Raw genomic sequence first — 288358 nt, forward strand, 5'->3', positions numbered from 1 at the left:
CGCTGACAAACAACAGTGGTTGATGCTTTCAAATATATTGCCATGGTGTCCTGTAAAACATATTGAATGCTATAAAATGCTGTAGAAAATGGTGCTGTGAACATGCGAGCCCAATAATTTTTCAGCATGCACTGCCTGTCCAGAAAATATCACAAATGATTGTGCTCTATTTTGTGCAGCTGCCAAAGCCCCTTTATTTTCTAGCGTAAGGGAAGTTAAAGGCCATGCGGTTTCGCTGAATTTTGTTTCAGTTGCTAAATATTTGTAGCCACCTGAAGTCAACTACACCACTACTGAAAAGGAAGCTCTTGCTGTCCTTAAAGCAATTCAGTACTTCCGTACGTACCTAGAAGGTGTGACGTTTACTTTGTTCACGGCTCACCAGGCACTCACTCATCTCTTGAATATGACCCAACCTAAGGGACGTATCGCCAGATGGGTGAAGTACTTGCAGCAGTTTGATTTCGCCATCTCCCACAGACCTGGACCCCTTTTGACTGATGCAGATGCATTGTCTAGACTGATGATACAGGCCAACAATGAACGATCGGAAGAAATCAATGAAGTAAAATTGTGGGAAGGCACTGAACAATTAATTTTTGGGGCAGGTCGCTATCAAGTCCCGCCAACGCTGGTTCCCAGGGTGCTTTATTTGTACCACGATAGCCCAGAATCTGGAGGACACGACGGATTTTGGCGCACCTACAACAAACTAGGCAAGAGATTTACGCGGACTCACATGAGAGAAGACGTCTATCAATACGTTCGTTTATGCGACATTTGTCAAGTCAACAAAGTGAAATATAAGCAGCCTACGGACGCCATGATAATACCTTGCCACTCGAACGTGTCTTTTGAAGTTATACACCTGGATTTTGCCGAGCTAAATAAGAAACTAGAAGGAGTCCGAAAAACGCAAGCTTTTCTTCTGGCCATAGATGAGTGCACCAGGATGGTCGCGGCACGGGCAGGAAAAGAAGATGCGAATAGTGTCATCGCCCTCCAACGGGATATGTTTAGGACAACCAGGAAGATCGTATGTGACAACTGTCCAGCGTTGAAGAGTGGAAAACTAGCAAGATGGGCTCGAGACCACTTTATATCAATCAAATTCTGTGCGCCATACCATCCCGCGGCGAATGGGCTTGCAGAGCGTGCTATACGAGATGTGAAATAATACATCAGGATGTACGATAGCTTCCCTGGCGGATGCAAATACTCTTTAGAAGCAGCTGTAAGGCATCACAATCGCTCCTACATCAGTGGCTTCGGATGCAGCCCGCAGTTTGCTTCTTCAGGAGAGACCCCTATTCTTCAAGCGGACCGTGAACTGGGGCTGTTAGAAAATCTCAATATCGTCGAGGAGAGGAAACAAAAATCACAGGAGGAGAGGTACCGTAAACGAATGAAAAAAAAAAATTTGACAAGAGACATTGCTCAGATATCCCAGACATTCATGTCACCGACCACATTCTAGTTAGCAAAAGAGTAAGAGAATCCAGTGCCAAATTTTATGGTCCTTACTCTGTGACAAAGACAGCCACTCTGAAAGGAATATTGAAGACTGTGTGGTACATTGGTGAACGGGGCTCAGTTGAATGTGCTTCGATTGGAAACGTTTTCAAGTATTGCCCCAGGAGCTGTTAGGAAAAAAACCTGGAAGGGTGAAGCGGTATGAGCCTTCGAATAGAAGGTGAAGAAGTGCGGGAACCGGGGGGACAGAGGAAGAGAAGAGAGAAGTGAGGAATAAATGTAGACGAGATGGACGCCAGTTCCACCGCAATGCTTTACGTCTACTGTGTCCTTTAACTAGGAATGCTACAAGTTGCAATGTGTTTTGTGTGAAAAAAGTAAACCGCCTAGGGATAATTTTATTTGGAAACTGAAGAATCGTACTATAGTACGGAAGATTTTCCCAGAGGTAGTATGATGTCTAGTTGAAAACGAATGCACGACGGCTGCTGCTGCCGCTGCGAATCCTACGAAACATCAACTGTCACCCTAATGTCAAATCTGAGCGCTGGGTGGGGATTGACTTTTGCGACATTAGTAAACGTCGTGACAATGTCGAATTTTGTTGAAATTCTCCATATTTTTTTTTCTTTGCGTAGTTGCTATTCTTAGAACAATGGCGCATCCCCTACGTGGTGCTTCTCAAGTTATTTCACTAGTGTATCTCAGTTACTAGAGTTCCACAATATTTAATTTTGCACTTTTTCTGCGAAAACCTGTCGCGGTAAACTGCGTGGCATAAATCGCTAAAATACTTTGGCTTACTGATTTTATGACGCGTCCAACATTGAGCTGTCTATAATACTAATTGTAACTTATACAGAGATGGATTCAGATATAGTGTACAAGCACAATGCAAGAGCTCCTATTTGTGAAAAAAAAACTCATGAAAGGAACGGTTAGGCAACAAAAAACATGTTCTACACGTAACCTAATCTACCACATTAGAGCTGCACTAAACATTTAAATGTCCACGTCATAGAGGAGGATGGACAGTTGTCTTCTCTTCTGGCATTGACGAGAGTATTGCAACCTAATGGTCACTGACACTAGATTGGAAGAGGAGAGTCGGGGTTATGGGGATGAAAACTTTGTAGAACTGGGGTGCGGTGAAATACATGAAGGGGGTCGGAGAGTCGAAAGAAAAAAAAGACGGTATTGTTGGTAGACAACTTTGAAGCATGGTCTTATGACTAAGGAACCGGTTAAGTGAAACGGACTACTGGTCGGCCGAGTTTGAACATGGCCGCATTGTTGCACAATCATCTGCCAGGCTGTTGACACATTCGAAGCGCACGCGTGCCTTTAGCAAAATAGCACGCGATGCTGTAGGGCTGCGAGTCACCAAAAAGTCGATTTCTCAGGAGACTCTATTGGAGTCCGGGCTTCAGCGGGAGTTGGAAGGAAAAGTATTTGTGAAGTATAGTGGACAGGAAGAAAATCAGCATCGCGTTAACCCACTTATAAAATATTGCGTACATATATTACATATATTGTTACGGAGGAACAAAATGAGACACCAGTCAAAAGACGGCGATTTGATAAGTAGAGGTAGAAATGGTCTCGACATCAATCTTTTTTTATGCATCGTTGTCTCGCTTGTAAAATATGTAAATGCATGCTTATATCTGACTTTTGCAACATAACAAATAGGTGGAGGTGCGGGGTACCCACGAGGAGGAGTAGCAAACTTTAATGAAGAGAAAAGAGAAGAGGTCGGCCGAGAGAGCGTGTCTCTAGCCTGTACTCCTCAACCACGAGAAACAACAATTCAGCTCTGCATTGGTGGTCACCTTGGACTGGACACCATGGCGGACAAAAGAGGACGAGGCATATGGCCGAGAACACCGATGCCTACAACCGCAACGTTTGTGGTGGCTCAGCCGCTGGATCCAGCAACCTTCTACGGCACCGAACACCTCGAGCTGGAAGAGTGGATCGCCACGTATGGGCGTCTGTGTACCCGCAACAAATGGCATCCGATGACTGTGTTAGATAACTTGGTCTTCTACCTGCAAGAAACGGCGAAGGTGTGGTATGACAACCACGAGGAAGAGCTTAAGGACTGGAACACGTGCAAACAGAAGCTGAGGGACGGATTCGACAGTCCCGCCCGGCTGCAGAGCACCGCTAAGAACTAGCGACCCATGCCCTGACGTCCACAAAATCACACGTCTCTGATATCGAGGACGTGCTGGCTCTGTGCGGTAAGGCCGACAGCAATAAAACAGAGTCAGACAAGGTTGGGCATGTGCTGAAGGGGATCGCTAACAACGCTTTCAGCCTGTTCATGTGCGAAAATGGCGAAAGAGTACCACACAGTCTCATAATCTCAGCACAGTAAAATAGTCAACACTTCAAGCAGGCCCAGAGCCGCCACATTCCAACACAATTCGCACGTCTGCCGAACGCAGCAGCGACATCCTGTTGTGACGACCAGCTAGGAGTGCAGCGACTATCCTCCTCAGATGACCTGACGCGGCTTGTGCGGTCCGAACTTGAAGCCAAGGCTAGTGGAAAAATTTTCCCGCCCAAGTGAGCCGACCAACTTGCCTATTTGTCTCTTGATCTATTTGTGCGGGCAACAGTCCGCCAAGAACTCGCTGATATTGGACTTCATTCTGTATGTGCCATTGTCACTTCACAGCTGTCCCATGCTGCAAATCGATTGACTTGTCCGCAGTATCATGCACGCTAGCGAAATCCAGGCGAGTGACCACCGGTGGACTATCGGCCAGTCTGTTTTGCCGGCCGGCGCATCTGTCACATTGCTCGCAATTGAAACAACCCGACTGTCTCGTCCTGTAAGAGACCATTCACCAGTCATTATCACCCCGAACAGAGCGAGCGTCGCTACAAGCCTCCATTGGCACCACAACAGACAAACCGTGACGCTCCTGCTCCTTGGAACAGTTCGTCGTCGTCATTCCGACATTGACAATTTTGGTGATGCAATTCCCGTTGCCGAGGGCTCTGTGGTATTAAATGATGTATTTTGCCGTAATTTCGTTACAAACTCGTCTACAACACTTCCCAACATGCAGTGTTTTGATTCTCTAACAAAAGATCCAGTAATTATTCAACCCCTTGGCATAGAAAAAAATATCGAATCATAGAAAGTGTCTTCAAGCCCAGGAATTGACCTTATCAATGCTAAATTAATAAAAAGTAACAAAATATAATTCAGTATTATGCTAACCAAACAATTCCAACAATCAATCGATGAATCCACACTTCCATCCGACTGGAAATTCCGAAAGGCGGTTCCAGTTCATAAATGTTGAAGTAAATGTTCACCCCTAAACTACCGCCAGATTTCACTAACTAGTATTCCGTGTAAAATCCTCGAACATGTCCTTTACACAAACATTGGTAATTTCGTTGATGCCAACTCGCTCTTTTCGAAGGCCCAACATGGTTTCCGCCTGTCTCTTTCCTGCGAAACACAGTTGGCTTCTTTTCCACACAGGCTACATACACTTCTTGATCGTCACTCTATAGATGACTGTCTTCCTAGATTTCGCAAAAGCTTTTCGAAAAGTTCGCCACAGTTTACTTCTCTTTAAATTAAGCAATTTGAACATTGATAGGAATTTTCTCTCCTGGATCGAATACTTTCTAACCGGACTCTCACAATTCGTGTCTGCTAACATAATTCCCCGTTGAGACCAGTTCATTCTGGCGCGCCCCAAGGTTGAGTGCTCGGCCCTCTCCTGTTTCTCATTTATATTAATGACTTGCCGCAATGCGTGACCTCTGACATTCACTTATTCGCCGACAATTGCGTAGTCTTCCGAGAAATCATTGACCGAATTGATGTTACGATCCTTCAAAACGATACCAACTGTATATCTAACTGGTGTAAAGTCTGGCTGATGGAACTCAACACAACGAAATGTAATGTATTACGTTTCTCCCGTAGAACTTCTTACCCCACTTCCTACTTGCTCGGGGATTCCGCTCTCGAATCCGTAACATGCTATTCATACTTAGGTGTCCACATAACTTCCTATCTTTCTTGGTCTCTTCATATTAGCAAAATAATTAGCAATGCAAACCGCCTGTTAGGTTACCTCCGGCGCAATGTTTCATCTGCGCCTCTTTCTTTGAAACTCCTCCTTTACAAATCTTTAGTTCGAAGTAAGCTCGAATATGCCTCTTCCATGTGGGACCCCAGCACTGCTATATTAACCTCTGACCTCGAGCTTGTACAAAATGACTCTGTCCGCTTCATTTTAGGAAACTACAGTCTTACTGCCAGCATCACTTTAATGAAAGAGTCCCTACAGCTTGCGTCACTCGCCTGTCGCCGCAAGTTTTCTCGCCTATGTCTCATCCACAAAATATGTCTCACCCACCCTGTACCACATCATCCACAAAAATGTGTCTCACCCACCCTGTACAACGACCTTATCCTTTCGCCATCATAAATTTTCCCTCGTTTCGATAATGCGCGAAAGGTGGGAATAATGTCGTCCTTAGCGCAAATATGTTATCAATCATTTGTACCCCGCACCTCTCAGGACTGGAACCACCATCTGGGATCACTCACGTCCACTGCTCACTATTCACAGTTTCATAATATTTTAAACACAAGTGTATTGCAATGTAACAAACCAATCTATGTAATTATATTTTTTATCGGTCAATTGCTTGCATTTTTGTAGCTTCCCGCTGTTCTCCCATCTTTTTAGCTAACATTGTATTAACAGAAGAAAAACATGTGTCGTGTCTTTTTTCCCGTATGTTCCAATCCCCTCTGTAATACCTCTGGCCCTGAGGGTAATACTAATAAATATATATATATATATAAATAAATAAATAAATAAATAAATAAATAAATAAATAAATAAATAAATAAATAAATCACCAGTGCCATTCCCCGTCAGCCCGTCGACCATCGCACATATCGTCGCAGGCACGCCAACCAGCATCCTTGATGCAGCCCCGACGCCCGCCTCCGGAAAACCAAGCGATGAGTTCCCGGAGGTGACGCTGGATTTACGACTCGACTGAAAACCCTCTGGTCACTTGGCCGAGCAACCGGAAGTTAATGGACATTTTAGTTGATGGCCTGAGTGTCCCAGCACTCACTGACACTGGTGCGTACGTATCCGTAATGAGTGTCCCATTGCGCCGACACCTGAACAATGTTCCCACACCCGCTGCGTCACCCACCCTCAGGGTCATCGACGGAGGAACGCCTACCGCGCTTGCTATGTGCACCGTTCACATTCGCATCGCAGGCGCCTAACGACTGTTTTGTTTGCCGTTTTTAAACAATGTATTTATGAAGTTGCACTTGGCTTTACTTTTTAATCTCTCATTAAGCCCTCGTTCATTGCTCGTCTAGTGTCATTCAGCTTGAACTGCCCCATGGCTGTTATAGTCAACGAGTCAAACAACCATGGTAATACTCTTCCAATCGCATCCGTCAGTAGCCTCAAGCCACTACGTATGTCAATCTACTGTCCTTCCCATCTGTTCCCGACGGCATCTATTTACTTTGTCTCGTCACTGACATACTGCGTGAAAGAAATTTGGCCGATCCTCATACGGTGTTCACTGTTAAAGGCAGCCTTCGCTCCCTCTATTTCAATCTAATTGCTGACTCAAATTCTTCCCAGATGCATGTTCTTTTGTGAAATCTAGCCTGCGAATGATTTCGAGATATCGGCTCTTGGTGCCGACATTCCATGGCCCTCTACAGGAGCCTCCAATTCAACGAGTCTCACGGACTGTCACAAACGAACTTAGCACGATGACTTCGCCTGATCCTCTTCCGGCGCAAGCTAAGGACCTCCGCCGTCGTTTCAACTCCTCAGTCCTAGCAATTTCTGATCTGCACGATATCCGCATTGAACAACGGCGTGATGACTGCTTACGTTTTCTAATCGATCATCAGAATTCTGTACATTCGGAGCCCGCACTACGCATGCTCGTACTCCGCGACGACGTTCCCTATCGTCGCAGCTCACGCCCTGAAGGACCAGAATTTTTACTCGTTGTACAACGACATCACCGGGCGTCAGTTCTTGAGCAGATGTATTGTCTGTTGCAGGCCACCTCGGCGTCTCGCGTGCTTACGACCGCGCACTGCGCCGCTTCTACTGACGAGGCCTGTACCGCTCTGTTCGCTGCTCCGTCGCAGCCTGTGTGCTCTTTCAGTGCCGCAAAAAATGCTGTGCTGCCCGCCTTCAGCGCATCAGTAAGCGCTTAGAACTTTTGTCTCGATCTTTTGCACTCTTTTCCGACGTCGAAATCTGGAAAGAAATTGATCGTTGTCGCTACTGATCACGAGAGCTTTGCGCACCAGCTGTGCAAATGAGGTGAAATATTTCCTTTCACATGACGTCATCCTCCATCGCGGCGCACCCACGCAGCTCCTTACTGATCGCCGCCATACCTTCTTGTCCTGAATAGTTCAAGACCTACATCGCTGCTGTTTCATTTCATTTCATTTATTTACTCTGAAAGCCGTACAGGTATTACAGAGAGAAGTGGCTATAATTAAAATAAAAAGAACAATGGCTGATGTGGCAGCACATGATGACCGATATCTGGCTTGAAGACATCACGATCAGTGATAGGGACGACGGAGGCGGGAAGGCGATTCCAGTCTTGATTCCGGTGACTTTTTCCTCGTTCCTAATTTCTTGCCATTCAACGCAAACGGAATATTGTAGGTAAGTACTCTCAAAAGCTCTAAACAATCGTCGTCCAAGCCTTCCCCTGCAAGAATATCCCACAAAATGTTTCGGTTTGCGTTATCATACGTTCCTGTAATGTTGACAAAGGCCACATATAACGTTCTCCCCTCTGCACAGGATATTTCAACGCACTGCACAAGGACAACAAAATTATCGTTCATAAGCCTACGTTTTCTGAAGCCATTCTGCAGTTCACCAAGAATGCCATCATTCTCTGCACATGCTTGCAGATTTAATTGCCGGCATGGCTAACCTGCATATTACCGGTGCACTGGTCAACGGTCTATATGAGAGAATTCTTTCTCCCCTTACCCCTAAAATATAAATTCATTCTACTTTGTCAACAACTGTCTGGTATTTGTCTATCTTTGAAACATTACTCTACTGCTTTCAAGATAGAGTCCTTACATACTGAAACTAGTTCAATAATCAGTTTCGGGGGAACATCGTTAGACATGTGGCTGTGCGCTTCAGAGTTTTCTCTTCGCGTTTCTCCCAGTTGAAATTTTTTAGCAGCAGCCCCTTTTCCACTCCTTCTCTTTATTGTTCTTTTTTTTCCTCAAGTACGGCCTCGTGATTGCCTGAGAAATATTTGGGTATTATCTTGCGGAGGTAATTTAATGCCACCTCCCCTTCCAATTTGTTTCCATCTTCATGAAGGATATGTTGTTGTATTGTGCCACACCTCCTGCGTAATATGTTTATGTGGTTCCAAAATATTCAAAGTGCGGCCTTCTTTTTGACACGTATTTCTGACAGCCAATGTTCACCTTCACCTTTTATCTTTGCTTGAACCAGTATTTGAAACATAGTCTTTTTCTCCTGGTATATGTTCGATTTTCTAGCTACTTGACCCGGCGGCAACTGTGCTTTTTTGCCTGCTTGCACTCTCGGGATACCTTCTGTCGTTCATCGATGGCTTCATGGATCTCCCTTTTCCACCAGCTTTCGGTTTCCCTTTTCTCTTCCAACGAGAACTTTGATACTCTTTTCGCATTTCTGTCGTTGTTACAGTTCGAAGGTCTCTATATTCCCGCTATTTGCTTGGCCATTTGCATTATCTTCCTTGACTCTTGTGACAATATGCGTTATTTGCTTAGCATCCAGATTTGCACTAGTCATTTTGCGCTCCTTGATTTTTTCCCAACCAAATAATGCAGTTTGAAAGTCAGGAGTATATGGTCACTCCCTATGTTGGCATAGCCTTCCTCGTCAATGACCATTTCTGTGAACGTATCTCGATTTCCGTCTGTCATCAGACAGTGAACAAAAGTCGATTGCCGGTTTCCTACTTGCCACATGGTCTGTCCGTCACAAATGGGCTCTGTATTCGCGATAACGAGGGTATGTTGCTCGCAAATATCTAGTAATGACTTCCCGTTGTTGCCGGTATAGCCATCTAGATTCTGTAAGTTTGCATTCGTGTTACCTAAATGAATAATTTCGGCACCATTCCCGAAACCCTTAATATCTGCATTTAGACATTCCACTAACCATTGATTCTTGTCTTTGCAATTATTTTCGGTCCACAGATACGTCACGCAGAGCCAACTATTCTGTCCACTCATTGTACATAAAAACCAAATATGCTCTTCAATTTTTTTAATTTACTCTTTTCGATTTGGCTCTCTGATGAATGCTCATCTTGACTCCCCCTCCCTCTTTTTACAGTTTAATTCCGTTGAAGCATTTCTAAACATGATTTTCAATCACTCACGGCCATTCTGAGCGTTTAGGTTGCATGTCTGTAACCTCGTGCGCCCTATTTGTTCTCCATTTACCTGCTCCTCAGTCTCTACCCCCCTTTCATCTGCCGCCTTGAACGTTTATGTAGACAATTGTATGGCGATCTCTTTCTTCTTTTCCTCCTTTTTCTGTTAATGACGGCGATGCTATGCCGAAGTTGCTTCGGCGGACCTTCTTCATTACTGCCTACACTGAAATTGTAATCATCCATGGCCTCTCCCGACATGCAACTGCGTAACCATCAAGGCACAAGCCTACTCCTCATCCAAGCCTGTGATTGCGTTGGATCAAATATTGTTGGAAACCACCACACCTTCTCACTTACTCGTTTACTTCTACAACCTCGAAACGTTTATTTGGGCTCATTGTCCATATAGCCGCATTAGCAGACAGTACGGTACTTTGTACGTTGCTGTCACGTACAGTGACCTCAAGCACCGTGCACACCACGATCTGCTATTGAGGGGATAGTTCGCGTAGTCCTCTACACCCTACGCCAAGCGCCGCGCAAGTCCTATTCCTTTTCTGATTAGGACGTCGTTAGCCCACCTGCTATTAGAACAACGTTTCGTCCATTGGCATTTACCGTGAGCTTTGCTTTTGCTCGTTCTATGATAGTGCCAAATGACCGACCTGGAAATGTCCGTACCGCCACTCTTTCATCGCGTTTCACCCGCTCCACAATACCTTCTGAGCGCTTAGCCAGGTTTGAGTCGCTGGCGATAATCACTGTTTCGCTCTCCCCTACTGCCGAGGTGTCTCCCTGCTTCCCTTTGTTGTTCGTTTCAGTGTAATTCGGACTTCACAGGGGGCATTTACGCTTGTGCTCCCGCTTTTCCTTTGTGGCCACCTCAAGGGGGTGTGGCTCTTTCTAGCTACCCCCTCCCCACGTTGCACATATTCCACGTACTTTACTGACACTCCCTGCCCTGTTACGTCCGGAGCCTGCGTTACACTGCCACGGCAATTCTTGTTCACGAGGGCGGCCCTGTTCTGGTTTTCCTCGACTTCTTGACGTCTTTTTGTCCACTATATTATCTGCGTCACATCCCAAATTTAACTCAATTATTTACTCTCTGAGCTGTTGACAAACTCCCTCTCGCTACTCCATACCGCCCCTTAAACTTCATAAAGTAGCGAGAATCTCCTCCTCCGCCTTCACCCCTCCTTGTTTCTCCTCTCTTTCACGCTCTCTCCTTGACCGTGGTGCCGCCTTTACCGCTTGAGCGTTGCATACGAAACAACACAGAATAGCAACGGCGCCAACATATGCTCCTCGCCACTCCGTGTACGCTGCTGAAGCGAAAATGGCGCTGAAAGACGACTGCAAACAAACGAAGCCGGCGCAAGCGTCCAAGTGATGCTATCAGGTCAATAGCAACGCCGCGCCGAAGAGCAGAAAAACTGCTCTGCGTCGTTGTCTGGGTCGCCCTTTGCTATAGAATTGTTCCATGGACCTCCATTGAAGATTATCTGGGAAGGTGCTAGGGTCTTTACAGCACCATGGTCTCGTGACGGTCACCAATGTCTGATTTTCTTCTACCAGAGAAATTCGTCGTGTACTTAAGGTGCACGGCGAAATTGGGATTCTCATACTTTGAATAATTGCGTAACAAACGCACTGGGTATTCTTTTAAGTGAGAAAACTTACGCTTTCACACATTAAAGACGACTTTTCTACTACAATTTGGCTGTTAGCCTAGCTTTTCGGTCTAACGACTTAATACGACGCGCAACACAAATACGGCAGAGCGCCTACATACGAAAAAAAAATGTACCGCTGACTATCATCTCACAAATAGTGCCGCGGCAATCGATATCAGTCTGGTGCGAGGCAGAAGATTGACTACAAGCATTCAGTAACGTGTCGGAATGATAATCATAGAAATACACTAGCTCCTAAGAAGCAGCTAAATAGGGCAACGCATATTTTAGCGGTTGCATCATCAAAATGTGGGCTTGGCGATGTCAAATCGAGTTCTTATTTGATGATGCAATGTTTCTTTGAAAAAACGTGGCTGTGTAATGACGTGTCGAAATATTATTTTATGCACAGCTTGATAAATGTGCAAAGTAGGTACGCTTTTTTTTTGCTTTATCGAGCTAGCAGGCGCTCGTTTTGCACCATTCTTGTGAGGAGCATATCTACAGTCCAAAACGAGAAAGCGCAAAAGCTGCTGGCTATGGAATATATTGCCTCTGTTTTCTAAGAATAGATGCTCGGGCCGAGAGACAGCATACATATAAAGAAACCAATAACAGGGGTGATTATGCGTTCGCACAATAAAAATGTATGGAATTTGAACACTCCTGTGCAACCTTATCGACGTAAAAAATTCTAAGAAAGAAAACGTGAACGTGTTTATGTACATGGGAGAGCAAAAAAGGTCCATAGTTGGACGGTGGGCTAAACACCTAAGTATACATGCTGAAGAGTGCCTGTATGACCTGTGAATTAGGAACTTTTGTGCTGATAATGTTGTCCTTGCTATTTTCAGGCTAAACTAAGAGTATGTGTTTTTGTGTTCGAGAGTTCGATGCATTGAAGTGTTTGGTTAAAATATTATTTCTTGCCGATAAAACATGCACTGTAAAAATTTATTTCCTTCTTTTATGGCAAATGTGGTGGTATAGTGTGATGAAACCATTTTCAGTAATAAAAGGACGGTCATTTCCGTAGAACGGACAGACGTAAAAGAGAGACCGTAGTACAAGTTGCGATTTGTTTTGTATCTAGAAAACGGAAGACTCTGTATGCTGAATCTCTACCATAACGGTTAAAGTACAGGTGCTTCTGGCATTCAGAAAACGAAACACACTGTCTGCCGAATCTGCACTATAACCGTTAAAATACAGATGCTTCCCGTGTTTAGAAAAGGAATTACCCTGTATGGTGAATCCGTATTATATCCGTTCAAGTACAGGTGCTTCCTGTATTTTATCTTACAGAGCATATTCTTTGTTTGGAAAATGTACTATCGGGGACAACATTTTCCAGCACGCACGACTGTTGACCAAATTTTATTGAAAATATATGTGCTGGGATCAGCCTAGCTAACATCTGCGTTCGGAATATGCATACATAACCCACAGTTTCAGCGGCCTTGAACACAGACGCAATTAGATAGACGCTCCAACTTTCAGGGTACTTTTGCCCACGGTAGTGCATATCTTTTAATGCAAATCTCACTAAGCCAGCTGATAGCTGAAGCAGCAGGTCAACATTAAGAAAAATGTCGTACCAACACACTCACTGGTGAATATTTAAACCCTTTGCACTTTGTGATATGAATGCATTAGATACAGCATGAACAAAAAGGTGCGAAATTTCAGTTTTTTTCTCGAGCTCTTTAGATCGCAGAAGCAACTTTTTTTTCTACAATCACTCGCCTTGCACTCATTCATGGTCAAAGTTGTTCTGGAACCCAAACACCTTGCAAGGATAAATTTGCTGCTGTTAAGAGAAAGAAATATACGTGAATTTTCTTCCTAACGAAAGCGGCAAGAAAGGATAATCACTGAATACAATAAAATAGTAACTTCGGTGCTAAAGCTGTTGCCAGGTTACCACTACACAGATTTAATACATTTAGCATAAGTTAAAACTATCTGATGAATTTATCTCGTATGACCCAATTAGAATGCAATTTTCCGCAAATAAGTGAAGCGATATGAGCCATCACTTACAAAGAGCTTTGAAGGACCTGAATCGCCACCAGGGCCGCGATGAGGCGAAGATTGTGCTCTGTGTAAACTAGTGCACCTGCAATGCCTGGAGAGCGCATTTAGTATAACTTGTGAAGGTTTCTAATATAAATTGCACACAGTAAAAACTTCCATACAGTTCTATGGCAGGAAAGACGCTTCGAAAAGTTTCTAGGACTCGCGTTATTATTCAAGAACTGCAAGTGGCCCAAAGTGCTGCTTGTGTGCTGCTTTCGGTGTGTAACCTTATGAACGAATGATTGCCTTTCTATTCGTGGTGTTCACCTGGTGAATGTACTTGACAGCATAATGGTCTTCGTATTGATTCAGGCATATTGCGTGTTTGTTGTGGACGATGCACGTGGGTGCCCCGACCAAGACAACGAACGCTCCCTGGCTATCGAGCTGTCAGCTGAACTGGCCAGCGATGCATTATCCTTTGTAAATATAATTTGTAAATAGTCTCCAGTTGTTATTCCTTCGTTCGCATAACATTTTGGTGGAGGGTGCCGTTCCCCGTCCTTGCAGCAGAGCTCCACAACAGGCACACCATCCTGCTTTCCGCCATGGCTCCTGGTGACGACAGAACGTCTGTTTCTACTTCTGCAACCCCGCCAACAATTTATCTTAATGTTACCAAGACCCGCAACTTTGGCATAATCTCCGACCAAGATAATGTCGACGTTGAGGACTGGCTCATCCTGTATGTGCGTGTTAGCCATACAACTTCTCGGACCCTACCATTATGCAAGCGAATGTCCTATTTTACTTGGGCGGAACTCCTCGTTTCTGGTTCCTGACACATGAGGACGAGATGTCTAGCTGGGATGCTTTCAAGGAGAAGGTGAGCGATCTCTTTGGCAATCCCACCGGTCGGCAGCTGGCTGCTAGAAAAGAGCTTGCTACTCGAGTTCAGTTTTCTACTGAATCGTATGCTCGTACGTACAAGACGTGCTCCCTCTTTGCCGAAAAGTCGCTGATCAGATTGCTGGGGTTGACAAAGTCGGCCACGTACTCTTTATCACTTTGGCGACGACATAGTTCACATCGCTCAAGCGGTTGAGTATAACGAATGGTCCGGTGTAAGTGGCGAGAAACTTGCGGTACAATCCCTTTTTGCGAACAGGTGTCCACAACCAAACATAATCACCGGGAGTAAAACTGACGGGGAGATGCCACGCATCATAGCGAATCTTGCTGTTGCCTTGTGAGGACAACGTCCTAAGATGCGCCAGTCGACGTGCTTCCTCAGCACGACACAGAGTTTGGGCGATGGAAGGATCCTGTATGCACGATAAAGGTAGAATAGTGTCCAGAAAGCTCTGGGGTGCGCAGGCGTACAGCAAAAAGAACGGCGCATATCCAGTAACTTCGTGCTTGGCACTATTGTACGCGTACGTTACAAAATGTAAGACGGCGTCCCAATTCTTGTGGTCAGCAGCGACATACATTGATAACATGTTGGTAAGGGTTCGATTCGTCCGCTCCGTGAGGCCATTGGCTTGCGGGTGGTAAGGAGTGGCATGACGATATGCAGAACCACAAAGCCGCAAAAGTTCTTCAACGACGTCGGCGGTGAATTGCCGTCCACGGTCACTGATGATAACACGGGGAGCGCCGTGACGGAGTATGACGTGATGCAACAAAAATGAAGAGACATCTGCTGCAGTGGCAGATGGAAGTGCCACCGTTTCCGTGTAGCGAGTAAGATAATCTACGCATACTATAATCCAGCGGTAGCCAGCTGACGTCTTTGGGAGCGGACCAAGCAAGTCGATGCCCACTTTTTCAAAAGGTAACGTCGGTGGCTTAACTGGTTGTAAATAGCCTGCTGGGGCCGTCGTCGTTTGCTTGTGGCGCTGGCAAACAGTACAGCTGGCGACATACTGTTTCGTTGTTTTCCAGAGCTTGGGCCAGAAAAATCTCTCTCTGTCTAAGTCAGTGTAGTGTGCGTGTAAAGCCAAGGTGCCCGGACGTGATATCGTCATGCATACAACGAAGGACAGCCGAGCGCAGGTTTTCGGGCACAACTAGTAGCAATGGGGGACCATCAGCCGAGTAATTTTTTTTGTACAGCAAACCATTACGAAAAGTAAACGGTGTTGTTCCTGCTGGCTCACGTGCAGCTGCCCGTAGGGATTTCAAGGTAAGGTCGCAACGTTGCTCGCTCTCGAAGGTACGCAGGTCTGTAAAGTCGGAAGAGATGGAAACTAGGTAGTCGTCGAAGTCATCATCCTCAGCTTTAGTGTGCGGCGATGGGAGACGGGATAGGCAATCAGCATCCGTGTGACAGCGTCCGCTCTTGTAGTTAACGGAAAAGCTGTACTCTTGAAGGCGCAAAGTCCAGCGGGCCAACCGGCCAGACGGGTCACGCAGCCCAACCAGCCAACAGAGTGAATGATGGTCAGTCACTATCGTGAATGCGCGGCCATGTATATAGGGACGGAACTTCTGAATGGCGAAGACGACTGCTAGGCACTCGAGTTCAGTAACGGTGTAGTTTGTCTCCGCTTTTGTAAGTGTTCGACTAGCGTAGGCAATGACATGCTCACGGCCATCGCAGAGTTGAACAAGCACAGCACCAACACCCGCACCGCTGGCGTCAGTGTGCAGCTCAGTTGACGCCTCCGGATCAAAATGCCGCAGTACCGGTCCAGAAGTCAACAAAAATTTCAGCTGTTGAAACGCCGACTCGCAGTCAGCAGTCCACAAGTATGGGGTGTCTTTGTGAAGGAGAGACGTGAGGGGAGAGGCAAGCTGTGCGAAATTCTTGATAAAGCGTCGGAAATATGAACAAAGGCCCAAAAAGCTTCGCAGATCTTTCACCGTTAGTGGCTGTTGGAAGTCGCGAACCGCTGCTATCTTTTCAGGGTCTGGTCGAATACCGTCTTTGTCGACCAGAAAGCCTAGTACGAGGGCTTGACGCTCACCGAAATGACATTTCTTCGAGTTTAAAATAAGGCCAGCTTGCTGGATACAGTCAAGAACGATCGACAGGCGCTGATTGTGCTCGTGAAATGTCCGGCCGTAGATAATGACGTCGTCTAAATAGCACATGCAAATTTCCCATTTGAGTCCGCGGAGTTGAAGACTTCTGGAGTCTGGGTTCGATGGATTAAAGGCTGTGTCCGTAGTCTGAGGCTTCAGTAACTGTGGAATCACCAACCACAGTTTAGAGCACAAGATTTCATTTGTGCGTCCCTTCACTTGATCTAGTTAACTTTGCTTTCCTGCGGGAGTCGCTCTTTGGTCTGCTCCATCGTTTCTAAGACTTCTTCCTTATTTCTTAAGCCATGCTGCACTACTCGCTCATGTCTAAAACCAGCGACGCGTCAGTAGAGAAAGAAAAGTTTGCCACGCACTCATAGCGAAATCGAAGGTCGCATAGGATCATGTAGTGGGATTCTAGTCGCCGCGAAGAGATTTTTAGAAAAACGGGTTGGGAACACTGCTGCAACCGTTAGACAGCTCCTGTGGCGACGGCTTATAGGGACACTAAAGGTTACCAGAAACTCAAGTTAAAGTGGTAGAGCAATGTTCTAGAACGTCTAAGGCGTCAATATAATCGCGAACAGAGCTTTAGTAACCGAGAAATTGAGGTTAATGCATGACACGATTTGAGATCCCCCAGCGACATTCCGGTACTAGCCCGATGACGAAAGCACTCCTCATAATTTGTGTTACTAATACTCAACTACTCGTATTAAAAATGTCATTTCATTCGATTATAGGACGGAAAAAAATGCTACTTTTCTACGTCTATTCGATTCTAGGAAAAAATAACATGTTGACATTACCCTTCAGTAATATGCGTGGTCAAAAGATTTCGTTTTCGCTCGACTCTGCGCGCTCGACTCTGCGCCGCTCACGCTTTGGAGTTTCAGTAGTTTCGTTATCGCGTCTTGCTGTGAGGGTTCTGCTGGCTCGCGAAGCTTTCATTTGGAAGAAGCAGCGAGAATGCCAAGTCCATGTGATGTCGTGGGAAGCCCACGTTGCTTTCCCGCTCCGGAGAGCCGGTGTCGAGGCCGCCGTCGTAGTACGCAACGACGCCGGGAGCGCGAGCCCTCAGCAGCAGGTCGCGCTCGCCAGTGCTCAAATCGCTAAGTTGAGCCCATCATCGCGAGCCAATCTGTCGTTGTCAGGGTCCATTGCGACGACCGTCGAAGTTTGCGTCATAGAATGAAGTACCAGCTTATGGTCGCGCTAGCCACCATACTCCTGCTTTCGCTCTGCTGTCGGCTCTGTCTTGGCTCTGTTTCTGGCCGCGCGTTTGCGTTTTGCGCAGAAAAGCCGTAGGGCCGTCTGCGGACGCCGTTATACTCACCGATGGCGCAACGTCACTATGAGACCATGATGTCAGTACTCCTCGATCGGAGGGCGGGCGATTTGAACTGCGCTAAAGGAACGCGGACGCTTCAGAACGCATTTTCTCTTAAAATAAGTCTCTCCTTGGCACGAAACAAGCGTTTCGAGGTTTCTGGGATGGTATTTCAAGAGTCCACGTTGACTTAATAGTAACCTTTAGTGTCCCTTTAAACTGCATAAGATGAAGAGGAATATTCTGAGCTGCAAGTGCTGTCAGTGCATAGGTTTAGGTCAGCATAGGTCAGTGCATGGGTGAACAGTCACATTCTAAGCATTTCCTGCAAGAGCGCAAGAAAAAGCCCTTAGGCGTCGACAATAACTTCAAAGGACGTGCGGACAAAAAATGGTAGTGATACAGGCATACGCTCGCATGCTTTGCGTCACTTGCACAGAATGCAGGAGCGAATTAAAAGCAAACATGCGTGCAAGTTCCACCTATGTTCTTAAAATCACCAGATCAGGCTTTTGTAAGGATTCAGGACTCTAGCATGCATCATTTTGACGTTTGGTGTAGAACTTCGGGCTCTCAGAGGTGTCGCTCTAACCCTATGGCCTGATATTTGTGACCCTACACAGGTTGTCCTAGCTAACCTTAGCGAAGCTGTTCAACTAAACATCAGTAAACACTTGTGAGGATCCGAGATCTGTGAATTTTCAGGCACACGTACGCACGCTACACATGCGTAACGAAAAGGTAACCAAGTCGTACACCTTTGTAAAACGTTAAGGCGGGAGCTTCATTGCACACTTGGCACACTTTGTGTCACGATTAAGGCACGTTTATAAAAAATTGTGAGCTCTCCATCGGCGCGCACCACACAACTCACCGCAAGCGCCACACCTGCTGTTAGTGGGCCAGTGCAGTCAGAGCCTTCGCAGAGGGAAGGGCGGTATGGGAACGCTGGTATGATGAGTGGCATCAGAGCCCGCCGTGGAAAAAGACGACCACGTACGCGCGAGTATTGGCTCGAACACGAGGGTCAGTATGGGAACGCTGACATGACGAGCGTTGTCGGAGCCAGCTGTGCAAGAAGGCGATCAGGAACGCACGAGCAGTGGCACGAGCGCCTATCTGTGACCACGTGACGTATGCGATCTTGCACTCAATAGGCACACCCTTAATAAGCCAGATAAATGGAGCAGCCGTGGCTTCAGATAAGCGTGCGTGAGCCATCCTTTGGCCCATTTGTTTTTGATCGAGATGGCGTATCTAAGCAATAAACAGAGTTTTGAAAAGGCTGCGGTTTTATCACGCTAGTGTTGATATCACTCGTGGTTAGGTGACGCTAACATGTGCGCTGGCGCTGTACAACGCTGTGATATGAAATTTTCCTATTTTCATACGTTTTCCTATTTTCCTATTTGTTTTTGCTTGCTTTTAGGCTTGCTTATAATCGCTGGGATATGGCTTTTATATAATACATGTGTGTGTGGGCTTCTGAATAAACATTGCTTTTAATTATCACCTGCTGCTTTTCTTTGTTTTCTTAGTTCGCGTTTCTTCCGAAGATGTCTGGGCGTTAAGATGCAACTATAGAGAGCCAACTTGCCGCACTTGCAAGTTATTAGAAAATGTCTGCCGAATATGTCTTCCATTACTACTAGACGTGGACGTAAAATGGCATGTTGTTCATTCAATTCCCTCGCTCCTTTTTGAAACCGTGTTTTGCACGAAACACATGTGCAACATGTGCCACGACGTAACACTTGCATTGAATGGATGTCGTCGTTCTGTAATGATTTTTCCTTGTGTGAGAGACTTGTGTTCTCCTATTTCATGCAGCCGTTCTTGCGACGTAGGAATGAGTCGCCGTGCGACCCCGTAGGTGGTAGACAGCTGGTTATTGCTGAATAATGAGGCCCTACTAGCTAACTGAACGCCCACACATTTCTATGCAGAATGCGGATGGCATCTATCACGATCACGTCTTTTCTTATGATTGCTTCTCTATAGTGTCAATAGTTTTGAGCGACACGTCAACCTTCAAAGTGCATTGACCGCCTGATATGCAGCAGGTTCTAATCAGCCGTTCTGCGTTTCTTTAAATTGTTTATGAGTGAAAAGAATAATGGCCAGCCCACTCACACATTTTTATCTTCACTAGCCCATAGAGAAGACCTTACCAACAGGTACCGATCCTCAGTATCGTTCGACAGGAATAGTTATCAGATTTCCATCGCACATTGGGCACAAATAATCCTCCTTTCAAGGTAGTGGTTGCACATTAGTAAAACAGAAATACTGAGAAAAATCACGGTGACGATGATGACTTATCATCCCGTGTTCTGTCCGATATTGCGCTCTTAAATGGGTGTTCTGTTGCGCAAAGGTCTGTAGAACAGGTAAACTAAAATCAGCCAAGCGGTATCAAAAGACCAGAAGTTTTACGCTGTGCTAGCTACTGATCTTGCAACGTTCGAGCCGTCTGAGCAGACGAACGCTAAGGCCAGCTGTGCCACCTTATTTTTTTTTCTTATTCATTACCATTAGCGCCTATAGGGCAGCAATACGCCTCCATTTTTTTTTCTTGAAAGCTGCCTTATCAACCATTTTTGAGGAAGCTTGTGGTTGTGTGGCGCAACAACACTAAATGCGCCATTCGCTACAATGATAATCACATTGCGCAGCAATGAAATGTCTAATACTGTACTAACTGTTTGTACAGTATTGCGAAATGGCCTGAAGAGGTGTACGTCAAACCACGTTTCTGATTAAAGAATGGGGCCATTTCTTGAGGTAAGTTTGGAAGTAAAAAATTAGACGAAGCTGGAGTCAAACTTGTTGACAGAATTCGTTCTGTTTTCCATTTATTGACCCTAAAGAAAGCAAGGAAGAAATTCATATAACCATTGTGTACTTTGAAATATTAGCTGAGAAGCCAACTCTCAAGTGTGCCAGTGCATGTGCGCTGAGGCAATCAAAATTTAAATAAAATAAACAACCAGTGGAGTCAGATCTGACGTCCTGATGGCCAGAAAACTGAAATATAAAAGATAGTAGGTTAGTTTCGCCTAGTTGTGAGAAAGAAGGGTTGCATGGACAAGACGCTATGTGAATGCTACGGCTGTGAGCGGGACGTGAGCTATATTAATTGGATCAGAGTCGAAAGATTGAGGGCCACTATTTCGTGAGGGCTTGCTTCTCATTATGTCATTAGAGTATTCATAGGTGCCTTTCCTTCAGGACTCTAAGCTATTCGTTCGATTTACGTGGTCTGTTTCTACAGCTTGCACACTTAGACATTCCCCGCAGATGCTGCGAGGCAAAATAGACGACCAATTTCAGTACTAAGCATGAAATGTCAAAGAATTGTCAGTCAAGAGTACGCGGCTACGTTGCTATAAAGAAAGCACGTGAAATGGTGAGTTCTGGAGAAAAGGGGATGTTACGCGGATAAGGCGCGAATGTTTTTGACGACACATTAGACTGTAGAATCATTTCCGCAGCAATGAAGCATTTAGGGTAACTTAAAACTTTAGGGTAACTTTAGGGTCACTTCTTAAAATACCTTAGGGATGTTTATTGGACTGCCAAGACGTTGGCAGTACTGTATTACTGTCATTGATAAGTGAGAGTTATTGCATAAGCCCTCAACAGGCTAATTGGCGAACAAAGCAGGTTCAGTAAGTTATTTCATACAGAAGTATTTACGTGAACCAGTCTGTTCTGTATGTTAGTACACCGCTGGATCCCCCTCCCTCGGGTAGCGCTCTTTATGTATTGTGCTAGTGGGCCTAGCTGAAGTCTGTGAACCACGCAGTAGTTGTCGGCTGATCGGTGAAGGAAGAAGACCTGAGTCAATGCCGTGTGAATTCGCCTGCGTGGCGTAGTCTGTTTGTGTGGCTATGTAGGTTATTTATTATTATTATTCGACTAAACCACCCTTTTCTGCTTCAACCTGTGCTTGAGTCGCTGACAGGAAGTTAATGTATGATTGATTAAAAGCACGACGCCTTATTATTTTCACGCAGCACGTCCGAACACAAAAATTACAGCGCAATCGCAGCAAATGAGTATGCTGTTTGAAAGCATACCAACACGACTTATTGAACGAAAACATAACGGATGAACAGACAAGGATGGCACTGGATTTTGCGTATCCTTTGGTTATGTCGTCATTGAATAAGTCGCGCTGGTTCACCTTCAATCAATCGGAACGAACAAGCTGAGTCTTTCACAACAACATGCAGAATTACTAGAAATTTAGTTCGTTTGCACGCGCTACTTAGGAATAACTTGCTTTTGGGCCAAGTTGTTTCCTGTGGGTCATAATGGCGGCTAAAAAATGCACACGGTAGCATCGTAGACGAACGAAAAGAACGACGACTACCGTAAGAGGTAACTCGAACTGAGTTATTTCGATTGCAGCCCCATTCATATAGCCGTATGCACAGAAGACATCGTGCAGACATAACGAGACAATCAGCATTTACAGAATATCTTATCAGATGTATCAAGCTGCAGTGACGTATCACTTAGACATGCCGTGGCTAAGGTTTTTCTAAATTTAAAATTGGGCCCTTTGGAACAAATGGTGAATCATCCAAAGCAGTCGTGAGGTTCAGCGTAAGGCTGAAGTTCTTAAGACGCATCCCTAACTACGTGATGGCGACATGCTGGCGCGACATAGCAGATGTGGCCATTTATAATATGCAGGTGTCCTTATTGCTATCGTGATAATCGGCTCTTAATCGCCTGCCGTTTGGTTCTTGATCCTGTAGTGAATATTTGTCTCGCAGAACTATGATTTATTCTTGCAAGTGAAGCATAGGCGCTACTTTTCTTTTATATCACTTTCTCTGGGTCGTTCATGAAGGAAGTGGCCACATTGACCTAAGCAGGGCATGCCGAGCAACAGAGACAGAGATATCAATCCCACATCTCGTGCGCTATAACGCAAAGCTATTGCTAACTTTTCTATTCCAATTCTGGAATCAGCCCTCCGCGATTGGTCAAAAACTTCTTTGGACCACCCCCACTTCACCTGTCTGTCAGGCGGCGTCATGAAAACCGCGACAGCTCCTCATCTGATATGACGAGTTCACACTTATTATGCATTATTCGACCGAACAAAAGAAAAATAGTTATTTCTTATTAGACGCCGTCTCGCCATTACCCCTCAGCTCTTCGTCAAAAGTTTTCGGGCTCGACCCACTTCACCTACCTGTCACGCGACGTTTCAAAACCACGAAAACTCACCGCGTTGAAGTGACGTGTACGCATTGAAGATGCATTAATATGCTGAACAAAATTTTATTTTTTTCAGAATAACTGCAGGCTTCCCCATTTCGAAAGCAATTCGAGATGGCTACCGCCGATCGCCCAGGTATGGCGACCAGCAGCTGCCGGAGACCATGGGTTTATTTGCGTACAACTTTTTGCGTATCCGTGTAACGTTTTTGAGCACTTTCGACATGCTTACGACCTCGCCCTTCTAACTGTTCTTTGCTGAGGATCCGTATCAGTGTCATTGTTAACATTCAGTTGCATGCCGCCGCGGTTTTCGACTAGCCACACCGATCTCAACCTCAACCTCAGTAAGGGAAAGCGGACTAATCGCAGACGCGGCACAACCCTCTTTATCCGGTTATCAATTTTCAGTGCACTCACTCGGCCCCATCGAACCGCGTCCCACTTGAGCGTGCTCCTCGCCTGTTGTCAGTCAATTAGATAAGACAAGCCGCTCTGCATAGGCAATGTTGTTCGTTCCTCAAGCACAGAAAAATGACCTCCTATGAACTAGGAGAGCTTTTGATCGCTCTGTTCAGATAACCGTGCGGACCACCGCTCGATGCTTGCGTCAGCGGCTACGCAAATTTGACCTCAGGAGATTGGGACAAAAACATCTCGCAACAGTTTTATTTCATCGCATCCCATTCTAAGTAATCGACAGGTCTAGAGCCAGCTTACTGAGTTCGGAAAGACTAATTACATGGCGTCGAGCGCGCGACAGCAAGGAAGCTATACTGACTTTTTTTTCAGATTGTAGTTAATAAGGAGCGCTCGGCATGACGGTGATGAAAACGCTGCGGACGAAGCGCAGGCGTCTGTTATGAGTGCTGTTGGAGCCGCGTGGGGTGAAGCACTGCGTGTGCATTGTTTCCAGCGTCGTCATGTCGCACGCGAGATAAGTTTTCAGTCACTCCAATAATAAATAAAACTCTCTCCAGGGAACAAGCACCTTTCTGAACGTGCTATAAAGTATTTCGTTCGGAAGTAGTACCATATTCTAAAGCCTTCGATGGTGCGTAAAGTTTTGATGCACATAAACCAGCACGATTCAAGAGGAAAATGTTGAACACTCCTGTGAACTCAATGAAGCAATTTAATCTTTAAAAATATTTTAAAATAATTTTCATTGCCTTGTCTCTGGAAAAATGCAGGGTATTGCTGTTACGCAATGGTTTTAAAAAGCACGTCATTAAATTACCCTTATGCATATAAAAAGGCCGACTGATATATGAAGACCTGTGTCGTAGCCAATCGCTCCCTACTGCCGAGGGCAGCTGCTGTCTTCGCACGGCGGGAAGAGGAAAAACAAGGAGCGGAGTATTTGTAAGTTAAAGCTCGGACGCATTGTCGCCTGCAGTCATAGGTATCTCGCGGCCCTTGCGAAAGCGCGCGACGACATATTACCACTTTGGCATTTTCTATTGTAGACAGCGGCATCTTGTGATATACTGTTTACTTTATCGGCCAGCTGTTCAGCGTGTCGTACAGTTCACACGATAAATTGTATTTTACTCTTGTGAGGCCATAGTGTCTCCCAAACGTGAGGCTACAAAACTAGACTGCGGAGACGTAGAGTTTGTTTTTTCATTACAACCCTCTATACACTTCTGACCAGAACTACTTATTCATTATTGCGACAGCAATTATATGGCCACTCCTCCCAATTTTCCACATTCGCCGCACCGTATTGTTTCGTATAGAGCCCAATGGCGATAAGCATGAGCGGCTCACGCACCATATGCTTTAGGTGCGAGGGCCAACATGCTAGGGTCAGCCAAAAAAAGCTGGCAGCTTGAGGTGCGCCTGCGCGTCCCATGTTGGAGGGGACCCGTGATAGAATCCGCGCCAGGGAAGTGGAGAATGCGTCTCCTATTCAGCCCAGCCGTGGCTGCTATTCCCGTGGTTGACCGCATATGGGGCCCACGTGCCGTGTTCAGGAGGTCGCGGGTGCGTGTACTATGTGCGAGTAAAACTGGATGATGGCTTCGCCCGCAGTATATTCCAGTGCGTCTTGTCACAGAAGTCGCGTTTTCTTAGTTCCTGAGACGCGGTGAAGAAGACCCCTGCCGCCGGAGCTCCTCATTCCTTCAACGTCGGTGGACGAGCACTAGCTGTCACTAATTGACGCTTGAAGAAAGGGAAAATTATACATCCACCAGTTCGTAGTAATTGCTACAAAGGAAACCCATACGGATTCCTCGAAAAGCCTCATAGTTGAAGAAAAATTCGTTCTGGACCAGGACAAATTTTTCTTCAACTACGAGGCTTTTCTTTCGAGGAACCCGTATGGGTTTCCTTTGTAGCAATTGCTACGAGCGGGTGGATGTCTGATTTTCCCTTTATTCATTACTTCTCTCCACCTTGCGGGTTTCCGCAGAACTACTACGTCAAATTGATACCTGTTTATGTTTATTTGTGATTGGGTGTTATCAAGCTTTCTCTTACTAAGAGAATGTTTGGTACAATTTATACAGCTGACAAAACTACAAACCTCACTTCTCTTCTTTAATAAATTCATACCACTATTATTGCTTTGCCTTCCACACCAAATTGCGACATTTTAGTGAGATGATTTAGAGAAGCGCCCTCATATACAGCAATACTTGTCAAAGCAAAGGTCGTGCACTTACCGGATGCCCAGTTTTCATGGTATTTGATGCCACTTGTGCCTTTACTCTGAAAACATGTGAAGAATGTGAATAGGGAGGTTTGTACGAGAACAGTGAGACAATTAGCGCTCAGCACATACTAACCCAACGTTGCCTGAGCTATAAGTGTCGGCAGAGATAAAGCAATATATCGGGCTGGCACGTTTCGCGCAATTAAACACGTGATGACAAAATAGCTGTACGGCGAGTTTCGTTAAAACAAAATATGCAGATCACATGCACTGTGAAAATCAATCTTCGAAGCAATTTGCAAGTAGCTGCCTATCGAGGATTATTCACCGTTCCTGAAAGCTTTAGCAGATGAACCAACATGTTTGTGCAAGGCGAGCGATGGTGTAAGAAACGTGATAAAGTGTGACGAAAGCCGCTGACATATGAAAACAACTGGAGCATGACGAATTGTACGGCGGTGGAGAAAAGGTTCGCCGATATTCGCACTTATAAGCAACTTGCTGTTATGTTACATGACGTACATCTGAACACATTTGTTGCAATGTGCCATGACGCAAGGCAGATGCTGTAGACCAATCACACGTCTCTGTAAACATGCTGAGTGGTAGATGTTATCTTGGTATTTTTCTTATTTACATTATCAGGATAACATTTTTCTTTACAAAAAGCACAAGAGTAACAATAACACTCGCCATCCCGGTTTTGCGTGAGTGGATGTCCAGCGACACTGTTGGAAAACCACCACTACACACTCTGGAGCGGGCACGCATTGCTTTATTGGTGGTTCGGACGCTAGCATTGACCTCATCCTTTACATTAACGTATGCTGTTTTGTGCGCTGTATGAATAAGTTCAATAATGGGGTGCCCTTGTTCGCTTTACTCTGCTGAGCGCTTCAAGCTAATGCCTCACGGGGCTATGGGCCAATGCAATTTTAACGCGACAGCGTTAAGAGTCCCGCGTCGCAGAAAAGCCAACGTTGGTGTCGATATTGGAGTCAGCGCCATATTTTTCCGTATGAAAAAAATCATCCCAAACCACGCATCCCGATTCACAGAGGCCTTCCACATGGCGAAAAGGTGTTACCGATCTAAATTGAATTTCCCCAAGAAGAATGAGTTAGTGAGTGAGATAACTTTATTTTGGAATTCGGCAATTGGGATGACCGGGCCTGGGGCTGTGTAGATGGCCACTAGGAGCTCTTGCTCCCGTGCGGCCTCCGTGGCTCGCTGGAAGGCCAAAAGTTGGTTTTAGAGTTCTGAGCTGAGCAGCGCGGCCAACCGCCATGCCCGTAGATATTCAGGGGAGGCTACTTTTTATCTTGATATATTTTACATCCCAACAATATGCGTTGAAGGTGGCTCTAGCACACTTGCATAGTTTGCATATATTGCTCTCATAGATGTCTGGGTAGAATGTCTTTAGTTTCACGGGATTCGTATCAGTTTCTGTTTGTAATCGCCTCCAAGTTTAGTTCGATACAGTGTTAATATTCGCGTCCGATTTTGATAGAATTTCGAAATATCGGTAAATTTCGTTAATCTGTCTTTTTATCTCCAGATCTCCTCCTCCGCTTTCTCCTGATCGATGAAAGTCACTCCTTGCTCTGCTCAGCGAGTAAGACCTTGAGCTTCGCGGTGTGCTATCTCGTTGGGGTTTATTGCATGAGTGACTGGAGTCATACACACTGAGAACCAGAGCAATTGCTTGCCGTTCTTCTCTGCGTTAAAAAAATTTGCTTCGTTGACGCTGATGATGTGCTAGGACTCAGGAGTTGTCATTCCCTTAGAATAATTTCCGATGGCCACCTGAGAATTGCTAATGATGTCGCGGGCATTCGTGGAGAGCAATGCTAGTGCAAGAATTACCTCATCTGCTGTCTCGGAATGTTTGGTATTACTGGCCGAGCTCGTGAGGGGTTCTTGCGTGTGATGTACGACTACTGCCGCGAAGCTATTTCCGTGCGGGTATTCAGCCGTGCCTCCTAGGGTTGCTCTGTCGTCTGAGCTATACCGTCTGATCATTTTCTCTCCTCTGCTCATGCGTCTGCCCTCGTTGAAACCAGGATGCCTGTTTTTGGGCGTATTGGGTAGTAGGTGTTTAACACGAATTTATTTCGTATCGTTCTCTTTTCCCTGTATATATTGCGGCACTTCATTCCTAGGTTGCGTACTATATGCCGCCCTGCTTTGGTTTTGGTTGGTCGCTCTGCCTGAGATGTTTGTCGTGCTTCTGTGACTTCGTCCAGTGTGTTGTAGAGTTCTAATTTTAGCAAGAAATCCGTGATCGTACTGATGAGAATACCTAGTGCTAGTTTGACCAAAATTAGCAACCTGATAAAAAGGCATGTGAATGTAAAATGCGTCACAAAATTCGTAATGGATGACTTACGCACAGCGTGTAGACACGATAGCGCCGGATTGTAATTTGAATATACGAGAAAACATAATTCCGTTCGCAGAAACTAAAAAACAAACCCCTTTTCCAGCTGCCGTTTCAGGTATGTCTTAGTATTAGCGGCGCGCTCCGCTCGGTTTATTGCTACACCATATAAATGGTACTGGCCAGCCTTCGTACATAGTGTTTGCAACCAGCGTTTCAAGGAAAAGATTACGGTTACATAGGCTGCTGGGGGCTGGGAGCGGGAGAAGCTGTCAGGGATATCTGAATGCTATCGCGTGGCACGCTTTAAAGTGAATCTTAAGCATTCTCCAAATATTTCTTTGCTTGCTTACGGGGGTATGAGCCATTGCTCATGATAATAGATGCTTGTTTTGAGCTCATTCCTTATTGAACCGTACGCTGTTCTGTACGTTGTATGCGTGATTTTGCTCAGATAGAAAGGCGAAAGTGGCACGTCATCGCGGAGACATTTCAAACAGCTGGTTGGAACGAATTCGGAGCTTCCGTACTTTTTTTTATACGCTCTTAATTAAGATTACACACTTTGGGTAACATCTTAGCACAGAACAATAATCGCCATCTGTCTTGCCCGCATGCCCTCTCTTAAGGCTGCGAGTCCGGTACTTCCAAGGCTGGAACGGCATACGCGTTATCAGCAAGACAGATCATTTTCAGCAGGAAAGTAGCGAACGCAGCGTTTTAAAGGAAGTAGACACAAGCGAGACATATGACGATTATTGGTATGTGGCAAGATACGACTCAAAGGCTGTACATTAATTTAAAGTTGTATGTGCACTGTATTAAACAGGGCGTATAACGTAAATTGTGCCAAGGTTAGCAATACACAAGTGCCATGTAGCTGGACAAACCTTATGTATATGTGTTTCCCATTGCTTTGTACAAGGCAGGCCAATTTTTTTCCCGAATTATATAACAATGACTCAGTCTTAAATGAATTACTTAAGCATTATGTTGAAACCAAAATATTCAATGAGAGAGAAACAATATTGAAAAATATTCGATCGATCTTCGACTGCGTAATACATGTTATAGAAAACAGTATTTTGTGCTTGAAAGAAAGCACCTGAAGCGCACACAAAATAACTACCGTGTGACTAACTGCTTGCGCGCTGCGACAGCTCTGCGTTGAAAGCTACATCTTAAGGAAGAGGGCTGATTAAAGCCAGGATCGCTCCAATGCCAGAAGTGATTGGCTACACTTCTCAATAACGGTAAGAGCGATGTGGTGAACTTTGCGAACGCTCTTCATGGCCCGGGTATGCTCCGAGCATCTGACCACCATTTCTCTGCTACATGCAACTGCTTATCGTTATCGCAAATCTCAGCGCGGCTATTATGCAGCGCAAATGCGCAACGGCGACAGGATCGAATCACGTGGTGAACATCGTTCGCAAAACAGTGCGCGTGGCTAGAAAATCGTCCTTCGTTCACGGGCTGCACGTTTGGTATAGCGCGGCTGTCGCGGCTCGCGTGTGACGAATCACGTGGTGCGTGTTCGCATTTTGCGTACTTACTTTTCTGCCAGGAAACATATGCAATCGTAAGAAACAGCTTGCGAACGCTTCCCAATGTATTTGTAGTATAGCGCTATTCATATTTCCCCTAGAAATTTCTTACACTCAAGAGGAACAGCGTAGTTACTGCTCCCCGTCATTCTTCACGCAAGCGGAAGGTTTATGTTCTTTAGTTCAACCTACGGGAAGCCCCTATTGTGCCATATCCTGAAATTCGACCACGTACGTGACGCATGATGCAAGCTTAAACAAAATTGTTAAATATTGTGCACGTCGCCCATGCCGTTCTTACGGCTTTGATTGTAAAATACGCTCATCATAGCTGCAGCCGTCCGCATCCAAAAGAGCGTTTGCCGCCGTAATAAGTATGCTGCAGTAATGCATAAAAAAATATTTGCACGAGTGGTTTGGTGGGTTCCGAGAAGTAAACATCGCGATTAGTTGAGATGTACTGCGGGCAGCTTACATATCTACGTTCCGTGCTATATGACTGTTACGCACTGAAATTATATTATAATGGAGGATAGAATAATGACCACAAATACCAACGCAAGTGCTTAGGCATTCGCTCTTCAATCCAATTTTTGCGTTCAAATAGAGACGGCAAAATTTAAACAGACGCATACACGTGTCATCTTCCTATGGGGATATGAAGATAATTATTAGACTTACAACAATGACATATGCACAGGTCTTTTTGTGGTTCGCATGAGATCTGACCGCTGCTGCCACAAAAGGATCCCCATGGAGCTTCACAGGTTTCATTCCTTCCGGCTGAAACAAACATGATCAATCATAAAGCGAATGCTTCAGTTGCATTTATATATCTTTAAAGAAGACGCCGCCCCTACTAACATTTGGGTACTTGCGCCGAAAAGTTTGTTACCTAATATCATGGTTGAGTGCTTGAAAACACAAACACTTGAATGTATAATGTTAACTATTAGTACCAATGCTAAGTATGATATAATGTCGTTGTGACATCACGTTCATTCAAGGCTGGTACAGAAAGAAGTAGAGTAAACCAAAATACTTTCGTTCACATGATAAAAAAATTTGGCTCTAATCCACGCCACGAAAGTGGTGGACCAGTGAAGCTGTGGTATAACCTGATACGACACCCCAATGTGACGCAGCTTGACCTGGGTTCTGCCGAGACTGAGCATGATGCTATTATGCATAGTGACGCTGCTGTTCCCGTCGCCGCTCATCGTGTTCGCGGTGCTGTTTGGGAGTCCTAACTATGTGTGGCCTTTCCAAAACACTACAAGACAAATGACATAAGTTGCTTTGCATGCTCTTCTTGCACACATGAACTTGTACTGACGTCACTCCCTGCTTTGTATTACAGTAGCCGCTTCCAGGCAACTGCAGCTTATGCAACCGTAATCTTTACCAGAGGCGCGATCGGAGATCTTAGTTCGATACGCGTGCTGTTCGGTTGCTGCAAGATCGTAAATTGGGCAGCATAGGCGGAGAATTCGCATTCTTCAGGAATGGGGGGCGGGGGGAAGGGTGACAGGAGCCTGAGCAGCTTTCCGAACTATATATATATTGTAGTGGGTAATATGCATGTGGCACTGTAGTTGTAGTGGGTAATATGCATGTGGCACTGTGCGGACTGCCACCGCTGCGGCGCGAGACACGAGCGCGGGTTGTTGATATGAAGCGCTAGGACTCGTGATCTAGAGCTACCTGCGATCCCTCGAACGAGCTACAATAAACCCCATTTCATTTGGTGGAGGTGCGGGGTAACCTCGAAAACTGGAACTCCGAAGCCGGACGCTACCGACTGCTGCGACCATGCCTGACGAAACCACCCAGGAAGATGCACCACAGCCTCCGACGGTCATCGTTTCCACTGCATTGCGCCAGCGTGATCCTGCCATCTTTAGCGGCACCGATGATCATGACGTGGAGGATTGCTTGTCATCTTACGAAAGGGTGAGCCAGCATAACAAGTGGGACGACGTCACGAAGTTGCAAAATGTGCTGTTTTACTTAACCGGCGTCGCGAACCTCTGGTTCCGAAACCACGAACACGATTTCACAACGTGGAGCAGATTCAAGACAAGTTTCACAGAAGTGTTCGGGCGCCCCGCTGTGCGCAAGCTTCGCGCAGAACAACGCTTACGGGGGCGCGCGCAACATCACGGTGAAACGTTCACAAGTTACATCGAAGATGTCATTGACCTGTGTAAGCGCGTGAATCCGTCAATGGCGGAACAGGACAAGATAAAACACATTATGAAAGGCATTGATGAGGACGCATTTCAAATGTTGCTAGCGAAGGATCCGCGTACCGTGGCCGAAGTTATCAACTTGCGCCAAAGTTTTGACGAGCTACGGAAACAACGCATCTTAGCTCGGCGCCCACCGCCTACGGAAGATTCGTTAGCAGCATTGGTTATTGGCGACTACCACACAACTTTGCTGACGCAAATAAAAGAATTTGTGCGCGAGGAGGTCGCGCGACAGCTCTCGATTTTGCCGACCACGGAGAAGCCTTCTCAATATTTGGCTCCAGCGATCCGACAGGTAATTCAAGAGCAAGTGACCGAAGCTCTTCCACCTCCGTGTCAGCCGGCTCTCGTGGCCGCGCCTCTGACGTATGCTGAAGCCGCTGCACGGGCGCCTCGTCTGCCGGGATTCTCGCCTCCGCCTTCAGCGCCTCTCCAGCCGGTGTTCTCTCATCCGCCCTCGCCTCGCCAGCAGGTCGCTCCCTTTTTCAGCGCACAGCAGCAAGGCACAAATCCTTGGCGCACTCCTGACAACCGCCCAATATGCTATGCCTGCGGTACACCGGGACATGTAGCGCGCTTCTGCCGCCGGCGCTTGCCGGCCTTCGTGGGCACCGCGTGACCACCCAGCTCCGGCTTCCGACCATACCGTATGCCTCAGCGACCACCACCGGAAGTCTACGCTGCTGATGACATACCAGCACCGCAGTCACAGCTCTACAATACTCGTCGCTCACCTTCCCCTCGTCGGCGCTCACTCTCACCCATGCGTCGTAGGCCCAGTGCCAGTACTACTGAGGCGGAAAACTGATTTCCGCAGTTCCTGAGGCACGAACTGCGTCATCGTCGGAACATCAAAGTCCTCGTTTTTCCCCCGCTAACCTTATTGAAGTGTCTGTTGATGGCATCAAATGTCTTGCGCTCGTCGATACAGGTGCTGCTGTATCTGTGATTAGTGAGAAACTTTGCCGTGCATTACGGAAAGTGACCATGATGCCTTCGGTATTATTGCTTAGAACAGCCAGTGCACAACAAGTTCAGCCAGTCGCTATGTGCACTGCCAGGGTGTTGATTCGAGACATTTTGTATTCGATTGATTTCTTTGTGCTAACTTGTTGCTCCCACGATGCGATTCTCGGTTGGGATTTTCTGTCGCGCCATCACGCCGTCATCGACTGTGCACGTGCTGAGGTTCAGTTCTCCGTTCTCTGCAATTTGCCATCTCACGACTTTCAAGTTCATGATGTTACCAGGATCTGTGTAGCTTCAGATACTGACCTTCCCCCTCACAGCGCGGTATTTGTCCCTCTTGCGCATCGCTTGCCGAAGCGACGGTCATGTTTTAACCCGCTGCCTTCTTCATTCGCCGCCTACCTATATTGTTGCCTTTCGCCCTCCTCACAATTCACCATGGGGCTGCATCAATACTGATTTCTAACCCAAATTCGTACACTTTGGCTTTGCACTGTGGCGTGACTATTGGTACCATCCAGACTGTGGACGCTGACGTTATTGTGCATTTCCCTGTTCCCGACGACGTGGATACTGCCAACGTAACAGCACTGGCACCCCATGTGCCATCTAACCGAGTACCACCGGATGTTTTTTGTCGCTCTATAGCCGATGACCTCGAGCCGACACAACGTGAGCGGCTTATTACTCTTTTAAATAATTTTCACGCCTCTTTTGACTGCAACCAAGCATCATTAGGCCGCGCCAGTACCGTCTCTCACCACATTGATACGGGACACCACGCACCATTACGCCAGCGTCCGTACCGCGTGTCATCCACCGAGCGTCGTGTCATCGCCGAGCAAGTTGAAGACATGCTTGAACGTGGTGTTATCAAGCCATCCTGCAGCCCTTGGTCATCTCCTGTAGTACTCATTAAGAAAAAAGATAGCTCGATTCGTTTCTGTGTGGACTATCGTCGCCTCAACAAGATTACACGAAAAGATGTCTATCCTCTACCGCGCATAGATGACGCCCTGGATTGTCTTCATGGTGCCGAATTCTTTTCTTCTTTGGACTTGCGATCGGGCTATTGGCAAGTGCCAGTGGCTGAATCCGACCGCTCGAAGACAGCTTTTATTACGCCTGATGGCCTGTATGAGTTTACAGTAATGCCATTCGGCCTCTGCAATGCACCCGCGACATTCGAAAGGATGATGGACAATCTTCTACGAGGCCTCAAATGGAAGACGTGTTTGTGTTATTTAGACGACGTGGTAGTCTTCTCCCCTGATTTCACCACTCACCTGTCTCGTCTACGCGAAGTCCTTACTTGCCTTACCACCGCCGGCCTTCAACTTAACTTGAAAAAGTGCCGCTTCGTAGCCCGCCAGCTGACCATACTTGGCCATGTCGTGTCCAAAGACGGCGTCCTTCCCGACCCTGACAAACTTCGTGCTGTCGCAGAATTTCCGCGGCCGACTACAGTGAAAGAGCTCCGCAGTTTCGTCGGTCTTTGCTCTTATTTTCGCCGCTTTGTGCGCAATTTTGCCTGCATCATCGCTCCCCTGACGAAGCTCCTGGCTGGCTCTGGTGACCTTCGCGACTGGACTCCGGCATGTGACCAAGCCTTCACCACTTTGCGCCGTCGGCTTACCTCACCACCTGTTCTACGCCACTACGACTCGAGTGCACCGACTGAAGTTCATACCGACGCCAGCGGCGTTGGTCTTGGGGCCGTCCTTGCACAACGGAAGCCTGGCTTTCCAGAATATGTGGTTGCATATGCGAGTCGTGCTCTCACGAAGGCAGAATCCAATTATTCTGTCACGGAAAAAGAATGTTTAGCTATAGTTCGGACCTTAAACAAATTTCGCCCTTACTTGTATGGCCGTCCGTTCGACGTTGTGACAGACCACCACGCGCTCTGCTGGCTTGCGTCCCTGAAAGACCCGTCGGGGCGTCTTGGACGTTGGGCTCTTCGGGTCCAAGAATTTGACATTCGCGTCATTTATCGATCCGGGCGCCAACATTCTGATGCAGATGCGCTCTCCCGTGCGCCCATGCGCTCCGACGAAAGGCCACCTTCACCCATAGAGTGCCCGGTTGCTACGCTTGCCGTTAGTGACATGCCGTCTGAACAGAGAAAAGATCCGTGGATTGTGTCTCTTATTGACATTCTTAGCAGTTCTTCAACGTCTACATGCCCTCGAGCCATTCGTCGCCAAGCCACCCACTTCGTGCTACGGGACGCCCTCTTGTACCGCCGAAACTATCAGCCCGACGGTCGCAAATGGCTGCTAGTCATCCCTCGCCATTTGCGTTCCGACGTATGCACGTATTTTCATGCAGACCCACAACAAGCTCATGCTGGCGTCCTGAAAACCTACGAGCGGCTCCGCCAGCGGTACTACTGGCGCGGCATGTATTCTTATGTCCGCAAATACATTCGGTCATGTGCAGCCTGTCAGCGACGCAAGACATCTTCTCATACGACAGGCCCTCTGCAACCTTTACCTTGTCCTGCACGTCCTTTTGATCGGGTTGGCATCGACCTTTATGGGCCTCTTCCATGCAGTGCTACCGGCAATCGTTGGATAATTGTCGCAGTAGACCACCTGACAAGATATGCTGAAACTGCTGCACTTGCTTCGGCTGCTGCTCGCGACGTCGCCGCATTCATCTTACGGCATTTCGTCTTACGGCACGGCGCACCGCGAGAACTGCTCAGTGACCGAGGCCGTGTCTTCTTGTCCGAAGTTATTAATGAGCTCCTCGCCGCGTGCCGCACTATTCACCGCACCACTACGCCGTATCACCCACAAACTAACGGTCTAACGGAACGATTCAACCGCACCCTTGGGGACATGCTCACCATGTATGTTGCGTCGGATCATTCCAATTGGGACGATGTCCTCCCTTTTGTGACGTACGCATACAATACCGCCGTTCAGGCTACCACAGGCTTCTCACCCATTTTTCCTTCTTTATGGCCGTGAACCATCCACTACCCTCGACACCGTACTACCATATCACCCGGATGCCTCTGAATTCACCCCTCTTTCCGAAGTTGCTCGCCATGCTGAAGAGTGCCGCCAACTTGCTCGCTCGTTCACGTCGGATACCCAAGGAATCCACAAAGATCGCCACGACAACGATCAGCCTACACAGTCCTTCGCCGTGGACTCTCACGTCTGGCTTCGGCTGCCCTTCCAAGCTCCAGGCCTTAGCCCAAAGCTTGCTCCGAAATATCAAGGTCCGTACCGGATCGTCGCGTGTACTTCGCCTGTGAATTATGTGGTCGAACCGGTGACGCCATCTTCGGACAAACGCCGCCGTGGCCGCGAGACTGTTCACGTCAGCCGCCTGAAGCCGTACCACGACCCCCTTATCGTATCATCACCTTAGATCGCCAGGATGGCTCCTCTTCGCCCCGGGGGAAGTTGTAGTGGGTAATGTGCATGTGGCAATGTAGTTGTAGTGGGTAATATGCATGTGGCACTGTGCGGACTGCCACCGCTGCGGCGCGAGACACGAGCGCGGGTTGTTGATGCGAAGCGCTAGGACTCGTGATCTAGAGCTACCTGCGATCCCTCGAACGAGCTACAATAAACCCCATTTCAATATATATATATATATATATGGGTCATTCCATCTCAAGTGTACTCGGTGTTTTTTCGACCGTCTCCTATTCTGCTGGATAAAATCCTACTGTTTCCCTCAGTATGGGAAGTAATTATGTAAGCAATTTTATCTCCAAAAATTTTTTCTGATGCTGTGAGGACGCTTAGAAGGTTGCGCACACAAGTTAAACTATGCCAGGCAGAAAACTTTCTATGAAGGTATTGATTTGACCTGTTACTGTGAATATTTTTTATATAGTCGCCAGACGGTACTCTTTCATGACTATTGTCCTTTATTACTTTTTTGTTTTAATTTACATAATTTGTAGTCATAAGGAAAAGCCGACGAATGCATCTTGTTTAACATTTTTTCTTAAAGAAACTAACATTTCTATGAGGAACATATTCACAATATGGGCTTCGTATTTGTGTGTACTCGATGATCAAAATACTCTGATAAACCAGAAAATTTTGCCATGACCATGATGGTCATGGTATAACTTCTCTGTATATAGTTGTACGCTAACTTTGTGCGTCTTTTTCGTTCCAAGCTTAACTCAAATGCCTATTTTCTTGTCCTACGTGCACTAGAAGGCATGAAATCATGTAATTTTACACGATGACAATGGCCAGAAACTTAGTCCCCACGAACGCCAAACCAATTTGAAGTCGCCAAAAAAGACGTCCTCTTCAAAAAGAAAGAGAAGAAACACGTAAAATGAGCCAGGCGGAAACGCCGTCCGACGTGCTATGCAGTCAAAGCGATCCGCGCAACCTTGTGATTGCGCAGTTAAAAAATTTTTGTCTCGCTTAAAACAAAATTTCATACTATAAATCTTTCTACATGGATAGGAAGCAAAGCGTAGTATACAATGCGGACTAAGCCATATTTTTACTTGGAATGCTACATTGTGAAAATGAAGCCAGAAATTGAGTCAGGATGTAATTTTTTTTTCATTTTTGCCATGACATTAAGCAAAAGTTTAGGTTTTATTTCATATCAGAGTATTTTTAGCATCGAGTATACACAGATACCAAGCACATATTGGTAATATATTCATCATGGAAATGCTAGTTTCCTTAATAAAAAAATATTAAACAAAGGGCAATTGTCGATTTTTCCTTACGGCTAGAAACTACGTAAACTAAAACAAAAAAGTAATAAACGACAATAGTCATGAAAGAGTATCGTCTGGCGAATATATAGAAAAATATACCCAGTAATAGGTCAAAGCAATAACATTGTAGAAATTTTTCTGCCTGCCATAGTTTCACTTGTGTGCGCAACCTTCGAAGCGTCCTCACGGCATTAGAAAATTTTCTTGAAGAAAAGACCGCTTAGATGATTACTTCACACACTGAGGTAAAACAGTATGAATTTATTCAGCAGAATCGGAGATGGTCGAAAAAACACCGAGTACACATGAGATGCAATGACCCATATATATATATATATATATATATATATATATATATATATATATATATATATATATATATATTCCACTTGGAGCAACTTCGTATGACCTCGTAGAATTGATCGCTGAAGTGACGGCGTTGTATGAGTGTATAGAAGACGTCAATATGAAACATATTCAATACGTATTCATTCCCTAAGCATAGGCTATGCATAATTTTAGACTGGCTAGCTGCATCTCTTTTAAATATATAATACATTTCGTATATAATATACTTATGCAACATTTGTGAAAATGTTTGTGAAACCATTTGTGAAACCACTCTGCAAACGGTGAACTCCCCGCAGGTTTACTTTCGTCATTTGTCGCCTGCTTGAAGACAATATACTAAAGAGTGAACTATCTCTCGCCTTTGAATGAATGGCATTCTTGTTGTATAAGACAATAATTTTTTTCTTCTCAAGCTTAAACACGTGCAGAAATAGTAACACGCATGACTACCGCAATTTATAAATATCGGTTTGTTTGCCTCGTCCCTAGGCGGTGTCACGCACAGCGAGGAAGAAAAGAAAAAGAACAAGCGACGGGTACAGTGGCGCGCATTTCAAGAAGCAACAAGATTCCTCTGCCTCGTTGGCGCCCGATGATGGGGCACAGATCGGCGCACAACCAACGCACCGTTTCTTTCGAAAAAGCAAAAGCGACACCGGAATACGCCTTCTGTCTTCTCTTCAAACGCGTTTGGCGCCTCCAACCGCTCTCCTTCCTCATCGAGCTCCATTTTCTCGAATTAGATTATGGATTGGATCGGCACGTGCCATCCTGCGGCCGTAGCCACCGCTTGGATTGAATACAATGCACCAGACGCGCCATGCGAAGCCAGTCTCGTAACGAGCGTAATATCGCTCCAACTTCACAACTGTAGCATTCGGCTCCTAGCAGATGATGTGCCCGGTTGCATGATCGCTGATAGGAGCATGTCGTAATTTTGACGTGACCAAAACGTGGCTACGCTCCGCGGCTGAGGACGCCGGCGCGGCATACGCCAATCACGCGCTGCGGCAACCGAACGAATGCACCGAACGACGATCGCCGATCGCGGCCCAGGAAACGCTTGCGGCGAACGTTATGCGCTAATGCCGAGGATTCAGCTTTCTTGTTTTGTTTTCGTTTCTCCCGCACGGCAGGGTTGCCGCTGCCGTGGATGCGTGGACGCGTCCACTATCTGTTAGTGCTGCGAGGAACACAGAGATGTACGCGACGCCAGTCTTCCACTGGGATTGGCTGAAGTGCCTGTTGACGCACATTAAGAAATCCCATGATCCTTGTCACATATAGCTGAGCTGTACAAACAAAATTGTAGCAGCACACACTACAAGACAAGAATATTGTCATGCCAATTTTTCTAAAACTCGTCTTCGTTTAAGTAAACAGAAGTCAACAGAAAGCGCTTACACGAAAGTTAGGAGTTTACCTTCTTTGTTCTGAATATAATTCATACCTTTGCACATAGAAGTAATAACATAGAATTAACATGCAGTTGAGGGCTTTCAACATGAGCAGGAAGAAGCAGGAATATTATTGTCTGTCCAATAAGACCCAAAGACAAATATATGTGAACAAAATCTCAACGGCAGGGTATAGTATAGTGTTTGTCGTCATAAAAGTCACACACGCCCGTCGCAAGGCGATAAGGTACGCGACTCTGGCACACCCTTTGTTAAGGTACTGGAAGGGCGAATGTAACTGAAACCTTCAAACATAGGCACCAGCTTGTGCCTCGTGTATAATTGCTCCAAACCAAGACAATCAATACAGCCTATTAGCACCCATGTTCCCTGTTCTATGTCGGCGTGTCTCATCCGACCTGCGGTCATTAAAGTAGCCGAGCAACCTCAGAACATTAGACATGGCAGTCACTCAAAGGTATAGGTTTCCGTCTAGTTTGGAGGAAAACGCAAATCACGAGTGACAGATAATCAATAGTGAGAGCATTGCTTGCAGGAGAATTCGCTGCATATTCCGCCATGTTTGACAACGTTATTGCGTCTAGCATGTAAGCACTGCGTACTTTGAACTCGCATAATAACATACGTTACCATAGCATACGCTGTAAAATAGTTCCGTGATTATACGAAGGATGTACGTAGTTATACGGTAGCATTGCATGTGAAAGCACAGAAAGTTCATCATATTTCAAAATACGGCAAAAGCTACCGTTAATATACGGAAAGCGCTCTCCGATTTAAAGTTTACGGACATTTCATGATAATAATACAGCGGCTATGCACTGTTTTGCACGAAACATAGAATTCCGTATTTTTGTTATGCGAACATCCGTATTATTGCGAGAAAATTTAAGCTGTCTGAATGAGTGCTCGTATCACAAAGTATCAGCTAACTATACTTCATTGAACACGAAAACTGTACGCATTATGACAATACGTAAAAAAAAATTTGGACGCTAGCCTTATACCTAAAGCTCCAATAACAGATCGTATAAATATGTGTACGCATCTTCTATTCCGGTCGCAGTTTGCCGCGCATACGGATCTTGTAGCGCTGATCATATGGGCAAATATATGCGTGTTTTTGCAATGTTCTCAAATAAGCGCTTTGTAGTTAATAATAAAGTATATATGCTTAAGGGAACTTAGAGCCGTGGGGCATACTTGCCTATGTTAACAAACTTGCATCACATAGGGGCTGGTGCACTGGGAATGACATTGGTGCTCTACGCCAAAAATTGTGCGCTCAATAAATCAGTACCGAAACGCATGAAGTGATATAATGACCATAACCGCGTTTACATTTAGCGACAAATGGTCTCGAAGGGAACTGGCGGCCTATAGATTCAAGTGCAACGGTCGGATGAAATTTTCGAATACCGTAAGCAATTAATCCAAGAGTGAAAAGGTTTGCTGAACTGCAATGTAGTTGGTTTAACTCATTCCCATAATATTTCCAATATATCTCGTCTCTGTCAATAACTGCCCATTAATTGAGACACTTCGATTACGTATAATCTTCACTGTTCATGCGTTAATTCCTGCGGTAGGATGTCAACTTAAACTTCTGGCGCTTCATCTTGAAACAAGACCGATAAGCGCGCACGTCCTTGTCCGGCAGAGAAAAGATCGCGAACATGCACCCACATGTGTGCGAACTACGGGAAGGTGACTGAAGATGAAGGACCTGGTACCGGGCTAGTACTGTGTGCATTGTCAAAAACAAAAAGAAAGACGGAAAGAAAGAATGCCCAGTGCCGAGTTGTAACGATTCAAGCTTTATTTCTTTTTGACCCAGAATGCAACACTATTAGTTCCGTGTGCTTTATCCATGGGTAAATATTATGACACAACCCGTTCATTACATGCACGAACCAACCGAAATTAGCGCTATACTAGAGCTTGTTCAGGATCGCAGTGCACTGGTTTGCACTGTATTGCAACACAGGGGTTTGCTATCCCCAGTAGCGAACGGTTTGGTTGACCTCCCTGCCTTTCTGCTTCTTGCATTCTCTCTCCCTTTGTATAAAACGCACTAACTTGTGGGAGAGAAAGCATTCTCCTCTTTTATAATTAAATTATCTGTCAAGCAATTATTTGGTCTTCTAGTAACTAGAGCACAAATGAGAAAACGAAGCCGAGTATGTTCTGTTCTCCGCGCTCACAGAGTGCGGCACCTGTGGGCCCAGCGCGCGCTGCGCTTCCAATCTAAGAAGTGGTAGACGAAGCTGCCCATGTGTAGTCAGCCGGCATTTATAGTGTCGTGTTGAAAAAATTGTTAATTTACTATAAATATCTCATTTGTACTCAAGAGTTGAGCAAGGCCTCAAGAAAGAGAGATTGACGCATGGGGAGCAAAGAACAGAAGCGATGGATGGTTACGCTGCTTGGGTCTCGGCACTTTCGAATTGGCAAAGCTCCCATTTTGTCGCTGTATTGTGTACGCTTGTGCGCTCACCATGTGCCGTCATCGCGCTGGCATATTTGCGCTGAATGTCTTTCACTTCGTGTACAAAACTCTGCTACCTGCGGCATCGAAGAAGTTGTCCTGTGTTTGGGTGCCCGTATGCGCTTGGACACGCAATAGCCTGCTCTCAACGGGTGTTCAACAGTCTACGCGCGCTCGTAACTTGCTCTTGAGGTAAGCTCATTTTACGTTATTTGGGTTGCATAACGTAGGTGTTAAAATGATGTGTGGTAAGTCGGCCTCGCTAACACAAATATTGTTTCAAAAGGCCACTATGCAGCGTCTAGGGGCAAAAATGACGCATGAATGGGGAAATGGATCCCCCTATTTTTTCAGATCCATTTCAGTGGTAGTGTGTTCGGCTCGATCGCAATTTCCGTGTGACACTTCTAATTTCGTGCTCACTTGCATTAAAAGCGTAAAACAAAACTTCAGTAAGTTGCGCACTTGTATTGGCGCTTGTATCGGCTTGAGAGCATACTGTATCCGATACAAGAACTGTTAGAATACGGAAATAAATGTTCGAGATGGTAGCAGTGGCTCACTACATGTGATCGTTACTTTCTCGCTCGGATACACGTTTTAATTGCAGTGACCAAAAAAAGTGCTTCGCTCTGGCTGCTCTGCTGCGTGTTTGCTTTTGCTTGGTGAAACTGCTTGCGGTGCAGCAAGGCGTGTTGCTTCGAATGATGTCTGGGCAGTCAAGCCATTCGTGTCAGTAAGCTAGGAATAAAGGTATCAGTGCGAAAAATTTGGACCTACCAGAGAAGCAAATGATTATCATCATAGACTATTTTACGAATAATTCAGTTGTATTACTAAAGCGGAGAGTGGATGGGAATGACAATCAAATTGTGTTGATACTCAGCAGGAATAAGGTATCTTATCATTAGTGATTAATCATTTTCTTTTACTGAAAGGTATGTTGCTGTTGTTCTGCTGGAGCTGAGAAGAGGTCTGTTGCCTGCTATGGGTCCATCTCTCTCAAGTTATCGCAGTGTTGTAGCTCTGAAAGTGAGTGGACTTTTTTATCTTTGCCATTTGCTACGTTAATCGTAACCATCTACTTAACTGTGTAGGTGATCACTGTTAGTGACATTGGAGTGCTGGTGGACAAGTACTCCTTCATTATTTCAAACATATGACAGAGTGCAGCTGTGGCAGTATGCGAAGGTGTTAATATATAAGCCAAATTAGCTCCTCTGAGTTAATATGTTGATATATTGATGTCATTGGAGTGTGGTCTAGCTGGCAAAAATGCTAAACAAGGAGATGTAATTTAATTTGCACTTGGTAAGACGTGCAAGCAAGTCAGGCTGTTACGCATAAAATGGGACATGTGTAGATGTCTTCTACAATGCTGCAGTCCTGAATAGCTTCAGGGTTAAGTGATACCACTATAATTTCCTTGTAAAGCATGTAGCACGGTTTAGCATTGTGGGAGGTTGGCATCAACAGACGTCTGCTTACTGTAAAGTTCAAATGAGGCGTTATACTCTTAGGGTGACTAAATGTAATTTATGCCTTAGGTCTAATCTTGTAAGGGAGACATAGTTTAACCACTCGGTTAAACAATAGTGATTTAATGTCTATGTATACAAGTATTACCCCTTCATTTCTGCCATTTGGACAATCGCAGAAATGCATGGGTAATACTTGTACACATAGACATTTCATCACTGTTGTATAACCAAGGTTGCCCCTGCATGCTAAAATTTACTAGGCTATTATTAAGTAATGTCAACTTTTGTTATAACATTAAGGCAACACCTTTTATATTATTAGAAATTACCACCATTGTGCAAAAGCAGTGTTATATTTGTACTAAATGTATTTGACTTTGTCTATAAGACCCCGCACACTGGAGCATCATCAAAATTTATCATTTTAAACATGTCATGCTGCTTACCAATTTGTATGCATATAACGCAAGATTTTTTTTCATAATTTCTGGCCCTGGAGTGCACTTCATGTTACATTATTGTTTGCAACAAGACTGTAATGCAGTTATCTCCCTTTATATTTTATGGCACTTCAAACTGCAGCGAGCTAAACCACTGGGCCGCTGTACTGCAGTCGCTACCGTGTGTGGAGCTGTCTTGAAACACAAACAAGGAAACGCAGCTCAGGTTGGTTTGACTACTTTAGCAGGGAAGAAGTTTGGGCGTGTTGGTGGGATACATTCAGACTAGGATACATAGCGCAAAAATTTTGACACAGGGACAAGCAGAACACAGGACGAGCGCTAACTTTCAACAATTGATTTATTGCAGTTGATGGGTACATATATACTCACTGGGACGCCACTATTGCAGTGGCGTCCCAGTGAGTGTATATGTACCCACCAGCTGCAATAAATCAATTGTTTAAAGTTAGCGCTCGTCCTGTGTTCTGCTTGTCCGTGTGTCAAAATTTTTGCGCTATGTATCCTAGTCTGAATGTTTGACTACGTGGCGGGCACTTCTGAAGTACTCTCTGTGCAATAACCTTGGTGGCATGGAAGTTCCGTCCACTTATATGCGTTGCTTTCTTTCATTGTGGCATTACAGCACATTATAATCGTAATGTATATGTTCTTTGCCTCAGAGACCCATATTCCTATCCCTTTCTTATGTTTGCTGTCACATTATTTATGTTCAAATGACCAGTGTTCCAAGTTCCATTTTATCGCTAAGTAAACTACTAATACTTAAACAGTTCTCTATAGCAGAAAACCAAAGCCGAACTGCCGAACAGCACCAAGCAGCAGCCTTAGTGCAGTCTCAAGTAGACAGATTTTATTGGTCCGGCAGAATGCACAGCGTACCTGTTTTTACTAGCTGAGCAATTAAGCTCTGTGAAAATTCAATATTTATGTATCTTCAACCACATGGTATAGGCCATTTCTCCTGCCGTCAGGAAATGTGGAAGATTATCACGGCATTTCTTTTTCTCTTTTTCATTATTGCAGTGAGATTACTGCATGTGTAACTAAGAAACGGATCACATAGGCAATCAAATAAGAACAATGTGTAAACTTGGGACATTGCTTGTGGAGTTTGACGACTCAAATTAAGTAGAAATACACTGTACACGATTCACAATTAACTTTTACTTGACACAGGGCTAGAGTATACAGTAAGCTTACTGTATGCTCATACGGTGTTACGTAAATTTAAATTGTAGTGTAGCTTTCCCGTGTATGCTTCTATTATTGCATTCTATCAGAGGGATGCTAACGTTTGACATGTCTAGCAACTAGTCTGTCTATATACAGTAGCAAAAATGTGCGAACTGTACTTTTTAATCATTTAAAAGAATGCGTAGAAAAATAAAGCCATAGAATCAACGCACAGTGATATGACTGTCTGCACGTGTTGCAGGTTAAAAAAATAAGGGATAAGCTGTTGCCAAGCTTCGTACCAGAAAGTAAAGCCAGTATAAAGGGGTACACACCACTGATCTCTGCTACATGCGATGGACAGCACATCATGCGCCCTCGACCGAAGCCAACCTTGTCCGGGAATTTGGTGCTTCACAATATTGCAGCAGCACTTCGTCTGCAGGAAGACGACGACGACTAACGTGCCAGTAATCGGTGAAGACCGGCTCCCGCTTCTGAAAATGATTTCGGTCATTTAATTTGAGCCCAGTACGACTATTTTAGTGCCAACAGACTCTTTAAGTTGTGGCGATCCCATAGACACCCGACTCTTGAAGGTGGGTGGCCTTGTTGCGATTTTATCGGCCTTTTCCGTCCAGACCACGCCGCTGCGACGCTAACCCTAGCCGCGCTTGTGTCAGCGCGGCGAAGTGCTGCTGCGGTGCCAGCGCTTCTCGTCAGTGTCTGTAGTGATAGAATGTGAAGTGGAAGGGGAGCTTCTGACTCCCGAGGAATTTTCCAAGGATCTCGGCTGGCAAAAATTTGCTGCCAGGCACTCCGGAGCCAAATCGGTGCCCGTCGAGCGTGTTGGTGCCATTTCTACCGGCGCTAAGCCAAATGACAACGCGACCGCAAAGGGTCACCGAGGCCGCAGCACCGCTAAAGCTAAAATTATTCGGGGTGGAAGGATACCTCGGTTGCCCAAAGAAGACGCGAAGATCATCGTCAGGCCGGAGGGAGGTCTGAACATCAGGAAGGTGGGGCCGACAGTTGTGGCCGAGGCCATATGGAACGCAGTCGGTTTCGACCCGGCGAAGCGGGAGTCGGACACGATGTGCCCGAATTTCCAACAAAATATCATGGTCATCAGCACCCCCAGCAGAGAGAATGCGACCCTCTACTTCAGGGTTGAGTGCATCGCTGTTGGCGGCCAGCAGCACGATGTGAATGCGTACGAGGCAGCGCCCAACTCTACGTGCAAAGGCGTCATCCGCGGCATCGTACCGAGTGAAGGCCCGGAGGAGCTCGATCGCACGATTGTCAACTCGAAGAACCCGCTGGCCTTGGGAGCCAAACGAATCAAGAGCACGGGCTCCGTAGTTGTGGTCTTCGACGGCTACAAGGTGCCAAACTACGTATCGTACGGTGGCACACTTGTCAGGTGTGCATTATATAGGAAGCAAGTGGAGGTGTGCTACGCCTGTGGCCGCCTCGGGCATCGAGCGGACGTCTGCCCCTCGCCGGACGAAACTATGTGCAGGGGATGCGGCGTCGCCAACCCGGACGAACAACACAAGTGCGACCCCAAATGCAGGCTGTGCGGAGACCGACACTTCACCGCTGCCAAGGAATGCAAGCAGAGGTACCAGACGCCGTACCTCGTCAGACGCAGGCGCGGGGACCGATCGCGAGCAAACAGAAGCAAGTCTCCGGCCCTCGCCATGGGCGAACGACCCCTCCCGGCCGCCGCAGGTCGCTCCGCGGCTCACGGGAGCTCTAGATTCAGGAGCCCCTCTCCGCCTTCCGGACGCCGTTCCAGGTCCAGGGGAAGATCCCGGTCCAGGGGCAGATCTATGTCCAGGGGCAGATCCGGAAGCCACTCCAGGAGCCGCTCTGTCTCAAGGGCCCGGTATGGGTCCAGTGCCGGCCAGCAGAGGAAGAGAAAGTCGACGCTATCGTGGGCAGATATGGTTGCTGGCGGCGCCCATGCGAGATCCTACCGGGGCCCACGCGACCCGCTTCCAGAGCAATCCAGGGACGCCGAGGTAGCGCGCCTTATGAAGGAAAGCGCGGACGTAAAAGAAACGATCAGAAGATGGCTAGTGAAATGATAGAGATTAAGAAATTGGTAATCAGTCAGGGTGCTACATGCAACGCGTCGGCGCCGACCGCCACAGAAGCACCAGTTCCGGCTGCGACTCGGCCGGCGCCGCCAAGCGTAGGGCAGTTTCCAGTAAGGACGATTCAGATTCGCAAACTTATGAGATCAAAATCATGCTGGCCACGCTCACTAAGAGTGTGCAGCAGTTACAACAAGGCTTAGCACAGGTGCAAGTCGCCCTTGGAGACCTGAGGAGAGGCCTAGGCGCGCTGGCCGATCGCATGGACGCCCTCGAGCGTCTGGTGATTTCGAATAATACGTCCGTAACTCCGATGCAGGTCGTTGTTCCGAACGCGTCGGGGACTCAGATCAGGGCTACGAGCACATCGGCGCGTCAGAGTGGGGGGAACTTCTTGCGTGCACCTGTGCTTACAGCGGGTACCCCGGATAATTCATCTAATCATGGATAGTTCCAAAGAGGAGTTCAAAATTTGGCAGTATAACTGCAGGGGGTACTCCAATAAGAGGGCTCCTTTGCAGCAATATTTAAGATCGCTACCTAACAAACCACAAGTAATAGCTTTACAGGAAACCCTCGTCTCTGCCGCATCCCTCTCTGGTTATCGTGTCGTCTCCGTGCAGGCCGAAGGTCGGGGAGTGTGCACGGTAATTGACAGGAGGCTTACACACTTGTCTCACGACCTGAAGCTGGCGAGTTGCAAAGTCGAATACGTCATGGCGGAGGTTCTGCTCAACACGAGACAACGCAACCAGTGAAGAAACAGCGTGTTATTCTCAACATCTACAGCAATCCTAGGCACTCGCAACCGCAATTCAAAACGATACTCAAGAAGTCCGTCGACCTGGCCGGCACCCATCCCTTGGTCGTCGTCGGAGATTTCAACGCACCGTACGGCGTGTGGGGGTACGTCTACGACACGAGCAAGGGCCGGGGTCTGTGGCAGAACGCCAACGAAATGGACCTCACGTTCATCACGGACAAGGCGTTCCCCACTCGAATCGGCCACTCAGTGAGCCGGGACACCACCCCCGATCTGGCGTTTGTGAAGAACGTCGAGGGAGCCGAGTGGAGCAACACCGTAATAAATTTTGGTAGTGACCATTATGTGCTCGAGACCCGCTTCGAAGTCACCCGAAGAAAATCCAGAGAATTCACTGTCACAGAGTGCGACGTTTTTCGCAACCTCCGCGGCTACGACAGCGCACCCGTCCCCAAAGACCTGGAAGATTGGTGCGAGCGAATCAAGAGTGACGCCGAGTCATCCACTAAGAAGATCGTCAGCGACCTGGAGGTAGAAAAGATTGACAGTAGGCTGGCCCATCTGATCGAGGCCAAGCAGGCGCTGCTTCTAAGATAAAAGGGACAAAGGTTTAACCGAAGATTAAGGAAAAAGGTCTCCGAGCTTAACAAGGCCATCGAAGATCACTGTCGGACCCTCGGCAAGCAGCAATGGGACGAGGTCTGTGACTCGATCGACGGGCAGATGCGTAACGGCAAGTCCTGGGGCATGCTAAACATCTCCTCGGCGAAGACAGCGCCAGATCCAGTCAGAGACACACGCTCGCCAGAGCCCTTCACGAAGCTACCACATCCTGTTCCGGGACGAGCTGGTTGCCAAGCTCATGGAGAAATACCTTCCCATAAAGCATGCAGACGAGGAAGACCGGTTTCCCGACTACCTCGGCCCAAGCCGTCGGCAAATGGACGAAGACTTTATCGTGGGGGAAATTAGGCAAGCCATTTTCGCGCTCAAGGAGAAGTGTGCGCCAGGTGCCGACAGAATCACCAACAAGATGCTGCGGAACCTTGACGGCGGTTCGATCGCATACCTCACCGAGAAGATGAACGAGACGTGGAAAAACGGCAGCGTCCCAGAGCAATGGAAGACCGCCAACGTCGTCCTGATCCCCAAACCTGGCAAGGCTCCAAACGTGGACAACCTCCGACCGATCTCTCTCACCTCCTGCGTTGGGAAAGTGGCGGAGCATGTCGTCCTGAACAGGCTAAACAGATATCTCGAAGAGAACAACATCTATAATCACAACATGATTGGCTTTCGTGCCGGCCTCTCGTCGCAGGACGCCATGAAGATGATCAAACATCAAATCATCGATAGCAGTACCAGAGACACCAGGGCCCTGCTCGGACTCGACCTCGAGAAAGCGTTTGACAACGTTCTCCACGAATACATTCTGGCCTCCGTGGCAGACCTCGAGCTGGGCCCCAGACTATATAACTACGTCCGTTCGTTCCTGACGGGGAGGAAAGCGAAGCTGCGGATCGGCGACTTTGTCTCCGACGAGGTGCTCCTGGGCTCACGGGGCACGCCGCAAGGCTCGGTCATTTCTCCTGCTCTCTTCAACATCTGCATGATCGGCCTCTCGAGGAATCTGGCCCAAGTTGAAGGTATCAAACACACCATCTACGCAGACGACATCACCATCTGGTGCACCGACGGTAGCGAAGGGCAAGTGGAAAGCGCCATGGGAGAGGCGGTAGACGTCACGGAGCAGTGCCTGCTACACATCGGACTCAGATGCTCTCCGACCAAATCTGAGCTTCTCCTTTGTAGAAAAGAAAAAGTCCGCAGACCCAAGGGCTGGAAACCGGTCTCGGAAAGTGACATTCATCTGTTCACTCGGAGCGGTGACCCGATACCCAGGGTCGGCACCATCAGAGTCCTGGGTATGTTTATATAATCACGCGGCGGCAACGGCACTGCGTTACGCAAGATAATTGCGAAAACCGACAATGCTTTTCGCCTTGTCCGAAGGGTCACGAACAGACATCGTGGCCTCAAGGAGGGCAACCTGCTTCGGCTCATCAACGCCTTTGTGCTGTGTCACTTCACCTACACGGTGGCCATGCACAACTGGCTCAGAGCCCAGCGGGAAAAGCTTAATGCCCTCATTAGAAAATTCTTCAAGAGAGCCCTCGGGCTGCCCGTCAGAGCGCATACAGAGGACCTCCTTCGGCTCGGCATACACAACACCATGGAGGAGATAGCCGAGGCTCAGGAACGGGCCCAGCTAACTCGGCTGTCCACCACGCCAGCCGGCAGGCGTATCCTCGAGGAGATCGGACTCGCACCAACCAAGAACTTGGCTGAAGACACTCAAATCCACACAGAAATAGGGGAGAAGATCGTGGCCGCCCCTTTGCCCCACAACATTCATCCCGTTCACAACGCAGGTCGTCGCAAGGCAAGAGCATTGAATATACTAAAGCAAGTAAACAGGAACAAAATCGCAGCAAGCTTCGTGGACGCAGCTGCATACCGAGACGGCAAGGCTTTTGCGGCTTCCGTCGTTGACAAGCTGGGCAAAGTTATGAATTGTGCTTCCGTCCTGACGACGAACCCAGAGGTGGCTGAGCAAGTGTCCATTGCACTGGCCATGCAAGACAGTCGGAGAGACAGGGTGTATAGCGATTCGAAAGCCGCCATCAGGGCATTCCAGAAAGGCCGGGTAGCCCGGCAGGTAGTCCAAATTCTGAAAGGCGCCAAACACGGCAACACCTCAATGCACTCGATCCTTTGGTTCCCTGCACACGTCGGGGCGATTGAGGGGGTTCCTCTGAACCTCAACGGGTCTTCCCACGAGGCTGCGCGTTGCTTTACCGACCGCGCTGCCCTCGGATCGGGCGACTCTCTCCCCGGACACAGAGACGCTCCTCTCACAACGAAATCACTAAATTCTTCTACTTAGAGAGAAGGGTTTACCCCCGCCTCACTCCAAGTTAAGTAGGCCGCAAGCGGTCACACTAAGACTCGTACCCAAATCCGGCGTCCCTTAATAGCATATATCCCGAGATTTATCCGAATTGTTCTTGCGTGGCCTGTGGTGAGGCAGCTACGTTGCCTCATATGCTCTGGGAGTGCCGGTCGCTGGGCCCGAAGTTCACCAAGGAAGAGTGGGGCGCGCTCCTGCGAAGTCCCGTCTTTGAGGATCAAATCCTGGCCGTCCAGCGCGCCCGCGATCGGGCCGGCAGACTAGCTCTGTCAGTCCCGTCGTGGGGTTAGCCGGGTGCGCGTTTTATCGCGCTTTGCTGGACCAAATAAAAGTTTATTCACTCACTCACTCACTCACTTCGTCTGCAAGGGTGTGTGGCATTTTTTCCCCTAAAATACCACACTGATGTGTAATAAACCACCCAAGCAGGCCAGAGCAGTGTTTCGAGGTGTCCAGACTTTTTCAATTGCTGTGCCCTCAGTGTTGCTAACATAAGCGGCGCGCAATGAAAGCATTCGTGAATGAAAAAACACTTGATGTAAGAAAACTCTATCGTATACGAGTTCAGATTGTCATAACAGCGCTTACCAGACATGCAGACACAACATTTTCTAAGATCTGAAAAACCACAAAGAAAATTTTCACGGCAGCAATATTATCTGATCGGACGCACTACTTAGCCCACCATACGCCCTTCTTCCAGGACAAGCCACTGCACGACACCGCATTTCTACTGGCTTCACCTGCATCTGGTGCGGCGTGCTGCATCCAGCAAAACATATTAGAAATCAGTGGTGCACAGTGTTTTCTCTCCCCTTTCTCGACGCCAACTGAACACATGGTAAATTGTTTCTAGACGAAAAACAGAGGGAAAGGGCTCTTAGCACATTGCATTTTAAAGGGGCTGGTACTGTGTAAAGCAAGTAGTGTGGCATAGTAGATTTGCACTAGGCAACCTAGAAGCCAAAAAGACTGCTGGTTACTCGCAAATGGCCAACGTATTGTTAGCATGTTCAAGTTCTTGCTTTATTCTCATCGCTTATTTAGCTAGTGGAGGCAGCTTTCGTAAGTGGAGAAGAATCCTTGCAAGCAGTAATCTCTACGAAACCAGCTTGAATGTACCACGTGTCTGCATCACATAATTTCATGGCTGCATGAGTGAACCCACTGGTTAACATCTAAGGGTGTTCATGATGTTTGCCATGTATTATCCACTTTGTCTACAGGTCAGCCCTTTCTTGAGACTGAGGCTGATGTTGCGTTGAGAGAAATTATGGCCGAGAGCCAGCTTTTGAGAATACAGAATCACGTCAACAGGTTAAACGCCAGAAGAAGTCGTTAAAGATCTCAGATCGAGTATTTTGAAAGCCCAGTTCATTTAGGGGCGTTAATATTCTGCTGAAAGTTGTTGATTGTTTCGTTCATATGGTGCCCAAGCATTGCCGTAACAACTTCACGTGGAGTGCATAGCAAGGGTGTATTTGACGTAAGCTGGTGGCTTTTTTCTGCGTTTTCAAAAACTGGTTTCTTGTTCAGTTGACATTTACAAATATTGCATTTTATTAGATGTTGTGTCCTGTTTTCTTTTCCTACAGCTTCCTAGTTAAACATCTGGATAGTGACCACAACTTGACCTTTTTCTTGATTTTCTAGATTACACGGCCTCGCTGCAAAACAATTTTACTTCAAAGCTGAAATAATCACTTGAAGCAGCCATAGCCACCAATAACACGCAGGAGATGATTATGAAAATTGTAATATTCTTTTCTGATCTACAGGGTGCCCTAACTATCATGCACCAAGATTTAGAAGTATCTATATGCGATGTAACTAGAGAGAACGAAGGTAGTGTTGTTTGCGTCGCTTCGAGATACTCAGAATATCTTTTGCATTCTGCCGAACTACATAATAATTCCTTACTGATTAATAAACGTGTCCAGAAATAAATGAAAACTGTCAATGAAAAATTTGCAAAGCAAAATAAAAGGATCCCGGTACAATTTTCTATTACTCATTGTGTGTTACATAAAAGTGTTTTTACAAGAAAAAGCCTGCGAATGCGCGTAAAGTGCCTTGAGTGGCCAGTCACGCGGCTATTTTGTGTTGCAAAGCCACGAATACAACTTGAATAGGTTCTTTTAAGCAAAATACTTAGCTCAGAAAAGTATTCCTCTTTATGCAACCTGTGGAGGCAAGGTTCCTTAGGCATTGCCATGGCCCTCAAGGAAGGTGTCAAGGCCACAGCAATTGACTGCAGACGCCAAGACCACAGGCAGTTCCTCCAGGGACCGTGATATGGTCCCCTAGGGCAAAAGTCTAATTTGGCACCACCACATTCTCCCGCAGCTTTTCTGTCTACTTAGCTAACCAGGCGGGTTGAAGCTGGAAAAGCCAAAAAGAATGAACAGCTTCAAACATAGAACTTGCTCAAGCTCACTGCATTTTAAGTGTGACATTTTTTCCTTATCATTTTTATCAAAAAATGGGAAATAAGTATATGGTATGGTCTTCATATGGGACACCTCTTTCCTGCAGAGAAGTGGCAGCAAGAAAAGCAGCTTATGAAGTCTTGAATATTGGCCAGGATGATATGGCATATATATGATAATGATTATGAACGTTGCTAGTGAAGGTAGTGGTAGTTGAGTGAATAATGAAATAGTTTATATGTACATTAAGGCATATTTCCTTCCACTGCCATAGTTTTAAATCATTCCAAATAATTTTTTTTGTTTCATAGTCTATGCGCATCGAGTGAAAGTGCTTCTTGATGATTGCTTCTTGCTGACCTCATTCTTGCACTACATAATACAACTGTTTAAATTCCCTGTTTCTCCCGTACAATCAAATTTACATTCATCATAGGAATCATGTAGATGATTTCCAGAAACTTTCTGATGAGATTAGAGGACGGCATGCACCCCAGGCTTAGATATGCGTTCAGGAGCCTCGTATCTAGCAAATGTTAGAAATACTCCTGCTACGCAAGTTCTTGGTTTCATATGCAAGGTTATTTGCTAATACAAATTTGCCAAAATTGGCAAAACACACAATCTAAAACATGTCAAGCGATATCGCTGACAAGGCACACACATTCGAACTGAAATAAATACAAATAAATACAGCACCAAATGCAAGAATCATTGCCATGATGCCATTCTTTCAGTGGAATAAGATGTGTCCTGCCTTGTTTATCTGGAATCCTTCATAATTCAGACTTACTAAATACCTCTTGAGGGTTGTGACATGAAGCATACATGTTTTATTTATTCCTCATTTTTTTATTTGAGACCCAATAGGGCTTAAACAGCAGTGAAAGAACTGAGACCACAGTACTTAATACTGACACGTGTACTTGTTTGTCTTTATCACCGCCTAACAAATGATATCTCACAGCGCAGGACGCGCCTGCATGTATCGGAAGTTTCTGGAATGTCATCGATGGTTCCATCCGCTGTTTGTGACCGAACCTTGTGTAAACTGATTGCATGTGTGCGCGAAGCGAATAACGTAGAACTCTGTGGAAGGCACGCAGGTCCCAATGATTACTCTGGAGAATTCGACGACTGCTGTGTAAAAGCCGACGCACTTGACCCGCTGATGAGATTTTCAGCGATCGCCGACTGTGTTCGCCGTTGTCGCCGTTCTTTGAGTATAGGCTGTTTTTGAGGGCACAAGTTCGCCCAATAAAGCGCGACTTTCGTCTTTCCCAGTTTGGCTGCTTTGTTCACCGTCACTACCACGTGTCAATACTTTATATTACTCCAGAAATCAGTTTCGCTGCCGCTCGCAGCATCTATCACTAACAATTTTCGACAGCAAATGTGAGACAGAAGGGACATAACACTTAGGCTGTCACTATTCGCGTTGATTGTTTGGGAATGAAGCCCAAAGTGTACATGTTATGGCCCTATGTGTCATTACCTTTAAACAACAAAAAGGTAATGGGTTTGCATTTCACAACTTCACAACAAGCCTTCATAACTCATACCGAAGGCATGCTCTATTGCCTTAGACTATACAGGTGCACTACTTTACACAGAACATACTATTTTTCTCGTCACGGCCCAGGTGGTGATACAGGTTCTTCAAATGTGTTTCATTGTATGGGATGGTACATCGCGCTTCACTTATTTGCACAATATTGCATTCCAATTGATTCATAGGAGATAAAATCATTAGAGAGCAATAATTTGCCCTAAGTGTGTGACAGCTGTGTACTGGTAAACTGGAAGCAGCTTGCAGCGCGTGTGGAAAAAAATTGTAATTGCCATATTATATGCAAGTGCTAGTGTACAGGCATCGGTAATAGCAATGGTTAGGGTAACATACTTTTTTGTACTCTCGAGTATGCATTCTGCACCGAAAAATAATTGTTTCTTTCTTCCTTCTCGACCAGATTTGAATGTGAAATGCGGTGTAATTTGTAGGGTATACTCTTGCATAAACTTCATATGCATTTCTCCTTCTCTGTGCCACAGATCATTTTTGCTACGACTGTAAATGCAGGGTGCCTGTTTACAGCACGCGTAGAGGACAGTCTGTGAATCTATAAGGAACAGAAATCATAATAAATAATCAAATATATTTTTAGTAATCTTCAACAAATTTAGCACTCTTTGCCTTCCACTCCCTTGTTTTTCAAGCTCTAATGTTGGCCCAAGGTTTGTCTGCAGGATGCCATTTTGTGTGAAAGAGTGCACTTTTGTGCATAACGCCTCATCGGCAACGTTCTGATGCACAGAATCTCATGAGCTTTCGTATGCATTAGACACTCTCACAAACTGGCTGCTCCTATGTTAGTTAGAATGTAGCATTAATGTAAAGCACATCTGATGTTCTAACAAAAAGAATTGTGCCCTCTTATCCCATAATTCCCCTCACTTGATGCCTAGTGTTATAATAGCATGGTTGGCACCATGAGAGTTAGTGTGGTGCATATTTGCGTGCATGGTGGGGTGGGGAATGTAGAATAACTTCAGCGACTTTTGCAGATGTCTTGAATCAGTGTTGTGGAATGCTGTTTGTTTCTTTCACTCACTGTTGCCAAGCTTCAGTTTGGCTGTGGCAACAAGTAAAATGCAGTTCGCTAGTGCTCCTGCCAACATATATAATGTGTAGGCATCTATGTTGAAAAAAGACCAGCTAATGGTTTGTCAGGAGCGAAGGTCCGTTTAGACCAATAAATTTTGAGCGTACGCCCCCTGGAAATTGCTGGTGAATTAAAGCCCTGCCAGGAGAGCTGCCAATAATATTTTCTTTCATTATAATAAGGCCGAAGCTTTGAACAGCATTTGAACTTGGACTTGTTTGAAAATGAACCATTTCTTTGTTCAAATGAGACAAAGGTTCTACAGGAAGACAGAAACTTGAAGCCGTCAACAGCAGCATGAATATAAAGAGTGCTCAACGTTTAGAAATCTTGCACCTGGTTATCATCCTGCCCATCCAATTTTTTCCACAGGCTGTTCTTTACTGTTTGATGGTCATGGCCAGTTTAACGTAAATGTCCTTGTATATTAGTATTTGGTCAATATATCTTTTTCTTCGTCGGCTTCCTACAAATATGTGCTCATAATGTGCCTTGATTTCCCATTTACACAGAGATTAACCCGATGCATCTTGATACAAAATTTATTTTCCTTATTGCTTCGTTGCCTTTTTCCAAATGTGCAAACTGTTAATCCTAATACCTATTTTCACTACTGGGAAGATTAAGCCTTCTGGAATAATGACTGCTAACTTTTGTACATCGTTTTCTGTTTTGGTCACCCCTACACTTTTCAAGAACTGACAGCAGCGCTCATACCCGCTCCATCACAATCACCACTTCTAAACACACGCTTCCTGCCTTTTTTTTAACACTTTGGCTTCTCTTGACTTATTATATGCACCAGGTTCTCCTCCCCCAATGAGACTTGGGGTCAGTGAGTTATGCACAAAAAAACACTGCGAAGTAAAACATTAGCTACCCTGATGACAAGCACCTATGTCGACATGTCGGCTACAGCAACATCCCTTGTTCGAACAATGTTGGTCTACGTACATGTTTTTCTGACACGGAAGTTACTGCTTTGTTGTATTCTGTGATTATCCTTTTTTGCCGTTTTCTTTCGTACGGAAATTCACGAATACTATTTGTTTCTCCTAAGAGCAGCAAATTTATCTTTGTAATGCGTATGGGGTCAAGAACAACTTCCACCAGGAAAAAGTGCAAGGTGAGTGATGGAAGACAATAAAGTTGCTTCTGTGGTCTAAGAACTTGAGGACTGAAATATTGCACCTTTTTTAAATAGGCTATGCAATGCCCTCGTATCACATAGTGCAAAGTGTTTTGTATCTGCAGCCATGTCAGTGTGTTGGCGATACAATTTTCTCAGTGATGACCTGCTGCTTCGGCATTGAACTACCTTCATGACATTTCCATGAAAGGATATTTACTATCGTGGACAAAAGTACCCTGGAAGTGCGAGCGTCAACCAAATTGCATCTCTGTGTTCACGACCGCTCGAAACAGTGGGCACATTCCGAACGCAGATGTTAGGGCGGCTGATCCCAGCAAATAGTGCACCAATAAAATTCGGTCGGCTATCCCGTGTCCTGGTAAATTTTGTTCCTATGATACATTTTACAAACAAAGGACATGCTCTGCAAGACGAAATACGAGAAGCACCTGTACTTTAACGGATATAGTACCGATTCAGTATACGGAGTCTTTCGTTTGCTGAATACGGGAATCACCTGTCTTTTAACGGTTACTCTACAGATTCAGCATACAGTGTGCTCTGTTTTCTGAATACGAGAAGCCCCTGTACGTTTACGGTTATGGTACAGATTCAGCGTACACAGACTCCCGTTCTCTAGATACAAAAGCGCTCGTATATTGTATTACGGTCTCTCTGTTACAGCTGTCCGTTCTACAGAAATGACCCTTCTTTATTTACGGAAAAACGTGCGGTCACACATTACCAGCAGAGTGGCTGTAAAGTAAGGCGAATTTTTTTTTACAGTGTACGTAAAGCATGGCAACCAAATATTGTGCAGACCATGCGGTGTGAAACCGAAGCCATTTAGTTACTTGATATGCTTACGTATACTTGCAAATGCTATTGTAAAGCTGTCTCATTGTGCCATGGTGCAATGTTCCCGTTCGAAATTTTCATTAAACATATAATCGTTCATATAATGACATTGTTCCTTCTTGAATACTCATCCGTGGTCAAAGCAAAGAGAAGTTCACTTGCTGATGCATCAGTGTGCTGCTTTTTATTAACTTATTTATTTATTTAGGTGGAATTTATCAGGATTACATTCGGAGACGTTGAAATGAGGAAAATAATTCCAAAATCGAATGGCACGAGTAAGCTCCGACCACTTGAATGCATGAGTGTTTCCATAGATACTCGTGAAACTGAGGTGATTACACGATCTCCAAAATGTCAAAGGTGCGACTTGAAGCCCTTTCTTCATATTAATTTTACAATGATATCAACGGGCAGCTTGTCCAGCTTCGTATTTCTATTGAACACTGCTGGAAGGTGCAATGATGTAAAATATATTCCACGAAATGCGTTTAGATAACAAAGCAGCAAGTGCTGATTATTGTGGCGGCCTGATTGTTGCGGAAACGCAACCGAAAACGTCACTTGGGCATGGCCTTTTTCCCTCCGCTTAAAGAGCAGTAAAAAAATAAGAACCTTCAGGGTAACATTTTGCACAACCTATTGGTGCTCTTCAGCACAATACAGTGCACAATACACTTGAGCCTACGCGCCACGATCGTCTAGTTGCTGTGGCGTTGTGCTGTTGAGGTTTGAGGCCGCCTGCTGGGTCTGCGCCGCGGTGGCTGCACTTTGATGGAGGCAAAATGCGAACGGCACTCATGTGATTAATGTTTTATGCAGGCAAAAGAATGCCAGCTGCAGCCGAAATTATTCTGAGTTCCCCATTTGGCGTACTTATAACAATGCAACTCATGGTTTCGGCACATAACGCTGCATTTTTTGGCAGGGACAAGCAGCCTGCCAAATATGTGTTACGAAAAATCATGGCCCGCGCCGCTATTAGGCCGCATGAAGCTAGTGAAAACCAATGCCTAAAGTTATATGGCAGCCACTCGAAGGAAAACTTACATGTCATATTTGCAATGGAAATTGCAAATATCCATCACAATGAACTCTACCACAACGACTTCATCAGTTTGTATTCAGCAGCGCCACTGTTCTGAACCGCAAACCGGTGGTTCATGTGTCACGTCAAATAGAAACAATTTGCTTTATCTTGAGGGAGCGGATTATTTCGCCAGTAATGTAAAAGTGTGTGGGGGGGGGCGCTTTGGGAATGTATGTGAAGGCCCAACCGTACTGTCGGCAAAACCCACGTTGCGTGGAGTAGGCGGCAGAAAGCGCGCCACAAAATCTGGTAGACATCAACACTTTTGTGCCGTGGCACTCGCCGCCGGAAAGGCGATTCAACAAGCATACAGTTTCTTAGAACAATTACTAGAGGGGACACTGGCGCTGCCATCGTTCACCCATGATGAAAATAATGCGAAGCACATTGACTTTTCTGATCTTTGCGCTCATGGATTCAAACGTTCTTGCGGCTTCTTTATTGCGCTTTATATGCCTTCATTGTCGTAAATTTCAGAGCAATTTATATTTTTAAAAATGCAGAAGGCGCAGCGAACATTCACATTTACTACTAATTGCAACGAGGTTGCTTGTCGAGGTGGCCACATCGAAACACGCCAAATGTCTCAAGGTACTGGCTAGTTTCCAATAAATTCATGAGGGCGTCCTATGCCGCCTGTCAATCCATGCGTCCGTAGCGTAATGGTTTCACTATTGGGCATCCGTGCTACATGTTCTGTCTTCAAAACGTGCCCTTGGTGACTTTTATTAACGTTTAATTAAGCTAAAGAATGAAATCTCTGTGTTTCAAGGTCGCGTCGTGAGGTACCGAAAATATCACGTGACCTGGTGCTGAATAATTTCGCTGACTTGTGCATTACATTGGCCTATGTTAATGTTTGCGTTAATGTTATTTTTTCTTAATTGAGAAGCCCGAATTTAGAATTGGCGTTAACCAGTATGGACCCCGCATAATATCAAAATGCACATTCAACGAAATACCTGTGGTTGCTTCGTTGTGGAATAAGGTCGTGTAGCTTAGTATAGAACTAAAATATATCCTTGTTGATTGTAACTTCTCACATACATTTCCTGTACATTCCACGTTTTCTTTATCTTGGCCTAGCCCTTGTCCGAGCACATAAATACTATAACAAAATACCGCACCGCATTCATCAAACACTGGGTTATGCCTCTTTGAAGTTTTCTTTCAGTTTTAACTTTAACAATCACACTAATCTCGAGGTATAATGGCGTGCGAAACAAATGTTTTGCTTATAAATATTGCATACAGAACTTTACGGTGATAATTACATTTTATTAGAAAATTGAACGGCATGCTATGTATATTCAAGGCGGAACACAGTACAGGGAGGACGCAGGTGGTATTACTTGTGGCAGTCACAGAAATGTTTCTAATTTACGAAAAGAATGGCACTTTACGAAAAAACTGAAGTGCTTACCACACCGTACTTGCACGGGGGGGCCCGGGATGCAGGACGGTCTCGATCCTCCCCCACAGCCGACAGATTTACACATGAGCGCATCTGGCAACAAAATAAAGAACAAAAAACCCCGCCTAAGAATTCGATACAGATGGTTTACCAGAAAACTCCAACCCCAGTCTTTATTACTGGATAAATCCCGGCGGTTCATTAAACGACGGCTTGGAAAGCTGCCGAATCCTCAGTACGCATTTGATACTTGCACTCAGGTGCACTAGCTGGTTCTTGTGACCGGGCTGCAGAACTGGCACGGCGTAGGCGAGCTCGTTCCCGGTTCTGCTCACTGCGTTGCTAGTCGAAAACTGCCTGCTCCTCAGGAGTACGTATGACGCGCGGCCTACCCATGTGGGAGCCGAAGAGAAACTACTGCAAACGCGGTCGGCTGATACAGGGAGCAACGGCGTCACTACTGGCTCCGCCAATCGCGCGCCTCCCTTTCTCTTTATCTTTCGCGCATGCACATGGTGTTACGCCACAGGAGTTTTCGGCGTACAGTCGGCTAGCCATATATAGCTTCGTTGTAATAAAATTTGTAGTTAGGAGACTGTGCTAATACTGACTTCCGCCAAGTAAATACAGTAAGATATTTTCTTCTAGACCATGAGTGCAGTACTTGTAAATCAAGTGGCTGGCCTTTGATATTTATTCGGAGCCTTTGTGTAGATATATAGCTCTTTCTAATGAATGACGGCGTCACCTGCTGGTTGTTTGATGTGTTCTTGGAATATTGTGACAGGCGAATAATAGAAAATGGCTAATGTTGTTACTTTGGTGTACAATTTTCAGGCATTCCCACTATTCCCCCATACTAACAACCACACTGCTTAAGGGCGCTGAATTCACTTCATACCGAAGTATTTCACCCATGATTCGCGCATATGCACCGGCTGTCCTTGTTTCACAGTAAGTTCCACCTTTTCTATAGTATTGCAATCTTTCGACAGCAATCTTTTCTTAGACGACCCCGACAGCATCCCAAATGAGTTCCTATACAGATATGCACCGTGGGTTGCTAAATATCTTACCATAGTCTTTCAATCTTCGCTTTCTCAGGGAACATTTCCTATAGCCTGGAGAAAAGATAAAATAATTCCAGTTCCCAAACGTGGGAGCATATCTGAGGTAGGAAACTACAGGCCTACTTCTCTTACGAGTACCTGCTCCAAACTGCTTGCGCTTATATTTCGTAAACATCTGTCAAAAAATCTCGAACCTTACAATTTATTATCACCAGTACAACATAGTTTTCGAAAGAGGTTGTCTACAATAACGCAGCTTGTTCAAGCCGTTCACGTTCTCTCAGAAACAATAATTTACTGAGGACAGGTTGACCTAATTTTTTTAGATTTCGCCAAAGCGTTTGATAAGGTATCGCATCCTAAAATTCTTGTAAAAATAAATTAAGTGTCTTGAAATCCAAATACTACTAAGTGGTTTACGTCCCATCTTCAGTCTCGTCAGCTGTCTGACGAAATAAATCAATTTAAGTCAATGTCCAAACCGGTTTTGTCTGGTGTACCTCAAGGCAGGGCCTCGGGTCCTTTTTACTTCTTATATTTAATAAAATTTGCCTTTGATATAACTGTGCCACTAAGGCTGTTTGCAGACGACTGGGTTATTTATAATAGGATTAAATCTTGAAGTTAATAGTTAGATCTTAACAACAATTCAAAAAGAATTTTAAGATGGTCTAATGAATGGTAAATGTCACTGAACCCAGTAAAATCAGTTTTTGTGACCATAACAAGAAAGAACGTTACCGTGCGGTACAAATACAGCATCGGTACAGACGAACTAAAATTAGTAACAGAATATGAATATCAAGGATTAACACTTACTCAAGACTTGTGGTGGAATACGCATATCAATGAGGTCTGGAGCAGAGCAAGTAAAGTCTTTTGGGGCTTCCGGCGAATACTGTACAGGGAAACTTTTGAAGTGAAAAGCCTGGCGTATAAGATATTATTAAGGCCAATTATTGAATACGCTAAGATTATATGGGACCCACACGAGGTAACCAACCATCATAAATTGGACACCGTTCAACGACTCGCATCTAGATTCATATTTAATAAATATCAGCCCGTGCACTCTACTACTGAACTAGGCAGGCGTGCAAACCTCTCCGCTTTATAACTAAGAACTAAGATTGACTGACTGAAATTTCATGCCTAATTAATCTTAACCATTTTAAAATTAATTTAGCTGATTTCTGTGTAATTTCAGCAGATGAACGCTCCGGACACAAGCACAGTTTATACATGCAGTCGCCAGCCACACGAAATGATATGTTCAAGTGCAGTTGTTTCCGAGGGCAATCAAACAATGGAATGAATTACCCGATCTGCTTGTCATATGTTCCTCTGTCAGTGCATTTACTACTGATTTGGAGAGTCTTATCTGTTTCTGGTGCGCACACGACTAGTGTTTTGTCTTTGATCACCGCGCGGCACTTTCTACAGATACTGCTATTGTATTGCTTTTTTTCGTTTATGATTCTGCAAGTACCGATATTTTGTATCTTTTCTTTGTTGTATTCTATTCGCTCCTGTAATTGTCCTTTCTTGGACTGACAGTATAAATAAACAAACAAACAACAAACAAACAAAACGCAGAAGGTGCCCATTTTAAGGAGAGTAGGAGCTGTCGCTTGCAATACACGAGCTGTGGCTAGTGGTGTTTCGCAAGCTGTCGCTTGCGAAACACCATATCATCTCCTATGACGAAGTGCCCCCCATAGGGCAACGGTGTTTCCCCGACCGACTGACATGCGATTCAAACGCAGGTGAAGGAAATGTTTCAAGATGGCGTAACAGAGCCTTCATGCACTCCCTGGATATCGCCAGTAATTTCAGTAAGTATCGTCAGTAATTGTTAAAAAGAAAGATGGCAACCTTCGGTTTTGTGTTCACTACCGGAAGCTAAACAACGTCACAAATACGTGTACCCGTGGCCTCGTGTCGACGATTCTCTGGACAGGCTGAGGCACGCCAAGTATTTCTCCTCTATCAATCGGAAAAGTGGCTACTGGCAAATTGAAGTAGATGAGCGGGACCGCGAGAAAACTGCGTTTGTTACTCCGGACGGCCTTTGCGAATTTAGAGTCCTCCCTTTCGGATTCTGTTCCGCCCCAGCCACATTCCAGCGAATGATGGATACAGTATTCACTGACCTCAAATGGAAAAGCTGCCTCGTCTTTCTCAATGATGTCATTGTCTTTTCGGAAACTTTTGACGAGCACCTTCGACGCCTTCGGAATGTACTCGAAACCAGTCGATCGGCTGACCTTACACTCAAGTCCGAGAAACGCCATTTCGGTCACGAGAAACTGAAGATCCTTGGTCCCGTCGTGAGTGCGGCAGGTGTTCGGCCTGATCCCTAGAAAACTGCTACCGTAGCTGCTTTTCCCACAACCGACAAGAAAAGTGGCCGACGATTTTTGGGCTTGTGCGCATATCATCGATGCTTCGTTAAAAATTTTTCGAAGATTGTAGAGCCGCTACTTCGCCTTATGCGTGATGACTCACCATTTCTCTGGACTGATGAAGAACAGACCGCCTTTGAGGAGCTACAACATCGATTGTCTTCTCCTCCTGTGCTCAGGCATTTTGATGACGATGCTGACATAGAAGTACGCACTAACGCCAGCAATATCGGTCTCGGAGCTATCCTCGTGCAACGGCAAGACGGGACTGAACGAGTTATTGCTTACGCGAGCTGCACCCTGCCACAGGCCGAGTGCAATTATTCCACCACAGAGGAGTGTCTCGCGGTTATTTGGACTAATACAAAGTTTATGCCGTACCTCTACGGGTGGTCAATTAAAGTTGTGACCGATCAACACAATATATATATATGTGCTAGTTGACCAACCTCCGAGACCTTTCTGGACGATTAGCGCGTTGGAGTCTGCGACTCCAGGAATTTAACATCACCATCGTATACAAGTCAGGCAGAAAATATGAAGATGTTGACAGGCTATGAAGAGCACCTGTTGAATCTCAGAATCCTGACGAGGAAGGGCACAGCGCCTTCCTGGGAGCGCTCACCAGGCAGGATCTGCTCGCTAAACAGCGATCGGAGGCTGAATTAAGGCCCATCATCGATCACTTAAAAGGGGGCATCTTGCCCATTGCTCGCCCACTTTCGCGGCGGTTGTCGCCATTTTGCCTACGAGAGGGCATCTCATACAAAAGAAACATAGATGCCGGCGACAAACCACATCTTCTAGTAGTGCCTCAAGCTCTTCCTGACGACATTCTATTAGCCTGCCACGACGAGCAGACATCTGATCCCTCGGGCTACTCAAGGACTCTGGACAGGGTACGGCAACTGTACTACTGGCCTAGACTGACTGCTTGCGTCAAACGCTACGTGAAAGGATGCCGTGAATGCCAGAGCCGCAAGTCACAACCCTTCTAGCCTGCAGGCCTTCTACAACCCATCGACCCTCCGCATACGCCGTTTGATCAAGTTGGAATGGACGCTCTTGGACCATTTCCCTTGTCTTCCTTCGGGAATAAGGGGATCATTGTCGCAACTGATTACTTGATGCCTTACGCTGAGACGAAGGCACTACCACGCGGGACAGCACCTGAAGTTGCCCAGTTCTGCGAGGGCAATGCGAGGGTAAATGCCTCAGGGCATACAGGGTATGGGATGGGGGTGAATAAGGATGAATAAATGAATGAAAAAAAATTTGCTGACCTAATGAAGTCCAAGAGTGATCGATAATGCGGTCCCTGCGTCCAAGCAGCGTAATCGCTCATTATGCGGCGAGAGTCCCGCTGCTGCGAGGTGCCGGAGCCTCGTCGGTTTCAGTGCAGGGCAAACCTACAGCCCAGTTTTTTATGCGTCACATTGTGCTTCGGCATGGCGCACCATCATTCATCATCACTGACCGATAGGTGGCATTTACGGTGAAGCTCCTGGACGAGATCTTCAAGTTGAGTTACACGAGTCGTCGAAAGGCCACTGCACACCACCCCCAGACTTACGGCTTCACAGAAAGACTAAACAAAACACTGGCAGACATGCTCTCTGTGTACATGGGTGTGCAGCATAAAACGTGGGACGAAATCCTGCCGTACGTGACTTTTGCGTATAACACGGCCACGCAGGGAACTACATGATTGACGCCGTTTCGCCTCGTTTAAGGTCGAGATGTTCAAACTATGCTAGACGCCATGATTCCGTTTGAAGACATCGATCAGCTCGAGCAGTTAGCTCCTGTCGTCGAGGCTATAATTCAGCGCGCCGAGGAAGCTCGTCAATTGGCCCGTGTGCACATAAGACAGCAGCAGTGTACAGATGCAATAAGGTACCATCTCCTCCATCGACAAGTTACCTATGAGCCTGGTGACCAAGTTTTGGTTTGGACCCCCATTACATGGAGAGGCCTCAGCGAGAAACTCCTGAGCAAGTACTTCGGGCCATACACAGTACTAAGGTGTGTAAGCGACATGAACTATGAAGTAATTGCAGACGGAGACCTGCCATCGCCCAAGTGCTGTTTACCACGCTCAGGGACTGTACATGTCGTACGCCTGAAGCAGTATGATGTTAAGTGTAGTTGCGAAACAAACGTTCTTTTCGTGCTGTCGTCGCGTGGTCCTCCAAAGAACTGCAAAGCGTTGTTTTTTTTTAATCCCGGCCACAGAACACATTTTTTGCCTTGAGTGCATGTCCGTATGTGTGCTAGCGCGTTTACATTTCTTTATTGTCTTACCTAATTTGTGTACTTTCCGCGATCTTTTTGTATTTGAGCATCGTTGCGATGCTTTATTAGGAGGGGGAATATTGCCACCTGGAGTTTTGAGCCAGCGAAGGGTCAGCATTACGTGCCCATCAAAAGGGGGAAGAAGACGACGAAGTCAAAAAACCCGCGCCAGCTGGAGAACCGTCGCTTATTGTGTAGCATTTTTCGAGTCTGGCTGCTCGGACTATTGCCTACTCTTGCCTTAGCGCGCAACGATATGGACACTCCAGGTGCATTCCTGGCAACGCCGTCACCCTCATGTTCTCTATAAAGTCCTGTTGTACGTGCGAGGGAAAGCTTAAGGGAGGGGGTGGCAATTAAGGTGAGCCGGCGATGGTGGCTCAGTCTTGTGTGCGCAAGGAAGAAAAGCCAGGAGAAAGCGCGCCGCCTCCTGTCGCGCGCGATAGATCAGGGGGAGTGGAGGGAGAGGGGGTTGTGATCTGTGAGTCTGTCTTTGGGCGACATGTTTATTTGTCTTGTTTGGCGCATCACATGCCATGACTTTTTTCTCAGATAAGGAGATTTATTATAGATTTATACGTATTTAAATACCTTGTTGCGAAGTTTCGTGTATACGTGCAGTGAAATTTGTTTCCAGTGACTTTTTTGCCCTTTATCAGTCTCCGTTTTTGCATTTGTAGATTATATTGTATATTTGCATTTTTTATGTGCGAGTGCGAGTCAAATGAAAGTGAGCGACAACCCGTGCACTAATGATTCGGTTCATTATCTGCGAGGTATGCGCGTAGCACACAGGCATTTCGTATTTACGATAGTGACACGCAGGTGTGACGATAAATTTCCTTTAATTACTCATAGACTGGTTTGAACATGGTTACGTGACATAATGGACAGTTCAATAGTTGAACAGTGCGGTGTCGGGAGGTTTTTGGCAAGTGAAGCCGTTTCCGAAAATGAAATTAGTAGCCGTGTGGCTGCCTTTTATGTTGAACATTGCATTAAATTGGCCATTGTGAAGCGTTGGAGCAAACGGCTCAAAAAAGGGCGTTTGCTCCAACGCACATGCGTTCTGACGAAAATAAAGTTTTTCCATCCATCCATCCATCCACATGCAAGGACGACCGAAGACTGGGCCAAAGCAACCGTGAAATCACCCCCAACAGAGTTGCAAAAGTTGATGAGCTGATTAGACAAGAACAGAAGATAAGCATTGATGAACTGGCAGAGCGTGTGAACATCAGTAACAGTTCTATTCACACCATAATTCATGAACGTCTCGGTTATTGGCTATTGTGTGTGCAATGGATGCCCAACATTTTGAACCACCGCAAAAAGACGGATAGGCTCGGCGCTGCCTGGACTCATCTGACCCGGTATCACAATGATGGTGACGACTTTTTGTGTGCAATTGTGACCGGGGGCGAATCATGGAGCCGCTACTACGAGCCTGAAACATCATGGCAAAGCTCACAATGGAAACATTCGAATTCACCATCCCCCGAAAAAGCAAAGGCCATCAATTCCGCCGGAAAGGTGTTGTTGACTTTTTCTTCGATCGTCAGGGACCATTACTGATTGAATATGCTAAACCTGAAGAGAAAATCTATCATTTCCGTTATTGTGAAATGCCGGATAGGCTTTCTGTCGCAATCAAGGACAAACGACACGAAAAACAGACGAATGGGGTCATCTTGCTCCACGAAAATACCCGTCCCCACATCACTGATGAGGTTAACACAAAACTGGTAAAAAGGGAAACGCTGCAACATCCGCCGTACACCCCATACCTGTCGCCTTGAGACTTCCACATTTCGGGGCAAGTGAAGAAACAGGTAAAGGGAAGCTGATTCGTCTCGCACAATGACGTGAAAGAGTCAACTGCAATCTTTTTGAAGCAGAACCTGAAATATTTTTATGAGACGGAAGTGACACGATTCGTTAGTCTCTGAGACAAATGTCTGAGTGCTCATGGAGGCTACCTTACTTTTATTTAAAGTGCCAGTTGGTTCACTTTTGGTTCACTATTGGTTCACTATTGGCTCACTTTCATTTGCCTCGCTCTTGTATACGTTGCACAACTTCAGCTTGATATATATTCTCTCTGTTGAGACTGTACTTTCGGTGCAGAGAGAGACAGAGCAAAGGGGAAAGGTAGGGAAGTTAACCAGAGGTAAAGATCCGGTTTGCTACCCTACGCTGGGAAGAGAGGGAAGGGTAGCTAAAGTGATAACAAAGTAGAGATAAAGAAATAAAGGAGCACAGATATACAATCACAATCGGTCACTGTCGCCACATACTGTCACCACACAGAACAGTAGCACTTGCAGCACTATAAACATCTGTTCAGGCTACAGTCGCTTGTCCAATTCTGTCGCCTTTAAAAACTGCAACTGTGCCCTCGTCACCCTCTGCTCTACTTTCGGCGCAATTACTCACAATACACTACGGGTGACAGCTGTTCCTTTGTAATAGATTGGAACGAAGGACAGCGTCAATGAGCTTTTTTCATTGATCGTTCCATAAGTACAAAAATGGAAACAAAGTTCTTGAATGACAAAGCTTTATTAAAATATTTGTCCTCAACTTGCTCATTTCATGGCCTTTACATTTTTCATATCAGTGGCATGCACTGCTTTGCTGGTTTCGAATTGATATACTCCATAAGTTCGTGTGATATTTTCTTCACTTACTAAATCGACAAAAAAGGCATCGCAGCATTGATATCAGTGTTTGCTGGCATAATTTTCGGGAAATAAGATTGTATCCTTTTATGAAAAATACATATGTTACTTGTCTTCACAGTGCTTAGCGTTCAAGAATTCGTTTGCAGCATTCTTTGCCATGGCAATACAGTTATTTATGTATTGATCGTTCGACAAATTCTATAAGGAGGAAGCCTAGCTGCAAGTTGAGCCCCCCTCCTCCCTCCCCCCCCCCGAATAAATTTCTGGCTACGCCACTGAATACCACATTTGTACTATGCAATCAAGTTATATTTGCTCATCACACGTAACTGAAGAAAACAGCAATATACATAAAGCATGCAAGAAGAGAGGTTACATATATATAAATCAAGTGTCACGTAATGCTTTCCTGGTTTACATCTCAAGCTGAAACATAAGCTCACTATCTATAGGTTTAGATCAATATCGTGATCTAAGCCTCTAATTGCGACATCAGTCATTCTCAGCCATCTGCTCATGCAGGAGGTGTACAATGTTCAATGCTGCATTGGTTTGCGTTACACTAGAGCTCACTGTCACAGTAAAGATAAGCGCAAATGTAAATGACATTTGCATAGTTTCATCCAAAGTCGCTTGAACACAAATGAGCACACGGTTAATACAGCAGCAAGCACTACGCCATAATATTTTTGTCGGGAGGACTTGCGGTTTTTCCTAGACAGATGTGGCTTCCTTGAGTTCACGCAGAAATTTATGGCAGAATACCTAATCATTGTCGACGTCAAAATTCTAGGACGCCACTACGAATATTCGGATTTCATCATAGGCCGCATTTCGATAAGGAAATGTTCAAGCTGAGAAAACCCTTCTGAAGTGCTTCATACGATTTATATAAAAAAATTCAGTGTTATACGTTAACCTCCAAGTGGCAGAACTAATTGCTTCCCTCAGCAAGCACTTACCAAAACATATTGCATGGGCTACATGACAGAACCGGTTTGCAACGCAATAAACAACCTTTGGAGACTCATGCAATAACTGCCTTGCATGACTGCACCTAAATCCAGATAGTTTTCTTTTTCTCTTTTGAAACTTTGCACTAACTGTCTAATCACTTCAGTGATACGGTGCTTCACGTCTGATCACTAGGCTCAAGGAGGGCCTCCAATACAGGTGGCTCCCAACATTCATTCACTAGAAGCAAGTTTTCTATGCATCAAAACTGAAGTGGTTCGGCAAAGATTTTATGCGCCGGCTACCACTTAGTGTGGCGTTGAGGCGCAGCTTTCCGGCCTAATCGGCCGTTGAAATAGCCTTTACTGCAATCGCTTCCAGGTACTAGAGACGCTACCGCATATATTTTAAGACGGACAAACCTGCAAAGGGGGGCGGCGGCGTTTAACCTTTTTTTCTGGAAGTTGATGGCACTACGACCTTCATACAAAGGCTTTTTTTTTTGCGTCCTTGGAGCACATCAATGTCTGCAGCAAGATATATGGGCACTACTTTACGATCTACAATACTGAGGACGAACCTCAAGACTTTATATGCTATATACTATACATATGATTACACAAGAAAAACAATGTGGAAACGTAGAAATTATGTTTTCTCTTTGTCCTTTCCTGCGCTAATTTGACTGTCTTCTTTTTTCGCTGTTTACTTGTTCAGCTGTTTAAAAACAACTAGCCCAACAAATAATTCTTCTAAAATAAATATACTGCTGCGCTTAACACAAAACACCACGAATATCACAGTCACACCAATTTATTCGTTATTGTTACCTGTCACATCTCTAATTCCCTTTTTTACTTCACCAGCTGAGAGCTAGAGGTTCAAGCGCTGAACCTCGTGATAACATATATTGACCATCCCACAGCTAAATCGTATTGGTAATTAGTGTATATAGCGTTTTAGAAAGGAAAGGACAGTGCGATTAATATGAATGTTGTTTTCAACTATAACATTTAAGTGCAAGGCGCAATAAAATATTGCGACTGTAATTCATAGGTTAAATATTTGCCTGATTCCTTGCTGGTAGACATCGTGCTGAAGAACCCGTAAAGCAGCAAAGCGACAGTGGTGAGCTTGCAAGTCATAGCTGGCCACGATGAGTCACTGTAAGGAGATACATTTTTTTAGTACGCAACGCTGCGATCTACGCGAACCTTAAGCGTTTATTTCTTGCACCGGTAGTCGTATACCTTACAATTTATTAAGGAAGATAATTCTGCATATGCGAATGCATTCTTATTGCAAGCGAAGTGACATAGGAACGCAATCCTTTACTGAGGCTCGCGCGCTGCCCAATATAACACTAAAAGTAAGCCGTGTACAGTCTACAGAGAGGGGCCAGGTCGACGACGTTCTTCCTGCAATAAGTATGGGTTATATAAAAAAAGGGGGGGGGGTATTTCGTATACTGTATACAAATCAGAGCGTACGGTGAATTTGGGATTCTATTGAGAAATGGCATAATGTTTAAGACACATACAAGTATCCTACACAAGCGTTGCTCGTTGTTCATTGAGCTCGCGTTCTCGCACGTCGGTGGATTATGAACACATGGTCTTCACGTCGAATGTTCACGACCGACAAATCGCAACACATCTTGACGCCTGCTCACTGTGGCACTGCTAACCGAAACATTATTTTGCTTGAATATATTGTTTCCATTGTGCGTTGGTAAGCATAACAAACTCGCACAGCTACGAAAAAAGCTGAAATTTTTGCATGCATTTCTTTGTTATCGGTGTCAGTGGTGCATGGCTACGGCGCTATCAGAGAACTAGAAAAAAATTGGTTCCCTTTGTGCGTCCATTATACGTAACGTAAAAAATGTATTTGCCCAAACGATAGCTGGCGTGCGTTTGGTAGAGGGTGCTTTTCCTCTTTAAGCATCATACTCTTGTCATCGAATCGTTTAATAAAAGAAATGTGCAGTAATGTTGATTGAAGCTTCTTTGTTTCCTGCCATGCCCGAAGTATTAAAATTATAAACTTTTTGTGGACAAACGTGTCACGGCACTAACACCTGCGGTACTTGCTCAATATCCTACTACAGAATCCTACTACATAACATCCTACTACAGTACGGAAGGTCTTCTCTGAGGCAATATGACGTCCTGTCGAACACGAATGCACGGCCCGTACTTCTGTCGCTGCCCATTTTACGAAATATCAACTGTGAGACTGATGTCGTCTGAATGCTTGGTGGGCATTGAGCTTTATGATACGAAAACGCCATAATATTGTCGAATATTGTAAAAATTCTCCATATTTTGTTATTTGCCTATTATTTTTCCTGTTCTTACGGCAATGGCACATCTCCTGCGTTGTGCATCTCAGTTTATTTCACATGTTATTGATGTCCGGCAATACTAACTTTTGCAATTTTTTTTTGAAAGCCTGTTGGGGTAAACAACTTGGCATAAACCACTGTAAAATGTTTTGGGCAACTAGAATTTCAAGACGCGTCAAATGCTAGTGCCTTGAGCAGCACATATTACAAACAAATCTTATTTATCCACCGAAGGATTTGCAAATAGTGTACAAGGACAATTGCAAATGCTCATAGCTGTGAAAAAAAGGATACATGAAACAAACGGTTATTGAAGAAAAACCTGTTGAAGTTGGTTGCATCCATGGCATTAGGGTTACACGCAACATTTATAAGGCGATTGAATTTAGGAGGACGAACAATGGTCTTCAATATTGGCACTGACGCAAGAATTGTAGCATTAATGGAAGCTGACGCTAGAGTGTAAGAGGAGAATCGCGGTGATGTGGATAATTCCTGCGGGGAGTTGAATTGCTGTGGAATGCAGGAAGAGCGTAGGTGAGTGGATAGAAAAAAAGAGGAATGTATAATTGGCAGGCGATTTTACGCCATAATCTTATGATTAGGGAAAGGGTAGAGTGAAATCTGGGTACACGTTGACCGAGTTCTAGAATGGGCGCAATGTTGTACCGTCAGCCGCCAAGCTGCTGACACGTCCGGTGCGCGTGCCTTATTAGCAAATAGCACGCCATACTATAGGTTCGCCAGTCAGCAAAATATATTTTTCCACAGAGATTCTATTTGAGGGAGACATCAGATGCAGTTGGAAGCAAAGAGTCAATGTGAGTAATAGTGGGTAAGGAGAAAATCACTATCATGCTAACAAACAGCTTACAACAATTCACAACTTACAACAACTTACAACACACAGTGATCATGGAGTGGTGAGGGCTAGGATTCACCTCAATTTTAAGAGAGAAAGAGTAAAATTGGTCAAGAAAAGGTCAAACTAGAGGCAGTAAGGGTAAAAGAAGACGAATTCCGGCTGGTTGTTACCAACAAATATGCAGCATTAGAACAGAGAGATGAAGATGACATAGAGGTAATGAATGAAACCGTAACTAGACTGGCTTCAGAGACACCAATTGAAGTGGGAGGCCAGGCACCAAGGGAACCCCTAGGCAAACTCTACCCAAGTAAAAGAACCTAATGAATTTACAACAAAGAATGAAAGTGTCCAACTCAAGAGATCAGACAGAGTAAGCGGAACGGTCAAAACTGATGAACAAGGCGAAAAAACTGATATTCGAAAATATAACATGAGAAAGAAACCGTGAAAATGGACGCAACCAGTGAGAAGGAAACTTGTCATAGGACAAGCTACGATGTATGCACTGAAAGTTAAGCAGGGTAATATCATCAGCTATCTCGATGGTATAGGAAAAGTTGCGGAATAATTCTATACTGACCTGTACAGTACCCTGAGGAGCCATGATACTTCAATTTGAAGCAGTAATGAACAGGTTGCAGGGACTCCTCCTATAACTAGCGATGAGGTCCGAAGGGCCTTGCAAGACATAAAACGAGGAAGAGCGGCAGGTGAAGATGGAATAACGGTCGATTTAGTCAAAGATAGAGGAGACATACTGCTTGGAAAACTGGCAGCTCTCTATATAAGAAGTGTCTATTGACTTCAAGGATCCCCGAAAACTGGAATATTATACTAATCCACAAAAATAAAGACGCTAAAGAATAAAAAGAAAACAATACGCCCATTAGCTTACTGCCGGTATTATATAAACTATTCACGAAAATAATATCGAATAGAATACAGGCAATATTGGACTTCAGACAACCAAGGGAATAGGCTGACTTCAGGAAGGAAAACTCTACAATGTAGCGCATTCATGCCATTAATGAGGTATTCGAGAAATCGGCAGGACACAATAAAGCTTTGTATATCGCTTTCATAGATTACAAAACGGCATTTGATTCCGTAGATATACAAGCAGTCATAGTGACGTTACGTAATGAAGGAGTACAGACTGCTCGCATAAGTACCTTGGAAAATATCTAGAGAGATCCCACAGCCACCCCAATTCTACACAAGAAAAGTAGGAAGATAACCGTAAAGAACGGGGTCAGACAACGAGACATAATTTCACTAATGCTATTTACTGCGTGCTTGGACGAAGTATTCAAGCTATTAAACTGGCAAGGCTTAGTAGTAAGGATCGTCGGCGAATATCTAATTAACCTTCGATTTGCTGATGCAATTGTTCCATTGGGCAACACTGCAGACGACTTGCAGAAAATGATAGAGGACCTTAACAGAGAGAGCGTAACAGTGGGGTTGAAGAATAATATACAGAATACAATAATAATGAGGAATATCCGGGCAACAGAACAAGAATTCAGGATCGATAGTCAGTCTCTAGAGTCGGTGAAGGATTATGTTTACGTAAGTCAATTAATCACAGGAAACCGTGATCATCAGAAGGAAATTCATAGAAGAATAAAACTGGGTTGGATCCCATACGACAGATATTCTCGCTTGCTGATTGGAAGCTTACCATTATCATTGAAGAGGAAGGTGTACAATGAGTGCATTTTACCAGTGCTTACATAAGGGGCCGAGACTTGGAGACTGACAAAGAAGCTTGAGGACAAGTTATGGAGCGCGCAAAGAGCGATTGAAGGAAGAATGCTAGGCATAGCGTTAAGAGACAGAAAGAGAGCGATTTGGATTAGAGAGCAAATGGGTATAGCCGATATTCTTACGGACATAAAGAGACAAAAATGGAGCTGGGCACGTCATATAATGTGCAGGTTAAGCAACAGTTGGACCATTAGGGTTCCAGAATGGGTGCAAAGAGAAGGAAAACGCAGTCGAGGAGGCTGAATATTAGTTGGTGCGATGAAATGAGGAAATTCGCGGGTGCTCGTTTGAATCGTTTGGCGCAAGACAGGGCTAATTGGAGATTGTAGGAGTTGGAGGTCGTCCTGCAGGGGACATAAAATGGGCTCATGCCGACGATGATGCCAACCAGCTAATACAAAGTATATATATATATATATATATATATATACATATACATATATTGAGCGCTCACGTCCTAGGTATGCGGACGTTGGAGGAGTCGCCGCCGTAGCGCAAGTTCCAGCAGTGCGTAGCGAGGAGTGCGGGTTTGGCTTCTGCTGGGAACGAGTTTTGTCTTTCCACTTTCCTTTCTATATAATTTTTCATTGATGCACTTCACATAAATATTAAATGACCTGCCCTGTGCTTTCCGTGTCTTGATATGGTAGTGAATAACGAAAATTGGGCCCCTCTGTTCCGCTTCTTCTTTTTCATTTTATAGTTCAAAGCGACGGTCTGGAATCAAGTTCTGATGCCATAAGGGGAAGCATTAGCTTGGGCCTCATAGGCCCAAGCTAAAGCATTCAATAGGCCAATAGGCCAATTCAATGACCTATTGGCCTATTGAAATACATGCAAAACGCAAAAACGTTTTCTGAGATAACCCCTGGACCGATCTTAATTTATTTTTTTTGTATTTGAGAGAGAAAGTTAAACTATAGTTGCTGTTGCAAGCGGAATTTCAATTTAGGTCAAGAATTTTGGTAAAGAGATTTTCGAAAAATTAGAAAGTTTCGAAAAAATAGAAGCACGAAGTTTAAAAATTCATAGCTCTGCATCAAGCACAGTTATCTTGGTTCTGTAAACGGGGCACCCATTAGACTGTTGGAAGCGGACAAACTGGATATGTGATTTTAATTCTTATGTGAATTTGTTACGTTGTTTACCATGGTTCTTCAAAAGCTGTATCTCTACAATACTAAATTCTTTGAGACTCACGTGTAACATACCAATTTTGTCCGTTTTAGACGTATTACCAGATGCAACTCACAGAATTGTATTATCATTTTTCGTTGTTGAGTTACATAGTTGTAAACATTGTAGTTTCGTTTTCTGAAAATTTTCAATTTTTGTCAATTTTTTATCAAAGATTCATGACCTAACTCGAAAATTAGAAACGAACAGTCACTAGATTTTAAGTTTTCCTTTTAAATGCAACAAACCTGATCAAATTTGACGAGATTTGTTGCGTTTGAAAGAAAAACTTAAAATCTAGTGATTGTTCGTTTCGAATTTTCAATTTAGGTGCTCAATGTTTTATTAAAAATTGGCTACAATAAAAAAATCCAAGAACGAAACTACCTAGTTAACAACTCTATAACTCAGAAACGAAAAAGGATAATGCAATTCTGTGAATTGCACCGAATAGTACATCTAAAGCGGACAAAATTGATGTGCTGTACATGTATCTAAAAAAATCTGTTTTTGATGCAGAGTTATGAATTTCTAAATTTCGTTCTTCTATATTTTTTTCAAACTTTCGCATATTTGAAAATTCTTTTACAAAATTCAGGACATAAATCGGAATTCCACCTCCAACAGTCACCATCATTTAGCTTTCTCTCTCGAATGCGACAAATTTCATTAAAATTGGTGCAGGGGTTATCTCAGAAAAAACGTTTTTTTGCGTTTTACATGTATTTGAATAGGCCGCGTCGGAGTTGGGCCCAAGCTAAAGCTTCCTCTTATGTCAAGCATATGAGATTTCAATGGTCAGATGGCCACTCATAAAGTTCACGAATAACGTGGCGCTATCAGTCAAAAAGATGTTGCCCATCCGTTGCGATGAGCAGAGTTGCGCTGGCTAACACTGCCAGGCTTACAGAAGATGCATAAATACCCAACAGTAGCAAAAATTCACCCCAGAGTACAAGGGCCATGACCCGACAGAGCACATTATAATAAAAGCATGGGTGCACTGCCAACTGGTGTGCAGCGGCATGTTGCGTAACAGCAACATAGCATGCAGAACGAGGCTTCGCCAACCAACTCCCGTTACTAAGAGGACTGACAAAGATATACTTGGCTATGACGTGGTGCGGAAACTGGTGGAGAGTGAGTGCAGAGTTGAAGAAAAACTTCTGGAAGTGGAAACCACGAAGAATGAGTCCCATGTGTACCGCCACAAGATCGTGCTGCGAAAGAACTATTCGCGAGAGTCCCAGGCGATGGTTGGAGAAACGCGAGCCCTCATCAGCAGGCAAGACGAGACAACCATTCACAAGCTATGTCTTATCGCAGAAGAGATTTCGTAGCTGACCAAGGGCGTCAGTGGCAGACTCTAACAGGGGCAAGAAAGGAACGCTTCGTGTCGTGCTTTCCGCAACTTCTCCTTCTTTTCTGGGATACAGAGTGGCTCCCTTCAGCTCCTCTTTTGCGCATGGGGAGCGGCAGCGCCCCTGACTGCGGGTGCAACCATCCTCTAAGGAGACCGAAGAGTGTATAAATCGAACATTTGTTCAGCTCAGAGAATGCACCGTATTGCCTAAAGGTAAGTGTGCTCACTGCTCTTAGAGGAAACCAATGGCCTTCCGCGCATGCCAGATATGAAACACCAGCTCACTCGTTCCGTTTTAGAAGCACACAGGCATCCGCCGACAGCCAAAGGTAACACGGTTCTATATGCGCGAGACGATATTCTGCAGTTACAACTAGACATCCATTTGGGGAACACGAAGAATCGAGATGTTGTGTCCATCTAAACCAGCATTGAACCTAACAAAAAAAAACTGCAGACCTACAATTGGAGGTCTGCACCTACATTTGCTCTAGCAGTCGGCGCCATCTCACGGCGCCGCTTCGAAGCCTGCGCGTGGCCTCCGACATGCATGGTACACCGGTACGTAAAAAACTAAATCGCGTATGCTGCAACACCGCTCCTCTCCCGCGCCATCTGCGCCATCTGTTTGCGCTGCCGAAAAGTTTGAGCGTGGCATGCGCCACAAGAAGCATGGAGCGCTACTGCCTGCGAATGCGGAGAACTATTATTTCGATTGCCGCATACACAGGCGCACATACTCAATGACCCAAGTTGGCGGGATGCCTATGAAATAGAGCTGGAATTAACTGGGCATTTCCCAAATCATTCGTGGCGCAGGTCGCTGTAGCTTTGGTGTTAAAGATGTTCATTAAACAGCCGTACATGTCCAGTGCATTTGTGGCGCAGCCTGCTAAAGCTTCGGGCCGCTGTGCTTGAGGAGCCCTTGAAACGTGGATTTGATTCCACCTAGCACAGGAGATATATAAAGAACCTTTTTTGTCATTGTATAGCGGCACATTCACAGCAAAACATACCTCGTCACCTAAGCTGTCGTGAAAGACGTTCATTGACGAGCCGCACGCACTTATTGTAACATAGCTAATAACCTAAGCAGGCATGAAATATGTTTACTGAAAACCAGAAGAGACACACTGACGCATACTCATTGCATCAAGTCGGTGTCAAAGAGTGTTATTGAAGAGCGGTTCCTACCTAGTCCCGCGTCTACAGTGAGCCATTTCGGCATGAAAGGAATTCGTAGAATCGCGGCACTTATGTACAGATTGCCACATAATCAGTCACCCAAGATTGTCCGACAGGTGGTTTCGACCCGTGTTACCTCTGATCAGCCCGATGCGCTACCCATTGGACAATGGACTACCCAGATAGGTAAGAAAATGGTTCAGCATATATATTTATATATATATATATATATATATATATGTATGCTTAGATCAAGAAAAGCTCGTGAATTACTTCAAGGATACCACCGCAATAAATGTAATTGAAACATGTGTTCATGCACACTGCCACTTTCTAAACGCGCCCGGTAAGGCCCTCAAGCTCTTAGCGCCAGTCAGAACTTGACATAGCGACGCGGATACGGAATGGTATTCACCCGCAACGCTGTAAAGCAAAATGAGATACAACGCCCGTGGCAAAGATCATCCTCAATAACTAGTTAACTGACATGTGGTATAAAATCAATGAACACGAATAAATTGCCTGAGAAAGGCTGGTCAACGTTTCGACAGGAGGACCTATCTTCGTCAAACGCGGTCTTGTCATGTTCCACAGCACTACCACGTGCGGTCGTTCTCGGAGGCGACTGACTCTAAAAGCAGACACTAAAGCAGCCAGATTGCGAACAAAAATTTCCGCATAAAGTTGGTCGCAAGGGGAAGAAAAACTGTATTAACCGCGATTGCTCATTCGTGCATTTTCCCAAACGTTGTAATAAGCTTATTTCGTGAAACACTTACTGCACCAAAATTTGTTCTTAAGATGGCTTTGTCAGTTCTGCCTCAGGTTGGCCTTGGTCCTAACCTACAAGAAGCTGCACGTTAATGTGAGTGCGTTTCCATATAAGTTAGTTTGAATCATAGTAAAACCGTGCAGCACACCTTATGTTCCTGCTGTCAAGAGAAGGTTACCAGGTCAAGCTAAGTAGATGGGAAGCTGCAAACCGAGTTTCGTTGGCAAGTCACAAACGACATTATCATTGTGGTAGCAAATTTGACCATGCAAGACCGGTGCGCCTTCGTTTAAAGCTCAAGAACTACCGTAATTAGGCATATCATAAGAAGCCAACAAACACTGACACCAAGGACAACATAGGGGCAAATTACTTGTGCTAATAAATGAAGTAATGAAACGATAAATTAATGGAAATTAAAGTGGACGAAGAAACAACTTGCCGCCGGTGGGAACCGAACCCACAACCTTCGCGTTTCGCGTGCGATGCTGTACCAATTGAGCGAAATGCGAAGGTTGTGGGTTCGGTTCCCACCTGCGGAAAGTTGTTTCTTCATCCACTTTAATTTCCATTAATTTATCGTTTCATTACTTCATTTATTAGCACAAGTAATTTTCCCCTATGTTGTCCTTGGTGTCAGTGTTTGTTGGCTTCTTATGATATGACTAATAAAAATCGGGCCCCTCGGTTAACCCCCTTTCTTCTCGTTGATTATATAGCGAGGGTCCCGAACCCGGCAACATTGATGCCTTTAGGCAGCATATGTGGGTTTATTGACCAGTTGCCTTCACCCAAAAAGATCACGTTCTCGTGACGCCTGCGGCATGAAGGACGTTCCACGTCCGCCGCCAAGGTCTGCGAGTGGCGGCGCTGGCTAACACTCCCAGGGTTCCACTAGGACAAATAAATACCCAAGAAAGTGGATGGGAAGACAGCGCCGCGGTAGCTCAATTGGTAGAGCATTGCACGCGAAATGCGAAGGTTGTGGGTTCGGTTCCCATCTGCGGCAAGTTGTTTCTTCATCCACTTTAATTTCCATTAATTTATCGTCTCATTACTTCATTTATTAGCACAAGTAATTTTATCGTATGTTGTCCTTGGTGTCAGTGTTTGTTGGCTTCTTATGATATGACTAATAAAAATCGGGCCCCTCGGTTAGCCCCCTTTCTTCTCGTAATTAGGCATGTAAGAAGAAGTGGTTGATAAATTAGAATCGTTTAGAGCTATACACATTATTTAGCCCTAACAAGGAAATCCTTTGCGGCTGTCTACGCGGCAACCTTTCGAGCGAGTATTATGTATGACGATGCACGTTACTGTTGAGACGAGCGTATCTGTGGTTTATATTTCTAGACGCGTTGGCTCACTGTAAGTTGAAGCATCCTCTAGTCGGGTTTCTGGAGCAGTACTTCCCCAGCTGTGCGTACCAGTGACGAAAGCAACACAACAATGAAACACCACTTGTGAATAAACGTTCAAATAATGAGCACTCGCCGCTCTGTTTAGTCTCAAAAGGGAATTGTTTGAACGTGCACGCAAGTAGCCTACAGATCGGCGCGGCACCCGCCTGGCGCACGCGCGCATGCTGCACTGGCTCGCCACTGTCTCATCGCTTACTGTTGGCAACAAAGCGGTAAAACGTAGTTCGCTGCGCATTCGCGGTGATGCGCCGACTATTGAAGAACCAATCGGTGACTATCTTATTTGATTTGCGTGGATGAGGTGAAAGGCGCTGGTGCGCGCAGTCTATGTGATGCGTATGTGGAAATGGCGATCCCACCAAAGCTAAGAAAACCTCAAAAAGTGTAAAATGTGCAGTTTTGTCCTGCATCCTCAGTGGGGGGATTTAGAGTAGTCACTAAAAGTGACGTACACTTCATTAGCTATTTGCGGTTTGCTACCAGTCCTTCGTTTTCACGCGTTTATCACTCGCAAATTTTGTCATATTTCTACGCATGCTTTTTCATGACCATGAAACAAACATAAATCCTTGCAAAACACATTTTTTTTCGTAACACAAAATAACATATTCCAAAAATGTTCAATTTAGAATTTAGCAAATGTTAAACACTCAGTCGGTGAACCAGGTCACCTAGATTATTTTATTATTGAGCATCAACAATGAAGGACGATGATCGGGCTGGGTGTTGTTGCTTGAGAAATTCGACGGTAGGATCGTACGGAGGCTGGACGCGGCAGTGGTAATATACTTCGCGAATGAGGAGAACACAGCGTGCTGCTGACTGACAAAAGAGCGGCACAATGTAGCCAGTTTATCTTGGCACTCGACAAATTCAGATTTCTACTATTAATTTACACATTATACTATAAACAGAGTTCATAAAGAACAATAAATTCAGCGCCAAAGGCTGCTACAATAGCTGCCCGACTTAACTGAATAAAATGTACCGGTGATGATTCAGCTCAATGCCACCAATGCCGCTGACAATGTACATGTACATGTAAGGGCCCGGCCATGAAGGAAGAATAAAAAGTTATCTACAATAATACCGAAAAGCGTGTATTGAAACTACCATGTTCTAACGTAGCGGATAGCGATAGGTAAAGCGAATAAAATATGTATCTCGCGCGAAGTTCTTTTATTGTTGCAAAGTTTGGCGGAGGGATAAGCTTAGTGCAAGAGCCATTGTAAAACAGCGTTACTCTAATAGGAAGCCAATTGTACTTTTCTAAATTGGTGTCCATGATATTTTTCTAATAATAATGCGCTTAAAAATGTTCATGCTAAGTGGCAACAAATAAAGCCTATATATGCATATGCATCGAAAACTTGAAATCACATGTCTGACTTTTCTTACAGCTACAAATTAAGAATTCTCAAAGCATTTACGTGCGAGTCCATTCGAATTAACACTGGTGTTTAATTACGGCCTGACGGACATTTTCTAAGACCAACTGTGCAATTTCTACATTTGAGCTCTTAGTCGGACGTGAACACTCGTATATCCAATCAGACAAGCTAAAAAAGAGGCTAATGCATAAAGATATTGCTGATTTTAGAAAGCCCTGCTTAGAAAACTGTTAGCTATCACCCTAGCACGCCTATCTGTGGCCAACAATTTTCGTGGATGAGATGTCTGGAAGCTAAAACCTGCGAATAATGTCCTCCCGTGGATGGTAAATACTCACGTTAGTGTGGCGGTGTACTTAATCCACGTACTTTGCCTACGGGATACTATTCTCGATGTCGGGTGTAGTAGGTGGCGGAACGCGCAGTGAGCTGCGATTGGGTGTATAGCGGTATTTATACTTCGTGATTACACATCTTTTTTTTTTTTGCTTTGTCATCATTGCCACCTGACGCCACAGTATTGTTATTTCTCTTTTCTTTGTGCCTCAGACAGAAATTCAGCCAGCCCGACCATTTAGAAAGCTATGTTCTCGCACCTGCTTTCGTGATTTATTGTTTGCGGCAAGTAACGTTGGCTTAAGAACCAGTAAGCAGCTGTTAATAAAGTGGCGTCATTTCACTAATACCAACGGGGACATCGATGATAACGTTGCCTGAGAAAAAGATAGGTCCAAGTATCGAACGATTTGCCAGTTCGTTTATTGGTATTGATTCTAGCTCACCTGACTGTAGAGATAGTCTGTCAGGCCCTCCACCTTGAGTCATTCAAATTGAAATAAATTACATTAGTTATTTTTATTTACAGGGTGAATGAATTCAGCGCACACATAAAACAGTTTGATTGCAGAGGTTATGCTTATCTTTAGCAACTGCTGGTATCAGGTTCTGAGAGACTTAAACTCTGGTGTTATATACTACAGGAAATATTATTTCAGACAGAGCACGCGCAGCCCTTTCCCAATAAACATTGCTTTCAATGACCAGAATGTTTTCTTGCACAAATTATGATATCCAACTTGTTAAACTACAACGCTTCGATATCTGAGGCTGTGCTTTCCCACTTTTCCACAATTACCATCTGCCAGCAATTTACGTTATTAAATAATTAACCTTCTAAAAAGAGTATCATTACGTATGCACTTTCAGAGGGGTTGTATTGTAATATCTCTTGAACACGTATTTAAGGAATACGAATAATATTCGATTCACAACCAAAATTAAATTGTGTACCAATTTTGTTCATTAAATTGCGAGATACTGCTTGCTAAGCTAGATTGCTTCGGGATCTGAGGCGGTGGTCTTTCAGTTATTCATATTTACCATATATCTTACTTCCATATTTCGTGTTTACATAATTAGCCATCTAGAGATAGTATTCATTACTTATGCAGTTTCACAGGGATTGTTTTGGGATATCTAGTCGTAACATATTATAAGACCAAGGTTCATATTTCCTTCACGACGAAAATTATATCGTGTAACAATTCTGTTGCTTAAATTATAGCATCGAGCTTGAGGAACTAGAGCGCTTGGGGATCTCATGCACTCCTCTTGCACTTTTTGATTATTGCCATTTGTCGCGCCTACATTTTACTTTATTACATAATTCGCCATCTAGAAATATTATCGCTACACATCCCGTTTCACAAGAATTTCTTTGTGACCTAATTCATAACATAGTTTAAGAATATTCTTCACATTCTTTTCACTATCGGAATAAACGCGGCGTCGTCCACGGCATCTCGACAAGCCTATGTCACAGTCACGTGATGGCTAACAATAATCTATATCTATAAGGTAAACGACTTTGGCTTAAAAAGAAAAGCAACTCTCACGTTCTACGATTCGTAACGGGTCTGTCAGGTTGGGAGTCAGACACGCGATTAGGACTTGCTACCGCTTCACCCCACAGGCAAGCTTGCAAGGTGCGAATATACGCGGTGTTTATATGTATGTTGTGCGGTCTTTCAAATGAAGCAGCATTTGGCGATTGTTGGCTCTGAGTGGTGGCATGTTGTCACCATATGAAAAAGAAACTGCGATCTGCTGTTTCCGAACATAAATCTGCATTCGAATCAGGTCCCTGAATAGAACTAAAATGTAGCGGCATATTTTTATCTTGCCGCTGCAGCTGCGAGGAACATGCACGGAGGCAGGATAGAACGTTGGCGTCTTCTAATTGGTCGAGTGAATTTACGTCGTATTTTGTGCGCCCTTTTCTGTGATTTTTTCTTATTTTGCGCGTATCAGCGGGCTCATGCCATGGCAGTTGGTCGTCAAGTTTCCGCGGCAAGGCTTTCTCAAATATTTTGTATGTTTTGGTTAAGTTTTGTGGCTCACCGTTTCTCTGAAAAACTCAGTTTTTGTTTTGTTTTATGTTAGGGAATGATTTTAAGGGTAACGGGGGTGCAAACATGTACGAACGGTGCTTTTTTTTTGTTGACGAGGTACGGAGCTAAGGCATGGGTAAGCCTATGCACCAGTGCTATTCTCGGTGGTCGTTCAGATTCGTTTTCCTGATCGCGCTATCATAAACAGGTGTATAGGTGTATTCAGCTATGGAGTGCGCAGGCTAGGTTCTGGCATATATCGAGCTAGAAACGTAACACGTGTTATTATTGTACTGAGAGTGCGTAGCTTTGTCGGTCCATGGTTTTGGTCCATGGCAAGCAGTTATCATCAGTGCCAATTATTTTTCACATTGTGAGTAGGATGCCTCCACAGGATAAAGTGGTGCATGAGTTTGTCGGCTCATATTGACTTGGAACTGCGTAAAGAAACGGAGGTGCACAAAGGGAGTGCTCAGGAAAAGTGCTCACTGACGGAAACCATTTTTATGAGCAACTTTTACCCTTGCATTCACTTTGTTGAAAAATGAAGAGCAGGTTCTACTGTGATGTTTGCACTTAAGAGCCAATGAACTAGTTGCACTGCACAAAGATATGTTTACGTCATGACGAAACGAATGGAATAGGTCAGGTGATCCGCGTTGATTGCGCACGTTTCTACATGACGCTCGCGTTATTCAGGCGAATATGTCACGCGCCTTGGGTTCAGTCATCATGGTACTAAGGTGATTAAATAATAAAGCTGCACAAGCTGGACACAAGGCAGTCCAATGGCTGCACGCAAGTACACATGTACGCACTTCGAGCACCGCAAAAGCATGCGAGTTGTTTAATGGGCAACTGCATAGTGATGCACGCACGCGAGCGCATCACCTTTGGCGTTTGCCGGCCTAACCTTCATTGCAGTATTTTCACGCCGGGCAGGCGCCTTTAGAACGGCAAAAAACGAATCTGATCGCTGCAATAGAAACAACTCGCGAAGCGGGTTGATCTGCGCAAGCCGCGACAATGTTTTTGCCTAAGAGTACAATGCATGGGCGTGGAGTATATAACACTCAAACAAAGCTCTCGCATGAGTATAAACATAATGTACATTACGTATACAATATTGGCTAGACAAAGAATGCTGATATTTGTGCTAGTACTCCACACTGAAAGGAATTTGCCCAAAAACTAGCCTCAAAAGCCTTCTTCTCACAGAAAGTAGGCAGCCAATCCTAAGCAACAAAACAAGCGCGCTGTTTTGCGCTGTTACACGCTGTGAAAGCGCAAAAAACATCTGCTTCCGCAAGTTTTATAACTTTCCATCATCGCTACTAGCACAGCACACAATAATGAAGCCTTAAATACGGCAGCAATTCATGCTCCTCTGGGACATGGCAAGTTTTTTTTACAGCACCATGAACCCGTGACAGTCGTTAACTTCTGATTTTCCTCTACTAGTTAAACTTGTCGTGCACTTCAATTGCACAATGAGATTGGTATTGTCATGCTTTGAACACAAAGCCACATATCTAACAAAGCCATTGGACACTTCTTTAGGTGGGAAACTATTGGCCTTGCCGTATACAACACCGCTTATGTACTACAATTTGCTTGTTAGCCTAGCTTATCGGCCTAACGACCTAATACGACAAATGAAACAAATACAGCACCGAGGCTACACACGAAGAAAGGTACCAGTGTCTATCATCTCCCAAATAGAGCCATGGTAACCAATACCAGACTGTCTGGTGCAAGGCAGAAGATTGACTACAAGAATTCAGTAACCTGTCGGAATGATAATCATAGAAATACACTAGCCCCATAACAAGCAGTTAATTAGACCAACGCATTTTAATGGGTGCATGATCAAAATGTGGCATTGGTGGTGTAAAAAGAAGTTCTTTTTGGTAATGCAATGTTTCCTGAAAAATACATGGCTGTGTAATGACGTCTGGAAATATAAGTTCAGGTACAGCTTGGTGCAATATGCAAAGTACGTATGTTGTTTCTCCTTTTGCTTCAGCGTGGTAGGAGGCGCTTCTTTTGTACAATTGTTGTGTCGAGCATATCTGCTGGCCAAAACGAGAAAGCGCAAAATCTGCAGGCGTTGCAACACAATGCCTCTCCTTTAACACAATAGGTGGACGTGCCGATAAACAGCGTGCATAGAAAGAAACCGATAACGCGGGTGATCATGCGTTCGCAGAATAAAAAATATGCTGCATTTGAACACTCTTATATAACCTTATCGGCGTAGTTGAAAAACTTCTAAGAAATAAGCGTGAACGTGTTTTCGTATGTTGGAGAGCAAAAGTGCCAATAGTTGGACTTTGGGCTAAACTCATAAGTATACTTGTGAACAACGCCCGGATGGTCTGTAAAGCAAGAACTCTCGTGCTGATACAGTTGTCTTTAATCTGCTATTTTCGTGTTTAACTAAGAGCATGTGCCTTTGTGTGGCAGATTTCGATTCATTGATGTGTGCTAGTTAAAATATTATTTCTGCCGGATAAAGCATGCTCTTTTCGAACAATAATAAGTATAATCTAATGTTGATTAGCTTTCAAATATTTATTGATTGTATGGTATGTTATATCCACTTGAATGTTTGCTTTTGTTGACAGCAAAGCATCGACAGCTAGACTGCCGAGGACGGCCCGGAGGACGCTCAATTGAGACCGTGGGTTATTAACCTCTCCGCTAGGACTGAGGAGGAAGGTGCCACAACGCCATGAACTGTTCACAGAGCATAAAGCGAGAAAAGCGGCTTCAGAGTTGGAAGACAGAGCCCTAGAGCGGTGCTTTGTATTGGCTGAGAAAGAAGGTTACAAGGAATGAGCAGTTTCAGTGATGTGATATGCAGAAAGCTTGCCGTCGTCTGTTATCCCTCACAGTATAATGATTGTGTTTAATGAGAACCTTCATGGCCTATACGCCAAGATAAAGAGTTTCCAGCATATCGCCACAGGCCGGGGACAGTGTTGCCATTTTATAGGTTTTAGTCCAAGATTTACCGACTTTCTTGTCTGTTTAGCGGCACCATTATCGATTTAGTCAAGGGCCACTTTTTTACTAACATGACAGAACAATTACCGTCATGTTAGCCCCTTCAAAGTAAGAAAAGTCGCTTGGAAAATAGTTTTCTAGAGCTCATGTTATTATCCAAGAACTACAAGTGGCCCAAATTGCTGCTTGTATGCTCTGTTGTGTGGGTATGCAACCTTATGAACGAATGATTGCCTTCGCATTGGTGGTGTTCACCTGGTGACTGTGCTTGAAAGCATGACAGTCTTAATATGCTTTACAATCACCAGGCGCATGTTTCACGGTTTCCCTAAATATTTTTGGTTGGCGAACGTTCAGAATCTTAGGTGTAACTATTTTACCATAAGAAAATGCAATAAAGTGTATGCAGAAATTTAAAAGAGAGCACGTGCACAAACACATATATCGACTTTAGAAAAACAAACGTGTAGGAGAGGCAGGGTTCCTCCACGTGAATTTGAGCACACCAACTACTTGTCTCGCGGATTCCGGGCAAGTTATTACTATACGAAGCTTTTAGGGGCATGAAGTATTAGAGTCTAGTTATTGGCCTACCATGCGTGGTTTGGAGCGTGACTATGGCGTCTGATATGCGAGACACGCGCTTTGACTGGCTAGGAACCCACCTAGCGATCTTTCGATAGACACAGCTATGGCAACCAAGTACTACCGGAGCTGTTTCGAATCTATGTGTCTCGCTCTCTCTTTGGATATATATATATATATATATATATATATATATATATATATATATATATATATAATAAAGGAAAAATCAGACATCCACCCGTTCCTGCTACGAATTGCTACGAACGGGTGGATGTCTGATTTTCCCTTTATTCATTACTTCTCTCCACCTTGCGGGTTTCCGCAGAACTACTACGTCATATATATATATATATATATATATATATATATATATATATATATATTCAGAGCAACTTATGTCAACGCAGTGACCCCTTTCGTCTGCTGATTTGTGTAATCGTGGCAATCGCATTTCAGCATTCCAGCTCCCTGCTTTAACACTCGCCAAGCCGCCGTCCTGCCGCGTTCTACGGGGACCCAGGACCCCAAGTTGTCTAATAGCTAGGGTCGCAGCGTTTGTCGGGATGTTATAGCCTTTCTTGTATTGTCATCATTCTAACATCGCAATTCGACTCACATCATGTCGTCATTGTCAACCCATCGTCGGGACACAGTCATTGACGTACCATTGTCGTCAAGACGGTGTCGGTTTATCATCATCACTTCAATGAAGTCAGCCCATTGTCTTCATGCATCTGTTGTGAAAACGCTTCCATAGTTCTGTCGTCATCAGTCCTTTGTCATGCAGCCATAATTATGACCTCGTCATTCTATCGCGATTACGCCGCGATTTTCCCGACATCGTGATGATTACGCCGTTGTCAGGCAATTGCTATCATGCATGCAGAACCATTCCGGATTCATTCAGCGGCATGCACCGAGAACGTGCGGTTGCTTCGCAATACGGTTCTTTGCGCAGATGAGAAGGCACCATCAAAATGTTTTCGATCTAGCAACCCATGTTGGCTGATGTGGCCGTGCCCATTAATGAGTTTTGTACCGTGTCTTGCACTTGAATCACTCCGGTTGCTACTGCTACATGGATGTGATATTGAGTCAAATCCTGGTCCTGACCTATCAGAAATTCCGAGTCAAGTGAAATAATGGTGTCCGACATCAAATAAATCAGACATCAGATTATCCACTGTTGATGGTAAAGTGGACGCTGTCGCTGTCCTAGAAGTGAAAATTTCTTCATACCAGAATCAGATTGAACACATGAGCGACACAATCCAGTCACTTGAGGCACGAATGGATGATTTAGAGAACCATAGCAGGCGATATAAATTGATCATTTATGGTCTTCCAGTATCTGACACAGAAGATATCCAATCATTTGAAAAGGCAGTCAATAAGGTATTTTTCAGAAAATTCTTCAAATGCATGACATTGATATAGAGAGCATTAAGAGGTTGGGCCGACCAAATACTAGAAGCTTAAGGCGCATCATTCTCAAGTTAACGGACTCAAAGATTAAAATAAAGATTCTAAGAAAGGTTATAAACTAAACATTCTGAATATTCTATTGGCGAAGATTTCTCGCTTAGAGTACGTGCGGTCAGACGAAAGTTATGGACAAGCACAAGAAACAAACGGAGAAAAGCATGGTAATGTTTCCATGGCTTTTGATAAACTGTATATCTATAACGCGGCCCATTTTTGTTATCAGAACAAGAATGATAAAGTAGTTCTGGAAAAAACAAAAACAACAATCCAAACTGCCCTTTCACGCGCAATTGTATGTATATACAGCACAAAACTTGTGCAATAATATGTAAAGTAACACTTCATTTTACATTTAAAATGAAAGCGTTAGTCATTTTGCTCGAGTTAATCCAAACAAAAAGTGCCTTAGACGTTTAAATATCAATGCCCGGAGCATTATTAACAAAAAGGTAGCCTGGACTTAAGGTTAATCGAACACGGCCCTCACATTTCAGTCCACTACTGGAACTTGGTTGCACAGCGACGTAGCAGACGACTTAGTCTTTCATTCTTCTTATAAAGCTTTTCGCAGAGACACAGAAACCAGGGGTGGGGCGTAGCATCATCATGATGATTGGCCTATTTATGTCCACTGCAGGACGAAGGCCACTCCCTGCGATATCTAATTACCCATGTCCTGCGCCGACCGATTCCAACTAGTACCTGCAAATTTCCTGTTTTCGTCGCACCACCTAGTCTTCTGCCGTCCTCTACTACGATTCCCTTCTCTTGGTACCCATTGTGTCACCCTAATGGTCGAACGGTTATCTAAAGCAATCCTGGAACTGTAATACAGTCCAGTAGTACTGGACTGCTTCCGCGATTTTGAGTGTTTATGCTTAAAAATATTCGGCTGGGGTCATAGCTTTATCCTTATAACATGCTACAGCACAGCTTATTCTACACCTGATTACTCAATTTACAAGTGAGTGTACTTCCGTCTGAATAAGAAGGCTTTCTTGCTCGGTGATTCTAACTTACCCATCGTCAATTCGGAGCGACTAAAAAAAACTAGCAAACTGAACAAAAATATCAATATTTTCTTTGATTTTATGCCATTTCATGACCTAGTTGAAATTGTTAAATAGCGGAGTCACATCCAATGCTCATCTTGCTCGATATCAGATTTCGCCTATAGAAGTCCGGATGTTACAGAACAAGCTGCTAAAGTTAAAGAAGGTTTATCGGTTTATCGGTTGGAAGGTTTATCTTCCTTTAGATATGTCAATTCCCCTATTGAAATGTGTTCTTCGGGAAACTAGTAGTATGCGCTATCTTAGAGATTACGAGAGAGCTGATGATGCTTCTTTGATTGTGCATATGGAAAATTTCCTGAGTGATTTTGCTGACGAGCACGATAATGTATCTTTGCCATGGAAACAGCTTGCTGATATCTGACATTATTGCTTGAATTCGTTCGTACAAAAGAAGCGAAAGAAAGTGCACAAGCGTACACCCTGCCCCGCCGGGGCGTCTGCGTCAGCAGGCGTTTGGTGTTCCCGTCAGCAGGCGTTTGGTGCCTGCGTCAGAAGGCGTTTGGTGTACACCACGTACCCGAGCACACGAGGGTTGCACCCTCCCCCGTGTAGCCATGCGCGGCTTAGCCGTGTCTGGGGAAAGGGGCATCCTGGCGGTTGAGCCGATGCCGGGTGTTTGGACCTTTAAGGCCCCCCGGCGGAGGCAACACACCCCTTTGGCCTCTGCTTCACATAGACTGCACCCCCGGACTGACCCACCCAGGGGAAATCGGTAGTTGCCTTTTCCTGTCCTCCTCTCCAATCTTCGTCTTTCTCTCCCACTTTCCCATCTTTCCTGTCTTCTCTTCACTTCTTATTACTTCCATATTTCTTGGCGGCAAGGGTTAACCGTGTGTAATACATTCAATCTCGGGTATATATATTAGGTTATAGCGGCGATGCATGGCTGACGCCTGCAGGTATTCTTCCGACCTTGTAGCGTCCCCTTGTTGGGCTCGGTGGTGGGTGGCCACCATCGCCGCCGAAATTTCCAATGCTATATGGCAAGCAACTTTCCACCATTACCTGATCGCTCCCTCAAGAGGGGGCGCACCGATTCACGTTTTTCATGCAAACAAAGCAATCTTTTCTCAAGTACCACGTTGTACACAGTCAGAACGATAGCAAAACAGTCAGAATGATCTCACCATTTGTTGTAGCAAAATTCCTCACGGAAGCAATTGGCGCAGGCTATAAAGTAACGAAGATGGGAAGTGGTGATCTTCTTCTCGAACTTCGCGACAAAGCACAATATGACAAGCTCTCGAAATTTGTATCATTTGGGGAAGTTCCAGTCTCAGTGGGACCACACAGATCCATGAACACAGTGCGCGGGGTCGTCTCAGAAGATGACCTTCTCGAACTAAGTGAAAGCGAACTACTAGAAGGATGGCAAGAATAACGTTAGCAATTAACATTAGCAATTAACAAGTGCAAGGAATAACACTAAAGCGAGATGAGAATAAAATGCCGACCAAACATATAATCATTACTTTCAGAACCACCAACGTGCCTGAAAAAGTAGAAACCGGCTACTGCTAGCTACGTGTTCGACCATACATCCCAAATCCGCGTCGATGCTTCAAGTGTCAGCGTTTTGGGCATGGTTCGCAAACCTGCAGAAGGCGTGTTACTTGCGCTAAATGTAGTTCAACCGAACACGCTTCAGACATCTGCACTTCAGCAATGTGCTGTGCCAACTGCAAAGGAGATTACCCATCCTACTCGCGATCGTGCCTCTTGTGGAAGAAAGAGAAACAAATCATAGAACTTAAAGTCAAACTAAACCTATCTTTTTTCAGAGGCACGTAAACGTTTCGCTCTCCACAATCAGTCTAGTCCTTCCTACACCGATGTGGCGCGCTGGGGGGCAGCGCTACATCATTCAGCGGCCGCCCAAGTCACACGGAGTGTGACCGCGGTCACGTCATGCGCCCCCCCCCCGGCTGGAACAGCCAGCGCTGTAGCGGCTCCCGCAAAGGAGGACCAGCAGACCCTCGGGCCTGTTGGACCCACGGCCACTGCCCCAGCAGATCGGCCCAACATTCCCGCGAAAGTGGCCGCCGCGCAGGCAGTATCCACCGCCTCAGATGAGGTCATGGATACGAGCACAAATCCGGCGTCCCAGACGCCAAAGGAACGGCGCAGCTCCCTCGAGCGCGCCCGGAAGATAGTGAGACCCCGTTTCACGGGGCTTGGAAAGGTCTCGTGAGATAATCTAATCTATATTTCTTAGACACACAGCGCAAAACACATACAATATGGATACACCGATAATACAATGGAATGTCAGGGGTTTACTCCACAACCTAGACGACATTAGGAACTCTTAAATAACTATAATCCAAAGGTGCTGTGTGTCCAGGAAACGAATCTTAATCCTTCACACACGAACTTTCTCCGACAGTATGCCAGTTACCGAAAAGACCGCAACGACGCCCTTGCCTCGTCTGGCGGTGTGGCAATAATTGTAGATAAGGGTGTTGCTTGCCGGCAATTACCTCTTAAAACACACCTAGAGGCAGTTTCAGTCCGTGCAATACTGTTTGATAAACTCGTAACAATTTCCTCACTATACATCCCCCCGAGTTACCATCTTTCATACACAGAATTACAAAGCCTTATGAATGAACTACCCGAACCTTATATTGTCGTCGGTGATTTTAATGCGCACAACACTCTTTGGGGAGGTTATCGTTGTGATGCCAGGGGACGCTTAGTAGAAAGCTTCCTCTTCACTACAGGTGCATGCTTAATAAATAATAAAGAGCCTACATTCTATAGCGTGGCAAACAAAACATTTTCATCGATCGATTTAGGTATTGCATCTGGTACACTCGTACCGTGTCTTGAGTGGAACGTGCTTAAAATCTATATGGAAGCGACCATTTTCTAATTGTCATAAAATTAGCAAAACGTGATGAATGCTCTCCATGCGTCCCCCACTGGAAAGTCGAGTCAGCCGACTGGAAACGTTATAAAGAACTCACCCCCATGAATTGGGAACACATCTCTGCACTTTCTATTGATGACGCCATGGCATATCTGACAGCATATATTGTTGATGTGGCGTCACTATGTATCCCTGAATCAAGTAAATGGCCCTTCAAACGACGTGTTCCCTGGTGGAATGCGGAGTGCAAAGAAGCTCGTAAGAATCAAAATAAGGCGTGGAGTCACCTTCGCGAATCTCCAACTGCCGAGAATCTGATCAATTTCAAGAAAATAAAGTCACTAGGCAGAAGAACCTGCCGCCGGGCCAAACAGCAAATTTGGCAAAAATACATCAGTAGCATCAATTCATACACATACGAATGGAAAGCCTGGAATAGGGTCAACAGAACAAAAGGCCGCGAAACTCATCCTCTACCTTTGGTAAACACGCAAGGAGACACTATTGAGGACCAGGCTGATTCGCTAGGAGCACATTTTCAGTACATCTCGAGTTCACCTCATTACTCCGATACATTTCTAAGATATCAGCGACAAGCGGAACGGCAGCCTCTGAATCAGAAAGGAAATAAAAATGAACCTTACAAACGGCCATTGAACATGGTGGAATTTCAGGCTGCACTGAACTGTTGCAATAAATCAGCTCCTGGAGGCGATCGAATAGTTTATGAGATGATTGAACACCTACACGCCGAAACACACAAAACCACTGCTATCACTCTTTAATTCCATAATCTCTGCCAGTTACATTCCATCTGCCTGGAAGCAAGCAGTCGTAATTCCTATTCTCAAAGAGGGCAGGGATCCAACCTCGGTCTGCAGTTACAGGCCTATAGCCCTGACAAGCTGCCTATGTAAACTCTTTGAGAAAATGGTAAACAGACGCCTAATTCATTATCTTCACAGCAACAAAATACTAGACCCTTGGCAGTGTGGTTTTAGGGAGGGTAGATATACTAGGGTAGATCACCTAGTCCGCATGGAGGCGAATATCTGAGATGCCTTCGTGCACAAGCAGTTTTTATTAGCCATATTTTTAGATATGGAAAAGGCATACGACACAACCTGGCGTTTTGGAATTCTTCGGGATCTGGCTTGTATCGGTGTCAGAGGAAATCTCTTGAATCTGATTCAAAGCTACCTCTCTAATCGTACGTTCCGTGTGAGGGTTGGTAAAGTGCTGTCTCGTCAATTTACACAGGAAACAGGTGTGCCACAAGGTGGTGTGCTGAGCTACACGCTCTTCATCGTAAAAATGAATTCCCTCTATAGCGTCATACCACGAACAATGTTTTATTCAGTGTATGTGGATGGCGTACAGATAGGATTTAAATCATGCAATATTTCTATCTGTGAGCGACATATACAGCTTGGCCTAAACAAAATATCTAAGTGGGCTGACCAGAATGGATTCAAGTTAAACCCCCAAAAAAGCACATGCGTTCTATTCTCTAAGAAGACAGGTATATTACCTGACCCTGCCATCTATCTTAATGGACAACGGCTATCTGTCAGCCACGAACATAAATATTTAGGAATCATCTTAGAATCTAAACTAACATTTGTCCCTCAACTTAAATATCTGAGAGCGAGATGTCTGAAGGCAATGAATTTACTAAAGCTCTTGTCCCGCACATCTTGGGGAAGTGACAGGAGATGCCTTTTGAACCTCTACAAAAGCCTTATACGGTCCCGCCTTGACTATGGAGCAATAGTATATAGCTCTGCTGCGCCTAGTGCTTTAAAGATGCTAGATCACATTCACCACATGGTTATACGTCTGGCTACAGGCGCTTTTAGGACAAGTCCCGTAGAGAGCCTGTATGTGGAGTGTAATGAATGGTCACTGCATCTCCAAAGGACATATTTAACTTTTTCCTATGCTCTCAAGGTCAAATCAGATGTTCAGCATCCATGTCGCTCATTCATTTATGAAGTGTCTACAGCCAGATAATTTCGTAACCGCCCAGCTATTAAACCTACCTTGAGCCTTCGTTTGACAACACTGGCAGAAGAAACAGGTGTCTTAGTCCCAGAGAATGTCCTAATGGCACCCACTCGCCTGCTCCCACCATGGGAATGGCAGACCATTGAATGCGACGTCTCTTTCGTAGAAATATCTAAGAGGGCACCAGAAGCACATATACAATTCCATTTTCGTGACCTTCAGGAGAAGTACTCCTGTATAGAATATTGCACAGACGCTTCCAAGTCCTCTAAAGGTGTTTCCTACGCAGCTCTGGAACCTTTATTTTCAGTATCCGGAGCACTAAATCCACACACAAGTATATTTACAGCTGAAGCCTACGCTATACTATCTGCTGTTCAAAACATAAGGGTCAGAAAACTTGCTAGGGCTATTGTATTTACAGATTCATTAAGTGTAGTCAGAGCCCTACTTAGACCAAGAAAATATAAAAACTCAGTTTTTACTGAGCTGCACGGTCTGTTGTGCTCCCTATATATGTGCAATCAAGTGATTGTCATATGCTGGGTACCTGGTCACAAAGGTATAAAAGGCAACGAAGCTGCTGACGAAAGCGCGGGGTCAGTAACATTTAGCGATGCAGATTCAAATATCCCCATCCCTGCCACAGACCTAAAGCCTTTCCTACGCAGTAAATTGCGGAGTCATTGGCAAAGCGAATGGGATAAACAGGCAATGAATAAGCTTCACATAATAAAACCAAAACTGGGGAACTGGATAAATGGGAAAATAGCAAGGTACAAGGAAGTACTTCTTTGCCGATTAAGGATAGGCCACACATACGGCACCAACTCTCATCTCTAGACTAGGGGCGATCCTCCCACTTGTGTTAAGAGCGGCAATAATCTCACTGTCCTTTATGTTCTTGTTCAGTGCCCTGCAAAAGAAACAGAGAGGAAAACGTATTTCCCTGCAGCATATCGCGAGAATTTACCCCTTCACCCTGCATTTTTTCTTCGCGATGAACCGTTTTTTAATTTGCAAACAGTCTTAGAGTTCTTAGCCGAAACGGATACCCTGAAAATCATCTGACCAGGCAAATTTTAAGCACACGACTAACAGCCCTGCATTCAAGGGCTCTCTTGGAACTCTGGTGTCAGTGTTGTTTTATTGCATCATCTTTCAACGAAAGCCCATTGCCATAGCCCACATCACATCCTAGTCACAGTCATTATTTTGGCACCTATATATTCCACTCCACTTACAGCGTAAGTTGTAGGCCCTTTTGCAGCCATATCACATCTACCATGATGAGTTCATTGTGCATTTCATCCACAATACATCGTCAACATTACCACCTGTCATGGCGCTCTTTGGTCAAACCTGGCCCTTGCGCCATAAAACACCACACATCATCAAGCGTACACCCTGGGTAACGTCAATGAATATTGCTTGAAAACGGAACTAAAACGGGCTAGAAGGTCTACTACCAATCCGATTATCAATAATGATATCAAAAACGCTCTCACACCTGCAATACACGAGTCTTAGGGCTTCTTGTCCACAATAACGTCATTAATTTTATGAAAAGTGAACTAAGAGTGTTTGGGATTACTTGAGCGATGCTCACATGCACGTGACGCCGATTTCGGTTCATGGTAACTCTGTTGCAGATGGAAAAATTATCGCTGAGTATTTTAATACTTCTTTTATTGGACTGCTTTCGAAAACAAATACACGCGTGAATCTACGTTATGTTGTATTTTTATCATCCCAGGTTGATTTTATATCATATGACAGTGCAGTCGCAGTGCTGTTAAATCTGAAAACAAAATAGACTTGTGGTCCTGGTGGGTTGTCCAATATTTTACTTTGTCGCTATGCCGAAACTATTAATAAATTTCCTGTGATTTCGTTTCGATGTTCACTATTAGGTGCAGGCTACCTGATGAATGAAAGACAGCTAAAGTTATAGCCGTCTATCAAAAAGTGACCGATTGTTTGTCGAAAATGATCGCCCAATATCCTTGACATCTTCATGCTGTAAATTGTTGGAACAGGAAGCAGCAAGAGACTTGATTCAAGTTCTTGAGGAAAACTCTATACTATCAAGCGCTCAAGAAGTATTTAGAAGAGATTTGGCTACTGCGACCCTATTGGTCACGGCAGTTCATTCATTTGCAGCATCCATGGATAATAATAGACAAATTGACGCGATATTCATAGATTTTAGCAAAGCGTTTGAAAGAGTTATTCGTGACGAATTGCTCGATAAACACCTAAGTAATAACGTTCCCTAAGTTTGGATCTCTTGGATTCCCAATTACACGCGTAACGGAACGCAGTTTGCTTCAATTGATGGTTGTGACTCCTGCAGTCTTCCTCCCACATCAAGTGTGCCTCAAGGAAGTGTTCTGGGCCTTTGCTGTTTATTTATATATAAATGACATGGTCTCTGTAATAAGTCGTGGAACCCAAATCAGAATATTTGCGAATGATGTTTTATTTCGGAAAAGCAAAGGTGTACATCATTAGGTTTGAGTTGAATCCTTATCTCACTAATATACCTTATTACATTAATATATCTAAGCAGCTGCTTCGTTGACGCGGCCAAGTATTGCAACAGCAACAATTTCACGGTAGTGTCGATCAACCACTGGGGTTCGAACGTGAACGCCGCTTCGGTGCGAAGCACGTCGTTGCGTGCGGCCGAGCAAGTGGCCACTGCCGTGGCCCTCCTGGACGACAAGCATGTCAATATCTTCAGCGATTCCATGGCATCCATCCGCGCCTTCAGCGTTGGCGCCGTGTGTAATGAAGTCTGTCGAATCCTCGAGGGAAAAAGCATCGCCACCCACAATCTCACGTGGTTCCCCGCTCACATGGGATCCGTCATGGGAAGCCCGACAAACCTCCACGAGCTGGCCCACTCAAAGGCGCAAGGTCTCACTTTCTGAGAGCACGGAGAACTGCAACGCCGGCCCGCAGTGGTCAACCGACCCCATAGAATGAAATTACGCAGCACTTTTATTTCGGCAGGAGAGACTTTCCCCTTTCACACAAGAAGAGCGCCGGCATTGACCCTCAGATTATTGCAAACAGGCTCGCATCCCAGCCCGGCTTTATTCCACAAGCTTCATCCCGACACCTCTGCCACAAGTTCTTGCAGGCACTGCAATGACTTCGCTAGCTTAGACCATATGCTCTGGCATTGTCCCTCGTTACGAGGCACAAAGCAAATCATTGAGGACAAGTGGCTCTTCGCTATCAAGAGCCCCGATGTCGGGCCCCAACTATGGGCTGTCCGGAGGGCCCACGATGCGGCGGTCGGGCATGGCCTGACTATCCCAACGTGGCAGCGGCCCGCAGTGCACTGAGTCGTGTACCTCAGGACCTTCATTAAATTTTTTCATCCATCCATCCATCTAAGGGGTGCACAGATTTTGGCATCACTGTTAATACCGATAAAACTGTTTATCTTTGTGTAACGCTTAAGAAAACCGCTCTTAAATATACTTATAACCTGACATCTCTTCCTTTGAAACAAGTTACAAGTGACAAGTACCTAGGAGTGACAACCACTAATGACCTCTCTTGGAATACTGGCCTTTGATAACATTTGATCTTCAGCTTTCCGCAAACTTTCTAACTTAAGCCAAACTTCGAAATTCTCCTTCTAAGGTTAAACTTCTCAGCTATGCTCTTATTCATGCTACCTAAGCTTCAATTTTGCATTATTGTTTGGCATCCTTACGCTAACCTTAACATTAAAAGGTCGACGTCATACAGTCGTCGTCGCAGTCGTCCTACAGTCGCCATACAGTCGTCATACAATCGGAGTTTAAAAAAATAAAATTATGGGGTTTTACGTGCCAAAACCACTTTCTGATTATGAGGTACGCCGTAGTGGAGGTCTACGGAAATTTCGACCACCTAGGGTTCTTTAAGGTGCGCCTAAATCTAAGTACCCCGGGTATTTTCGCATTTCGCCCTCATCGAAATTCGGCCGCCATGGCCGGGATTCGATCCCGCGACCTCGTGCTCAGCAGCCTAACACCATAGCCACTGATGAACCACGGCGGGTAATCGGAGTTTTTTCTATGTAATCCAAGCAAACGAATTCTTAGAATGACCCCTATAGAATGTAAAGAAATGCGTCTTCCAGAATGCACTGTATCGCTATTGCGCGAATACTAATTCTCATCATGAGATGACCTAGGTGATATTTTTTATTCGCTCTGATTTTGCAGCCGTACAATTTGAAGTCAATAGCGTCATACCAGCTTGCCGCATTCGAACACCACGGGTGCCAGTGGTGTCCTGTTCTCTTTTTTTTCTGCGTGTTTCTTTCGGCTGCCATAGCATCAGTGCAACATGCACGTTGAAACTGTAACACATATAAAGAAAACGTATCAATATTTTACAAGTTTACTGTACTGAGTGAATTCACACGGTGTTCTCTCTATCTTTTCTGTAACAGTGCCCATGGGAATCCTTAGAAGCAGCCCTGATGTATATACTCAAAATAGCGACATTTCTCTGCAGTAAACAACGACATCTCGTTTCTGGCAAAGTAAATGCTCGCTTCCGCTAGTCATTCAAAAAGGTTTTCGTTGCTGTCCTCTCCTGCGCACTTTTAGACACCATTATTTATAATAAAGATTGCATTCCAAAAGTCGCTAAAACATTATTGCTAACAATCTGCAATCATGTGAAAATTACTTCCATCCGGTTTGCCAAGTAGCACACCGTGATACCTTGCCAAAAATAAAAAGCTTAATTTCTCTGATCCTATAATTGCAGGCATTCAGTATTATTGGGTGCTTCATGACTAGGGGAGCTTGCAAAATAATGATGAGGAATGTCGGTAATAACCGGCTCAGATTTCCGGAACGGTTACTATGACTGATGCGTAATGTTGTGCTGCGATTGGTTCTCTCGAAGGCGACGTCAGACAACAAATGGCTTAATCTTGCATAATCAACTGCAGTTTTGTACTGAACGAACCGAAGTTATAAAATCATCATTTTCATTTTAGCCTTGAGCAGTTGACAATTTCCAGTACAAATCGTTTTTATTTCTAGCTAACCTAAAACATAGTGATAAACTGCCCCACTTCTCCTTGTCTGGGTCGCGTTCGCTAGAGAATTGTTCCGTGGACGTCTACTGAAGCTCCTCTGGGACGTGGGAAGATTTTTTACCGCACCAGATCAATTGCAGGTATGTGCGGCACAAACCTTCAGCAGTAGTATCTAAACGAGCACTTCCTCATGCGTCTACAAAGAAACAATTAGTCATTTTATTCGTGTTAAGCCAAAGAAGTGCCTTAGCCTTTTAAATATTAAGGCCCCGATCATTATTAACAAAACATATAGCCTTAAATTAAAGGAAGTTGAACATGACCTTCACGTTACGGACCTTACTGAAACTTGTTTGCAAAGCGACATAGTAGGCGACTAAGTCGTTCCTTCTTATAAAATTTTTGCAGAGACAGAAGAACTAGGGGCGGGGGCGTAGCAATCCCTGTTACATCTTCAATTGAGGCAGTAGTACTCGACTGCTTCCGCGATCTTGAGTGTTTATGCTTACACATCTCTTGCTGGGGTTATAACTTTATCACGATTCCATGCTACAGGCCACCTCATTCTGCTTCTTATTACCGAAATAAACTACGAGAGTGCATGTACTTCTGCCTAAATAAGAAAATTTTCTTGCTCGGTCATATTAATTTATCCAGCGTCGATTGGGAGCGACTAGAAGGAACTAGCATATTCTAAAAATTATTAATATTGTCTTTGATATTATGCTCACTCATAACCTGGTTCAAATTGTCCAACAGCCGACTCGCATTCAAGGTACATCTTGCTCGATAATAAATTTGGATTTTATAAGCAGGGATGTTACAGAACACAATGTTATAGTTGAACAAGGTTTATCAGTTTATCGGTTAGAAGGTTTAATGCATTGTATATATGTAAATCTCCCTAGTGAAAGTTCTTCCCTATAAAACTAGTAGCATGCGCTATTTTAGAGATTCCGAAAGAGCTAATGATGCTTCTTTGAATGCGCATATGGAAAATTGCCTGAGTAATTTTCTGACGAGCGCGATGATGTATCTTTGACATGGAAGAAGTTCGCTGAGATGTGCGATTATTGTTTGAATTCGTTCGTACCAAACAAGCGAAAGAAAGTGCACAAGCGTACACCTAGGGTAACTTCACAGAACATTCCTTTAAAATGGAAACTAAAACGGGTTAGAAGGTCTACTCCCACTTCTATTATCATTAATGATACCAAAAACGCTCTCACACGTGCATTCCACGAGTCTAAAGACTTCTTTTCAAAAATTTTACCTAATTTTAAAAAAATGAACCCAGAACATTCTGGGATTACTTGAGCGATGGTGACAGGCACGTGACGGAGGTTTCGGTTAATTGTAACTAAGTTACAGATCGACAAACTATCGCTGAGTATTTTAATACTTATTTTACTGGAGTGTTCTTGAAAGCAAGTACACGCGTGGATCTGTGCCGGGAGCTGTTTTTAACATCCCAGGTTTACTTCATTTCATATAAAAGTGTTTTCGCAATGCTGTTATATCTGAAAACAAATTTAACTGCGGCCCTGATGGTTTGCCCCATATTCTTCTTCATCTATATGCCGGAACTACGGCCAAATTTCTTGTGATTTTGTTTCGACGTTCACTATTAAGTGTGAGCCTATGCGATGAAAAGAAGACAGCTCAAAATATTAGCCATCCATCAAAAGGGTGACCGTTGTTTAATAGAAAATTATCGCCCAATATCCTTATCATCTTCTTGTAAAATGTTGGAACACGTTGTAGCAAGACGCATCATTAACGTTCTTGAGGAAAACTCTACACTATCAAACTTTCAACACGGATTTTGAAGAAATCTTTCTACTGCAACACACTTGGTCACGTCATAAAAAAGCCAACAAACACTGACACCTAGGACAACTTAGGGGAAATTACTTGTGCCTAATAAATGAAACAAAGAAACAATAAGTAGAGATGAAAGTGGATGAAAAAACAACTTCCCGCAGGCGGGGAACGATCCCACAACCTTCGCATATCGCGTGCGATGCTCTACCAATCGAGTTACCGCGGCGCCGTTTCGCCGTTCACTTTCTTGGGTATTTATGTTTTTTTGTAGAACCCTGGCAGTGTTAGCCAGCGCCACCATCCACAGACCTTCGCGGCGGACGTAGAACATGCTTTCTACCGCAGGCGTCACGAGAACGTGGTCTTTTTGAGTGAAGGCAACCGGCCCAAAAACCCACACATGCTACCTGAAGGCATGAATGTTGCCGGATTCGAGACCTTCGGCGAGAAGAAAGAGGGTTAACCGATGGGCCCCATTTTTATTAGTTATAATCCAAAAAGCCAACAAAAACTGACACCAAGGAGAGCATCGGGGAAATTACTTGTGCATAATAAATGAAATAAAGAAACAATGAATAAATGGAGATGAAAGCGGATGAAAAAAACTTCCCACGGGTGGGGAACGATCCCACAACCTCCGAATTTCGCATGCGATGCTCTACCAATTGAGCTACTGCGGCGCCGTTTCCCCGTGCACTTTCTTGGGTATTTATGTTTCCTTGTAGAATACTGGGAGTGTGAACCAGCGCCACCACTCGCAGACCATGTCGGCGTAAGTGGAACATGCTTTCTGCCAAGGCTGTTGGATCCTTGCCCACCTGTGGCAAGTTGTTTTTTCATCCGCTTTCATCTCCAATAATTTATCGTTTCTTTTATTTTATTTAATAAGCGCAAGGAATTTCACCTACGTCGTCCTTAGTGTCAGTGTTTATGGCCTACTTAAGACATGTCTAATAAAAATCGGGCCTCTTGGTTAACCCCCTTTCTTCTCGTTTATTACACTTGGTCACGGTAGTTCAATATATTTGCTGCATGCATAGATTTTAATGTAGAAATTGACGCGGCATTCTTAGATTTTATCAGAGTGTTTGACAGAGTTATTCATGATAAATTTCTCTATAAACTCCTAAATATTACCGTTGCCTACATTTTGGTCCCTTGGGTTTCCGAAGGATGAGTCAATGGATGATTGTCATTCCTGCAGTCTTCCTGTAAAATCAGATGTTTTAAGGAAGCGTTATGGGACTCTTACTGTTTCATTTATACATAAAGGATTTGTCTCTGTATTGAGCCCTGAAACTCAAGTTAGGTTATTTGCAGATGATATTTTCTTTCGTGAAATCAGGGGTGTACATGATTAGGTTGAGTTGAATTCCAATCTCACTAATGTATCTAAGAGGTGCACAGATTTTGGCATTACTGTTAATAACGATAAAACAGTTTATCTTTGTGTAACGCTTAAGAAAACTCCTCTTCAATATACTTATAACCTGACATCTCTTCCTTTCAAACAGGTTACCAGTGACGAGTACCTAGAAGTGACAATAACTAATGACCTCTTTTGGAAACGGCACATTGATAACATTTGCTCTTCAGCTTGAATTTTCCTATAATATTTGGGATCCTTACGCTAAATATAACATTAAAAAGTTAGAAAGGATTCAGCAATAAGCTGTCAGGTTTAGCTAGTCTAAATTTAAGTACACTGATTCTCCTTATGAGCTCATAGAAGCTAACATTGAACTACTTGAATCGAGATGGAAAAAAATGTCGTCCTAATTTTTTAAACTTATTTCTTAACGGTAAACCGGCTATTGATCAGACCAAGGTTTTTTACCCTTTGGTTACAAGACCTACGCGACATTACCACAGACACTTTCTAACCCCACTCGCCGTGGTTGCTCAGTGGATAATGTGTTGGGCTGCTGAGCACGAGGTCGCGGGATGGAATCGCGCCCATGGCGGCCGCATTTCGATGAAGGCGAAATGCGAAAACGCCCGTGTACTTCGATTTAGATGCGCGTTAGAGATTTCCAGGTGGATAAAATTTCCTACTTCCTCCAATACGGCGTGCCTCATAATCAGAAAGTTGTTTTGGCATGTAAAACCCGACACTTTAATTTTTTAGCTTTCTAACCCCTCACTTTTGGAGAAGAAATATTTATAAGCTTTCCTATTTTCCGCAGTTTATGCCCGACTGGAATAGCCTAACAGAACCTTATGACGCACTGTGCGACTAGATGATCATGTCTATTTGTGTTCTTTCCTCAGGTGCTATCACGTTTCTTTTCTTGTTGTTGTTCTCTTTCCGTGTAATAGAAATATAGTGATAATTGTATCGTCCGTCCTGTTTGGTTCAGATTTGTCTGCAGTATGTAAAAATAAGTAAGTTAATAAGTAGTTAATAAATAAATAAATAAATAAACCTGTTGTTATGTCGTAGTTGCCACATCATCATTGCTTTCAAGATACTAGCGTCGTCACGCCATCGTTGTCATACGATTGCCGTCATCCCGAGTCCACTTGTGGTCGTCTCCTTGCTGTCGTCGTTACATCCAAGTCATCACTTAAGAACTGTCATCTCATCGCCCTCATTCCGTCGTTGTCACACTGCCTTCGTACTACTCTCGACGTCATTCCTTCTCTATTCCGTCGTCACCACGGCGTCGACGTCATAGAATCGTAATACCGCAGGGCTCATGAAAGCCAAATTGATATGGCACTGTCATGTGCCATAACAAAGTGGAACAATATCGGAGTTTGTTAATCCAAGCAACCGAATTGTCAGAATGACCACAAAAGAATGTACATAAATGGTTCTTAATTACCATGGTGTGCCGCTGTTGTGCGAATGCTAATTCTCATCATGAGATGAGCTATGACATATTTTTTTGTCCGCTCTGCATTTGCAGCCTTACAATATGAAGCTAATAGCGTCATTTATGCTTGTCGCATCCGGACAACACGGGCGCCAGTGGTGCCTTGTCCTCTTCTTTGTCCGTGTTTCTCAGCGCTGGCATAGCTTCAATGCAACTTGCACGTTGGAACTGTAACATATGTAATGAAAACATATCAATATTTCACACGTGTATTGCAATGAGTGAATTCACACGGTGTTCTCTATCTTTTCTGTTATATTGCTCATGAGATCCCTTGGAAGCGGCCCTGATGTAACTACTCAAAGTAGGGACATTTTGCTGCAGTACAAAACGACATCTCGTTTCTCGAAAATCAAGTGCTGGCTTCCGCCAGTCATTATAACAGGTTACCGTTGTTGACACCTTTCCCCTTCAGAAATCATTGTTTGCTTGAATATTACATTCCCAAAGTACCTAAAGCACTCTTGCTAATATTCTGCGATTATCTGAAAATTACGATTACGTGAAATTACGCCGTTATATTTTTCCAATAATAAAAATTCTAATGTACCTCATCCTATAATAGAATGGCTTTAGTATTATTGGGTGTTACATTACTAGGGGAGCGTGCAAAGTAATGATGAGTACCTTTGGTAATAAACCAGCTGACAGTGCCACAACAGTTCATATGACTTATGTGTAATCTCACGCTGGCGGTTGGTTCTCTCGAAGCCGATATCAGACAACTCATGACTTAATTGAGCCTAATCAACTGCGGTCTTGTACTGACCAAACGGCAGCTATAAAATAATCGTTTTCGATTTAGCCTTGTGGAGTTCAGTTCGCAGTAAAACTCGTTTTTATTTGCAGGTAACTTAAAAAATTCTGAAAAAGAACTGCGCTGCCTCCCTGTCTGTGTCGCCTTTCGCTACAGAATTGTTCTGTGGACCTCTACTGACCCTCCTCTCTCAGGGGGCTTGATTTTTCTGCACCAGCATGATTCCCTGATGGTTGTCAACTTCTGGTTTTGCTCAACCAGATAAATTTGCTGTGTACATCAGTTGCACGATGAAATTGGTATTGTCATACATTGTACACTAAGCCTCATGCTTAGCAAACGCATTGAATACTTTTTCAGCTGTCAAACCACAGGCTTTCTCACATAGAACACCACTTTTGAATCTGTTTCTAGTCTAGCTTATCGGCCAAACGACTAAGTACGACACACAGCACAGGTACAGCTTGGCGCAATATGCAAAGTACGCATGTTTTTTTTTTTTTACTTGAGCGAGGGAGCAGGCGCTTGTTTTGTACCATTATTGTGTCGTGCATATCTGCTGGCCGAAACGAGAAAACGCAAAAGCTGCTGGATTCGGAATACATTAACTCTCTTTTCTACAATTAGGTGGACTTGGCGAGATACAGCATGCATGAAGAGAAACCAATAACACGGGTGATCATGCGTTCGCTGAAAAAAAATGTACCATATGTGACCACTCGTATAAAACCACGACGACGTGTTAAAAAAAAATTCTAAGAAATTAGCTGCGGTGTCTGGTATACAAGAGACGCGCTCTGACTGGCTAAGGAACCACCGAGAGATGATGCAATACACACTGCCATATTAACCAGGTTCCACGAAACCAGTGTCCAAGAAATCGTTCTACATCCGATAGGACCGAGAAGTACAAAGTTGTCAGGAATAGTCTACTCAAGTGCTTTAGTTGTAGTGCTAGAAAATCTGGATGCGTTTCAAATCAATGTATCTATCTGTGTTTCGATATATATATATATATATATATATATATATATATATATATATATATATATATATATATATATATAGAAACACAGATAGCTACATTGATTTGAAACTGTTAAGCTTAAAGGAGCCATCGTCACAGCGTTTTCCAAGCATAGAGCAAGGCCGCGTCCAAAGTCGCGTTGCTCAGAACCATATTGTTCTGGTTTCGCCACTCTGAGGATTTGCCCTTTGAGCGAAAGTCTCTGTGAATACTCTCCTCTCACCCGACGTCTCAACCTCGGCGGCGCATCAGTATCCATTTCATGTCGTTCCGAATGACTTCTCCGACGCCTGAGGCAGGCAGACGCGACCGTAAGCTGTTTGGTGCTCCTACGTCCGCACGCGACTTGTGAATTGTCGATAGGCGATGAAGGTGTTTTTTTTTTCTTTTTCTCATATTCTTCTTTTCCAAACTAATTTTAGGTGCTGTTCAAGTTCCCTGAATATATTTGGTATATCTAGCAGCGTTCAGGAACGCTTGAGTCCGGAAGACTCCAAAGCCAGGATTTTGGAACCACTGAGAAATACTATGTTCTGCCACTTCTTGCCATCAGCAAAACCCGTATACGGCGGATAATTCAATCATGTTTTCAACCACGTAGGATCCTCTGGGTTGGGAATTCTTCGACATAAAGTGGCCTGACAGCCCGCAGGGTTATGTGACTGAGCTAGCTTGAATGCGCAGTTGCCACACTCTGAAGCTCGAATCTTGGTGGGGTTTTTTTTTCTGAAGGTGCGAAACTCGAATTTACCTCTCCTAGTACACAACATCTCAAGGCTTGGAGCGGCGCCTCCCAACAGCAAAAACAGTGGTGTGAGGCCGCGGTTTTTAGCCGGTTTTCAAACAAGAATGCCCGTGCACAACCATATTAGAAAGGCCCAACAAGCTTCAACAAAACACTCCCACGCCAAAACAGCAATTGGCCTCCCTGGTGCAGCATTCGGCCACTCCCTCCAAAATTACTCATTCGATCAACGAATGGCCCTCATTCCCCAGCAGCTGTGGCGCACCTGACCAAGCCGGCGGTGAGACCTGTAACGTCGCAGAGGGAACTAAGAATCTCTGCGCCAGGACAGGCCGGCAATCGAAACTCACCTTTGCAACATTTAATATCGTAGACTCTCGAGTGAAGCTAGTCTACTAGGACTCTTTGAGGAAGTATCAGGCATTGTTTCCGATATCATTGGACTTAGTAAGGTTACAACGCGTCACGTAAAGCGTGCTGATAAATACGTCATCCGCTATATAGTACTACCAGTTAAGAAGCAGATTCGAGTAGGATTTTTAGTCCATAACCACATAACGGGCAACGTCGACGAATTCTACACAATACAAGGCAAGCTAGGAGTTGTAATAAAGCGGAATGGAAAAACAGAAAAAAGGTAGTAGAAACCTACGCTCGAACCTCCAATCACGATAATGAAGTAATAGAAAAGTTTTATGAATATGTTGAATTCGCGATGCCATAAGTGCAAACTCCGTTTACTGTAGTCACGGGGGACTTGAATGTGAAAGGGGAAAGAGCAGGCTGGTGAACAAGCAGCTGGAAACTACGGTGCCAATTATAGAAATACTGGAGAAGAGATGTTGGTAGAAGTCGCCGAAAACCAAATGCTGCGGATAATGAACACATTTGTAAGGAAGCGAGGGAAAAAAAGTCAACCTCGAAAAGTCCTAATGGTGAAAGAATGAATAAAACTGATTTCATACTTTCTGGCCATCCAAGCAGAGTGCAGAATGTTGAAGTGTTAAGTGGGGTAAAATGCCGTGATCACAGAATAGTGAGATCTAGCATTCACCTCAACTGCAAGAGAGAAGAAGTAAAATTGTTCATGAAGAAACAGGCTAACATACACGCAGTACGGCTAAACGCGCACCAATTCAGACTGGTACTTGCAAACAAATATGTAGCCTTAAAACAGAGAGATGAAGATGACATAGAGATAATGAATGAATCCTTAACTATGCTGGGTTCAGAGGCGGCAGTTGAAGTGGGAGACAAGGCACCAAGGCAACCTGTAGGTAAGCTCTCCCAAGTAACGAATAACCTAATAAAGAAACGAGAAAGAATGAAAGTGTCCAAATAAAGAAATCAGATACAATTGGAGGAACTGTCAAAACTAATCAACAATGAAAAAATAAAGGGATATTCGGAATTATAACTTACTATACAGTGAGGAAGCAATAAAAAATAAACGCAGCCTGAAATTGGTAAGAAAGAAACTTAGAATCAGAGAAACCAAGATGTATGCACTGATATGTAAGCAGGGTAATAGAGTCAGCAATCTGGAAGATATATTATAAGCGGCGAAGGGATTCTATACTGACCTACACAGTACCCATAGCAACCACGATACTTCCATTCGAAGTAGTCATGATAAGGTTACAGAGGCTTCTTCTATAACTAGCAAAGAAGTTTGAAGGGCCTTGCAAGACATAAAACGGGGAAAAGCGGCAGGAGATGATGCACTACCAGTCCATTTAGTCAAAGATAGATGAGACATAACGCTTCAAAAACTAGCAGCTCTTTATACGAACTGTCTGCCGATTTCAAAGGTTCCTGTGAACTGGAAGAATGCCACTATTGTACTAATCAACAAAAAGACAAACGGTAAAGTACTGAAAAACTATAGGCCTATTAGTAAAGTATATAAAGTATTGGTAAAGTATTATGCAAAGTATCCACCAAGATAATCTCCGATAGAATAAGGGCAACCCTGTACTTCAGTCACCTAACGTAACAAGCAGGTTTTAGGGAGGGATACCCTACAATGGATCACGTACATGTCATCAATCAGGTAACCGAGAAATCCACAGAATACAATCAGGCACTCCATAAGGTTTAATAGATTACGAAAAAGCGTTTGATTCAGTAGATAAACCAGCAGTCATATGGGCATTACGTAATGAAGGGGCGCATGACGCTTGCGTAAATATCTTGGAATATGTCTATAAAGATTCCGCAACTCCCTAATTTTCCGCAAGAAAAGTATATAATACCTATAAAGAAATGGGTCAGACAAGGAGACACAATCCCTCCAATGCTATTCACCGCGTGCTCAGTAGAAGTATTCAAGCTATTAAACTAAGAAGGCTTAGGACTAAGGATCAACAGCGAATATCTCAGTAACCTTCGATTTGCATATGACATTGTCCTATTCGGCAACACTGGGAACGCGTTACAACCACTGATTGATGATCTTAATAGAGAGAGTACAAGCGTGGCGTTGAAGATGGTTATGACGAAGACAGTGATGACGATCAACAGCCGGCAAGAGAACAACAGTTTAGGGTCGCCAGTCAGCCTCTAGAGTCTGTGAAGGAGCACGCTTACTTAGGTAAATTGCTCGCAGGGTATTCTTATGAGGAGGAAATATACAGAAGAGTAAAAATCGGTTAGAGCGCATTTGGCAGACACTATCAGATCCTGACTGGGACCTTGTCGTTATCATTAGAAAGAAAGGTGCAGAATCGGACATAAGGGGCAGACACTTGGAGACTGACGAAGAAGCTCGGACACAAGTTAAGTACGGCGCAAAGAGTGATGGAACGAAGAATGTTAGGCGTAACGTTAAGAGACAGCAAAAAAAAAAGCGATGTGGATGAGATAGCAAACAGAGACAGCGATATTCTAATGGACATTAACAGAAAGAAATCGACCGGGGCAGATCGTGTAACGCATAGAATAAACGACCGGTGGGGCATTAGGCGCACAGAATAGGTGCCAAAACAAGGGAAGCACAGTCTAAGATGGCAGAAGTCTACGTGGGTGTTGAAATTGAGAAATTCGCAGGCGCAAGCTGTAATCGGCTCGCGCAAGGCAGGGGTAATTAGACATCGCAGGGTGAGGCCTTCGCCCTACAGCGGACATAAACTAGGCTGCTGCTGATGATGATAATTTCATGATACTTTCGGCTCTCCCGAAGCTGACATCAGACAACACATGACTTGATCGTGCCTAATCAACTGTAACATTGTACTACTCCGCAGTTGCAAAATTATCGTTTTGATTCCAGCGTTGTAAAGTTCACAGTTTACAGTATAAATCTTTATCCTTATGTAACTGAAAACATCAAAATAAACTTCCTGCCTTCACTATCTGGGTTGCATTTAGCTATATAATTCATTCCTGGAACACTACTGAAGCTCCTAGAGTAAGAGGCTAGATTTTTTACATAATTATCTTCATGTGAGGGTCATCAACTTCTAATTTTTCTCTTCTAGATAAAGTTAAGGTGTACTTCAGTTGCGCGATTAAATTGACGTTGTCATCCTTTCAAAACAGAGCTTCTTGCTTAACGAACGCATTGGATACTGTTTTGGGTGACAAAACTTATGCTTTTCACATACAACCCAACTTGTGTACTATGGTTTAGTTGGTACCCTGGGTTATCGGTATGACTATTCAATATGGCAAACAACACAAATACAGCACAGAAGTTACATATTGAAAAAGTTGGCGCTAACTATCATCTCAAACTGCGCCGTAGCAACCAATATCAGTGAGAGTTTGGTGCAAGGCAAATTACCAACTACAAGCATTCAGTAGTCTGCAGGAATGATATTCATAAAGATAGGGTATCTCCCAATCAAACAGTTAAATACAACACCACATTTTCTACCCCATGCATCTTCAAAACATGGATTTGGTAGTGTCAAAACATGTTATCCTTTTTGTAAATGCAATGCTTGCTGGAAAGGAAGAGTATGACTGTGTGATGACATGTGCAAAAATATGTTATATATAGAGCTTTGGACAACGTGCGAAGTACGTATAAGCTTTGTTTTGACTCGAGCCACCTTGCAGGGGCATGTTTTGTACCATTGTTGTGTCGAGCTTTTCTCCCAGTCAAAATTTGAAACTTTAACAGCAGCTGGCATTGGAATACATCGCCTTTTTTTTTTCTAAAATATAGGTTGAAGTGCCGAGGGACAGCATGCATAGAATGAAACCAATAACTGGGTGGGCCGAGGCTGGGAGAATAAATATGCGCAGTATTTGCACCTTACCGAAGCCGCCGGGGCAACCAGTATTGCATAGTTTGGTCCCAGGTTGAAATTTGACGATAAGCATTTTGTGGCCTGCCAAAATGATAATCATACAAATACGGTAGCTTGTAACCAAGCAATTCAGTAAGGCCAACATAATTTTATCGCATGGATCTTGCAAATGTGGGTTTGCTGCTCTCACAACATGTTATCCTTTTTGACAATACAATGTCTGACGATGATGATGTATAGGGTCTTTTTTTTCGTGCAAGGCCCATGGATGAACAAAGAGCGCCAAGTAATGGTGTGGGAAAGTCGATAATACTGTGAGTGACAAAATATTGCCGATGACAAATGATGTTATAGCTGCACACAAAATAGGTTCTAGAATGACAAATAAAACATGAGTAAAATGCGTCGATTCCACTAGCACTGTCGCCTCACAAAGAGCGTTCAGCCGATGTTCTGAAGTCACGTGCTCTAAAAACAGTAAGCAATAAGATAGAGGGAGGGATACCAATCACTCGGCTTAATAACATCAATGACAGCATCGTTTAACAAGTTAAACGCTGCCTTAGTTGCAAATAGAGCTTCTGGGCCAAGAAACAGTGTCGGATGTAAGAAAATACGTTGTTTTTATACCAAGGGGAAGTGCCTTCTTCGCTCTTCTTCCGCTTCCCGGCACTCTAGTAAGACGTGGATTATGGTCAGCCTTGCTGTAGATCTGCCATAGAGGAGAGGTTCATCGAAACTTAAAAGTATGAATGTGTGCCATAGATATGCCATATTCTGAGGCGCCAAAATGACACTTCAGATTGTCGTGAGGTTTTTCGTGATGACCACTTTCCTAGAGCTGGCTCAGTTAGAGCTTCTTCGATGTTAGCTCATTCGCCGAGTGTTGCCAATGGGTCCTGAGTTTCTTGCGCAGGAATGGCTTCAAGGCTCCGGCAGGAACGGGCATAAGTATATTTCTAGGTTTTGTTGCAATTTAAGTTGCCATTTATCTACGCGCTCGTTACCCTCTATACACCTGTGTCCATACACACAACATATTGTAAACTGTTGGTTGGGTGCATACGTTTTGCAGAGTAATTAATCATCATCATCATCATCATCATCAGCTTGGTTATGCCCACTGCAGGGCAAAGGCCTCTCCCATACTTCTCCAACTACCCCGGTAATGTACGAATTGTGGCCATGTCGTCCCTGCAAACTTCTTCATCTGATCCGCCCATCTACCTTTCTGCCGCCCTCTGCCACACTTCCCTTCCCTTGGAATCCAGTCTGTAACCCTTAATGACCGTCGGTTATCTTCCCTTCTCATTACATGTCCTGCCCATGCCCCCCCCCCATTTCTTTTTCTTGATTTCAACTAAGATGTCATTAACTCGCGTTCCTTCCCTCACCCAATCAGTTCTTTTCTTATCCCTTAACGTTACACCTATCATTCTTGTTTCCTTAGTTCGTTGCGTCCTCAATTTAAGTACAACACTATTCGTAAGCCTACAGGTTTCTGCCCCGTACGTGAGGGCTGGTAAGACAAATATGTTATACGCTTTACTCTTGAGGGATAGTGGCAACCTGCTGTTCATGATCTGCGAATACCTGCCAAGCGCACCCCAGCCCATTCTTATTCTTCTGATTATTTCACTCTCATGATCCAGATCCGCAGTCACTACCTGTCCTAAGTAGATTTATTCCCTTACCACTTCCAGTGCCTCGCTACCTATCGTAAACTGCTGTTCTCTTCCGAGACTGTTAAACATTACTTTAGTTTTCTGAAGATAATTTTAGACCCACCCTTCTGCTTTGCCTATCCAGGTCGGTGAGCATGCATTGCAATTGGTCCCCTGAGTTACTAAGCAAGACAATATCATCAGCGAATCGCAAGTTAGTAAGGCATTCTCCGTTAACTCTTATACCCAATTCCTCCCAATCCAGGTCTAGGTCTCTGAATACCTCCTGTAAACACGCTGTGAATAGCATTGGACAGATCATATCTCTCTGCCTGACGCCTTTCTTTATTGGGATTTTGTTGCTTTCTTTATGAAGGACTACGGTGGCTGTGGAGGCGCTATAGATATCTTTCAGTATTTTTACATACAGCCTGTCTACACCCTTATTCCGTAGTGCCTCCATGATGGTAGAGAGTTCGACTGAATCAAACGCTTGCTCGTAATCGATGAAAGCTATATATAAGGGTTGGTTATATTCCGCACATTTCTCTATCACCTGATTGATAGTGTGAATATGGTCTATTGTTGAGTAGCCTTTACGGAATCCTGCCTGGTACATTGGTTGACGGAAGTCTAAGGTGTTCCTGATTCTATTTGCCATTGCCTTAGTAAATACTTTGTAGGCAACGAACAGTAAGCTGATTGGTCTATAATTTTTCAAGTCTTTGGTGTCCCCTTTCATATGGATTAGGATTATGTTAGCGTTCTTCCAAGATTCCGGTACGCTCGAATTCATGAGGCATTGCATGTACAGGGTGGCCACTTTTTTTAGAACAATCTGCCCACCACCCTTCAACAAATCTGCTGTTAACTGGTCCTCGCGAGCTGCCTTCTCCCTTTGCATAGCTGCCAAGGCTTTCTTTACTTCTTCCGGCGTTACTTCCGGGATTTCCAATTCCCCTAGATAATTCTCTCTTCCATTATCGTCGTGGGTGCCACTGGTACTGTAAACATCTCTATAGAACTCCTCAGCTACTTGAACGATCTCAGCCATATTAGTAATGATATTGCCGGCTTTGTCTCTTAACGCATACATCTGATTCTTGCCTATTCCTAGTTTCTTCTTCACTGCATTCAGGCTTCCTCCGTTCCTGAGAGCATGTTCAATTCTATCCATATTATACTTCCTTATGTCAGCTGTCTTATGCTTGATGATTAGCTTGTAAATTTCTGCCACTTCTATTCTAGCTGTAGGGTTAGAGGCTTTCATACATTGGCGTTTCTTGATCAGATATTTCGTCTCCTGCGATAGCTTACTGGCGTCCTGTGTAACAGAGTTACCACTGACTTCTATTGCACATTCCTTCATGATGCCAAAAGATTGTCGTTCATATCGTCAACACAAAGGTCCTCTTCCTGAGTTAAGGCCAAATACCTGTTCTGTAGCTTGATTTGGAATTCCTCTATTTTCCCTCTTACTGCTAACACATTGATCGGCTTCTTATGTGACCGCTTCTCCCGTTCCCTCTTCAAGTCTAGGCTAATTCGAGCTCTTACCATCCTATGGTCACTGCAGGGCACCTTGCCGAGCACGCCCACATCTTGTATGATGCCAGGGTTAGCGCAGAGTATAAAGTCTATTTCATTTGTAGTCTCGCCATTCGGGCTCTGCTACGTCCACTTTCGGCTATCCCGCTTGCAGAAGAAGGTATTCATTATGCTCATATTATTCTGTTCTGCAAACTCTACTAATAACTCTCCCCTGCTATTCCTAGTGCATATGCCATATTCCCCCACTGACTTGTCTCCAGCCTGCTTCTTGCCTACCGTGGCATTGAAGTCGCTCATCAGTATAGTGTATTTTGTTTTCACTCTACCCATCGCCGATTCCACGTCTTCATAGAAGCTTTCGACTTCCTGGTCATCATCACTGGATGTAGGGGCATAGACCTGTACGACCTTCAATTTTTATCTCTTATTATGTTTCACAAGACCTGCCACCCTCTCGTTAGTGCTATAGATTTCCTGTATGTTACTAGCATATCCTTATTAATCAGGAATGCGACTCCTAGTTCTCGTCTCTCCGCTAAGCCCCGGTAGCACAGGGCGTGCCCGCTTTTCAGCACTGTATATGCTTCTTTCGTTCTCCTTACTTCACGGAGCGCAATTATATCCCATTTGCAGCCATTTAATTCATCCAGTAGCTGTGCTAGACTCACCTCACTAGATAACGTTCTAGTGTTAAACATTGCCAGGTTCAGATTCCAATGGCGGCCATTTCGGAGCCAGGGATTCTTAGCACCCTCTGCTATGTCGCAAGTCTGACCACCGCCGTGGTCGGTCGCTTTGCAGTTGCTGGGGACTGAGGGCCGGGGTTTGATTGTTGTGTTCTATATGAGGTTGTGGCCAAGTACTGCACGAGGGTGGCCAATCCTCCTCTGGTGAGGAAGTGTGTTACCGGTTCTGGTCACCGGGATCAGGCCACACTTCAGGCCTGTTTATGCAATGTTATCAACACGCGGCTTTTTTTTAATCCCGTGGAAATTTGCGCGGCACCGCAATTCGAACGACGGACCTCTTGCACGCGAGGCGGATGTTCTGCTTCTACGCCACCGGTGCACTCTACGCCAGGTCGTTTATTACAGGATTTCTGTGTTTTCGCAGCGACTGTAAAGTTTTGACGAGTCTTAAGGAATATGTATATAATGTGCCTTGATAAGTTAGTTTTCTTTATTTGTTTAGTGGCTGGCAGTATTGGGAACGCCTCTGTCGTGAACGCGCTCGTTTCAGGATGTTGAAGATCGGATTCCGAAAAATTATGGGGCCACAGCCGCGTATTAGGCGCTGGCTTGCGACCTTGAAACGTCCGTGTAAATCTTTGGCCAGTTGTACTTCGACTGAATCTCCAGGAAATTCACCTGTATCTGCACATTTGGAGCCCGTTTTGTTACTTCAAATTATGATAAGTCACATTTAACAAGTTGCCAGTGCCATGGTGGCAACAGCTTCACTGGAGGTGTCAGTGAGTGTTATAGGATTGCAACACCTATTTCCTCACCGAGTTTCCGGAGCCGCTTTGAAGAAGGCTTTCTTTATTGAGGCACGACTACGGAATAGTGCAGCAGATGTCATATTGTCAACGGATGTGTAGCAAGTGTTTTGAGGGTTAGGCTGTACCTTGAGGAACTACATGAAACGGCTGTATGTTTTCTGTCCGTTAACGGACCACTCTTACGATTCAACATATCGACTCTCTAAGGGCTTGTTCTGAGGGCATGTGGCCAGACGGATAAGGAGATGGTGGACGGGTTCCAGTATTTTCAGCGTGCTCGGTGCGCCAGTGTGATATACCACGGCACCATAGTCCATAGGCCAAAGGGGATCGAACATGGTCTCTTGTACACTTTCAATGTTGCGTTTTTATCACCTCCTGATGTTCATGAGAGAGAATTTTCAACAAGTTCGTTATTTTTAGGCATTTCGTCTTTAGATATATGATGCCTGCGATGAACGTCAATTTTACGTGACGCATGACGCTTTAAATATTGTGCTTCTTCCCGGGTATTCGTGGCCAAAGCAGTTAAATGCTGAGATCTGGAGCCAGCGCTCGCTTTTTTGAGAAATGTGTATAGCTACTTTACTCCGGGTTATGGTTCAATCCGTTGTGTTTTGCCCATTTAGACACTTTGTGTAAGCCTTGCTTTAACTGCGGCTGACAAACTGTGAGATTACAAGATTTGAAGGCTAATCTTGATTTGAAGATTTGAAGGCTAATCTACGTTTAAAGAACAGAAAATTGCTAGAGGTACTGATGCACGGAGCGAGGCCATCTTAACAATGACGAGCTTGCAGTTAGCACGCCTCCTTAAGGCAAACAATTTTTATATATAAATTGACGGACAATATATTGCAGATTCTGACCGGAAAGTACGCTAGGACAGGTAGCGTACTGTAGTGTTAAGCATATTTCCTTGAATGCCTATGTGCGTCAGGTCTCGTAATACACCACACCTCCATTTCGTATCGCACGCTTTTGCCATATCGAGGAGTATAGACACAAAGTAGTGTTTGTGCACAAATGTATAACGGATGTAGGCTTCAATGCGCTCGAGATGGTCGGAAATAGAACGGCCTTCCCTAAAGCCCCATTTAAATGAGTCAAGCATTTTGTGGAACTCGACGAAATGTATGAGACCACGATTCATCATACTCTCAAAAAGCTTACACAGCAGTTAGTAAGCGCTATAGGACCGGCAGCTGGTCAGGAAAGAAGGATCCTTACCGTGCTTCTAAACTTGGATAAGAAGAGTTCCTTTCCATTTATGTGGAAAATGTAGAGCAGCCCACATAGTATTGAAAAGTTTGTGTAGTTCGTTTAGCGCGTCGGAGAGCAGGTGCTTAATCATATCGTACATATCATATAACAGATCACATCATATCGCATAATCAGATCCTATATATCATATCTAGCGAGGTCCGGCGCAGAGTACTGACACTGTATCAAAGGATCTAAGTTTGGCGATCCTAAAAGATTGGATTGGCTCCATTTTTGGTTAAATGTCCTACGTTTTCTGTGGCTGTGTGTAATAGAAAATTTCTCGAATAGTGAGTAGAGCTAGACACGCGCTCAATATATTCATCAACATAGTCGGCATGGTCTGCCAGCTTGTTTCCTTCTTTATCGACCAGAGGCAATCGATGAATTTGTTGTCAATTAAGAATACTTAGCCCCTTTCGTACTTTTGCCTTCCTGTGCATGAACTAATGCCGGACAAGAAGCTCTTCCAGCATGCCCTCCTGGTTTGCCGCCTTGTTCGCAATTCCTGTAATTTAAGGTTTTTTTAAATTTATTTATTTGATTTAAATTTTCTGCAGTCAGGCAAGGGCAAAAGGTGCCCCACGCTTTATTTTGCGTTTTTTCTGCGCATCCTTGAACTCATCATTCCACCACTGATCTCGTCTATTAGATGAGCTACCAATTGATTGTGGGATGAATTTCCTTGCTGCCTCGATGATAAAAGCGGTAATGTACGCTACCGCGCCTAAATACTAAAATCGGTGATAAAATGCATGTCATAGGTAAGTCAATTCCTTAAAATGATCCTTGTTGTCGGAAGCTAGCTCCACCGCGGCGTTCGCGGTCGACATTGATGTTGCTGAATTAGGTTTCGTATTGTAGGGAAGTTTTTAATAACGCTGCACCGTAAGCGAGGGAGAAGAGCTGTCTAGCCGATCGATAGACTTATATAGGCGTAAGAATTGTCCAACAAATTATAGTAAGTTTGTTCATTTTTATTGAACAGAGCATGCACCGTTGTTGACTATGTTCTCTATGAATTGGCCTGTCGTGATTTTGCCTGACTTGTCGGTATAAAGACTTAATACGGCAAACAACACAAATACGGCGTGTAGGCTACAGACTGAAAAAGGTGGCGCTGACTATCATATCAGAAACACCGCCTTGGCAACCAATATCCGAGAGAGTTTGGTGCAAGGCAAAATAAATGTTTGCAAACATTCAGTGACCAGCCAGAATGACAATCATAGAAATATGCTAGTTCCTAATCAGGCAGGGTAATATATCGACGCAAATTTTTACGAATGCATCTTAAAAATGTGTATTTCTTGGTGTCAAAACATGTCACCCATTTTGAGAATGCAATGTTTCCTCAAAAAATTATTATTGTGTAATGACATGTGCAATGAAATTTTCTATGCAGCTTCGCGCGATATGCATAATACGTATAGCTATTTTCTATTTTTGGCTTGAGCGAAGTAGCCGGCACTTGTTTTGTACCATTGTTCTGTCGAGCTTACTTGCTCGTCGAAATGAGAAAGCTTTAAAGCTGTTGGCGCTGGAATCATTGCCTCTGTTCTTTAAAAATAGGTGGACGTACCGAGAAGCCTCATGCATAGAAGGAAACCAGTAACATGGGTTGTTTTATGTTCGCAGAATAAGAATAGACTGAACTTGAAAACTGCTGCATAAATTTAACGGCGTACTTAAAAAAATTCCAAGAAATGAGCGCGCATGTTTTAAAGTACAGAGAGAGGAAAACCCACAATTGCTGAACTGCGGGCTAAAGTCCTAAGTATATTCGCGAGCAGGCTCAGATGACCTGTGAAGCCGGAACTTTAATGCTGATACTGCTGTCTTTACTTTGCTATTTTCATGGTAAGATGAAATTATGTTCATTTATTTATTAATTCAAATACCCTAAAGGCCCAGCAGGCATTACATAGGGGGGGAGCAACAGTTAGTACAAAGCAATGCAGTACTACGATCTGTACAGAAGTCGCTGACCATTAACAGCATGTTGAAGAGAAAAACAAAATATAAAGATACATAGCAACAATCATCAACAAACATTCAATTGTTACAGAGAGTAGCGTTATATATACACACACATGTATGAAGTGAGGAGAGGGGAAGAATGAAGGTTACAGCTCAAGGTGACATTTCAGGCTGGTTACAAACGCTTCGTAATCAATGACAGATGCAATGGTGCAAGGCAGAAGATTCCATTGACGGATGACTAGGACGAGCGGCGAATGAAAGAAAAGGTTAATGCCAGCAAAGATGGGTTCGACTTTGAGTTGGTGGTCAATGCGTGGGAATATGCGATGCGCTGGCGTGAGACGGGATATAGCAAAGGAAGAGTGGCGGTGATATAATTTGTGGAAAAAGGACAGTATGGAAAGCGTTCTACGTCTTTCAAGAAGAGGTAACTTGAGAGCTTTCTTTATTTCAGTCACGCTTGCTGTACGCGAGTAGTTCTTCGATATGAAACGAGCGGCTTTATTTTGAAGAGACTCTAATTTTGTTATTAAGTATGCTTGGTATGGGTTCCAAATCAAAGAGGCGTAATCCAACTGCGAGCGCACTAATGTGGTGTATGCTAAATACTTAGTGTCTGCATTAGCTGAACGCAGATTGCGTCTGAGAAATCCGAGTGTTTTAGAAGCCTTGTTAATGACCGTATCTATGTGAATGTTTCATGAAAGGTCGGATGCTAAATGGATCCCTAAATATTTTATGACAGGTACCGATGCTAGGGTCATGCTGTTTAGAACGTAATGGCAAGGTTCTGGGTCAGTTTTTGTGGTAACTGTCACGACTTTTGTTTTCGAGGTATTAATTTCCATTTTCCATTGCGTGCACCAATTGTTAATCTTGTCTAAGTCCGATTGTAACTGAAGTGAATCAGAAGGTTCAATTATTTGCCTGTATATCACGCAATCATCTGCAAACAATCTGACCGTAGAACTCAGGTTATTGCTTATGTCATTAATATAAACTAAGAATAAGATAGGTCCAAGTACAGACCCTTGTGGTGCTCCAAATTTAACGTGGGAGAGGGTTGATGAATGACCATTAACAAAGAGTGATTGCTAGCGATTGGCCAAAAAATTGTTAATCCAAAAAATAACCTTCGAATTAATGTTCAGATTGTCAAGTTTTTTTATTAGACGTTTGTGCGGAACTTTGCCGAATGCTTTGGCGAAATCTACAAATACGGCGTCTATTTTAGAGTGAGCATGAACAGCGCGATGAAGGTCAGTAACTAATTCGAACAGTTGTGTTTCGCAAGCTCGACCGTGGCGGAAGCCGTGCTGATTCGCAAAAAAGAAGTTATGCTTCGCCAGATAGCTCATGATGGCCGACGAGATTATGTGTTCTAGTAATTTGCAGCTGATGTTGGTTAGCGAAATTGGTCTGTAATTTGACGGGCTAGGACATCACCAGATTTGAAAACGGGTATGACACGCGCAATTTTCCAGTCGTTTGGGACACAGCCCGTATCTATAGATTGCTGAAAAATTGCGGCTAAGATTGGGCATATTACAGGCTTTGCTATTTTTAGCAATTTAGGACATATTCCATCGGGGCCGGGTGCCGAGTTAATAGGGAGACGGTCTATGGCAGAATATACGCCTTTTGGCGTGACAGTTATCTCAGGCATAGTTTGGTACAGCGTTGGGAATTGTAGGTCAGTAGGTAAGGGGCCCTCATGAGTGAATATTGAGCAGAAAAATTGGTTAAATTCCTGTGCTACTTCGAGGGAAGTAAGAAGATTACCTTCTTTATTTATGGATACTGAGGAGTTTGAACTGTAATTTGGATTAACAACCCGCCAAAATTTTTTAGGATTGTTCTTTAACATGTGTCAAAGGTCACTGTTATAAAACTTCTCTTTCGCTGATTCAATTTCACTTTTGCACAGTTGCTCATGTGTGCGGTAGTTGTTCCAATCGTGTTCAGATGCTGTCACTTCAGCTTTTGCGTACAACCGTTTCTTTTTGTTTATGCGTCGTTTCACATGTCTTGTGAACCATGTGCTTTCTGTAGATGTGGTAATGGTGACCATAGGCACGTGTTTATCTTTCAGCAGAGTTAGTTTATCACGAATTGGGAACCTGTTATAATTTGCATCCCGCATATTGAAAGAGTGGAAAAAATCTGTACAGGATAATGATAGTTCATTAAGAAGAACGTCAACATTTGCTCTGGTATAATGAAATATAACTTCTTTCTGTTTTTCTGGTTTATTCCTGACTACTCTATCTGTAGTTAGACTGGAACTGGCAGAACTTTCTAAGTTAATCAACAAGCGTAAGACAGCGGACATCAGAAACTATAATATGGATAGAATTGAACAGGCTCTCAGGAACGGAGGAAGCCTAACAACAGTGAAGAAGAAACTAGGAATAGGCAAGAATCAGACGTGTGCGTTAAGAGACGAAGCCGGCAATATCGTTACTAATATGGATGAGATAGTTCAAGTGGCTGAGGAGTTCTATAGAGATTTATACAGTACCAGTTGTACCCACGACGATAGTGGAAGAGAGAATAGCCTAGAGGAATCCGAAATCCCACAGGTAACGCCAGAAGAGGTAAAGAAAGCCTTAGGAGCTATGCAAAGGGGGAAGGCAGCTGGGGAGGATCAGGTAACAGCAGATTTGTTGAAGGATGGTGGTCAGATTGTTCTAGAGAAACTGGCCACCCTGTATACGCAATGCCTCATAACCTCGAGCGTACCGGAATCTTGGAAGAACGCTAACATAATCCTAATCCATAAGAAAGGGGACGCCAAAGACTTGAAAAATTATAGACCGATCAGCTTACTGTCCGTTGCCTACAAAGTATTTACTAAGGTAATCACAAATAGAATCAGGAACACCTTAGACTTCTGTCAACCAAAGGACCAGGCAGGATTCCGTAAAGGCTACTCAACAATAGACCATATTCACACTGTCAATCAAGTGATAGAGAAATGTGCAGATTATAACCAACCTTTATATATAGCTTTCATTGATTACGAGAAAGCGTTTGATTCAGTCGAAACCTCAGTAGTCATGGAGGCATTACGGAATCAGGGTGTAGATGAGCCATATGTAAAAATACTGGAAGATATCTATAGCGGATCCACAGCCACCGTAGTCCTCCACAAAGAAAGTAACAAAATCCCTATAAAGAAAGGCGTCAGACAGGGAGATACGATATCTCCAATGCTATTCACAGCATGTTTACAGGAGGTATTCAGAGGCCTGGAGTGGGAAGAATTGGGGATAAAAGTTGATGGAGAATACCTTAGCAACTTGCGATTCGCTGATGATATTGCCTTGCTTAGTAACTCAGGAGACCAATTGCAATGCATACTCACTGACCTGGAGAGGCAAAGCAGAAGGGTGGGTCTGAAAATTAATTTGCAGAAAACTAAAGTATTGTTTAACAGTCTCGGAAGAGAACAGCAGTTTACGATAGGTAGCGAAGCACTGGAAGTGGTAAGGGAATACATCTACTTAGGGCAGGTAGTGACCACGGATCCGGATCATGAGACTGAAATAACCAGAAGAATAAGAATGGGCTGGGGTGCGTTTGGCAGGCATTCTCAAATCATGAACAGCAGGTTGCCACTATCCCTCAAAAGGAAAGTGTATAACAGCTGTGTGTTACCAGTACTCACATATGGGGCAGAAACCTGGAGGCTTACGAAAAGGGTTCTGCTGAAATTGAGGACGACGCAACGAGCTATGGAAAGAAGAATGATGGGTGTAACGTTAAGGGATAAGAAAAAAGCAGATTGGGTGAGGCAACAAACGCGGGTAAACGACATCTTAGTTGAAATCAAGAAAAAGAAATAGGCATGGGCAGGACATGTAATGAGGAGGGAAGATAACCGATGGTCATTAAGGGTTACGGACTGGATTCCAAGGGAAGGAAAGCGTAGCAGGGGGCGGCAGAAAGTTAGGTGGGCGGATGAAATTAAGACGTTTGCAGGGACAACATGGCCACAATTAGTACATGACCGGGGTAGTTGGAGAAGTATGGGAGAGGCCTTTGCCCTGCAGTGGGCGTAACTAGGCTGATGATGATGATGATGATGATGATGACTGTATAATCGCACTGCAGTATTATGTGGTCACAGATGCCATCTAAAACGTGTACAGATGTCTTCTCCGGTTGCGTTGTCAGTGCAAGATCTAAAACCGACTGACCACGTGTATGTGTGGAAACTGTTTGGTGCAGATTGAAAAGTGTTAACACATCCAGAAAATTCTGGCATTCACGCTTTCTTGTGCCGTGGAGGGGCCTGCATGTTTTCCAACCAATATTTGGATAATTGAAGTCGCCGGCCAGGAATACTGGTGCGCGTGGAAATTTGTTCTGAATGTTAGTTAAAGATTCATTCAGGTGGGCGATAACACACCCCAACGGCACAAGTTAAAGACGGTGACAGACGTAATGCAATCCACAAAATTTCCACGCACGATTCCGTATCAATAACGAACGCTTCCAAGCTTTTCCTTACAGCGATTATTACCCCACCACCGCGTGAAGTTATGCGGTCTTTCCTAAACAATAAAAACTGGCTGGACAAGGATAGTTTGGAATTATTAACATCGAGAGATAACCAAGTCTCTGATCCTAACACCAGGTCAGCTGAGCATGCTTCGACATAAGAACAGAAATGATCTTGCTTTGGAAGGAGGCTACGGAAATTTGTCACCAAAATTGACAACGTTGAATTCATTCCTTTATTTTTTAGTCAGTTGTCCTGAGTGGTCGCATCGCCTTCATGGGGAGTAGTCATTTCTTTTATACCGTTTTTTGAAAAAGCAGCCCTATCTGTAGAGTGGCGTTTGGCAAGAGCAGTCACTTGTCTAGTGGTGCAGTTGAATGAATACAGGGTACCATTAAGAAGGAGTTTATCAAAGAAGAGTTTATATTGCTCACCAGGATGTCTGTTCTGTCGAGCAAAGTCTTTAAGCTGCTTTCTAATAAATTGCCCCCTAGGTGAAAAGTCCTCTTCTATCCAAACGGAAGCAGATTTAATATCTTTCAGTTTGTGGGCGTTTTTGAGAATGCAGGTCTTGTTTTTGAAATTTAAGAATTTCACAGTTATTGGGCGGGTGTTGTTCTCCCTTCGTTCTCCTATTCTATGGGCTCGCCCGATTTCGCCAAATGACATTGCCAAGTTCGTGGTTACAAACTTTGTCACCACATCTTCGGTGTCTTTCCATGTTTCCGTTGTCGGCTCAGCAATGCCTTTGAAGATCAAGTTATTTCTACGCATTCTATTATTGAGGTCATCAACAAGTTTGCAAGACTGTCGCGTTTGAGTTGTTTCTATGCTTTGAAGCCTGTATTGAGATTCTTTCAGCATCGATCCCAAGGTGTTGTCTTCTTTAGAGATGTCAGTGACAGCGGCCGAGCTGTCTTCTAGCTTAGATAAGCGCCGTTTGATTTCTGTAACGCTCAGCTGTACATCTTTGATTTTTCCAAGAACTTCTTTTTGAAAATTTTCACTGACTAATCTCATTTTTTTATTTGCAACGAGAGCTTGATCAGATTTATCTGGGCCGGGATTTGTCTCCACGTCACCAGCACAGATTAGCAGGAGCCATATACACGTTTCTGTTGGAGATTTCGATTCATTGATGTGTGATAGCTAAACCTTATTTCCTCGCGGAGAAAACATGCTCTAAATGGTCAATAATAACAATAGCAAAAAGTTATTGGGCATTGAAAGATTTAGTGATTGCTTTGTACTGTTAATATATGTGAATGCTTTCTCTGGTTCACGGCGAAGCGTTGGCAGCACGATCTCGGAGGAGGGCCCGTATTACGTAGAATTTAGAGTGAGAGCAGATAAGCACTCCGCCAGGGCTGAGGAGGAAGCTGCCAGCACACCATGAATTGCTCAGAGAGCAGAAAACGACAAAAACACCTTCAGAGTTGGAAGAAAAACCACTGGAAGCGTGCCTTGTATTGGCTGAGGCTGAAGGTTACAAAGAATCCGCAGCCTCAGAGATGTGATAAGTGACATCGTCATCTCTGAACCCTCACTGCTTGTGTTTAATAAGGCCTTTACGCCAACCTAAAGAGGTTGGAGTATGTCGCTGCAGGCCAAGAACACTGTTACAATTCTAATGATTTCATTGCTAGATTCAGCGACTTCCTTGTCTGTGTGAAGGCATATGTGTCGATTTAATCTTGGGTGATTTTCTTGCCTAACATTTCCGAACCACTGGCGTCATTTTAGTAACTCGGAAGTTAAGAAAGTCGCTTCGAAAACAGGTTTCTAGGATTCACTTCATTGTAGAAGAGGTACCATTGGCCCATATTGCTGCTTGTATGGTGCATTTAGCATATACCTTTTCGAACAAATTTTTGTCTTTCTGTCGGTAGTGTTCAGCTCGTGAATGTGCTTCGCGGCACGAGGGTCTTAAGGGGAAGCTTTAGCCCGGGCCGAACTCTGACGCGGCCTATTGAAATACATGTAAATCGCAAAACGTTTTTCTCGGATAATATCTCTACTGATTTTAATGAAGCTTGTTTCATTAGTGAGAGAAACTTAAATTATAGTGGCTGTTGGAAGCGGAATCTTGATTTAGGGCCTGAATATTGTTGAAAGGATTTTAGAAAATTTGTAAGTTCGAAAAAAGAAATAAACGCACGAAGTTTATCAATTATTTGCTCTGTATCAAATACAGATATCATGGTTCTATTAACAGCATCCATTGGATTATTTAAAGCACAAGTTTATATGTAAATTTATTTCTTACGTGAATTTCTCACGTTGTGTACTAGGATTCCACAAAAGCTGCATTTCCACAATAGTCATTTTTTTAGATTCATTTGTAACAAATCAATTTTGTACGCTTTAGGTGTACTATCAGGTGCAATTCACGAAATTGTGATGTGATTTTTCATTGCTGAATTGGAGTGTTGTAAACTTGACAGTTTCGTTCCCTGAAATTTTTGAATTTTGGCATTATATAAAAAATTGCCAACCTAAATGAAAAATGGGCAACCAACAGTCAATAGAATAATCTTTTTATTGCAACAAACATCGCAAAATTTCATACAGTGGTTGCCGAGAAAAAGGGATTCTTCCTTAACATGTATTTGGATAGGAGCACCCGAGCTAAAGCTTCCTCTTAATGTTCTTCACATTTACCGGGTGCATGATTCGCAGTTTACATAAATACCTTAGATTCGCGAACGTTCGTTACCTGGGCATTAAACACTTTACCATAAACAACAGCACTTATGTGTATGCAAAAAATTAGAAGAAAGCGCATGAATAAACGGTTAAACAATATATACCGACTGCAGAAAAGCGTGCATATAGGAGAGGCAGGATTTGTTCACGTGAAATTCACCGTACCGATTTTTCGTCTTGCGTATTCTTGGCAAAATTTTACTACGCCAAGCGTTTGGAGCCTCACCATGTCGTTTGGTAAACCGTACGCGCGCTCGGACTGGCTAAAGACCTAGATATCATGCAATAGAGGCTGCTATGCTAACTACGTACGACCAAAAGAGTGTCCGAGAAATTGCTGTCCAGTGAAAAGTGCCGAGACTTACAAAATTTGCAGAAATAGTCTGCGCGATTGCATTAGTTTTTCGCGGAGAAAGGCAGCACGTTCATCAGTGCGATGAGCGTCATTTGCTTACCTGAGCAGTTTCGAATCTAGGTAACTATCGGTGCCTCTCTCTCTCTCTCTCTCTCTATCTATATATATATATATATATATATATATATATATATATATATATATATATATATATATATATATATATATATATATATATATATGTAAGGCCTCTTATGCCATCCCAGTAACCCGAGTGATCTACTAGCTTGGGCTTCAAGGCATTTACGCTCATGGACATTTCATTGGCAAGCCATCGTCCTGACACAGTCATCGCTGTACCGTTGTGGTCATGATGGTGTCGTCTCATCATGGTCATCACTTTAATGGCGTTATCCCTTTGTCGTTCTATCAGAATCACTCCTTCTTTGTCATGCTACGCCAGGCGGTCACTATCGTTCAGGTGATTTCATACATCAGTTGCCATATCACCATCCTGATCCAGTTGCCATCATATCATCGTCGTCATGCCATCGTTGTGATACAATCGTCGTCATACTATGTTAGCATGTAGTCATATTCTCACTGTCGTCGTTACACCCTTGTCATCAATTAAGGATTGTCATCTCATTGCCGTCATTTCGTCATCCTCACACTTCCTTTGTACTGCTATCCACGTCATTCCCTCTTTCATCCATCGTCACCACTGCGTTGACGTCACAGAGTCGTCATGCCGCAGTGCTCACGACTGCCACTCGTTTATGGCAGGGCCATGTGCCATAGCAAAGTGGAAGGATGCCTAAGCTTGTTCTATATAGTCCGTGGAACCGAACTCTCAGAATGACCACTATAGAATGTAAATAAATACGTCTTCATTATTATGGTTTATCGCTTCATTGCGCGAATGCTAAATCTCATCATGAGATTACTTCTTCCATATATATTTAGTCGGCCTGAATGTGTGGTGTTACTGAGAAAGTAAAACCAAGATTTCAGGTTACCACATCCATTGTTAGATAAATGAGTGAAATGAAAGCTCTTTAAACCCTGCGGCTAAACTCATTGTTTATTCGTTGCCTGCATGGACACTAGACAATTGTTAAACACTCGGCTAGTGATTTACGCAAAGTTAGATGGAGGTAAAGTTTTCTAAAACGCCTGTTACTTAAAGTTTACTCCACAGACTAAGCGACGATTTGACGACTCACTAGGAAGACTTGGCAGACATTTAGCGGCTTTTTGCTGAATCCCGCTCCTATATATATGGCAACAGTAAGAATTTGATGCGACGATTGATTGATTCGTTGAAATTCACCTGCACCATCGGCGTCCGAGACACACTGTCACAGACGGTCTGCACAGGTGGCTCAATGGGTGACTTCGGTTCGAAGGACAAAGAAGCTGAAGTACGAACGAACAAAACTTGCATTTACAGATAAAATACCGAAGTTCATTTACAAGTTTGCATAATTTCAACAGTACATCGGTTTCAAAGAGTTACACTGGTTTGGACCACATAGGGCAACCCTATTTCGGCAGAGCCGATGGTGCTTAGCACCGAAGCCAGGTCCAGAACTATTTATCGGAGTGCTGCGGCCGCCTTTCCTAAACGCAATGCTGCGCCCAAAATCTTGGTTGGCTAATTACGGCCGTTTAGCGTCCCAACTGGACAATCCGTTCACAAATCACTGCGTTTAGCACAACTTGCATGCGTGATTGATCAGTCGAACAACCACCAATAGAAGAACACTTTCTTAGTACAGTTCACAGTGTAGAATTCTCACACCAAAATACGCAATATATAAAAACGAAGGGGTGAGGGTCACGCCAGCTGTACACGTCGCAAGTTACGAGAAAATGCTCGCGAGCACAGCCGGCGTAACAAGCGCTGACCAACAAAACACAGGCTCAAAACCTAAAAGCCAGGAAACGTCGGGATCGCGTTGTCGGTCCTCGAACACGTGCGCGACGCGACCAGACTCCAAGAAACCGCAGGCCATGTGGCGTCATAAACAATCACTTGTTTGCAAGCCAAACTGTTACAGAGGAACACGGGATAATTGTCTACCCGCCAAGCTCGGCCCCGTGTCTGGGCCGTAAGTCGAAGAAAACGTTCGCTGGGCGCCTCGGATCCGAGACAAAACCGTGCGCTCTTGTGCAGTCAGCACAATCCACATGCCGGTCAGCGTGCGTTGCGAGACCGTAAAAACTAATGAAGCTCCTGCGCCCTGTCGACGCTGCACGATTCCCGCTGCCTGCGTCCAGACCCGAATCACACATACTCCAAGGTCACCCACCAGAGCACCGCGGAAATTAGACGCGCACGAAATTAACGCCTATGAGGGCGTTAGACGCCCATTCGGGGATCCTGAAGCTGTGATTTAGTTCACACCCTCCAGCCGGCTTCCCGCAAGAAAAATGCCTGCGGGGATTCCGAGGAAGCGCAACGCGACGGGGGTCCAAAGCTCCCTTTTCACTGTGATGCGCGACCGCTACTGTGGCGCTGGTGGTCCTCTCCGCTCCCCGAGCTCTGCGGCAGCCAAAGGTGCCGGCAGCGTATTTACTTTGCTTGCCTGCTTGACTCCGCTCTGTCAACCGTTGACAGTCATTATTCAAGTGTGCCAAACAAGCTCGTCGAGACACATGCCCAGTGCCCAGATGGCCCGCGCCGTATTTATGGGTTTGTTTTGCCGTCGCCCGTAATGGGGCTTATAGCGACATTACGTAGATAACACAGGGATATGTATAAAATTTTATCAGGTATTGTTAATGATGTATCTGCAGAGAGGAAGTATCGCCTTAAGGTCTAGGACAAGTGAAACCAGAGATCACATGATGGCGAAGGATGATGCAAGCCGACAGAGCGGTAGAAGCTGCTCCTTGGGTGAATAGGCTCGCCATAAATGGGTTCAGAGGCGCAGCGGTGGCGTAGAGGTAGAACACCCGCCTCGCGTGCAAGAGGTCGGTGGATCAAATGCCGGTGCCGCGCAATTTTCCACTGGATTAATGAAAATCCGCGTGTTGATAAAATTGCATAAACAGGCCTGGAGTGTGGCCTGATCCCGGTGACCAGAACCGGTAACGCACTCCCTCACCAGAGCAGGATTGGCCACCCTGGTGTAGTACTTGGCCGCAAACTCCTATATGAACACAACAATCAAACCCCGGCCCTCAGTCGCCAGCAGCTGCGAATCAACTGACCACGGCGGCGGTCAGACCTGCGACGCAGCGGGGGTGCTAAGAATCCCTGGCTCCGGACAGGCCGCCATGGGAATATGAACCTGATTCTTCGCTTCATGGAAGCTGTCCCTTATAGAATGAAACTGCTCTCGTCATCCGGATGTTGCAAATTAATCGCCGCAAGGTAAGGACCGGCCGCTCGAAAGACTGTAGTGAAAAACTTGCGAGATAAATTAAGCTAAAGAATCACTTCGTAATCGCTCAAAAAGAGGCGAATGACATGCCTGTGAGCAATCATGTCACCTTCGCTTCATATCACCCAAGTCGAAATGTGCCATAGCAAAGTGGAAGGATGCCTAAGCTTGTTCTATATAGTCCGTGGAACCGAACTCTCAGAATGACCACTATAGAATGTAAATAAATACGTCTTCATTATTATGGTTTATCGCTTCATTGCGCGAATGCTAAATCTCATCATGAGATTACTTCTTCCATATATATTTATTCGGCCTGAATGTGTGGTGTTACTGAGAAAGTAAAACCAAGATTTCAGGTTACCACATCCATTGTTAGATAAATGAGTGAAATGAAGGCTCTTTAAACCCTGCGGCTAAACTCATTGTTTATTCGTTGCCTGCATGGACACTAGACAATTGTTAAACACTCGGCTAGTGATTTACGCAAAGTTAGATGGAGGTAAAGTTTTCTAAAACGCCTGTTACTTAAAGTTTACTCCACAGACTAAGCGACGATTTGACGACTCACTAGGAAGACTTGGCAGACATTTAGCGGCTTTTTGCTGAATCCCGCTCCTATATATATGGCAACAGTAAGAATTTGATGCGACGATTGATTGATTCGTTGAAATTCACCTGCACCATCGGCGTCCGAGACACACTGTCACAGACAGTCTGCACAGGTGGCTCAATGGGTGACTTCGGTTCGAAGGACAAAGAAGCTGAAGTACGAACGAACAAAACTTGCATTTACAGATAAAATACCGAAGTTCATTTACAAGTTTGCATAATTTCAACAGTACATCGGTTTCAAAGAGTTACACTGGTTTGGACCACATAGGGCAACCCTATTTCGGCAGAGCCGATGGTGCTTAGCACCGAAGCCAGGTCCAGAACTATTTATCGGAGTGCTGCGGCCGCCTTTCCTAAACGCAATGCTGCGCCCAAAATCTTGGTTGGCTAATTACGGCCGTTTAGCGTCCCAACTGGACAATCCGTTCACAAATCACTGCGTTTAGCACAACTTGCATGCGTGATTGATCAGTCGAACAACCACCAATAGAAGAACACTTTCTTAGTACAGTTCACAGTGTAGAATTCTCACACCAAAATACGCAATATATAAAAACGAAGGGGTGAGGGTCACGCCAGCTGTACACGTCGCAAGTTACGAGAAAAGGCTCGCGAGCACAGCCGGCGTAACAAGCGCTGACCAACAAAACACAGGCTCAAAACCTAAAAGCCAGGAAACGTCGGGATCGCGTTGTCGGTCCTCGAACACGTGCGCGACGCGACCAGACTCCAAGAAACCGCAGGCCATGTGGCGTCATAAACAATCACTTGTTTGCAAGCCAAACTGTTACAGAGGAACACGGGATAATTGTCTACCCGCCAAGCTCGGCCCCGTGTCTGGGCCGTAAGTCGAAGAAAACGTTCGCTGGGCGCCTCGGATCCGAGACAAAACCGTGCGCTCTTGTGCAGTCAGCACAATCCACATGCCGGTCAGCGTGCGTTGCGAGACCGTAAAAACTAATGAAGCTCCTGCGCCCTGTCGACGCTGCACGATTCCCGCTGCCTGCGTCCAGACCCGAATCACACATACTCCAAGGTCACCCACCAGAGCACCGCGGAAATTAGACGCGCACGAAATTAACGCCTATGAGGGCGTTAGACGCCCATTCGGGGATCCTGAAGCTGTGATTTAGTTCACACCCTCCAGCCGGCTTCCCGCAAGAAAAATGCCTGCGGGGATTCCGAGGAAGCGCAACGCGACGGGGGTCCAAAGCTCCCTTTTCACTGTGATGCGCGACCGCTACTGTGGCGCTGGTGGTCCTCTCCGCTCCCCGAGCTCTGCGGCAGCCATAGGTGCCGGCAGCGTATTTACTTTGCTTGCCTGCTTGACTCCGCTCTGTCAACCGTTGACAGTCATTATTCAAGTGTGCCAAACAAGCTCGTCGAGACACATGCCCAGTGCCCAGATGGCCCGCGCCGTATTTATGGGTTTGTTTTGCCGTCGCCCGTAATGGGGCTTATAGCGACATTACGTAGATAACACAGGGATATGTATAAAATTTTATCAGGTATTGTTAATGATGTATCTGCAGAGAGGAAGTATCGCCTTAAGGTCTAGGACAAGTGAAACCAGAGATCACATGATGGCGAAGGATGATGCAAGCCGACAGAGCGGTAGAAGCTGCTCCTTGGGTGAATAGGCTCGCCATAAATGGGTTCAGAGGCGCAGCGGTGGCGTAGAGGTAGAACACCCGCCTCGCGTGCAAGAGGTCGGTGGATCAAATGCCGGTGCCGCGCAATTTTCCACTGGATTAAAGAAAATCCGCGTGTTGATAAAATTGCATAAACAGGCCTGGAGTGTGGCCTGATCCCGGTGACCAGAACCGGTAACGCACTCCCTTACCAGAGCAGGATTGGCCACCCTGGTGTAGTACTTGGCCGCAAACTCCTATATGAACACAACAATCAAACCCCGGCCCTCAGTCTCCAGCAGCTGCGAATCAACTGACCACGGCGGCGGTCAGACCTGCGACGCAGCGGGGGTGCTAAGAATCCCTGGCTCCGGACAGGCCGCCATGGGAATATGAACCTGATTCTTCGCTTCATGGAAGCTGTCCCTTATAGAATGAAACTGCTCTCGTCATCCGGATGTTGCAAATTAATCGCCGCAAGGTAAGGACCGGCCACTCGAAAGACTGTAGTGAAAAACTTGCGAGATAAATTAAGCTAAAGAATCACTTCGTAATCGCTCAAAAAGAGGCGAATGACATGCCTGTGAGCAATCATCTCACCTTCGCTTCATATCACCCAAGTCGAAATGAAATGGTCGAGCGCTTTAACCGCACACTAAAGTGCAGGCTGAACATGCTTTGCCAGAAGCGAGTATAACTGTCACTCCGCTATCTGGTGCCTTTTCTGATGGCAATACACAGATGTGCCAGAAATACGTGTCGCATTTGCACCTTTGGAACTTATATGTATTCATCAACCGCAGGGACCATTGAGTGTTGTTTGGAAATATAGGAAAATGGCGAGCTATATATATATATATATATATATATATATATATATATATATATATATAATTATATATAGTGTGAGCACACCACATGCCTTACCGGCATCTTCGTCGCCTCTACCAATCATAATCTATTTTACATCTTCCTCAACTGTAAATATCACCATCAGCTGCTCAACTTGATTTATGTGGTGGCAGCACGAGCTAAGCCCCGGCTAGAATAAAACGGTTCCTTATAATTGGTGGAAGGTGCTTGTCGTTCCCGCAAGGCCTGTTCCACGTTCTCAGTGAAGCTCCGCCCCGGTCGTCGCATCACAGCATCGGCCATGCTCGCTCCAACGAATCCAGGCACCGCCCATTTATCCACACCACTGCCGTCTTCGCCGTACATTGTGACCATCAACAGCCACCCTCGTCCGCCTGCCATGCCTCCCACTGCGTACTGCTTGTTATTAGATATTGGTTTAATATGGAGTGATCTTTGCGCGGAGGCCTCTTCAGGCACTCACATTTGATATGTTTCATGGACTGTTCACGACCAAGCGCAGCGAGCCACTCGTGCCAGCGTGGCCCAGGAATAGCGGCCCCAACCGTCATGCCTCATTTTATTTATTTTCAATAAAATTTTACTTATTCACTAACTCAATCACCATCCTTGTGACCTACAAGTCTTCATTCGTATAGGATCGGATTACGTCAAGGACTGGCTCCAACACTACGACCTCGTAAAGGGCTTCCACAATTGGGAGAGTTCTCAGAGGTTGCGGAACGTCCCGTGCGGTCTGTCCAATGTCGCAAAAACCTCGTGTTGGAATCATGAGCCAGGTCCTTCTCACTGGGCGACGCTCATGCCAAAACTTCGACGGATTTTCGACGCGACCGCTTTTCACAATGAGGCAACCAAGCAGAAGTTCGGAAAAGCGCATCCAATTCCCCGAGGAAGCATACACCACATACATTGAATATGTACTTGCATCGTGGAACCGTGTGCACGCTACCATGTGCCAGAGCGACCGAATACGCCACATTAATAAAAGAATAAGCACCATTGCCTTCAGCGCCCTTGCCACCTAAAATCCCGCTACCATCAAGGATGTGATCACTACTTGCCAGCGACTAGATGAGTACCAGTTCCTTCGGGCATACACCTATACCCCAGACGTTCGTCTCCCTTCGGCCATGCGCTGCCGCACGCTGATCCGCGACATCGTTCGTGAAGCGTTTCGCGGGCGGTGTTCATCTTGCGGTCCGGCAAAAACAGTCCCTAATTCGCCCACTGGCTTGCGCGACATTTTTATACTTCAAATTTGTGCCATGCTAGTTAAAGCGCTCAGAAGTTTGTCGTTGCTTCATGCCTGACTGCTAAACCTAGGGCATCAGTCTTCGAACACGAACTGCTATCACACTTTATTCGCACCGCCCGCGCACCATCTACATGGTTTGCGTATTCTAAGAATGTATCACAAAGAAACGCTTTGGTCAACCAGTACTGAAAATTCATACACCTTCGTGAGTGAAACTTTAATTCTAGTAGGAGAGATTAACCGAGTAAAAGCTACGGCATGCTAGTAAACCTTTATTATATACCCACAGATCAAAGTACGATAGATAAAAAGAACGCAGACCCACCTATTCAAACAAAATGCTTGGAAACTGGCAGCAGTGAGCACGGGAGATTAACAAGAATGGTAGGCCGAGCTTTATAACGTGGTCAATAAACAAAATCTTTTTTTTCACTGTGGGGTGGAGCGAAAAGTGCAGAGAATGAAAATTTTGCTGTTGACGGTGCTGCTCGTCTTCGTAATCTCCAGTGGAGAGATCGCCTGAGGTCGAGCGGATGCTTTTAACGAGCCCGAGTAGACTTTCTATAGGTACACCCCAAGCAACCGGACCAGTACGAGTGCCCTAGAGCCGAAATAGCCGTAATTAGGCATTGAAGGAAGCTCCCATTTTCGCGAGGAGGCCTCCACAGCCCTGCGAAGCGCACCGGGTTCCGACGTACTGGGCACTGGAATTCCCGTCATCTATGTGATTCATGCACGAACTTTAAGAACGCATCCTCCACCTCCATGCGCTCCACCGCATCCTTCACCATTGGAGCGCGTAAGTTGCATTCGCAACTTAGGCGCTCCAATGTACATTCAAGTGTTTGGGTCACTTTTCCCAATACTTCCTTTGGCCGCTATCTGAACTTCCATAGAGCAACAACTGTTTATTTTAGTCATTTTGTCAGTGTTCTATGATTTCTATATTTTTCATTCAGCTTTTAAATGTAATAAATTTCTTCTTGTGAATCTTCGGTTATTCATGGAGTAATGCTCTGCTCCAGTAATATAACCTACACATTAGTAATACGTGAGTACAGCAAATATATTAAAATAATGGAATGCTGTTCTTTAGTTATTCTCCTGGAGAAACACACCTGTGTCTTACACTTTCTTCTTGGGTAACGAAATGTTTATCCCTCTATATGCTTCGCCCTGGCCAATGGTTTCACTCGTGTGGACAACTGTTCATTTTCATAAATTTCCACTAGGGTGGTAACGTTTCGTCTCTGATAGGTGTTTTATTCATAGTCGTTACTACTCTGGTCAACAGTTTCACTCGTGGGGACAACTGTTCATTCTCACAAGTTTCCACTAGGGTGTTAACGTTTCATCTCTCATAACCTATGGGAGGGCTACCACGCTCACGTTTTTGCCAGACACGGAGTTGAGTGCGGTGGCATACTCGAGTGAGAGACCACTTTCAGGCATACAGATGATTCGACAATATTTTGTGTGACTCACCACTTACGTCATTCAGTATGCAGCCAACACTATTTCTCGCACGTTGTGAAGGTCGCTCTGTAGTTGAGAAATTGCCTAAATGAAAGCAAACAATTGATGCTACTGGATCAGCTTACGTCTGTGTTGCTTGAATATCTCAACTGGTCGCAAGAAGTAAAAAGGGTATTTTAGCAGTCTCTCCTGGCATGTTTATGACAAGACTTGCTAACCTGCTTATAAATAGCACCTGATATTTAACGCACTCATGCCCGAACTCTTACTCCACAAGTTGGGTCCTGGGTGATCGAGGTGGCATAGAAGATGGAAATATCATAAAGTGCGTAAAGTTAAGAAAATACAGCACTCACAACACTATTTGCGGTTGGTCTTTAGCGGAATACTTTCTCCGGCAAGTGCAGGTCATTTCTTTCAGGTATGTTGTGGCTACAACTGCACCGAAAGTACACATTGAAGCGAACACCAACCAGATGCATTCTCAGGCGCGCCAGGAATGCACTGCTTATGCGCCGCTCTTTTATGTGCCACAGAATCTCTCACTAACAGGGGGCAATGTGCGCGGCCAGGCAAGAGAACAATCCTCGCCTTTCCCAGGCGCCGGCCCGCCACGATTTTCATCTCAGAGGAAACGCGACGACTTCTGGCAGCGCCATGAGGTGTCGAACAGAGCTCAGAAAGAAGCGCTAGAGAGGTGCCTCGTTGTCCTGCGCCGACAGCCGTGTTCCGTCTTATGCGGCTGCATTTTGTAGATGTATCCCTTTTCTATAGTATTGTAATTGGGCAGCATTGTATGTCTTATTAAAATGACGTAACCCCTCGCCTCTTTTATGCCCTTGGTCCGGAGTGTATTACCGAAATAAATAAATAAATATATACATAAACACGGTTCTGTATATTCGTACGCAACGGCGCACCCATCATTTCGGACGCAATGCGCAGACTTCGCTGCAGTGGCTCTAGATTTCACCGAGTGTTCTTAGGCAAGAGGATCAGAGGATTCACGCTGCAGTACGCCCCTCGTACATGCCTCGTTTCAATGGTGTCAATTCGCTGTCCCAATACATCAATTCCATGATAAAGCATTACCATCGACAGTCTTCTTGAGATGGGTTCGGCAGGAATATGCTTACTCATACTTCTTTTGCAGAGCAGCCTGACACCTAAAAAAATGTTGAAAATGTATTTAAGAAGTTTTTTTCTTCTAACATGCCTCACCTGGAACTGATGATTGAGTTACCGCGAATAAAAAGCTGAGGTTTTTGAATTCAGAACTGTTTCTCATGGCGAAACATGTTTAGTGGAAATGTGCCCCTCGCTCTCGAAAAACCCGCCTCTCCTTTTCTTCCGCACATTCTAAACTTGTTAACCGAACGATAGCAAAACCATGCATAAAGGCATTGCTCTCAACACTCTAAGAACAGTTTACACCCTTTGGCATGCCGCTTCTGCCACACAACGATGACGGTCATCTGCCTTGATGCGTTTCCTTTCTTTAACGCTGCGAGCCCGGAGCTTTCCAGTAACGAACGGCACGCGCGTTATCAGCATAGAACAGTTTACGCCCTTTGGAGTGCCCCTTCTGATAACGCGCGTGCCGTTCGTTACTGGAAAGTTCCGGGCTCGCAGCGTTAAAGAAAGGAAACGCATCAAGGCAGATGACGATTATCGTTGTGTGGCCGAAGGGGCACTGCAAAGGGTGTAAACTGTTCTTAGAGTGAAGGTCTTGCTACCACCAGGGGAAAGCCAGCCCTCAATGATAAGTCGAAAGACTGAAAGATGCAGGCTTCCATCACAACCCGCTCTGAGGCATAGCAGAATCGTTTGTTGCAGACTTTAAGGGGGAGAAAAGAAGTGCAACACAAGCCGCTTTTGAACCCGAGGCGAATATTTCTGCTATAGCTTACGTCCACGAGGTGTTGAATCGCTCTAAAAGAATTGTTTAAAATACCGGTACCAAGGCTGTATCTACAGCTAGGAATAAGCTACTGTTCCCTTGTCAGCGCTTCAACTCAAATTTCACTTCTACGCCTGCTTGCAAACAGAAATGTGCCAAAAAATCATCTAAAATGCACCTCAGTAGTTGTGTACGACATATTTTTTATCGTTTGGCCGCTGCTACATCGCACAGACAGGGCTATGTATATTAACGACCGCCTGAGATACCACGCCAAATTGGTGCGCTGACTTTTGAGGATACAATTCGCTATATTAAGATGATAAATCGCTGTTCTGAGTGCAAGTGCAGCCCAAGCTTTAAGGACTGCCATGTTGTGGCTGAATCCTGGGACAAAAGGGCACGTGAAATTTCTGAGGCTTCTCTTTTTTGTGATCCAGATGAAAAGAAATGTGCGAGTGCACCTCCTGTTAACTTAGCAGATGATTAATATGAACATATCTTGAGATGATTGGTGTTCTCACACATGTGTCTACGCAGTTATTTCACGTCGTATTTTTCTCCCGTTCCATCTGACTCCAACTGTGCTTACATTTCCGCCATATCACTTATAGATGTGGTTGTTAGTTGATCTCTGTCCCGTCGCCTTCTTACTTCCTTCCTAGTCTTTGTGTACCAAAAAGAATTTTTTTCTTGTCTAAACAAGACAAATACATTAACCCTTCAACACAAGGTAACTGACGTAACTGACGGTGCACTGCGTGGGAGTAACCAGAAACCGCATATGTCGTGACGACTATGGAGGAATAATATGAACTCGAAAAACACCCCCATTGGAAAATGTATTTTGTTTTATAGCAGATTAAATGTTGTTTGGCTATCACACATTTTTTCTATGCATTTATGCGTCAGTTTGCTTAATTTCAGTGACATATCATGGCAGAATCTCAGTAGTTTCATTGAAGGAAAGGCTGCAAAGAAATAGATTAAGCAGCACCCTATGGCAAGATTGAAAAAGCTTTACACGGTTGCATGGGGGGGCCCATGAGACCCCTACACTTGTTTCATTTGTGCCACTGGGTAAAAAGTTTCCTGTAGGCTAAAGAAACCAAACATATATAGTTGGCAGTTAATCGATGTAGGCATATCTTTGGATAAATCAGGTTATTATGCTATGGTCGATGAGTACATATTCTGTATATGGAACGCATTTGTTGTCGCAACAAGGTGATGTTGCAACAACAAAATAAATAAAAACACATTCCAGGTCATGCCGTTCCTAAATACCGCAAAATCACGCACGCAAATCGTTTTCGTCACAAATTTGCCCTAACACATGAAATTGTGCACCAAACTCTGTCTGTAGTACGCGTGAATAAACGAGACTTCCATGCTCTGGCCTCTGCCTCCTTATGTATATAACTCACTATGAAGGAACGATCATAAAGCTGAAGTCAGGAGTATGATATCACGTGTAATTTTTTTACTCTGCATGCTCATTGCATTAGTGTGTTACATTGCCCGGCTTTCTGTCTATATATTTTGGGTCGCATAATTTTGATAGCACGTTTTAGGCAAGATAACTTTAAGGCATTGTAATAACTCTGTGTAATAATTCTGTCGGTACATTGGCACCCACGGTGTTATTACACAATTGGTTTTCGCAGCTGCTCTTGGTGACCACTTAGGGTGCGCTACGTTTAAACCTTTTTCTTTGCACACGAACTGTCATTTTCTGAGAAATATTGTGGCCGCTGGACGCAATAGACTGAGAAAAGTGTTGTACTCGTGAAAGCGGGGACAAACCACCAGCAATGAAACGTGATTTATCATAGCCAATAGGAGTCCAAATATTTAAGTCAATGGACTAATCAATTATTCGATGAAAATTTGAGTATTAATAAGTGCACCATCTGATATGTCAGTGCGACAAGCCATGTTTACAAAAAATGCATCAAGCGCGAACTTTGAATGGTAATCTGTCAGACACGTTCACGTCCCAAACAGAATTATAATACTTGGTTGCGAATTTTCAACCCTGGTGTCTTTTCCCTCAGTTATTATTGGCATACCAAAGGGATGTCTCATAACGCCACGTACAAAAGCTTCTGGCGCTCCTATGCCGCGTTGGCACTTCGACTCCAAAGGCAAGCGATGCAAGCCAATTATGTGGGGTGGACGTGGATACAATGGAAACATATTTAAAACGTTTGATGAATGCGAGAAGACATGTGGCAGTAAGTAAAAAAAAGCTCTATACTACCAAAAAACAACAATTAGGTGCAAAAATATACATAAATTCTGTAGGCATTTCTTAATATAATAATTATCATATACTTTCCAATATTTCCGTGATGTATTTGGAATTTCTACACGTTAATGTCAAGTTAACGACATCAATTTGAAATTAATCAAGTTATTCTGAAGTGCAATGCGGTATAATGAATACTATTACAATCCCGGCTTGTGCAAGACTCATTCGTATAATGAGCTGCTCAGGCTCTTTTAAAACAACTTTTGTTTGGTTAACGTAATCAATATACATTGAAACACGGATCTTGTTTCTTCGGACAAAACCCCCCTCACGATGAATGTCGTTGTAAATGCGATACGCCAACCAGCGAAACACCGCATTTGCAATGCCTAAACGCGTCAAGATTGAGCAGTGTAGGCGGTGAGGCTCTCTTCTCGCGCTTCTCTTCGGACAAGCCGCACCCTTTTGCGTTGCCGCCGCAAAGCCTGCACATGGCGTGTGTGTGAGTGAACATAGAACTAACGACGCATTCGACGAGCATGCCCACCGCAGCGAGCGCCTTAGTCCTGATGCACAGCTTGAGGAATCACTTAACTCCCACGCCGCTTTTTGCAACACAACAACCAGAGTGACGAGTAACGAATACGTCGAGGTTGACGTGGTGAGTTGCTCGGAACTGATGACTGACGATGTCGTCGAAGCCAAGGCCAGGAAAAAGCCGACGGTCGACGAAGGCTACAGTGGTAAAGGGCCTTGTGTACGAAAAAAACGAAATTTGTCGCCAGTGATGACAATAGCGTCAAACGACATTCTTTGGCCATTGATCGCATCACCCTCGCGTTTAGTCACCCGTCAAGCGTGAGCTTCCTTGAAAATACGTCAGCCGTACTCCCATATTATTTCGGTTTAAGTATGCAGAAGAAACCGTGTGAATTATTTAACTAAATAACCCCCTGAACTCATGGCTAATAAAGGTTCCATTTTCCTGATCATGCTATGACAGATCTATCGGGTGTAATACACTGCCAGATCTTGACAACAAAATCACCTTTACAACAAAGAATTTATGAGTTCTCAAATACTTGTTATACGGGCGTTTCTCTTTATACAAAAGTTATGCTGTGCAGACGACCGTCTCCAAAAATGAGTGAAACAATGTCTCGCAGTGCAGGAAGCGCAGGCGGCACATGCCCATGATCTAAGTAAGTTTTTATCACTCTGGGCGTGATCTGTGTATCACATTCAGTGTGGCAGCGTTTTCTGCAACTCCACAACCCGGGCGCATTTCGTTAAAGACTACTAAATATTATACAGTTATTATTCCGTGTCGAGAAGGTTCAGGAGAATGAGGTGCATACATTCACGGGCACTTCTGTAGAGCCCACAACGCATGTAGCAATTGCGCTATATTTGTTCACAGAAAATAGTTGTGTAGCGCTGCTGTGATTAGGTTGTACTGCGCGTTGCAAACGCGAGGTAAGATAATACAAAGTAGCTGACCCACTAACCCAAGAGAAAAGATAAAGATCTTCATTCACGAGTTTTGTGCTTAATCAGGAGTACAGCTAGCATTTACACAGTCACAGCGTCGAACGCAAGTCATTATGAGCTTTGCACTTTGTGGGCGCCCCATCAGAAGTGCATGCGGATGTGCATGCTGATGAAGTGCATGCTGAGCAGAAATAAAGCGACAGAACCAGTAAAACAAGTCACTTTGGCAGAAAAAAATACATAAACATGGCCGAGGTAATAGTACAGACGAAACTGTAGTTACGTGTTTTTTGATGGTCGACTGTCTTATGAATTTTCTTATAAAGAGATGATTTTCAATTAACCGCTCCTGGCCCTTGAGGCTGTTGATCAAGGGCTCTATCACTTAAAACTCTTCCAATATATTTTTATTCCAATGTCCTGACGTCAAATTTGCGTTACCGCCGACGCAAGCATCGGGCGGTCAGTTGCAGTGTTGTCGGAACAAACCAATGAAACGCTCTCCTCATTCATAGGCTGTCACTTTTGTTTGCTTGAAAAACTAATAACATTGGCTACACTGAGCGGCTTTTCTTATATAATTGACTCGCAAAGGCGAGGAGTGCGCTCAAGTGGAGAGGAAATCGGTGGGGCCGAGCCACTGCACTGAAAATCGATAACCCGATGAAGAGGGTGGTGCCGGAGTCTGCGATTGGTCCGCTTTCCCTTACTTAGCTTGCCGTGGCTCGTCTACAATGGCGGCGGCATGCAATGGCAGCTTGAGAATAACGGTAAAACGGATCCTTAGCAAGGAAGACTTTGCAGAACGAGGTTGTAAAAGTGCCGAAAGTGATCGAATACGTTACACGGCAAGGCAAAAAGATTTATTTCATGCAAATAAACCCATGCTCTCCGGCACGTGCGAGTGCCAGTGCCTGAGTGATCGGCGGTAGCCATCTTTTATTCCTTTCGGAATGGGGCAGCCTGCGGCTATTCAGAAAAAAATTCAGTTTTGTTCGGCATAATAATGCATCTTTAACGCGCACACGTCACTTTGTCGCGGTGAGTTCTTGCGGTTTTGTGATGTTGTGCGAGAGGCAGGTGAAGCGGGTGCAACCCAAAAACTTTTGACCAATAGCCGAGGGCTGATGGCGAAAAGACGTCGAATCAGAAATACCTATTTTTTCTTTTGTTGGGTCAATGATGCATAATCAGTGTGTACACGTCATATCACATGGGGAGCTATCGCGGCTTTCGTGACGTCGCGTGACAGACAGGTGAAGTGGGAGTGGTTCAAAAAAGATTTTGATCAATCCCGGTGGGCTGACTGCAGAATTGGAACAGAAAAGTTTGGAATAGTTTGACGTGATAGCGCCCCAAGTCATCCTATCATTGAGGTCTGTGAGCTGCCCCAGGTTATCTGATTGTCTGGCGGTGGAGCTCAAATGGCTTAACTACCCAGGAGAGACATTAGTATTTTATTAAGTGCAAAGGTGTGTTGCTGAGAAACTCTTATGGCTTTCCGCGCGCCTTTGTTTCATACTACTCAAGAACGCGAAGCCCCCGGGAAGGGCGTAAGAAAGTATCCTAAGAATAATAACACAATTATATGCATGCACTTCTTGTTCGCAGGTTTGTATCGACAGGATGCCGACGTCTGCCTCCTGGTGCCTCCATTATCCAAGTGCAAGCGCCCTGGGCCTTCTGTTGTAATGTGGACTTACAACAGCACAACAATGACCTGTGTTAATGTTAACTACTATGGTTGCAATGGAAATAAAAACCTCCACAAGACCTGTAAAGCGTGTCGCCGCAAGTGCATACGTAAGTGAATTTTTAGGCCTAGTAAATAAGTGATTACGTCGAAAAGTTGGCTGCGGGCTCAGATTTCATTCGTTCTCCCGCAATCAGAATATTCATGGACAATTTCATGTCCCTGTTCTTATCTTCTTCGCATAACATAAAATTTACCCCGAAATGTTAATTTAGTTGTTAGGAATTTATTGTGGTTAATAGCTCAAGCGAGACACCTAAACAAGGAAAATGAACAAGACAAGCCGCTGATGTAGCGCTCCGGTTGTAAACTTGTTTCGCGGAAGAAATATAAACAGTGAGATGTTGTGCAGGCAAAATGCCATGATAGAGTTGCTAGGGACGACGACCAATGAATGCGCCACCTTATTAACGTGTGTAACTACCCTGAAAAGCAAAAATAACAACGGTAACGTAATAGAGACTGCCGGCCATCACGTGGCATCTATAAGATTAGATACCGATCGGGACGACATGCAGCCAGATAGAATACCTAACCACAGTCGATAAATATACGTTCCAGGTGTGTCTGTTGTACACATTGTGCTTTAATTCGGAACGTGAAGTCGTTTATCCTGCAAAGAAAGAAGATTAGGGAGTTTTTGTTAGTGTGCTTCTCGGCGAGTAATTAACCTGGCCGAATGCGGGTGGTCCACGTATTCATCGTTATAATGCAGACAAGTGTAACTGTATGTATACAGAAACTAACAAAACTGGTTTATATCACTTGTTTTTGTTATGGCCTTTACCAATTTCTTGTTTTGAAATTGACGCTTCACTGCAATCGTATAGAGTGTGACGCGATATGTGCAAAACTGGGGTACTAAACGTCAGTTCCCTAAAAGAAAACATCGGAATCAGTCACTTGCGATGCGAATTCGTGCACGAGTTTGGCAGAAATCTTTTACCGTGAACAGCAGTTTTCAGCTCCGAAACATGTACTTCCTGTACATTTGATCGCTAGTTCTTTCTTCCCTCGGGCTTTCCTTCACGCATGCGACAAAATGAAAGAAACACACTTGAAAAAAGTATGCCACCAATTTTTAAAACTAAATTTTCTAAAGTTATTTTCGATTGATTCACTATTTGGAAACGCCCCTTTATTTAGGATTTATTAACAAAAATAATTAGCCTTTGAAAATATCCCATTGAAATGTTGCAGTCATTTTTCCAGCACTTCTGTACGAATTCAATAAAACCACAGGCATCAGATGCGATAAAGTACGCAGTATCACCCGTAATATGGTCACGTGTAGGAAGTGCTTAGAATTTGTTTGTTTTTAGGAGATATACCACGCTTATAATAGTGTTCGGTTATCTTTATCTTGTTTTCAATTCGGTTAACATTTTGCTGTAGGGCTGTTTCAAGCTCGCCCCTTTTGGTTTCCTTTCATCGCGCACGCAAAATTTTTGCTACTCCTTTGCTCACGTGTTGGCCTCCTAAACATCGCTCTTGCCAATTTAGCACGTTTAAGATGAACTTGTATTATTTCCTTAGGAATGAAGAAATTACACTCAAAAAGAGCGTTTTCATAGCCCTTCAAAGAGAAGAACAGTAAAGAAATGTGACTCCTCAGACTACAGGGGACACAAGATAAAGTAGAAAAATAAAGCCAAGCCATAGTTCAAGCATGAGACATTGTCAATTACAAGGAAGGTACAAACAATTAGTGTGTTTAATTTTAAACAAATAGGATATTCTTTTTTGTATCTCAGCACCGGTTTCAATAGATGAACATTGGCTTTTTCAGCACCTAATTTATGACATCTTCTTACGCGAACTCATACTTATGTATTTATTAAGCATGAAATAGTTTTAGCTACCGTTGTCGGCGACGTCCTCTTCGGGCCAAAAGCCGGAGCCGTTATCTGGGCACTCAAACGAATGCATCCTGGTCAGTTCGGAGAAAAAAACGAGATCAACCGGGCAACTCGTGAAAATTTAAGAAAATGAGGTCTCTGGCCCTCAACCCTTTGTGCAATAGATGCGCTAGTTACTGCCCAGAGAAGTTGAAGAAAGACATCGCTTCCGAGGCCTTCTTAATGCTTGTTCGCTATATAACTCAAGCTGTAGCTTTTAGTACGCGGATGTGTTATTTGTCATTTCGAATAGTAACGCTCTAAAGGCAGATACAGGGCACCATACACTTGTCATCTATTTGGCGTTCAGAAAGGGTTGCTTGTTCAATGCAAGCGGCCTGTGTGTTCTTTGGCACGGGCTTTGCGCCAGTTCGAGAGATGGCGCCACACTGCATGACCCAGATGGCAGCGTCCGGCGCACCGCTGATAGCTGTTTGGCCGAGATAAAATTTGTAATGAGGTTCAGTTTCCAAAATAGGCTCGTGTGCTGTAGTGTGGTGGGGTGTGCCGTTGCGAACATGTACTATACCAATCCTCAAATTGTGTCTAGTAACACCTCGAACCAATCCTTTTGCCGGTAGCCATTTCATGCTCATTAATACTCTTCATGAGGGGGAGCGATATTTTTTCTCCAGATTTGTGTATGAATGTTTTAGTGCTTTTTTAGCCAAACCTGTGCTGAAGTAGGATTTTTGGGAACGGGCGGTATACTTTGATAATATGGGCAATTGCTTAAAGAAAATTTTAGAGAGAATAGATCGTTTTTCGTGAATTTTGTGAATTTTGTGAACAGAACACAATTCTTCCTCGAAAGATAGTCATTATTTTAGTTCAAAATGATTTACACACCTCGTTAGAGACATTGAGTAAATGGGAGCCAAGGAACATAAAGTCTTGCTCCTGCAGACATTGAAAAGAAACAAATATAAATGAACAAACTCCATTCGAAGAGATAAATAACTGATAAAATTAGCTTTGCTAATTATTCCACTAAGCAAGCGTTTACAAAGAAATAATACCTGGATAACATATAGTAACATGAACGCGTCTGGGGGGGGGGGGCTGCAAAGAAACTTCCGTGATAAAGAATGGCAAGCCAATAAAGACAAGACACAAAAAATAATATACGATAACAAATTAGATGATTATCCCTTGTTTCTGCAAGTAAAGCGACTGTAGCATATAAACAAACCATCTATAATTTTCAAGTAGATTACTGGTACACACTACAGCAGAATGTCTGGAAGTTCGACTAGGAGGTAATGCTATCTGGGTGATGACTCTCTGCACGAATAACAAGAATCCCAAACGAGCTGAAAGCACGTGTTCGCCCTTTATTACAGTCACTGCTGAAATTGTCGTGACGACAGCTTGCTGTGGAGCAGGTTTATTTCAGGCCAGCGACTGTTTTTCTAGAAAAATGAATGATCTTGTAAAACAGTGATAATAAAAGGTGGCCGCCTCCACCATGGTGATTCATACAATATTTACAATAGAACTCTGGCGTAAGTGTCTACGGCACCTCCGATTGGTGCCGTTCAGCCGGCGTGGAAATTATGCAAAGTACATGGATTTGCTAAAATGCGTCCTACTGGCTTCAAACAGATTCGTGACTTTCTAAAGTCATAATTTTAACGCGAGAGCGTCAAAGTCGCCGTGTCGCGCGAAATTCCACGTCTCGCATCCAGCGTCGACTGTCTTGAAGGAGAAAAATTATTCCGAACCATACATCCCCAACGAGGCATGCCATCCGTGTAGTGTAAGGCGATTACTGAACTACTGAATCTTTCAAAGTAAAATTCAGAAAATCGTTAGGTATGACTTACACAAAACAAAGGGGCGTGGTAGCGTCAGGTTGCAATTTGAATGTTCGAGAAAAGTTAATTATATTGCGTTGAAACGCTAACACAGCCCCTTTTCCAACGTTTCTAGAACTCACAGCAGAGAGGCCAGCTCCTTTCAACACCTCCAGATGGCACTTGCCTCCGCGCATCCGTGGTCCACTCAAGAGGCCGCGTTTCTACCAGAAAGCTCGCCCTTTTGCATAGCGTTCGTTGCCGTCGTTTCCCAGTGACCATTGTCGTACATAAGCTGCAGTTGCCAGGAAGCGCGAGAACAGTCAGGAATATTTTAGTCCTGTCCCGTTCCACTCTTAAACGCGAAGCTTAAGGGGAAGTTTTAGCTCGGGCGCTGCTATCTAACTACATGTAAAAGAAGGATTCGTTTCTCTCGGCAACCACTGCACCAAACTTGACGAGGTTTGTTGCAGTTAACAGAAAACCTTAAAATCTAGTGACTTCTGGTTTCCAATCCCTTATTTATGTCGTTATGGTTGATAAGAAATGGTAAAAAATCGCACATTTTTAGGAAACGATGTTATGAAGTTTACAACGCTGACTCAGCAACGAAAAATGATATCAGAATTTCGTGATGGACATGTAATAGTACATCTAAAGCGGACAAAACTGATTTGTTACACATGAATCTCAAAAACTTTAGTAATATCGAAATACAGCTTTTGAAGAACTATTTTAAACAACCTAACGAATTCACGTAAGATTTAAATTGACATACTCAGTTTGTTCGCTTTAACTGGTTTATTGGATTCCCTTTACAGAATCGCGATATATTCTCTTGATGCAGAGCTAATAATATATAAACTTTGTGCAGAAGAGTGCGCATTTGGTCTGGTTGGTTGCTCGTAAACTTTGTGGGTTCATTTTTTTTTCGAACTTACCAATTTTCGATATTTTTTAACAAAATCGAAATTCCGCTTCCAACAGTCACCAGAATTTAATTTTCTCTCTCAGATGGAACACATATCTTTAAAATTGGCCCAGGCGTTACCTCAGAAAAGCATTTTCGCGTTTTACGTGAATTTCAATAGGCCCTGTCAGACTTGGGCCCGAGGTAAAGCTTCCTCTCAAACGTCCTGTATAAATTTCAACGAGGAATGGTATAATAAGTCATTAAAGAAACATTATTAAGACAGCCTGATGGTAGAATTCAAATACAGGACCTCTCTAGCACAGGAGTGCGATATTGAAACCATTACCTCACGGACGCATTCACCGACAAGTTAGCGCGTTGAGACGCTTGGTGCGTTTCGTCTGGCCAGTTGCACCGGCTGAACTGCTGAAATTAGTAGTGGTTGTTCACTGAGTATTGGGCACATTGAGAAGTATTGACTGCTCTAAAATTCTGGACAACGAAGGCAGATAAAGCGTTATAAACGAACGTGCAAGAAAGTTCCAAGCGTCAAGCACGAAGATCAGGCACATCTATCTACTTTCCATCATTGCCATGATGATTGAACGATCACAAAGCCAGAGTTCCCTCTTGTAATTATTGTAGGAAGCTCTATGCATGCTTGTCCTTTCACTTCTCTGCACGTCTAACACCGACCACTCCGGTGATGCACGCGTTCACGTAGCTAGTGTCTTTCCATACCAACAGTATTCCCGAGTTTATTGGCGGCTCTCAAAGCGGGAAACTTGAAAAGGCATCCGCGCTCACCATGCTTTTCCTATTCACAAAAACAATCAAAAACGTAAAGCTCATTAACATAATTCTAAAGAGCTGAAGCTGTAGTTGTAGCAGGCCAAAACGAGTATTTCTTATCAGAGTCACCAGTGCTTTGTGACAAGTCCCAAGTTGTGCTTCTTGACTTGTTTTGTACGATTTGAATCTTCCGAAGCACAAGTCTACACTAGCTTTTCCTGAATCTGGGCATAGCGTGATCCCGTAGGATTAAGGGCTCTGGATGCAAATTCTACGAAGCATCGTTCATAGTTGTTTTGGCACAGCCGCAAAAGCACCCTTAGAACAAAAACTATGGCATGTCGTTAGCTAGCTAGTATTATATTTTATTTTCTGAACAAAACGTAGCCTTTATAATGTGGTAAAGAGCTACTTGCGCTAGCTACCATTTTGTGTGCAAGCTACCATTTTAAAGTAGCTGGCACACTTTGGCGCTCTTATTCGAGAGCTTTAGAGGTTTTCAGAGTGTGAAGGAAGCACGCAATTGCACGCAAAGTGCCTCGAGCGGTCAATCGCGCAGCTATGTACTGTGTTCTTGTGGCCCCCTAGCATGTCTTTTCTTACAACTTAAGCAGTGTCTCAGCTTTGATGGTAAATTTAAAACTTGTTCCACAATAGATGCATACCTTAACAAACGAGGTCGTAAAGAAAAAAAAAACTGTTCTACGGCGACTATAACAAAAGCGAAAATGACAGTGGTGATGACACACACTAGATCTACTGTGCCACCGGCCTGTTGAAGAATAAACTACGAAACAGGTAACGGCAGCATCACAATGGCGACTGGAACTGTACTGAACATGGCGACTACATGAAAATTAAAATGAAGGGCGGTGGCAGTCACCACGAGTTTGATGGTACAGTGATCAAGACACTAACAATAGGTACTGAAACTTGTTGACAAGGTCGTTGATTAGACGACATGACACTGCAAACAGCGCAGAAGAAAAAATAATACTGCTGAAATAAACAACGTCCACCTGTTTTATGGTATGCCGTATTACGGACTATAACTACAGGTTGGTGACGATGGTATAACGCCCCATACTTTGTTGATAAAAATGGTGCGTAAACGTGTATCTGCTGCAGCACCTAGGCTGTTAGCATTGTCCGGGTGCTTCTGGCGGTTCTACGCATAAAATAGGAGTTGTTGGTTTTCCTGAAATACAGCGGCGTTTTGTCTGAAGATTGTGCAAGACTCTTTTAAGGTATAGCGGCGTTAAGAAACCTAACTGTCATTCACTGCAATTACGTTAAGAAAAAAAAATAGACAGCAGATATTGTTTATTAATCTAACCCACAAGGGTTGCCGTTTCTCGAAACATATAAATACACTCTTAATCTATTGGATTGCAGATCACTCGACCGTTTTGCAGTTCTGCCCGGAAAATCCACCAAGAAGAAAGCTTGCGCTTCAGGGCCACCATGACTCTGGTGTTCCGCAGAACAAACAAAAACTTTAATGACGATGAAAAAAATTAAATATCTTCATAGAACACTCATCTATTAAAAAAAACAGGAATGGGTAAGCTATATAGATGATCGTCAATGGAAGCGAATAGGCAGGCACAGGCGTGAACGTTCACGTTTGGGGCCAGTCATGCAGCGTACTGGAAGACTTGTTTTTTGGAAGTTTTTTTTCAGGTGAAAGTGCACTTGAAATCATTATTAACACTTATTAAAAGAATTTTGAAATGCTTGAGTGGCTCATTTTTTTAACTGTGTATTAGCGCTTAAAGGGATTATAAAGAGCACCCCGGATACTTTAGCCTAACTATTCAAGGAAGAAAATTATAAACCACGGTGGAAGGTACAATTATAAGACCTACGGTATAACACAATAAGCCTTAAACTTGTGCCTTGTGTCGTGTTTTCTTCAATGTTTTTGTTTCATTGAATATCATGGATAAAGTTAGGTGCACAAGCCTTTATGTACAATGGCCACGCGCTGCGAATAGTTGGATGGTTATGACGTTTCTATGATGAGCTCGAACTTGCGTGTTCAATTCAGAGCATAGCGGCCGTACCTTGATGGAGGGGAAATGTAGAAAGTGTCACGCATTTATGTTTATGCCTGCGTTAAAGGAAGGTAGGTGGTAAAAGATAATTCAAACCGTTCCACCAGGGCGCAGCTCATAGCCCTGTGTGCAGGTTCCGAATGTTTCTCCCGCAATTCAAGCCACTGGCAAAGCGAAAGGCAAGGCGAATGGCGAAGTATTTAGAAAGCTGTTCGAAGTATGAAAGAAAGGACGCGCTTGCAAGCATACATTTGTTGCTGTAAGGACATTCAAGCGCCATTTGTTGTTTAAGTAATTGCGCAGATAGCAAAACCCATTACAGCCACATATACGGAACAGTATTATAGCGGTGATATAAACGGAACCGTTGTATTTGTGTTGTCTGGCAGCGCAAGTAACTGACCAACGCTCTGGCGCTGCCGTCTCCATTAGCCCAGATGCCGTACCACAGAAAATACGCATTGCGGCTAGAGAAAGCTATTAATTTGCAATTTTAGATGGCATAATATTCACCCTCATGATTCAGTAAGGGAGATCGTGGAAATAACGTTTGTTTGTATTTCAAAACTGACAGGCATATACTTTCCAGGAAATTGTCATCACAAATTTTCACGCACTCTTGTATTATCTAATGCGGATGTCGAAGAAATATTATAGTATGGTTGAAAAATTGGAAATTAGATTGTAATTCTGTTCGTGTCATGTCCTTTGCATAAATGCAGTAACGGAATTCTGAGCTTCGCAAAACAATATTGGCACTTGACGACAAAGGACCTGCAAAACAAACTTCAATAAATTGCTACAAGAAGACAGGGATTCGAGTCTTGTCAATAATAAGCGTACGTAGCAATATGCAATGAAGCCAAACAAAGCCCAAACAAAGCAAGTTTGTTGTGCTGATAGAAAATTTTGATAAAATAAAGGGAAAGAGTAATCAAGCTTAACATAAAACTAACTTGCCGCCGTTCGGAACCAAACCCACATATTTCCATTATGGATGCCGTGCTCTACATATTAGGCTATGTCGTGTCATTCCTACAAGAACTTTCTTTCAGTGTGCAGGTTACACTCAATAACTGTTGCCTTCTTCCTAGTTCGTTTGTTTAGCAAATAGTGTTAACGTAAATGATATAAATGATGTCTTCCAGAGCCTGCTGCGCCCTAAAAACAATGCAGGATTGGCGACGCAAAATTATTACACCCGCACAGGGGTGCTGTTATTACTACGCAATCACGTTGACCGACACGATTAGAGGAAATGAGATGCTGATATGTAGATGCGTAATCAAAGCCCTAATAAAAACAATTTGGCCATTTCGACCCAAAGGGCGAAACACTGACATCGTTAGCAGCGTCAGTCTAACGCGGGCGCTTCATATGTGGGCGCGCCAAGGTTTCTGGCAACACTAACTAGTTAAACTTGCCGTCTATGGCCTCTACTGGCAACGCACAGGAGCCGCTACGCTGCCGTAAAGAGCCGTGTCAGTAAAATTACATCACTCATGTTTCAGCACTTTTACTGTTTTTCACTTTGGTATTTTGATAGTCTGAGAAGAGTTAAGGTAAAAGCATGCGCTGTGAATTTTATACTTCATCACATTCCTTTGTGGGTACCCTATCTCAAAATTATGGGGTATAACTTGTTCCATAGCTTAAGACCTTGTATGAGCAGCTTTAGTTATTGGATAGCGTAGCGATAATTCGCATATACTGAGTAATACTTGTTGGGGGGCTAGTTGGTGAATAAACAGTTGGAAGTTGCGCCTGTCCCGTCTCGCTTGCTGTGTGTTGTGTTTTTCGGCGCTACAACCCGCATATACTGCATGTATGAGCAAATGGCATACATATGCCTAAGTATATGGGGAGACACCCGGCGGGGACGACGACGGCTAAAGTTCGTTTTGGAGAGTCCACGTACTTGAATAAAATGACTGCTTATCACCGTGGCAAATAATCAGCATTCATATCCAAGGAATCATGTATGCGCGACGTTCGCGCGCCCTAAATGTGTTACGGCTTTTGTAGTGGAAAAGCAATCACTGAGCTCTTTTGCATTATAACTCAATATAGTAGCAGTCAGTAATTGACGACTGCATTAGCAGGCAGTTATAGGCTTTAGTTACCTGCTACGTCATGCGGATTGTCTCGAAAATGAACGTGAATTCATATGCACTTTGGAGTTTTGCTTGTAGAGAGAAACTTATACATTTGTGTGACGGATGGGTGAGTATTTATAGAAATTTGTTAGTGGGAGTAAGAACGGCATAAATGCGGCTGACTTTAGAAGATTAACTTGCAAAGCGACATGGTGAATTACATACCTATATTATCGGCTCCTGAGCAGATCCATTCCTACAGGTGGACGTCAGAAATACGATGGTACATCGGCGGCGATAAATATTTGCTTGGTGTACGTCTTGACCCCCTTGTAGCCGCCTGGATATTGCGTAAAGTAATGCAGCATTTCACGCAACATTACAGCAGACTACTCCATTTAACGCTTATGTTATTGTTTTCAGGGACTATAACTTCCCCGGTATTGATTGGTGTAACCCTATTTCCGCAGCATCAAGTGACTGGGAGACTTGAGAGATATTCGACGTCAGTTTGTATTTGAATTTTACATGGACTGTATTGGACCAGCACCTCTTTTAAAAATAATCCTAGAGTATTCGAAGTGGTAAAGTAGGAAACGTCAGCTTAAAACCCACGTAAAAATATTTTTACGAGGGCCATTAGAAGTATAATATTGCAGTCATTGGCATATTTCATAGTGCTGAGAATTATATAACATTTCTCTGAATTTCATGACTCACTCGATAGCGTTTGCAGAGTGATGATATGAAGGTGTTTTGCCAAGTTGCGAAGCTTTAAACTTGGTACTTCAGCTTGTTTTTCTGGTTATTTCTCCATAAAATTTAAGGTACTTATCATGCAGCCAAAAATTGTCCTTGCTACGGTGAGCACCTTGTGAGCTTTACTTTTAAATGCTCAAGAAATTACCAAATTTAGCGCACTTGATGCCAAGAAAACATATCCTGAGTTTACAAGCATTACTACAGAATATTCAAAAATAAAATGCTTCACTCACATATACAAAGTCCTACGCAATTTAGAATATCTGTAAACGCCGCTTTATTACCTGAGTAACGCGCTATCGGCTGCAGGTACTGTCAATACCAGGTATTAAAACATTATGCAGAATAATTACCGAGAACATATCACTCCGCTTCCGTTTGAGGAATTTCCGACAAAGCGCGTATTATCGCTCTAGCGCCTGTATTCACACTCCATGCACATAATTGCCATCCAGGTCGCCGTGGTGTTCCGTATAAAGTTCAAGCGCGATGACACCGTCACCGCGCGCCGTATGCTGTCTGTGCGAGTCAAAGCAGGCGAGGATGTGACGCCGATCGCGATTTAATCTCGAGCGCGCAAGGGAAGAAAGTCTTATGTTCGACGACCTTCGTTCGCGCGCAAGCAGCAGGGAGAAGGGGAGGTGCGCGGGTGGGGGGAGGGTGGTTTTACATCGCCAGCAACTACGTATAGTGCGGCCGCGCGCGGTAGCGCAGAATTGAACTTGAAAGCTAATCACCTTTGCGGCATAGTCAAGGTGGCTCGACGGCTCATAGCTTTGAGCTGGATCTAAAATAAATTATAGGGTTTCAGGTGCCTGAAACCACTTTCTGATTATGAGGCACGCCGTAGTGGAGGACTCCGGAGATTTCGAGCCCCTGGGGTTCTTTAACGTGCACACAAATGTAAGTACACGGGTGTTCTCGCATTTCGCCGCATCGAAATGCGGCCGTCATGGCCGGGATTCGTTCCCGGGTCCTCGCGCTCAGCCGCCCAACACTATAGCCACTGAGCAACCACGGTGGGTCGCAATCGATGCTTCACCTTTCACTCTCTCACTTTTTCATCTTCTGTCACCAATAATTAATTTTCTACGTAGTTTCCCAATTTCGACGCTACAGATTTTTTGGCCCTTTTTCAACTTTCATATTTCGTGCCGTGTTTGTAGTACACACTCGAGCGTCTTTGTAACAAATTGATGGGGAAGCGGAGATTACTTCGTAATGCCGAATATTGCCCTCTACTGCATTATATGATGAATGGTAAGCACATCTGCCAACGTCAAAACAAGACTACGGCAGCGCGGCCCGCCGAAACAGAACGCACCCGCGTATGCCATGAAAATACAATAAAACAGCAAAAGTTCTTTCGTCGTGTGCAACACGCAACTTTGAACACCTGACACCACAGGCGTTACAAAAACGCCCTTAGGTTGCAATGGGACGCTCTTTCGATTACGCTATCAACTTGTCTCGCTCATATTGTCGTGATACTGGTGAAATGGCGATGCGGTCGAAGGGAACAACTAGCATGCTGTGACGCGAACGAAGTCCGCCGTGTGTAAGCAGCACGTGGCAAAGAACTCGGTGCGCCGACCACGTCCGCTGCTGCGCTGGTATTCTCGGACGACCTCCATGACTTCAGTAGATAGTTTCCCTTTCGCTAGGTTTCGAAAACTCGGCGAAGTGATCGGCCGACTGAGTTTGGCACAGCGCAAGAAACACGGATGCATTCGTGGACGCACACGTCCCTTCAAAGCGAAACTAACTGATCCGCAGCTTTCAACGAGTCTAGAGTGAACTAGTCTCCGCTGTGTGAGTGTGAAGACCTTGTTCGGTCGGTTGGTGCCCGTTTCAGCAAGTCTAGGAGGTTGCCCCTAGGTGCGTCAGCAGAGCGCGGAGCACTGCAATGAGCGAGGCAAGTGAATCCACAAATATCTTACCATATCGCGCGCAAGCATAATTCATACCTGGCGTACCACAGCTAGCCGTGGCTTTTGAGATGTGCGCCTAGCTTCGCCAGCTTCGTGGCGCAGCTAGAAATAGGTGTGATATTCAAGAAATGCTGCTTGTGCGTGGCCGCCGTCCACGCGGCTGCGCACGGCAGTGGCAAGGTATACGGGAACTTGTAGCGAAGCTTCCATAGCAGCCGGCATGTCAAGAAAATGGGGTTCCTTGTAACCGTCGCCATCTACGCATCGCGTGAACAACTAACAGCAAGCAAAAAAATAAAAAATAAGAAAAGTGACGTCACAACCAGAAATGGTAGTGACGTGAAGATGTTGCGCTGCTTGCCGCGAATGTTTGAATTTCTTTAGCGTCCGGCATTACGGCCGCTACGACAGCAGTTCTTTTTCTTTTGAGGCTGAGACGAGTTTACCACTCGCCTCAGCTGAAATGCCAACGTGTCCTATAACTATGAGGAGCGATGTATGTATTAATGTGAATCAAATTAGCCGGTTATCGGTGGCGATTGCTCAGTAGCTTTCAAAAGCAACTTCACTTTTATTCCTCTTGTAGAATGTAACAAATATAAGTGAGGAAAAAAAAAAGAAACATGTTTCAAATATGAAAAATGCTATGGCCAGCACACAGGTGTAATGCATAGCAACCTATGCGAATCCATTTCACAGAATCATTCGTAATTCCTTGCGATATCATGCATACATATCCAACAATTATCAGACAGTACTGTCCCACATTATCCTTTAGATTACTTTCAGCTTACTAATTTTACTGACCGTCGGACACCCAGAGACTGTGTTACGGAGAGTGAACGAACATAGCGCGGTGCTCCTTCGCGGGGCGTTCCGCATTTATCGTCACGACGAGACGAGCGCGGCGGATGCCGCAGCATGAACTTGTACGATAATAAAAAACCTGTACTCACACCTTTCGCCAACGAATGCAGTGCGCTCGCTCACGCGAAAGTTGCAGGGAAGCGGTCACCACACTTTGAAGAAGTACGCAAGGAAATAAAGAAAAGAACTTGGAAATAACCGCTGCGTTGAAGGGAGCAACGCAATTTATCATGGCATAATGTATGGCTTACACAGCCTTGCCTAGTCTTGCGCCAGAAAAAGTCGGTGGTAGGGGTAGCTATGAAAGAACTAATCAATTATGAAATAGAAAAAAAAATAACACTTGTTCTTATAGTGCAAGGAAAATATCTGAAACGGTAAATTTACTCGTGTGCTACTATTCTCATTGAACATTTTAGAGCATTTTTTACCCATAGGTATTATAGTTTCAGCTTTTGTCCCACCCCGTCACATAGTCGCGCTTCAATCGTGCACGACTAACTGATATCCTTGACGATAGACTTCGGCAGACTTTTCATTCCAAGCTTCGCTACCTATTCAGATGGACCTTGGCGGTGACAGCATGATCGAAGCTGGAATTGGGAAATGCTGCACCGAGCAAATGCGGAGCCTGGCGGAAAGCGACAGGCTCGGTGCTCAGCGGTGGTATTGGTGGAAAACATTTATTAAACAAGAAAGTGAGGTGTGGACTCGCGCAGGAGCTCTACATACTAGATGGAGTCCCTAGTCCGGGATAAGTGAAAGCCGTCAGCCTGGCCTTCTTGACCAAAGCCGTTTGTGCCTGAAGGCTTGAGCAACCAAGCAGGATCACCTCCAGTCCACTCGGGTAGGGTTAGGGTGGGAGGTGATAGCTGAATTTTGCTGGCAAGCCCTCACCGTGTGATAAGTGTCAGCCACCTATCCACAGTGTTGGCAACTTCCAGTGGTCACAGGATCAAAATATTTCATAACTGCCGGGCACAGCATTGTGTTAGTGGCTCAGCGGTCGGCATTGCGTTAAAAAATAAGACCCTGGCCTACATGTTGGCAATGTAACGTCGACGTTTAACACAAGACATGGTGTGCCTTCCTTCCGTACGTAACCTTCACTTATAACATGACCGTGCAAGAAACAACGCAGATCCCGCCATTCAAGCTGCTTGACGGAAGCAACCCGATGGCGACTCTCGACACCATGCTTCCGAACGTCAGGAAACGAAAGGAATTCCGACCTCGCCGCCTATCTCCCGCGCGGCGAAGAAGCATGACAGATCGTCCGCCTGCGCATCGTGATTCAGCAGAGGACTAATACAACAATTGTCTACGACGGAACGCCGAGTAACTTCCTGGCGACCGTGCTTTAGTTAGTACCGGCGCGGCGAAGAGGTCTCAATAAGGAACTTCTACGAAGCTACTTCGGACCCTACAAGATCATCCGACGAATGGGTGCACTGGACTATGAGGTCTTGCCATATGGCATTTCCCCAATCACAGCGACGTCGTTCTCGACCTGAAATAGTACATGTTGAGCGGCATAAGCGGTTCTATTAGGGCTAACAAACTTTGGGACGCTGTTTTCTTTGTTACTTTTTATTTCTTAAGCATGCTATTCTTTTTATCGCTCTCCTGTTATGTTTGGAGCATAAAGACGATGGTTTTTAGGAAAGGAGCGTTGACACTAAACTTATGTCTGATCACGAGTGACCATTTTTCCTTCTTCATTGGGTTAATAAAGCTTAAATGTTATCGCTCAGTACGGGACACGCCTGCATCTATGGGAAGTTTCTCGAGTGTTACCGATCCGGTTGTTTGCTGTCACCGAACATTCTGTATCCTGATCGTATGCGCGACGTGAATTGTTTAGTACTTTCAGGAAGATGCGTGGGCACTAGCGATTACTCTGGCCCCTGCGATGGCTCATGTACAAACGCCGACGCGCTTGCCCCGCAAATCAGAATACGGAGATCACCGACTGTGTTCGCCACTGTCGTTGTGTTTTGAGTGTAACTAGTTCTCATTGGCACAGGTTCACCCAAAACAATTTTTTTTGACATTCGCATTTTTGTACGACTCTCTTCATTGTCATAGCTACGTGACAACACACAAATATATATGTATGTATGTATATATATATATATATATATATATATATATATATATATATATATATATATATATATATATATATATATATATACATGTGTGGTGCCGTTATTTTGCGCAAAACAAATATATCAATATGTCACGTAGCACAACAGAATCAAGATTCTGTTTGAAACCTTCGCTCGCAGCAGTGGAATGAGCTGAGCTCCCGATAAGTCAGAATTTATCAGGATACGAGGTCCAGGCCGTCAAGCTCACAAGCCGGTGAACCTCTTTCTAGGAGACAGCCAGATAATGGAGGTCCAGAAAATGTGAGTCCTCGGACTGTGGCTGCAAAGCAATAAACGAGTAGACCACACCATTAAAACCCTTAGGACTATGGTGAAACAGATCTCCCGTATGATCCGTAGAGTAACTTATCACCGAAAAGGTTTCAAGGAAACAGACGATCCGGCTCATTCAGGAATTTTGTGCTAAGTCGTCTCACATATAGCCTCCCTTTCCAGCACCCCACGAAAACAGAACTAAAGGCTCTAGATGCGTTGATTAGAACGTCGTACAAAGCGGCTCTCAGCCTACCACAGGGAACCTCCACTGAACGCCTGCTGGCCCTCGGCATTCACAATAACTACGAGGAGCTACGGGCGGCGACGCTCATATCTCAACGGGACCGGCTTAGCTTAACCTCCTCTGGCAGAAAATTACTTTGCCGCGTGGGTTACCCTACTCGTCCACAGTATGTGGGAGAAGAACTCGAATCTCTACCCAAAGTCCTTCGTGAAAGGATCATAGTAGCCCCTATCCCTAAGAACATGAGTCCAAAATACCACCGGGGACGTAGAAGTGCTCGAGCTCGAAAGTTAATGCAGCAATTCGGTGGAAACCCGAATACAGTCTACACAGATGTCGCTCGATGTGGTGCTTACAAATACGCCCTCGCAGTGGTAGGAGCGGCCGCAAATCAAGGGCTTGTGACTTGCGCCACGGCTAGAGCTGCATCTGCGAATACCGCAGAAGCTTCAGCCATCGCGCTAGCTATTAAAACTAAGGACGCTCTGGGACAATCGTCGATAACTCTTACATATTCCCAAGTCGCATGTAGACTATTCCTCACCGGGAGGCTACCACACAGCACCACTCACCTATTAAGATCCAACCTAACGCAGAAACACATGATCATCCGGTGCCCGGGTCACGCTGGACTCGAGGGCAATGAGAGAGCGGACGGCGCAGCTCGTGCTTTTGTCAACCGAGCGGTCGACCACTCTGACGAAAATCCCTTTTTACCACGAGACATCCTTGAGCACCAGCGGCGCGAGCGAAGAAAGTACAGTCCACCACACCCTGACCTATCCAGGCAGGACTCTAATGACTGGCGCCGAATACAGACGCACACATTTCGAAACCTTCATTTGAAAAATGCCATTCACCCAACGCTGTACAGCGTTCGCTGTCCTTGGTGCGGAGGCCGGCCAACTCTCGCCCACATTACGTGGGACTGCCAGAACAGGCCACCCAAAATTAATACACCAAAAATGGCCGGCAAACTTTCCGGAAGGGAGCAGTGGGAGACTTGGCTCACCAGCGAGGATCGGGAGATGCAACTTGCGCTGCTCGACCAAGCACGGCGGACCGCTCAAGCCAGTGGGGCCCTGGACTAGGGGCTCCACCCACTCGCTTTCTGCATATTTTTCCTTTTAAATAAAAGTTTTGATATATATATATATATATATATATATATATATATATATATATATATATATATATATATATATATATATATATATATATATATATATATATATATGCCATCGCTTGAAGATGCTCAGATTATATTTTTCATTCGGCCTAATTAGATAATTAGTGTTAAGTATTTAGCTTCTGAAATCACATAACTCGATTTAAAGTGTCAAACAGACAATTGTAGAGCAACATGTAAAACTCCCGATAGAGCTTTCTGTTTCTCAATACTTCTACATAAACGTAATTTTCCGACCGTGAAAGAAACCCACAAATTCAAGGAAAATTGACGCCTGAATTGCCTCTCGAGGCACTTTGCCGGTATCCACGGGCTTCTTTCACGCTCCGAAAAAGTTGCACGTAGCATGTATCGACCAGGAGAAAACTGTACGGGAGTTTTTCACCTGGCTGTGTAATTTTCTCATTGCCACTTTTCATATAAATCAAATACTTGAGAAGTTGAAAAAATGGTTAGGACTAATTATCTAATTAGGCGGAATGAAAAAATTTGCACCTCGGCCCTGTTCAGCTACGTGAGATATGCATATTTTTATTGTTTGGCTCAAGGTACCTGGGACGCTATGTATATAGACGCCAGAAAGAGGTGATTAACTTTTTGGAGGTAAGACGTCTTTATGTAACAATTTCAGCTGGTTGACTAGCCTTCGTCAGAGTAGAGTAACAATTCGTAACTCAGTAACACATGTAAAACATGCGTTACTGTACTCTGACGAATGTTGGTACACGAGCAGAAAATGTTAAGTGAATATGAAATAGTCCTACTTCCAAAAAAATGTTTGTATATGTTACGTTCGGTCCTGCATGCTGAACTTTGAAGAAACCCCCAATATGTATTTCTGCCTTTCCTCCACATGCAAGTGTTTTCTCGTCATGACATAGTGGTTCCTACTAGAAGTTCCCGTTATCGCCTGAAAATATGCTTCCACTTTTCTAAATTGTGTAAGAAATCTTACGATACTCAAGGCTTTTACGTTTTAGGTTTTTTTCCTATGTGATCTCCTTGAAAAAGTTCTTTCTTTGAGAAAGAGGAGACTATTACAATGCACCATGTGAAATTGCACAAAGATAAATAGATCGCGTTTTATTCCGAAGCGGCTCAGCCTGCTTTGACGTCAACGAATTGTCGGTGGTTACACAAATACTTTCTGCAAATGAAAGGTAAAGGAAAAAATTGAGCCAACTGTTCAGATTTTAGGCCTATATATATACGAATCCTTAACATCATCGAGCTCTTCTATTTACGTATTTTACGGGGAAGCTCAGGGATGAAGCTTAATATTTGCTTTCTTATTTCGTGCGCACTTTGTCATGCATATGGAGAAGGTGAGATCTTTCTTACAGATACTTTTTCATTGCCTCCTTATTTCATGCGTAATATGTATGCAAATGTGTAAAGCTTAAGATACGGATTATTATTTCTGTGGCCCATTTATAGCCTAATAACACAAAACTATATAGATGACCAACATTGGTAAAGTTGATCGAAGTAGGGACAAAATGAATTTGTATAAAATGCCACAAGGGAACGTTGATTGTACGCAGGTGGTGCACGGGATCTCACAAATATTACTTCTATTCATCTTTCCACAATGTTCATGGGGCATGCAAGCGCAGTTAATATTGCTTTCTTCGGTAATCTATGTCTCAAGTCTCTGACTATAATGGGGTAATTTGGGAGATCACAGTACTATTTGACTAAGTATGAGAAGCGCATGGATACATGTTCAGGTGTGGCACACAATATGCAAAAATCCATGCCAGGTAATGCTGCATATGCAGGTTCAGCTCGTAGCGAAATGGCGACAGTGGAAGCTTCTACAGTCATCGGGAAATGAGATGACCAATATGCGGTGGATAAACGACTTTAGGTCCCGGGAGACAAAAATCGGCAGATCGCACGCCTTGTCGGGATCAATGTTATGCGAAGCCATGTACGGTGAGCCTACCAAGTTAACGAAATGACCATATGAGCACCAAGACGTAGGCGGCTGTGTCATGATCTCCATGGCACACATGTCATGACCAATCGATTATGTTCGTCCTACACTCTTGTCATACTATGCCAATTTCGGTACCTACCAAGATGTAGGCGACTGTTTTATGACCTACATGACAAGCATGTCAAGACCTATCATTTATGTTCGTCCTACACTCTTGACATGATATGCCAATTTTGGTGCATACCAAGTTAACGACACAACCATGAGAGCACCAAGACCTAGGCTGCTGTTTCATGACGTTAATGACACACATGTCATATCATTCAGGTCATGACCGATCTTTAATGTTCGTCATACACCAAGACGTAGGCGCCTGTTTCATGACCTACATGATATGCATGTCATGTCATTCATGTTATGGCCTATCATTTAGGTTCGTCATACAATCTTCTCATAATATGCGAATTTTGACACATACCAAAACGTAGGCGGCTCTTTCATGACCTTCATGACGCACATGTCATGATGTTAATGTGCATCACCGATCATTTATGTTCGTCATACACTCTTGTCATACTATGCCAATTCTGGTATATACATAGACGTGGGCGGCTGTTTCATGACCTACATGACACGCATATCATGTCGGTCATGTCATGACCTAGTATGTTCGTCATACGCTCTTGTCATAATATGCCCATTTTGGTAGATACCAATTGACCAAAACGACCATGAGAGCACCAAGATGTAGGCGGTTGTTTCACGGCCTACAGGACACACCTATCATGACCGATCATTTATGTTCGTCGTGCACTCTTGTCATGACATGACAATTTTGGTACATACCAAGGTAACAAATCGGCCATGAGAGCACCAAGACATACGCGGCGGTTTCATGACGTACATGACACACATGTCATGGTATTCATGTAATGGCCGATCATTTATGTTCATCATACACTATTGCAATACTATGCAAATTTTCGTACAGACCAAGTTAACCAAACGACCATGAGAGCACCAAGACGTAGGGGCTAGATAGCTACTGTCAAAGTGGGAAATCTTCGCCAAGTAATTCTTCGCATTTAAAAGGTGCGATGGTGGAACAGGTCTTTAAAGAATGGCTGTTATTGTGCATAGAATATGAGCACATCAGACTTGTTTTACCTTATTTGAGAAAGTCTAGCGGTACATAAGGTGGAAAAAACATTTTTTTTATGTTCTCGATGATCTTTTATTGAGTAAATTTACCAACGGCCGTACTGGTGTCGCACATCAATGTTGTAGAAGAGGAGAACCGTCAGCGTTTGTGAGCGCCTAATGCAGGGATTAGGTATCTTAAGTTCGATGTAAACAGTGCCTGGCACTCACGTAGCACGGTGTGGTACAAGCACACCTACCCAGCAGGAAAGTGAATATTTGTCTGCACAATGCTCATGCAAACGCTTTCGCAGCATGACACACTCTTTGTCCGCGGAGAACCCTTAAGTGTTTACGCGCCGGCAGCGCAAGCGCACCAATACATTGGCCGCACAGTGGCTGTGGTGCCTACGGAGTGAGCAAGGTATGATTGACCACGAATGCTTTGCGCAGGAAAATTAGGGCACATATTACGCATGTATTCGAATCATCGTAAGGGCCAGTCCTTTTGAAATCTTTAAAATATGTGCATCGCAGAAATCCAACAGGTGTGCAAGACACAGTTCAGATTTATATACTATCGATAGCCCCTTGTGTTGTTTGGCGTCGTTATAACGTACATGTGCCAGGTTTCGCTGTACAGCGAATAAGTCCACGCCTCCTCGGTAAGACGGCAGAACAATGAGACTGTGGATTCAAGTAATTCACGAGACCGTGGATTCCGCTTGTAATATGAGCGACGTACTTTTCAATGCAACATCTCCGAGGCTTGCACAATTCATTATAGTACTCTTACGACGATTTACATTTTTTTATTCAGCAATGAAACGGTCTAGAAGACACACAGAGCTGGTGGAATAAGGCGCTAAAATCGGTGACGTAAAAACGGAGCACTGCTCTTCAACAAATGTAATGATGTCGTTGAGTGGAGTGAAGTTGAAGGGGAACCAATTTATGTGTTATTGCGTAATTCCGCAGAGAACTGATCCAGTCACGAGAACACCTGTAGGGGTTGTAGACAGTAGATAATTCTGTGCGCTATGGTGCGTCTCTTTTTCTTCGAATAGAAAAGTAGACTTGTGGAAGATTACTGAAATTTGGCGTACTCAGGTGCATCCCTTGAAGAGTCAAACAATAGTGCACGGGAAATAGTAATGTCAATGTGGTTAACTGAAAAGTTTCCCACATTGTACAATCCACATAAGATATGATTTTGTATTCAATTTGATGAAGTAGCAGGTGGATAGTCTGATAGAGCTTAATAAAGGACAGTTAAAGACCCTCAACGTCGCCTCTCGAAGCTCAAGATCCCATGGAGAATAAGGTCTCAGAAGAGTCAACAATGTAATCACTGGCTGTTTTCTAGAAAGGCACAAGGTAAGTGATATCTCATTTTTTATGAAATATACTAAGGAAGTATAAGTACAGGTCCTTCATTTGATGAATTTTTCTTGTCTCTCTAGAAGAATGACGAGGAAAGGTCCTAGAGCACCTATTCCTTTATGGGAGCTCCCTTTCACGGCCCGCATTACGCAAACTTTTGTTACCCATAATTTACGTCATAGTCCACGCCAAATGAATAAATTGGGCTACACGACTGTGTGTGCTCATGGCAATTATTGAACAATGTTTCGCTCGCGAACAAGATATTAAATTACTAGAAGCAATTACTGCGACTACTGGCACAATTGAGTTTAAATGAGACAAGGTCTCTTAGGTTTATTTCCCTTGTCTTAATCTCTTACTCTGCGCCCCCTCAAAAACCCCCAATGTCAACATCAGGAGCGCTGTTTAGTACAAACGGACTTGCGAATGAAAACCTCTGTATTAAAATGAAAATATTGCGTAGAAAATACGAGTTATGTTGTGTGTCGTGTACATCTCTTGTTTTAAACTGGACATCGATATGAATATATCTATAAAGTGGCAACGACAAAAAAAGCAGCTCTTAGCAAAGCCAGGCAAAGCTAAATGGGATTTCGTTTGTTTTTGTATGTTTTTATACCAAAAAATTTAGGCATTTGTGCCCCTTAGTCTTCTGGCCTATTGTTTTAATGGTGCATGCATTTTTCAAAAGAAGCTGATTTGCTTCAATGAATAGTCATGTGAAAACTTGCACACGCCTCCGTGTAGTGAGTCAGTGTGTGAAAACAACGCACATCAAGTAAGCTTCTCACAACAGCGATTACAAAGCGAGTCGCTTAAGTTACATAGCGAGTCACCTAAATATTACAAAACACGAAGAACGCAATTGGAGCACTGGTCTTAAAGCACTCACAGTTGGTAGTTAGATAGAGAGACAAGTAAGTATACTTAAATACCAAGAATGTTTCGAATAAGCTTTGGCAAATTGAATTTATGAACGCCTAGGGCGCAGGTATAATTTCCTACCTATACAGTAAGTGTACAGTATTATGTAAATGTTTCGTCCAGTGTGGTACTTGCATGGTCCAGTGCCACCATATACCACGACACTGTAAGTTTCTCCTATGTTTATTTGTAAGGAAGATATTTGTGCATTCTTTATCAAACCCACGTTTTTAGAGTGTGCTCTTTGATGGACAAAACTTTTTACCCGAAATGTCTAGGAAAGTAAGCTTTTCTGATATGCTACCAAAATACTTGTGAAATTTGTCCTGCAATTAGCCAAATTGTAGACCTGTATGGATAGTTACAGTATAGATGCGTGCGACAGTGTCGCAGAATGCAATAACTTCCGTATTAACATTAAGGTGTTTGTGTGCGGTGCGATTGCCTCTGCTAAATGATTACGCGCATGCTTTGGTGCACCAGTGACACTTTTCATCCTTCCACCATTTGATTCTCAAATCTCTGCATGAGCAAAACAGCGATAAATGTCCTCGAAAGCAGCAACGCAGATAAGAAAACTCGTACATGTATGGCAATGAATAAGAATTGTGCATAGCGATAATAAAGAAAGACAAGATCGATGTCAGGACATTCTCTAGATAAGGAAACCCCCTTGCCGCACACTCAAAAGATGCAAACCATAATGTTGCCTTCGAACGAAGCAAAATGGAACTAAATGAGACAAACCAGCAGCAACGACTGATATTGTAGTGATGGTATATACAATATACCAGATTGAGCTTCAACCATTTGAATGAAAACCTGCCTTGAGTTTCCATTCACAGTTGAAGTACAGCCAAAAAGAAAAAAAAATGAATGTAAGCATCTCAGACCCGGCCTTGCGCAGCATCGTTACATAGCCATAAAAATCGAACACCCTGTCATCCATACCCTATCCCTCCCCCTCATCAGCAACACAAGAATGATGACAGAATTTTCTCGACACAGCCAAATCTCTCTATCCAAACATTCAGAATAGACGGGCCATTCGACGAAACCAAAATTCTTACAACGGAAACGAACCAACGAAACCGATAGCCTAAACCATTCCAAAGGAAACCTGCCATCAGGTCCTATACACGATAAGCGCAGCAGCATCCCTGACCGCACCCAGCCTGCCACCCTACAGTAGCCAAGAATGATTCATCATCCCCTCCTTCGCCCCATCCCTGCTTCCCTCCCCTACCAGGCCATGAAAGCTTAAGTGTTGCGCCTCGACATCTTGGTCGTCATCTCCCCTGAAGAAAATGCCGAGTTGGTTCCGAAAAGTCGGGGAAATGAATCTATTTTTTGGTTGGAGCTACTTCAAAGTCATAATTAACCCTGCCAGACTGGCAATTCTGTCAAAATGTTTCGCTTCAAGTCTAAGTGTAGTTATTGTCGTGCCGAAGAAATGCTGGGTTCCGCGGTGCAAAACTGAAACCCCCACACGTAATATTCACGCATCAACTAGACACAGAAGGAGCATAGATAAAAGGGAAATATTGCATAGAACTGCATGACTAATTATTTCAACACTTTTTCATGTTATCTGCAGAACATTTCTTCTCCGTATAAAAATGTCCGCAAGTGTTCTGTGCCAAAGCCGTAACAAAACAGCTGCTTAAGGTGGCCTTTCCTTTCACTATTTTCTCAACAAGCTGCAGTCCGAAAACTCGGCGGCAATATAAAAAGAAAGGTCCTCTCATTGTAACTTTGGAAATGCACCTTACTTTCGTCGTCATCACTGGACCTCTGCGCAAGGGCACAAATTTGTTTCTTTAACTTCACCACTTGCCTTTGTTCTCGTAGACTCTGTAAAACGCTTAGTCATGTAGCTCCTGACATTTGCTGCAACGAAACGGCTGCGGGAGGTGCTTTTACAAAAAAAATTGCGCATAGAAATGCGAGCCGCACATGCTAAGTAATGTAGCCAACGATTTTTGGGAAGCTGACGACACTTCTAAATATGGGTAGCTTAGTATTAATGTTTGTGCATCTGCATGCTCGATAGGAGGAGATTTAGTTTACAAAGCTTTATTGAAGACAATATTACGCAGTGAATGTTTCTTTTGCCGGCAGTGGTTTTACTTTTGAATATGATGGTCTGCAAAGGCCGGGATTCGTCACCCTACCTTCCAAAGTTACCCTGTCAGTGCCTGCCGACTTATTGACTCTATGCTACTTTATTTGATTACGTGATCCAGTTTCCATCACATGCATATTTCAACTAGTAAAAAATACTAATTTCGGCCCAGTGATATCACACTGCTCTGCAGCAGGAGATTGAGTTTCATAAAAGCTGCAACATTCAATGCTAAGAGGGAGGGGAGTTTGCTGCAGCAGGTACCATCAAAGGAAAAGCGTATACGTTTAACATCAAATTGAGTCTGTTAATCTAAGCACAAATTTACCGAAACTTCCTCGTCCAATGCCGCATATTTACGACATGTAAATTTCACTGCTTTTGTCTTGGCGTGCTTTCAACGCCCGGATCAAAAAGCAGAGAAAAAATTGGCACATCTCCTTGAGACTGCATATCTGCGGGAACAGACATGTCAGACTGCTTATGTGCAAGAATGAGCAAACATTATACCGTTTGTAGAACTTGGAACATTATGAACGTGCTCAATTTGCAGGTTCATGACGTGGCACCACCTCCTCCCCTTTGACTGCACCGTCACATGCCTGATGACGGAGGTACTGGGCAACACACTATAGTGAGGCAGATGGCTGCGACGTGGCCACTACAATGACGCTTGGCATACCTTTAGTCAGCCAGAACCATGAAGCCACCGCGACTATGGTGAAGCGTGTTCGTTTCCTACCCTGTAGGCCCGTGTTCGGTCCCAACCTAGGCTTAAGTCTGCCTAATTTCCTTTTCAAAGGCATTTATTTACCTTGCTTCCAGGACGCTATCTGAGAATTTCCAATTAAATCTCAGCACTTTTGACACGTTCTTACTGTTTGCGCCATCGGCCATTTTCGGTGCCATCTTTCTCGTGTAATCGCGCATATAATGGTGTCGTGTTAAGTCAAAAAAATTATAGAGCACGTTGGCCAGACTATCGCCTCACAAACGTCCGTGAGAGTGATCTGTTACTGGGGAAATTTATTGAGAATAAACTGTGCTGCATATAATAATCTTTTACCCAGTAAACATATCTAAAGCTTTTTTTTTGGTATCGAATTTCGGAAACCACCCTGACCCTAAACATCAGTTTAGGGTCAGGGTGGTTTATAAAGTTTTATATCAGCCGCTTGCCAAATGCTTCTATTATCAAACTTTAACTCGAACTAATGGCTGCAAATTATGACACTTGTGGCTGAATTCAATGTAGGGCTGGGGTATTCTCCACAACATCACGCGAAATTGCGGGTAACTATGTTGCTCCATTACATGACATGTCGTCTCCTCTATGCCTCTGCATGACTTTCACTGATCTATATCCATGCTCAGAATCCTCAGACGCACTCATGTGATTGCATATATATACCGCCGCTTTGCTGCGTCCTAACCTTGTGCCTATGATATTCCGTTCCATCGCTTGTTTTGCTGGGCATACATAAGTAGTTATTTATGTTAACCTACCGCTTCATAGGTAAATGCTGTCAAAATTTATGACTGGTATACGTTTCCAGAATAGTGGTAACCTGCTGCTCCTAACATAAATACATATGTTCTTTACTTATGTCGTTGGTATCATTGTTTACTGTGTGACCTCTTGACCAAGATAAGGGTAATCGTCGACGAGTTTCGCCCAGCAACTCTTCATAAATTGTTCTATTTGTCTGGACTCTAAAATACCTATCACGTACCGCCATTATGAAACTTATACTATTTCACTGAAGTTCAACTATTATTGATCATGAAGCCTTACCCTTCTTAATTAGGGCAGCTCTTCAGTTTATCAGCATAGTAAACAAGCCGCACTTCGCATGCACAAGGCACATGGGCTGAAAGGAAACAGTAGGAAGAATGGGGAGGGGGCGTCTAATAGAAAGGAGCAAATAGTGAACTGGTGCAACAACTGTGATTGTAAGGAGGCCAAGTAGGTGCCTTTTTTTCTGTAGTGACAAATAGCTCTTAGAGGCAAAGAATCAGCCAGACGGGGAAAGATTAATAAGAAAGAATAACCATTACAATCAAGCCAGATGCCCTTTTGAAGCCAGAACACGAAAGGGCGCATTGAGCATAACAGAAGCTTTCTGTAGCAGCGACACGAAATCTAAATTACCCTTCGGCCACGTCACGAGCGCTCCACGACGGAACAGACAGAGAACGCCTCCTGCGACGTTAGCGAGCCAGCCGCTGCACGAGGGGTGAAAGCATCGCCACGACGCCACGTCACCAGCGCGCATCCACGGAGCAGATACTCGACGCGACGCCGCGGAACGAGAGCGGTCATTGCCAGCGACGCAGTCGCGCAATGCGCTTATTCGGGTTGCGCCGCCTCGCCCTCGGATGCCGCCGCATGGCCCATATCTTTCTCTCTCTCTCTCTCTCTCTCTCTCTCTCTCTCTCTCCCCGCTAGGGTTAGTTGCGGCACGCCACTGCCCGCCTTATGGCCGCTGCTGCAACTCGGTCTCTCGTCGCGCAGGACGTCGAGGTAGCATGCTGCGTTCGCACTGAAGGGTTCTGCTACTTGCTAGTTCGGGCAGCACGTACCGCTTGGTACATTAGACGCAGCGCAAAACACAAAGAACAGCTAAGCGGCATTCAGTTGGACAATAAGGCTTCCGCGTTCAACACTCACAGGTAGTGCTTAGGTGTCCTCGGATTATTTACTCCTGAGGCTTTGCCACAAGGCGCAATCAGTAAAAATCAAATGCATCGCGCTCTGAATCGTCTAGTAACTGTTGCATTGTGGCTGTTGTAGTTTTGCAGTACTCATCGGTTTCTAGTTGATACCTTATAGCCTCCGCAGCTTGATCGCGCGTGCCCGGCTACAAACATGTTAAGCATCTCACATACCTACAACGCCGGGGATATCGGAAAAGTCCAATGGTTGTGCTGATGCGAAGCATTCTTTGCCCTAATACGGGCACTTTGCGGCAGGTCCGTGCGTAGGTATTTACTGTCGGGACAAACATTGTGGGCCTTTGTAATCAAAAGAAATGCATGGACAACAGCGGAAACGAGACTTTGTTTTCGAGCACAGTAAGTCAAATGCTCTATCGACTAGGCCAAGATCTTACGCCAAACCCTCTCTTGCGAAACTGGCCTAAAGTTTTTAGTCATCTGGGCGGTACGTCACGTGCGAGTTTTTCATGTTTTATCGTCGCAGACAACGTTTTGTGGCGCCTTGTTGGACTGCATAATCTCTGCACACATTTCGTCAACTTTCATCATAGAAGATAAGAATGCGTAAAAACCGTGTGATGCTCCACCGTAATCATGATCGGCCTAGGCGGAAGAAGACGACCTTTCATTGCCGGAGTGCTAATACAGCTGTCCTTATAACATAGCCATCTTCACTCACTATCGCATACAGTGAGATCTAAAGCGCCAAAGCGCGACGCAATGAAGTCGCTTGTTGTAGCTCATGTTGAGAGCCGTAGCACGGTTGTATTACATGTTGCGGCTGTTGAAGTCATAACTCTTTTTTCTGGAGTTTATCATCGTCTAGTACCTACGTGAAACCCAACAATGGGCACATCGTAAGCTTGCATCGGACTGCTGCAGTAGAAAGCACTCCATTTGCGTCACTCGATCGTCGTAAACGTTGCCTTGCTGCTGTCGATTTAGAGACATTCCCCTTTGTCCATGTTTTTGTCTGCGACATAAGTCCACCTGGTAGCCCTTTCCGTAAATGCAAATGATGCTTGATAGCCAGCTACCAGCAAAATTTTCACAATAAACTATTATGGCAGTGACTGGTAACTGTTGCAGCCCGGAACTTGTGAATGCATACTTCTGGTACCTACATTTGCAGAGGAAGCTGGTGCATTGGCGGATAAAGGCAGATGCGTCCCACATTAATTTCGAAATTTTGGTCCAACATGATTGGCGCAGCGAAAGAGAAACGAAAGGTGGTCTGCAACATAAAAGTATCAACCAAGCCATTTGGAAAAAAAATGTAGTTGTGTCGACTGTGAGTATGACCTTGTATCATTGTTACCTCCATACGCAGGTGTATGAACTCATGACATTTCGAATTTTGTGGCTCATTTGAAGTAAATTAGGTTTTGTAGTTCAGTGTTTCAAAGTTGTACATTCGGCTGCATGTGACGTCACGGTGGATTTCGCCTGATAATTATCGTAGAATTCATTTAACTAACTAAGATGACTGAGTTTAGAATTTTCCCTGACGTTTTGTAGGGTTAACTCCCGTAGGCTTTGGGCATCTCCTGCTTCTCTTGCACTTGTAGTCGGCATCATTCACGCGTTTCTATCCCGTAGGAATGCGCTGTTAGAATTGGGTAGTGAGGTGGACCCTCCAAAGTTGAGCGTTCGCTTCCCAAAATACAGGCCGTAACCACTAAGCTGTCCTTGTGACCATTAGCGACAGTAGTTTCACTAGGAGCAACTTGTTAAATTGGTGGGCAGTGCTCGTCATTTTCCTTTGTGTGAAGCATGGACAATACATAGAAGGTAATCTTGCACTTTGGTACGCTGAGTCTGTCGACTAACAATTTCAACTTATTGCTACTACCATAAAGCAAGTTAACGAGGTTAATTAACACGGTGTTGTCGGTTATGATATGACGCAGAGCAAGTTTGATCTTGTGGGATTATGATGGGCAATACATGTAGTGGTATTTATTTCACAGCGTTTCTGTTGAACAGTTCCACTCATCTCCTCTTACGCAGCCTCTTTAGTCGTGTGCTACACAATGATTGGTTGACGAGTTTGGTACAAAATGAGGTGAACGCAATGGGTGGGTGCTCCTCCATAAATTCACCAAACTTTGCACATCGGTGCAAAACTGTTGCAAACGCACTGCATATGCTTCAAAATCAGGGCGTGCTTCTTCAAACTGTAAATAAGCCCTAAAACCTAAGCTATTACCCAGCGGAAATCTTGAGTAGGTATGACTTATGAGAAATGCTGCCAATTAAGTTCGGAAACGTAGCAGAAGCTCTCGATTTTTGAGTGTAGGTGTTGATATGAGGAGCTCGTTGAGCTGAGTTATCCATCGGAAAATCTTTCAATAGGACGCCTTTGTTTTTTTTTCTATACTGTATTCTACACTCAGCCACTTTAACAATTCGAAGAACTGGGTCTTGCACTGTCCGATGGCCCGATATTCTTGGCGATCAGTAGCAAGTCTTTTCGAGATACTTTCAAAGAACCATTGTAGAGTGGTTGATAACTATCTTTTTGACCATGCAGAATCTTCAGTGCTTTTAAAGGTTGTCACGTGGAATGCGAGTTTTGTTCTTTTAATAACCTGGCTTGGCTTCCTTGTAGAACTTAATCAAAGCAAATCAGCCAGCACTTTCTCCTAACGTTAAAACAAGGCTCTGGAAGTCATCTCTGAAACGTCGATAACTTCTGAAACTACTACTTTCGCCTCCAAGCATAAGAGTTCGTTGTTTATTTTTTGGTACACTTGTTCGAGTGTACGACTACACACTCACACTATCCAGAAGCTTGTCTGTGAATAAAGACAATGTGGATATACGGCGCAAGGTACATTTGGAATCTTTCAATGCGTGGTGGCATCACGTCCACACATGACTTGCCTAACAGTCTCTAGACAGTCATCCGCCGCTTCAGTGCAAAAACTTTAGCGCAAGAAACTTTTCGTTTGAGTATGTGACCCTTGGGATCTGTGCGTATCTGGGCATTAAACAACAAACGGTACCTCAGCATCCTCAGTGGAACAAATGAACGCCTTGAAGCACATATATATTTTATTGATAGGAATATTACCTTGTATTTGTCACGTGCACTTGCGCGTCTGCTCTTGGCGCTTCTGCCCATCTAAGGTAACCGGCCCCAGCAAGCAGTTCAATAGACAACCGAGTTGACCTCTTAGATCGCATGATGAAATACGGATCGTTTCCAGAGTCAGCTTAAATGATGGTCACGTGGATCACGCTGGACATATGTTGGGAACTTGCACGGCTTCATCATTTGCTAGGCCTAGACGTCATCACTGTAAAATTTGATGCAGAAGTTGAACAGTACAATAACATTTAGACACCCATTTATGAAAGTTTCACGTCAGGTAACATTCGGAATGTCCATTGGATCATAGTGATCTTTTTCTCGAAAAATGTTTGCTAATTTCTATCCCAATCTTCGCCATATGTCATAAATTAGTCCGAAGAAAGTCGTGAAGTTTACGAGAGCCAGCCCACAAACATATCTATAACAACTATCTGTTTGTTGGATAAGAAGTTTTTTCATACACTCGGCCAATTAAACGCGGAGGAGGCGTGGCAGTTTTCATTCGAGACACATGGGCGATAACTGAGCTGACTTTCATGTTTTCGCAAGCTGAAATTGGGGCAGTGTGTCTTTGCGCACCTTCCTTGTCACTAATTACGCCTGCGGTTTATCGTCCACCGTGTTGCAATGGTCGTATATTTCTGGATGAACTGGATATTTCCCTGGTCTCGATGTCGTCAATGGACCATGTTTGCCTAATTGAGGATGTTAACATAGATACGCTACGCCCTTCAGCGACGGGCGTTAGTAATCATCTAGACGTCACTTATAAATGGGGCTTGCAAAACACGATCTTTGAACTTACGCGTGAAGAATTGCTTGTTGGTCATCTTGTCACATCTTGCGTAGATAATATAAATATACCTGCAGAAAATTTGAGTGTCAAATCTGCCATAATTGCAACGAAACTTGCTGATCATTACGTAGTCTCCTACTCTCTAACGGATGATACTACTGACTTGGTCGCTCCAAAAAAAATTCAAACAAATCGGAATTGTTGACCCCTTGGCTTTCTAGAAATTCGCAATGAATCACGACTATTATAACTTTTTGATGACTGTTCCTACAAGTGACACCTATCACAACTTTGTAACGCTGTTCACCGGTTTCAGGCTTGCAGCTACACGTGTCTAAAATCAAACAATGTAACTTGGACCAAAAATGGATGTCGACAGAAATACTCGCAGCAATAAAAGCAAAAACTTGTTATGCGTTCAAACGAAGAGAAGTCTTAATTGTACTGCATTGCGGCTTCGGTTCAAAGAGCTTCGATATAAGGTCAATGCTGTGATACGTCTAGCAAAGCGTACTAACATACGAGCAAAATTTACGGACGCTTGTTGTCACTGCAGGAAAACATGGTGCCTAATTAACTATCTTAGAGGTGGTGATGTAAACGCTAATCGTCATGTTGATCTTATGTCTCGTCTTTCTTCATGTAGTACTGTCACCGCTTATGATTTTACCTCATTCTTTTTACAAACGTGTGTGGCGTAGCCAGAACTCATCTAGATATTTGCACATTTCAAGCTAGTATTTCAGAACCCGCCTTTCTTCCCATGTTCCCTGAACATGATCTGAGATCAATCCTTCCCAGTCTAAAATCAAATAGGTCCCCAGGAAATGATGGTATTTCAATAATAGAGCTGCGCAGAACTTTCGAAGCAATAAAAGATGTGCTACCACTCATTTTAAACAGTAATATTACTACTGGTATCATTCCCGATAATCTGGAAAATTCGCTGGTCATTCCTCTTTTTAAAAGTGACGCACGCAACAATATCATAAACTACCACCCTATTTCAATCCTTTCACGCGTTGGGCAGATATGTGGAAAAAGATCTGCTCAAGACAATGAGCAGCTTCTTAAACAAGCGTGGCGTGTTATCTCCTAGGCAGTGTGGTTTTGTACTGAATCGGGGCACGCTGTTGCTGCTTGAAGATTTTTCAGATACACTGAACTCTGCGTTTGAACACAATCAGATTGCTTGTGCACTGTTTCTCGACGTCCGCAAAGCGTTTGACGGCGTCTGTCATAGTATATTACTAACCAAACCAACCTTGCTAGGCTTCCGGGGTGCCTTTTTGCGGCTTCTGAAAACCTTATCTCACAGGCACCAACTTGTGTCTATTGGAATATTTCTTAGCGACCTGACCGAAATTAAAGATGGCGTCCCCCAAGGTTCAACTTGAAATCCGTTTTTTATTTAAATAATATTTCAACGATTCATCTAATGTGGTGAACGTCAAATAATATCGGTATGCTGGTGGCACTGTCCTTGTTTCATGCGCTCGAAGTTGCACTGATGCCATCACTTCTTTACAAAAGGCAACAACAACAGTGATGGATTGGTTTCGGAATAATGCAGTCGATATCAATGCGTCCAAAACTCAACTAATCTGTTTGCACCACCCTGTCAAGCAAGTTACTTTATTGTCTCCATTATATTTGCACACATTACATTGCAATCCACGGTTGTTTGCCCCTGTGCAATACGCTTGTTCAGTTAAATGCCTTGGTGTTTTTTGACAGTGATTTATCGTGGAACTCTCAGTTCACACATATTTGTGAAAAACTTCGCGCAATGTCTTGTGTTTTGTATACTATTAAATTTTACATGCCATTGTATGTCTGAAAGCACGCGATGGGTGTCTTATGCTGCACTGTGATCCGGTATGGGATATCTACATGTGTCATGGCGCTCAACATTTGGTAAACAGGGTCAATTCCGTCCTTCGTCGTATTCTGAAGCATGTTGCATATGATGTCCCAGTAAAATTTGATGTGTTCAAAACTTCGTCTTTACCTGATTTCAGTTCTTTGTCAACTGTTGTCTTAAGCATTTTCGGATAAGCCAGTATAACATTTCTCATGTGCCTGTTGGTTGCCTGAGACCAATCGATCCTTATGTTACACCCGGGTGTAATACGAGATACGGCCGAACACTCCGTAACTATTATGTCCCCGCAATGCTTAATTTACTTCCCCAAAGCATCCAAGACGTGAAGACAAAATGTGGTCTCAGAAAGGCTCTTAGACACATTAGTACGTGTTCGGAAGGCGGTGATGTGTGTGTTTTTTTTTCGCTTTTTAAGATGTTGTGTACAAACTAATAACGTGTTACTGATGGCTCTGTCGCTGTCTGCCAGGCACTGCCGTTCACGGTCTTTGCGGCTTCACTAGGCCTGATTCTTGCATTGTATTATACTCGTCATCAATAAAGCATTATTATTATTATTATTATTATTATTATTATTATTATTATTATTATTATTATTATTATTATTATTATTATTATTATTATTATTATTATTATTATTATTATTCTATTTTCACAGGTGAAGTCATACGGAATAATGTGTGCTATCTTAAGCAAGCTGAAGCAGGATGCATTGGGATCGAGGTGATGTGGTATTTTGACAGTGAGAAGAATGTGTGTATGGAGTATAGCAAAGGTATGTGCGGATCGACGGCAAACAGCTTTTATAGCTGTGAGGAATGCCTCCAAAAGTGCCTCAGTAAGTAGCCATTCACAGTCATCCATAGGCGCCAGCAATAGAGTATGTCTTTGCAGAAATCGATTCAAATTGCTGCATAGCTGTGCAACCTTTATTGTGGAATAAAAGTTGATGGGTGAGAAACATTTAGGGAATAGTGCTGTGTCTACAAGAAAGTGCTGTACTTCTTGCCATATTCTTGATTGTTGCACTTGTTAAGCCATTACCTTGACGAAAAAAAAGTTGCCAGTATGAGTTACGCAACTAGTCAAGTTAGAGCAATTTGTAGTCTTGCATCCCTTTAAATATGGACTGTTGGTTTAAAATAACCGATACAATTTGCATGAATTTGAGCTGGCCAATTGTAGAGAAGATTTATTTATTTATTCACGTTACCCCTAAAGGCCATCCAGGAGAGGGTATTACATAGGGGGAGGGCGATACAGCTTTTAATAAACGCGATACATTTCAGTTATAAATGTATTAAAACATAAGGCATAAAAAGAAAAAAAATGAACACAAACAAAAACAGCAAATTTTACACATTTCCGTTTAAGAAAGATATTAACAAACAAAAATATGAAAAGAATGAGTTAATACTTACCATGTTAATAATACTGCATACTGCTTATGTTTAAAGGATTTAGTACATTGGTCTATAGGAAGAATGTGAAATACATCTTGTGGCACCGCAAAACACTGTTAGTGCAATAATTTACGTAGGTGAGGATAGTGTCAAAATAAGTGCCGTGACTGTGTAAAGAGGTTGCGTGACCAGGGCGGCTGTCTTGTTCTAATTGCTTTTCACTGTAGAGACATATCAGATTTCTTTCCGTAAGTCTTTGACACTATTGTAGTCTTATATTCTAATGGAGGTTGGCGGTGCATCCATTGAAGTTAAAGAAAAATAAATATACATGAGCGCCAAGAGGATGACACATTCATGATATTGGTCATCTTTCTCTTCATACAATCTGATGGTAATAATAAGAACTGCAGTCCTTGGAAAATCCATGTGAATATTTCCAAACAATTTTATTTATTTCTGTGTATCTTTATACGCCGCAAGTCTTGTGCTTTAGTTGTTTTGGTGAGATATTATTTTCGGTTAATTTACAACCTGCACAGACATTCGAGTAATTTTTGTTCAACATTGGATGCCAGCTCTTAGTAAAGCTGCCCCGCATAGGCGTTTGCGTTAGCAGGCGTTTGGTGTGTTGCGACACCACACACCCGAGTACATGAGGGTTGCACCTTGCTGCGTGAAGCCGTGATCGGTTTAGCCGTGTCTGGAGAAAGGCGGATCCTGGGGTTGAGCGGATGACGGGTGTTGGAACCTTTAGGCCCCCGGCGGCGGCCATACACCTCTTTGGCCTCTGCTTCACATAGAAGGCACACTCAGACTGGCCCACCCGGATTAAATGGGTAGTTGCCTTTCCCTATCTGCTGCTCTAATCTTGGTCGTTCTCCAACTTTGGATTTTCCCTGTCTTCTCTTGGCTTCCTTTTATTTACATTTTTTCTAGTCAGCAAGGATTGACCTAGTGATTGATGACCAAACTTGGTTATAACAGATCTGGTTATAGTGGTGTCGAACAGCTGGTGCAGGCAGTACCCGTCTTTTCACGCTCCTGCAGCATCCCCTCGTTAGGCTTGCTTCATGATGGGTTGCTGCCGGTGCTGTTGGAAGGTCCACATACATGTCTGACAAGCTTTTTTCCTCCACTACCTGACCGCTCCCTGAAGAGGGGGCGCACAGATGAAACGTTCAACTTTATATTAAAACACGTAGAAAAATTTCCCAAATACCATGCGATACATAGCCAACAGGAAACCAAGACATCTCTGTTTATCGTTGCAAAATGCCTGACAGATGTAATCGGCTCAGGTTAAAAAAGTAATAAGATGAGAAGTAGTGACCTTCTTTTGGAAGTGTGTGACAAGCTCCGGTACTACGAGCTGCCAAACGTGGGGCCTTCGAGGACGTTGCTGTCCCAGTAGGCCCGCGTAGATCAATTAACACTGTATGCGGTGTCATCTCTGATGATGAAGATGGTAAAGGGGCAAAGAATTAGGTTAAGGCACGATGACAAAGGAAATTCCAACCAAGCAAGTTACCATTACATTTGGAAAAAACAACCTGCATGATTCACTCGACACCGGATACTGTAAGCTTCGTGTACGACCATACATTCTCAATCGGCGCGGATGCTTCAAGTGTCAGCGTTTCGGCATGAGTCTCAGAGTTGCCGAGGGCCCAATACGTGTGGTAAATGCTCATCTGAAGACCAATCCACAGACAGCTTGACTTGCTAAACTCAATCTGCTAATTGTGACGAAGACCACCCCGCCTATTCGCGTTGGTGCCCTTCATGGAAGAAGGAAAAAGAAATATATGAACTCAAAGTAAAGCTAAACGTTTCCTTTGAAGAAGCGCTCAAGCGTTTTTCTGACTACCAGAAGTCAAATCCCTTGTTCTGTGATTTGACGCGCCAGGGAGGGGGGAGGGGAGGCAGCGCCCCGTGGCCGCCCGAGTCACGCAGGGTTTAATAGCGGTCACGCCTTGAGGCGCCCGGCATGAGCGGCAAGCGTTGCTCCAAGAAGGACCAGCAGACATCCGGGCTTGCTTGTCCCAGGGCCACTGTCCTTGAAAGCAGGCCGAAAAACCACAGAGCGTGCCCGGCCAGCGGGCGTCCTTCGCCGCCTCTGAACCCACGATGGATGCAACCAACTCACCTCCGGTTTCTGAGATTAAAATGGGCCTTATAGCTCCGTGGAACGAAAAGAAAAAAATTGCGTATCACGGGGCTTGGAAGACCGCGCGATACGGGATTGATGCGGATTGATAGTGATTTTTGACCTCTCCAAGATTGGTCAAAAACTTTTTTGGACCACCGCCACTTCTCTTCTCTGTTTCGTCTGTCACACAACATAACGAAACCAGCATAACTCCCAATCTGATATGTTGCGTACACAGTGTTTATGCTTGAATGAACCAAGCAAAAGAAAAATAGTTATTTCTTATTCGATGCCTTCTCGCTATTAGCCTATTAGACTTCTCCTAGTGGTAAAATGTTTAAGGCAGCACCCACTTAACCTGCACATCACCCGGCGTCACAAAACCGCGAAAACTCATCTCGTCAATGTGATGTGTACATCTTAAAATGCATTATTATGCCGAACAAAACTGAATTTTTTTTCTGAATAGCTGTGGGGTGCCCCGTTCCGAAAGGCATAAAAGATGGCTGCCGCCGATCCCTCATGCACTGGTTACTCGCACCTCTCGGAAAGCATGGGTTCATTTGCTTAGAATAAAACATTCCCCGTGGCCGTGTAACGTTTTCCAGCACTTTTGGCACGCTTACGACCTCGCTCTGCCAACTGTTATTTGCTAAGGATCCGTTTTAGCAACATTCTCAACTCCAGGCCCGATCTTCAGGAGGCCATCCTGGAGTGGGCTGAGAGGATAAAGGAGGCCTACGTCAAGTAGTTCCTCCTCCAAGCCTCTATTCCATTGCCCCCTTCCCTTTAAAGAGGGATAAATAAAGCTTTTCATCATCATCATCAACCCTCCGTTGCACGCCGCCACGATTTTCGACAAGGCACCGCATGCTAAATAAGGAAAAGCGGACCAAGGGCCGACGCCGGCACCGCCCTCTTCACCCGGTTATCTATATTCAGTACACTGGCCCGGTCCCATCGAAACCCTCTCTACTGAAGCGTGCTCCTCCCCTCCTGGCTGGCAATCAATTACAAACGAAAAACCGCGCAATGTAGGCAATGTTATACAATTTTAAAGCAAGGTAACCTCCTATAAAGTACTAGAGCGTTTGATTGGTCTATTCAGGCAACACTGCAGGTCACCACCCGATGCTTGCGTCGGCGGTTACGCAAACTTGACGTCAGGAAATTGGAATAAAATCATATTGGAATAGCTTTACATTAGAGAGCCCCAGAATCGCATTTGCCAGTATTTATTGTCGATGCAGCATCGTTGTGTATCCCGCAAACAAATGCATCGCCTTTTAAAGGACGTGTTCCCTCGTGGAACGACCATTGCAAGAAAGCGCGAAAGGAACAGAATAAGACTTGGAATCACCTCTGTGAATCTCTCATTACAGAAAATGTTATCATCCTAAAGAAATTAAAATCGTAAAGTAGAAGAGCGCGCCGCCGTGCCAAAAGCAAAAGTTGGCTAAAATACATCTTGGACATTACTTGTTGTACAGGCGAAAGAAAGGCACAGAACAGGGTAAATAAAATAAAAGGCCATGAAGCTCATCCCCAGCAATTACTAAATACACAAGCAGACACTCTTGAGGACCAGGCTGATTGTCTAGGAGCACATTCCGAGCACGTTAGCAGTACCTTGCATTACACATATACGTTTCTAAGACACCAGCGACAAGCAGAGCGACAGCCTCTGGGTCTGAGAGGCACCGCCAAAGAAATGCCAAAGGCTAATGCAGCTGTACAAACGCAAACTATCGGTGTGATGCAGTTTATTTTGGAGAACAGGGTAACCAGCACATTTTTGTTTATAACGAGAGCTCACCAGATAACTCAGTCTTATCTGTCTGTCAGGACTCCCACCTCTAAGTGCAAAATAGGCATGTTGATTATGAATAGCCATTATATGCATCTCGAAGTACAAATCCTTCAGAAGTGTCAAATAATATGTAGTTCCCCCAAAAAACAGTTTTCGTTCGGTTTCTAATAGCCTCTGCTATAAGTACAAAATTTTAAACGCTTGTTGACAATTTTTTTAATTATGTATTTACACTAGTTGCGCGCGAAAATTCAGTCCGCCAAAGCACAGAAACTACCTATGCAAGCTGTATTTTACATTACTGAGCAGCCGTTCTTATGTATATAGATATTTACTTATAGCCTCATTTTGTGGAACGTGTATCCGTCATTGTCCAGAATTCTCATTTGTGAAATGACTTTACAAAGCTCATCCAACGTAAGAGTTTGGCGCAAGCGGTAAACAAATAAATAACACTTCTAATTCGTGCCGTCTAAGAGACGAATAACTACGCCATACCGTTTGCTTGTGTACCAAGCTGCGGAGCTGTATACTTCACGCGTCAACGTTGATATTTTACCTCACCAGAATTATATATATGTTTGTTTGTTCTAGTGCACCTTGGTTACTAGAACATATTCTTTCACATTGTAAGCTGTATATTTATTCATTTACCTTTTGCAGCTAGTGCCTGCGCAAGCAGAATTCCAACCCTATGGGAGAGGCTGTTCGGACGCGGATAAATATCCTCCCAAATTTTGCGATGTACTTCGCACTTTGTCGGTAAGTGTTCACAATGCGTACTGGCTTGTGTTATTGCAAAGTACGGGCATTTACAGAGTACGGATGCGTTGTAGCAGTGCATGCAGATGTAAAATTATTTGTTATTTGCACCTCTGCACTGTTAAGGGCGTGAATATCTTCCAGGTAAAAGTAACTAATTTGTCCTACTTTAAACTCGCTATTTACCCGACATAATGCGAAAGAAAAACAGTTGTGTCTCGTCGTTTAAGATGGTTGATACTCGAAATATTCCCTGCATGGGCTTCCTGTAGAGCTACGTAAATATCTTGACGTAAATATTGAGTGAATGAATGCGATCTTCTTCAGTACGGTCAAAGTATGTCAGTCCTATAGGTCACCAACATGTTAAGAACTATATTAACATGAAGAAATAAAGGTTCGGTTTCTTAAGGGTGTCAGAAACCGGTTATGTTTTTGTTTTGCCAGCAATTGATGGAATTTCTTACGCTACATGAATGTGTTAATAATAAAGGGAAAATGAGACATCCATGCCAATCATAGCAATTGCTTCAAAGGAAACCCATACGAGTTCCTTGAAAGAAAAGCCTCGCAGTTAAAGAAAAATTCGTCGTGATCCGCGACCAGGACGAATTAGGACGAGCCTAATGAATCGTCGGGATTAACCGCGCGATAACCAGCGAAGTTAAGACGTGCGAGGCCGGACGCTTCAACTTCACTAGTTGACCATCTGTATGGAGTGCTTCGCTGGTGTTTTTCATTTATTGGCCAGCTTCAGTTCATAAAATTTCGGAAACAGCCATCGCTGCGAGCTACTCTGGCGAAAACACAATACCAAACAATTTTGTTATTTTTTAGTAAATTTTATGCAAAAAAGACAGGGTTGTGAGCCACTAGGAGACACTGCAGGTTTTTCAGAATGAGAGTATTTGTCCTTTCTCATCAGTAGAATAATACAGGTTTCTTGGACAGCTTTTTACAGATATATGATTGAATCCGGGAACGTTCGAACGAATAGAAATTAGTATAGGCGCATGGATTAAATCGTCAGAGGCAAATAAGAGAGAAATGGCATGGGAAAAGTATATCGACACCTAGACAACGGCTCAACTCTTACAGTCTGAGTTCATGCGCAGAGAGGGTTTTATGCTTGCCTGTAACATAGGCAAACCCTTACTGCACTCAAATGTGTACTGTAATATTATCAGGTTTGCACCTCTGTGCGCAGTTTGCAGGACTTATAATCGTGTAGCGCACGCATTTCAAACGACTTTGTTTGTCGTCTAAAGTAAGGGGGGCGTACAGAGAAGCGTACGACTTCGCTGAAAGCCAAGCACTCTGGTAGTATTATGCGCCGTCACCGAAAAGAAACCAGGTTATGGTTTCGGTAATTATTTTATCATTGAGAAATAACTTTCCCAGTAGGTGCAATTCCTTGCGCTGACGTCATTCAGAAACATGCATACTTGTATTGCAACTGCTATGATTCTAGGCAAACGTCGCTCATATCAAAGATTCATGTTTTGCAAAGTGTGAATTTGTGGTGTGCCTATTATGTCATTACCAAAACCACACGTAATAAACTTCCGCAAACAATAAAAATATGACCAAGGATTGCTTTTGGTTGCATTAAAGTAGCCGTAGGGTGAAATAAGTGGTTCCGCTACTGCCACTCAATGAGGAATAAACGCCTTCACAGAAGCGAATTCAGTTCAGTGTAATGTTTTAACTCACCATAAACCACACCTCAAATACCTCCGCCACTGACTACTGTCAAATGTATGTTCACAAAAGGCTGTATAACACTAGTCAATGGCCTATAAGTGTATCGCTGCTTGTACTAATTGCGAGCTTGATTAAAAAGTGTTCCCGATGCAAGAAAGCAAATTACTGCTTTTAATAAAAGTTCCCTTGCGTAACCGAAAACTGGAAGTTCAACAGTCATAGCCTCTGTGTTTTCTTTTGTTTTCACTCCTTACCTTATCATAGGCGTCCTAATTATCGCGATCAACTCCATACAGGTTCCATACAGGCTCCATACAGACACACTTCGTAGCCATGCCAGAGGGGTCTGAGTTGATAATAATAGGAAAGGTCTAATTGTGTATACCTTTGGTCTTAATTTCCCCTGGAGTCAGCATTCCGCGATGGAACTGAAGTGAACAATTGGGTTTGTATCAAACCCCTACGTCCAAAGTATTTACGAATTTTGTTTAATAAACTATTTGGTCTCGTGAAAATCCTGCGTCTAATGGAAATTGGTTCTGGATATAAATTTTCACAATATTTACAGGTTAAATTTACGATTAGCCCAGAACCATCCTGAACCGTGCCTGTCCTACCGCCCTCAAAGAGCGAAATGGAATTCAAGACCTCCTCCTTCACTCCTCCCCTGCGCACCTCCCCCAGCAAACTGTGAAAGCCTAAATGCTGCGCCTCGAGATCTCCATCGTCATCCCCGCGCTGAAGAAGAAGCCGAGTTGGTTCTGATACGTCGGCAAAATAAACTTACTTTTTGGTTGGACCCGCTTGAAACGCATAATTATTTACCCGAACATATAATGTGGTTGTTTGTGTGTGCTGGTAGGACAACACAAAACACTTTTAAGTCCACAAGCAGACGAAGCTGGTGAAACAAAAATCGTGTGTCTACTGTCTTCTTACAGGGTGTCCATCTGGTTGTGCGCCTAAGATTTGTGTTGAGACAACCACCCAGGCAATTTTGTAAAGTGGTTTAGCTTCAGGTGTAATTTTATTTATTATCGTGCCCGTGAAGCGGTGAATTTCAAGGTGCAAAAGTAAAACTACCGCACGTAATGATGACCCGTCAGCTAGACACAAAAATACAATAGATACAAGGGAAGTATTGCACGAAACATCTATTTCGCCCATTTGGACAATCGTTCGTGCTACCTGCAGAACGTGTTTTTTCTCCAAATAAAATTGTCCGCAACTATTCTGTACCACCGTTGTGAGAAACAGCTGCTTCAGGAGGTCTTTCCTTTACCTGTTTTCTCATCTACTCGCCATCTTAAGACTCGGCAGCAAGAAAAACGTACTCTCATTGTTACTTTGGCAATACGCCTAACTTTCATCCTTATAAATGTGAGCCCGCGCGCAAAAGCACAAAATTGCTTCCTTAGTTCCACCGTTCGGTGTTGTTCGCGTAGATTGCCTAAAACACTCCGTCTTGGAGCTCTTGACGTTTGCGGCGGCCAAACGGCTGCGCGAGCTGCTTTTACAGAAAAAATAGCACATGTTGAGAAATGCGAGCCCCGCATGCTAAAGAATATTGGCTGCTTTTTTTAGGCAGCTGATGACAGTTCTATATATTTATCGATGGTTAGTTAAGTATAATAGTGTGGCTGCATGCTCGATCTGAGGCTATTTAGTTTACAAAGCTCTAGCGAAGACATTAGGACACAGTGCATGTTTAGGTTGGCAGCACGGTTTCGTTTTACTATATGATGGTCTTCAAAGGCATGGGCTCGTCATCCTACTTTCGAAAGTTGCCCTGTCTCTGCCCGTTCCCTTGACCTATTGACTTTATGTGACTCTATTTGACTAAGACAGCCAGTTTGTATCATGTGGATATTTCGACTAGCAAACATTGCTCAAATTACCCCATCAAATCACAGTCCATCCTCAGATGAGCGTGGAGTTTGTCAAAAGCTGCAACGTTCAACCCTACCACGGAGCCCATGTTTCTACTGCGCACACCGTCAAGGAGAAAGCGCGTGAGTTTTCATTGAAATTGAATGTCATACGATTAACCTAAACATATACTTAGCAAAGCTTCCTCATCCAAGGCCACACGATTACGACATGTATATTTCCGTGCTGCTTTTGCGTGGGCATGTTTTCTACATCAGGTTCACAAAAGAAGAGAAACAAATTCGACAGAGACACATCAGACTCCTCATGTGTTGTAATGCGAAAGCATTCTACCGCTCGTAGACCTCGGAACGCTATGAAAATGCTCCTTTTATACAGTCTCGACGTGAGGCCACCTTCTACGCATTGCTGCGCCGTTTCATGCCTAATGACGCACGCAACAGGCCAAAGCTTTAGTGACCCAGATGGCTGCGACATGACGAGTGCGATGACGCATGCACTGGGCTCAGATTGAGTAGGCCGAAAACGTGGAGCCACCGTGGCGACGGCGAAGCGCGCTCGTTTCGTACCCCGTAGGCCCCGGTTCGATTCCTACCCAGATAGAAATGAAGCGAATTTTGTTTTCAAAGCAAGTAGTTCAGTTTGCAGCCGTAGTCGGAATGAGTCACGCGTTTCTATCATGTAGGCGTGGGCTTTTAGATATAATCGCGCAGTGAGGCTGCCCATGAAATGGTGATCGTTCTCTCCACAATATAAAGGTAGTAAGCGCGCACATGTCCCTGTGACCTTTGTGAATGGTGGTTTCACTAGCAGGAGCTTGTTGAAGTGGGTTGGTAATGCTCACCTACTTATTCTGTGTAACACATGGACAACAACAGATAGAAGGTAAACTTGCGCTTCGGTATGCGGAGACTGTCAACCAAAAATTGTCCCTTGTTGTCACTACCCTCAAGCGATCCCCCTGCCATAAGAACAACAGAAATATGGAATGTTCCGTATTGTCGCACTGGCTATGGTCGGCAAATGCTCGAAAACAAACTTCCACGTCTACTAAATAAGTGTAATAAAAAACAAATCGACATTCGCGAAGCACAACTATCTGACTTGTACACGCTCTTTCTAGACTAACATTGACCTATAGAGCTGTTTACGATTGGTACTTAATCATATTGTTTCAACACCACTATTACTAAGCGTACGTTGTTATGAAATGTGCTCTCATTCGATGCTGAGGTGTTCTTACGTATGTTAACGAATGATGCCCGACGTAGGAAAGTAACTAATGTGTTTAATTTTATGGTTTTGTCAAAGTTTATGGCAATGTTGTGCTTAATATGATGGTTTTGTTAAAGTGTACGACCATGTGAACAAAACGTGTGTGTCTCTGCTGCTGTCTTTGCCAACATGGGGGCGAAGGACTCTCTCAAGCCATCCTTGAATGCTTTTCGCTTCGCCTCCCACCACACGTATATGTGATAAACCAATAAAGAATCAATCACTCAATCAATCAATCAATTTAACGAGGGTAATTAACGTGGTCTTACAGGATTAGATATGATGTAGAACAGAGCGTGATCTTGGTAGATTACAATCGGCATTACGCGTAATGATATTTATCTCACCGTGACTCAGTTAATCAGCCGCACTCGTCACACTGCTGTGCAGTCTCTTCAGCTGTATGCTACACAATGGTTCGTTGACCAGTTTTGCACACAAACAGGAGAACGAAATGGGTGGCAGCTCCTACAGAAATTCGCCCAACAGTGCACGTCAGTGCCCAATTGTTGCACGCATACAGGACATGCTCGGAAAGCAGGGCATGCCTCTTCGAACTATAAATTCGCGCTAAAACTTCACCTGGTACCTTTCAAAAATTCTGAGAAGTAATAGGTAACGACCAATATTCCTGTGCGAGTTCGAAAACCTAGTCGATCCTATTCACCAATGTATGTGCGTGTTGATATGAGCAGCTGGGTGGGCTGAATTATTAACACGTAAATCTTTAAACTTCCAGTCTTCATTTTTTTCCATGTAGCTTTTAAATCAGCTACTATAAGAATTCGTACGCCCGGTCTTTGCATGGTCTGATGACCTGATGTCCCTGAAAAATCTTCAGCGGCAAGTCATTTCGAAATTCTTTAGAACCACCATTCTGTAGAGCCTTCAGGAACAATCTTACTGACAATGGAGAAGTTGCCACGCTCTATGAAGGTAGTCACGCAGACATTGGGCCTGGTTCACTAGGGTCAAGGTAGGAAGGGGAACGGCATTATATTCTGGAAGGACCTGCGTATAGCGCGGGTGCATATGGCCAAGTGGGCCGTATCTTGAAAGCGATCTGCGTTGGGGGCATAATATAGGGGCGCTGACAGCTGATACCTTCGTTCGTGCTGTGTTGTCGCCGCTCAGTTTTCATTGAAGCGATAGACAACATGAAGGTCACTTCATTCGCTATTTCTTCCACGCTCCCTCACGCCAGCGTGCTGACAACGAGTGTCCGCGGTCATCGAGTGGGATACCTCCACGTTTGCCTGTGCGCGCTGAAAGCACGCTTGTTAACGTAGTTAATACCCTACTGTTTAGAAGTTTATACGAACGATAAAGCTTCTACTTACTTCGTATACGTGTCCACTAATTTGCTATCGCAATCAATGCTTCCCCTTTCGGGTGAAACTGCAACCTCTTTAGAGCACAGGTCTTAGGCGCCCGTTCGTGGGTTGACGTTGGTGTGCCTCGGCGTCGTACCTCGTAACCGACCGAACGAGCACAGCAAAAGATGAAATTGAATGCGGATCGCAGTGAGAGATCAAAAAAGACAGCACGAGGAACAAAGTGGAGGAGGAGGCTACTGTTAAAGTATCAGGCAGACAGCAGAGGTGAGAGGCCTGCACATGTGGTGAAATTCCGGCGGTCACGGCATCCGTAGCCGTGTGGGCGATATAAAGTGCGCTTTCGAGAGGAGAGGGGAACGGTGGCCTGAGGTGGGAAGGGATACGCCCTTCCGCTGAGTGAACTGCTCAGGACAATCCGTGGTACCAGCGCATGTTACGGTGATCGCTGCTGCAAAGGGTGATGGCAAGCGACTGCGCGTAAAGGTCGATAGGATGCTCCCTTGGTTGTTGTCGCCGGATAGACTGGGGACACAATTTCCCCGCGGCGAAAGGCCGCGCTAGTTGGTGAGGGAACAAAAGTGTTAACCGAAAAGCGTAGTGCTACGCAAGACGGCTTGTGCAGCACAATGGCTACGATATGGCGCTAGAGCAGTCCACGTCGTCATCATGTAAATAAAACGCTCCATCAGCGGAGGTGTGACTGCGGCGGCTGCTGTTATTCGGGCCCACTCGTCACATACGCGCTGCCTCTCGCGATTTCCCGATTGGCGAAGCAATCGCGCCACACTTCGCTCCGTTTGCCATGTGCTGCGCAAGGCAGATTGTCCACACAAAAATCGCAGCGTTTACTTCCTAAAATATACATTGTGCCTATACAATCACAATACAAGATATTGACATGCCAAATGAGAACACATATAGAGCTGCGCACAAATTTCGCATTAGTGAGTATCGAAACTGTCGACGAATTTTTTCCTTCTTTTTTCACTCGCTAATGCAGAGTGAATGGCTTTGGTTCGTCCAGGTAGTGGTTTCTCCTAACTGTTCCTATTGCCATTAATTCTCAAGACATCACGAAGCTAATGAAGAAGCAAACGATCTATACTGCCCCGGGCCCTATGACATCACTGCTGAGATACTAATTATATAAAAGCACTTTCCAGTCTAATAATATGAATAATTGTTAACAAGTCCACAACTGATAGTTTAGTTCCAAACAACTAGAATATTAGTGAATTCGTATCGGCATTTAAGTCAGGCCGCCGCTCTAATCCTTCCAACTATCGTTCCATTTCCCTAAGATCCATTGCCTCTAAACTCCTTGAACCTGTAATATACTAGAAAATAGCATGTGATTTTGTTGATCATTCTTTGTTTTTTTCACAATCAACATAGATTACGGCTTGGTTTATCATGCGATAAGACCGTTTTGAATTTCTTACTTATAAATTATTTACTTATTACTTACTCATCGATTCAAGCGGACGTTACGAACCTAGACTTTGCCAAAGCGTTTGACTATATTCCTCCTCAGCGACAATTGGCCAAGCTTCCATGCCCCTGTCATGACACTGGCGCATTGCCATAGATCCGTTGCTGTCCTACAAATATCTTCTGGTACACAGCTGCAGGATATCATCCTCAATGGTTCCACTTTAACAGCACAAGCCAATTAGACTCACAGTAGCGCACGAAGAAGAAGCCCAGGCATGGGCGATGTATTTAAAATAAAGGTGGGGGAACTTGAGCTTAAAGAACATTTGCAGTGTGGTTTGAAAACCAGAAGTCATTGTATAATTGTGCTAAAAATTGCCAGTGACACTGAAGGCTGCCCCCGCAGGGGCGTTTGCGTCAGCAGGCCTTTGGTGTGCTGTGACACCACGTACCTGAGCACCCGACGGTCGGACCATCCCGCGCCTAACCATGCACGGCTTAGCCGTGTCTAGGGAAAGGGGTATCTTCGGGGTTGACTCGATGCTGAGTGTTTGGACCTTTAAGGCGCCATGGCGGAGGCAACACACCCCTTTGGCTTCGGCTTCACGTAGATGGCACCTCCAGACTGAAGCATCCAGGGGAGATCGGTAGTTCCCTTTTCCTATCCTCCTCTCTAATCTTCGGCTTTCTCTCTCGCTCTCAATCTTTTCTGTCTCTTCCTCTCTTCTATGTGCTTCTAATATTCAGGGCAGGGCAGATTAACCTCGTGTGCGATAACCAAACTTGGTTATACATATTGGGTTATAGGCGCTCTGCATAGGCTTTGTCTATGCTCAACTCATGTCACGTCCCCTTGTTGGACTCCGTGGTAGGTGGCTGCTATCACCGCAGAAATCAGTAAACACTTGATGGCTCTTGTAGAAAGAACGTACACGAAAGTCAACTTACAATATTTTGTCAAACGCAAAGGATGTTTCCACGTTTTCACCTCATCCACGGTCCCTGAAACGACCATTAGGACAATTTTGTCTTTCTGTGTTTCCAAACCCCAAAACAATTCACTGGGCGAATGTTACGAAGTGACCAAAATGGCCAGCAACGACCTCCTCCTTGAGTTTCCCGACAAAGAGTAATATGATAAGCTTTCTTATCACGGAAGTGATAAGTACGTAACGGAAGTACGAATAGTAAAGCTTGAGCGTGACAATAAAGAGATCCCTGCTAAGCATGTGATTCTAACCTTTGAGACGACCGAGCTGACAGATTCCTTTGAAACAGGATACACAAAGACAAAAAAGGCTCTGCTTTAATTGAGGGCGACGCAACGAACTATGGAAAGAAGAATGATGGGTGTAACGTTAAGGGATAAGAAAAGAGCAGATTGGGTGAGGGAACAAACGCCAGTTAATGACATCTTAGGTGAAATCAAGAAAAAGAAATGGCCATGGGCAGGACATGTAATGAGGAGGGAGGATAGCCAATGGTCATTAAGGGTTACGGACTGGATTCCAAGGAAAGGAAAGCGTAGCAGGGGGCGGCAGGAAGTTAAGTGGGTGGATGACATTAAGAAGTTTGCAGTGACGACATAGCCAATATTAGCACATGACCGGGCTTGTTGGATAAGTACGGGAGAGGCCTTTGCCCTGCAGTGGGCGTAACCAGGCTGATAATGATGATGACACAAAGACAAGAGCAAGACCGTACATCCCGTATCCATGCAGATGCTTCAAATGCGAAAGATTCTGCCATGGCTCTCAAAGCTGCCATGGCCGACTGAAATGCGAAAAAAGCAGTAACAATGAACAAACTTCTGATAACTACAGTAATGCCTTCCATTGTCCAAACTGAGATGGTGTCCATGTGGCATATTCACGATCATGCGCTTCGTGCAAGAAAAAGAAGGGTATTATTACTGCCAAAGTTAAAGAAAATATCTTTTTCAAGAAGCACGAAAGTGTGTATCTTTTCTTCATACCGCAGGGTATGCTGATGCGGTGTGAAAGGAGGCGACACTCCAGCAGACTTCGGAACCTGCCCGGCCCACAAAGAGTGTGGCCACGGCCGCGCCACCAGTCCCTCAGGCGACAGCAGTTGGTGCTGCTGCGCCATGTCTGAAGGAGGGCCGATCGCCCTGAAGTTGGTGCCGCTCAAGACCCTGCTATTCGAGGCAAGGCCTACCCTGAAACCGCCCCGCTCGAGTGAACTGAAGTCCAGCGGCTCCCAAGTGTCGATGGACACAACTCCAAGCCAGACGGCGAAGACAGCACCTCGGGAGCGGCGTGATTCTCGCGACTACTCGAAGACAAAAAAAAACACAGATTATGGGGGCTGGAAAGGTTCTGCGAGCCAACTGGTAACCTCTTGAGACACAGGACAAGAGTACAAAAAATATGGACACACAATATTACAGTGGAACGTCAGAGGTCTAATGCACAACATCTATGACGTGAAGGAACTTCTACACAAATACAGTCCAGATGTGCTGTATGTTTAAAATGACACACCAAAACCAACGCAAAACATTTTCCTTAGACACTAAATCAATTTCCGAATAGATCGAGATTATGCACACGCCTCCTCGGGTGGCGTTGCACAGTGGACAAAGATGTTGCAAAGTGGTGCTCTTTCAGAAGTAGGCTACTAAATTGCCTTGTACATCCCTCCGAATCATCAACTTTCTAGATCAGAGTTTCTAAGCTTTACTGCTGAACTTCCTCCTATATTGTTGTTAGAGATCTGAATGCTCATATCAACCTGTGGGACGACTGTCGCTGTAACGCGAGGGTGCTTAATTAAAACTTTCTTTTCTTTACAGGTCGGTGCTTGTTAAATAAGAAACAGCCCACATTCTACAGCGTAGCACATAAAAGATACTCGTTTAGAGATTTAAGCATCGCATAAAGTAGACTCATGCTACATCTGAAATTAAATGCCATCAAAAGCCCTTACGGGAGTGGCCACTTCCCGATCATTTAAACATTCACTAAAAGTGGTGAAAACTCTTCCCATCTGCCCCACTGGAAATTTGGCCCTGCCGCCTGTAAGCAATACAGAGAACTCACCCACCTGACATGGGATGACATCCGCACACTAAACATCTACGATACAGTGGCATATTTTACAGTATTTATTATGAATATAGCGTCCATATGCATCTCAGAACCAGAATGAAAGCATTGAAAACTAGGCGTTACCTATTGGACGATGACTGTAGGGAAACACGAAGAAAGCGAAATGAGGCTTGGGGCCGTCTTCATGACTCTCCAACCGCGGAAAATCTCGTAAACTTTAAGAAAACCATGAGGGAGGGTAGAAGAAGGTGCCGCCGTGCCAAAAGGGAAAGTTGACAAAATTTATTATGAGGCATAAACTCTTACACAGACGAAAGGAAAGCCTGGAACCAAGTTAACAAATCAAATGATCGGCAAACCCATCCTCTACCATTATCAATCATTCGTACAGTTTGTATATACCATAAGGGCGAAGAAGTGAAATGCTGCCCACCTGCTACAAAGTTTTCGAAGTTTGAAGTTTATTTCTTTCTTTGTTATAGAAAGAAATAAAGGCACGGGAGAAAGGCACGGGAAAGGCACGGAAGAAAGGCACGGGAGAAGTGAGGGCGTCGAGTTCATAACTGGCCGTGTCGTCGGAAACATCGAGAATGTGAAGCTGGTCAAGGGGCTGAACACGACCGAGTGATTCGCCGCGCAGTAACGTCACATGGTAGTGAGACGGGTTACACACAAGCATGGAGGATAATCCAGACACAGTGGTGAGGACGGCAAATGGTAGAGGTAGGGCCTTGCGACGTAGAAAAATCGGCGACGGTGGAAAAAGTACTGTAGCGTCTGGCGCGGTAGAGCAAGAGACGGGCACAAGCACACTCATGTCGGGTGGTATGTCCGTATCGAACACAATAGTGAGCTTGGAGGCTTTTTGTTCAGAGGGGTCAGGCAGCGGGGCGGCGGGAAGCGGGAAGAGCGCCACTTCGGCCCGGGCACAGTCGATGATGGCACGATGGTGAGACAAGAAGTCCCAGCCGAGAATAATGTCATGTGAACCCTATGATGGTCCCTACCGCGTCATTGACCGTACTTCCGCTGTCACCTATGTTGTAGAACCTGTGACACCTTCACCCGACCATAGGCATCGCGGGCGTGACACGGTTCATGTCAACCGAATTAAGCCGCACTATGACCCCCTCATCCTACCTACGCCGTAAGTCGCCAGGATGGCTCCTCTTCTCTCCCGGGGGCCATTGTGGTGAAGAGGAAGACGAAGAAGGCGCTCTTGTGTCGGCTGTGCGCGCGATCAGCGTTCCCCTACTGTCAGTGCGACTAGACTGTGCCTAGTGCCTTATAATAAATAATCTTATTACACATTGAATAATTTGTGGATCCATATTTAATGTAAGTAAGTGCTGTGTGTACGGAAAGCGAGGTGATGCCTTAGGTTACAGAGCTCTTTCGAGGCCCTGTAACAGGGGTTCTGCCCTTTCTGGAGCGTTCGAGGGAGCCTCGCCGCTCCTTAGGCGCTTGGTGCGCCTTGAGAATAGGGGTTGTGTCCATTGCCTCTTGGTAGGTGCCGGACACGTGCTCTTGCGAGCGAGATGTTTCCCGAGAGAGTCCCGCCTTGGAGGGCAGGACCCCTGCGCCCACCAGCCTGGAAGTCGATGGGGCTCCTTGAGGGATTTGACTGCGCCGGCTGTTGCCAGCGCTGGAAGGGACCGGGGAGGTTGGGGCAGCCTCGGCTGCGCCCACCTTCGGCGTTGGTAGTCCCTTCTGCTCGGTTGGTGGAGCAGCGCTAGCTGCGACCACCGTGGGGGCAGATGGCGTGACTGCCGCCTCACTGGGTGTGGGACGGACAGCCGCCGGAGACCGTTGTGGCACTGCCCCCTGACACGTCACATCGGCCAAGCTTTTCTTGGGCAGGTATGAGACCCGCCTGCGTGCCTCCTTGAATGAGATATTATCTTTTACTTTGATAGTTACGATTTCTTTTTCTTTCTTCCAGGATGGACACGACCGCGAGTACGCGGCGTGCTCCCCATCACAATTTACACAGTGGAGAGAATTCTCACAAGCTTCAGAGTGTTCATGCGCGCTGCATTTCGCACAAGTTTGGCGGCCTCGGCAGCTCTGCGAACTGTGGCCAAAACGCTGGCACTTGAAACATCGGAGGGGATTTGGCACGTACGGCCTGACACGGAGCTTTATGTACCCGGCCTCGATTGACTCGGGCAGAATAATTGAGCCGAATGTGAGTATAAGGTGTTTGGTCTTGACTTCTTTGCTGTCACGCCTGATCTTAATTCTTTTAACATTGATAACATTCTGGTCACTGAAGCCCTCCAAGAGTTCATCCTCAGCGAGCTCCAGCAAGTCATCGTCCGAGACAACACCGCGGCTTGTGTTCATCGTACCGTGCGGGTTTACAATTACTTGGGTTTCCCCAAATGACACTAGTTTTGTCAAGTTCGCGTAATGTTTCTGATCGCGGAGTTCCAAGAGGAGGTCACCGCTTGCCATCCTCGACGCCTTATAACCTGGACCAAGGACTTCAGTCAATGTCTTAGAAACAAGGAATGGTGATATTGTTCGAACTGGTTTAGCTGGTTTTTCTAAGTGGATAACGTCAAAACGAGGGAAGGATTCTTTTTGCCAACCAAAAAACTGGAATACTTCATCGGTGCGCCCTCTTTTCTGAGGGCGATCAAGAAGGGGAGGGAAGGAGGTTGCCATAAAGGGATTGAATTTTCGGCAATAACGCCAGCCACCCACCATGGAGTCCTACAAGGGGACGCTACAGGGATTGTAAGAACAGGTCCTGTAAACGCCTGCTGTACGTTATCACTATAACCAAATATGAAATAACGTAGGTTGGCTATTCACACCGGGTTAACCTTTGCTGCCTGGAAAAAAATGGAAGTAAAAGGAAGCCAGGAGGAAACAGGAAAGGTGGAAAGTCAGAGAAAGACGAAGGCTAGAGGCAGGGAGAGAGACAGGAAAAGGCAACTACCAATTTCCTCCTTGTGGGTCAGTCCAGGGGTGCCGTCTACGTGAAGCAGACGCCAAAGAGGTGTGTTGCCTCCGCCGGGGGGCCTTAAAGGTCCTAACACCCGGCATCGGCTCAACCCCCAGGATCCCCCTTTCCCCGGACACGGCTAAGCCGCGCACGGCTACACGCGGGAGGGTCCAACGCTCGTGTGCTCGGGTACGTGGTGTCGTAACAAAGATTTAAATATAAGCAAATGCCACGTAAGTGGACAGAGGCAAGGTAACGTTGTTTGGCATCCATTGGAGATGTTCAGATTATTTTTTGCATTAGGGCTAGTTACATAATCAGTCATATAAATATTATAATTAGTCGAAACGTGTCTATAAGAAAGTTGTAGAGCAACAGGAAAACTCCCGATACACCTTCCTGCTACTCAGTACGGGCTACATGAAACCGTTCTGCCGACATTGGAAGAAGACCGCGAATACGGGCAAAGTGACTCGAGATGCCAGTCGCGTGGCAGGTTTGCGTGTATTCGCGGGCTTCTTTCGTGCCCAGAAAGCCACTTTTATGTAGCACTTGTTGAGCAACGGAAAGCTTCATTGTGAGCTTTTCAGCACGTGGTGGTACCACACGGCAGCACTACGCGGCCGACAGCTGCGGTCGGCTACGCTACGTAGCCGACCACAGCTACCAAAAGCGGCTGCGCGGAAGAATCCGGTTTATGACGAAATCAAGTGTCCAGAAGAGAATGAGGAGCAGGCTTCTGTTGGAAAGAGAGCGTTTGAGGGAAGGGCGATCCGCGCTCGGCTAACGAACTACACCAACCGCGTACGACAGCAAAACATGGCTGAGATTTTCACAGCAGCGTATGCTACCGGTGGACTATGTTGCTTCACGAAGCCCGAGGGGTGGCTCAGAGACCCTTTAAATAATAAGGAAAAAATCAAGGTGGTCACAACACTATATATCAAGTCACGCAGAAACAAATCATGTTTTGGTTAACGGTGAACATCCATTCCTAGATTATATATAATGTAATTGAATTCACTCGAGGTATGTTGTATGAATTCAGAAAAATGTGCTACATTAGCGCTCACTACATTCAATGCTTGTAATACTGCGAACAACTATTCAACAGTGTGGTAGTCAGCGTCTTCACGGATTCCGGCAGACAAAATACAGGGACAGTTGCACACCCAGACAATCATGTAAAACAGAGTTACTGAAACCTCATTTATTATATATTACGCACGTTAAAAGTCCATAAATCTATAAACATGTGCGCCTCAATAAAATAGTTCATATTGAACGTCATGGTTCACGTGTTGCAGTCGCTAGACCAGTGTCGTGGCGTCGTACAGACAAGCACGCAGCTGAAATGTGCGAAGACTGCACCATGCACAAGATGAAAGAATAGCTTGCCTTATTACACCACTGATCAAGTTCCTTAAAAATTATAAGCATTCTTCAGAGTAGAGGCTTTGGCATGAGCTTGTTTTAAAATCATTTACCTTAAATATCCTTATCGTACGCGGTCACATTTACATACCTTGATTGGGAAGCATTTGAATTCGTGTTAATTTTGCTTGTAACCTTCCGTTATGACGTTTCTATGGCTATTTCCTTGATTCTGATTGTTTCATTGTGTGGCTAGTCTGCGCTTGCGCGTTCCTAGAGACCTTGTGACCCAAATTTTATGAGCGTAAGTGGTCTTACAGGTCGGCTAGCCTTATATCTATATTGTGATAATGCTTCTCAGCTAACGTTGTACTGTAGTCTAACACCACCATCCATAGCTTCCTTGTGCCTCATTCATTTTGCTATGCCACGTTTTTCCTAATAACTCAGCATTATCTATCCAGCACCATTATGAATAAGGAAACCAGTTAATAATCAGCTCATGTGTTCCATCTCACCCTGTTGTCTGCGAGATTGCTCATGATACCTAAAGACCGGACATTGTAGTATTATAACTTAAATTCGTGTTATTTCGCAAGCAATGCAGTACCACCGCATGTCTGCCTTCACCCACAACCTTTCCAATTCTAGTACATTAAATACTTTCAAACATGTGGCCAATGGCTACGAGAACATTCTGCGTCCTTGCTGCACCTCTGTCTTGACCAACTTTTTTTTCATTTTCATTGTGAAGTTCTGTATCTGTGGCACCTAAAAAATATTTCCTAAATTTATAACGATTGCTTCCTGTGCTCCTTGACTACACAGTGCCTCCATGAATACTGGTATCTCTACGGGCAAAAATACATTCCATATTCTATAAAATACATATTAAGGTGTTAGTTGCCTTTCGTGCGATTTGTCAACTACCTCATTGTTTGCATGGATTGGACCCATTCTAGAATAACGCATCCGGAAGCCTCCTTGTTGTCTTGGCTGATTTAAGTAAGGTACTGCCCTGATTCTGTTGAAAGTAACCTTGCTGAATGTAGAGTATTCTTAGTAACTATATAATACAAAACTAAATTAAATTATGGGGCTTTATGCACCAAAACAACTTTCTGATTATGAGGCACGCCGTAGTGGAGGACTCCGGAAATTTCGACCACCTGGGGATCTTGAACGTGCACCTAAATCTAAGTACACGGGTGTTTTCGCATTCCGCCTCCATCGAAAAGCGGCCGCCATGGCCGGGATTCGATCCCACGACCTCGTGCTCAGCAGCCTAAGACCATAGCCACTGAGCAACCACGGCGGGTGAGTATAGAATTCCCAGTGCAACCAGGCAAGCCGGTTTTACTGGTTACTGTGCAGTTCAACATTGTAAAGTACCCCGAGCTACCAGCACACTAAAATAGAAGTAATTGGGAACCTTATGAAATAGGTGAATATAATATAGGACTCTAGCTAGACCAAGTTCATCATGGGTGTCACTATGTTATGGGAGTACTTCTCTAACGATAAACATTTTGCTTTCCTGCACACAGCATACCTTTAGGGTAACAACAATGCAGCAGTAGATTCCCTGCATGTTGGAACAGAATATTCCCACTTTTCAAGTGTAGACTACTCCGAAAAAGAGATGCTATTCTATTGATACCAAATATAAGCTCGAACACTTGCTTTGCTAAGGCAATAACGATAATGCATCAACTGTACAATATGCAAAACAGCGGATAGATTCATAGCGAGACGGAGGCATGAAATCGTAAACAATGGTAAATCAGTTCTGTAGAATTCCACAAATTGAATGAAGCATCATGAAAGGGAAAAATGTTCATCCATCCATGTTTGTGACTTTCGGATAGATGACAATTTTCTGTTTCCTAACTAACAACGGAGCATCACAAAATTTTACTTTTTAATGTACTTTCTAGAAAGGTTCCTACTGGCCTTGTTTGGCTCCTTCTACGCTCCTCCAAGAAACTGTCTCGCTGAGTGTATGTTATCCACCTCCAGTTATGACCCTAATTTTAATGCACAAATGAACATTTTAAGCCCCAACGCTGCAGCATACTTTACCTGTCATGTTCGCCTATTCAGTGACCTTACTTTCCTTGGTATTGGTGACAACCTACTTACGCAAAATCAACAAATGCTGAGCCTAGAGATTTCATCGATGCTGTTCGATTTTTTTCCGCAGCTGCTTTTTGAACATACACGTCTTCTAATGCATTTAGAAGAGCTTCCTAAGTATTGCCTGTTATATCACTACAACCTTTGTGAAATGTTTACTATGTTTACGAGTGCCTTTTTTCAAGAACCTTACTGCCTTAATACTATTATTACTATGTTAATACTTTTATACTTTGTTGATGTAATGCGTATTACATAAACATTGCCTGGTTTAGATGAAGCAATAAATTCTATTTTATCAGTCAGCTAAATATCTGTAACCTGGTGTTTCATTTTGTATTTTGTTATTTTCAATGTCCAGAAAATTGATGAGAGATAATGTGTCTCAATGCTGCGATTGGCAGATTTATCAAAGTTAGTGCGCTTGCTTGCAAGAAAAGTAATTTCTTCGTTCCGTCACTTCCTTTTCACAGTCATGACGAAAGCGCATTACAAAATTTTGAAGACCTCGCGGTGCCCCTCTATCACGTAAGTAACACGATTTAAGTTACAGGTCCTACTAAAGCCAAGGAGCAGAAATTACAATGAAAATAAGAGCAGAAGTACTAGTCCCTTTTCGATCAAAACATTTTTACAGGGCATTCCTTCTGCCCTCGTGGATCATTATAATCAGGTTACATATAAATGTTTTTGACTATAATGTTTACCCATCGTGCTTGGCATATCACAATTTGCTAATCAGGCTGATTTCTCGAGTTATTTGTGCATTGCTCAGTAATGTTTACGCATGAGCTTTAATGATTGAATTATGTATTTTACTTCCTGACCTACGCGTACAGATGCTTCCTTCTCATGAAAAAGTTATTCTTATTACGTACTAGGGCTTTGCTAAATTGCTAAATTCGGTACGAAATATTGTAAAATTTTCTGAAAACAAGTATAAAATGCAATACATAGGTCGTACATAATGGCAAATCCGCGTCCGTATGAATACTCTACCACTGCCAGTGCAGTAAAACAATTTTTAAAGAATATATGGAATGTTGCAGTGCAACACATCAACACGTGCACGGGTAGATTCAACTCAATAGCGTGCTTTGCCTTGGAAAGCGGTACAGCCTGCACTGACAAAAAAGGAATTGTTATTGCAGCTGCTAAAATATTGTATGCGCAATGAAAGGACAGACCAGAAAAATGAGGCCATCATGTAAGTTTCAATATATATATATATATATATATATATATATATATATATATATATATATATATATATATATATATATATAGGCAGAACTACTTATGTGATGGCGTCATTTTTGCTTTGCTGAACTTTCATTGGGCACGGAACTTCTAGTTGCTGCAACATTTCGTTTATATCAAAAAACGTAACTTACGGAGAAGCTCCGGGATGAAGCTTAACATTTGCCTTGTGATTATATACTCACTCTGTCTCCTACTTCCAGAAGGTGAGACTTGTTTTGCGGATAATTCCACCTCGCAAGTTGTGTGAGGTGTGGTATTTATGCACCTGCCTTAGACTGTACGTTCGCGTGAATAATTTTCATGTCCTGCTCAGAGGTGAATAAGTTGAAATTATACATTTCGCCAGTGGCACCTGTGCTGATGGCAGGTATAGTGAATGAATAATTTCAATATTCACCAAAAAGGTTCACCATTAGTTCCTATTGCACCCAACGTGGTGATGTTACTTTTGTTCAACATTGCTCAAGTTTCTCGGGCGTTCATTGAGCGCATATAGCTTTCTTCACTAACATATGCTGGAAGCTAGGGACAACGGTACGCTGTAATTGCAGATATTTAACTATGTTCTAGGATGCTTACCACGGTCTGTTCGGTGCAATTGAATTTGTTGAAAAATTTGTTGGAACATGCCGAAAAGAAATCCAGCATATGTAGTGGGAGTGGTCATGGCAGGCTATCGAGGAATGGGGGAAGTGTTTGTAGTGATTCGTTCTTGGTCAACAACTGCAAAAAAGGGGGAAATTTTAGAATAGGTCTTCAAAAATCCGTTGATACTTCGTGTTGAAAATGACCACATCGGCCCAGTGCTTTTTTAAGAAGTCTGGCTCTGCAGGAGCTCGGCAAATATTTCTTGAATATTACACTGTATATACGTGCTTTGCATAACCTTGTTCGTGGGTTATAACGCAGTAATAGCAGCAATTACCCTCAAACTTTTTTTTCTCTGCGTTATGGGGGCTTTTATTATTGCTGCCTTCTGCAGGTAATGATGCAGTGTTATAGGAAGAAATGGTTCACCACCACTCAAGCTTGGTAGCCTTTCTTATATACTAGTGCTTACTCTCTCCCTTTTTCCTCTTTCTATTCCCCTTTCCCAATTCCCCTGCCTTTCCTGGGCTTGCTTTCCATCTCGCTCTCTCATATTTAAGAAATTATGTAGTTCACCAACTTTTTGCATACGTAAAAGAGTTGAGTCATTTCATCTGCATTTACCAGATTCGTAAAATACCACATCGGTAATTTGAACATCCCCTCGGAAACGAAGGCAGAGCCTTGTGTTTCCAATAATTGGAATTAAATTTCTCCACTGACTGTTTGGAAGAGCAAGTTGAGTGATCATAAATTTACCTAATGTAAGTTAACCCAACACACTAGCATTCGGCATTGCGAGATTATTGTACAACAGGTAAAGTTAGCCAGTTGCCTCTGGTTGCGGGGGGGTGTATATGGCTCAGATTGGTAAAATAGACGTTGATGCTTTAATGATCACTCCTGAGTGCATTAGTGATCCGTGGCCACCTGTCATCTTCTGGCCAAGTGGCAATCCTCGCGCCTTCTTAAAGAGCATGTCCCCTTCAAATGCAATACCACTCGTCAGAGAAGGAAACGATGCGATTGTGTTTTCTCGTAATGGTTTTAATATTAAGGCACAAAGTACCAAGGCTGTCGTCTCTCGAACGAAATTTATATATATCAAGCGCTGTTACCGAATATTTCTAAATACCAATCCTACTAATATTCGAAACAGTTACGAAACATTAAATCTTTATTTTTCCAAACGCACGCTCCAAGAAATAAAGATTTAAAAACGTGGCAACAATTTTGTTGCAATAACCATGGATGCAACGCATTGTCAGCAGCTGTGCTCTATTGACAATTGAAAAAAAAAACTTGCTGTTGGCTGTCTCGGCGCTTCAACGCACTTTTTTATTGTTCTTTTCTTTTTGAGGGTGCTACCATTTCCTGGAGTTTGGTTTCAGTGAACCTGCAAACATTGAGACATTTGCGAGAATTGAACGCAGCATTAAGGAAACCTTTCAAACTCTTCTCCACGACGATCAGGCGTTATATTGAAAAAAAAATACCTTTTACATGCTGAATAACTTCTATATAAACTACCCCACAGCTTTCGCAGTATTATGAAGGCTCTTTCAAGTGATAGTCGGCAAACGAACAGTGAAGAGTGTTTGACCCGTCGTGGTAGCAGAGCGGCTATAGCGGCTATAGCATATCACTGCTGAGCTCGAGAGCGAGAGCTCGATCTCGGTCACTGCGGTCACTTTTCGATGGGGGCTTAAATGCTAGTATTCCTGCCTACAGATATTTAGGTAAGCGTGAGAGAATCTCAGGTGATAAAATTATTGAAGAGTACCCGTATATAGCATCTCCAAGCACATTTCTTAGATTACATCGTGCAGCGAATAGTGTAGCGGATTAAAGATACACTTTGCAAAAAATTTTGGAAAATAGTATCTTAATTTGTCACTCTGGTGTGGTAAGCAAAGTTTAACAGCGTCTGGAAAGAACTCTAATGATACACAATCTTCATATTCAACAGAAATTAGGTGCAGTTCAAGTAGAATGCCTCTCGAGATCTAGCATTTACTGGCTCACCTGGGAGCGTCAGGAAAAATTGCTGAACCCTCCCTTTCGCGGCATTTCTATACGTGATACGACGCTGGTCGCCTGTCCTTGGTGGACTAAAAGAAAGTACCTTGTGTCCTTTTTGTGAAAGTATGGGCAAGGTAATGGGTAATGTGTACACAAAGCAGAAAGTGGGCGGGTATTTTTCGAAATTTGAAATAAATTTCGCGTGCTAGCGTTTTGCAGCTTTATGATTATTTTACGAGCAAGCAGACTTTAGCCCGTTTATTGGCAGAATAACACTTGCCATCGGAATAAATTTAGTAACAAACGGGGAAGGCTATGGAAAAATTTTGGGAGATGGTAAATGAATGTAAAACCTGCACTGGTCTTGGCAAAAATTTAGGATATTCCTTGAAAACGTCATACTACCTTCATCCGCGACGCTGCTCAATAAGCCGAGATAACTGTCTTTTACACCAATTCTCGCAGAACCATCGTTTTGCTCACAATTGAGATGCTTTTCTCTCCCTCTGTCTTCGTGTTTTGCAACAACCTTGTACTTACTGTAAACGGGGGTTATGTGCAGTGAAACATGGGACGAAAATTACTTTGCTGACCAGATTAGAAGCGTTGTACATATCTATTTACTTTTCCTTTGTCCGCCTTCTTTTTCCCCTTTTATGCAAGCTTTCTAGTATTCTACTACTGTGTGCTCGTTGAACTGAAGGCTGTACATTGTTTATTTTTGTGTACATTAGAATCAGGATTAGTTATTGTCGAATAAACGTTCATAGTATGTGGAGAAGCTGTCGTGCTTAACTGTATATAACATATACAGGATAATCGGAGCATTATAGTTGCCTTTTAAGAAAAACGCAGAACATTATATGCTGCTCTGAGGAAATGTGAGCTCAAACAGGATCACATGTTGAGAAATTGCAGGGAATTACTGCATGTAGAAATTTTCTGACAAACGACTTGCAGACGGTATAGGCAGACAAGGTTTCATGGTGACCAGTCGCGTAAGGGCAACGTTTCACAATAAGTGATTTATTTATCTGTAAGTGAAAATGTTATTGCAATTGCTGAAAGCAACCGCTTCGTTTTAATTTCAATTTGATTGTGCATGGTCACAAAAGTCTGCAGTTTATTTTATAGTGTCGAATACATACGCATTTGCCTTCGAAACGACATTCACCAGTCTCCCACGCACTTTCGATAAATTTATTTCCGTTGCGGAATAACTAGGCAGTTCACGTATTACTCCAATTCAACAGTTTGTTTGTAATATTAATATACACTAGGTAGCCGAAACGCATGTTTGAAACGAGGTTACCCCAAAACCCTGCCTCTGAATCTCAGGCTTGAGTTGGGCTGCGAAGAGCAGTCGTGCAACGTAAGCACAAGGCGATGAATATAAACGAGACAGTAAATCGCAACATTGTGCAAAATATCTTGGCGTACTTTGAGAATATACTTCGCAGCTATTCTCAGAATATGTTTAACAATAAGTTTGTCCACAAGTATTTTATGACAGCGCACTTACGAAACAAAAAAACGTCTGCTTATGCAGGTTTCTTACCTATTTCATTTCTGCGCCTGCTGTGGACTAGGAATATACAAGGAAAGCAAAGCTCCTGCCATTGTTACTTAGCTGACAGCACCTTACTTGAGTCATCCTTTTCCTTGCCGATTGTGCGCAGATGCACAATTTTTACATATATTGAGCGCATCGCATTTCTTCTTATATATTTCACCCACAGACAGTGAGGCCTATTGAATATAAATACCAAATACCCATACTAGGCTATCTCTGTCTCTTCCAAATAAAGTAGTGCTATTGGCGTACGCTGATACCCTGAAGATGATTCCTGTTCTGAGTTATAAAGTCCTCCTTTAAGTGGCTTTCACTAAAACATTTTAGGAACGGATCCATTGTAGGCAAAAAATAATGTGGATGACGAAAGGCAGCCATCCCGCGCTTCCCTTATCAAATAAATCTAAGTGTCAAAATGATGATAAGTAGTAACTCAGCTGTTGTTTCCGGATACGAGGTGTGAACGAAGTTTACAATGTCTTCAGGAAGTTGCAGCACGCCGCACCTCAAATAAATACAGTTTTTTACGTGCTCGAGCGCTTTGGCTTGGTTCAAGCTTACCAATACTTCTGGAGCTTCACGTGTGTTTATCCATTGTATGTTACAATATGTCTGATTAAGAAATGAAAATATACTGAATATAGGCACCAAATATGTCTGATAGACATTGACTTTTTTCGGCATTATATTTAGGCGAAATATGAGAAAGGTTGGTAATATATTATAGCGTGTGTTGAGCTGTGTTATCGGCCTTCAGGAAGTACGGTTCCGCAAGATTCTTCGGTTCTCCAAGCAAACCGGTAGCAAACAAAATATTAGAAGAGCCCATCTAACCATGGCGCTGGAATATGATTTTTAAAGGGAACGGACCAATAGAATATAGCATCTGCCAAGAAAAAGTACAAAAAATTTGTCCGCAGATCTCGTCAGTTCTTGTGCCCAACACAAAATTGCCATTCGAGAATTGATACGCATACATCGCTGTTGTGGCTGAAAATGAGGCTACATGGAGATTGAAGAGAGAGGAAGGTTTAGAGGTTGCAGAATCAAACAGGGAACAGAAAAGGTAAGGTGGTTTGCAATAAGATGAGGTCCACTTCAATCACAGGCTTAGCCGAGACGTTGGGTGGCGACTGGCTGGTGGCACAGTTACTTTTTGGGGGGCCCATGGCCGATCAAGAGAGCAGGGTAGGTAGCGATGAAGAAGGTCCCCAAGGGGAACTTCAGAATACCATCGCGGACATTAACAGAAAAAGGAGGAGAGCTCGCCACGCTATAGGCTACATAAGCACGCAAAAGGAAAGAAGAAAGAAAAAGTACATAGAAATTGAAGAGCGGTTAAGTAGACCACAAATACGGGTCTATTCGCTTACAGAAACGCATATCATTTATTTGTTTATTTATTAATTAATTTATTTATTTATTTATTTGTTTGTTTATTTATTTGTTCTTGAAATGTGCCTGGTGCGGGGTTTTAGATGACGGGTGCGTATTACATTCGTGCCAGGTCTTCAATGAATGAGGACTGTAGTGGGGCACAGAGTCGGTGGGCAACTGATTCCAGCTGTTCCCTGTTCGAATGAAAAATGAGCTCAGGTGCGCAGTCGCGCGCAAGTGGTGGATATACAGCTTTAGAATGACCGTTGCGGAGCGAAAGGCGGTGAGCAGGCATGATAATCTAGCGAGCAAGAGACGAGTGGTAAAATTTATAGTAGAGGGACAGGCACGCTATTTTTCTGCATGACTCAAGACTGGGAATAATAACTCTCTCTTAGTTCAGTAACGCTAGAGTAGTGAGAATATTCTGAGAAAACAAATCTATTAGCGCGGTTTTGGACGTATTCAAGGGCTTTTTGTAGGTTAATCTGATGCGGATCCCGAACTCTGCATACGTATCAACTTGGGAAGAACAAATGTTTGGTACGTTAGCAATTTTACGTGCGAAAGGGTTAACTTCAGGTTACGATGAGCATAGCCAAGACGTGGTTACCTTCTCTGGTTATACTTGCCCTATGGTGCGACCAGCAAAGACTTGATGCCAACGTACTTATTCGATGACTCTGAAGACAATTGGAAGCCAAGAACAACGTACCTATATGCTTCGCAGGAAGCGCGGCGCTGGAAGGAGATCTGCGAAGTTTTCTTGACAGTTAAAGACATTGACCAAGTTTCACACCAATTTTCAACAACTTGTGAATCATTTTAAAAGGAAATGTTATCATGGAAACTACGGATAAGATGGTATATGACGCAGTTGTCTGCGAAAATGAGAATACAGGAGGAGATGTTCGTCGTTAGCTCATTGATGAAGATAAGAAAAAGTAATGGTCCGAGGACGGTGCCTGGGGAACTCCGGATATAGCAGGTGCTAATGAGGAAGTATGCCCACTAGTACAGACAAACTGTTACCTGTTTGTGAGGAAGTCACACAGCCGGTTTAAGACAGCGGGTGAAAAATTAGGCGAGTGAGCCTAAGGAATAGCCGTTTGTATGGCACCTTGTCAAATGCTTTCTCGAAGTACAGGAACAAGGTGTCCATGGTAACATTGTCATCAATGCAGAGACTCAGAAGATGCACCAGTAGTTGAAAATTACGCTTGAAAAGGGTGAAAGAGAACTAAATCGAAAAAAAGGGAAGGGGGAGTTGGAATGCTCATTAGACCACGGGGAAATTTGGAGACCGGTAATCAAGCATTCAGTACTGTCCGATGACAGAAGTAATTTATGATATGTAGAGAGAAACGGTCATTGACGATGAAGGGCATGACAGCATAGGGAATGACCTTAAAGCCATCATCAAGAGAATGGGATATGTAATTGGGAATGAGAAGAACATGCGAAGAATGGCCTGTCAAAATCCAAACGCTGAACAAATCACAAATATACTCACTAGAGTCGTGAAAGAATATGGCAAATTACCAGGCAAAGAGTGGGATTATGGATAGCTTCTCAGTTTAATTAGGGCAGAAATACGCGAAAAGAAACAATATGCTCGTTGGAAAATAAAAAACGAAACAGAAATCCTGGTGGAATAGGAAGGTACGAGAAGTGATCGCGAGTTAACAGAAAACGCCTCGAGAACACAGGAAGCAAAAGGAAAGCACAGTTGCCACAGAATGAAGCAACACCAAAATGGGAAATATCTCGGGAGAAAGAATCTATAGTTAAAATAGTGGTTACAGCAACGACAAAAGGTAAAAATGAACCTTGGTAGCCAGAAATACCTGAGAAAAAGAAGGCAGCACCTAGAATATTTTGGAACCTCATACACTTATTTGGCAGGAAGTCTGCAACAATACAACAATAAGCCTTAGACGAAGAAGGAAAGGAATTGTAAGGGAACGCGGCATTAAATTGCGTTCAAAAATAACAGTCGAATGTTTACAAGGCAAAGACGAGGCGTTATTTAAAAAAAAAAGAGCATGAAAGGGAATTATATGAAAAGGAGCAGGTTCTGACAAATTGCAACTGGAAGAAAGCAAAATTCCTAGGCGCAAAGCCACAGGGGCAGAGGAGGTTTCCGTTATGTTGATTAATGAACTAGGACGAAGAGTAAGTAAGCTCTTTTGAAAGCATTGGAAAAAAAAACTTAATATATAGAGGAATATGCCAGAGTTGGTGACCAAATAAAATCAATTATTTTATAAAGGTAAGGTGGAAAAAGATAGAATTTACTCTCGTAGACTTTTGACCATTACTTCGGTAATGTAAAGAATAGCAATGCAGGCGAGTAAATAAAACTGAGCATGGGCAGAGGATATTTCCAGATTGGGAGAGCTTAAAATTGAATTGACAATCGGTTTCCGTCTGGATGGTGAACTATTTGTTCTTACTCATTATTTTGAAATATACATAGCGTATGCGCTTTTTTAGACATTATCTGAGATTACCTGAGTGCACGACATTGTAAACCGCAAGATAGCGTGCCATATCCTGGAAAGGAAACGCATATGCAATAACTGTATACTGCTTTTGAGAAACATTTACCTAGAAAATGGGGTCTGCATTGAATGGAAAGGGATGAGAGGCGAGGAACAAGTTGATATCAGCAAGGGAGTGAGGCACCTTACCACGCGAGGATTACGCGGTAAGGATGGAAAGGGAGCTGGATGGAAGTAATACCGGTAATAAAGGGAAAGTGAGACGTTCACCCAATCTTAGCATTTGCTACAAAGGAAACTCATGTGATACAAAGACAATGGTCCCGGGTTTGAGTGCCGGACCAGAATGAACCTTCCTTCAACTGCGAGGCTTTTCTTTCGACGAACCCATTTGGGTTTCCTTTGTAGCAAATAATACGATTGGGTGGATATTGATTTTTCCTTTAATAATTACTTCTCTCCAGCTTGAGGGTTTTCGTAGAACTATTGCGGCGGTGTATTATCGGGTTCAATCTCATACACACATGCGGGTACAGTAGTAGAATGGCAGCTTCCAGGTTTGTTTTTGCGGACGACTTTGTGTTGCTAGCTAAGAAGCAAACGCATGAGCAACGTCTGGTTAATATGTGAGGACAGGAATGTGAGAATTAGCGTTAAAATCAGGAGTTGTGGTATTCAATGAACACAGTGAACTGACAGTGTCAATAGAGAACCATTGCCTACCTCGGGTAACGGAATATAAATGCTTTGGTATATTGGTAAATGGAGGCAATATATAAATGGAAACATCGTAGAAGCAATAACAGCAATGAGGAAGAGAATGGTGGCCATAATGAAATACAGAGTGTTATAAGAATAAAATAGGTACGAGGTGTTTTGGGGTATGAGGAAACGTGCAATATTTCCACAGTATAGATTTGGAAATGTGGCTGTTTGCTTGAAGTCAGGGGTACAAATCAGGACTCGATGGCAACCAAAGGTCAGTGAAAGGACTCAGACTGCGCACACATGGGAAGATTAAAAATGCAGTTGTGCAGGGTGATATGCGCTGGAGAAGTTGTGAGGGAAGCTCACCATAAAATTAATTTTGAAGAATGACTGAGGAATATGGAAGAACCTAAATGGGCTGGGAGAGTGTTTTCAGGTATTTGTACAGGAATAACATTGATTAACAGTGGAAGAAATGAACTAGGAAGCTTACGGGCAAGTATGCGACCTGTAGGGAAGGCAGCTGGGCAACAAAGAACGTCTAGCGGAAAGTCAAAGAGGCTGAGATAATCTCATTGGAGGCGGCAATGGAAGAGAAACCTGCTTTCAGCAAGTTGTTAAGAGGAAAAATCGAAAAAAATATATAATTATTCAAAGGGAAGCTCATTAGTCTTCGAAGGCAGATCAGGATACCTTGGAATAGAAACTTACAAAGCGATATATAAGGAGGAAGAAGCATGTGCTTGCTGCGCTAAAGCTCCAGAAACAATGGAACATGTTTATTAGAATGTGCAGATACCTGCCCAGTGGTGGGTTTAGGCACCTCCGGCCTCCTTGAATCTCTTGGGTTCAGCGAGAGCAGAGCGAAAGTAGGCATGTATGCATTGGAGATTAGTAAGACGCCATTGGAAGATTGATGGGAGAAAAGTAGGGAAACGACAAGCAACAAAGGCGTACAAAAACAAATTCCTAATAGGGGTTCAGAAGCTTTGGCGATGCGAATTCTTCGTGTTTTTATATACAGATCAGACATTAGGCAATATAATAGCAAGAGCTTCGTAGCTCAACCCACCACCCCATTGCAAAGGGTACGCACATCGCATCCATCTATCCATGTCACGCACCCAAACGTTTTCTAGAGAAAGGGAAAATTTACGGCAGATTTCTGTAGTTTAAAGCATCAGGCATTTGAGTTTTCCAAACGCGTATTCAATAGTAGACTTCAATGCAGCTGGCAAGATATCGCTTTACAAAACTAGTAGGATGACCTTACGACAACATAAAAGACGTTGTGTGTTTTCTATAGTAATTTCACTCAATTTCAATCTAAATGGCGGTTTTAGCAAAAAAACACTTTCATTTAGGCAACGGCGAATCAGGTTTCCGATGCTTCGCGAGCTACAGCGAAGTCAAATGTCCTGGAAAGGAGGGCATGTGGTATTTTGAGCCTGCAGGAAAGTTGTGTAAGGCGTTCAAGGAAAGCATCTGTGGAAGTCCGCCAAACAGCTTCCCCACGTGTGAAGACTGCCAGAAAACATGCAACGGTAAGTACATATTTGACATCCTATAAATGGCGAGATTTATGTCTTCACATAGCATAAAATAAAAAAAAACACTGGCATGTATTCAATAATGGAACGTTATTATGGACCAGTGCATTTCCATTAACTATGCAACAAAAGATAGATGTGCTGAAATATGAATAAAAAATTACATCGACAAGTTTACTCTATACTTGTAGCAAAAGTAACACTTTCGCAGATTGACTGTTTCACATTGCAGCAGGAAACACAATATGAGAATAATTTTTCAGGAGCAATGAAATTACTAGATATATCTGACACAAGCATTGACGGTGAAATTTAATAATTTTTCAGGCGCAATGAAATTACTAGGTAGTTCTGACACAAGTATTGACGGTGAACTTTTCTAATAGCTCGTTGGATATAATCGGCATGTGCGTTTCCAATAAATACGTTGATGGTTATGGTGTAGAAGTGTACTGTGTCGTCAGACAAAAAAACTGTGCTTTCAGTTACAGATACAATAAAATCAAATTCAATAGCCTTCCGAGATGGACTCGTTAGTTGTTTATTGCTGCACATGAACTTCGCGGGAATACGGTGAAAAGAATGTGATTGAGAAAAAGATCGAAGACAGCGCTGTATCCTTAACAAATATTTATTTTCCCGGCACATACATTTAATAGTCGCCACACAAGACATTATTTCCGAAATTTGTGAAAATGAGTAAAACTGGCGGCAATATACGAGGGACAGGGTCTACGTTGAATAGATTACAATGTGACTTTAGCCTTGTCATCGAAGCGTTTCACTGTGTCTAAATCAATGACTAATAAGCATTAAGAAGTTCACTTTTTCTTAAGCAGCTTCATCTTCAGCGTCCATATGTTTTCGGCTTATAATATATATATATATATATATATATATATATATATATATATATATATATATATATATATATATATATATATAATATTTGTTAGTCCTTCACTTCGGTTACTATATGGTACACTCTAATATATATATATATATATATATATATATATATATATATATATATATTAGAGGGTACCATATTGTAACCGAAGTGAAGGACTAACAAATGTTTACGAAAGGCCTTGCTTGAATTGTGCACATCCAATTTTTTCGCGGCTGCCACTTATTACTCTGAAGACTTTGCGATTCCTTATTTCCTCAAAGCCGGCGGAACCAGGCCCCATACAATATCTACTTCTTACAAGTTTCTGCTCCATCTCTTTTTGGTAATTGTCACGATGTGCCAGCGCATTGAAACATATCAAAGTTATTGCAATACCTCCAACATGCGAAAACATACTGACGCTCAGCGTTTAACAATATGTCAGATGCCCAGTGAATCTGCACCACACGAACAGATCTATTTACTTATTGCAGATTTATATGATAAGTATTAAAACAAGAACTCGCTGATGATATTGCCTTGCTTAGTAACTCAGGGGACCAACTGCAATGCATGCTCACTGACCTAGAGAGGCCAAGCAGAAGGGTGGGTCTAAAAATGAATCTGCAGAAAACTAAAGTAGTGTTTAACGCTCTCGGAAGAGAACAGCTGTTTACAATAGGCACCGAGGCACTGGAAGTGGTAAATGAATACATCTACTTAGGACAGGTAGTGACCGCGGATCCGGACCACGAGACTGAAATAATCAGAAGAATAAGAATGCGCTGGGATGCGTTTGGCAGGCATTCTAAGATCATGAACAGCAGGTTGCCGTTATCCCTCAAGAGAAAAGTGTATAACAGCTGTGTCTTACCAGAACTCACGTACGAGGCAGAAACCTGGAGGCTTACGAAAAGGGTTCTACTTAAATTGAGGACGACCCAACGAGCTATGGAAAGAAGAATTATAGGTGTAACGTTAAGGGATAAGAAAAGAGCAGATTGGGTGAGGGAACAAACACGATTTAATCACATCTTAGCTGAAATCAAGAAAAAGAAATGGGGGGGGGAGGCATGGGCAGGACACGTAATGAGGAGGGAAGATAACCGATGGCCATTGAGACTTACGGAATGGATTCCAAGGGAAAGGAAGCGTAGCAGAGGGCGGCAAAAAGTTAGGTGGGCGGATGAGATAAAGAAGTTTGCAGGGACAACATGGCCACAATTAGAACATGACCGGGGTAGTTGGAGAAGCATGGGAGAGGCCTTTGCCCTGCAGTATGCGTCACCAGGCTGATGATGATGAGGAAGATAGGCTCCATCTCACCGCCGTCATCCAGGTTCTGTGATGCAGTTCTGGGGCTAGCGGTTAAGACACAGGTTAGACACAGGTTACATACAGAGATTTGCCAGGCTAAGCCATCGGAGCACCTAAAACGTAGTAGCTGGCCTGTGCTATAATGGGGCATTGCACTAAGCTGGCTACATTGCCCCTCGCCGTCACCCTTATGTATCACCGTAAGTTGCTTCTTGGTGAGAATATGAGGATGGGAAGTTGAACGAAACGATAAACCGGTTTCTTTTATACATTTACACAACTCAACCGGCTAAAGAAATGGGAGCATACTGCGTGTCGGATCCCTTTACATTGCTGAGTTCACTACATACCTGAGCATACACGTGAACACACATCACTGCACCAAAGATGTCCGCGTACTAAGCACCTCTATTTTCATAGTTCCCTACACAAGGGAATTTGATGGCTGTGTTGCGGCCAATCAGAGGGGTCATACTGTTCACAGCACTCCGCCCATGGTCAGACCACCTTTCTTTACTCCGCCGCTGGTATGGAGTCTTCGAAACCGCCTACAAGGCGATGACGTGCAAATCTGAAACACGGGTCAATGCTGCTTGCACGGAGGTCGTCGACACTGCCGCATTGCTCTCCATGCAGGTCAACTTGTCAGGGTCATGACAATGGCCTTCACCATCGTTACCGCTTCCACAGAGTGCAGTGGCTGTCGTAACGAAAGATTTGCCTTTGTTTGCCCGTAAATCTCTGCGTCGGTTATGGCCGCTGTGCCGGTGCGTGCTGGTGAAGGAGCTGCCTCGTGAGAAGCATCCAAAGAATGCGCCTTTGCGTTTTGAGATGAAACAAGTATAACTCCAAGGAGTCTCGTGCCTCTATGATCTATAATTATGTCAGAGCCACAGTACAGCACATATAGGCAGGAAAAGTTTGTGAGTGCTCTTTACAAGCACTTGGATAAAGCTAATTGCTTAAGAGCACTATTGTTTATTGTACATTTATCACTGCGGCTTGCATTCTTCAGTTTGTCTCCCTGCATGTACTTACTTTATTTGGAACAACCTAGTTGAAAAAAGGCTTTCTGCAAATTTTCTTCTTAATGCCTATCTAATGTTCTAGTCCGCTTCTCGACACGTGGCAAATGCACTGCAAATACATCCAAACCCAAACACATGCTGAATGTAGATGATGCTGAATATAGATGAGAGAAACGTTCCTAAAGATATGTAGGATCCGGCAAATGTACCAAAAAGGAAAGTGACAAGTTCAGGTCTTACATAAAAATGCCAAAAGCATTAGTATTTTCTTGCACGTTTGATTGTTACGGTCAAAGAAGTCATAAGGGTTTAAAATCATTCGCAACATGTTATTTTTCATAAGAATAAGCTCTCGAAAGCAGATGCACTACAGTTAAAACACGTTGCCTAAACTCTGCAGGTTGATTGAAATTCCAAAAAGCTGAATTTATTTATTTGTGGCGTTCAAACGCTGTAGTTTTCTGAATTATACTATTGTCTGGCGCTTGGGGAAGTCTACATTCTGGTTCTAAAGGCAAATAAACGTTATATTTCCGCGAATGAATGCTGAAACGCCACAGTGCGCGACATAGCTTGTAGCGGGAGGGGTTGACCAATTGCAGTAAATCTTAGTTATATGAAATTCGCTGCAATATTATGGACTCAATCACTGGATGTGAAGGAAGCAATCATAGATCTTGCGAATATCTGTAACGTTTTTCGTTGAAGGAAAGCTTCATTAGTACGACTCAGAGAACAGCCACCTTCCACTTTGGCGACCCTTTACACTTTGAGTTTTGTTTTATATGACCCTCTAGTCATTCCAGCAACCACAACTGTTAATAAGCTGCAACAAGTTAAAAATTAACTCATGCAGAACGAAAGATGTTGGACAAAGCAGCAGCAGTGATGGAGCAAAACAATGTGGACAAAGAAAGACGACGTGCCACTCTGGTCGAACAACGATAAGAAAGGGGGTCAACCGAGGGGCCCGATTTTTATTAGTCATATCATATGTTGGTAATATTATACATATGTATATATTAGTCATATATTATTCATATTAGTCATATGTTGACTTCTTATGATCTGGTCGAACAAGATTTATAAGAATGCGAGCCACGACTCTGGAGAGTTCTCACTCTTTACCTGATGGTCCCTGAGTGGGCCTAGCAAGGTGACGTTGAGTTTGCTTGCGTCTGTTGTGGACGAAATAAAGTTGTTTCACTCATTCACTCACTCGTTAATGTTTAATATGTGTGCTGCCAGTGTTGTAAATATGTTTCATTATTATCCCCGGAAGCCATTCCTCGCGATTATATGATACACCATCGAGGAAAGCTTTTTCTCTAATACAGAATATTTCATGAAAACTTCGCAAACATTTTACCTTTATTATTTAGTTGCCGAAATAAACCACGATATACAAAATAGTAAAAAAGAGGCATTTTGTAGAAGCTATGCCAGCGATGCCTATGAGAAGATCACGTTATTCTTTGTTACGACGTTGTTGCGCTCCCAAGACTTAGCAGATCCCAATATATTTTCTTCCAACTTTTGTTGTGTTTTATTGTGATGAGAAAAATAGAGTTACACGTGCTTGCTGGAGACCAATGTTTGCTAACAATGTTTTCCATATGAAGCTAAAAAGTGACTTTCGCAAGTTTTGCGAGCACTTATTCACATAAACAGTGCGCTCTAAATGACAGACTAACTTTCTGTGTTCTTCTTCGTGTAAAAAAATCTGAAATTGGCGCCATGCCTTGTGTTCGAAGAAATTACGTGCTTTGCACATTTCTATAATATGAAAACTTAGTTCTCCAAGCTAGTAGGTTAGTTGGAGGTTCTTAGAACAAACGCCTAATGCTGCACCATTTTCTTGTTATTCGTGCACTTATTTGCTTCTGTATTTTCACCTTTTAATGCCTGATATCAATCTTGCCCATGTAGTAGTGCTTTCATTTTGTCTACACACAGTTTGCATGCTTGTGAAATGTGTAAACTGTGATACTTCCTTACTTGGGCGGTTTTATTAGGAACCACACTCGTGTCACAGGTTATCCTTTGTAAGATTTCGTAGTGCCCACTGCTGTGCCCACAATTCAGACACGCAGTATTGGAAATAAGTGCACATTTACGACAACATATTAGAATGTTAATGACTGCCATCCTTAGCAGGTTTCTCGCTCTAGAAGAATAATTTCTCAGTGCTTCAATTCTTCAGTTCAAGGAACTTGAGGGTGCTTCTCATGATTTTGCTCCGCAACTTGGAAGATCCAGTGCCAGACTTGAAGGTCACCATGCTATTTCGATGCTTGTGTATGGTGACTGAACAAGTGAATGTCATTCTCGCACGTGTACTCAACACTTTAAATGCCTGCTTTTCGTGCAGCTACTGCGTGCGCCCAAAGAATTGTCACACGCTAGGAGCATGTGTTCGGGGGACACAAATAAATGTCAGAAGAAATAAATATTACTTCAAAATGTACAGGTAAGAGTAATCCTTCCTTTTTTTCTTTTTGGTAACTTTTTGTTAACGTACGGGATTTTCAGCCTTCGAAAGCTATTATGGTATTATGAGGTAGTCAAGGTATAATGAAAGCATAATGAAAGTAATATGAAGTTAAGAATTATAGGTCTCTCATATTGAGCTGGAGTGGAAACGTATCCGTACCATGTAAGCAAACACATTATTAAAGATTAGTTTGGGGAAGTAAACGGTTCTTTCACTATAACGGTTTGAGAATTAGAATTACTCAGGATCTGTTATCTAGAAGCACCTCACTTTAAATATCGGTATTGGAAATAAACGCTAGTGAACTGAACTCTTGTTATAGAGACAAATGTTCGGCCGAAAAAAAGTTTTTCTTAAGACTATTGAGGCATGATAACATTACGCAGATAGATACATTAGCATAAAATGTTTATTGAAAGCATGGATGTGTTTATAAGGTGAACTAATTTGTAGGAAACTATTGTCACATTTTAGTGAAACTGCTTGGTTCCCTTACGTTCGGTCTTTGTCGTAATACATTGAACTTGATCTTGTGCACACACTGTTTATACACCCGTCAACCTTTAGAGAGAGAAAGTAAGATTATTGTCACAGGCCAGAAAAATTCGTGGGATTTATCATATTTGTTTCCGCGTGCTGCACTGCACTGTGCAAAGGGAGCGAATAAATAGCAGTGTGATAACTGACGATGAAGAGAAAGAAAGGAAGTAGGGTCGCGTTAATATTACACAGCGATTCTGTTGATGGTGGATTTCCAGGAGAATTTTGAATGCATTTATAACCTAACAATAGCTTGCTGTCGTGTCTAATGAGTGATGCAGTACATCATTGTTATTGTGCACACAATTTAGAGCTATCCATCCATATAGCTCGCAAAATAACGGCTACATTCGTAAATTTTTCTGTGTAGGAAGCGTGTCTTTGCTGACACCAATAACGTTGAATGATAGGTGAGGTGAAAACTGGGAGAGGTGAAAGCAATCATCCGTGGACATTAAAGCAAGGCAGGCTTACCAATATGTCAAGTGAGTTGAGCAGTAAGATACGCTCATCGCCTGGATTTTAAAGTTATACTCGTGCTGCTCGGCCGACAAACCACGAAGTTAAGCTCAAACGCCTCGTTATACGCAACGTCAAGCTCACCTCCTAAGGCTATGCGTCGAAAATTTTCGTCTTAAAGGTGCTGGTGTGCATTGATGTAGTAGCACCAAGCTGCCGTAGAGAAGGCAGTGCAAAGAGGAGAATTGCGAGTTTCGCATCACGCGTTTGAGAGTCGTCTTGATGTACTACAGGCGCAGAAAAGTCTACAAAGCTTGGGATCACACAAAAGGGTGAATTTTTGCGTAAACAAGCGTTTGTTTAGGGCGACTTGGCTAAACTGTCTGCTGAGACAAGGCAAAATGCTCGACGTTTAGACTTGGGAACAAAGCACGTATTTTCTGTTTTGTTCGCATCCAGCTTTATTCGCACTCTGTACACTGCTCTATACATTCAGACTCTGTGTGTTGGGTGCGTTATTTCATAGAGCGGAAATTTATACGATGTCCGCACATGGCGCATGTATGTCAATAAAATACATTGAGCCGTCTGTGTCCAAAATACATTCCTAGCATGGTGGTGTAAAAGAGTAGCAGCTAATGAATTTCGTCCGCATTTGAAGCCAAGCAAATGCGTATGACAATAAACCGCGTTCGTTTGGGCTGGTGGGTACACCACGTAAACAAGAGTTCTAAGTAGCTTCATTCGGGACAAAGCGAACGAAGACACCTTGTCTGCTGTTCATTTTGAAGCATTTTGTGTCATGCTGTTTAAAGCTGTTGTCTGACAGTCTGAATCACATCTCTTCGATGTAAGCCAGTTCTTATGCAATCACCTTTTATTGCAATTCAGTCACATCAGTGATTGCCCCATAATTGCTTGTGACAACTTTGGCAGTCTGTTGTCGGATATTCACAACGTTGTTAAGCGCTACGCGTATGTAATGATCGGTCGTGGTAGAAGGTATATCAAGCCTTATTTGTGAGGCTCCAAGTAATTTATAATTAGCCATCTTGCTTATAAGCATGCAACAGCCGGAATGCCTAAGCAGTGCTTCCGAATACCTGACTGGCGGACAAAGAGCATAGAACCTCATTGCGCGTTCTATTTCAATTTATACATTAACCCGCAATGCCCTAAAAGGTTAGAGATAGGAGTGAGCTGAACGACAAAGGAGAACTTCCAAAAGACCGCCACATATCGAAGATCTGAGCATTGAAGGACAGCGGGTGGTTGGATTTCAAGATAGTTCCTGTCGCAAATATATTGCACTAATGTTTTGTTGAGCGTCACGGTCTACCGACTTTGGACCGATTGTTAATTCTATACGACGTGAATATGCAGGGACTAAAAAAGTATTTTTCTGAAATGGGTTACTGCATGAAATATTCTGGAAGAGAGACAGAAACATAAATATTTTCTCATTTGATTAAATTGTACCCCTTGCACATAAAATAAAAAAAATGATATTTGATGTAAATAAAAATGGGGAACACGCTTAAGCTTCGCCTGTAAGAGTAGAATGCGATAGCGTTCAAAGACCAAATACTGATTTTCATGCTTCCCAGCAAGTGGAGCTTGTGTAACCGTAACCTTTACCGGGAAACGCTGGCTACCAACGCTATGCACTTAGGCAAGTTTCCTGGTAGAAACGCGGCCTCTTGCGTGGGTCAGTCTCCTATTATTGTTTCCCATTTTTAATATATCAGTCCGAGAAGAGCAAAATAAATGACATTGTCGGTGTATTTTTCCATTAGAATTGTTTTTGCGATGCTGTTCCCGAAATTCCGCAGAATAACTTTGTAAAGAGTGAAAGACAAGGTATGAGCAACACTGGTGGTAGAAAAGTGGTCCGGTATGCGTGATTCGGAATTTCGTTTGAAATTCCTTTTGCTGAGGAGACGCACAGCGCTGGACGCCAACGCGGGACGCCGACGCCGGATTTTCAGCGACACGGGCTTCATAACGCCGTCGCTTTAAAATTAGGAATAGCATCCTGGCCCCCACGAGGGGTTTCACAACACTGGCGTGGAGAGAAGAACGAGTGGCCTCACAGGTATCGAACCTTCGTGGTGCGCAGGATGAGACCAAAGAGAAAACATCGATCTTGATACGCGTTGAAATAGAAGATTACATAAATTTAGCCTGGCGTTCCCCACGGCGTGTTTCGCGCGCAGCTGCCAGCAAGAACATTAACGTGTGTGGGACAAAAGGCTCACGCCAGCATCGGAACTTATAACACTGCCCTCGCTCCAGCAGGGCGATTTAGCATAGCAGGACGGTGCGTCCAGTTGGCGTCGTCGCCTTTGGAGCCAAACACAATTTGGGTGGCAGGTCCTGTGAAACTTATTAAGAGGTGCAAATTGAAGGTGGTACAGGTCTGCGCCCCTACATCCAGTCATGGTGACCAGGAAGTCGAAAGCTTCTATGAAGACTTGGAACCGGCGATGAGTACAGTCAAAAGAAACTACCACTATACTGATCGGCGACATCAATGCCAGGTTGGGAAAGAAGCAGGCTGGAGACAAGTCAGTGGGGGAAATTGGCATAGGTTATAGGAATATCAGGGGGGAGTTCTTAGTAGAGTTTGCAGAACGGAATAATTTGCGGATAAAGAACATGTTTTTCTGCGAGCGTGATAACCGAAAGTGGACGTAGAGAAGCCCGAATGGTGAGACTAGAAATGAAGTAGCCTTCACACTGTGCGCTAACCCTGGCATCATACAAGATATGGACGTGCTCGGCAAGGTGCGCTGCACTGACCATAGGATGGTAAGATCTCGAATTAGCCTAGACTTGTTGGGGGAACGGAAGAAACTGGTACATAAGAAGCCGATCAATGAGTTAGCGGTAAGAGGGAAAATAGAGGAATTCCGGATCAAACTACAGAACAGGTATTCGGCTTAATTCAAGAAGAGGACATTAGTGTTGAAGCAATGAACGATAACCTTATGCGCATCATTAAAGAGTGTGCTATAAAAGGCGGTGGTAATTCCTTAGACAGGAAACCGGTAAGCTATCGCAGGAGACAAAAGATCTGATTAAGAAACTCCAATGTATGAAAACTCCTAACCCTACAGCTAGATAGAACTGGCAGAATTTTCGAAGGTAGTCAACAAGCGCAAGATAGCTAACATAAGGAAGTGCATTATGGATAGACTTGAGCATGCTCTCAGGAACGGAGAAAGCCTAAAAGCAGTGAAGACGAAACTAGGAATAGGCAGGTATCAGATGTATGCGTTAAGAGACAAAGCCGGCAATATCATTACTAATATGGATAAGATAGTTCAAAGTACTTAGGAGTTCAATAGAGATTTATACAGTACCAGTAGCACCCACGAAGACAATGGAAGAGGGAATAGTCTAGAGGAATTTATCATCCCGCAAGTAACGCCAGTAGAAGCCTTGGGAGATATGCAAAAGTGGAAGGCAGCTGGAGAGGATCAAGTTACAGCAGATTTGTTGAAGGATTGTGGGCAGATTGTTCTTGAAAAACTGGCCACCCTGTATACGCAATGCCTCATGACCTCGAGCGCACTTGAATCTTGGAAGAACGCCAACATAATAATAATCCATAAAAGAGGGGACGCCAAAGACTGGAAAAATTATTGACAGAACAGCTTCCTGCCCATTGTCTAAAATGTATTTACTAAGGTAATTGCAAATAGAATCAGGACCACCTTAGACTTCTGTCAACCAAAGGACCAGGCAGGATTTCGTAAAGGCTACTCAACAATAGACCGTATTCACACTATCAATCAGGAGATAAAGAAATGTGCGCAATATAACCAACCCTTATATATAGCGTTCAATGATTACGAGAAAGCGTTTGATTGAGTCAAAACCTCAGCAGTCATGCAGGAATTACGGAATCAGAGTGTAGATGAGCCGTATGAAAAAATGATGAGATATCTATAGCGGCTGCACAGCCACCGTAGCCCTCCATAAAGAAAGTAACAAAATCCCATAAAGAAGGTTGTCAGGCAGGCATAGGCGATCTCTCCAGTGCTATTCACAACGTGTTTACAGAAGGTATTTAGAGACCTGAATCGAAAAGATTTGGGGATGAGAGTTAATGGACAATACCTTCGTAACTTGCGATTCACAGACGATGTTGCCTTATCTAGTAACTCAGGAGTCCAATCGTAATGCATTTTCACTGACCCGGAGAGGCAAAGCAGAAGGGTGGGTCTAAAAATTTATTTGCAGATAATTAAAGTAATCTTTAACAATCTCGGAAGAGAACGGCTATTTACGATAGGCAGCGAGGTACTGCAAATTCTAAGGGAATACACCTACTTAGAACAGGTAGTGACTGTGTATCTGGATCATGAGACTGAAATGATCAGAAGAATAAATATGGGCTGTAATGTGTTTAGCAGGCATTCTCCGATCATGAACAGGAGGTTGCCATTATCCCTAAAGATAAAAGTGTACAACAGTTGTGTCTCATCAGTACTTACCTACAGGCAGGAACCTGGAAGCTTACGAAAAGTGTTCTACTTAAATTGACGACGCAACGAGCTATGGAAAGAAGAATGATGGGTGTAAAAAAAGAGAGCAGATAGCGAGAGGGAACAATCGCGAGTTAGTAACATCTTAGTTGAAATCAAGAAAGAGAAATGAGGGGGGGGGCGTGGACAGGGCATGTAATGAGGAAGGAAGATAACCGGTGGGCATTAACGGTTGCGGACTGGATTCCAACAAAATGGAAGCGTAGCAGGGACGGAAAAAAGTTAGGTGGGCGGATTAGATTAAGAAGTTTGCAGGGACAACATGGCCACAATTAGCACATGACCGGCGTAGTTGAAGTATGGGAGAGGCCTTTGTCCTGCAGTGGGCGTAAGGAGGCTGATGATGGTTATGCTGTTGTCGTTGAGGATGATGATGATGATGATGCTGATAATTTGCGTCGCTGGAGGCCCCGTAATAATCCACGTGCGGTCCATGCATGCGTCGCTAATAGCAGGAGACTATGACACTGCCGATGCCAACTGCAACAGCAAAAATTCACTTCGAAGATCCGTATGATTGCTTAATAAGAGCAATATAGAATAAATAAATTTATAAAATAAATAAAATAAATAACATAAAATATAATAAATAGTACAAACGTATAGCGACCCATACCCTGAACCGAACTCAACAACGCTGTTCTCTTACAAAAATTTGTGTAGAAAGTCTGTATGTAGTCCATAGACATGTGTCTATGAAGTGTGTAGACTCCATAGATATTTTTAGACAGGTCTATAGGCACTCTACACACTTATCGCCTCACATTTTTCATAAACTAGTCTATAAAATGTTTGAGTCTATAGACTGTCTATATATTAATGAATATTCACGTTTGTAGACAATTGTCTGCAGGATGTCTATAGACAAAAGTACATAAGCCCATGCAGATCTTCTTCTGTAGGCTGAATTCTATGGAATGTCTATAGGCTCTCTATACATAGTCTGTAGTCATTTGCCTATAGAAATTTTATAGGATTCAGTCTGCAATAGTAGAATCTATGCAAAGTTTATAGACAAATGTCTACAGATAGTCTAAAGAACCTTGCTTATAAACATTTTGCAGACTTCAATATACAAAAGTAGAACTGTATAACCCTAGAAAAGTAGAACTTTACTTAGTAGACTGTCTATAGACAATTCCTGTAGACACAGTTTATAGCTGAGTTATAGACTTTAGTCACACTATTTCTCGACTGCTGTCGTTACAGGTTGTCCCAGGTGACATAAGTTTAGTGAAGCTGTTCAACGAAAAATAATGTAGAAAGAGACTGTGCAGTAAGATCCGAATTTAAGTCCTATGGTGTTCAGCCGTGAGAGATCTGACCTGTAGGTTTTTTTTTATAATAGCATATCTTGTACCGTGTTATTTTTAAATCTTTTATTTTCAATTACCAGCTTGGCTTAAATAGCCGGGATCGACGCCCTATATACGAGCTATGTACACCACGTTTTGCCAGCTATGTTTCGATTTTATATCAACAATCCCTCTCGGGGCTGGTAATAATAATTCCATTGGAAATCTCCGTAAAAGTTGATTGCATCAAGCATGCATATGGGAAAATACATAGTGGACTGCACATACAAATTCATGCACGCGGACGGAAGCCGTCGAAAAATCTCAAATGCATGTAGCCGCGAATGTTTAGGGAAGGTTGCATGAGCATTTGTGCATGAGCGCATTTAAGAAAGTCAGTCACATGCAATAGATCCGCCTAAGTGAAATCTGCTAGCTATTTGCACTCTACAAGTTAAGTTTAACTTGCGGCAAAAAATTTGAATTCGTATTATGCATGCGCGCATGTTTCGATTCACATCTGCACTTAAACATTAATGTTAATAGCTCAATAATGCTTCTGAACCAGCGGCATTCTCATATGTTGCTCACGCACAAATAATGAAGCAATTCCACAAGTGCTGAGCCTTGCAGTGCAAAAAGGAAACAAGTGTACCGATATTGAAATAACTCTATCTATTGTGCGACATATTAATTTTCATCAGAAGCAGTCCTTTTGCTATCATCGAAAGAAACTACTTGCAGTTTTACAGACTACATTCCCTTGGCAAGCAAGGTCGCCAGGCTGGTCTTGACCATGGGGCCATATGTTCCAAAAGTTCTGCAAGTGTATTCTGCAAATGAGTAGATGCAACAATATCAGGCGAAAATAACGATTGTGTATTCTATGCATGTTCGTTAATCAGTCTTATATATTTGCTGAAAATACTTAAGTCAATACTCAATGCGTTTTAACTGTGACTGATGGCTGCTTGTCAATATCAATCGGTACTATTATGCAATGTTTCTTTTGATGCCATGATGAACAATTGAACAGTCACAACTGATACTGGTGCTGCAGCCACAGTACGTTGCTTTTATCACAAGCTGATATGACATATTATTGTAATTATCTCAGATGATCTCTGTATCAATTGCTGAGACAGGCTTACCCTGTTGGATTGTCTGTGCATTCTTCGGCTGGTAATTAAGTATGCCTGCACAAAATTACATTCTCAAAAGAGCGACTGGCGTATTGACAGTATTATGCAAACAATTGTAATTCATTTTTCTTATTACACATTTTAATGTCTTTTTCATAATCTTGAATGAATGCATCATGGGCCATAACCTAAATGGAATGCTAATGGATTGATTTTACTGATAGGGTCACTTTTTAGTTTCTTATAGACAATGAGGCCTCTTGGGCATGCGTACACGGTTGCAAGTTAAGGTATACCACATGAGCAAGAGAAATACCACACGAGCAATTTCTGTGTCATGGCCAGACAGATATGCACCTCCTAGGAAACAAAACTGAAACTACAGTTCGAATAAATGCTGTCCCAGATAATTATTTCAGGTGCTCTCAAACATGATCAGTTTTGCTAGGGTTTCGATGTTCAGGGCTATTAGCTATCGGAAAAAAAATTGAGTAAGAAATGCCATGTCACTATGCTTCACTTTCATTTTTTGTTCAATAAATGGTACCAATATGTCTCAATTTTCCGTGAGGCTAAGGAGAATTAAAATATATTTAATAGAGATTGTGGCGAAATTTTGTATGTCATGTAGCAAGACAGCATACCTATGCCGACATTTTCAAAGTCCACAATCCTTTTTCAGGTCTTCCCTCGCTGTTTTCATGAAGATTCCTTGGAATTTTATGACACCCGCAACTTAAGTGCCAACCAAATGTTCCGTTATAATGCTTGCCAGGTTACTGCCTGTCCATAATATTTAGATAAAACGAATAACACGTCAGTCACTTGACATGTACCATTACATTGAAGTGAATTCAATCCCTTGTTTATTAAAGCTGATAAGCGCCTGGACAAGTTTGTAATTTATGGCAGCACGAACACAGCACGGAAGACAAGGACACAGAAAGACACATGCGTCAAGCAGATGCGAATGTGTGAGGGAAAACTATGCAATTAGTTATTTTTAAGGTTCATTTGTTGCTTGATATAAAATTGGCTCTCATCACGTATGCATTTCGTTAACTTTGTTTGCCTCTGACTAAAAACAACATGTCAATATGAATCAGTGCCATTATAATGTTTCTTCAAGTTACAGCATGATGAGCAGTTAGACAACCGTAATGGTGGCTTGTGCCACCAACGGTGCGTTTCGTTTGAAGTCAGGTTCATAGGACACATAGTGTACTTATCAAAATAAGAAACAAATACAAGAATTCTAAGTTATCCCTATTATAGTTATTGGTGAAACAAAAATACGCGGCTCGACTGTGCACATCTTTCGAGTGCTAATGCGATATGCTTCTGCCGAAGGAACATGTTCTGTGTATACGGAGAGGGACTCCACATTTGCACCCCATATAGGTCCAAATTGGAGACATGCGACAACTGTACGAAGGCCGGCCATCGCACATACGTCTGTGATGAAGCCTTAACCGACTGGTGCCCGAAATATGCCACACACCTCCCCGAAGATGCCTTGTAAGTTTAGATACCTTCTTGCGCCATTTACAATGACCCTCATCGAACCGCGGACTGACTCTGCTAGCACAGCCACCCATGTCAACCAAACGAAATAGCGCCCCTCGAAGAGTCGGTAACGTCACAAGGCCCTATGAAAGAATCACAGGACCGACAACGAGACCGCTCGGCCAACAGACCCAGAAACCACCATGCTGCAGAAAAGAAAACTCCCTAGCACCCCACATGGCCGAGCCGAGTCAAGAAATCATCCCTATTGATGCAGAGCTCCGGGCCTTTAGGGATGAAGTACGTCGGTTAAGCACCATAATAACCAACCCCACAACCCCACCACTTCACCCACCCACGCCACCTACTGCGATCCCTCATCACTCTCCACCTCCTCCGCCACCCTCTTACCTCACCAACTCCACAGAGAACCCTTCATCCAAAAAGAAGAACCTCACGGAGTCCTCTGCTGTTACCAGCGACGATTTCCAAGCGCTAGAGGCAACACTAGGCGCCAAGTTTGAGGCTAAGTTGGGAGCCAAGCTTGTCGAATTCGAGTCACGCATCGAAGCCAAGCTCGCCTTTATTTATGTGCACTATTAAACACATAAGAATATAAAGTGAAATCACCTGAAAGAAAAATAAAAGTGAAAAGTGAAATCAAAGTGAAAGAGCTTCTCGAAGCTGTTTCTTCAAGCCTCTTTTGGGCAGAGTAGTATGTTTGATGCTGCTTTTAGCGACATCTTCTCGTACTTCCATAGAGTGTATTTGATAACTCAGTGCCTCTCAATGCAAGGCTAACGCTGGACTGCGAGGAGCACTTCTGCACACTAAGCAAAAGGTAATGAATCTTGAATTACAAAATAAATCAGCAAAGAATACTAACTAGCCTAACTAACTTTAGCAATAGTCTCCGAAATTTTCTTCCTAATGCATTTTAATAACATAATCGTTCTCAAGTATTTCTCACAGCGCACTCACAAAACGAAAAGGTCTGCTTCCAAACGTTTCTTGCAAGCCTCTTTTCTGCGCAAGCTGTCAGGTATGCCAGCAATACTCCTACCATTGTTACTTCGTTCTCCGCGCCTTACTTCGGCCCTTTTCATTGTCGCTTGTATGCAACTGCACAATTTTTTGCGTCTCTAGTCACTTTTGTGAGTAGAGAAGTGCGTCAGAGCATTCTCTCAATAAACCTCTGGCCAACTTGGGCCACTAAGTATGTGCCACTGACTGCGCCACAAACGAGTGAACAAATCTCAGCGTTCACAGAAACCGGTGCGCACAGCTTCCCGTCTTCGAGGCCACACGCGGACTTCTCGGTAGTGTCACAAGATGGCACAGCATTTCCAGAAGGAAGCGCGAGAGAGGAGGCTGGTTGCCACATGGCGCATTTCTCAGCATACGGGCGTGCATTTCGGACGTCACGTGAAGGTTTCGCGGATGTGGCGCTAGATGGCACCGATTGTTATTAGGGAGGCGTGAAAGAGGACTCCCTCGGCAGCTCACGCCCCACACATGACACTCTTAGACGGTAGCTATACAATGTGTCGCTATAGTATTTCTTCAATGATGACTCATTACCGCCAACTGTCATCGTGAAATGGAATTTAACGCAATCTTTTTTGTCAAGCACTCGAGCTTTTATCATGCATGGCCATTCTACCCCAGTAAAATTTTTATGCTTCTTTTATGTAGACATACGCATTCACTCCATGAATTACACTGAATAAGTACCCTGCACGTCACTAAAACCGTGATTTGTCCATAGTCTTGTTGCACAGCGATGCAATCTGAGCCTTATAATCATTTCTTTGAAACCTGGGCGTCACGTACTTTCAAAAACGTTACACAAGAGAAGTGCAATACCAGTGATCTACAGCAATTTAACAAATATTATAGTGATTAAAATGCGCTAAAAAGCACAGAAACTTCGCCGAAGTGAAGAAAAGATGCGAAAATATAGGCGGCGACAAAAATGCATCACAATATTTGTGGACCTAAAAAAATTTATGCAGGGCCTATCATAACGACATTCAAATGGCAAAAGCATGAGAACGCTGGTAGCACAAAAACACGACTGAGAACATTGGCTAGACATATTATCAGAATAGTATTATTGTTTATGCGTAATATGTAATTGTGCTCACTTGTAACAAGTGTATCGATGATTTATGGGCACAAAAGTACCAGGAAAATTATATCAAGAAATATTTTTGTTGCGGTTGCAGAAAAAGTCTCTTTTGCAACTTTTTGGAGGTAGTGTTAGAAATACAGGCCACACTTCAAGGAACCATCTGGCCTGCACAACAGTAGCCATGCTTCGCAACTACATAAAACAAATACGCAAATCGCCATAGCCTTGTTCCTGCTCCACATTGCAGCTCCCTCTATTCTAGTTCCTTTTAATCAAGAGGTTGCGGCGAAAATGGGACATTACAACCCACAAAATACTTTACTTTAGATATTATAGCATAGACTTTTTTCTCAAGTATGAGCTCCATAGGCCGGCGCAACGCTTTGTATTTCATGCGTACGCTTCACATGCTTTTACTGAACACCATTCTATTATTAATATGCAGGAAACAAAAGAAGCGCTCGTAATGTAAAGGGCAGAGACCACATATTGTTCACATTCTTCTTTTCCTCTGATATAGTGCTGACTCACACTCTATTCAAATTGTGCTCGAATTTCTGCAGCAAGATGCCTCCGCTGTAAGGGCTCTCTTAGAGAAAAACAACGTGGAGCTGAACGGAAAAGACAAGTCGAAAGAAACGGTCAGCCAAAGGTCACCTGTCGTAGGAAAAAAGAATGCCTTGATCATAATGCTGATAAGTGAGTGGGCATATAAAATGTAGAATTTTTGGTCCGTGTACAAGCTCTATTTTTGAGAAAAGATAATAAGTTATGGTAATGAATTTTTTAAAGAGATAAGGTGGCGCTGAAAAAATATACATAATGCTTAAGGCATAAACGACAGAAACTAAATGCACGGCTTTGTACGAGTAAATGTACCAGTTGGCCGTGAGGATGCGCGTTGAATGGTCAGCATCGATACATCCAGCGGTTCTTTGTAGCCGCTTGTTTCTGTTCTCCTTACCAGCATTAAGCGATCGACGTCGAATTAGGGTAGCGCCTATTTTGTCCATCGTGAAACGTTCTCAGTCTCTAATAACACTTTTTCCCTGCTGGATACAGGCCTTGCTCCTTCCGCCATCCTTAGGAAGATTTCAATGCCAAGACTTTTTTCAGCACACATAAAAATTTATTTTCCACTTGTAGCCACTAAAAGTCTGCATCGTTGGTCGGTGTCAAAAGTGCAGTTTCGGTGAACTATCGCTTCTAGCAGACGTATTCAGTAACCTGGGAATGAGAGACCCGTGAAATATGCTACTTTTCTCCCGTGACAACCAAGTCAGCTAATGCCTTTGCGTCAGGATAGTGGGACGTGTTGACATGTAGCATAATGACGTGCTTTCAAGCACGTTATTTCTACTCATGAGTTAGGGAAAGCGGTAAATGATGTTTTTTTTCTAATCAACAAAGCAGTTGCGTTGCCGGTGTAGTCCATACAAGTTGTTTAAGCGATGATCCTGGCTCATCATTACTTTACTCATCAGTATTTACTGAACAAAACAACTGTGAGCCAATGAATACGCTTAAGTTATCCGTCTTGTCGCTAGAATTTCGAATATTTCTTGCACTGTAGTAGAGTACACCCCAAAGAGTGCAAATATTTTAAGAGTGTGAGTAGGCTGTGTATATCACTGTTTAAAGAGATGTCAATTTAGGGCCATGTTCTGCAAGCTATAGTGACTCGGGTTTCTAAAATAAACGCTATGCTAATCCAAAGCAGATGTTAGAGTCAATGTGAAGCTACCATTTGGTGAAACGCTGCGAAATAAATCCTTTAGAACTGGGGGAAATGCATAAAATTGCGGAAAGTTTCAACAGATATAACACCTTAACCACACCGATCATAAACTAAGATGAAATGCACACATCAAATCAGGCGTATGCACTGTCCAGGACGTCGACATAGCCATGTAAAGAGGACTAAAGTTGTGTGTGATACATGTCGAAGAGAGAATGATGCTGCCAGGAATATGCCGCGGGAAGTGTGGCGCATATCAAGCTACATTTAGGGATTTTCTACCTCTTCTCTCATCGTGGGATGTATGAACTCTTCTAAACAGGCGAAGAATCGGCAAGCACGCAATGTTGCCATACCAGATGGCTAAATGAACTAAATGAAGTAAATTAAAGAGCTTTTCAATCCATTGTGCTATTCTGTTAAGAGAATTGCGTGATTAAATAATAATCATCATCATCATCATCATATTTTATGTCCAGGGCAAGATGAAAGCCTCTCCCTGCGATCTCCAAATACTCCTGTCCAGCGCCAACCGATTCCAACTAGAACCCGCGAATTTCCTAATTTCGTCGCCCCACCTAGTGCACTGCCGTCATCCACTGCGCTTCCCTTCTTTTCGTACCCATTCTGTAACCCTAATGGTCCAACGGTTATCTAATCAGCGCATTACATGATCCGATTACAGATACTGCGTGATTTAGAGATGTTTGGAAGCCAACAATATACGTACAGGTTTTATGTAACAGAACATTTATTTTTACGGAGTTCAGGCAGGCTCTCTTGGCTAGCACTTTGAGCGTGTGTCGAGCTCCATACGTTATTCTCAATGTTTCTTTAAATAAAAACAAATGGCAGAACTTAAGCTAGTCGTGCGTGAATGTAGATAGAACGAATCGAGTAACCGGTCTTTCAGTATTGCTTAGTTGAGAGTGGCCTTGATCGCATGCAGCAGCTCTGCACGTGGGCCTAACTGAGTTAGGTAATACACGATCAAAAACTTACACACTGACAGACAAGTTACACTACTCGCACTTTTCAACGCTATTTGGGCTGTTTTGAAGCAGGGTAAAGGCCTTTCCTTGACGGCAAGTTATCGCCCGATAGCTCTTACAAGTTGCGTGTGTAAGCTTTTTGAAAAAGTGATTAATCGTAGTCTTATACGTTTCCTTCAACTAGACAATATGCATGATCCCTAACAGTATGGTTTCAGAGTGCACAACTGATCATTTAGTGCGGATTCAAGAATATATCCGCGATGCATTTGCCCAAAACAGTTTTTCTTATTGATATTCCTCGTTATTGAGAAGGCGTATGACAGAATGGTAGCGTTACGGGATCTTGCGATACTTGTCGGGAATGGGCATCTGTGAAAATCTGCAGAAAATAATATAAAGCTATTTGTCTAATCGCACCTTCCTCGTGGAAATTGGCAGCATATTGTCGCGATCTTTTATACAAGGAACTAATGTACCCCATGGAGGCGTGCTTAGCTGCACGCTCTTTATAGTGAAGATGAACACGCTCCATGCCTCTTTACCAACAGCCATTTTTGATCCCGTCTACGTGGACGACATTGAAATACGCTTCAAATCCTGTAAGCTCGGAGTATGCGAGTGAAAGCAACAACAAGGCTTAGATGAACTCTCAAAATCAACGTCCACCAACGTTCCCGTATTCCTTTAACAAGGAAGAGACGCCTGGTTCCAGATCCTTGCATAGATGTCTGTGGACAACAAATACCTCTCAACAAAGAGCACAAATTTCTAGGTATTATACAACACTCCAGGCTTACGATCATCCCGCACATAAGATATCTTAAAGCAAAATGTCCGAAAACAATCAACTTCCTCAAAATTATATCCCCCACAACATTCGGTAGCGACAGGAATTGTTGAATGAATCGTTATAAGAGCCTAGCTTGCTCACGATTGGACTATGGTGCCGTCGTACATAACGCTGCCGCCCCACGCGCGCTTAAGATGCTAGATTCATTACACCATTTAGGTATGCGTTTTCCCACTGGCGCTTTTAGAACAATCGCTATGGAAAGCTCATATTTCGAATCAAATGAGCCATCACGCCACCCACTGAGAACATACATCAGCCTACCATATTTTTTTTAATACAATCTGATCAAGAACATCCATGCTCTAATAGCATTAGCGATATGACATGTGCTACGCTTTTCCGCAACCGTCCCTCTGTAAGACAGCCTTTCTGAGTTGGTGTGAGGGGGCTTAAGGATGAAATGCACGTCCCATTCCTCGAACATCGCCTAATGCATACAGCCAAGCTACTACTTCCTTGAGAGCGGCAGGCAGTACAATGTGACATATTCTTTCTAGAAGTCACAAAGCACGCTTTATAGCTCGAAATCCAAATGCTTTTCCTAGAACTGCAGTGAATGCACTCCTGCACAAAGTTTTACACAGATACGTCGAAGTCACATGCCGGCGCGTCCTATGCCGCCGACGGCCCATCCATCTCAGAATCATCCAAATCATCCTGAATCATCCAGAATCAAACTGCATCCGGAAACGAGTATCATTACGGCTGAGGCATATGCACTATTGCCGGCTGTGAAGCAAATAACGAAAACAAAACTCCAAAAAGCAATTGTGTATAGAGACTTCATAATCGTCATGAAGGCCTTGGTGTCACTTTGTAAGCACGAAAGTCCCGTACTTAATGAGCTCTATGTTGACTTGCGTAAAACTTACATATCTAACCACCATGTCATTATGTGCTGGGTGCCTGGCCATACGGCCATCGAGGGTAATGTTTTGGCGGACCAGATGGCCAGGTTTATTGCACCGCAATCTGCTAATCCTAGTGCTGCTGTTCTTGTCATAGATCTGAGACCTTTCTTTAGGAAAGAAACTGCGAAACCACTGGCAACACATTTTGGACGCGGAAACAAACAGTGAGCAGCACGTGATAAAGCCACTGTTAGTTTCTAGCCCTCTGCAAGAAAATCAAGCCCAATAGATGTCTTATTCTGTGGTCTCAGAATAGGGCACATATTTGGCACCCATAATTTTCTACTTACTGGAAATGAAGCTCCAACCTGTGGTAGATGTGGTGAAAGGCTGACCATCATCCACGTCCTCCTGGAATTTCGGAAGGCCGAAGCTAAGAGAAAGAAACATTTTCCTCTTGTATACAGCTGTTAGTACCTTTTCACAGGAAAACTTTCTTTTGTAAATAACCGCTTTTTAACACCCACGCACTCTTCAGTTTCTAGAATGATGTTTTCCTACATGTTTGTTAAATTCGTAGCGCATCATCTTTCCAGCGGATACCGCTATGATAATTGTGTCGTATTGCGCATGCCAAGAGGCCATTGTGTTTCAAGGGCTCCAGTGAGGCAAATTTTAGCATCTGACATATTTTGTACGTTGTATCACTTATACTCAATTAATTTTAATGCTCACAGTACACGTCACTAGTCATTGCCATAATCTTATTACACGTTGATTTTGCGCAATCTACAGCGACTATTTTAGGCCCTTTTAGAGCCCTGTCGTATAAACTTCATAAAACTCATCCCTCCACAATGAAATCATAAATACTGCTACGGCGTTCTTTGGTCATACCTGGCCCTTCCGTCACTCAACCCCTCACATTTATCCAAATTCGGTGACAATACGACTTACGACAGCCATTTAACTTTTCATTCACTGTATGACAAAGGCGCCATCAAACAGTGCTTAATAATGCCTCCCCAGAGAGAGGCAAATCCATCTCACGCTTTCGAGTGCACCGATTTAAGCAAACAAGCTCGCCTCTACAATGCGTTAACTTAAAGCAAAGCACCATTAGGATGAATCTACAGGTGTCTTTGCGTGGCGGGGTAGCCCCAATAATAGCCCTTGAATTACGTATGGTAGAACGAATGAATGAGAGAACTAGAACAAGAGAACGAAAGAACGTTTTATTGGGATATATTTGCTTACTTTTTCATTTATTTATTTACAGTACTCTAAGGGTAGTACACATTAAAGAGGGGAGAGGCTACAAAGAATGTCCAAAGTAAGATTATACAGAAAAGGCACACTACGAGTAGCTATGAAAAATTACATTAGCTCACCAATTAAATATAATCAAAAACACTTTGATAATACCCAAAAAATTGTAATGGTACTTCACCAGAGAAATCTCATGGTAGACTTTTCAATACAGAAGTTAGGAATGATAAATCAATACATGCATGCCTAATTTGTAAATGCTGTGTTTACACCATGATTTAATAACCACAACCAGTTTCATGATATAGATGTAGTTAACTAAACATTTTTAAATTGAGCAGGATTACTTATGCCAACAATAAATGTTGGCAGACCGTTCTATTGGTTGAATGTTTTTGGTAAATATGATTGTGAGCGTGCAGTGTTAGAGCGAAGCATATGTACTTTATGAGTATGCTGCCAACTTTATGGCAACATATTGTCACGTGGTCGTGACGTCAAAGAACACAGTACCAATACTGTGAAAGGCAAAAACTAGCTTTTATTGGGCGAACCTGTGCCCACAAAACAGGCTACACTTAAAGCACAACGAGAGCGGCGAACACAGTCGGCGATCGTCGTAAATCTGATCAGCGGGTCAAGCGCGTCGGCTTTTATAGAGCAGTCGTCGAATGTTCCAGACTAATCGTTCGGACCCGCGTGCCTTCCACAAAGTTCTACACCATTCGAGTTACGCGATGAAATCAGATAACACAAGGCTCGGCGACAACAGACAGCCGGGTAGAAGCATCGATAACTTTCCAGAAACGTCGGATACTAGCAGGCGCGTCCCTCGCTGTGCGATTACAGTTGTTAAGCGGCGAAACGTGGTCGCCCGATAAAGATAAGTACACGTGTCAATACCCCCCTCTTAAAAAGCATCGACCCGATGCTGCAAACAAATGAAGGTAATAAACAAAAGCACTCGTAGCAAAGAAAAGAACAAAAATGGCGAAGTTCGTCAGCGTCCGTAAAAGGGTTTAAGGCGCACCCCGTGGACCACTTCAGATCGTGCGCGGCGCCGATGTGAATGTGAAATGCCGTCTGGCACGACCTCATAGTTCAGAGCGCCAATACGTCGGATGACCTTGTAGGGTCCGAAATAGCGTCGGAGTAGTTTCTCACTGAGTGCTCGTCGTCGTATCGGGGTCCAGACCCAAACACGGTCGCCAGGTTGGTACTCGACGAAGCGTCGTCGGAGGTTGTAGTGTCGGCTGTCGGTCCTCTGCTGGCTCTTGATTCGCAGGCGGGCGAGCTGTCGGGCTTCTTCGGCGCGCTGGAGATAGCTAGCGACGTCCATATTCTCTTCGTCAGTTACGTGTGGCAGCATGGCGTCAAGCGTCGTCGTCGGGTTCCTGCCGTAAACCAGCTTAAACGGCGTGATCTGTGTTGTTTCTTGCACCGCCGTGTTGTACGCAAAGGTTACGCACGGCAGGACGGCGTCCAACGTCTTGTGTTCGACGTCGACGTACATTGCTAGCATGTCGGCGAGGGTCTTGTTCAGGCGCTCCGTGAGACCATTCGTCTGCGGATGGTAGGCAGTTGTCCTCCTGTGGCTTGTCTGGCTGTACTGCAGAATGGCTTGGGTGAGCTCTGCTGTAAAAGCCGTTCCTCTGTCGGTGTTGTCTTTGCGTTCCGGGCTTGGATCACGGCTTGTCGGGGGCGTCCGGTACATGAACCAAAAGCACCACCACCAGATGTCAATATGATGAACGGTGCTGGATTAATGTATGCCGTCCGAAAATCATCGATCCGGTAGTAAATCTGGTGAAACCAGTATAGACGTGATTGCTTCCTGCGGGATAAGAGGGAATGGAGGTTCGGGGTAGCCTTCATTTATCTTACGGGTGCCTTAAAATGGTAATTAGTATGCAAAGAGCGGAGCGATGCAGGACGCTTTTAATTAAGGTATTGAGATCGCGTGATGTGGCTCCAATACTGGTCATGCATATTCCAACTGTGGACGAACACATGGTGTGTATTAAAATTGTTGGAGTGAAAATAGTGCGAGCGAGAAGTTTCTGCGAACATATCCAAGCATGCGATCAGCTTTTTTTCCTCATAATAATATCGATGTGGTACTTCCAAGGTAAGTTATAGGTTATATAGATACCGAGATATTTGTATTTTTTGTCTCTTCAAAAAATTTATCAATTAAAAGGCCAGGAAAGCTTCATTAGTACATGATATTCGCAAATATATACATTTCTGGGCGTTAAGTTGCATGCGTCACTTTTGATACCAGCTAAGCAATCTGTTTAAATCGTTCTGAAGATAGGACATATTAGCGTCGTTACTAATTTTGCGATATATTAAGAGTCAAGGGCAAAAAGACAAATTTTTAGATGACATGGTATCAGGTATATCGCTAAAGTAGATGAAAAACATGAGCGGCCGAAGTACTGACCCCTGTGTAACACCACATTTTATGCGTGTTAGAGTTGAATTAACTACATTGTCATTTACGAATTGCATGATGCAAGTTAGGAATGCTTTTATCTATATGGGTATATTAGTGTGAATTTTAGTGCGGTGAGTTTAGATAGCAGTAATGTGTGGTGTACTTTCTAAAATATTTTAGCGAAATCAAGGAAAGTACAGCCGGTAAGAAATGCAGCGTCGAAGTTGGTATGTAATGCGTTAATAAAGCAAGGAAGCTGGCTATCACCGGAGAATGCTTTACGAAAACTATGTTAGCTATGCGTTAAGAAATTGTTAGATTCAACATGTTTGATAACATGATAATAAATTACAAGCTCAATTATATTACAGTGCATTGAAAATAAACCTATGGGTATATACGCAATTAGAAGGGTTATGCGTATCGCCAGATTTATAAATTGGAACAAACTTTTTTCCAAACAAAGCATTTTTCCAACCTAGAGAAGATGTGCCGTTGGGAAGCGACTGCGCAAATAATAATTCTAAAGTTATTCAGCAACACGCGCTACTAGTATGCAAACATTTATGGTTAATTCCATCAACAGATGACGGCGCTATTTTATTTATTTTTGATTGATTTATTACTGTTTTTTTTAAATAGTTAGAATCCACCTGGCGATATTTTAGGTCGTATTTCTAGAGGCCGAGTAACATGCGAGGACGATGAAAAGGCGCGAATGAACTTGTCGTTTAGCACGTCAGCGCATGCATGGTCTTACATTGTGCTCCCAGTTGGTGACATCAGCGTGAGCATTGTAGCGCTAATTCCTTGAATAGAACTCCAAAGTGCCTAATTCTTAGTTTGCAATATGTTGGGAAAGGTAACGTTGCAGTATGAATTCTTCACTGACCTTAAGGTAGAAAAGTACGTAGCAGCAAGCTTTTTTTTATGAGAACCAGTGTTCTGGCTTTAGTTACCGTTGGGCGATACGACACAGGTGTTTCGTTTTGTTCCTTAGTCTGTTAAGCTGTCTGCTATATCATGATTCGGTGCTATATTATTATATACGTCTGAATGGAATATACCAATTTTTTTTAAATCAGAGACTTTTTATTTGAAAAGACGCCAACTTGTTCAATTATACATGTCAAGAAAACATGCAAATTGGCTGTTTAATGCAGAGAAGTTAGCTTTTATAATTCCTTTGCTAAGTTGTTTACATATTCGTGGTAGTTATATAGTGATTGTAAAATGAAATGTCGTTTAGGCAAGGCAAGTGCATTATCCAGGATATAATATCCTATATTTATGTCAGCACAAGATAGAGTAATGATGACGTAGTCTCTGTCACATGTGTTGGAAAAGCGACCGCTTGTACTGTAGTACAGGTGGAGCAATTAGCGATAACTGATTAGTCTCACTAGGTTATGGTTTAAAAATGAACATGTCGTCTTTCAGTGTATGATAGGAAAGTGAAAGTCGCCCAACCTAATTATCTTTGCTTAGGGGAATCTTACTGTTAATTGATTTAGGCACTCATGCAGCTGATGATAAAATGAACAAGTCGAGGGGGGGCGGCAGCAGACGCCTAAGATAACTATGAAATTATTGGTCGAACAACAACAAGGCGAATTCAATTTCCGTGATTCTCGATGTAATAAAGCAATCAGCGTATTTGCTATTGACAAGCAATACACCACCCCAATTCTGTCTATAGGGATTTCCGATACACAACGTGTTTTAAACGGCAATAAAATAATTCCACGTTTTCTTAGTTTGTTAGTCAACCAAGTTACAGTTATCGCTATTATGTAAGCATCAGCGTCATTTATTTGAGAGGACAAGTCATCCATTTTACGAAATACACCGCGAATATTAGTTAATACAACAAACGGAACACGTTTCAAGGATATGGAAGCACCTCCCCTGAAGTTCCGCTATCGTGAGTTCTGTAAAACACGACCAGAGCGAAAAATTTGAGTGGCGAAGCCCTGCTTTCCGGCGTCAGTTCCTAGGCGGCCTTGTTATGTAGGACGTAGTTGTCACACATTTCGCCCACGAATGGTCTTTTGTAACGATGGCTGTGGATGGATTTAGTCCTTTACCATATTCCGTTAATTTACCTGTATTATGTGTTGCCTCACAGAAGTCCTCGCTTTTGATCACGCTACTCCCTTTTAGTAGGGAACACTTAGCGTGAACTTGTTCTTCGGTTTTGTAAGCGGACAACATTACTATTGTCAGGCGGAATTTTTGGTGGGTGAAGAGACCAACCCTATGTGCGCGCGCGATATGATTTCGGATGTTAAACGGAGTTTTAAAGTATTATTTATAAAATGTAGTGCTTTTCCCTCTAACTGCATTCAACATTCAGATGGAGTATCCTGTACACCTAAAAAAAGCCACGTTGTCGCGATGTGAACGATCATCCGCATCATCAAGCCAGACGAGTTTGCACCTTTAAGTAAGTTTGCAAACCAAAACAACCAAATTCGTCAAAAATAAGTTCGCTAAGTTTTGCGCCTAAAAAGTCTTGATTACCGCAACAACCATTTAGTTTTGACAATGAAGAATTCACCTAAAATACCCTTTTTATTGCGATGATATGGGCAGGCAAACCACTCTTATAAAGCGAAGCATACTTTTCCTCTTTCTTCGAATTTCCTGCCGTCGCGGCCGCCGCCACCGCTGCTGCTGCTTCCAGTGCTGCCACCGCCACTGCTTCTGCGGCAGCCGCCGCCGCGGCAGAGAGACTGCCGAGAAACTCGTTTGGACCCCACCGCGTCCAATGTGCACAATACCCTTTGGAGCTCCATAGGCGTCGCTGTGTCACCCTTGGCAGGTGTATTTAGCCGTGACCCCCCTCAAAAGCATTGCTAAAACTGCAGCGAGTGCGAGTCCAGAGGGAACTGTAGCGAGGAGGAATGAGAACAGGCAGTTCTCATACAAGGGGGGTCGGGGGGTGAAGGGGAAATGACCAATGCAAGGAAATCCTACTACTATACGCAAGCGGTGGCGGGGAAATTGGATAAGCGTAAGGTCAAGGTATGGTACGGTACGTTCCTGGTAAAACTCTTGCTTGGGCTACTTAGTTCATGCTTGAATGAGTAAAGCCAAGGCGCAGAAAACCAGGACTGAAGAAGGACACGAACGACAGGACCACCGCCACTCGAGACTGGCAAGCTGAGACAGCTATCAGGTTGACGCACAAAATGGCGGGATCGGTGCGAAAGCTTTGTTGAAAGAAAGGGCCCAAAGCAGAAGAAATATGCTCAGTTTTTTCTACATCGGGCCTTTCTTTATCGAGGTCTTCTCTTGAAACACTTTTCTTCAAGCCTCCTATAGGTCGAGCATTAAAATTCAAATTTAAATTCTTTATTTAGTTTGCTAGTATGCTTTGCGCTGAAAGCTGTTCATATTTTCATACAGTTAATGAATTGCTCAGTGCAGTAGGCCAGATCAGCAGAGGAAACCGCAGTTGACTAGTAAAAAATACAATTTTATGCGATATGTTCACATCTTCGTGCCAACTGGCACAGCACGCTTGATTTATTTGCTATTTAATGGAAAGACCCATTTCAGTTACTATTCTACAAAAGTAGGCGGTCCGGGTCTGAAGGTGCTTCAACAGCCAGGTTGTACTATAAGTATGAACTAGAGAAGCGAGACGCAAACTTGCAACGACGTTAAACCAGTACCGCATGTCTAAACGCAAGGCTCGCACTGGACTGTGAGATGCAGTTGTGCAACGCAAGAAGAAGGCAATATACCTTGAACTACAACAGAAATCAACAAATACTACAAAATAGCTTCGCTAACTTTGACAATAGCCTTAGAAATTCTTTCACAACGTTTTTTTTTTGTTAACAATAGAATCGTCCTAAGTTAATCCTGACGGCGCACTAACGAAGCGAAAAGATCCGCTTCCAGAGGTTTTTTGTTAGCCTCTTTTCTACACAAGCTGTACGCTAGGAGCAGGCCAGCAAACCTCCAGTCCTTGTTATTTCGTTGTCCGCGCCTTACTTGTGTGATTCGCTTCATTGTCCCTAGTGTGCGACTGCACGAATCTTTTTTTTTTCGTTTTACTTGCTTACACACTTTTGCGAGTAGAGAAGTGCGCCAGGGCATTCTCTCTTGAACCACTGCTAGAGATACATGTTCAGAGCGCTTAGAGCAGTAAATAAACAAATAAACACAGAAGTAAGCGGATTAGCGTGAGTAGGAACATGAACTTACAATTTGTTAAATGAAAATAAAAATTACGAATGTGGCAATATGCGGTTTCATCTGTATGGTAATAACTATTTAACAGCTAGCTTACTGTCGACGCCGTGTTTGTGGTTGACTGTACTCAGCTACTTCGTGTTTTACGTCACAAATGCGGCGCAGGAATCTGTAACGATAAAAATACCGGCCCAGCAACTTTTTACAAATGCTACGATGGCGTACAGGGACCCAAACTCACATTTCGTATCCGGGATTGCAATACGCTTGACAACGGTGTGTATTGTAAGTGGCTCTTCGTTGGTCTAAGCGGAGTCCTCCGAATCCCATCACCAGATGTTTTGGACGAAATATTTGCCCATTGATTTATATTTTATGAGTGGCAAGTACGCGCGACATCCACTACAAACATTTTTTATGGCCATAGAAAGCAAGAGCGGCTACATTCGAGAAATATTCGGCTCCTTAGTTCGCGAAAACACACAGGAAGCTTACACCCGCCGTGGTTGCCCAGTGGCTATGGTGTTGCGCTGCTGAGCACGAGGTCGCGGGATCGAATGCCGGTCACGGAGGCCGCCGTTCAATGGGGGCGAAAATACCCGTGTAGATAGATTTAGGTGCACGTTAAAGAACCCCAGGTGGTCAAAATTTACGGAGTCCTCCCCTACTGCGTGCCTCATAATCATAAAGTCGTTCTGGCACGTAAAACCCCATAGTTAATTTTTCTTTAGCAGAAGGCTTACGGCAACCCACACTCTACGTTAGGCCCCATCAAGAGCTCGGGGCCACTTTCCCTTAGATCACGCCGCGCATGCGCCGACTCATCACTGCCATGTGACATACGCACAAGCTTGTATTAGCCATTAGCCGCATAATGTAGTAGCCAGTAGCCAGGATTAATGAAACAGTAGCCGACATAAGCAAGAGAAGCAAGACAACGGTAAACGTGAGATAAATGCGTCAACATGACGCCATCGCTCTTTCGTCCAAGATGTATCCTTTAAACCATGTTCAAGACATTGCAAACTGTGGTTGAAGAGCTTACGCAACACGCGTCCTTGGTCTTATCCGTCTTTTGGCCCTTGCACATTTACCGTGTATGAAAATTACCAATTTTTAAAGTTCTTATCCTTCTGAGACAAAAAGCTTTTCAGTGCCTGGTAGTCGCGTTTCGTGTTTCGGGTTTGCTGCGATGCATGCTCACCTCCACAATTCGTTTTAAGTGTCCCATGCTCTAATATTCCAATATTATTTATTTATTTATGTAGCAGCTCCTGCTTTTATTTGGGGCATGATAACCTGGTCACGTATAGAGGCAATGTCTACTCTTCACATATCAACGCGTGCGCGTGGCATTTATTCAAAGTTCAATATGATAGTGAACACTCGATCAACTTAAGGCTTTCTGCATATGCAAGGATGTCGATGATACTGCAGTGCGGGATTTACGATGTGAATAAGGGAGTGAACACCTTCGATCGGGTTCACTTTGTCATTGTCAGTGCTGCAGTGGTGTCAGGAAATTTTCCACGATGCATATGTGCCCAGGCATACATTAAAATGTGTTCATTCTTTTTACGTGCAAATTCAGCTGCATGCAAAGCATATGCTTCGTTCAGTTACTCGCGAATCTCGCGCATTGGGTCGACTACACAGTTAAAATACTCAACCGTGCAAATTGCATGGTTGTCTAACATAAGTGGAACACACAAAAATATGTTCGTAGTTTGAGCAGAATGCAAGCCCATAGACATTCAATGACCAAGGTTATCTTTCGCCCTACAAGAGATCAAAAGCTGTTACCGGACATCCTGAATCAAATAGCCGTTTGCTTCTATGTAAGAACCCCATACAGAGAAAAAAAACTCTTACACTGTGACATCGAGCGGGTGTAAACACATATCTTTTTTACAGGAAATTCATCACAAAGCCTCTTACTTCCTACATTTTTTGCAAATTAGACTATTGAAGAAAGAGGAGGTCGAATCAAAGTTTCAAGTTCTTAAGCGAATACCCCAATGGGAGCTCCGTCTATTCTCTGTAGAAAATAAGAATTTGCTCTGGTGGTAACTTTTCCTTTCCTGGGAAATTTTTTCAGCTGCTTATTTCAAATGCATTCAAGCATTACTACTTAGCATTTGTTTTACTTGACATTTCTATAGAAAACGGGTGTGCTGAACAGACCTCAATGTATTGTATAAGAAGCATAACAACAGGCGAAAAAATGAAAATGATTGCTAAGCGGTAAGGTCTCCACATCGATTATGCTGTAACCTATATTTTCACAGGTTCTATAAAAAGTATCAACAACTCCGATTTGAATGCTTTTGAGCTGTCATATCGAAGAAAAAAATTCTGCATTTGAATTAAAAAACTACATAAACAGGCATTCCTTTATTCCTCATATAAAGGTTCTACACGAACGCTAGTTTCTTACTTAGACTACTGGAAAAGAAGCTGGGAAAAGAGTAACTACCACAAGATATGGAAATGAGACTACTTTTGTGTGGAGGATTGGTCTTCGCTGTATTTACCGCATTTCATGTGCTGGGTAAGCACTTTTATTGCAATGTATTGGTTTAGATACGATTTTTGGTTCCGGTTCGCTTTGACATCCTGAATTTGCAGTTAATACCTATAATGAAAGCGTTTCTGTTCTTTTCTTTCTGCTGACTGCTTCAGTACTGAATCAGCACAATAAATAAACGCACTCCAATTGAAAAGAAAATGATTTAGGAGTGCGTATTATTTGAGGTTCACAAGAAACAACCATCTGTATGAATTTAAGTTTCTTGCTCGAGCTTTACAAAGAAAGAAGAGCGTCTAAACTAGGACAAGAATGAGACTACACAGCACATTGCCCAATATAATTGCAATTGCAGTCGGGGTTCTGGTTAGTTTTCTATGATCCTCTTTCTGTTCGTTCCTTCGGCGTATAAAGTGTTTGCCAAATAAACATTTTGATTGGGAATCATCACCTAGTCGGGTTCTCTATTTTTAGTCCAATATTAGGCACTGTTTTTTGGTTAAGAAGTCAGAACAGGGTAGCGTGCCGCTAACTATAGTAAGCGAAGCTAACCCTTTAGCGTGTAAAGGCTATCAAAATCAATTTCACACCTCTGTTTCTCTCGCAGGCGTACAGTAGTACTTGTTTTATAAAACTCGTCAAACCACCCAAGGCATCGGCAGGCTGAAGTTTTTCAATCATTTTTGTCATTATCATAAATATATAAAGATATCTCATTCGTTAAGCCCAGTTGTTTTGCAAGATATTGCGAGCGCGACCAGGTCTAATAGCATGAACAACATATGGCACCATAGAAATTTCTGACAGAACCCGTCTAACGATAAATGTCGATGTTTATGAGGTGAGAATCGAAGTGCTATTACGACACACAGTGATGCGAACGTTTAAACGTGTCATGTGCGAGGCCCCGTGAATATAGCTCGACTTATTTCTCGTGTTTGCAACTGGACGCGTGGAGCTACCCAGAGCTCACTCCGCGAAGTCCGCCCGTGATCCGCGTGTGAAGAAATAATCAATGAAGCTTGCCTGAATGTATAAAACAGAGGTCGAATTACCCCTCAGGTCCGATAGATGTTTAAGTATTCAGTCGGTTCAAATACGGTACATACGTAGCAAGACACACTGTGACCAAATTTAGCCCTATGGATCGTGTGTAACCCGAATTACCTAACACACCGGCCCCCTTCTCGGCCCTATCGACCGCGAACCAACCTGCAACCCAAGTTGTCGCTAAGACGGTTGAGGAACCGACAGGTAGATATATAGACAAAGGGTAATGCGCCTTTTACACTGAGAATACTAACCGCAAAAAATTTGCCAGGAACTATTCCAAGATAATCATAGTGGCTAAAACAATTAGCATCTATGCAACGTAGCGACACCGCATTCACAAATATCCCTGCTTTAATTGCCATTCCACTTAGAACTTGAGTGCTGGGTAGGGTTTCGGAGTGGTGCGGGTTAAGTTTACCATTTCCAGGCACTTCTCACCATCATCATCAGCCTATATTGTGTCAACTACAGTGCGAAAGCCTCTCCCTGAGACCTCCAAAATCCGTGTCCTGCGCCAACCGATTCGTACTTGCGTCTGTGAATTTCCTAATTTCATCACCGCGTCTACTTTTGTGCCATCCTCGAGTATGCTTCCCTTTCCTTGGCACGTATTCTGTAGCCCTAATGGTGCACCGCTTAAATAAGCTACGCATTACTTGACCTGCCATTTAAATTTCCTTTTTAATGTCAGTTAGAATATCAGCTATCCCCGTCTCTTCTTTGAGCCCCATCGCTCTCTTCCTGTCTCTTAATATTACGCCTAACCTTTTCGTTCCATTGCGCTCCTGAACTCTTGCTTCCTTGCCAGGATATTCATCATTATGTTTTGTTTTCTGCATAACAATCTTCCACCGCACTCTTACGCTCTCTGCGTTAGGGTCCTCAATCATTTGTTGTAATTTGTCCATAGTGCTGCTCATCTGGGCAATGTCATCTGCAAACTGAAGGTTGCTGAGATATTCACCATTGATCCTTAATCTTAAGCCTTTTCCAGTTTAATGGCTTGAATACTTCTTCCAAGCATGCATTGGAGAGATTTTGTCTCCTCGTGTGACCCCTTTATTAATAGATATATTTCCACTTTTCTTGTGGAGAACTAAGGTAGCTGTGGAATCTCTGTACATATTTTGAAAGATATTTACATAAGCCTCCTGTGCTCCTTGATTACCTATTTCCCCTACGACTGCTGATATCTATACTGAATCAAATGTCTTTTCGTAATCTATGAAATTCATATAGAGAGGCTCATTGCACCTTGCAGATTTTTTGATTACCTGATTGATTACGTGGATGTAATACATTGTACAGTATCTTTACCTGAAGCCAGCCTGTGCTCCTAGTTGAGTGAAGTGTTGCCTTTATTCTATTAGAACTTATCCCGGTGAATATTTTATACAATATGGCAAGTAAGCTAATGCGCCTCTGATTAGTCAATTCTTTAACGCCTGCCTTTTTGTAGATTAGTATAACATTCGCATTTCTCCTGTGCGCTGGGACACATGAAGTCATGAGAGATTTCGTAGACAGGGCCTCAAGCTTTTCAAGCATGATATCTCCTCTATCTTTGAAGAACTCAACTATTATTCCATCTTCTCCAGCCTCTCTACATTTTAACCTCTTGTAAAGCTTTTCTAATTTCAACGCTACAAAGAGAAAGAACCTCTATAACCTATTCATAATTAGTTCGAATAGAGGTATCGTGGCTGCTCTGGGTATTGTACAAGTCAGTATAGAATTCTTTCGCTGCTTTCACTATATCATCGGAATTGCTGATAATATTAGCGTGCTTATCATTTAGTGCGAACATCTTGGCTTGTCCTATGACTAGTTTTCTTCTCACTGATTTCATTCTGCGGCCCTTTCTGCTGCTCCCTAATTCTTTCTTGCGTTATAATTTTGAATATGCTTTATTTTCTCCTTGTTGATCAGTTGTTGAGAATTCTGCGAGTTCTACCTGGTCTCTTCAGTTGGATACTTTCATTCTTTGCCATTTCTTTATAAAGTCCTTTGTTGCTTATGAGAATTTGCCTATTTGTGGTCTTGGTGTGTTACCTCGAACTTCAGTTGCTGCTCCTGAAGCAGGCCTAGTAAAGGTTTCATTCATTATCCCTATGCCATTTTCAGCTCGCTGTTTTAAGCCTGCATATTTGTTTGCAAGTAAGAGCTTGAATTGGTATGCCTAACACTTACTCTAGGTTGCCCTGTTTCTTCTTGACCAATTTTAGTCTTTCTCCTTCATGTGAAGGTGAACCCTGGACCTCGCTGATCATTTAAATTTGCCCTACCTAGTACTTCTACATCGCGCACTATGCAGGAATCGGCACGAAGTACGAAATCAATTTGAATTCTTGTTTTGCCATAAGGGAACCTCAACAAGGTCGCTCACTCCGTAGCACGAGGCCTTGTCAACCGCGCTGGTGACAGCGCAGGTTCACCCGCGGAACGCGATCGCCTCACCAGCTACAACGACCTTATAAAATCATTCTATCTAGAAAGAATCACTTTCCCTATGTCTTATCACAAGCTAAACAGAGCCCAGGCAACCACCCTTCACATGTTACAGACAAACACATACCCATCACTAACACGTTTCCACAAGGCCACTTGCCAGATCCATAAGACTCAGGCAGCATGGCTTCCCCACATGCTATGGGAATGTAAACAACAATATCTGAGGATTAATAATACGACCGTCTCGTCGAGCTGTCACGCTGCTCTGCGCAGCTCCCAGCTCGACGACCCACTCTGGGTTTCTCTGCAAGCCTGTGAGGCGGTGAAGAGGCAAGACCTCGACGTCCCCAGGTGGGAGGCCTGGGCCCATCCAACTAAACTGCTGGTTTCAATAAATGTTTCATCCTCCTCCCCTTCCTTGCCACTAGGCACTTTACTGGTCCACTTTCTGTTGCTACGATGTGTGAAGAAGGTTTTCACTCTTCGTAGCTTATTCCTTTCCGCGAATTCTGCCAACATCTTTCCGCTAATGTTTCTAGAATCGACGCTGAACAATTGCGTGTTCACCAGCCTGCTTTTTCCCAACTTTTGACTGAAGTTACCATTACTATTATATTTCGTTGAAGCTTAGTGGTTTTCCTAACAGGATTAGTACATGCTCACTGGCTCTCAATATTTTCATCGGTTTCAGGTGCCACTCCAAGCCTGGAGATGTAGTTTACTGGAAGAGGGGAATGGGAGATTCACCCCCTCACATAGCCTCGCAGGCTGTGCTACGGCCTTATGGCGATGAATTTCAGCCCAGAAGATTTTACATGTATAAAAACTCACTTGGTTTATACAAGATAGAAAAAATTTCCGGAATCTCGCTTTCCGAAATCCTTCGCATGCAGGCGGCCGTAACATGTATGTTGCGCTCGCTTCGATTAAAAAGGGGGTATTTAGGCAGGCATGTTTCGACGTCCAACACGTTCTAACATCCAGTAGTCATCTAGTCAAGTAACATCCAGCCTCTAGTTTTCCTAGCAATATAAATTATAGGAAAAACCAGCGTTTTCACATAATATTGAATGGCCTATTACAAAACTGGGGCCAGTCTTAGCATTTTTTGAAGCTGAGATGACAAGACTGAGAAGAATGAAGACAAAAGCTGGGGAGAAATGCATGGATGTGCAAACAAGAATTCACCAATGTTCGTTCGTCTTATTGTGAATACATTGCAGTATATATAAAGTATTACAAAACATATATCTAGGTACATGAGCATCGCGAATAGGAAGCAATACAATAAAAAGCTATTAAAGTGCAGGAGGTCCTGTGTCTCTAGCAGTCTTTCTATACTTCAGTTGAAAGGAAAGAACTAATAATAAGGGTAGAAAATCGAACACAAACTCACCGGTCCTGACCTACTGAGCGAGCTAGGCAAAGCCTCTTGAGTGTGCTCCTTCACATGACATACCAATCTCAGTCATAAACTCGTACGATCCTTTACATAGGCAAAGCTCAGGATTGATCTTATACTTTATTGCCACTGTGCAACGCTTCGTAATTCATGCCACTTAGTTCCTTTGAGAAGTGGACAAATTTCCTGACTAGTGGTTCGAGCTTATGTCGACGTGGTTAAACTCTGGTCATTCAGATGCTCCAGTCAAGGGGAACTCCGCCAAAAATCTAAACCTAAACAGAACATGCAGGCACATAATGGCCAGAGTAGAACGAAGCATTCGACAAAAACTATCAGGTGATGCTTGACAATATCACGCAATATCTTGGTGGTGCAATGCTAACGAGTCGCCCTGTTTTGTGTAATGCCAGTATGTGTGTCGAAAAGATGCCTGTACCAAGAATGGAATGATGATAACAACATTACCAAAACGACACGACAGTGGAACAAAGCCCGAGCTACTGTTTACAATAACACGCGCCATAACTTCGCGCTAGCGAAAACCCTGAGTTACTGTTCTAAATTTTTCGGTGTACGCGGTACTAAAACATTTCCAAAAAAAGAGGTGACATTGATGTCCTTTCTTTTGCGACCGCGGTAGCAACACCGTTATAAAATCCTGATAGCATAGTCACAGCATTTTGGCTGTGTGCTGTGCCATGGTGTAATGAAATGAGGATTGTGTCGGTGTTTTTTCCAAGCAAGAGGTCCCATGTAGTCCAGCTGTGAGTGAATCTTCTAATGGATTGATTCTTTTGTGCTCGGAGTAAACATGTTTGGTGCGCATAATGTCGCTTTTGCCGTTTGCAGTGTGTGAGTTGAAGCAAAGACGACAAGGCAACCACTACGAGTTTTCTGTACCTTCTACGCTATAGAATGCCCAATTTCATTTTCATAAAGCTTATATGCCCTTGTTTTCACAAGAAAGCTTTTGCCAGAGAAAGCTCTCGAACTTGAATAAGCTAGAGTACAGTCATTAGCAACAGTTCTCTACTATAAGTTTGACGCACTTATCCTTTACCTTCGTCAGTATTTTAACGCCAAGCTATTCGCGCATATTTTATTTGAAGTAAGTTTTTGCGCACGTAAAGCCGTAAAGTAGTTTGAACTATCATATATGCCTGAATAAGGAGGCCACACATAGAAGTGATTCGTGAAAAAATTACGCTATGCCTTTTGTTTTGATGTACAGCTAAAATTTTTGATGTGATACTTCGTTGTAATTTGAAGTTCTGTCGGGTTGTTACTAAATAAAACAAAAAAATTGAAAACAAAATATAAACTGACCTTCTCTTCTCGGCGTTACGATCAAAAGCTATTTATATAAAGGCTGAATATATGTGGACGCTTTTTTGTCTCTTGGAATATATTTATGCTCACTTTTTCATCCAGGCACGCGCAATTACACCAAAACTTTACGTCTTTAGATATCTTCAAATCTCCTGATGAAATCTGTCATGGTGGATTTTCTGGCAATCAAGCGATATTTATTCGTAGAAGTCTTCCGTTTTGACTCGAAATATGTTGCACGCTAGCAACTAGTGTGGGAGTCTTGTTAAAGTTTGCAGTCGGTAACGACTCAGAAACAACTTCCGGTTTCTCAGGGGAACGAAAATTTGTTTAAACACAGCATCTCATTTTCGCAATAGTTTCCGAAGAACAAGTTTATTTCTTAACAGCCATAACAATTTGTACAATGAAGTCCATCCATTCATTCATCCTTAGTGATTTGTCGGGAGGTGCCACAGAATTTGGAACTAAAATGATGGCACTATTTATTCAAGCCACGCAGTTAATGCTATCGTAGGAAGTTCATCACAATAGCCGGCACGCGGGCATGTAAAATTTAATAAACAAGTGAGGTTAGAGAACCTTGCAATATGCATCGGTAAATTCATGCTTGAAAACAGACAGGAAAAAATGCACCCAAATTGTCTCGCATTAAGCACAATGTTGAAACTTCGGGTACTTTGCTGTCTCGTCATTAGCCCTTGCTGGAGTTGAAATCCTTCAAACTGCACCTCAAGAGCGATTTTTCTATCCTTCTCAACAAAAGAAAATTGTGACTACCTCAAAAGGCCATGTCGTCTCGTGGGTATCTCACACCTCATAGTATTGACAACTAGCAAATGGGTACGAACCAAAGGTGACAATGCACTTCCTTTGCTACGTAGCATTTCAACGAATGCATAAAAATTGGGGAACGGAATCTGCAGTACAAGTTTTTACACTCCCTTCGTACCGGATTCTGCAATCCACGTCTCCGCGCATTACACTTGTTGAGAGAGAGGACGTTTCCTAAAACAAACTGCAAAATAGCTCTCGGCGCAATTTCAACGGAAAGTCGCAGCGATCTTTGCGCCGGTGCGACCAACCGGCTGGTCGCTGCGGCAAAAGTGGGGGTCGAGGAGGGGGGGGGGGTCGGCGCTGGGACTCCGATTTTTGTCGCATGCGTTCGAAATCGGATCATGGGAAATAGCCTTTTCGGTTTGCGATGGTGTCCGCCACCGCCGGTGTCGGTGTCTGTGACAGCTATCGCCGGGAATCAGAAAACAAGAAGACCCAGTTCCCGCCGGGATTGAGGCAGAGCCCACTGGGGTGAAGACAGCTTTTCAACCACTGAGCCACGCCAGCACTTTTCTGTTGCTGATTGCATGGAAAACAAAACTGAAGATATATTACACAGCGGACACAGCTACACACTCAAAACTCGACCAAACACACACATGCGTCTAACCAGTGCAGCCAGTCTGGCGGAGGTTCCTGTGCAGCGTACACACTTCTCACATAAGCATGAATTTCGCGAAAGAAGGATTTTGTAGATAGCGGGCTTTCGACATGGCAATCCTATAGTCTAGATCTCCATAGGCTGTGTAAACCAAGTGCAATGAACATGTCATAAGGAGGACCACCCGTAATCTTAAACGGTAGACACGTAATTGTATAGAGAGTGATGCCAGTGTCCTTTATAAGCACCCTTTCGAGAATGTCACCATACAATACAGCATCCGTACAGCCCATGAAACAGTGATCTATGGCCTTGGCACGAGGACAGAGTGAACTCCGATTAGTCCGAATAGTACATTATCTTCCTAATACAGTAGTGTCATCAAATGGCAAAGATGTCCCACAGGTTTCTTGGGGCCTTCTCAAGGAGGTCGTTGACACATGTTTTTTCTTGAAAGTTGGATTAAGCCCGGAGTTCCCTTTTACTGCGAGTCGAAAAGCAACTTCTGCAGCACTGATGGACTTGATTTTCCCAGATCCTTTGTATCGCGAACCTAATATAAGCCGATTTTATCAGGATGTACTTAAGCGCGCCCGACAATTTTGTGTACCTCCTGGAGTAAAAACATTCTTCTTTAAATTAAATTCGCAAACACTCACTCTTATAACTTGGTTGAATTGGAGGGACTGCTTTGTGCCGGATACACGCCAGCTCTTGCTACAGCATGCAGCGGAAAAATGCCCTATCAACGCACCGTAGCGCGCGAGACATACGATGTGACATGCGACCTGTGTAGCGTCGATACGTGCACGTTACGCATTGAACTTGAATATTATTACAAAAATTAGTATGTAGCCGATGCACACGTAGCGGTACAAGACAGTTAAAAATGTTTGAGGAAGAAAAGGTAGTATAAGGAGGTGTATACAACAGTGCTAGAAAAAATATACAGTGTATACTTGAATAAATCAAGATTTTTTTTTGATTACGTCACCAACTTGTTTCAAAGGCAATTTGAATTGTACATCATCATCATTAGTATTGTATTGAACCACTTTATTATTTTGCAATGTGAGATTTACGCCGCTTAGCGTCTATACGTGCGTCCTTCGCACTGAAGTTGCATATTTTTACACCTAGTAGCACGCCATGTAGCAGCTGCATAGAATGCGGTGCGATGTAGATAGAGAAGTCTTGAAGAAGAAAAAGAAGATTATGGAGATTGATAAACAATCATCTCAGAAAAACTGTATGTGACCTATCTAATAATTCAGAAGGGCTGGGTCACTGGTTTTCCCCATTCCCTTTCCAAGGGAATGTCATTAAATCATCATCCTCTTCATTAAAATCGTATTGTGCCATTTGACATGCGCGACGCGTAGCAATGATATTCACAAACTATGGAATGCAATTTTGCTATCTTCTCTAATGTGTCCTGGCACGTAGCATTTGCATGGTGCATGTCGCATGCTAGGTGACCATTTCGGACCATTCCCTGTCGGAGGGGATGGCATCCTTATCATGACCATCACCACCAGCAATATACCGTGCCCCAGGTCAAGATATGTGACATGTGCGCCACGTTGTTTACATTCCTGTGTTTATTATTTGGTACATGTTATGGCACTTCTTCGCAAAAGACAAACCTGAATAAGGGATTTATAGAGCTCCGCGCGAGGCTTCTAACAGGCAACATCGGGTCTAACAGAAAGCTGTACAGAGAGCAGGACAAGCCACAGCTCGCAACCGAAGACGGGAGGACAGTTCAGATCATTCTCGTCAAAACTACGCCATAAAACTTCACCGCAAAACCAGTAGTGCGTGGTACCAAGAATGGAGCTCCTACGTAGTCACTCCTCCAGCTAATGCTGTGTCTGTTCTCTGTGTGCCACGTAGACCTTTGACTTTTGGGGGGAATTTACCTTGTATGTGCGCCAACTGCTGCGTCCAGGTCGAGGAAGAGGGCCAGCGCAGCTATTTATAGAGCTTGCTTTCTGTGTCGTACTATATCAATTTTGAGAGAAAAGTTCTTTTCTGTTCTGGCCGCAACTCACGATGGGGCCAAAGTATAGGCGCAGTTTTGTTAGTAATGTTAAGATTGGCTGTTTATGTTCTTAGGCCCCGAGAAACGCAAACCGGGAAGTAAGGTGTCTGAAGCCACCTCACGACTGCCGGTGCAGAATTTAGGGGCGATCAGCGCTGTGCAGTACTATGACACAATCTCCTGAATAGAAAGAAACTGATACACTTTCTTGCCTGTGTGTCCCTGTTGTACTTCTACCAGCGTCAAAAGAAACTATCATCCATAACGATAAGAGCAAAACAGCGCTTATGCACAGGTAACGATGAGAAACACTGTAGCTGAATAAGCTGTACAAGAGCTAGCTTTCCAACGCTGCTGTTAGAGAAACCTTTTATAGTTTCCTCATTACCTTTCGGCGTCTCTCCTCATTCCAATTTTCACCGAATATACTGGTCCGATTCTTGAGGAAGTGCCGTTTAACTAAGTGCATCGCTTACGAAAACCACGTAATTATATACTGTGCCGATCCTGCTGATTGTTTAATGAATAATGTGACTATCGCATAGACGGTGTAATTCTAAACGGGGCGGATGCTGAACACTGCGCGACCCGCGTTCGTATTGTTCACGTGCTCGTGGTCGCCGCGGACGCCCGAGAGCTTGCACGCTTCGCTGGGAACGTGGGTAAGGCTGACCATGTAAAAAACCCGCTGTGTGGGAGTGTGTGACATTGCAATTTGTGCTATGACACAAGTACGCGTTCTAAAAGTCTGAAAAAGTGTTCAGGTGGACAGGCGCATGATTTACGCGTTGCAAAATGAGGTACAAAACAGGAGCATTGACTGTGCGTTACTTTGAAAGAAATGACAAACGACCAAAATATGAGCGAAAAAAATATTTGCGATGGTAGTAAACGCGCATGCAAGGTGTTTACATGACTCCAGTAAGTTTACTGGAACGGCTCATTGTGGTAGCCGTGATTCCGTAACAAGCTAGAAGTGTAAAAGTTGCCCGGTTTGATCTAAATTCGCCCGTGTTACTTGACGTTCGTCGTGACAGCAAAAAAAAAAAATGATAGGGAGCAAGAATCAATCGTCAAATCAGAAAACCTTCGCTCTGTCTAATAAATGGTTTGATGACCGCACCAGGACCAATTTTTCTTGAACTAACATGCTTTATTTCTGAGAAAACCGTGTGGGTCTCTTTTGTAGCTTTTTGCTGAACATAGGTGAAACAAAAATATTTGATTCATGAATCTTCCAACACATCGTGGTCATACAGAGAAACAATTGACCATCTACAAATAGTTGGTATGTGCATCTGTACGTAAAAAAAATTATACAAGACGTCTGTTCTTTCAAGAAAATGTCTAGTACTGTAGATTTCCTTCATATTGCGCGAGTCAAAACGATAATACTTAATCTCTGCGGCTCTCACTACGGCATCTCTTACGTGTGATCTCGTGCCCATTTAGATGAGAGTACATCCTTCTGTGCCGTAACCGACTTCGAGTTGGTCGATTCTAGTCAGCTATTTTTAATGTTGGCCAAGGAGTGACGCTCGTCACAAGTGATGTGTCTTATGCGCACGCTAACTTGTCTTACAAGTGGTGTTTGGTGGAGACATGTTGAAAGTAGCAGATAAGTGTTTATTATAATGAGATGGGTGAAATGGGGGTGCCTGCATAGGAAAAACATTCATGTGAAACACAGTAATATCCTTATATCTCTTCGCGATACCTTGGTGATACAGGTGTGAGTAATAGTTATGGTGACGTTTCAGGCGCCGCTGCAGAAAAAATAATGCTTTAAACAACGAAGCAGTCGGTTGGCAGGCGTTGATTTCTCCTTCTAACTTTACCATGGCAAAAACGCCCTTCATTTCGAGAGACTATAATCACAATAGCGCAATAGCACAATAAATAATTAAACTTCATTCACTGAATCCTCCCTCAGGCATTCTCTGTAACTCCTTTTATAGACCTATATTATAATGCTTTTGATGCCTCTTCTGTAACATATAATTTATTTTATTTATTAGATATTGACTATCACAGGCCACAGTAAAATGTAGAATATCATAAGTCATCATTATAAGCTCTATCGTGTTGTTCACAGCCGCGATATATTTTAGAGTCATTACCAAGTGGCGTGACAATTACAAGTTCTGATCTCCACGCCTCCCCCCAATAAAGAAAAAAATACGCACTTTAAGGTTTACGGTCCATTTAACAACCTTTATCTTTGTTTCTAGGAGAAGACACAACGGCAACCATTTGTGGAGGTTTCATTTATAAAGGACCATGCAACGACACCATCGTCAGGTATTACTACTCGAATAGGACAAACCAATGTTATCCTTTTGTGTATGGAGGGTGTAACGGAAACGGGAACAACTACCCAACCTGTGAGCAATGCATGAAGAACTGTAGCAGTGAGTATAAAAATTTTCTTTGGCCGGACAGTGTTATACGGTTAAGATAGACGCATGTCTAAGTACCAGAACATCTAGCTTTTTCGAAGTGCTTGACAAAGATTGAGTAGAAAAACAACAAAAAGTAGTTGCTGTCCTGAAGGCAAGTGAATACCAAATCTGACAAACATGAAATTAATGTAAATGTGCGACAGGTGTCAACTTAACAGATTTCCCATAATGCAGCTGAAGTAAAGTTGAACGGGAATAGCGCAATAACAAAGAACAAAATAGTGCGCTAATTTTTACAACACCAGTATGAAGTGGACTGAATTTTCGTGCCTTCCTCGGAATCATAATTTGCTGGCCGTAAAGAAACAAGTCAAACTCTCATATATTTCAACACTGTCAGATAACTTAGAAGGTTTCTAGTATAAATTATTATTATTTTTGACATTTTGCTAAATGCCAAAGTGCGCCGCTATACGCTGAAGATATACTTTCAATGAGAATCCATGTATTCCAGAGCCAGCATTAAACAAGTGTGATAGCAGTACTCTTTAAGCAGACTTAAGCACTGTTGGCGCTATTGTGCTGTAAGTACGCTGGCTTTTGATGGAACGCCGTTGACTTGTACTACCGAACCCAACGTGTGCTTGGCAAGAAAGATGTACCTGAACCGGATGCGCCACGCAGTAGTTCCCATACCCGGTCAGAGTTTTTGCTCCAAGCAAAGAAATTGTCCTCCGCCACCACTCTCGGAAATTTGTATCTCTTATCCAGCTCATTTAACAAAAAATCATGGTCGTGATAAAATTACACACGCTCGAAGCACTTAGGGACTGTCGATGCCGCCGCCGAGCTCTCATGGTATGTTTAGAGCAAGTGCGGTTCAACTGTCAGGCACTTGAACGTCTGCAGACGAAATAGATACGTGCCCTGCAATAGCTTGCAAAAAACGACAAAGCCTAGTCGACATACCCTAACGCTCCGCTCAACCCGTTCTACAGTAGAACTGGGACTGTGCTCTGTCTCGCGTTCCGCACACTTGTGGGTGTTGTGCTCTAAACACTAGCATTGCTGCTGTGCAGCCGTATGCATATCCCATCGTTTTGCGTTCAGCTTTGCAAACAACCGACTACAACAACAACAGCTCAAACTACTCGCGCTTTTCCTTCAGTACGATGTTGTGCGCCATATGCGTGCAGCACCTACAGCGCCAGTGGCGGCACTCATGGTCGTACCAGATCTTTCGAAATTCCCAATTGCCGCCATGGCGCTGCTTTTGCTTATCAGCAACAATTGCATCCAGTGTTGTATCGGCCAACGTGTCACCCTGTTCTGAGAAGCTTCAACACAGAAAACGTCGCTGTCGAGTTTTAACCCATCGCTTAACGCTGCTATACCTGTCATTCATTCACGCTCTGGCCTAAGTGACACCTTTTTTAATCTAATACGTTTATTTCGCTTTTAGTCCGTTTTCATGGTCGGTGGTTGGTGGATGAAGGTTAGATTTTCCTCGATAATGAAAAGAGCGGGTGCTCAGGTAACGCAGGAAGGAGGCGAGCAATGTTTGCAGAAGCTACAGGGAAGGTTTTTCGATTTGTTTTTTTTTTCCGCAGGGCTGCTGGTAGTGGTAAGGTCGAGAAGGGTTTTGTGACGGAAGCTGGAGAAACGCAAATAACGTCATTTTTATGTGAGAACTGACAGGCGCCTGGAAGACGCCTCGAATTTTTTGTGTTGAAGTAACTGAATTGGCAAATGAACAAGAATGCGGTCCTATACAACTATGCAGTGGCCACCATTTTGTCAGTTTCGCAAATACCATCCACTGTCGCACTATATTCATTTTGGAACGCTTAAATGTTTTAAATGTGGGCATGGTGCTCTATACAAAGCGTTAATATGTGCTAGAAAAAGATATAGAACTACAAGGATGCCAAATATATTATGGGAAAAATAAATATAGGTGCCACTCAGCAAGCACAGTATGGCGCCGCAATTTGATACAGGGTGGCTTTCCAACACATGTACCGAGAGGTACGAGATTAAATAAAATGTACTTTACAATAAAGAGTGAAAACGCAAGATAATTCTTTTGGTATAACGAGTATTTACAGAAGGAACATGGAATCGTCGTTATTAGAGAAAGTGTAATCTATAACCATGCATTTTTACCTTACAAGCACCCTTTCTTTCGAGATTATCCGCCAAATATCACTGGAAGAATGAAATAAACATTACGCCATCTACTGACGTAATGGAGCCTCGGCCTGCCAACTTGAGGCAGAGCAGGGAGCATTTTCTAACCTGATTAACCTATTTTACCGATAGCCAGTGCTGTTATAGATTTTACCGGCGCTTTATGTCACCTCGTAAGCGCAGGTCAAGCGTTATCTCGATGATCTTGTCAAGATTGATTCTCAACACTAAGGAATGAAGGACCGGACCTTGGCCAAGATTAAATAGTTTATAATGGTACTGCGACAGAATCGTGGCGCCATCTGACCCATCTGCGGCTGAACACCGCAAAACTGGACACACGGTGAAATATTTAGATGAAAAAACGCCATAGTATATTGTTTCGGCATGTATGTACAATCATCTGCACTGGAGATGCAGATGCGCCGGTGAATGACTCAGTTCTCTATTTGATTACGCAGTAAACAACGAACGCTACTTAAGTATTCTAACCCCAAAAAGTGTACGCCGCCAAGCCCACCATGCCTAAAGGAGCCATGATACCAAATTGTCGAGTTTCAATGAAATATCTGATGTTAAAGCTTGGAAAACTTCAGCGCATTCTGTGAAGTACCTACAATTTTTTTTAGTTTCTATGACACTTGAACCATGCCGCAGTCGGGCAGCAGTAAAATGGGAAGCAATTAAACACACAATTCGAAACGGAATCATAGAAGGAACTAAACTGAATATCGAAAGCGATTCTTTCAGTACTACAACTGCCAAAAGACATTGCACATGCCGGAAATACGTAATGTCTTCCAAGTCTCATTGACGGTTAGCTTGAGACAGTTTCTGCACGCGTTCAATGGGTAGGAACAGCAATTTTGGTGAGTTGGTCTTAGTTCATGGCCTGATTACTGCAGGGCGAAAACAAAAAAGAAAGAACGAATGTTTAACGAAAGAAGAGAACTCGTGTTTGACTTTCGCTAACCCATCATTACTTTTCATCCACACTGACGTGCCTTCGGAGTGGAAAAATCACGCCATAAGTCTTCTCTGGAGCGCTGTGCTTTTATTTTGCGAGTGCAATCATTGCGGCCTCGAATCAAGGTGACATCCACTGGTTGCCAAAGCATGCGTAAGAAGCCATCCTATAGCAAAATAAAAAATACAGTGACAGAAATGACATTACTAAGAGCACAGTGGCCCAATCGTCTATAGCGTAGCAAGCGGCGGCAAGAAGCAACAGAACTCAAATTAGTATTTTGGTATGTGGCGTGCGCAATTTGTGCGCCAGTGCGTGTTTCACCTGGTTGCGGTCAGGGGCTCTTAAATGCCCGATACTTTCCTTCATTATTGCGATAGCAATTATATAGGCACTCCAAGCGCATTTTCGTCGCGGCCGTCGGCCTCGCCGTGAGGTTCCATACAAAGTCCACGGGAGATAATATTGTCGCCGGGCGCCATATGCTGTATGAACAAGGGAAAGCGTGCAAGGTTGAACCGGTGATCGCGGCTCAAACTCGCGCACGAAAAAGATGAAGCAGCGTATGCTGTATGCCTGATTGAAAGTACGCGAGGGGAGTCTGCGATCGCGGCTCAATCTCCCGCTCGAAAGAGCGGAAGCGCGCCGTCTCCATCACGCGCAAGACTCCGAGGGTAAAGTACGGAAAGGGCACGTACTCTTCCGGACGGCCCGCGCATCCGCACACGCCCATGCGGGATCGGCCACGCGTGCTCGCCCAGGAAGCTGTGTCGTGATGGCCATCTGCAATGTCTACCGAGTCCGCTGGACGCAAGGGGAACTGACGGTCACGGCTCAATCGCGCGACCCATACATGAAACTCGCGCCTGTCATCTATATACAAGCTCTGAACCACCCTGTGACGTGGTGTGCGCGACAGCAGCAGCCACAGCAGCCCACAACAGCCCCCAGCAGCAGCAGTAGGAAAATGGAAGGAAGAGACAAAGAAAGCTTCGTTTTAAAAACTGTTTGTGCATGAAGGCATCCCTCATATTTGCCTCCACGTGGACAAGGTGGTCTGCAATCGACCTACTTTCTCGGAATGCATACTGATAAGGATATAGTATTCCGTTGCTTTCTAGGACCTAGACAACACGCCCGTTTATCATCCTTTCAAATAGCTTGCACAGACAGCTTCTGAAAGCAATGGGTCTAGCTACTTTGTAAGGACGGGTCCCTACCTTGTTCCGGTATGGAAATTACTATATCGTCTTTGCAAGAAGGTGGGATGTACCCAGCCGCCCACATAACATTGAAAAAAGAGAGGCGTGTTTTCTGTGTTTCAGGGTGAAGGTACTTGATCATTTCATGTATGATATTGGCACCACCTTGTACTGAGCTGTTGCGACAAGCAAGATAAGTTTTCAGCTCAGCTAAAGTAAACGGGCGTTTGTAATCTTCATTTCGAGCCCATAGCCCGATCAAGGCGCTATGGCTTTGCGCGTTCTCTGAACCTCAAGAATGTGTGCGTGTAATGAGATGCACTGAAGATATATTGGAATAGTGGCGCATATTGTCTGCCTGATCTTGCAGGCAATCTCCTTGCTTAGTTAATACGGGCAGGGGGTTCGCGTCCCCTACATTTAGTTTAGTCACCTTTTTCCATGCTTTCACCTCTACCATGTAACGATTTGGGCCAGATATATACCGCTGCCCAACTCTCTGTCTTTTTAGGTCGAAGTGTTCTTCTGCCTTGTGATCTGACCTGTATGAAATTAATACGCTTTTCGGGGGATGGAGAAAGTCGAAGCAATGACCAAGCTTTGTTTTGATTTTTGTGTGCTTTCTGACTTTCGTTCCACCATCGGATGCGACGGTTATTAGCCAGTCCGGTAGCTTGTTCAATACATTTTGTTGTGGCGTCAATAATAAAACATGTTAGCTATGCCGCAACCTCGCCTATATAGAAACAGAAATGCCCTCTCCGCCTTAACAAGTGGGTGCTCGAAATAGTTCCCAAATTCACGAATTCAAAGATCCATTGGAGAGAATTTGGCGAGCGTGTATCTTGTTTTGGTAGGCCTAACATAATTGTTCGCTCCAAAAGGCAATCTTGAGAATAAATAGACCACTGCAGGTACGGCATTAGTGTGTTCGACACTATGCTTAAGTCTATCGACGAGTAAGTGTGATGATTACACTGTAGTGTGTTATGTTTCTGTTCTTCAATAAACATGCACCTGAAGAAAATAGAAAATTTTCTACCAGGTGCCATCTTGTATCACAACAAGAGTCGCTACATAGGCCCTCTATGGGCGTTTAGATCACCAACGACTATGTATGGTGCAGCAACTTAATCAATGAAGCTCTGGAACTGCGTTCTCGAAAGATGATAGCAAGCGGGTATGTAAATGGAACCAATTGTCACTAGCTTACCCAACAACACTGCTCGCAGAGCAACTGCCTCCATGGGAGTTCGGAGGATTATTTGCTGACATAAAACACCCATATCGACTATTGCGGCTACACCATCCGAAGAGGCGAGCGCGTCGTCGCTGTCTTCGTGGAAAGTAGCATTGTAATTATTTATTATTTATTACGCGTGTTTTATGGACACAGACAGCACCTTTTCACTGAATTTTCGGAGTTCTTTAACATGATCAATATTGTGGAGATGTTTCTCACGTTCCATTATAATATTGGGGTATCCATAATGAGAACGAAGCTAGTATTCTGTGGCTAGCAAAGTAAAGTTAGTTTGCAGGTCCCTTTCGCCGTCCTTTAACGCTACGATTTACTTTTTTTGGAGCGGTTGAGAGAACCTCGCCACTCCAGTAGCGTTCGTGGCACTGGTTCACAAGAGTTATGTCCATCGCCTCCTGCGAGAAGTTAGACACCCGCTCCTGTCAGGGATTTGTTTGACGAGAATCTCAAGGGGTTAGGCTCTTGAGGCTACCAGCCTGGAGGTCGATGGCCTCTTCTTCTGGCACGGCGGAATAGCGCTAGCCGTAGCCATCCATCGGGCGGATGACGTCACCGCCGGATCACTGCATTTGGGCCGGACAGCCGGCGCAGGGCGTTGTAGTGCTGCCCCCTGGCGCGCCACTTGGGCAGAACTATTATTTAGCAGGAAGGATACCCGCCTGCATGTTAGAGGAAGCCTTAGCTCGGGCCCAACTCCGACGTGGCCTATCCAAATACATGTAAAAGGCAAAAACCTTTTTCTGAGATAACCCCTGGTACAATTTTAATGATGTTTGTTGCATTTGACAGAGAAAGTTCCATTCTAGTGACTGCTTGTAGCGGAATTTCGATTTAGGTCCTAAATTTTGTTGGAAATATTTTCAAAATTTTGAAACTATAAAGAATAGAAGCACGAACTTTACAGATTCATAGCTCTGCATAAAAAACAGATATCTCGGTTCTGTAAACGGGATCTATTAGATCATTGAAAGCGGACAATTTCGATGCGTGACTTTATATCTTACGTGAATTTGTTATGTTGTTGACAAGGGTTCTGCAAAAGCTGTACTTATATATCATGAAATTTTTTAGATTCATGTGTAACATATCAATCTTGTCTGCTTTAGATGTACTATTACATGCAATTCAGGGAATTGTATTATCCATTTTCATTGCTGAGCTACAGAGTTGTAAACTTGATAGTTCCGTTTCTTGACAGTGTCCAATTTTCAGCAATGCTTAATAAAAAAATTTGCAACTTAAATAAAAAATCCGGAACCAACAGCCAATAAACTTTGAGTTTTTCTTTTAAATGGAAGAAACCTTGTCAAATTTGGAGCAGTGGTTGCCGAGAACAATGAATTCTCCTTTTACATGTATTTAGAAAGGAGCGCCCGCGCTAAAAGCTTCCTCTTAAACCAAATATTCTCTTTGATCTTGATTGCCACTTATCACGATCCGCCTGGGTTCGTGAACGAGGGAGGGCTCGAGATACCCACCGTTCGACAGACGCTCCGCAGCGTGGTGGTGGTGAACGATGACTGAGCGGGAGCATCTGTGCTCCTCGGTGTTTATTGTGTGTGGTGACAAATGTTGTTTACCAAGCCTGGCCGGCCACCGAGCCTGGCGGGGCAACGAAGATTGTGCCCGAGGGGGCGTCACCCTGCTTGTTACACTACTATTTCTTTTTTTTCTATTTCAAGATGGGCTGGACCACGCGCACGCGGCGTGCTTCCAATCACAGTTCACACGGTGTGGAGCGGTCTTGCGTGATTCGGATGGATGTTCACAGTCGCTAAATCTCGTACAGGCTATTCGGCCTCCGCAGTTCTGAGAACTGTGGCCGTAGGTTTCGCATTTAATGCACCGGACGGGGCTAGAAATATATATCAGACCATGATATTCCATAGGCTCCATCCATTGTTTCGGGTGGCACACTTGAACCAAATACGCAGAATATGACGCTTAGTCTGCATTTCCTGAACATCGCGCCTCATTTTCATTCGTTTTACACGGCTCACATTCTGTTCACTCCAGCCTTCAAGTAGTTCAGCTTCTGTCAGATCAATTAGATCACTGTCAGATGCAACATCACGGCTGGTATTCATGGTACGATGCGGGGTCACATTCACTGGAACTTCCCTAAAAGACAGAAGATTCGGCGGACTTTCCCATTGATTCTTATCTCAGAGCTTCAGTAGGAGATATGCACTTGCTAGCTTGGAAACTTTACAGTTTTGGCCTAGAACTTCAGTTATTGTTTTTGAAACCAGAAAAGGAGAGATCCTTTTTGCTGCCTTTTTGGTTTTCTCGGAGTTTATGGAATGAAATCTTGCAAAATTCCCACTTTGACAGCCAAAAAATCTAAATATTTCTTCAACGGGCCCTCGTTTCTGAGGCCGATCAGCCAGGGGGGAAAAGAACTCGCCATAGATATATGTCGTATCTTTAGTAGCACCGCCAGCCACCCACCATGGAGCCCAACAAGGCGACGCTGCAGGACCGTGAAAAGACCGGTCGTGCATGCACCATCTGTACGGCAGTACTATAACCAACTTTGTTATAACCAAAGTTGTCTATCGCACACAACGTTAGGCTTTGCTGCCTGAAAAGAACGGCAGCAAAAGCAAGCCAGGAGTAAGCAAAAGACGAAGATAAAGAGGAGGATATGAAAGGGCAACTACCGATTTCCCCCTGGTGGGTTAAAAATTATGAGGTTTTACGCGTCAAAACAACTTTCTGATTATGAGACACGCCGTAGTGGAGGACTCTGGAAACTTCGACCACCTGGGGTTCTTTAACGAGCACCTAAATATAAGTACACGGATGTTTTCGCATTTGGCCCCATTCCAAATGCAGCCGCCGTCACCAGGATTTTATCCAGCGACCTCGTGCTCAGCAGCCCAACGCCATAGCACTGAGCAACCACTGCGAGTTTCTCCTGGGTCGGTCAGTTCGAAGTTGCCATCCACGTGGAGGCTAAACCGTATGTATGTATGTATGTACGTATGTACGTATGTACGTATGTATGTATGTATGTATGTATGTATGTATGTATGTATGTATGTATGTATGTATGTATGTATGTATGTATGTATGTATGTATGTATGTAAGTATGTATGTATGTATGTATGTATGTATATATGTTGCCTCCGCCGGGGGGCCGTAAAGGTCCAAGCTCCCGGCATTAGCTCAACCGCCAGGATTCCCTTTTCCTCGGACATGGCTAAGTCGCGTACAGTTAAACGCAGGAGGGGTCAACCCTCATGTGCTCGGGTACGTAGTGTTGCGACGCACCAAACGCCTGCTGACGCCGACGCTCCTGCGGGGCCGGTTTCACAAGTAAATAACTCTAACTTTGGGCATGTTTCCGTGAATTATCCTCTCCAACAAATCTCGCAATATTCCATAGTACATGGCATGACCCATATAAGTGGCGGTTCTCGCTGTATACCACATTCGACCTCATCCTCTAATGGCACTCTTACCAATGCGCCATCTGCGATTCTGATCGCAGCGGCTCTTTTGAAAAGCCACGCTATCACGCATAAACTTCAGACAAGCTTACTTTTAATCCTTGAGTGTTGTATCATTCTTGGAAAGTCTGCAGTACCATGCGTGTTCGACGAACACCGAAGTAAAATGGCAGCGAGGGGTCCGTCAGAAAAATGCCTGAATGACGAACCGGACGACTCTTAAGGCGCTGGATTTCTTGCTCTTGTAAAAAAGCAAATAATATCTGGGAAGCTTAGGCGACTCCGACAAGCCACTGGAGTTTCTCATATAGTGAGAAAATGGTGCAGCCGATATATAGTTCTCACTATCTCAGATCTCACTATATAGACAGGAACACAATGTACGGGCCTCTGCTTTTTGTAGATGATGTAGGTGATAGCGCGCTGTTGGTTTTGTTTGCAGTTTTGCTAGCTGTGAAGCATCGATGGAAGGAGCATTTCGCTGGAATGCATCCTTTGGTCCACGCTCATCGCTATTTTATGCTAAATGCCACTTAGACAGTCAGACATCAAAGAATGTGCTACGTACCTTAAGAATGAAAGTCACCCTAAAGATAGCCCTAGTATCTGAATCGAATATATAACGAAGACTGTCGAACCATTTTAGCTGTGTCACGTACATGGCTAATGGGCAAGCGCTGCCTGTGGGTACATCAACGCACATCTACCTTCGACAGGTCGACTCGTCTCACTGATATAGTTAAATTTGTTCATACATTCCGTGTCACAGTGCGTTTGCGTATGCACTTTGTAGTTATGGCGAGCACTGAGTGTTACATTTGAGAGAAAAAGCTGTCGGCATAAGCGTACCGGAAGCTCCAGGTGAAGCGAGGCAAGAGGCGCTCCTTGGAGGCGGCGCGCGCACGGTTTGCTGTAGTTGACAGGGAAAGAACTAATTGGTGAGAGTGCGGTGGCGACAGTGGAAGGAAGACGAGGATGGAGCGAACTGTGTGTGTTCTGGTTGGTGTGCGCGGACGCGTAGCATCTGGACAGTGTGGATGAAGAGTCGCGGAGCGCAGTAATATTGGGAGTGTTTGCGACGAATGTATCGACCTGTCTGGGTCTATAACACACATTTTTTCATCATTCCTGTATGGTATACCAAGCCCGGCGGACTGCCAGACCATCGGCTCTACGATTCATTCAAAAGTTCCTCTTTCTACAAAACACAGTTGAGGAATATCGCCTAAACAAGAAATAATCAAATGTTGGATAATCCCATAATTGGTTGCCTTAGGGCAGCCAATTGTTGAAGTATGCCAATGAAGTACGAGTTCTTTGCACGTGTTGTGCGCCCTGAGGCTACTCATTATGGCGGCAGTATGTGTTCTGTTGCCGTCAAACCATTCTATTTACAAATTATTTTATTATGGTGGAAAGACGTTATGTGAACGCTGTGTTATGCAATTATTTTATTACATTGTTGTTTACTTCCAGGGCCTCCAAGACGCATCAGACGCGTCTGCTCACAAGCAGGTTAGACTTCAAATATCGAATAAATGTCTAATTCCCTGGGATTGGTCATCGCCTTTGCTACAAAGGTGTTTGTGAGGAAGTTCTTACTGGTACTGCAATTTATTTTCATTGAGAGCTCTTTTTGTAAATCAAGAAATAAAGAATCGCTGATCCCAGACACTGCGGGAACCAATGTAAGCAAAGCGTTGTACCCTAGTTGCTTTGTTTGACGGTAATTAGCACTGACATTGGCCGGGAATGTGTAACTTCCTGAGCGTTTAGTCAGTAGCGTCCTACTACATACTGATGTGACCCGATAAAAAAATGACGACGACACGCCCAGCACGCCGACGATGCACGAGCAGTGGAATTGGTGGTTGCGAAATCGAAGGCAAACAGGACTTGCTCCCGCTGCCGCCTGATTGAGCGGGCCCTATTAACATATAATTTGTGGGAACCAGACAACAGAGTCTCTCTGGCTTTTCCTCACACATAAATTGGTTTCTCTGCACTTCGACTCATCGCTTTCAGCTGCTGCCCTGCACTTGCCCCCGAAGAATAATCCGTCCAGCGTACTTAAGCATGCACCTAAATACTTTCTATAGCTCATCAACGGACGGGAAGATACGGTCTCCGTGAACCGTGTGAAGTTTGCTTGCTTTGATTCCAATGCTTTAGCCACTAATTTAGTCACCATACACTCTTCGCCATTCAACCAGCTCAAGGCATCCTTGCCAGAAAAGGGACCCTATAGTGAGCTAGTATGTGCCACAGTGTGCGACCAAAAAAAAAAAGAACGACGACGACGACAAGCCCTGAACGCCGACATTGAGGCAGCAGTGGAATCGGCGGTTGCAAAATGAAAGGCCAGCGGCGCTTGGTCACGCTCCCGCCTGATTGAGTGGACCCTGTTGAAATACAATTATTGTGCACGATGCGCCAGCGCATGCCTAGTTTTTGTCCGCCCGAAAGTCCAATACGAGAATCCCAAGTTGATGTTAAATGGTACTTTGTGTACACCACTGCCATTTGTCTGCGTAGTCACACAACACACAGGGAGACGTGTTTCCTTGAGGCGTTGTTGTGCGTCATTGCTCATAATGTGTAAAAAGTTTGAGCATTATCACTGCCTCACATGGCGCATCGCATCGTGACATAAGTGTTAAGGTTTAATTATAACATGGGGGCTGTATGTGATAAAACAATTACCCAAATTATATGTACGCCTTATACACATACATTCGTAGTCTGAAACACGTTTCGCATAGCGCCCTTGTTCCGCGCGACGCTTCTTTCGGGCGTGGGTGTCTTCGACGCTGAGGGCACAGTTTGGAGCCACTTTTGCTGGCGCATGTTTACGTGCACCATCTGCAAACGTGGCCAGCACGCTATTGAGACGCCAGCTCAAAGCGCTCTCTTCAGGCTATGGACGATTGTAATGTTTACATTATGGCAGCCCAGCAGGCAACTTCCGCAGCCTAGCATCTGCAGACCCGCCGTGGTTGCTCAGTGGCTTTGGTGTTGGGCTGCTGAGCACGAGGTCGCGGGATCGAACCCCGGCCACGGCGGCCGCATTTCGATGGGGGCAAAATGCGAAAACACCCGTGTGCTTAGATTTAGGTGCATGTTAAAGAACCCCAGGTGGTCAAAATCTCTGGAGTCCTCCACTACGGCGTGCCTCATAATCAGAAAGTGGTTTTGGCACGTAAAAGCCCCCAAATATTATTATTATTAGCATCTGCATGTCTGTCGCATAGAAAATCAAGCGCAGCCTGTGCCATGCACCCAAACTGTGAAGCACTGCCGCGTCGGCGCCGGCCGAGATGCGCGGAGGCGAGTGCCACCTGACGGTGTTGCAAGAAACCCAGCGGCGCACGCTAGTAAGACCACATAAGCAGCTGTAGCAGCGCCAGGAAAGTCGGGAGAAAAGGCGAAGAAAGCTTTGCTTCATAATGCGCTTCTTCAAACATTTGAAGTTTGCTTTTCTTGTTCCTGCTACAACGGCTTGTGCATGTGGTATTTGTTTCCGAAATCTGTCCACAGAGCTATACAATTCTACACATTTTAATGATTAGAGAAAACTTTTCAAAGGCTAGAAAGTTCCTCTTGGCGTTACTCTTAATAGTTCAGATTTTGAGCCTACTTAATCGACCAATGAAAACTATAAACTGTTTTAAAGAAATTTCGATTCAGCTAATGGCGTAGCGCTGTGAAAAGATAGAGACATAGGGAAACTTTTTTTGTTTGTGTATCCAGGTAATAAACATAGAAATATTTCAGTTAGAATGTAGTTCAAATTCTGACCGCGTCTCCTACTTTCCGGGCAGACAATGACGGGGCTCACTAGGTCAATAAGTGCTATTGACGAGACCCCTGCTATTCTCCTGAGAGGAAGTATGCCTTGTTAATTATGTCAATGGAAAGTCATCGCGCATGCGCATTAGTGCACTTTCCACTAGAGGAAGCCGACAAAAAAATGAACCAGCATAGGCAAAACGAAAGCTATGCCATCCCTGCAAGAATTTAGGTTTTGCGAAGCATTTCACGTGTTTTCAAACACAAAGCATTTCAGGCATTCGTGTTTGGGGCTCCGCAGAAAATGAAAGCGTATGCTCAGATAGGTTCTGCCGGGTACTTCCGAGGACAATTTTCAGTGTAAATGAAGCATTTATACTTTGATGCAATAGCATCCTAGGCAACATCATTCTTGGGCTAGCATAAAAATGTCGTTATGCAGATTTATAGCTGGCCCCGTCATCACACACACTTCTTCCTAGATTATTATGAATCTGCAATTTGGTTAGCTGCCAAAGAAATAAGTGTTGTGGTTACAGTACTAAATTATAAAGTGCTACACTGCAAGCGCAAGCAATATTTTCTAAATAGTTACCACAGAGCATCGCTGCTATGAAATGCAGAAAAATATTGTAAGAAGCAATCCTTGCACATTGTTAGGTTATTTTCTCTGCATTTAAAAATAATACGATTTTCAAGGTTCCTCAGCCTGTTGCCGCGAAAGGTATCAGAAATTTGAAGTAAATGTTTTTACCCTCGTCAGCATAGAACTTCGCGAGCCACGCTCAAGTTAGGGTAACTTTGTTGTTAAACGATGATTTCAAATTTTCGTTCAAGACATTCTAACTATAGTTTTCTTGGGGTTCGTTCAAATCATTTTACTCACTTGAACTAGTGAAATCTAGAAAAAAATACACATACCACTGTGCTTGCTTTTGGAATTACAAGGCCAGAAACATGACCGAATAAACTGTGTTGCCGCAACAACATACGGGGTCCTTGCGTGCTCACTGTTACAAGTTTAGCGTCTTTCAGTTCGTTTTCGCTTGATCTTGATATCGGGCCTTTGCGCACATTTCCTGCGTGCGGTTAATAAAAAAGAAAGTGGAGAGAATGGGAAAGAATTTTCTTAGCGGGACGCGTGGCAGTACCTTAATAAGGGAGCGCGCAGTTTCACTTAGTTTCACTTATATTACACCTCAGTTACCCAAGATCACTCTGGGCCACGCATTGCAAACGGCAACAAGGAACATGCTCCGAGTACTGCTCACTCCCATACATATTCGGAAGCTCGAGGTGTCCTTCAGATACTGTATTCCCTGAATCTGGTACTGTGCCATGTTGAGAAACACAATAGCTGCTCCTCTACACAGGCGGCTTAAAAAATAAAAGGAAGCATCTATCTTTCAATGAAATACCTGAGGCTTTAAATGCCTCATTTCCGACTTTCTTCTCTTCATTTAGGAAAGAATTGCAATCATTGTCATTCGTGCGCCGAAGATGAGGAGCGCCATCTGCCTTTCAGGTTATGAAGCTTTCATGTCTGCTACCTGCAGCTACCACAGCAAAGTTATCGCCTACATCAGAGACAATTTACGGACCTTTACACTGATAGATGTAGAGTCTGTCAAGAAAGGGCGGACCTACAACATATGGTTTCGGCTTGTCCTCGGAGGGCCACATAAAAAAAATAAACAAGGCGAGAGAGCACTGCGTGACCGCGTTGCTCAGCTGTACACCGGAAGACCAACTCGAGGCAATCCAGCAGTCCGAGGATGCCGCCAGGGCCCCAGGGCACGAGTCGGTCATCTAGGTAGGGAAGTATAGGTCTCAAATCTGCTGTGCACAAATAAAGTTTATTTCTCCTACTCCTAGTTTCGTCTGATGGTAGCAATGACTACGTATGCTTGACTGCAAAATTCAACAACGTCGCACTCACGTTCGTAGGTCCCTGCATTTCACCTTGAAGTGGATATAACAAAGCATTACAAAGTACAGAGTTATTAGCAACATTTGAACCATGTATTATCATCGGCGATTTGAATGCGCATGATCCGGTATGGGGAAGCTGAAACATTTGTAAGACGTGTACTATCGTTAGCGTGGGATCACGAACTCTGATGCTTAATATGGCAGTTCCTTGTTCATCATCACTTATCATCATCATCATCATCATCATCATCATCATCATCATTAATTAACCCTTAAGGACCCTTAACAGGACATTACATAAGGGGGGGGACAGTATTGAAATAGCATATAAAGGAGCGAATGCTATGTAACAATGAATCAACTACGTTTTAAGTACAGAGCGCGCGCACACACAAAAAGGATACAGTAAAGATCAGTGGAAAGCACAAGGCAAAAAAGGTAAAACACACATCCTTCCATAGAAGGATGGGATGGAGCAAGTAATTAGGAATAAGCTAACAAACGAATATATACTCTGTAATAAAAACATGACACCCAACGGACATTGAAATACAAGACAAAGTATACAAAGCATAATGTAAATCAAGTGAACAACGCCGGTATCGTAAAGATGGTGGGCGAAAAAGAAATGCGTAGTTCAAGTTATTTATCAAAAAGCTCAGTTAAGGACTGCCTGAATTGTTGTGGATTTCTCTCTAGAGCAACTGCTTCGGGAAGGCAATTCCAGTCTTTAATGGCTGCGGGAAAAAACGATGTATTGAATGCAAGAGTCAAACCATGAAGGCCTTAGACGCTGTTGGAGTTGAACAGGCGGCGAGAAGTTCGAGCGGGTGGCAGTAACAGTGTACCATGCAGGTTACAAAAGTTGTGATATAGCTTATGGAAAAGGCTGAGATGTGAGATTCTGCGCCTTACTGTTAAAGGGGGTAGTTTAAGAGTTGATTTATTGTGGGTTACGCTGACGTGTGAATCATAGTTTGATGAAGTAAATTGGGCAGCACGATTTTGGACCGACTCGAGAGAGGTAATTAAATAATCTTGGTAAGGGCTCCAAATGGGACAGGCATATTCGAGTTTGCTCCTAACGGAAGTTTCGTAAGCTATTTTCCTGATTTCTGGGGAGGGGGAGGGGGGACAGACGTAGTGTTCTTTTTAGGTAACCTAGCGACCTTGAGGTATGAGTTACAACATTGGAGATATGCTCTGACCATGTTAGTTTACTGTTAATGAGGATGCCTAGATATCAGTAAGAGCTAGCATGTGATAAAGCTGTCGAATTAAGGGAATACTGAAAAATCAGATTAGTTGTTTTTTGCGTAAAACAACCATGCATTTGCACTTTGAAGTATTAGGCTCCATCAACCAGCGCGAGCGCAACGTTTGGATTAGGTTTAGGTCGCGTTGTAGTAATGATTGATCACTACTGTTTGAGATTCGACGATATACAACGCAATCATCAGAAAAGAGGCGAATAGATGACGTTATACCAGATGGCAAGTCATTTAGGAAGATAAGAAAGACAAGCGGGCCAAGAACTGATCCCTGAGGAACGCCGGATACTACTTGTGCGGCTGTTGAAAGCTTACCGCCAATGACTGTGAACTGAGTTCGTGCTGTTAGAAAGCTTTTGATCCATGACAAGGTAAGCGGGTCAAGATTCAGACAACTGAGTTTGGCCTTGAGACGACGATGAGCAACACGATCAAATGCCTTTGAAAAATCGATGTAAATGACGTCGGGTTGAAAAGACGAATCCAAGTTCAAGTGAAGGTCTGTAGTGAATTCGAAAAATTGTGTTTCACATGATAACCCGGGGCGAAAGCCGTGCTGCTTGCGGAAAAAGAAAGAATTATTAGCGAGAATTATTATCGAATTATTATGTGTGTATATATTAGCATACAGCAGCTGCCTCTTCTTAACTTTTGCTTCAAGATGCCTCAGTACTAGTGTGAGGTGGTTCCCGGTCAACAAAAGGCATAGGTAAATTGAAGGAACAGGCAACTTACACTCTATCACAACTCATTGACTGCCCGAAACACACCTCGGTGATAGAAAAGATGTGTAAAAAGAATGAAATACTGTTTACCTTTATACATAGACGAGCTTATTAACGACGCTGTTGAAAAATCCACAAGCATTTCGAAATCTACTCCTAAATTTTATAAGTTCAAAGACCAATTGGAGCAGCTCCATACAGTTCGGCGTCGTGCAGAATGCATCAAGTTCATCTATGATTTAGGAGAGGCGAGACGCATACAGAAAACATAGCGTCAGATCAACGCGTTGCAATATCAGATGAAAGCCTATGTGTGAGTCCCTTGACCCGCAAGAATTCCAGTCACATAAAGAGAACTCTGTGACAACGTCGCAATATCCCCACCCTTCAAATAACTGTCTCTCTGTTATGGTTACTTGCGTTGCTAACTATTTCTCGTTATCTGAAAATGTGCGTTAGACCTCTGATAAAATATTCGAGTATCGTTTGGATCCTCACACAATGGTAGGTATTGAAAAACTAGAAAAAATTCAAAGGTTAACCGCGCGGTTCATTTATAAGTACGTCCAACGACGTCATTCCCCAATGAGCATGCTGGAAACCGCAAACTTGGAACTACTAACTGATCCAAGAAAAACTGCCAGATTAAATTTGTTTCGCCAGATTTATTATGGGAAACTAGGAATACAACGGCGCGACAATATCATTAAGAACACATCTCGAATTTCACGCCACAAACACAGCCAGTATTTAAAACCGATTTTTGCACGAACAAAACTTTTTAAATACTCTTTTTTTTTCCGGAAACAATCAACGATTGGAATGCCCTACCTGGAAACTCTTACTGGTTGCAACCACCCACTTGATGTATCTTGTTGATTGTATCCATTGTATATATTTGTAAGTTCACTTTCTTTTAATTTACTCACGTAGACTCCTCCTGCTTCGACAGATGTCCGCGGTATTGTGAAAACAAAATAAATAACAAAATGAATATCTGGAAAGCTAGTAATATTGTGAAATACATCGAGTAATACAAGATGATGATATGTGGTGTTTAATGGCGCAAGGGCCAAGTATGGCCAAAGAGCGCAATGCCAAAAGGTCATTTTGACAATGTATTGTGAATGCAGTGGACAGTGGATTCATCATAGTAAATGTGATATGGCTGTAAAAAGGCCTAAAAACTGTCGCTGTAAATGGCGTAAAATAAATAGGTACTAAAATGGTGACAACGATTAGGGCATGGACGATGGCAATTGGGTTTCGTTAAAAAACATGATGGAGCAAGACAACACATAACAGTAATAGTAAAACCTCAAGAGAGCCATTTTATTAGAAGGACTGTTAGTCGTGTGCTAAAAGTTACCTGTCCAAATGATTTTGAGAGTATCTGTTTCCAATAGAAACTGTAAGACTAATTTCATGTTAAAAAGCCGTTCATCACTAAGAAAAAACGCAAGGTGAAGAGGTGTATATTCACAATATGCAGAAGGAAAATACTTTTTCCTCTCTGTTTCTATTGCAGGGCACTGAATAAGAACATGGAGTACTGTCAGACTACTGCCGCACTTACCACAAGTCGGGGGATCGCCTTCAGTCAAGAGATAAGAGTGAGTACCGTATGTGTGGCCTATCCTTAATCGACAAAGAATTACTTCCTTGTAACGTGCTGTTTTCCCACTTCTCCAGTTCCCAAGTTCTGGTTTTATTATGTGAAGCTTATTCATTACTTGTGTATCCACTTGCCTTGCCAATGATTCCTTAATTTGCGGCGTAGAAAAGGCTTTAGGTCTCTGTCGCTAAAAGTTACTGATGTAGCGCTTCCGTCAGCTGCTTCGTTCCCTTTTATACCTTTGTGACCGGGTACCCAGCATATGACAATCACTTGATTGTACATATATAGGGCGCACAATAATTTATATAGCTCATTCAAAACGGAATTCTTATGTTTTTGTAATCTAATTAGTGCTTTCACGACACTTAATGAGTCTGTGAACAGAACAGCCTTAGCGATGTTTGTGAGCCTGATGTGTTTAATAGCCTAGAGTATAGCGTATGCTTCCGCTGTAAAGATGCTTGCGTATGGGTTTAGTGTCCCAGATATTGAAAATGATGGTCCAAGAGCTGCGCAAGCAACACCATCAGCAGATTTCGAAGCATCCGTGTAAAATTCAGCACAGGAATACTTCTGTTTTAGTTCAAGAAAATGTGATTGTATGTGAGCCTCAGGCGCTCGTTTCAATATTTCTAAGAAAGATATGTCACATTGGATGGTTTGCCACTCCCAAGACGGTGGGAACCGAGTAGGAGCCATTGGGATATTTTCTAGAAAAGGGACGCCTGTTTCTTCTGACAGTGCTTCCACTCGGAGGGACAGAGGAGGCCTGATGGCTGGGCGGTTACGGAATAGCCTGGCAGTGGACAAGTCGCTAATTGCAAGATGACATGGATGCTGAATATCTGATTTAACTTTCAAGGCGTAAGAGAATGATAAATATGCTCTTTGTAGATGGAGAGACCATTCGTTGGATTCAACGTACAGGCTCTCTACAGGACTAGTCCTGAAGGCACCTGTAGCAAGACGGATACCCGAGTGGTGAATCCAATCTAACATCTTCAAGGCACTAGGCGTAGCAGAGCTATACACTATAGCACCATAGTCAAGACGTGACCTTATCAAACTTTTATACATGTTCAAAAGGCATCTTCTGTCACTTCCCCAGGATGTACGGACAAGAGCTTCAGAAGATTCATTGTCTTCATACACTTCGCCTTCAGATATTTCAAGTGGGGGATAAATGTTAATTTAGTGTCTAATATGAGGCCCAAAAATGTATGTTCATGGCTCCCTGGGAGCTGTTGTCGAATAAGGTAAATAGCGGGTTCAGGAAATATACCTCTCTTGTTCGAGAAGAGAACACACGTGCTTTTTTACGGGTTTAATTTAAACCCATTTTCATCAGCACACATTGACAATTTGTTCAGCCCAATCTGTACATGTCGCTCACAGATGGAAAGACTACATGATTTAAAACCTATTTGTACGTCATCTACATACACAGAATAAAACATTGTACGTGGTATGATAGTGTAAAGTGAGTTCATTTTTATAACGAATAGAGTGGAGCTAAGCACGCCACCTTGTGGTACACCTGTTTCCTGTGTAAATAGACGAGATAGCACATTACCAACTCTGACGCGGAACGTGCGGTTAGACAGGTAACTCTCGATGACATTCAGCTAATTACCCCGGACTCCAACTTCAGCCAGGTCACGGAGAATTACGAAGCGCCACGTGGTGTCGTAAGCCTTTTCCATGTCAATAAATACTGACAAAAAGAACTGCTTATGCACAAAAGCATCGGGAATATTCGTCTCGATACGGACAAGGTGATCAGTTGAGGATCTACCTTCCCTGAAACCACACTGTAGTGAATCTAATAGTTTGTTACTTTCAAGAAAATGAAGGAGACGCCGGTTAACCATTTTTTCAAAGAGTTTACATAGGCAACTTGTCAACGCTATAGGCCTATAGCTGTTGACTGAAGTTGGGTCCTTGCCATCTTTTAGTATTGGAATAATTATTGCTTCCTTCCAGGCGGATGGAATGTAGCCAGCGGAGAAGACAGAGTTGAAGAGTGACAGTAGTGTTTTGTGGGTTTCAGGGTGTAGGTGTTTGATCATTATATACAATATTATGTCACTTCCTGGAGCGGATTTGTTACAGCCATTGAGCGCAGCCTGAAATTCCGCCATGCTGAATGGGCGGTTGTAACGTTGGTTGCTATTTCCTTTCCGACCCAGAGGCAGTCGTTCCGCTTGTTGCCGGTATCTCAGAAATGTGTCTGAATAGTGGGATGAGCTAGAGATCCTTTCAAAATGTACCCCTAGAGAGTCGGCTTGGTCACTGAGTGTGTCTCCTTGTGTATTTACCAATGGTATAGGATGGGTTTCATCGTCTTTTATTTTGTTTACCCTGTTCCAGGCTTTTCTTTCGTCTGTATAAGAAATATTACTAGAGATGTATTTTTGCCAGCTTTCCCTTTTGGCAAGGCGGCGCGTTCTTCTACCTTCTGATTTTATTTTCTTGAAGCTGATCAAGTTCTCGGTAGTTGGGCAGTCGGGAAGGCGACTCCAAGCCTTATTTTGATTTTTTGCGGGCTTCCTTACACTGCTCATTCCACCAAGGAATACGCCGTTTAGAAGGTGATTCATTCGTTTGAGGGATACATATTGATGCAGCATCAGTTATAAATGCCGTCAAATATGATACTCTATCATCGATTGATAGAGAACAGATGTCGTCCCAGGTCAAATGTGTCAGCTCTCTGTAGCGTTTCCAGTCAGCACAGTCGACCTTCCAACGTGGCATATGTGGGGTACACTTATCGCCTTTTGTTAATTTTAGGAGAATGGGGAAATGGTCACTCCCATATGGATTTTTGATCACGTCCCACTCCAGGTATGGAACTTGTGTGCTTGATGTTATACTTAAGTCAATGGATGAGAACGTTTTGTTCGCCACGCTGCAGAATGTGGGTTCTTTCTTGTTTAGTAAGCATGCATTGGAGGATAAAAGAAACTTTTCTAATAAGCGCTCTCTCGTATCACAACGAGAATCTCCCCAGAGGGTGTTATGTGCGTTTAAATCATTTGAAGCCATCTATGTAATTACTGTATTCGGCAGGAATGCCCGCTGCCCGCCTCGGAGCCCAACCTGGGGACGTCACCGGATTAGAAACATTCTATTCTACGTTCGCCAGCGATACGTTCCCACTATAACCTAATATATATATAACCAAGACTGGATATATTACACAAGGTTAACCCTTGCCGCCAGGAAATAAGGAAGTAATAAGAAGTGAAGAGAAAACTGGAAAGATCAAAAAGGCGACAGAGAAAGACGAAGATTGGAGAGGAGGACCGGAAAAGGCGACTACCGATTCCCCCCAGGTGGGTCAGTCCGGGGGTGCCGTCTATGTGAAGCAGAGGCCGAAGAGGTGTGTTGCCTCCGCCGGGGGGGCCTTAAAGGTCCCAACACCCTGCACACAAAAAAGAGAAAACAGAAGGGAGGAGACTGAAACCGCAATAACAAATAGGAGGCTGACGTGCGCAGAAGCAGGCGGGGGCCGGTGTACATGGGAAAAGGGGGTCATACCCGGATTTCCCCGTCCGCCTGTTGCCCGATTAAATCTGTGACCAGTTGGTCCACAGAATCTTCCAGCAGCTTGACGCGCTTTCAACAGCTTTTCCACTCCACTGTAGCATTACCGTTGGCGGAAAATTAAGAGTGCAGCGTCGCGAGTGCAACGACGTATACCTGGGCTAGTACTAGTACTCCTCGGACTAGTCTATGCGACAGGAAACACTCAGCTTCCTTCTGTGTAGGTTTAACTCGCTTGGTCATAATCCATGCAGAAATTGTTGACCTTCAAAACCAATGCAACACCGAAGCATAACATTTCGGGGGGGGGGGGGGGCAGCCGGGCGGGCGTTGCTCCCAGATGCGTGAACATAATTTTACATTCTACGCTATTGGTTTCAAAGAATGAAGGGCTGTCCTGTAGCAGGGGGAAACAACTGTGGCTCAAGAAGGCTTACATTCGAGTAGCGTAGTAGGATGCTTTGTCACACTCGTCGCCATCTGTTTTATTTTGAAAATGCGCAATCTATGTCTAATTTCATAGCCAATTTATGCAGCCTGCCAACCAAGAAAATTAATACGACAAGAAAAATATCAGTACTAATTACTTTTTAAAAAACAAAAACAAGAAGAAACGGATTGCAGTCTTTGCAGCACAGTAATATACACTTTAAAACGCTTAGAAAATTATTGTTGTCCCATCACGCGTAGTCTAGAGCTGGAACGCTGGCCTGTTAATGTAGGACACTTAGTTCTTACAGAACAAGTCAAAATATAATTGATCTTTTAACAGCAGTGCTAGCATCTTCGTGAGAATACAGGAATTGTGAACATAGAGCAGGTGTTGTTTTCGAAAGTTCGAATAACGTTATACCTGAGGAAGTAGAAGAAACCCTCTTTCAGAGTAACGAAATTATTTATGCCTAACAACACAACACACGTACACAATGTGCATTGTACGCATTCTTCGGATTTTATATTTTGTAGTAGTCCATAGCACTCATTGTTCGAAACTGGTCACAACTGTACATAGTGGGAGCAAATGACGCAGAGCCTGGACAAGTAAAAATGAAAATAGTAAGAGCAAGTAGTTTTGCGATTTTCACTTTATATTCACGCATTAAATTAGTGTCTTGCAGGTGTTACACGTTATTTTAATTTGGCGCGTTTAAACACAGAAGCTCCATATCATTGCTCAGGATAACGTACTTAAATATTTCTTCTATAAGCTTGCTCATTTAAAATTGAGCTTCGTTTTCGCGGTATGTTTTATACGACTGCACAAGCCTTATTAGATATTTTTTTCTCAATGATTTCTTCGTGAAATAAACACTGTACGATTGTCTTCAATAAAATGTTATCTTAGCTTTATTTATTAGTAGATTCCGCGGTAATTTTCAAAGCTCATTTGGATGTGTGTCAACTCCACTGCTGTACGCAGCAGTATCAATTTTGGTCCAAATATATCTGCAAGAAGACATAAGGTATACTTTTAGTCAGCTCTCTTTCCGTTAAAATATGGTAGCTGATTTCTATGAGGAAATGTAGCACTCATATTTAGGCAGTAAGACGAGCTTGCGTTTTTGTATTTTTCCTGTTTCGTTCACAGCGACTATACGTGCCGCTTCCAAAACTACCCCGGTAAAGGTTTTTTACCGCCAAATATATTTATCGAGGTTTGCAATGAGTTGTATAAAATATTTTCATATGAACAGTAAAACAACATTGTTTGGCCACTCAGCTTTCTCCAAGTAAAAGAAGGCCGCTTCAAGTTTCAACACGTGCTACAAATTATTTCATTGAAGGTTTCCTTTGAAGCTGACTTACTAATGTATAACAAATGCCTTACAATAATCTACAAATAAATTCGAATATTTAACATAGAAAATATTATTGTACAGAGTGAGCAGCCTATACTGATTGACTGCAGTTAGCTCCTTGAATATGATTTCGTCTGCGGCTCCTATACGTATAGACTCGTGTAAGCTCCACATACTTATAAGGGCCACATCCATAACTTGAAAGGGGGTGTAAAAGAAACTGCGGCACTTACAGGTATCCATAAACTATAGAGTTTTTCTGTTTGCCACCAAACCCATTCAGTCAGATGGCCGAACGTCTTCGGAGTCATTCATAAGATTAGCCTTCTCTTAAACGCCACTCTGGAAGTTCTACTGACCGTTGCTTTACGCGTCCGAAAGTTTGAAAATTTATGCGCCAAGTATAGCTTAGCAAGTGTACCCCTGCAAACAGAAATGCCAAGAAAAATATCCTGAGGCAAAAACAGGAATGGTGCTGGACTAAATACTCCGCGCACTTTTTGTTCGTGTGTTAGTCCAGCATCCTTTCTGTTCCTTTCACTGGGTCTCGCCAGATGACTTTTGATAGTTATCATTTCCATTTGCTTGCATACCATTACCAATTACCACGCACCAAGTCGACCAACAAGCAGTTCTTACTAAACAAGTACTGGTTCAGTTTATTGCAGACAAGGTAAACCTGGAAGTTTTGCGGCACGTGGTACGAATGTGAAAGAAGCGTCCCTCCCATAATGAGCACATGAAGCAGGGATACGCCCCCTAAGATTTCATTACGTGAATTTGTATTGAACAATGTATATTGAGTATATCACCATTAAGTGGTAGAGGTAGAAGGAGGAGGGCATGAAGAGAGAAGGCAGGGATGATCTTTAGGTGGACGTTTGCGTAATGGGAGTACATATAAGGCGCAGATAACGCGTATCCAGTGACTTCCTTTGTTGACGGTATCCTTTATTTTTTTACTTTGGTGTTTCACGCAACAAAAATCCTCTTAAAACACGTCACATTGTTGAATAATCCCACAAATAGATTTTAAGTTTAAATAATCAAATACAGTAGTCAAACAAAACTTTGACAGGCGCTTCGCGTGATGTCTGTAATAATATTCGAGCCTACCTTTCGAAGAGGCGAAGAGCGTTGGCGCAACGTTCTCCTATACTCGATACCGTAACTGGTTCGCGATTACATAAGTCTACATAAAGCCCAAACGTAAGAAACTTAGGAAAATCGAAACTGTTCCTTAAAGTGCGCTCTTTCATTAGGAAATTTGAATTATTCAAAAGTACTTATGACCTGACATAAGTACATGTTTCATGTCGTGCTTAGCTGTGTGATCACGTAGAAGAGAGTGGTGTGACCTCATAGTACTGTATCGCTGAACAATAAGGGCTACATAATTATACTATCCGGTGGAGTCAAATCGTGCAATACGATTTTGGCGGCACCATTGTTGTGGCAGACTAGCGTGAGTGTACCTGTAAATATCGATGAGTCGGCCACAGTCAGTAATTCTATACTGGGACAACTTTTTCATTGAAAGGTGTAAACGGTTGTCATTTCTGGACAGGTTCGCCTTGTTCCCGCGTAGACGCTGCAAACGCCTGTTTTACAGGCTCAAAGTTTTTGGTCCCGAAGTCAGACATGAGACACTCAGGAGAGAGGACAAGCGTGACAATAGGTAACGAACACTCATTATAAAACGCGAAAGCCACTTTGCCTATTAGCAGTGCGTAAGACGAACGGCGGCATCAATAGCTGACCTATGAATGTCACGTATCGCTCTTATTTTCGTGCTGCAGAAGGTAAAACAACAAATACTTAATTTTCTATGTAAGAAAACACCAAGAGAACTTTAGGACTACTTCCAGCTGCGGTGCAAGGAATTCACTTCGGTTCCGTAGCCTTCGCGTCATAGCCAAGAAGAGTTGTGGGCGAAGATAGCAGGGTAATATAAGACAACAATGGTGCGAAAAATGACTACACGGTGAGTGGTCACTTTTTGGTCACCATACGAGGAGTGCTTCCAAAGCAGGCATTCAGGTCAGAAAACAGAGGGCGTCCACGGAAAAGTGTGCGTTCGCAGGCAGGAGTCGGAAACTTGTGTGACAATATTTAAATAAATTTGTAGCTAAAAGAAATTACATTTAGTCGCACCATTTGCGAAAGCCAATCAGAGTGCGAAAGAACAACAAAGAACCCGCCACAGAAATAGGCTGCCCTACAAAAGGAATTGTTGGTCAACTTGGTGCACAGATGTCCTCAGTATGCTTGACTGTGGCACGAAATACATTTCGGGAAAAGGGGACATCAAAAAGAAGGCGGTGATGCGCATAACTCGTCCTTCGCCATCTTCTTTTTCTGTCCCCTTTCGACTAATTGTACTACGCGCCCCAATGAAGTAAACTTAGGTTTGTATCCAGTGGCTTCAAATTATGACCGGTTATGCCTTTATTGTATGGCATTGTAGATCTCGGAGGCAGTTGCAATAACTAATACTCATGCGCGCGCGCTGTTTAATGGATCGCATAAATGGAAGCTGCCATATTTTGATCACGTTTATGTGTGTTTTCCTATTCCTATTATGTGATCACATATTTTTTATACAATTTTTCCTTATCCGTGTACAGGCACGTATTTTAAAGCAGTTTCACACACTGCGTTGTAAATACCTGCGCCTTAGTGCGCGCACTAGAACAATCTCGAACTGATATAACTCGTGACCTGAAGATATATATTCCGGAAGTCCTGGAATTTGATCCTACACCACTGCGCGCTCAATATTTATTGCGATTGAAAACCATAAAGGGAGCACACTGTATTTATATAATTAACACTAGTCCTTAGGGTAATTTGAATGACGAAGGAAGGGCATTCATACATTAAGATACTGCCTTTATTGCTGCCTGCAGAAACTATATAGTGAACTATGAAAAAAATTACCAGAACCCATCTCACGTTGACAGTCCCGTTAATCCGTTTAGCATTGAAGCAGTACAGCGACACAAAGTCGAAACGAGTTATGTATGTGGAGTGTACGGCCGGCGAGATTTACCTTTTGCGCTTCTCCAAGAACACTCGGTGCAATCTAACTCTGCTGCCGCGTACCCCGCGCGTGGTTTCCGAAACGATGGCGCGCCATTGCGTGCGGACGCTTTGAAACGCGTCATGCGACCATCCGGTCTCCTCACTCCCGCCTTTTTTTCTGGACTCGCAGCACCATCTACTCGCCATTTCGAGAGAGAGACAGAGTCCGCGCGTCGCCTCCGAGACTGGAAACATGGCGCGCTGGAGCCTGCGAACGCTGAGAATTGCTTCCTGTCTGGCCGCATAACCAGTGACACATTTCAAGGAATCCAAGTTACCGGTAGGGTCATTGAAGAGAGGCGCACACCTACTGCGATGTCACGTAGTTCCCTAAAGCGCTTGCGTAAAAGGCGTCCTTTGAAAATTGGCCCATATCCAGTGCATTTGTGGCATAGCTTGATAATGCATCGAGCTGCTCCTTGAGGATCCGTCTCAAGTGGGTTTATTTCAGCCCAGCACGTGGCGAATTTAGCGGTTTACTAATTAAGTTGCGGAAATCATCCATCGCAAAATAGGCTGGTGAAAATGTAACCGGGTTACTCTCGTTCCACTAGTAAAACTCTTGCTTGGCTAGTTGGTTCATGCTTGAAGTAGTAAAGGCAAGGCGCAGAAGAGCAGGACTTAGGGAGAAGAACCTGTCGTTTGTGTTCTTCTCCCTAAGTCCTGGTCTTCTGCGCCTTGCCTTTACTACTCTCGTTCCACTCCTGCTACTACAAGCCGCTTCCCACTTCGGAAGCTGTGGCGTCTATAGGCCATGCCATTCAGTCCGCATTCGGTGCGAAGTTGATTGCACTGAGCTTCGGAAATGATAAAATGACAGTTTCTGTCAGTATAGAGCGGCAAATATAGAGTGGTCTAGCTACCAAATTTGGCGTCAATAGGATTCAATAAAGAGTGGCGCACATCTACGCCCTAAAACAAAGACAGTTCCTGGAACTCTCTTTGATGGAGTATCTGCTTGTCCCTTTTAACTCCCTTTTTCAGAGTCGATCAGCTACCTTCGAGAGAAAGTAGAATAAATCCGTTTACAGAATTTTGTTACTTCACCGCAAGGGAGTGCTAGTACTCTTCCACACATTGCTAATACTCTCGCCCCACAAGGGCGATAGTACTCCCAGAAAGGGTTTGTACTTCCCCAGACCGAGTGCTTTTACTCATCGAAACCGAGCACTACTACTCTTCAAGACTGAGTGTTTCCACTCCCCCAAACAGATTGCTTGTACTCCTCGTTATAGAGGGATGGTACTCCTTCAGGACAGAGTGCTAATATTCTCCTTAACAGTTTGATAGCACTCACGATGTAAAGCCTTGCTCACGTTAGAAGGGATTCGCAACATTTACATGTGGGGAATATCAGATTCCTTCCTAAGCAGCGCCTGCACTTATGCTTGGTGAATTAGGTGTAATCAGTAGTCGCCGAGTTACTCAAATGCAACATTTTTTATCTTGAAAGTCAAAATCTTCATTGGTCAGTCACAAGACAAACTGAATAATACTTCGAGAAACACAATCCCACGCACATAAAATCAGACTACAATGATGTCCACAAATTTTAGAAAAGATCCTGGAATAAAGCTTCACTATAATCTCTAAAGTTCCATCAGTTTCACATAAAGTATGCAGTGTAGAAATATCCTTTGTCTTTAATTGGCTCCTTATTGTAAAAATAAAGTTTACGATGGAAAGTTAAAAATAGAAGGAAGGAGCGCAGGCTCACAAAATATTGACACTACGTTCGAAGAGAAGTTTCCGCCACTTACTGGCCAGCAAACGCACTTCTAACACAAAGCGCATGCACTTATATGGCAGAGGCTGCCAGATGAGCTGCCAAGCATGTGGCTAGTAACGTAAATTAATGCTGCAAGGAACTTTTTTCTATGCCAAATTGAAAGACAGCAGCTCATTCGATGACGTCCTGCGCAACGTATGGATGTTCCTGACTGAGAGTGCCGTGCCTTTAGAAATGTATCGTACAATTTTGTTTGAGGCCACACGTCTAGTGTTGGTTATAAACCTTTCACATAAGGTTATTCATTTAATGGCTTCACTCCGTTGTTTCTAAGTGTGTGCCTTGTCGTGCTTTTCTAGCAATATTCCGCCTGGTTAAAACGGTAAGGAGGAGTGTCATATCTCCTATTCGGTTGGCGTCTTCACGAAAGTAGTTTCCTGGTGCCGTTGGGATTGATCCATTGCTCTCTCTCACCAAGGAATAATACAAATTTACAATATTGTGTGTAGCAAAATTACTATAAAACTGCAAGGACAATTGTGATTAAAATCTTGCGCATCAAGTTTCTTGTTATATATGGCAGCTTTTCATTCCGCATTACGGTATGAGCACCACACTTCTGAGGTGCAGCTTGCTAATTACATAATAAACTATTGTGACTAGTTGAAAAACAATCTTGTGACTAGTTGAAAAACAATCTGACTGAAGTATCGCGTGACTTCAAACGTGAACCAAAAATCCGACGTGAAGAACATGATGCATCAAAGGCGTCATTAGCATAAGTACAGGCAGGGCAGTACAGGAAAAAGGCAAACACAGGAGGAAATCATAAAATGGGAAAGACACCATCCTGTTTCACATATCCTTTCAGTGCCCGTGGATCTTGCATGCAGCTATGCATATACTTGCACAATGAACCAATTATCTGAAACGAAATCTTTTTTCCTAGTGAAGCGGTTAATGTACACCAAAGTAAGAAAGGGTACCGCACTTCACAGAATTTTGTCTTCGTCTCAAAGAAGCATATGTGTCTCGAAAAACTGATCCAGAGAATCATTATGCGCTCTATTTTAGGTCGAGAGATATACTATGTGCGAAAATGTTTTAATTTTATTTTTCCTTATAAAACATTTATCTGCAAGAACCATCAATCTAACGGGATTATTGCATAACACTATATGTTCACATTTGCCAACGGATGAACAAGGGTTCCACACAGATGCTCTCCGTTCTCTGCAGTGAACACATCCCTGCCTCCACAAGCATACTTGGCAGACAAGTAGATTGAGTCACCTTAATAAAAATCTCAAATACCTGCAGGAAGCACTCATCTGACTATGACACAGAATAAGAAACAATATTATATGTGCTAGAATAATTTTTCAATGGCAAGCGAATATGTGCCTTTCTGTTAAGAGGTAAGGTGCCCACCACAGTGTGAACAGTTAAAAGCAATGTTCCTTGCTCCCTCTTTGGGAGCGGCGAGCAGTTCTAATAAACTGGTACCGTGAGCATGTACGTAAACCATGACTTCCTAAACCTGGGCTACTATGCCCCGAATGCTTTCCCTTTGTGGAACCTAAGAGCAAGCCTAACTTCTAAAATTAGGGGTAAAAGACATGAAATGGGAGAAATTAAACTATTGTTACGCGAAAGAGGAGTCAGTAAGACGAGCAACTACTTACAGGTTATATTTACAACAGCAGTTGCAGCACGGACTGGTTAGAATCACAGCGCTAGCCCAGTTCGTTCGTCCTCCTCTTTTGTCGAGCGATGGCGCCCACGCGCTTCGTTCAAAAATCAAATACTACACGTGTGTAGCAATAAGTCTGCTCGTGTCAGCATTTCAAATACAAAATGACAGTGGTTTGTATCTACCCCTTTGTATTTACGCGCTGATAAATTATGTCAGCAGCGAACCAAGCATGAGCGGTAGATCTTTATAGTCAACACAGGCATCATGCTCACTGCAAGTATGCTGCATGCTCACTGCAAGCACTGCAAGCACGCTGCACTGCATGCTCACTGCAAGGTCACTACGCAAATGTGCAATGTTATCGTACAACAATTTTTTGTCACATGGATATATCTGTTGAGAAAAAGAAGAAGAGCAATCGCTGTTCACAAAGCTAATCAGCTTTTCATTAAAACACATTTCCGACTGTTCAATTACACTTGCTCCTGTGTGTCTGTCTCCACAGAGCATACATAAGCTTGACTTTCCCATCAGAGACATTACAAGAAATACTATGTAAATATGACGGGCTAGAGCACGTGAGAATCTTCATCTTAGTGTGACATTCTGTATTTTGAAAGTTTTGTCGCTATTTAGTCAAATGGTACACCCATATATGCAGATTCCATTTTTCTCGTCCAAATTGCATAGCAATGCATTTTAAGGCTTTGGCGTTCACTCCTCTGCAACATATGGAGTCATGCTGGGCTGGCTCTTTGGCATCCTTGCGCCGTAGCAGCGGCCTTCATGCGTTATATAAAGCGGGTGCCTGGAAAGTATTGTGTGCAGATGTCAACACGAGGACATGCTGTAAAACCACATTAGGACAGTCAAGAAATAAGGTCATTGCACTAAAAGAAAATCTTAGCTCTTAGTTTTCATATTGAAATGCATGCGAAATACTTATATGGCTGCAATCATTATCATCATCAGCAGCAGCAGCAGCCTGGTTACGCCCACTGCAGGGCAAAGGCCTCTCCCATACTTCTGCAACTACCCCGGTCATGTACTAATTGTGGCCATGTAGTCTCCGCAAACTTCTTAATCTCATCCGTCCACCCTAACTTTCTGCCACCCCCTGTTACGCTTCCCTTCCCTTGGAATCCAGTCTGTAACCCTTAGCGACCATCGGTTACCTTTCCTCCTCATTACATGTCCTGCCCATGCCCCACATTTCTTTTTCTTTATTTCAACTAAGATGTCATCAACTCGCGTTTGTTCCCTCTCCCAACCTGCTCTTTTCTTATCCCTTAATGTTACACCTATCATTCTCATTTCCATAGCTCGTTGCGTCGTCCTCAATTTCAGTAGAACCCTTTCGTAAGCCTCCACGTTTCTGCCCCGTACGTGAGTACTGGTAAGACACAGCTGCTAAAGAATGTCCTCTAGAGGTATAATGGCAACCTGGTG

The 288358-nt window shown here is 43.8% G+C and overlaps 4 protein-coding genes and 2 long non-coding RNA genes across 19 annotated transcripts; 5 read left to right on the forward strand and 1 right to left on the reverse strand.

The window, feature by feature from the left end:
* Window positions 1–80969: 80969 nt before the first annotated feature.
* On the forward strand, window positions 80970–100156 carry LOC142587936 (uncharacterized). The gene is made up of 3 exons (XR_012829639.1): window positions 80970–81139; window positions 87278–87477; window positions 100147–100156. It is a non-coding gene; the product is annotated as an uncharacterized LOC142587936 (long non-coding RNA).
* A 4848-nt stretch (window positions 100157–105004) lies between these two features.
* LOC142587937 (uncharacterized) lies at window positions 105005–157718 on the reverse strand. 2 transcript variants are annotated; one of them, XR_012829640.1, is made up of 4 exons: window positions 157611–157718; window positions 147155–147205; window positions 146270–146337; window positions 105005–105617 (listed from the first exon to the last, which is right to left on the reverse strand). It is a non-coding gene; the product is annotated as an uncharacterized LOC142587937 (long non-coding RNA). The 2 variants fall into 2 exon arrangements; XR_012829641.1 differs by lacking the exons at window positions 105005–105617; window positions 157611–157718 and adding exons at window positions 144666–145020; window positions 154185–154286.
* LOC142587935 (BPTI/Kunitz domain-containing protein-like) lies at window positions 119886–151544 on the forward strand. Its single transcript, XM_075699314.1, has 4 exons — window positions 119886–120073; window positions 140967–141146; window positions 144266–144457; window positions 151202–151544. The coding sequence occupies exons 1-4, from the start codon at window positions 120013–120015 to the stop codon at window positions 151306–151308; spliced, it is 540 nt and encodes a 179-aa protein (XP_075555429.1). The 5' UTR covers window positions 119886–120012; the 3' UTR covers window positions 151309–151544.
* A 4781-nt stretch (window positions 157719–162499) lies between the features above and the next one.
* On the forward strand, window positions 162500–195532 carry LOC142587939 (kunitz-type serine protease inhibitor vestiginin-4-like). 12 transcript variants are annotated; one of them, XR_012829643.1, is made up of 7 exons: window positions 162615–162706; window positions 165765–165840; window positions 169452–169618; window positions 172749–172907; window positions 178053–178232; window positions 183423–183521; window positions 185794–186538. XR_012829643.1 is itself a non-coding variant. In XM_075699317.1 (5 exons), exons 1-4 carry the CDS (start codon window positions 162692–162694, stop codon window positions 183479–183481), a joined length of 411 nt encoding a protein of 136 aa, XP_075555432.1. In that variant the 5' UTR covers window positions 162587–162691; the 3' UTR covers window positions 183482–183521; window positions 185522–185753. The 12 variants fall into 12 exon arrangements, 4 of the variants coding, with proteins under 4 accessions (XP_075555432.1, XP_075555431.1, XP_075555430.1 ...); XR_012829644.1 differs by having other exon boundaries at window positions 162616–162706; window positions 169452–169512; window positions 185794–186530; XR_012829645.1 differs by lacking the exon at window positions 172749–172907 and having other exon boundaries at window positions 162616–162706; window positions 185794–186529.
* Window positions 195533–202015: 6483 nt separating this feature from the next.
* On the forward strand, window positions 202016–217989 carry LOC142587139 (kunitz-type serine protease inhibitor Vur-KIn-like). Its single transcript, XM_075698025.1, has 3 exons — window positions 202016–202161; window positions 212095–212274; window positions 217889–217989. The coding sequence occupies exons 1-3, from the start codon at window positions 202104–202106 to the stop codon at window positions 217921–217923; spliced, it is 273 nt and encodes a 90-aa protein (XP_075554140.1). The 5' UTR covers window positions 202016–202103; the 3' UTR covers window positions 217924–217989.
* Window positions 217990–244409: 26420 nt separating this feature from the next.
* On the forward strand, window positions 244410–267404 carry LOC142587140 (mambaquaretin-2-like). Of its 2 annotated transcripts, none has more exons than XM_075698026.1 (3): window positions 244410–244543; window positions 256471–256650; window positions 267194–267404. In XM_075698026.1, the coding sequence occupies exons 1-3, from the start codon at window positions 244477–244479 to the stop codon at window positions 267235–267237; spliced, it is 291 nt and encodes a 96-aa protein (XP_075554141.1). In that variant the 5' UTR covers window positions 244410–244476; the 3' UTR covers window positions 267238–267404. The 2 variants fall into 2 exon arrangements, with proteins under 2 accessions (XP_075554141.1, XP_075554142.1); XM_075698027.1 differs by having other exon boundaries at window positions 256471–256540.
* The last annotated feature ends 20954 nt before the right edge of the window (window positions 267405–288358 follow it).

The sequence above is a fragment of the Dermacentor variabilis genome, chromosome 7, assembly GCF_050947875.1.
Source record: "Dermacentor variabilis isolate Ectoservices chromosome 7, ASM5094787v1, whole genome shotgun sequence".
Classification (NCBI taxonomy): Eukaryota; Metazoa; Arthropoda; class Arachnida; order Ixodida; family Ixodidae; genus Dermacentor; species Dermacentor variabilis.

Excerpts from the sequence above, each read along its gene's own strand:
- LOC142587935 (XM_075699314.1), top strand. The coding sequence starts at position 120,013 with ATGACCTGTGAAGCCGGAACTTTAATGCTGATACTGCTGTCTTTACTT. Across the intron at positions 141,147-144,265 it reads ATGCGAGAAGACATGTGGCA|GTTTGTATCGACAGGATGCC; the intron begins GTAAGTAAAAAA and ends TCTTGTTCGCAG. Across the intron at positions 144,458-151,201 it reads GTGTCGCCGCAAGTGCATAC|ATCACTCGACCGTTTTGCAG; the intron begins GTAAGTGAATTT and ends ATTGGATTGCAG.
- LOC142587939 (XM_075699317.1), top strand. Across the intron at positions 163,320-178,052 it reads GTTATGCGAAGCCATGTACG|GTGAAGTCATACGGAATAAT; the intron begins GTGAGCCTACCA and ends CTATTTTCACAG. Across the intron at positions 178,233-183,422 it reads ATGCCTCCAAAAGTGCCTCA|CTAGTGCCTGCGCAAGCAGA; the intron begins GTAAGTAGCCAT and ends TACCTTTTGCAG.
- LOC142587139 (XM_075698025.1), top strand. The coding sequence starts at position 202,104 with ATGAAGCTTAACATTTGCCTTGTGATTATATACTCACTCTGTCTCCTA. Across the intron at positions 202,162-212,094 it reads CTGTCTCCTACTTCCAGAAG|GCAACGGCGAATCAGGTTTC; the intron begins GTGAGACTTGTT and ends ACTTTCATTTAG. Across the intron at positions 212,275-217,888 it reads CTGCCAGAAAACATGCAACG|CTACTGCGTGCGCCCAAAGA; the intron begins GTAAGTACATAT and ends CTTTTCGTGCAG.
- LOC142587140 (XM_075698026.1), top strand. The coding sequence starts at position 244,477 with ATGGAAATGAGACTACTTTTGTGTGGAGGATTGGTCTTCGCTGTATTT. Across the intron at positions 244,544-256,470 it reads TACCGCATTTCATGTGCTGG|GAGAAGACACAACGGCAACC; the intron begins GTAAGCACTTTT and ends CTTTGTTTCTAG. Across the intron at positions 256,651-267,193 it reads ATGCATGAAGAACTGTAGCA|GGCCTCCAAGACGCATCAGA; the intron begins GTGAGTATAAAA and ends GTTTACTTCCAG.